The 288,358-nt window shown below is 35.4% G+C and overlaps 2 protein-coding genes across 2 annotated transcripts in view; both read left to right on the top strand.

Moving 5' to 3' along the window:
- Nucleotides 1-1,150, top strand: part of LOC149566135 (tetraspanin-9-like) — a 7,844-nt gene extending 6,694 nt beyond the window's left edge. The window contains exons 3-5 of the mRNA XM_089816433.1: nucleotides 14-369; nucleotides 517-848; nucleotides 1,069-1,150. Of these exons, the coding sequence (XP_089672559.1) occupies nucleotides 14-369; nucleotides 517-848; nucleotides 1,069-1,150 (770 nt within the window). The remainder of the gene's footprint in view (nucleotides 1-13; nucleotides 370-516; nucleotides 849-1,068) is intronic.
- A 120,286-nt stretch (nucleotides 1,151-121,436) lies between these two features.
- SETH5 (transducin family protein / WD-40 repeat family protein) lies at nucleotides 121,437-288,123 on the top strand. The gene is made up of 18 exons (XM_089819563.1): nucleotides 121,437-123,659; nucleotides 123,791-124,102; nucleotides 124,276-124,530; nucleotides 124,709-125,077; nucleotides 125,280-125,913; nucleotides 126,196-126,260; nucleotides 126,338-126,439; nucleotides 126,595-126,737; nucleotides 151,002-151,057; nucleotides 219,679-220,403; nucleotides 220,517-220,716; nucleotides 220,940-221,249; nucleotides 252,210-252,500; nucleotides 252,750-252,859; nucleotides 253,158-253,482; nucleotides 286,545-286,952; nucleotides 287,107-287,338; nucleotides 287,420-288,123. Exons 1-18 carry the CDS (start codon nucleotides 121,902-121,904, stop codon nucleotides 287,443-287,445), a joined length of 6,321 nt encoding a protein of 2,106 aa, XP_089675689.1. The 5' UTR covers nucleotides 121,437-121,901; the 3' UTR covers nucleotides 287,446-288,123.
- The last annotated feature ends 235 nt before the right edge of the window (nucleotides 288,124-288,358 follow it).

Below are 288,358 nucleotides of genomic sequence, written 5' to 3'. Positions count from 1 at the left end.
AGATCTTAAATAGCATTTACTATGATCATCCATGTCGTTGCCTTTGTGGGTGCCAGTTGCAGAGCCAAATGGCTGTTTCGGGTCTTCTCGGCCCTCGTGTTTATTCTCGTTGTGCTCGTGTTCAGCTTCACTGTGTTTGGCCTGGTCCTCAATTCTAAGGGCGATGCACATGTCATTTCAGGAAGAAGGTACGAAGAATACAGGCTCCAAGACTTCTCAAACTGGCTGCAAAATTGGGTGGAGAAGAGCAACCACTGGAACAGTATCAAGAGCTGCATTCAGGATTCCAATGTATGCAACGAACTTGGGGTTAATTCGGGTAACGTAGTTGATAAGGAGTTCTACAAAAAGAAATTATCCCCAATAGAGGTAATTCACTTGAACTTTCATGCCAAAAATCTCCTTTCTATCATAACTGTGGCGAATTTGATTTCAATCTTTCTGATTTTATGGATATTGGGGGTTCTGATATGATTTTCTGCTATTTTCATGTGAATTTTGAATCGATTTTTGCAGTCAGGCTGTTGCAAGCCTCCGACCTCGTGCAATTTTGGGTATGTCAACGCCACTAATTGGATTTCTACAGCAGGAAACTTTTCAGACATGGATTGTAACAGGTGGAATGGCGAGGAAGATCAACTGTGTTATGACTGTGATTCGTGCAAGGCAGGTGTGCTGGTGGGAATACAAGACGACTGGTATGGCATGGATTTTATCTTTATAATTATTATTGTGATGAATTGTGTTTTAGCGTATGTTATGTTTAGTGAGACGCATATGGATATGCATGCTTCAAGGAAAATATGTCCATATGAGTCAGATTGGGTTTCGGCCTCGCAGGGTAAATCGTATAGATAAATTTATCATTTTTTCTTATTGTACTTTCCTCTTCTTCTAGTGCTCCATCATGTTGTCAAGCAACTTTTATTGCAGCCCCCTTCCATCAATGGCTTCCGCAAATGACACTACTTCTGTTTCCCAACAGCTTGGATTAAAGCTATAAATGAAACTTAGAAATTAATTATACAATAACTGATATTATGTAATTTCATTTTTGTTATTCTGTAGAGATTTCAGTACGTATTACTCATTCTTTGATCAACAACATAAAATGCCTACAAACCGTGTAGTGGGGAACTTGACACGGTAAAGAACCGTGTAATAGGGATCTTTACACAGTAAAGAATGTTGCAACGTTTAACTTAAGCTAAGTTCCCACACCAATCTTAAATAAATTTATCAATCATTTTAGCCATTATTCATTATTTTTAGCTTTACAATTCTTTTCATTGTGTGTGGTAGGGTCTTTTTAATGATTGTTCAGTATATTTTCACTGTTGTTTAGCTTTAAAAAATTTTCCCATTTTGTAAGAGGCAATATCAAACAAAAGGATTTTAAATATAAAAAAATACTTTAAAATGTTTTTTTTTTCAAATGACAAAAAGTAAGATATGAAATTTATTATTTAAAATAAATCAATATTTAGTATGATTTTCAAAATAAATATAAAAAATATATTTATTTAATTTTAATAAAAATAAATAAATTATATTATGTATAGATTATTTTGTGGAAATTTTTTGAAATATTTTTAATATTAATTCATTAAAAATAATCTAATATTACCAAGCACATACAAACAATTGAAAAAGTTAAAACAATGCTAAACATAACTCAACATACACCTCCATTCTAAATCTTATAAATAGAATGAAATGATTGATAGGTAGGAGGCAACATCATAGTTAAATTCGAATAGCATTATCACAACATAATGAAATGATGATTATCCTTATTTTTAAAAAATTGTTTTAAAGTATTTCAACAATAAAATTTGAATTATTATTTTACTTATAAATTTTAAATCAATTTTATATCTAATATTAAGTTTCTAACAACTAATTATATTTTCAACTTTTATTTATAAACAAGTATTAATTGCATACCAAAGTGTCATTGCTATCACCCTAAAATCTATAGATTGAGGGTAATGACTTTCTATAAGATCACTTCCACCTGCTTCCTAATCAACTCTAGTATGCATTTAAGGTGGACATTAATTAAATTCTTAAAAAAACTATAAATTATATTACATTTATTAGTGGTCCACAACTCATAATGAAACTTATTGTTGTTGTTTTCATCAACAATTTTGATACCACACTGTATTTGGATTCTACTGTATGTATTTTTACATCAACACTTTACAACAAATATGTGACCCATCATCATATGTGATAAAATGTTTCTACTCATATGCCTTTGTATACGGGGCTTTACAAAGGAGGGACTCAAGCTTTGCCAGAGCTCTTATTTTCTTATATTATTATCTTGTTATCTTGATATTGAATTCTATAAATATTTATTAATTGTACTCTCTCTTTTTTTCATATTTAATACTTTTAATTTAACTATTTAGTTCATGTTGATATATTGATTGATCTTTAATCAATTACTCATTTCCTATTCATGTAGAATATGAGGAAATTTCAATGGCTTTATGAGATATTTTCTACAACAAGTCAAATTGTGACATTTCTTTGTGGATTTAGTTATGTAGTTTTTTTAGTCAAATTTGTTAGCTCATGGTTGAAGAGTAGTGGCCCAAATGAACTTATCTCTCTAGAAAGTTGTTTAAAAAGTATAGAAATGATTTTAATGAGAAAATGAGAATTTCTTAAAAGTAATCACTTAATGTCTGATTTTATATTGTGAGCATTTAAAAAGTAAAGTAATATTTTAATTATACTGTGTTTACATTTAGTAATTATCATATTTCATAAATTAAACTTTTTTTTGGTAATTTTAATAATACATTTTCTAGTTTCATAAACATTGATTATACTAAATTTAAGAACTAATTTTATGCATATTTAGTGACCCAAAAATTCTACCAATATGGATGATTAATGAGTTCTAGAAGCTTTCCTAAACAATATAAGAAGATGAACCCGCAACATTGGTTAGGTTTTATTTTGGTGTTATGTCAGTTCATCTTCCACCAGTCTAACTTTATTAGGTCATGCCTTGCTCATGGGCAAGATATTTATGCATCAATTCCATGCCATTTATCCTTTTAAATTTTCCAATCAACATTGAGTGTTTTTTCCAACTCTCCAAACTCTCTCTAGTATAAATATTTATTTAAATTAACCAAAATTATTTAAGTAGGAAATAATTTCCATAGAAAGTCAAACTGTGACATTGCTATCAGGATTTAACTATGTGATTTTGAGTCAAACTCATTGACCCATGTTTCATGAGTAGTGATTCAACATAAATCCACCTCTCATGAGAATAAATGGAACACTTAGTACTCATTGGATCTAGGTGATGCTCACAGGGGTGAATTACTAGGACTTCCCAGGAGGTCACCCATCCCAGTACTACTCCAGCTTGAGCACGCTTAACTACAAAGTTTCCTCCATGGTTAAACCCAAAGTTTACAACTCCATTTGCAAAACCTTCACCAAATAGCTTTCTAATGAATGGTTCATAAGACACAACACTTGGTGAAGGTTTTGTAAATGGGGTTGCAAGCCTTGGGTTTAACCATGGAGGAAACTTCGTAGTTAAGCTCGCTCAAGCTGGAGTAGTACTGGGATGGGTGACCTCCCAGGAAGTCTCGGTGCTTCACCCCTATGAGCATCACCTAGATCCAATGAGTGCTAAGTGCTTCATTTATTCTCATGAGAGATGGATTCATGTTGAATAACTACTCATGAAACATGGGTCAATGAGCTTGACTCAAAAACATAGTTGAATCCTAATAGCAATATCACAAAATTATTTATTTGTGTTATCATTGATTAAATGTGTAAGAGTAATGCTTTCTTAGATGAAATGGTGGCATGGTGTGCACATATCCCAAATCCTGGTAGGGTTGGAGCCTTGGTCATTACTTTTCTCTCACATATTTTTCTTAAATTAGTTGTAGTGGTGAACTGTTTATAACAACACAAAGAGAAAAAATAGAATAAAAACAAAGCAGCAAAACAAGATTGAATATATCAAAGATGCACACTTTATTAACAAAGCACTATAAATTTTTTTTCATACATTTACAACTTAGAGGAATTCTCTACTTATAGATATTATATAGATTTCCAGAGACTTCTTGAGAGGCTCGAGAAGGAAGCATTCTAGAGAGCTTTAATATATGTTTTTTAATTTGTATATTCTACAAAGAAGGAAGCTTCATGAGGAAATTGGAAAGTTTTGGAGCATATTGTTGATCTCCACGCCTTGTTGCCTATTAGTGTCTAACACTTAGTCATTTCCTAGGCAATATTGGTCAGTTATCATTGTGACTGAGCCATCCAAAGAAGGTTGAGCTACATGGACTTGTTTATATTTCACTACATGCAAAACAACACAAAGGTTGCTGAGCACCCCAATATAGACCAAGGTTTTAATATATGTCGAGTAACACATATAGAGTCTGAGCAATGTAAAGTTAACTTATGCTGAGAGAGTCAATATATGTTGAGTCTATAGAAGTCGAGAGACAACATGAATGTTAGTTATGACCGAGCGTCAAGACATTCAATTGCTAAGTAAAGGTCAATTTTGGCATATGTGTTTGTAATTGCACAAAAACTTATGTAAATCATTATGACCAATTTCTATGTGATATTTATGGATTGTAGAGAGAGCTAAGGAGAAAATTACGTCTTTTGTCAAAGTACATCAATCCCAAGAAAGGCAAGGTAACCAATCAACAAATCATAAGGACCAAACAACAAAAGAATGCATTCTAGATCATTGATCTTGATATAAAACCTTCCATGATTGTTTATTTAAGAAGGGATCAAACCCTAAATTATAGGGAGTGAGAAGGGATGTGAAGAAAGATTGTAATGCCTACCCCTAGTTGACTTTTCTGATTATATTGTCAGATTCTTCTAGGCCAATTTTCTAATTGTATTTTATGATTAGTGATACCTGGGTACCAGATTTGATTAAATGCATTTCATATTCAGTTGATTTATGTGAAGATTTATTTAGTTATTTTAGTTATTTCAATTATTTTAGGATTATTTTTATGATGATATATGCATGTTCATACATCGATTTCAGTTATTGCATGATGTTAGTTAGATTAATGATTAGTATGCAGTTTTACAGATACCTACCCCATACTTGCATGTGTATGGTGTACGTGTATATTTTACTTTATGACTGATGTTCCTTATATGGTTGAGGAAGGGAGTTGTAGTCACCTGCTACTCGGGATCTACACGATGTACCACTCCCCACCATTACCTATTTAGTTTAGAAAATATGTGTTTGTACATGCATGGACTTTATGCAGATTGCAAGTACCGGGTATCGACTTCTCTAAATTGCCAGGATGAGCATACCCTATTGTAGTATCTCAATGGTATAAGTGGGGAGATAACTCTTGAGTCCAAATCCTAACCTAAGCCAATTGTCCTAGAAAATATGATAAGTATTTGAGTTAGTTTCACCCGTCTGAATTTGTCAAGTGACATAATTTCATGACTTTGACCCTAGAGTTTGATTATTTTGTTTGTCCTCGGTAGAGCTACTGTATTTGGTTTTGTGAGTCTGTGATGATTTTCCATTTTAATTAAATCATATTAAAAGATAATTTAATGAAATTTTTATAAAGAAATTTGATATTTAATTATATTTAATTAATTGAGAAATTAATTAAATAAAAGAAAAAATTTAAAAGATTTTATTAAAGTTCTAATTTTGATGTATTTATATTTATTTAATTTAATAATAATTATTTAGGAATTTGTTTTTATTTAAAAAATAAACAAAAGAAAATTTAATTTAATTATGTTTTGGTGGGCGGGGGCCACCAACCCCCCACCCCCCTTCTCCTCCATTTTTTGTGATCAGCGGCGACATTTACTACTGGCCAGGCAGCAGTACTGCTACAACAACAATAGGTACTATTGATGTAGTAGTACCCTGTTGTGGCCGCAGTAGTATTCTGCTACAACAGTGCTGCCTTGATGGCCAACAAGCCTTAAAAGTTGAAATTTATTTATTTATTTATTTTCATATTTTTTAAAAGTTAATGTTATTAAATGTTAATTTAATAATAATTCTTAATATAGTTTTTTAAAATATATTTAAATATATTAAATTTTAAATAATTTGATAAAAAAAAAAATTAATATAGTTGTTGATTAATTTAATTAATGTAGTTTATTAATTAATAATAATATTGTTATTGTTATTATTAAAATTATTTTACTAATAGATTTATAATTATTTTATTAATAAGTCAAAATTAGCTATTTATTAACAGATGATTATAATCATTAATAATTTAATGGGAATATGTACTTAATATGTATTGTATATTTGCAACTTCAAAAGTCAATACACAACAAACTCTACTAAAACAACTTAAACTAACTATGTGTATTGAAATTTGTAATGTAAAGTGAAACATAAGAAAGAAACCAAGAATAATGTACAAGAAAAAATGATGATATGAATAATGGTTTTGTCAACCCAGAACAAGTTAATATTGTACTAGCTCAAAAAGAAAATAATTTGGTATAGGATTCATCACTAGAATATTGGCCCAACTCGCTAATGAACATTGCACAAGGAGCGATGAGCGAATCTTCTCTAGTCTTTGATAATCCAGTCAATGGAGAAGAGGACGGAGATGACGAATTTGCAACACTTTGGAATTTCAGTTTTATTGCATAGTTTTGATTAAGTAAAAGTAGGTTTTGAAAGGTCCTGAAACCTTGTACAACAAAACTAAAGATGTAACAATATAAAGCCCAAATACAACAGTGTGAAACACCAAACAAAAATAGGGAGCAACTGACTAACTCCCACCACACCAGACAACCACAACAAAGGAACTTAAGATTTAGGTTTAGATTTAGAACCTCTCTTGTGAGACCGCAAATTCATATCTAGGGGAGGGATGGGAAACCTAGATTTCTTTCCTTTTATCGTTATCCATCCATCCTCAACCTTAGCCACATCATTCTGCCAATCCCCAGAAGAAACGGAGGAAACCACATGGCAGACAGGAGAAGAAAAAACATCCAACAAAACACTCTCCCTAGGAGAGACCAAAATGGGCAGACCTAGATCCAAAACAGTTTAAGCATTGGGTCTAGAGATAATACCAGGTCCAGAAATAACAGCCAAAGGTTCAGCAATCAGGAAATCAGGCTCAACAGATTGCGAAGCAAGAGCCTCCTCCAAAAAAGGTTGAAACAAAGCATTAGGAGAACTGTCCCTTATACCATCAGAAGCAAGAGACCCTAAATCAGCTTGCTCTTGGTCAAATGAATATTTTGTAACCGTGTAATGCTTATCAAAGACACCCTCGCTCCTTTGTCAGAAGAACAACGAGCCGCCACATGGCCAGTCATGTGACATTTCCTACATCGAAAGGGAAGACCTTTATAATCCAGAGTTTGAGTCCAGGTTCCTTGCGGAGAATGCAAACAAATCTACTCAGGGAGACCCTTAGAGACATCCATCTCAACTAGGACGTGAGTAAACGTCGAATGAAGAACATCAGAAGTTGTCGTATCCACAATCTAAAAGCCCCCAAGAATTGCCCCAATAATCTCCAAAACTGAGTCCAACCAGAGATGCATGGGGAGATTCAAAAGCCTAGCTCAAATAGGGATCTTCGAGAAATATTCTGTAAGTGGATCAAAATCCTTATGCCAAGGTTTGGCCATCAGGGAGAAATGATCCTCCTAAGAGAAGTTGTAATCACACAAGATAATCCTCCTATCTTTAGCATTATCAAATTTGACAATAAAAAAACCTTTAGTCATAGGGAAAATCTAAATATTTGTAGATAAAAGGTGCCTCTAGTACCCGGCAATCCAATCATGAAGGGCGGGAAGAGAGGGCCAAAAACCTCTAAATCTGAAAATAGCAGCATGAGAGGAAAAATCCTCTACAGTTTTGAAGATCTCATCAACTATATCAGAATGTAACAAAACCTATAAGGGTTTGATCACCTTCATAGGAGTAACCTCCCGAAGCTTTGAGGAACCTACAAAGTGACCAACAAAAGGGGCACACCGATGAAGGTCTGCCTCAAAAGTAGCAATATCTACATAAGAGGTCAGACTAGAAAACCCCAGTCCCCTGTAGCCCTAGACACAATAGAAAACCCAACACCACTAGTCTTCATAATAGGAGAAGTTTCCAAAGACCTAGCAAAGCCCTCCGTAGTAGAACCCCCCACCGCATCCACCACAACCGGCGCAGCAACCACAGGAGAGAATCCATAGGCGAGAACAGGAACACAGGAAGGAACACGAGGCAGAACGCAAGTAGGACCACAAGCAGGAGAAGCACCAGACCCAGCAGAAGCACCCCCCACCACAATCGACGAAGCATCATCCCTGTTTGAAGAGACCCCAGTAGTAGTTGCAACCTGAACGAATGCAATTTGAATTCACCCTTGGGCAAGAGCGCAGGCAGGAGCGGGAGCCATCTTATTTTAATTTTTATTGTTAATTGTTATTGTATAGTTGCTTTCATCAAAAAAATTTATTTAGAAATAACTTAAATGACTTATTTATTTATTATAGTTTTTTTAATTGAAGAATTGTGGCTCAATTAGATTGAGTCCATGGTTTGTCATACAGTTCACCAAAATCAAAATTAATAAAACCATGATGTAAGAAATGTTATTCGATTACATTATATACTTCAGTTCTTGAATTGTAGACAAATAGTTCAAGTTCCTTTAAGTATTGAAATTGAGATCATGCCTTAATGGCTTTGGTAGAATAGATATCCTTCTCCTAAATTCTTTAAAAAGAAGTATTAGCATAAATTTATGATTTTCTAATTTAAAAAGTGTTAGCATAAATTCATGCTTCTCTCAATGTTGAATTTCCAACCAATGGTGTATCAACAAGAACTTGTGCTCCCGTGACCTGTCAATCCTTGAAACTTGACTTGAGGATATACATATTAAATTTTAAAACACTTCTTATTATGCATATAGATTATTTCTAAACTTTTGAATCAACCTGTTGTCAATTAGGATTTGCGCCTTTAGCGAGATCTGAAATCAAGCTATCCTGTGAAACAATGGAAACTCTCTCAGGTGGTGGGTTGTCCTAAAACAAGAGAAGAATCTCTGAAAGCTAGGCTGGTTCCTAAGTTGTGATCACCTAATCCTAAAATATACTCAAGATAAGGGTAAGAAATTAAAGAATGAATGATAAAAACCAATCTAAGTGAGGTGATACACCAATGGTTGTGAATGTAATTTTGATTACTTCAGCATAAACTATGAAAAGACAATTGATTCACAATATCAGACAATCACGTAATCACAAAAGTGTTTCTATGTAAAGATTGGTATTTCCTGCTTTGAAAGGGATACCTAAGTTTCACCAATTTTCTGCAAGAAAACAATAATCACAAACATAGACCTGCAATCACATGTATCACGATTCAAATCTGCGACTAGGAATGTAACTATAATGAAGGCGAACACAACATTAAAGTAAGGAATTCACAAAATTGCACAAGAATCTATGATAAGGAACCGTTGTATCTCTATAATCAATGCTAAAAAATCTCTGTCACAAGTGCCCTTACAATCAACTCAAAATCTGCTATGCACAAAAAATATGAATCTGAAAGAAGTTCCTCATCATGATGAGAAAGTACAATATATAGAAAAATAGCCCTAACTCGGATTCCAAAATCATGCCTAGGAAAAGTCACCAAAAAATGATGAAAACTATGATGGAGCCTCTGAAAACTGCACTCAACCACCTACCCAACTGATGGATAACTTAAAATTGCCTCTAACTCTCCAAAATCATGCACAAAAAGCTCAAACTCGGATACACTAAATAACCCTCAAAAATAGCATGTAAAACTGCTTTTAATTATGCAATGTATGCATAAAATAAGCCCTCAATCTGAACTATATGCATAACTGATCATTACTGCTCCATGGATTGCTAAATATATCATCAAATCACTCACCAATCTACATATGAAACTAGAACCGAACTTGGCCTCAAAAATATTCCTATATCCAAGCGTTAACTGAATGTCCCTCTGTTCCAAAAATAGCTTCCCCATTTTCTCTCCTTGCATTTATGCATTAAACATTTAAAATTCCCTTTAAATAATAAAATCTATGATTTTATAATTATAATCACTTGATTTATCATTTTTACAATCAAATCTTTTATTATATTAAAAAATAATATTAATGTGTTTGTCTTCTATTGATCAATTTTTATTTATAAACACATTAATATTATTATTATTTTTTAAACGAAATTAAGTCTTCTATTTTATTAATATTAATGTGTTTGTCTTTTGTTAATTTAAAACATATTAATAATAATAAAAATAGAAGAACTTAATAGTTTTTTAAAAAACTCTATTAGTTTTATATGTATAAAATTATAATTGATATAATTTATCAATTTCATACATATAAATCTAAAAAATGGAGTCTTATTAAAAAACGCATGCCTATTCTTCATGACATGGACCCGAAATTTTATAGAATATGGCAAAGGCACAATGTAAAGAATGTAAAAGGCAAAATGAGGGTAAATTATTTTGCTTTGTCTCATTTATTGATGTTCATGTATGGAGGAGGAAAGGGGTTTTAAAACCCTAGCCGCAATGGAGATTTGGACTTCATTTTAGCTCTTTGTTGGTGCGATTTTTTTTTAAGTTTCATGGCTGTAGATGCCATATTCTCCTCTCTTTGTTAGCAGTGGTTATTTTTATGGTGAGTTTACCATGCTAGCCGCGGATTTTATGGGCATTCTTTCCTTCATAAGTGAGCTTGTTGTCTATTGCATACTTTGTTGTGATGAATTTTGGACGATCTATAGCATCATATTGTGCTTTTACATATTTTGTTCAAACTTTGCAAAAAACAATTTTTAAAAAAATGTGGCACTGTTTGGTAAAAACATGCTTCTTTCACTGCATAGAAAATGACTTTATCTCTGCTGAAAGTATTGGGTTTACTGGTGAATACTTTTGTAACATTTTTAAAAAAATGTGGGCACTAATTTTGCATTAAACTTGTGCCTCCTTTTTTGCATAAACACATGAAGTTCAATGCTGAAATGTTCGGGTTTACTGTTGGATTTTATATTAACGTTTTTAAATAAAAATGTGGCTCCTCTTTTTGATAAAAACGTGCCTCTTTTCTGCAAATATTCCTTTGTCTCATTCAGTGAGAATGAAACATAAAAGTGCTCTATTTTTAGGTCATAAAGAATGGCTTTCTCTGCTGGTTAACATACGACACTGTTGTTTCATCTTTTGTTAGAATATCATAGCAGAAAAAACATGTTGTCTTCTCTGCAGAATGTGTTGAAATACTTGTTTGAAAAAAAACACATAAATGTTTGCAAATACACTTACGGTTTTCAGAATGAACCAATGTATTTCTTTCCCTTGTAATAATACATATATCATGACTCTCCTTGGCATCAAAATAAGGTTCAAACCCTTATCTGTTGATATCCACCATTCTAATAAAAAGAATATTCAGCATATACACTTCTAGTTTAGCAGCATTCTGTAGCTTTCATTGTATTCTGTAGTTTGAAATCATTGATATGTAATTTTGTTCCTTCTGTTCTGAGCATTTGATAATCATTGAAGTATTTATTTTCCTCAGCATATTGATCCATCACTTATGGGGTTCGAACAGGGGTTCGTGACTCCCATAGGTCATATGAAGCTCATAGTCTTTTAGCACTTTTCCTGCATAAGAAATAATAATTATGTTTCTTGTTTAATCTTCAACCTGCACATAAAGAAAACATTATTAGTAGAAAAATGATTATTATTCTCTTTCTTTTATTCAGAATGTGTATATGTATTCTTGTCATGCTTGGAGATAAGTGTTGATTTCATCATTGCTTCGTCTTTGTATGTTGATACACATTCCAACATGTAGCATTTGTTTCACTTTATCACCACGTATGTCTTGAAAGTTGCAATGGCTGATAAGGTTCCTGTTATGCTGCAACTAAAAATATTTTTCAATTACTATTGTTGCTAATAAACATTTCAGCGTACTGTTTCGTTCTTTCATAGATTAGATCATCATTTGATGAACATGAAGCACATAAATAAGATGAATATCATGAAATTTTTGCCTCTGTACTTTGCTCATAGAAGTTTGATTTTCCTGTAGTAGATTTCCTTTCTTTCCCTATTGATTTGGCACTGATAATTAATTCTAATTTACCTTGTGACTAATTGAACCTGTAATTTCTTGATATATGCTGAAATATACTTGCAGAAATACTTGAAATTCTTTTAACTTCATATCTGAAACCTTACATGTCCTTCATGATTCGACCGAAAGGTCCCATACCTGAAACTTATGTATGCCCCCTCAATAGTCTCCCCAATATCTTTTGTCTTTGCTCGAGAAAACTCAGCCAAAAGGCTTCATACATGTAATGTACGCATGATCCTTCCATAGCCTCAAGTCTTCATACCTATATCTGCACATGGAACAAACTCATTAGTAAAAACATGTTTTATCTCCTTCGAATTTTTTCCTTGCCTTCTTGCCTTTTAGCATAGTTATCTGGATAACCATTTTGTATAAACAGCAGAGTATAGATGATAGGAAAGTTTTCCATTGCTTAGTTCGTATGAACTGATCCATTTCTTTATTCATTTTTTGCAAGTTTTACTCACAGATGGAGATGCGGGATCAGCCCTCCAGTGTTCAACGCAACAACTTTCCATTCAGGCAATGGATGCCTTTCCTTTCTATCTCTTTTTTAGTACTTTTATGTTTGTACAATGTGTTTAATTCAGATATTTATGTTAGGAGCTGAGAGCACTAGTAATATCTGAATGCATTGTATTCAAGTATTGTGTAAACATGAACACTTTGTAAAATATTTTTGAATACTTGAATAAAAAGTATTATTTTTGGTACTTGTATCCTAAAAAATGATCAATTCTCTTCTTTATGATTCCTGTACTTTGCTTACTGCATTCTTTTCATACTGTACTGTATATTATCAGCAGCTAAACACACTTAGTCAGCAGATAGAACATATCTAGTTTAGCATAAAACATAACAATTTAAGAGGCATGTTAAATTGGTAACACAACCAAAACTCTAAAAATAAATGAATTATCTAATTGGTTTTAACCTTTGACTCATATCTCTATTAGGAAAACTTTACTTCTTAGATTCACTCCACAAATACAATAATGAGTTAATTTGGTTTGATTGTATACTCTTTGAGTACAATTGATGAGGGCAAGAGTGGTTAGGGAAAGAGTGGTTTGATTTATTCAGCTAGTCTACAATTGAACAGTTGGGAGCACTCATTCTTAGAATGAGTAAGAAAAATAATTAAAATACAAAAAGTTTAGGAAAGTGATTGTCTCCTAGACTATATTTAGTTTGGTGAGTATTCTTCTTTAAAAATAAAACAATCTACTAAAAAACATTTATAGCATGCCAATTATGTCATATAATGAAATTTTTAATAAAACAGATATCTTTTCAAAAGAGACTTAATTTAAATAATACCTATACACTTAATGTAAGATATCAACACATACATACGTAAAAAAATCCTCCACTCGCTATGCAAAGTTTGACATCAATACAAGCACTAAAAATAAAATAAAGTATCTAACTGATTTGCATTTTGTTCATGTAGCCTTGGTAGCTTCTAACCCACACTACTAGAGGAATGAATTTCAGTGGCTGATGTACTAAGAACACTTAGGTCAGTTTGACTCATTTGGTTGTTGGAATAGGAATAGAAATTTTGGAATACATTTTCTATTCTCCATTTGGTTTGTCAAATGGAATAGGGAATATGAATATATATTCCCATTTTACCTCTACCATGAGCTTATACCCATTCCAAACAAAATAATTGTCATTGGAATGACATTCTTATTCCCAATATTGCTCCATTCCTATACTTACAACCAAGGCACATTTTAAGAAGCTTTGTTTCTACATTCCAGCTCAACTTATGGAACCTAATACTAACCTAAATTGTAAAAGAAGAAAAATCTAAGAATTTGAAGTACTCTGGTGGCAGTTCTATTTTTTAAGTTTTAGTTAGTCCTGAGGGGACTCAACCTACCTCAATTATTATCCAAACTATCTAGAATATAATCTAAGTCTATTATACAACGCAGGATTCCATAATAAAATATGGAATTTGGGAAGACTAAATAAGAGGCAAAATGGAAGAATAGTTTTCATAAAATACAATGAAAAGAAGAGAAGATAATGTTTCATCTAGATTTTCTTCATATTCTGGTAGTTTATTTAGATAGCATTTACTCAAAAACTGATTGAACAGAAAAGGAAAAAAATTATAAAAACATATCAACCCTGAAATAACTATCCAGTCTAAAATATTGACAAAGAAAAAACAATCCATTAGTTTTCACTTCAATCAACCTGTTATCGCGTAGAATCAGGTTGAATTGACCAAGTTAAAAATGTGTCTGAAACAAAACAAAACAAAAAAAACTTATTTTATCAAATCCCTTAAACATCATTCCTCGAAGGACTATATGTGTTTAAACACAATCATTTTTTTCCAGTATACAAGTCTGATTCATTAGATATGGGTTGTTAGTGGTTTGTCAGTGATAAATATTTTATTTAATAAAAGCGGTAAGAATTATGTGCTTCAACTCATTTTATGATGATTTGTTTCAATGTGTATTCATACAAATTATGGACAATCAAAGTAGTTTGTTCTATATTACTTTTCTAGTTAGAACCATGAATTCCACTTAGCTGAATTAGTTTCTTTATCTCAATTTGGAGAAACGTCTGCAACAAAAAGAACAGTGAGAAACTTCAACATCAAAAAGAATAATTTTTCTTCCAATAAATGTGCACAACCATATTAAATAAGACCTGAGAATCTCATACCAAAGACACTAAACATATTTTCAAAAGCCATAGAAATCGAAGCAATCATATTTTACAATAGAAAAGATTTAAAAAATTATACTAAAGTCCTTAAGAAGACCTTTTTTGGAAAAATCTTATGTATAATGGAAAAAGTGGTCTTGATTATTTTCAAGACCTAAAGGAATCAACTAGAGCCATGGATACATCTAACTTCATTCAAAGGAGAAAAACTCATAGAATCATGAAGATATCAAAAATCTCCCAAGAATGTCTTTCACACCATCAGCGATGGGAAAATAAGGTGGCTCCCTATAGATTAAGGAAAAAAGAAAACCTTGCAACAATCTTAAATTTAATAAAAAAACAAAGAATAGAATTTTTGTCATTATATAACTATCCAAATGGTTTAGAGAGAAAATGAGTCACATATTATCAGAGAAATCTATAATAGTGTCTTAGCTTGCATGATTGGTTCTTAGAGGAATAAAAAATTCTTCTTCCTTCATCGAAAATGAAAAGAAAAATCCGCAACAAGAAAAATGGGAATTCAAACTTTTGAAAAACCGCAATAAGAAAAATGGAAATTCAAACTTTTGATATGCATCTATAGGAATCACCAATTCATCAAGTAAAAGTTACTTATATACAGTCTAACATGAATCGATTTTAATTTGGACGGTTGGAATGCCAAGAGACACTACGTATGTCACTTTAATAAATGATGTCTTTGTTTTTCTAATTTTCTTACCAGAAAAATACAGAGACTACAAGAGAAAAATGATACAACTAATCATAAAACAAATATTAAAATTTATAATTTCATTTTAACAGAAAGCATTCACAATGATCGTAGGAGAAAAATGATACAACTAATCATAAAACAAATATTAAAATTTATAATTTCATTTTAATAGAAAGCATTCACAATGATCATAGGATAAATGAAGTTGTTTGATGTTTTGACAATTTCTAAGAAATGAATTAATAGAGGAAAGTAACTTGAAAACTTTGGTCTCCTGCCATTAAGGTCACGACTAATAATTTATTCACATTAAATTATATTTAAGAAATAGGTTTTTGTCGAAGCTTTGTGTGGAAATATATTTTTCATACCTGTCAATCCTCTTCCTTCCTTTTCTATTAGTAAAAAGTATTTAAATTTAAATTTTTATAATAAAAAATTAGCAAAACAATTGATCTTCTTTTTTTTGTTAGATATTAATGAGAATTGATTCTAAATGAATTAATAGAGGAAAGTAACTTGAAAACTTTGGTCTCCTGCCATAAGGTCACGACTAATAATTTATTCACATTAAATTATATTTAAGAAATAGGTTTTTGTCAAAGCTTTGTGTGGAAATATATTTTTCATACCTGTCAATCCTCTTCCTTCCTTTTCTATTAGTAAAAAGTATTTAAATTTAAATTTTAAAAAAAAAAAAATTAGCAAAACAATTGATCTTCTTTTTTTTGTTAGATATTAATGAGAATTGATTCTAAAATAGTAAGCTAACTTATTTTGAATATTTATTTTATTTTATCTTATCCTTATCCATTTGATTGGAAATTACCAAGAATTGATTCTAAAATAGTAAGTTGCCTCATTTTTAATATTTTTTTCTTGTTTGTAATTTTTTTTTTTTCCTTTTCTATCTCGTTAAAAATTTGCAAAAATTGATTTGAAATATAAATTACTTTATTTATTTATTTTAAATTCTTTTTTTAATCATTCATATATAATTTTCAATTGTTACATATATAGACAAGAGCCTACAACACAATGGTAAATTGTGAGCACATTCTACACAAGCTTAATAAATAATAATAATTAATCACATCACATAATAATATTAATCCAAAAAAAAAAAAATTCAATTGTTACATATTATTTACTATCTTTTTCTCATGACAATCTAAAATAACAATAGATCATCCAATGAAAGCAAGAAAATAACTTCAAAGCCGAAGTTTTTAACCAAAAGATTACTCAAGGCAACTATAGCCATCTGGTACTCAAATAATGATGGATAACCATTAAAAATTCCTTCTACTATTTGGAAGATGCTGTCAACATGTGGTTTTCTTCCACTTAAATCTCAAAATCACGAGTCTTCATTACCATAGTGGTAGCATGCAAGCTTTAGTTTATTAGTCCCGCCTATATATAGGCGGAACTATTGTTTTCAGTTGAAATATTGTGCATTAGTTCATCTAGAAAATCGTGCAATATGAAATAATTTGTATGATTTCTAATGTTTAATGATGATTTTATTTTTCATTCAATTATTTGAAGACTATTACTATTTTCTGATTGGTTACTCATATTTTTGCTGGGGTTTTCTTTAATTTTCCCATTCAAAAATTGAGAATTTTTTGAATCGCATATTTCTTTGTCCGCTTGTCTCCCAAAATTCACCTGCGGGATGCTGGAAGCCCACCCGAGGAGAACGTCGGTGATCAAACACGCCAACGGTGACAGGGTGGTCGTTTCCCCGATGACAAAGCGGTGGAGAAATCATTCGAAATGGGGCTGGAGCCCCTCGCCGACAGCCAACAATGGCGGCAGCTAGTGCCACTAAACGTTGGTGTTGTTCACTTGTTCGAGCATTAAATGATCCTCCGAGACTTTGACTTCTACCAAGTGGATGTCTAAATCGGCCTTTCGAGCTTCCTCGACTTTTTTCCTCAATGAAGGGATGTGGTGAAAGGTGGTGACAAAGCTTATGGTTAGCCCCTTTGCTGCCAGGTTTTTGGCTAATTGCATGAATGGAATGAGGTGGTCGTGCCCCAACAAGGACAATAGCATTACATGGGGCTGGGACTTTATATTCTCTATTCTGTTGTCGTTTATTTCATCATGGGCTGTCGGCGCCATGATTATGGACACAACAAGAAACACTTTTGGATTAGTTCTATCAGACTAGAATGAATGATTCATCGTCTCATTTAGTAGAGATATGGGCAGAGATAAAGAAACATTGATGTTGCTATCTTCCACAACTCCATTCTCATCCACCCTTGTTTACCACCTTCCAAATTTCCTTAGGGTTTCTCTACTTCTATACTGTACCACTTTATTCTTCACCATTCAACAATTAGATTGATACCATGACTTCAATATAATTTAGGCAGAAAAAACAAAACTAGATACACAAGCTCGTTCATCGACAGTAACACCATCTCATTATTGCTGGCCAACACCATGGAATTGAGCCTGCTTTCGGCAATCCCAACATCCTCTGCTGTAAATTTTGCAAAGTGATGGAATCCCCTAAACTTTGCAACATACGAAATAGCATCTTTCAGCACTTCCACATTGCCCATGACATGATTCAATCTCAGCAGAACTACATCTCTAGAAAGCTTAACCTCTGATATGCAGGCTTTTCCCTAGCTCCTTTCGTCAATCAAAACCCTAGGCTCCAATACTCCAAAAACACCGCCATCGACACTTCTCTCGAAGGCTTGTGCAACATCTTCCATGAGAACTTCCACAACCCTAACGGCTAGGCTGTGCTTTTTGAAGAATCGTCAAGATTCTTCCGCATCGAAGGCCAAATGAGGTGGTTTCGAATTTGTTTGATCTATGTTTGAAGAGCAGGGCGCCATGAACATGAATTACAAATCATTGGACTTTATGGCGAAGCTGCTTATGGATTTTGTTAGAAACATCCACAACTTTCATGAATTTAACTCATGAATTTCTTTGTTTTTCTGAATGGAAAAAAAACAAATAACCGCTAGCAAAATAGCCACTGGCCAATTATAAAACAAGAATTATTGATTGAAAATTATTTTAAAAACAAGAACAACTCTACATTTTAAAAAGGAATCCACAAAATCTGCCAAAGAAAAGTGGAGGAGATCAATGTCACCGCAAAAAATAAATCTAATCATGAATACAATAATCTATCATATTTATATACATAAAAAATATTTAAATTTTTTTTTATGTTTTATATTTTTTTTATGCATTGATTATAAAATTAATGCACTCAACATAGTTAGATGCAAGATTTACTAAGCTATTATATGGCACTTGTTATAGATTTGTCAACATATTATTTTATTAGTTTAATTACCTAAATTTATTCTCTTTAGAAATGGTACATTTTAGTTTTTAAAATTCTTTTTTTTGAATTTTAAAGATTGCTTGATATTTCTTAGATTTATTATATTATAAATTTAAAGAAATCTAAAATCAAATCAAGTTATTTAAAATGTAATTCTATAATACATAATTAAACTTAACAAAAAATTATATATATTTTATTAAATTGGTCTTTTTTCTTTAAAAACATAATTTATCTTTGTTTAATTATAATCTTATATAAATTTACTCATTTATTATAAACCATATTCATCATCATATATTTATGTCATTTATTATAACTATTAATCTTACCATTACTATTTCACCTTAAAATCTTTGCACTATATCCTTTTGCATAAGGCAGGACTAAAGCTTTTAGAGCTCTTGTTTAAAAATCCATCCCCCATGTTAAAGCCCCTACTCTCCATGATCCTCTATTAAGTTTGCCGGTCGAAAATCTTTTAGATTTGCACAGCTCAGCATTTACAGAAATTTGGGTTGTGACGATTCCTCATCACGAGTAAATCTTGATGGATAGTGATTGCCATAAGTTTTTTCAATGGCCTCTCATGGGATTTATAGTATTTAATGTGATCATCTATCTGGTTGCCTTTGTGGGTGCTTGTTACAGAGCCAAATGGCTGGTCCGGGTCTCCTCGGCCCTCGTGTTATTATGTAGAGATTTCAGTCCATATTACTCATTCTTTGATCAACGACATAAAATGCCCACAAACCGTGTAGTGGGGAACTTGACACGATAAAGAAACATCACACACTAAGGGAAGAATTAAGCTTAGAAAAAAAAAGTCAACTTTGACTACTTAACACTTTTGGTCTAGGAATTAAGCTTAGTGTGTGATGTTTAAGCCATTCCGTAAAGAACCGTGTAATAGGGATCTTTACACAGTAAAGAATGTTCCAACGTTAAACTTTAGCTAAGTTCCCACACCAATCTTAAATAAATTTATCAATCATTTTAGCCATTATTCTTTATTTTTAGCTTTACAATTCTTCTCATTGTGTGTGGTAGGGTCTTTTTAATGATTGTTCAGTATATTTTCACTGTTTTTTGGCTTTAAAAAAAAATTTGATTTTGTAAGAGGTAATATCAAACAAAGGGATTTTAAATATAACAAAATACTTTAAACTATTTTTTTTCAAATGACAAAAAGTAAGATATGAAATTTATTATTTAAAATAAGTTGATATTTAGTATAATTTTCAAAATAAATATAAAAATTCATTTATTTAATTTTAATAAAAAATAAATAAATTATATTATGCATAGATTATTTGGGTGCATTTTTTTGAAATAAATTTAATATTAATTCATTAAAAAATAATCTAATATTACCAAGCACATAGAAACAATTGAAAAAGTTAAAACAATGCTAAACATAACTCAACATACACCCACATTCTCAATCTTATAAATAGAATGAAATGATTGATAGGTAGGAGGCAATATCATAGTTAAATTCTAATAGCATTATCACAACATAATGAAATGATGATTATCCTTATTTAAAAAATAATTATTTTAAAGTATTTCAACAATTAATTTTTAATTATTAGTTTTACTTAAATATTTTAAATCGATTTTATATCTAATATTAAGTTTATAACAACTAATTATATTTTCAACTTTTATATCTAAACAAGTATTAATTGCATACCAAAGTGTCATTACTAGTCACCCTAAAATCTATAGATTGAGGGTAATGACATTTTATAAGATCACTTCCACTTGCTTCCTAATCAACTCTAATATGCATTTAAGGTGGACATTATTTAAATTCTTAAAAAAATATAAATTATATTACATTTATTAGTGGTCAATTCATAATGAAACTTATTGTTGTTGTTTTCATCAACAATTTTGATACCACATTGTACTTGGATTCTAATGTGTGTATTTTTTACATCAATACTTTAAACAAATATGTGACCCATCATCATATGGGATACAATGTTTCTACTACTATGACTCTGTATACAGAGCTTTACGAAGGAGGGACTCAAGCTTTTCTAGAGCTCTTGTTTTCTTATCTTATTATCTTGTTATCTTGATATTGAATTCTATAAATATTTATTAATTGTATTTTGTTTTTTTTTCATATGTAATACTTTTTATTTAACTATTTAGTGGATGTTGATATATTGATTGATCTTTAATCAATTACTTATTTCCTTCATATATTATTTTGATAATATTTCATAAGTGATGAGAGTCATTGTTTCATGTATATTTCGTTATTATAGAGGATATTAGATGGGTGTAACTATGTAGCATCCATTTTATTTGGAGTAGTCTTTCCTATTCATGTAGTATATGAGGAAATTTCAATGGCTTTATGAGATATTTTCTCCAACAAGTCAAATTGTTATATTTCTTTGTGGATTAGTTATGTAGTTTTTTTAGTCAAATTTGTTGACTCGTGTTTGAAGAGTAGTGCCTCACATGAACTTATCTCTCTATAAAGTTGTTTAAAAAGTATAGAAACAATTTTAATGAGAAAATGAGAATTTCATAAAAATAATCATTTAATGACTAATTTTATAATGTGAGCATCAAAAAAGTAAAGTAATATCTTAACTATATTATGTTTACATTTAGTAATTATCATATTTAATAAATTAGACCATTTTTTAGTAATTTTAATAATACATTTTCTAATTTCATAAACATTGATTATACTAATTTTATGCATATTTACGAACCCAAAAATTCTACCAATATGGATGATTAATAGTTTCTGGTGAACTTTCCTCAACAATATAAGAAGATGAACTTGTAACAATGGTTAGGTTTTATTTTGGTGTAATGTCAATTCATTTTCCACCAGTCTAACTTTATTAGGTCATGCCCTGCTCATGGGCAAGATACTTATGCATCAATTCCATGCCATTTATCCTTTTAAATTTTCCAATCAACATTGAGTGCTTTTTCCAACTCTCCAAACTCTCTATAGTATATATTTATTTAAATCAACCAAAATTATTTATCTGTGTTATCATTGATTAAATGTGTAAGAGTAATGCTTCCTTGGATGAAATGAGGGCACGATGTGCACATATCCCAAATCCTGGTAGGGTTGGAGCCTTGGTCATTACTTTTCTCTCACAATTTTTTTTAAAATTAGTTGTAGTGGTGAACTATTTATAAAAACAACACAAAGAGAAAAAATAGAGTAAAAACAAAGCAATAAAACAAGATTGAATATATCTAAGATTCCCACTTTATTAACAAAGCACTATAATTATTTTTCATACATCTACAACTTAGAGGAATTCTCTACTTATAGATATTATATAGATTTCCAAAGACTTATTGAGAGGCTCGAGAAGGAAGCATTCTAGAGAGATTTATATTTTTTTAATTTGTATATTCTACAAAGAAGGAAGCTTCATGAGGAAATTGGAAACTTCTAGAGCATATTGTTGATCTCCATGCCTTGTTGCCTATTAGTGTCTAACACTTAGTCATTTCCAGGGCAGTATTGGCCTGTTATCACTGCAACTGATCCATCCAATTAAGGTCAAGCTACATGGACTTGTTTATATTTCATTACATGACGAACAAGTCAAAGGTTGTCAAGCACCCCAGTATAGACTAAAGTTTTAATGCATGTCAAATAACATAGATGGAGACTAAGCAATGTAAAGTTAACTTATGCTGAAAGAGTCAGTATATGTTGAGTCTATAGATGTCAAGAGACAACATAAATGTTAGTTATGACTGAGTGTCAAAACATTCAATTGCCAAGTAAACCAATTTGGCATATGTGTTTGTAATGGCACAAACACTTATTTAAATCATTATGGCCAGCTCTTATGCAATATATATGGATTGTAGAGAGAGCTAAGGAGAAAATTATGTGTTTTGTCAAAGGACATCAATCCCAAGAAAGGTAAAGTAAAAAATCAAAAAATCATAAGGACCAAACAACAAAAGAATGCATTCTAGATTGATCTAGAACCTTCCACTATTTATTTAAGAAGGGATAAAACCCTAAATTATAGGGAGTGATAAGGGATGTGAAGGAAGATCATGAATAAGAAAAAAGGCTGAGGAATAAAGCAAGAAAGATGAAATTTGATATAGTGATCAAATAGAGACACCTAGAAATGAAGGGCAAAATAGAGAAAATAAAATAAGGAGATCAAATTTAGACATTGAAGAGAGGAGATCAGTAATAAGATTCAATAGAGAAAAATTAAGGATCATGTACTAAAATATTTTTGTAGCAGGGTGAATCTCTTAACAAAGTGGTTTTAATAGACCTAATTAAATATCCTAACAAAGTGCTTACTTCATTGTAAGTTTAAATCCTTTAATCAAGGTAGACTTAACAGTCGTGTAATGTTTTTAATCTAGCAGAGCCATCACAGGGTAGTGTTGAGAGATTATTGAAAGCATGAATGCTAATAATATTCCTATGGGGGACTATTGAAGATATGTTACTATGATGATATGTTACATTGATGATTGAGTTTGTCATTGATATCAACATAGTAGTTTTCTATGGTATCTGACAGAAGAACAACGGAAAGATCAAGTTGGTATAGATGACTAGTTGAGTATTCTAACTATCTGAGATTATGGGAGATACTTTTGAGTATCCAGTATATGTAGTTAACGTTGGATGAAGAAATGATAAGTCTAGAAGAAGTTATGTAAGTTTTGATGATGTCTATTTTGAGATAGAATTTATAGAGGCATGTTCTGGTAAACTTGTTATATCTCTTAGAAAAATTGTTATTTTAAGAATTGAGGTTGAGGATGTGAAGAAGACATGTTGTTGGTGATGTGGCTAATTTTTCCCATCATAATATTGTGTGTACAAAAATTTATTCAAATTTCAAGGTGGAAGATTAATGTTATAGCTAAGTGTAATGTGTTCTTAACGTGGTCCTATAATGATTAATTGAGAAGGTTTAATAGACAACTCAGGGAATTTTATTATGGACTCAATATAAAGGAAAGACATTTCCTTTGTCATAATGTATGTTTTTTCTTGATGATAAGAAATAGTTAGAGCTGAATACGAAGTTGAGTAGAGTCGAGCGAAAGTGAAGGAAACTTTATTGCCGAGGTTTTGTTGAGTCATTTGAGGTTTGATATTTGGATCTGAGGTTTGTGACCTGGTCTACAAGGTCTGACAGTGATTGGTTCAGTTGACAGAATAAATAAAAGAAGAACATAATAGTAAATTGAATGTTTGAGTAGTGAGCTCTTCTTGTAGTTGAAATTGCAAGTTTGGGCAGTGGGCTCATCTTGCATACATTGTACTACAACTCCTAACAGGGATTTAAAGTCTCCTAGTTGGGACTTATATGTACTAAATGTTGTAATAGACTCCTAATAGGGTCCATCCTCTAACAAGGAATATTTATATTAGTACATCATCTTGTGGGAATCATTCTCACTGGGTTTTCCCTCTGAACAAGGGTTTCCCTAGTCAACAAATCTAGTATAATTATTTATGTGCATTTCTATATGGTTTTTGTTTACTTAGGTTGAATGGTTAAGTTTTTTTAATGAATATAAATGGTTTAATTGTTGGATAATTGATTCACCCTCCCCCCCCATCTCAGTTATCTTGGTGGACTATTGTTTCTAACAGGTAGATCATCATAAGTGATCAAATAGTAGCCATAATAGGAAATATGTTTTGTTACAGTAGTAAATATTTTTGGGTGTCATCCCCACCCCAATTTTACCTTCACCTTGGAGGGTTTTTAGGTTACCAAAATCTATGTTTTATGTGTTTTTGTGGATGACATGTGTAGTTAGATTCATTTTAGTTTTATAGTTCATGATTATATATGGTATATGATCTAAGATATGAGATGGATTAGGAGTGAATTAAGTTAATCTATTATTTTATTGAATAGCAAGAGTGTAAGGACTAACAACATAAATAACAGTTACATGCAAATATAACCAATATTAGAAAATTATAAATCACATAAAAGAGAACACAATACACAAGGATTTAATGTGGTTCACCCAATCCCTGGGCTATGTCCACCAACAACAAGTCCAACATTATTATTATCGAGTAATTACAATTTGTAATCCCTTAGAGTTCAATACTATCGCAAGAAGTTATAATCTCATCATGCATTATGAAATACATAACCCTAAGCCATTTTATACAAGCTTTTACTGCTTAAAAAATTAGGGATAGCATAAGTCATCCAATAGAAAAATAGCAATCAACACCTTTTAAAATATAAGGTCATTTTTGGCTTCAAGGGCGCTACCCCCAAAAGCCCCTGCGAGGGTGTTACCCCTTGACCCCATCTTGTATTGCGATAGGGAGTGCATCTGGGGTGCTACTCCAAACCCCCATAGAAGTAATGTAAGGAGAAACTATGCCAAATAACCTCTGAGTTTGATTAGGCTCCACATCACAACAATCCCCCACTTGGAGACTAATCAGACTCCACAATAATAAACTCCCACTTGGAGACTAATCATAGCATCACTAAACCTGTATCTCCCAGTAAAATATCAAACCACCTTGGACTCTATTGTTCTTTTATTTTGTTCAATTTAGAAGACCAAACAAAGTTGAAGAGCAGTTCAGGTTCTCCCTTGTTACTGCCTTGGTGAAAATATATGTTGGATTATCTTCTTGTGTCTTTGGACATGTCTCCTTAGTCAATTTCAAATGACCAAGTAAAGGTGTGTTGAAAACTTTAGCATTCTACATAGAGAAAGGCTACAACCCCTTCACAATATAATCAACCTGAGATAAAGTCAATTTTTAATTTTTCCTATCTTTGCAAATCTTCATACCAAGGATTTTTTTTTCTATGCCCAAATCCTTCATTGCAAATGAATGTGCTAACTATCATTTTGGCCCCTTAATATAATCCATGTTAGACTCAGCTACAAGCATATCACCAATATATAAGCATAAAATAATGTAGTTGCTATCATCTAACCTCTTAAAATAATCATATTTGTTAGAATGACACTAAATGTAACCATTCTCATGCATAAACCTATCAAATTTAAGATACCATTGTCGAGGTGCTTGCTTTAAGCCATATAAAATTTTCTTCAATCTGCACACTAAGTTCTCCTTACCTTTGACCTCAAATCCATGTGGATGCGCCATATATATCTCTTCATCCAAATCACTATGAAGAATTTTAACATCAAGCTACTCCAAATGCAAATCTTTAGTAGTCATAATTCTTAAAACAATATGAATAGAAGTCATTTTAACAACAAGAGAAAATATTTCATTAAATTCAATGTCCTTTTTCTATGCAAATCCTTTTACAACTAACATGGCTTTAAATATTTTCTTACTTCCATCCTCTTCTTTCAACCTATAAACTCATTTATTTTGTAAAGCCCTTTTACCTGTAGGAAACTTGCATAAGTCCCATGTTTAATTTCCAACAAGGAGTCCATTTCTTCTTTCACTGCAAACTTCCACTAAATCTTTGTATCCACTTGCATAGCTTCATCATAACATTCAATTTCACTCGCATCTATTAGTAAATTGGAGTAAAAAGAGGGAGAACATCTTTCTGGAAGTCTACATAGCCTTATTGATCATCTAAAAATCCCTAAGGTGTGTGGTATTTTTTATTGTGGTTGTTGTAGAGCATGAGGCCCGACTACTAGAAAATCATCTTTTGGAATATATCCAACACTATATAATCATTTTCTTTCTTCTCATGTTGTTGTAATAGATCTTTATACAACACTTTCTCATTAAATATGACATCCTTTCTTCTTACAATTTTATGATTTTCAAAATCCCAAATCTTGTAACCAAATTCATCAATGCCATATCCAACAAACATATATGTCTTTGACTTAACTTCCAGATTTGTTCTATTTTTATAATCAATATGTGCAAATGCTTCACAACCAATGGTTCTGATAAAACAATAACTCACCTTCTTATTAGTCCATGCTTCCTTTAGAATACCACACTCCCAAATATATAGTAGTATTCACAACCTCTACCCACATGTACAAGGGCAGCCTAGCATGCAACCTCATGCTCCTTGCACACTCTGTTATTGTCATCTTCATGCATTTAGTGACTCTATTTTCCTAAGGAGTGTTAGATTATGGTGGCTGATCAGGAAAGTACTGTACATACTTCATAATTTTGGGCTGTGGCGGACATTGTAGCTGACATATTATGGCCGACATTATTTTTTGTTATTGGTTATATTTGCATGTAGTTTTTATTTTTGTCCATGGTTTATCCTAACAAGTGGTATCAGAGCCTAGTTGTTTTTCAGTTATCCTCTACAGGAAAGTTTCACGGTTGAGTGGGAGTCTCACGGTAGAGTGAGAGCAATGGCAGATGAGGGTAAGCTGAGGGTTGATAGGTTTAATGGGAAGAACTTCCAGTTATGGAAGATGCAAATGGAAGACTATATGTATCAGAAGGATTTATGGAAGCTGTTGGAAGGCAAAGCAAAGAATCAGGGAACTATGTCAGAAGCTAAATGGGATCTTTTGGACAGAAAGGCACTTGGAAGCATTCAGTTATGCTTGGCACCATCAGTGGCATTTAATATTACAAAAGCAAAGATGACAGAAGAGTTGATGAAAACCCTAGCGACACTATATGAAAAGCCCTCCGCTTCAAACAAGGTATTTCTCATGAAGCATTTATTTAATATGAAAATGGCAGAAGGTGGATCTATTGCAGATCATTTAAATGAGTTTAATACAATTACTAGTCAGTTATCTTCTGTGGGTATCAATTTTGATGAAGAAATTAGGGCTCTCTTGATTTTGTGTTCTTTGCCTGAAAGTTGGAATGGCTTGGTAATGGCGATGAGTAATTCTGTTCCTAGATCTAGTACCCTAAAATATGATGATGTGATCGGTGTTGTTTTGAGTGAGGAAACTCGTAGGAAATCCTCAAGTGGATCTACATCAGGAAGTGCTTTGAATGCACAAAGCAGGGGCAAGACGACTAAGAGAGGAAGTAACTCTAGAAATCATGGGAAATCAAGAGGAAAGTCAAAGGGAAGAGGTCTCAATCGAGAGGACCAAATAATTGCTGGTACTGTGGGAAACCAGGGCACAAAAAGAAAGATTGTTGGAATCGTAAGAAAAATGAAGGAGATAAATCAGATGGAGACAAGGAGGCAAATGTGGTAAGTAACAAATCTGAAGAGGATGCTTTGCTTCTGTCTTTAGAAAGTGTTGATGAATCATGGGTTTTAGATTATGGTGCTTCATTTCATGCTACAGCTTATTTCATTGATTATGTCCAAGGGGATTTTGGGCTTGTTTATTCGGGGAATAATGAACCCTATCAAATTTTTGGAAAGGGAAAAATTAAGATTAAGTTGCAGAATGGGAATCATTGGCTACTACATGTGGTAAGACATGATCCAATGCTGAGTAGGAATTTAATTTCAGTAGGGCAACTCAGTGATGAGGGTTGTGTAGTTACTTTTAATGATAAAAATTGGAAGGTTTCAAAAGGTTCCCCTATAGTAGAAAAAGGTGTGAAAGTAGGCATCTTATATCTTTGTATAGGTCATATTGTTCCTTCTACTTTGATTGTTTTAGAGAAAAATGAATGTTCATGAACAATTGTTGCAATTGAGCAGGGAGAACAAATAGCTGCTATAGATTCTGATACAGCATTGTGGCACAATAGACTTGGGCACATGAGTGAGAAAGGTATGAAAGTAATTCATTCAAAGAAATTTTTATCAGGTCTGAAATGTGTTAATATGGATTTCTATGAAAGTTGTGTGTATGGAAAACAAAAGAGAGTGAGTTTTGTAAAGACTGGGAAGGAAAACAAAAAGGAGAAATTAGAGCTTGTGCATACAGATGTATGGGCACCAGCTCAGGTGTCTTCCCTTGGTGGCTCTCATTATTATGTTACATTTATTGATGATGCAACTAGAAAAGTATGGGTTTATTTTCTTAGACAGAAATCTGATGTATTTCAAACTTTTAAGAAATGGAAATGCTTGGTTGAAAATGAGACTGGTAAGAAATTAAAATGTCTCATCTCTGATAATGGTGGTGAGTATTGCAGTCATGAATTTGAAGATTATTGCTCCACTAATGGTATTCATAGACAGAAAATTGTTCCAAGGACTCCACAGGAAAATGGAGTGGCTAAACGCATGAACAGAACTATAATGGAGCGCGCAAGGAGCATGAGGTTGCATGTTGGGTTTCCCTTACGCATGTGGGTGGAGGTTGTCAATAATACAGTATATTTGATTAATAGAGGTCCCTCTACTCCTTTGGGTTGTGGTATTCCAAAGGAGGCATGGACTGGTAAGAAGGTGAGTTATTATTTTCTCAAAACCTTTGGTTGTGAAGCTTTTGCTCAGATAGACTTTGAAAATAGAACCAAGCTAGAAGCTAAATCAAAGAAATGTGTCTTTGTTGGATATGGAATTAATGAATTTGGTTATAGGCTTTGAGATTTTAAAAATTATAAAATTGTTAGAAGTCGGGATGTTATATTCAATGAGAAAGTGTTGTACAAAGATCTGTTGCAGCAACATGAGAAGAAAGAAGATGATTATATAGTGTTGGATGATACTCCAAAAGCTAATATTCCAGCCATTCCTCATGATGTGCAACAACCGCAACAACAAATACCACACACACCAGTGAATGTTAGACGGTCAACAAGGCAAATTAGACCTCCACAAAGATTTTCTCCCTCTTTGTATTCTATTTTACTTACTGATGCTGGTGAACCTGAAAGTTAGGATGAAGCTGTGCAGGTGGATACTAAGATTCAGTGGGAGTCTGTAATGAAAAATGAAATGGACTCTTTGCTGAAGAATAAGACATGGGATCTATGCAAGTTGCCTGCAGGTAAAAAGGCTTTATAGAATAAGTGGGTTTACAGGTTGAAAGAAGAGGAAGGAGGTAAGAAAAGATTTAAGGCCAGGTTAGTTGTAAAAGGATTTGCATAGAAAAAGGGAATTGATTTTGATGAGATATTTTCTCCTGTTGTTAAAATGACTTCTATCCGTACTATTTTAAGTCTTGTGGCTACTGAAGATTTGCATTTAGAGAAGTTGGATGTTAAAATAGCCTTTCTTCATGGTGATTTGGATGCAGAAATATATATGGCCCAGCCACAGGGTTTTGAGGTCAAAGGTGAGGAGAAATTAGTGTGCAAATTGAAGAAAAGTTTATATGGCTTGAAGCAAGCACCTCGGCAATGGTATCTAAAATTTGGCAATTTTATGCATGAGCATGGATATAATAGGTGTCATTCATATTACTGTGTTTATTTTAAGAGGTTGGATGATGATAGCTACATTATTTTATGTTTATATGTTGATGATATGCTTGTAGCTGGGTCTAACATGGATCATATTAAGGGGCTAAAATGCCAATTAGCACATGCATTTGCTATGAAGGATTTGGGGGCAGCAAAACAAATCCTTGGTATGAAGATTTGTAGAGATTGGAAGAAGAGAACATTGACACTATCTCAGGTTGACTATGTTGAGGTGGTGTTGCACCGTTTCTCTATGGAGAATGCTAAAGCTGTCAGCACACCTTTACCTGGTCATTTGAAGTTGACTAAGGAGATGTGTCCTAAGACACAAGAAGAGGAGAATAAGATGTCTAAGGTACCCTATGCTTCAGCTGTAGGAAGCTTAATGTATGTTATGATATGTACTAGGCCAAATATTGCACATGCAGTGGGAGTCGTTAGCAGGTATATGAGTCATCCAGGATTTGACCATTGGAATGTTTTCAAGTGGATTCTCAGATATTTGAGAGGAACATCCAATAAGTGTTTACACTTTGGGGGCTCTACTACTGATTTATAGGGCTATGTTGACTCAGATTTGGAAGGGGATATTGATACCAGGCAGAGTACTACAGGTTATGTCTTTATTGTTGGTGGGGCAGCCATGAGCTAGGTTTCTAGGTTACAAAAGATTAATGCTCTATCCACTATAGAGGCAGAGTATGTTGCTGCTACAGAGGCAGCCAAGGAGATAATATGGCTTCAGTTCTTCTTGGAAGAATTGGGACATCCTCAAAAGGATAATTATTTGTTCACAGATAGTCAGAGTGCCATTCATCTTGCAAAGAATTCAGCTCTGCATTCTAAGACCAAACACATACAGTTGCAGTATCATTTCATTCAGTTAGTTTTGGAGGATGGACAGTTAAAGCTAGAGAAGATCCATACAAATGGCAATCCAGCGGATATGTTGACAAAGGTTGTAACAAGGGAGAAGTTGAACTCCTCTTCGGCTTCGATTGGTCTTCTAGACTGAACATGAATAAAAGAATAGTAGAGTCTAGGGTGGTTTGATCCAGTGGGAGCCCCATGTGGTAGTGGTATTGCTACAGGATCAGTCTCCAAGTGGGAGATTGTTGTTTAGTGTGGAGTCTGATCAGTCCCCAAGTGGGAGATTGTTAGATTATGGTGATTGATTAGGAAAGTATTGTACATACTTCATAATTAGTAGGGTTTTGGGTCATGGCCGACGTTGTAGCCAAGATATTATGGCCAACATATGGCCGACATGTTGTAACCCTAAATGGATAAAATACTTGTATAAAAGGGTTTAGGGTTAGGTATTTTTCATTATGTTGTGATGCAAAATTGCTTCTTGTGGCGGTATTGAGCTATAAGGGATTACGGATTGTAATTAGGTTATAATCACTGGATTGTAATAATATTAGACTTGTTGTTTGGTGGACCTAGCCCAAGGATTGGGTGAACCACGTTAAATCTTGGTGCCTTGTGTTCATTTCTGTGTGATCTATTATTTTTTGTTATTGGTTATATTTGCATGTAGGTTTTATTTCTGTCCGTGGTTTATCCTAACAAGGAGTCTTTGGAACAATTTTGTATCTATGAATACCATTATAGGAACAATAATCTTCAAATTGTTCTCTACAATACTCACCACCATTATTAGATCTGAGACATTTTAGCTTTTTACCAACCTTATTCTCAACCAAGTATTTCCATTTCTTAAAATTTACAATTACATAAGGTTTATGTCAAAGAAAATAGACCCATACTTTTCTAGTATTCATTATCTACAATAAATGTGTGCTCCACCTACAATTAGTGACAATCATAAATGACAATTGAAGCTTTAAGTCATCAATTATATTATTGTTGATTAAAATCTATGGTGGAGAAATGGTGAAGGTTTTCTATTAAAATATGTGGATTAGGAAAATTTAATGAGGATTCTGAATGAAATGCATAGTGGCATTTGTTGTGGTCATTACATGGAAAACACTACAACTCACAAGGTAATCAAGGTTGGGTTTTTGTGCCCTACTTTGTTCAAAGATGCTCATGTGCTAGTTAAGAAATTTTATCCATGTCAAAGGTTCGTAGGTAGATTGAAATTTTTTGGAAACCTACCTTTAAAACCAATAGAAGTATGAGCACCATTCTAGTAGTGGAGTATTTATTTCATAGGTGATATTGCAAAGAAATTAAATGGTGGATATTCCTAGATTTTAGTAGCCATCAATTACTTCACAAAGTGGGTGAGAGCTATCCCAACTAGGAGGCCAACTAGAAAAGTAGTAAATGATTTCCTTCTAAATAAAATCTTTACTAGGTTTGAGTTCCCAAAGAGGATTGTCACATATAATGTCATTTGATGTCATGTGTTTTAGGTCTAATGAATATGTTTAATTCTATGATTAGTATGGAATAATCAGGTCCTCTTTTTTGTACCACCCTCAAGGGAATAGGAAAGAGAAATCCACTAATAAGAACATTTTAATGATCATAAAAAGGATTCTAGATGATAACAAGAAAACATGGGGTTTTAAGTTACCAATGGTAGTATGGGAAAATAGGGTGACAATTAAAAAATCCATTAGCTTTGCACCTTTTGATTTAGTATATGGAATTCATATAAGTTTGCCACAAAATAATTTGATTGGTATGTACAAGTTAATTTATAAATATGAAGATGACATTTGTGATGATATGCAAGATAGACTCAATGAAAACCTTGAGATGGATGAAAATAGAAGAGAAGCATCCACCAGGAATGCCAAGTTACAATTAAAAATGAAACATTTGTTTGACAAATGATCCACAAGCAAGAAAGTTGAAGTAGATGATTTAGTATTATTATGGAATGGAAGATAAGGGTAAACATGGAAAGTTTGATCCTATTTGGTTAGGACCCTATGTGATTCACAACAAATAGGGTGAAGATTCATATATCTTATCTAGAGCTCTCTAGTAATCTTCTTGAGATACCAATTCAAGAACATTTTCTAAAGAAATACTTCTATTAAGAAATATTTTGTCTTCCATGAACAAGATTTAGGATTGTACATTTTTTAATATTGTGTATAATTATTCTTCCCTTGCAAATAATCTTATCTTGTATTCTCCCTATTGTATACATTTACCTAGTGCTCTCTAAATGTTGTCATGTTTGTGGTTTCCTTCTCCCAGTAGTTTTGAATTCTTGCTTGGACATAAATCATCCCTAGATAGAGCCATTGTTGGCAATATTTTCTGAAGCTTCACAAAACCCTTATGATAGTTAGGGTTCTCTTTTTGTATTTATACATGAAAAAACCATTGAAGTGTGAAAACCCTAGAAAAGTGTGTGGCAGCCCTTAAAAGGTAATTTTTAACTTACTATTTAAGTAACTCAAGTAAGGTTATTCTCATCATGAATTTTTGCCCCTAATCCTAAGCATTATAATTTTAAGTTGTAACACTATGGAAATTTCTTTTATTTTATAAATGTCTTAAGGGTCATTCACCATGTAATTGGTCCCTCCTTGTCTCCTAACTATGTTTTCTTTCATTTTAATTCATTCACCCATGGTCCACACTTTAATTGATGTTCAGAAAACCTTGGTATATAAACTTTTAATCTTTGTGTCCTTGCAAACAAGGTGGGGTTATGATCCAATGGCTAGCATATCTCTACAAAATCTGACAATGCTCATAGAAAAATAATGAGGTGCAAGCACATGTTTGATGGTGGGATTAAAATTTTCAATATTATCACTTGCTAGTTGATAGATCAATAGCTCTCATTTATTCATGAGCTTCTCTCTCCTCCATGGCCAAAAAGTGAGATTGTGTCACACGGCAGGGACCTGAGCTTTGATGTGTGCAATGGGACTTGTCTAGTTAGAAGTTATTATTGATCTCATTGGTCCATGAAACTCTAGCTTGGATCAAATGTGGGGGGTCCAAAGTAAATTAATATGAGGGAAGCATTTTATTGTGCCACATAGATTTAGGAATGATCGAGTATGCTTTATAAAAGGACTCAGCTTTTGATCAAAGATTCTTTCTTATTCACATCCCTAATAGTGATCATGACAAAAAAGTGATATTATGTCATGTGTCTAAAGTTGGTTGATGAAGTGTTCAATGGGACCTAAGCAATCATTAGGAACTAGATGTATTACTGGGCTATGTGGATATTTTTAGTGGGCCCAAATCAAGTCATGGATGAAATGATCAAATGAAAGAAGATCAATGACTCTCACATCTCTGCAAGCTTCTCTCTCCTCCATGGAAAAAAAGTGAAATGCTTCCACATGTCCAGTAGGTGTTCGAAGAGGTCCTAGGCTACTTTTTTTTAAAAATTGTAAGAGGTTAAAATCAACATCTGGGACTTAATTGTGCGATGAAGGAAGATCCACTTTCAATGGATCACCTTAAGGGAAGATCGACAGTCTATGCATTCTTGCAAGCTCTAACATTTGTAAAGTAAAGAAGTGAGATGCAAAAACATGGATTTCTCTTTTTAAATACATGTAATTTGAAATGGAGAATACAAGGTATTATTATTAATTCCCATTTGTTAAGTGACGAGTCTCAGGTGTGATTAGGATGGTCAGCAAAGGTCAAATAAAAGTAATAATCTTCTGATGCAAAATACAAGAAGATCAACGATGGAAATTCAAATCATGTACTTTGACATAGGAAAAGTCCTTATACATGCAACTAAACTTATTTCAAACTTAAATAATTTTAATGTTTTTCTAAGGGAGTTAAAAGCCATCATTTCAATCTGAATTTGTCACCCTAGCGCATTCATAATCCAAAGTTGTGATCGCCTACAGCGAGAGATTTCACATCAAATTTCAAGGCAAATTTTTTTTAGTAAAAAGATAAAGAAATTAAGTAATAGAGTATCCCCTAAAAATTATATATTGGTATTTAGTGAAGAATTGAAGATCTACAAATTTATATGGTTTGATTATTGTTAAAGCCCTAGTATTGTTATCAAACCCTTATAAATCCATTCAACCCATTAGCTCAAACTATAAAAATGTCACCTAAGAAGTACTCTAGTAAATTCAACCATAAGGATAGGCACCTAAGGGATGACTATATCAACCAATTACCATTGTCCAAAGAGGGTAGTGAACTTGTAGAGGGATGGAAAACCCTAAATAATGAAGTTTTTCCTGGATTAAAAGACAAATTTGGAAATATTTGTGACACAAACATGCCAATTAAGGGTTTGGATGTTTTCAAAATATGGTATGGTCGATAAAATGCAAGAATCCATTTCTATAACGAATGAAAAAATGACGTAGGGAAACTAATAGTTCCTACTATCTTCTTAGATATTGATTTATTGTTAGAGCTTGTAGCAAAATATCATCTAATCATCCAAATAATTAGGGATATAGATAGAGAATTCCTATTACAAATCAATGTTCAATTTATTAGAAAGGCTTTTGACCTTCACCCTATCATAGATGTAATTAATGAGATAGATATTAAAATGTTCCAAGAGAATTTTGACTAAGCTAGGCCTAAAGTACAATAGAAATTGATAACTCCCTTTTTAAAGGAAGTGAGTAGAATCAAATTAACCCATGTAGCCATTTCATACACTATAAGTAATGTGGATCATTATGATGGCATTCTATTGAATACAATAATTGACTTATATCAAGTGTTATGATTGAAAAATAGGAGGAAATTCAACAAAGCCACCATATAGATGTGCTTAGGGGTTCAAAAGTATGGAGTTGCAGTGGTTTATGATTTTCTCCAGTATCTAGAGGTAAGGATCAATGAGGGGGTGGAAGCCTTACACAAGGGGGAATCAATAGATTTTGTATGGTATTCATTGTTCATCCACATGATCTTGTTCCATAATAAGGATTACTTTTCCCAACATGTGTATTGTGAGTTTGAGAGAGATGATGAGGCATTTCTAGTTTAGTTATGGTTATTTATCTTGTTAGTTGATAGGAATGAATCCAGTTTCAAAATGTTTGAAAATCAGTTTGCATTTTCTCTTAGGAGAAATTTTTTACCATTTGTTTGAGATTTTCCCCATTTATTACAGACATTTTTTAGACCAATTTATTGTGATGTAAAACCAAAGTTATGACATCAATGGGGAGATATCTACCTCTACCCTTATACAACTATTATTAGAGTTTATGGTTTTCGAGGGAGGCCATTTGTGCTACCATAATATGTTCCATTGAGGATCAGATTTCTTGAAGTAATTAGGAAAATTGGTATGTTGTAGGACACTGATTTCCCAATAAAGGAATGTAAGAAAACTTTCCTTCCAAATTTGACAATCTTTCACTATTTTAAAAAGATAAAAGGAGAGAAAGATAAATTGGTTTTTTTTCTTAGGCCTTATTCTTTGAGAATTAGTTCAAAGATATTGAATGATATAGAGGGATTTTATGAGTTTGACTTCCCCAAAGACATCATCAAAAATTATGATGATATAAAATCTCAAACAAATAAGAAGTGTTGGAATGCATATGAAGGATTCTGAGATGAAATACATGAAATGCATCCATGTTATGATCCATTTCCAAATGCCAAGACATGATCTTATAAGTTAAGGATTATTCTTGAAAATGTCTTAGATGTCGATGGTACTACGACTAAAAAACTTGGCAAAGCTAGAGTGCCAAAGGTCACTTCATTGAAGATGTTACATGATTGGAATTACTTTTGAAAGAATTAGATTTGGTTTCCTAGGAGGGAAGGAGAAAGAAGAGGAAAAGCCTCAAGATGAAACTCATGAAAGAATTAGATTTGGTTTCCTAGGAGGGAAGGAGAAAGAAGAGGAAAAGCCTCAAGATGAAACTCATTTAATAGTTTATTAGAAAAATAATTCAACCAAAGTTAGCCAAGCACCATTTGTTTACTAAGGGTAGGAAGTTGGAGACCCTATTAGGAAAACCCCTTTGCCACCATCTCCAAAGCCACCCACTCTACCATCATCATCAAGATGGCATCATGACCTTGTGCCTAAAGAGAAGGGAGAAACACAAAATGTAGAGCCCATCCCAAATGTAGTGTCTCTCCCATTTGATTTATGTAACCCATCTCGATGGATACTACCTTGATGATCTTTCCCTGTGAGTGATCATGATTGGGACTTGTAAGTGGTCTACACCCTTGGGTTGATTTGATTATATTGTTCCTTTAATTGGTTGTTTATACTTATACTTGATTAATGAGCTTATGGTTTAGGATTATCAATGAATATTGTTGGGTTTGTTATGAAGAGCTTATGTTATGAATATTTACATCATTCTTGCAATGAAATTTTTCTATGGTTCAAATGAATGATTTAAATAGATTATTTTAATGAAATTAAGTAAATGATTATTTATGTGAGTTTGTGTACTGTTTCTTCAGCTATATATTATTATTATGCCTCTACACTTGATCGAGTTGTTTATTGTGCAGGATTTATATCTTTGTTAGTGGCACATGGATTTAGTGATAAGACCTTTCATGTCGAGCCAATATCGTCCATGTATGGGCAGTGTATCATGTTTAATTAAATAATAAACCCTCTCATTAATTGGTAAATCTAGATTCAATATGCATTTTTTATTAGACCCGTGAGTGTGTATGTGCATTTAGGAATCTACAGTGGTCATGGAAGTTATTTGATTATTGTGATTTAATAGTTTAACGAGTATTTTAATTATTTGATATTTGATTTAATTTATTTTAATTTTTTAGCTAATTTGTTGTAGTTGAATTCCAAGCAATTGGAATTGTCTAATTTATTTGGGTTAAGGGCCAGTTGGTTTTTAAGTCATTTTAATAACCTAATTAATAAGTCACTTTGGAAAAAGTGCTTATATTGGCAAAAAGGAACTTTATTGTTCACTTTTCACTTTGTTATTTCATGCTTAGAGAGAAAATTGCCAAAACCCTCTTCATGGTATTTTCTTCTTTTTCTCTTTGGGTAAGATTGGCTGGGTTGTTTTTCACAAGTTGGTGTTGTTAGAGTTATAGCAGGGAGATCCTATAATGTCGAGTATTTCAATGCATTGGGTAGGTCTATTATTTTATGGTGTCACTTCTTGTTTTACCCCTTTTGGTTGCGAGGTAGGGCCTTCTCATTTTTATAGATTTTCTCTATTTTAGCTTATGTTTATTGTTGCTAAATGTTATGGAGTGGAGAACAAGCATTCCCCTCTATTTTTATGCAATTCCATCACTAGGTTGGACGAGTGTGAGTATTTTAGGTTCAACATGTGAATTTGGGGATTTTCCTGTTGTTATGCTATTGAATTTCTGTAAAATGTCTAGATCCATGATTTTATTTGAAAAGTGTGATGTTGTGTGTATTTATACCAATGGGTTTTAATTTCCTCTATTTTTGACAGTGTTGATTTTTGAGCAATTTTTGCATTGCCTTGTTTTGCATGCCACCCAATTCTCTTGGGTATTTCTTGGAATTTATCTTGTTCATGGATTTGGAATATTTATTAGGTTCCCATTCTAACTATAGTTTTCCTTTTCATCATTGGGATATGTGTAGAATCCATACTCCCAAATTTAGGTTGGTTGAGTGAATTCATTATGTTTGGGTGTGTTGTTTCCTCATTGGTATTCATGTCAACTCCATACTCACGGATATAGACCAATTGAGTGATATTGTTGTACTTGTATTATTTGTTGCATTTCTCATACCCAACCCTTGTATTGATATTATGTGATTACATTCATGAAGTTGGTTATTCCCATACATGAGCATATGTGTGTGCATATGGAGGGATCTTGTGAGACCCGAATGCCCACATATAGGTCAGTTGAAGGATTGTTCATTTGGAGGTTGGGTTGGAAACTTGCATTTCCTTTGGGTACTCATTGAGTGATGAGCATGGGTATGTAGGATAGGTGGTGGAGTAGCTTCTCTCATGTACCCTGATATTTATTCTGACAAGGTAGCGGGAAGAGGTTCTAACAAGTAATAACTAAATTAATTAATGGGTAATAAAACTTAATGATAAAATAAGAGATCACATGTATGGTTCATCCAAGGGTGTGTGCATGTATGATTCATTTGAGGGCATGGTGTGATGGTTTCCTAAGGGATTCATTCTGCACCATATTTAGCTTGGTCTTTCTAATGCTAGACAACTTACACTCCACTTGAGTCCCTATATAGTTATCCATAGTGGATCTGACCAATGACCTAATGTATTGCATTATCTTCATGAAATTATAGATGTTGGTAGCATATTCTTGATTTGTGTGTGTGTTAGCCATGGGTGGTTGTCTTATGTGATTTTAGTCGGCTCATTATCTCCATGAGTACAACAGGTGTGGACCTACGGGTACCACATGGTTGGGAGCCATGGGTACCATGTGTTTGGGAGCCATAGCTACCTATACCACTATTAGGGACTAGTATACATAGATTATCTACTTCTAGTTTGAGGCCGGTGTTGGATATTCACTTGGTTCTTTGGTGTATCTAGAGTATGTTCTCTTGTGATATATGCTTTACTTTGGATGCATTTGATATCATGTTTAGATAATGATTAGTATGCTACTAGATGCATTCCTTTATCATGATGATTGTAACTTATTGTTTATATGATGTTTAGCATGTTACTTGATGCATTACTTTATCATAATGTTGTATCAAATTTCTTAGTTGAGACTTCTTACCACTGCTTTAATTAGTGATGTTATTGGTAGATTAGCATGTTGGATGTACTTGTTCTTATGATGTTAATTGATGGTTATTGGTAAGAATGATCTTATGAGACAACTCCAACTATCTTGTTGGAAATTTGAGATTCATGCTTGGGTGTATGGTTAGGGCCCTTGAAGTCTCATGATGCCATTATGGTAGGGAGAAAACAAGCACTATTGATTTTATTTAGTTATATCGCATGTGTGTACTTTCCTTTTTACTACGATGTTGTTCATAATCATTTTGTAGATGGATGTATGTGATTGAAATGTGTATTTTAGATTCATTCAAGTTCTTAGATTTACTTTTATGCTCTCAAGTGATCACTCCTCGATTTACATATATCTGGTACTCCCCGATTTGGAGATTTCATGCTTAGTGTGTTTATCCTTACTTTGTGATCTTTCTATTAGAGTTTGTTGCCTCAAAGGATTCTTCTCTCGTGTGACTAAGAAAAGTCTTGCACAAGTATGTACTTTCTCATATGGTAGTATAAAGTCTTGCATGAATGTGTACTTACTCGTATGGAAAATTGATGTCTCACACAAGCCTAGTGTGGATTCTCACCTAGTTGATGGAGGATTCTCATGTAGTAGCCAATCCTATTTCACATGAACATTTTTGTTGTTTGCTTGCATGGTAAATAGTGAATGTTTTATGCACTTGGAAAAGATGAAATTTTTAGCTTTGATTACCCTTCTGGGTAGTACATCTTCCCATTTGAAAATAGATTAGCTAGGGTGTATAAAATATATCATTTAAGTATATACTTAATATAAATTTTAATATATGTGATGATTCATTTGAGATAGGTTCCAACCCTCCTAGAGTTAAGATAAAGATTTTATAATATTTGAAGGCTTGAAGATTCTAGACTTAGTCAAATTTCAAGGCTTTAGGATTTCGCTTAGTCAAATTTCAAGGATTTGGGATTTCAAACTTAGTCAAATTTTAGGATTCAACATTTTTCTTTTAGCACAGTGTCCAATAAATAAGTGGTTGTAACCTTGAGACCTTGTCTTATACATAAACATTTGAGGTTCTCTACTTATAATTTTTTATTATGTTATGGCTAGTTGGAAATGGATTTGTATGTTTAACCATGCTAGGAACTTTTACCTTGGGCTTAAAAAGAACATCTCTTTCAGGTATTCTCATGATTCATGTGATCTTTGATTTTGAGTTTTGTTTGGTGCTTGAGGATCTTTGGAAGTATTTGGAAGACTTTCTCTAGTGGAAGTGAACATGTGAGTTTAGCCATGTTCACTATTTTGTTATCTTGTTTAGATGTTTCATTCTTGTACTTAGTTACTGTAAACACTTAAAAATTTCCTAAATACTATATTAATTTATTTAATATTTCTCTTGATATTATAATTGATTAGTTATTAATTAATTATATTTGTCATGTTTCTCAACTTATTTAATTAAATAGGTTCACTTTCCTAAAGTATTTAAATTTAAATTAAATGCATCCCCTCTATTGTGTTAAATTTACTTAATGTGTAGTGCTCCATAGATCCCCTTCTAAATAAATTTTAATTTATTTAATTCCCTCCACTTTATTAAATTCTATAATCCTGTGATTAAGTTAAACCCTATTTAATTCAATCATAATCTTACCTAAAACCTAGTCTACCACCCATCACTCTCATCCTTCTAAGTCTACCCACTACTTAATCCCACTTAATTAATCCTAAACACCTTTATAAACACCTTTTACTCCCTAAGTGTTTGCTCACTCATGTGTGAGCAACTCAAGATCCAAGAAAGCCTCCCTTTTAATAATTTATTCAAAAGTATCTTACACTCTTACACACTTGTCCCCCTTTCCTTTCTCCAAGGTTGCTCACACATGTGTGAGCAAACCTTAAGCCATCTCTTTCACCAAAAGGGCTTATGTTGACCTTTGGATGGCTTGTCCCCTTAGCTCGTGTATTTCCCTTTTGGCACCTATGTGAATGTCACATAGATACTACCTCCCAAAGGCCTGTCTCAAACCTATAAATAGAGCCCTTGTCTCAAGCATTTTCAATCTCCCTCATTTACATTGTTATCATGCTGGTGTAATTCTAGAGCTCTTAGTAGTTTTCCAACTCTTTGGTAGTTGTTAGATTTCATTCTTACATTGATAACTTACTTTACTTCATTTTCATACTCAAATCTTTAGAATCCTTTGAGGTTGGCTTACTCATAACCATTTCTTGAAGGTATTCTACACTCATCTTAGTTTAGATTCATATTTCATACTACATTTTCATTTCAATCACTTTTGGATTCATCCTAGTTGTGTTTGGGGAGAGAAAGTCCACATCCCTCCAACTAGAGCACACCAACAAGGTTCATACGGGTGTCCTTGTTGAGTTTATCTAAGGTTGCATGGGGAGTCTTTTCTTTCAATTGTATTTAGTGTAGTAAAATCCAAGGATAGTTATTAGTTCTTTATTTGATTTAAATCTTGCTATATGCACATGCTACTAAAATATTATTGTTTACGTGTGCTCCCAACAAAGAAGGTTTTCACATATACAATTACTTTATGTTTTTGTTAAGTAACTTATCTTAAGAAAAAATTATTCACTGTATGTTTTATCCTTGTGTTCCAAGGATCTTCAAGTGGGTCATTACAGCATATGTGGAAAAATTAGGAGAAATAAATATCCTTGATGATGATGATGATGAAGGGGCTTACAGTTTTGTGCTAGAAATTTTATTGAATTAATGACTCCTCAAAATGCCTAAGGCACCCATCTCTAACATTACCATAGAAGAAATAAAAGGATTTTTTCCTAGAGATTTAAGGTAGAGGCTTGTAGGGAGTTTTTCGAAGATGAAAAGATTATCAAATCAGTTCCCTTAAAGAAACTATTGTGGCAATACTATAGGACTAAATGCTTATAGAAAGTAGATGAGAAGAAACCATAGAGATCTAGAGTTGATGCTAAGGAAATCATACAAGAAATTGAAAATCAAATAATGACTAAATGTGAGGATATTACTCCAAAGGAATGAAGGACATTTGTGAAAGACTAGTCTTATTACTCCCAAACCCCAACGTAGTAGATGTTGTATCATTTGACTCCATCATGCAAGAAATGAGGATGAAGTGACCTAGTATCAGTCAAACTGACATGCATGTTGGAGGGATGTATTATAGTGAATATTTGGATGTCCTAGCTACTTGGTCATTTTTTGCTTCTATCTCACTAGTATTAGAGGAATCATAGTATTACAAAGAGTCAAAGATTTCAAGCTCTCTAAATCAACTACAGATTTACAAGAGCATATTTCATATGTACGTAATATAGAAAAATCAAAGGGGAAGAAATATGAGAAATTATAAGAGATATATAATCATTTTTTTGTTGCTTATGTCAATCAGTCAAAAGAAATGTTAACTTGAAAACTCAGATAACTTTGTTAGAATAGAAGGTAGACCTATTGGAAGCAACTAAATCTCTTAGTACAGATAGGCCACCAAGTGTAGAAGAGGAAAGCTCTTCAAGATAATTGAGCATAGTAACATTTACCCCAGTAGGTGCAATAGTACCATGTTAACAAACTCCACCTAGAGAAGATAAAAGTGTTGATTCTTTGATCAAGGAGATGGTTGATTTGTAGTTGAAAATTGAGAAAGATAAGAACAATTTTGAGTATAATAAGGAGATTATTGTTCAAATTAGTTTAATCCATCTACATGAGAAGATTAATAGTATAATTTTTAGGATCCATCAAGTGTGTGAGTTGTTATATTTGGCTATCTATAAACTAGAAGATGACAGGACATTGGTTGAACCAACTTACCAGAACTGGGTTAACAAGATTAAGAAAATAAATAAAATTGAACTTGTAGGCACTCAAAATCGTCCGTAACACTATATTAATTAATTTTAATACTGCCCGTGAAATAAATAAAATTGAACTTGTAGACACTCAAAATCGTCCGTAACACTATATTAATTAATTTTAATTAATTATTAATTAATTAATTATATTGCTCACATTCTTCTACTTATTTAATTAAATTATTTTAATTAAATAAGTTCATTTTTCCAAGTATTTAAATTTAATTTGAATACTTTCATCCCTAATGTGTTAAATGTATTTAATACATGACCCTCCATAAATCCCCTTGTTAAATAAATCTTATTTATTTAATTCCTCCATCTCTATTAATTCCTCTAAACCTATAATTAAATTAAATCATATTTAATTTAATTTTAAACCTAGCCTACACCTATCACTCACATCCTTCTAAGCCTACCCACTATTTAATCCCACTTTATTATCCTAAATCCCTTTCTAAACACCTTTTTAGCTCCTAAGAGTTTGCTCACACATGTGTGAGAAGCTCTTGATCCAATAAACCTTCCACTTCATTTATGACTCTTATATCTCTTACACATTTGTCCCCAACTTCTTCCCCCAAGGTTGCTCACACATGTGTGAGCACACCTTGAGCCTCTCAATCATTAAAGACTCTTTTTTACTTTTGCATGGCTTGTCCTCTAGCCCATGTGTCTCTCTTGTAGCACCTATGTGGATGCCACATGGATGCCACCTCACCAAGCCCTCTCTTGAGCCTATAAATAGAGGCCTTGTCTCAAGCATTTTTTATCTCCCATTATTGCATTGTTATCATGCCATCTTGAATTTTGAATTTTTATGCTAGAGCTTTCATGGTAGTTTGAGTTCATAGAGATTTCTAGGTGCATACTAACTATTTGGTAATTGATTTAGCTTTCATTTTGCATTGTTAGTTTAGTTTATATGCATTCTCTCATCTCCATCACATTTGCTTCTTAGTTTAGTTTGCATAACTAGTTAGTTTCTTTCTTGCATTCCACATTTTCACCATTGAATACTTTCAAGTATGGCTTTCTCCATAGTCACTTCTTGAAGTATTCTCCATTTCATGTAGTTTAGGTTCATGTTTTATTTTCATTCACACTTGCACATCCACTCAAGAGATTTCATACATTATTGTGTTTGGGAGAGCACACCAAATATTCCCCCCATCCTAACACACCAACAAGGCCTCTCATGGGTGCCTTTGTTGAGTTGTAGAGGTGGCTTGAGGGCTTGATTGTGTTGGTTGCTTTGAGTTGCAAAACTCAAGCAAGCATTAATATAGCTTTCCTTTGCTTTGATAATTTCTTGTTATATGCATTTTGAACTAATGTTTGCTTGTTTATTCATGTTTCCAACAGATCATTTCTTCTAGCACACATTTTAGCACTCCCGGTGGGACCCACGTCCCTGATTTCATTTCAAAAATTTCAAACAAAACCTTGTTCAGTCGCAAAACAACACATTGTCATCTCCGTTGGCCGCAGTGTCATCTACGATTTCCATCTCCGCAGACCAGCATCTTCAATTTTTAGTGTCTCCATAGTAGTTCAAAACCATACTTATTTTTTTTGCTTAAACCATTATGTCGTCTCTGTTTCCATTGTGTCATCTCTATTTCCAATTTGTCATCTCTGTTATTTAATCTGTCGTCTTTGAGGTCTATTCCATCATCTACGTAGCTAGTTCTATCGTTGGGGAACAGTGTTCTATCATTTGCATTGTGGGCGGACTCGTTTTGTCATCTCCGTGTTCTAGTGTCTTTGCAGTTCAAATTGTCGTCTGCATCTGACAAAGTGTCTTCTGTTGTTCGCATTTTGGCATCTCTAAGTTTTCTCATCTGCGTGGATTAGCGTCTACGCCTATAATTTGGCGTCTGCATGTTTTGCAAAATAATGCAATTTTAAACAACAATTTTTGCTAACTGATTGACTTGCAAGTTTTTATTGGCGATTTTAATGTGGAGAATTAACCTTAAAAACCTAAAAGGCTAAAACCAATAGTGATTTTTATCACTAAACAAGATTTGTAGTAATTTTGATCACTTAAACCTTAAGAGCTAAAACCAATAGTGATTTTTATCACTAAAGGAGATTTGTGGTGATTTTTATCACTTAAACCTTAAGGGCAAATGAACTTGTATGGATTAAACACCTTTATTTGAGTGCATGAATGTGTAGAGTAGAAAATATTTGGACTTTGGTGTTTAAAATGGACATGAATGTTTAGGCTAGCAAACATTTAGACTTGGTGCATAAAATTGACATGAATGTTTAGGATAGAAACAACATTTGGTTTTGGTGCTTAAAAAGAATTCACACTATCTTGAATGCTTTAAAGGATAATGGACATGTATGCCTAGGCTAGACAACATTTAGAAATGGTGCATAAAATTGACATGTATGCCTAGGTTAGACCACATTTCGATTTGGTGTTTAAAATGAAGTCATACACTCTTGAATGCCCTAAGGTAAATTGACTTTATTTTTTGCATTTTTATTTTTGGCATTTTACTTTCATGCACTCGCTTTACTTTCTTGTTGACGAACTCGTGTTGTTATTTACATTGGCGTCATTTCAAGTTGGAAAGAAAATTGTATGGTTTAATCACATGTGTCTTCAACATAGATTAGAAAATCTAAAGCTTCATTGGGAAAGAACAAGTGTCTTTTAAACCCCAAGGCCACTTACGTATTCTCTCCCCTCACACCTTCGGGTGATCTTAGGTGCACAAGAAATAAGTGGTCTTGTTTTTTTTTTTTTTAGGAAGCCTACTTGGGGATTTCAACACCCCTTGGGACGACCTCAACTCTAGTATTCTGGCAGAGTATAAGAATCGGGAGGTGAATTGAAAGACATCTCTTTTGGAAGTGGAATATTGTCACTCTTGGCTAAGCCCCAAAGAACTTTATACCTTTGGGAAGTGAAGGAGGAGATTTGGGTTACCATCTCCCCCCGACTGTGTGGCATTATTTCCTTTCATCTACAGATTTGGGCCTCACGTACCTTGTGTATATCGAGGACACCCTTTAGATAAGCCTTTTTCGTCCTAGAGATAGCCTTATTAAGATTGTTGGCGTGTTTAGCGTGCTTGTTCAAACATTCAAAAACCAAATCCAAACATCAAACAAGTTTTAAAATGAGTGAAATTGTGAGGTAACCTTTCATTGAGTGAGATAGGTTAAGTGAGGTCTTCTTAACTCACGGTTACTTTTGGTAGTTTGCATTTTGAAATTGGTTGAGTCTAGTCACATCTTATTGCAAAGTTTTTGGGTACTTGAAATTTGGGTCTTGTTTATTCCTGCCATGACCAATAAAGTCAACCAAGTCAAACATAAGAAAATGAAGTTGTCTAAACCACCTATGTACATGGAAAGGAAGAACCTAGCACACAGTGACAAACAATTCTAATATGCAATCAAAGATATTCAAAAGGAAGAAGCTAGACAAGATTGTTATGATAGAATTGAATACAATGGAAAACTTTGAAACTGGTATGCTTTCCCAGGAGTAAACCCAAGGTTTTTATTTCTAGTGAACAAGGATTGAGTTAACTGCATTAGTGAAAAAAACACTTTCATATTTTCACATCTACCTCCATCTTTCCAAAATCCTAGTCTTCCATTTTCAAATTTTCTTCTAGAGAGCTTAAACCTTGAAAATATTTTTTGACATTGCAACATTAGACCTTTCATCCATAAGAAAACATTTATCCTAATCACACTTACTTATTTGTGGATCACAAGTCTATCTCCAAATAGTGAGTAAACAATTTGGTGTCCTATCTTACCTACAAGATCACTAGACTATCTTTGGTAAGAGAAAGATACTATTATCCTCTAATCAAACTTCATTTGCTAAACCAAGATCTTTTATAGTTGACCCTTTGATCACATAAGGTTGATAGCTCTCATCCTCATTTTCCTTTTCTTCCATAATCTTCCACCCATTAACTTGATCATTCTTGCATGGTACACACACGATCAGGAAGGTTCACATTTAATCCCATGTCACGTTTGTGAGAATCATTGAGGCAACCAGAGATGGAGAATCCTTTTCCTCCACTCACAACTTCATTAGGGAGCACAATTCCCTCTAGTTTGAACCTTGGTATACCTAACTCAACATCCACACGAGAACCAGAAGATCCCTTCCATAACACAACTTTGGGGGATAATGACGAAGAATTATACCAAGATGAAGATCCTATTGATCCTAAAAAATGTACGTAGTGATGTTAGGACATTCCTTGCGGATCCCTACAATGTGGAAATGATGGAAAAATCCATTAGGGCAAACAAAAATGAGATATTCCTAAATTTGGTTAAGGATGGTGTTAATGTTCCCCCGAGCTTTCACGAGAACACTTTGTTTAGACAAATTACAAAAGGAGGTGCTCCTATATTGCCCACTTCAAACATTGCTTTGACTTCTAGTAGAGGGAAAGAAACCATGGTAACAACTAGCGCTATGCCTACATCTAGAACTTTGACACAACCCACATTTCAATTGAGTGCAGAACATATTCAACAAATCATTAGTGCCATGCCCAATGTCACTACACATGCTAGTATTCCACAATCTAACTTAACAACCTCAACTATGGGATGCTTAGGCATTGGACAAGTGCCTACTCAACCAAAGGCAATTTCGACACAACCTATGCACTCCTCTTATTTACAAGTGCCAACCACTATGGTAAAGACATCCATGCCAATTCCCACAAGTGCATATCAATATATTGACCAAAGTGGATTACCTCCACCACCTCACACTACATTTGGGACTCCCTACAATTTAGGAGGTGGATTTATCAACCCCAACAATTACAAGTGAAACCCAATCAAGATTTGGCTCAACAACTCCAAGAATTACAAAGTTTGGTCCTTAACATGAACAACAAAGGGGTGAAGGATGTCTCTTTTGAGGAAATTTGTCCTTTTCCATTTGATAAATCCATCAATATGGTGTCATTTCCAACCGGTTTTGAAATTTCTAAATTTGACAAGTATACAAGAGAGACATGCCCCGTCACCCATCTCAAGGAGTTTTCTATTTTGTGCCAAGAAGTAGCCTACAGTGATGACTATCTTAAGAGGCTCTTTGCGCGAAGTCTTGGAGGCCCCGCACTTGAGTGGTTAATGAATTTACCTAAGGGCTCCTTTACTTCTTTCAATGATTTGACAAGCAAGTTTATAGCACAATACTCTTACAACATTGAACATCATACCTCATTGAGTGACTTGTGCAACACAAAACAACGAAATGGAGAAACTTTCGCCAACTTCCTACAACGGTGGAGACATCTTGCTAATCGTATGCCATATAAAATTGAAGATTACCACCTTGTGGATATATTTATCAAGAACTTGATACCTGAGATGTCTTTCCACATGAAAATGGCTAGCCCTGAAGACTTTTCCACTTTAGTCAAAAAGGGTAAGAATATTGAAAATGGACTTTTGGAGAAAGGTACCATTAAACATTATAGTTCATCATCCTCCAACAATGAGTCAAACAATAATAGCAAATCCAAATTCTGGTCCAAGAATAAGGGTGTTACACATGATGGTGTTACTGATGTCAAAAACCTTCAAGGAGGGAACAACAACAACTATCGTAATTGAAACAACAATAATTTGAATCATGACAATCAAGGCAATCAACAATCTCAAAATCAAACACAATTCTTTCCACGCAACAACAACTACAATCGTGACTATGATCGAAATAAGAAGTTCACTAACTTTGGTGAACCTTTAGAGACCATCTTTCAAAAATCAGTGGATCACAACCTGATGGTATTTCCTAACACACGTCCTTTTGATGAAAATCAACCAAAGTCAAAGTGGTATAGGGAAAATGAATATTGTAAATACCACCGTATCAAAGGACATGACACCAAACAATGTATCAAACTCAAAGTTTTCATCCAAAATCTTGTTGATGATGGGTAAATTGAAGTAGAAGGAGGTTCAACCTCTAAAAATGCTAAATTGAAGATATTCCAAAAACCATTTCCCGATCACAACAATGGTAACAACAATACTAAAAATGCAAATCAAGCTTCCACATCAAATGCATTTCCTTATGATTATTCTACTAACCACATATCAGGATTTGACTCCTTGTGTGGTAAGATAGAAACCAACGATATATGTGGATTTGACTCCTTGTGTGGTCACATTGAAGAGGTAGACACTCATGTGAATACCCTTGTCTTACAAGTAGCTGATTGTGATGCAACCACTCGACGGGGAAGACTCACTTTGCAAGCTGCCACTCCCAATAACACTAATCCATCAATGCCACATGCGCCTACTGCGCCATCCACCTCACAAAGGCCCACTTCTCACTACGATGTGTTGTCCCAACTAGGTAAGACTCCTGCACAAATATCCATTCTTGAGCTTCTTACCACATCACCCATCCATAAAGAGATCTTGGAGAAGGCTCTTTTAGAGTCTTGTGTCCTTGAAAACATTAATGCTTCCCAATTCACTACTATGATTGGAAATCTTGCTGCCCAACAACATCTTGTCTTCATAGATAAATATTTCCAAGGTTCTAATCCCCACCATAATTTGTCGCTCCACATTGAAGTCCTCATACAACGACATAAAATAAAAAGAGTCCTTATAGACAATGGATCCAGTTTGAACCTTTGTGCATTAAAAATGATTCGTTTCTTGGGACTTCCAGAAGACCTCCTAGATATCAATAAAAGGATCACAATAAAAGCATATGATGAGAGGGAAAGAGAATCAAAAGGAGTCATCATGTTACCTCTCAAGGTTGAACCAGCTATCATAAATACCAAATGTCATGTCCTAGATTTGGATTTTCCATATAACATCTTACTTGGTAGACCATGGATACATACACTCAAAGCGGTACCCTCCACATATCATCAATGCTTAAAATTTCCTCACCAAGGAAGAGAGGTCACAATCCCAAGGGACCCCACTCCTTTTGCATTTTGTAAAAGATTGGAGGGTGCACCAATAAATTTTTGTCCGATGGGTGAGTTTGCCAAAGTTATACCTAAGTCTCTCACCATAACAGAATCACCTTCCACAACAGTGTCAGAATTAGCTAATGATGATTCTAATTCCTGCAAAGGAAAAGAGAAGGTGGGGGATACTAAGGTCAATACTACAGGGAAGAAGGTTACTTTTATTGATTTAGGAATGGGAGAGTATAACTTTGAAAATGCCTTGTGTATTGGACAACTACTGCTCTCCCCTCGTTCCTTTGGAAAACCTTCACAATTGCCACCTCCTGCCAACAAAGAGACTGTGCATATTAACAAGACCACATTTGAGCATTGGGGTTCACTTAGTGATGAGCACATGGAAGATAATATTCTAGATTGGTTATATTATGATGGAAAAGATGAACCTATGGAGTTCCCCAAAGATAAGTATGTTAAGGCTCCTCCCATTATCAAAAACATGGGATATCATGGTACCGGCCTTGGAGCGAAAGAAGATGGAATCAGACAACCCTTAGAAGCTAATAGCTATCCTAAACAACATGGTTTGGGCTCCATTAAACCTAAGGTATCCTTTGTTGAAAACTATTGTACGGTTGAACTTGATTCTGAGACTGAAGAGGAGGAATTCTTCGAAGTGTCTTTCCAATACATTGAGGATGACCTACATAACTATGTCCATGCCATTACCATAGATGACCTTTCATCCATTGACCTACCTCTCACCAATCCCAACATGATAGACTAGGACCTTCAAGATACACCACCAGCTCTTGACATTTGTAAAACTGATGAAGCAGTGATGGCACTTTTTGGCCTTAAGAATCTTCGAGAACTCTTCTAGGGAACTTTTGGATGAAGAAAAATATAAAATAAAGGACGCATATTCTAGTGAAAACCTCTTAGAGGCACCAGAAGAGGGAGAGCTTGACTTGCCATTTAGATCCTTTCCACCATAAAAGTCACCTATTTTGAATGAGGACACAATTCCAGTCAATTTGGGAACAGAGGATAATCCACAAATTACCTACATTGTTGCTACCTTGAGTCTTGAGGAACAAAAAGCCATGATTAAATTCTTGAAAAAGGGAAAAATCAATTTTTCATGGACATACAAAGACATGCCTGGCTTAGACATGGATTTGGTTGTGCATCATTTGATAGTTGATCCCAAAATTAAACCAATGAAGCAAAAGTTGCACAAAATGCACCCTAAGGTAGCACTCCTAGTCAAAGCATAGTTGCAGAAAATGTTAGAGGCAAAGTTCATCCATCCTATTGACTATCTTGAGTGGGTATCCAATATTGTCCCTATAGGGAAAGCATCTAGGGGCATCCGTGTTTGTTTAGATTTTTGAGATTTAAATCTCACATGTCCTAAGGATGATTTTTCACTTCCTAACATAGACATCATAGTGGATTTGATTGCTAGACATGAGATGTTGTCTTTGATGGATGGATTTTCTAGTTATAACCAAATTAGAATTGCAGAAGAAGATCAACATAAGATGGCATTCACCACCCCATGGGGAACCTTTTTTTATCAAGTCATGCCTTTTGTCTTGAAAAATGGCAGCACCACTTATCAACACGCAATGACCACAATATTCCATGATCTTCTACATGTCATAAAGGAGGACTATGTTGATGATATCCTAGGAAAATCCAAGATAAGAGATTCCCACATTGATGTCCTCACCACTATTTTTGATATGTTGGAGAAATACAAAGTGTGCATTAATCCTAAGAAGTGTGTATTTGGGGTCAAATCAAGTAAATTGTTAGGCTACATTGTGTCAAGAAGAGGTATTGAGGTAGATCCAGCAAAAGTGAAGGCCATCATGGATATGCCTCCACCTACCACATTGAAACAACTCTACAATTTTCAAGGAAAGTTACAATCTATTAGGAGATTTGTGTCACAACTAGCAGATAAAGTCCATCCACTTCAGCATTTGCTTCGCAAGGGAAACAAGTTTCAATGGGATTGTCTATGCCAAAAAGCATTGAACAAATTAAGACATATTTGGCTAATCCTCCAGTTTTAGTACCCCCAATTGTAGGACGACCATTGATTCTATACATTTCAGCTACTTCAGTTGCCCTAGGAGCACTCTTGGCACAATTAGATAACAATGGGAATGAGCAAGCCATATATTACCTCAGTCGAACACTAGTTGGCTATGAGTTAAACTACACTGCTATTGAGAGAGCATGTTTGGCTGTAGTCTTTTGTACGCAAAAACTACGTCATTATATGCTTAATCATACTACATATCTCATTGCCAAGATAGATCCACTCAAGTATTTGTTATCAAAAGCCGCTCTCACTGGTCAAGTAGCAAAATGGGTCTTAATTTTAAGTGAATTTGACATTGTTTATAAGGATCGTAAGGCCTTTAAAGGACAAGTAATTGTAGATCAGCTTGTTGAAGCTCCTCTTCAAGGTGACCATCCCATTGTAGCCGATTTTCCAGATGACACAATTATGACCCTAGCCTCTACTACACCATGGAAATTATTTTTTGACGGCTCCTTTACACAAAAGGGATCGGGGGCAAGAATTTTGTTTGTGACACCACAAGGGGATCTCATTCCTAAGTCCTATAAAATCTCATTCCCTTGCACAAATAATATAGCTGAGTATGAAGGTTTAGTCACAGGACTACGTCAAGCTATTAGATGGAATATCAAAAACCTTCTTGTCTTTGGAGACTCACAATTGGTCATTAAACAAGTCACAGATGAATACCTCACCAAGGATGAAAAATTGTTGCCCTACCCTAGAATAATTGAGGACCTTAAGCAGCATTTTACAGAGATTATTTTTCAGCAAATTCCAAGGGCTAATAATAAAGTAGCAGATGCCATGGCTACTATTGCCTCTATGATTGCCATGCCAGAATATAGTCCTAAATGTGAGTTTCTCGTTGAGAATCTTTTTACTCCTACTTATGAGAAAACTGATTCAAAGTTGGTGTGTGAGATTGTTGGTCTTGAGTCTCCATGGTATGCCAACATATTTTCCTATTTACATCATAAAACCATTCCCATAGCCCTCACCCCAAATCAAAGCAAAACCTCTGTCTGCCGAACCACCTGATATACCATCCTAGGTGACACACTTTTCCGAAAACACTTTGATGGAACCCTCCTCTGATGTCTCAATTCAGATGAAGCCAAAATGACATTAGAAGAGGTTCACCAAGGGATTTGTGGTGCCTACTCTAGTGGCCTTACATTAGCAAAAAAGCTTCTTAGGACAGGTTACTATTGGCCCACTATGGAAGCATATGCATATAAGTTTGTGAAAAGATGTGTTCCATGTCAACAACCTGGTGATTTGATACACGCTCCCACCCAAGACCTTCATCCCACCATTACCCCATGGCCCTTTTCCCACTGGGGATTTGATCTTTTTGGTCAAGTATACCCAAATTCCTCAAATGGCCACAAGTACATTATCGCTACCACTGAGTACTTCACAAAGTGGGTTGAGGCTATCCCATTAACCTACAACACCAAAAAATAGATTTCCAAGTTCATCTTGAACTACATTATTTGTCATTTCGGTATACCTCAAGATATCATGATTGATAATGGAACCCCCTTCAAAAATCAAGAGGTTGCCACACTATGTAGGAAACTCAGAATCACCTAGCATTTCTCCACTAGATACTACCCCCAAGGCAATGGCCAAGCTAAAGCTACCAATAAAACCATTTTGAAAATCCTAAAGAAAATCATTGATGTAGCTGGATGTGATTGGCACATCCAAATTGCTCCCACCCTTTGGGCCTACCGTACCTCCATCTGCACCCCCATAGGAGCCACCCTATTTTCCCTTGTTTATGGTTTCAAAGCCATCTTGCCCATCAAAATTAAGCTCCCTTCCCTTAGAATCTCTCTCAAGAATTTGATATCTGAAGAAGAAAATATCGAGTTGCTCACTTGTAAGAGTTGGCACTCCTTGATGAGAGATGAATCAATGCCCTAAACCACCTCCACGTGTATCAAAATCACCTTCAGCTTCAGTATCACAAGAAAGTCAAGCCACGAGAGTTTGAAGTGGGTGACTTAGTTTTACAGCATAATATGAAAAACCTCCAAAACCGTGAAAAGAAAGGAAAATTTGAGGCAAATTGGTTAGATCCATTTATTATTACAGCCAAATATGGTTTTGGGGCATATCAGATTGCTACTCCAGAGGGAGATCCGCTCCCTGAGCCTGTAAATATCTAGCATCTCAAGCGATTCTATGCTTGAGCCTTTGTAGTTCCTATACAGTGTTTATAGTCTCACAAAAAAATCCAAAAAAACCAAAAAACCAAAAAATCCATAAAAATTCATAAAATGTTCTGAAAAAAGCCCTAAAAAAGCAAAAAAATATTCTTGAAAAAAGTATGGTTTTATCCATTGTCTATAAGGCCCATTTCACCTCACGTCATCCCATTTCCCTTGTGCAAAGTCTTATCTAGCCTTTTTTGTGTTTCATGCATCTAATAAAAAACCTATTGTCTGTGAGGCTTCACTTCACCTCCATTTTTTTGCAAGATATCTAGTCCGCGAGGCATTGTTTCCGTCGAGTGATTGTCAACCCCATTATGCTGAGCTTTTTCACAACAGTGACCACACTTCGACTTACACATAATCACCATTTGAGACTTAATGATTCAAGAGACTTGTTCGCTTCACAGGCCTTGCTAGAAACACATGATTTAGGATCATTGACATTTCGACTTGACACACTTTCATAGGATGAATCCTTCCTATAGACGACATTACGAAATTCACTTCTAGACCTGAGGTTCTTGGTTGGAACTATGGACTGAATGACTATTTGGTCATGAGGTCTCTTTTTTGGTTGATTTTATTTTGTGTGTTAGTGAAAGCCTTTTATGGTGCACCTCAATCTTCCATATTTTTGTTGTACTAGAATGGCTCTCATTGACTACACATGTTTTTTGTGGTATGATCTATTTTTGGAGGCTTTGTTCATATGTGTTAGTTTCAGGCTATGTTAATGCATTGCACAATAGGGGCAACGGGTTAGCACATGTCCCACCAAAGATCCCTAAAAAGACTTTGGTTGTGCCCAGACCTCTCTATTGCATATATGACATTTGATCCATCATAGCTATGTAACCTACACCTATTGTCCTAAAGTCTCTATAATTTTGTATGTCTAGTCCATGCAAACGAGTCATGTTATTTATGCTTCTATAGGATATAATGCATAAACTCATTTGCAAAATCAACTTAAGGTGTGCTCTTCATATGAACAAAAAAAAATCTCTTGATATCATATAGTTAGAATGCATGTAGTATAGGGTTTCATCCGAGTCGTGCTTGAGACAAGGTCCTATTTATTTCCCCCCTCCTATGCTATGCTGTTGGGTTTCTATGAGTGACAGTTATGATAGATATTCATTCATTAGTTCATTTCCATTAGGTTGCATTAACTTCCCATTTTTTGCATTCATTCATTTTCCATTGCATTAGTGTTCATTTGATTTATCTCATTTAGTGTTCATTAGGCATTTTTAGTCCATTACATTAGTTCATTAGTTGCATACATTCATTTTAGCTATAGGGGCATGTACATCATAATCACATCTCACATATATATAGTGCATCCATGAAAAAATGAAACAATGCATACATCTCATAATCACCCACTAACCTGCATCACACACATATTAGGCATCATTTACATATGCATATATCATAGAAAACATCACATAACATCACATCTTGCATCACAAATGTTAGTATCCACATCATAAATCCATACATTTGCATCACATACATCTATACACATAGAATCATCAACTCGTGTCATATGTATATCTCAAAAATAATGTTTGTACAGTCCATATACACATCACGTAGAATCATATAGTACAAATGCATCATCAAAAAATTGCTACATCTGCACATATTTGTCAAAACACTAATCACTATATGAAATCAAGTCATTGACTGTGAGGGCCTTGCCCCCCCCTATATCCCCCCCTCAAGGAGGTCTCTACTATCCTACGGACTGCTCTGATCTAGCTCTGCCACCTAAGATCCATGAGTTGGCTCCTCTCTCAAAATCTGGCTGTCGCCGCTCAGCAGGCACAGCCTCCCTATAAAGTGACCTATAATAGGCTACCTCTCGTATGGCCCATGTCTCTGCTCGGCTAGCTATGAGGGCCTCATGCATCACTAAGACAGCTACCCCAGGCTATACCATTTGTATGGCTATGTCCCTCTGCCTGTGGTATCCGTCCAGCTGTGCCTAATGGGTGGCTCACTCGGCCTGTAATCTGGCTACCTCTCCTCGGAGCCTCTCCAGCTCTGCCCGCTCCTCTGCCCCTGTGTGGGTGCCTATCCCTGCAAACTCCCCGCCGTCCACCCATGCCTGTAGGGTCGCTAAGGCCTCCTGTGCACTGTCTCCCCTAGCCCTTTGCACCTGCAACTCTACATGTATGGCCCCCATGGCCTGCTCTAAACTGTCTGCTCGTGCTTGCTGCTCCTGAGCTATCCCCTGTAGTCAGGCTACCTCTGTCTGCAAGATGTCCCTCTCGGTCCTAACCATGTCTGGGTCCTCTCCCTTTACCTATGTCTGTGATGGTGCCTACAGAGGTGGCTGCGGTGGTGCCTGGGGCTGTGCCTGTGTCTATACCTGGGATGCTATCTGTGGTGGCCTCTGTGCTAGTGTTGGCCCTAGCCCTCTCCTCGCTCAGACTCTGCACCCGTGCGGTCCCTCATGTGCCCCTTGTGTTGGTGGTGGTGGCATCATGGTTGCTTTCCCACTGTCCCCCACTCCATCCCCCTCCCCCTTGTGCATGCTCTCCCAGTGGAGGTGCCCCTGGTACTGTAAGCCTGACCTGTTGGTGGGTTTCCCACCATTGTGCGTATGCCAGTGTCATCCTTGTGTCTCCCCTGTCTTGACCATGCACCCATGGTACTGCTACCATCCCTGACCAGGAAGCTCAGGCCAATCGTAAGGTAGTCTGTGTCCCCACAGCCAACCATACTCTCACGATACTACAGGATATAAAAATTTGTCTGGAACTGCATCCTGTATCCTGCCAAACTATCGTCGCACTAAAGAGGGCATGTAACGCATGATCACATGCATGGATCGGCTAATGATCCAGTAGTCCATCTGTGTGTACGGGAGGTACATCTAATCCTCTATGTCATCCTCACCTCATGCTGCTAGTATCTGCCCCCACTGCTCTACCCTGTCATAGGGAGTCCACTCGAACATGATGATCTCATCAATACACTAACACCAAAACCCCACGGACTTTGTTGATGTATACTGGATGGGAGGCTGGTATCTACAGGTGAATGGCTCCCCAGGCTACCTTGTCTCCTAACGTGTAATAGGCTGTGTGATATCAATGTGCTCCCATGACCAGACCATCAGTAGTGTTAAAATTGGTCCTATGGTGTGCTAGGTCCGATATGCACACATGTGCAAATCGTGATATAGCTTGGCCAAGATACTTTGTCCCCAGCAGTAGACCGCTCCCTCCTCCTGTAGTAGGGTGCTCAGCACCTGTGCCCACCCGATCGGCCACCCATGTCCTACATGATCAGACAGCATCTACCATATCAGCAAGGCTAGGTATACTGCCAGCCCCGGTAGCCTCTGCTCTAGTGTGCCCATCCATGACAACCATGACCTCTTGACGAGTAGTCGTCGCTGCCTGCCAAAGCACTCCCTCAAGTATGGATTTGAATCCTCCAGCACATACTCTGGGTATGTATCTCTGATAGGTACTCGTAGAATCCACCACATATCCAGTAGTGTGACTGTAGTCTCCCCTGTTGGCAGGTGGAAGCTCCCTATAGGCGTGTGCCATCGCTCTATGAGAGCTGATAACTGTGTTGAATGTGCCCTCAGATCTAGCCACTCGTGAACGTGCTCTAGCCCCCATAGGACTCCCACCTTTTCTGGGGCAACCTATATTTTCTTTTCTTTGACATGATGCCGTTTTGACATCACATTAAAGAGGGGCAAAATGTAGACACTCAAAATCGTCCCTAACACTATATTAATTAATTTTAATATTGCCCGTGACATTGTAATTAATTATTAATTAATTAATTATATTGCTCACATTCTTCTACTTATTTAATTAAATAAGTTTATTTTTTCAAGTATTTAAATTTCATTTGAATACTTTCATCCCTAATGTGTTAAATTTATTTAATAAATGACCCTCCATAAATCCCCTTGTTAAATAAATCTTATTTATTTAATTCCTCCATCTCTACTAATTCCTCTAAACTTATAATTAAATTAAATCATATTTAATTTAATTTTAAACCTAGCCTACACCTATCACTCTCATCCTTCTAAGCCTACCCACTATTTAATCTCACTTTATTATCCTAAATTCCTTTCTAAACACCTTTTTAGCTCCTAAGAGTTTGCTCACACATGTGTGAGAAGCTCTTGATCCAATAAACCTTCCACTTCATTTATGACTCTTACATCTCTTACACATTTGTCCCCCACTTCTTCCCCCAAGGTTGCTCACACATGTGTGAGCACACCTTGAGCCTCTCAATCATTAAAGACTCTTTTTGAATTTTGCATGGCTTGTCCTCTAGCCCATGTGTCTCCCTTTGTAGCACCTATGTGGATGCCACATGGATGCCACCTCACCAAGCCCTCTCTTGAGCCTATAAATAGAGGCCTTGTCTCAAGCATTTTTCATCTCTCATTATTGCATTGTTATCATGTCATTTTAATTTTTGAGTTCTTATGCTAGATATTTCATGGTAGTTTGAGTTCATAGAGATTTTTAGGTGCATACTAACTATTTGGTAGTTGATTTAGCTTTCATTTTGCATTGTTAGTTTAGTTTATATGCATTCTCTCATCTCCATCACATTTGCTTCTTAGTTTAGTTTGCATAACTAGTTAGTTTCTTTCTTGCATTCCATATTTTCACCATTGAATACTTTCAAGTATGGCTTTCTCCATAGCCATTTCTTGAAGTATTCTCCATTTCATGTAGTTTAGGTTCATGTTTCATTTTCATTCACACTTGCACATCCACTCAAAAGATTCCATACATTATTGTGTTTGGGAGAGCACACCAAACATTCCCCCTATCCTAACACACCAACAAGGCCTCTCATGGGTACCTTTTTTGAGTTGTAGAGGTGGCTTGAGGGCTTGATTATTTTGGTTGCTTTGAGTTGCAAAACTCAAGCAAGCATTAGTATAGCTTTCCTTTGCTTTGATAATTTCTTGTTATATACATTTTGAACTAATGTTTGCTTGTTTATTCATGTTTCCAACAGGTCATTTCTTCTAGCACACAGAACTATGTTTTAAAGTGGACCCCAATTCTCCTTCCATTTCCATGCCTATAGTTAGAATTGTTAAATTATTGAATAATTTTTAAATTTTTCCTAGTGCCATTAAAAATAAAATGATATAAATGAAAGAAAAATTAGAAGGTTTTTGGGATATATTGGTGCTACCAGTTTTGAAAGAGGATAAAAGTGTGAAGGATTTTTCTTATTGGATAAATGAGGCTATAACCAAGGTAAATGAAATGGTAAAACCGTATCCCAAGACAAGACATGAATATGACACTTTTTCAAGGATGTATTTCAAAGTTAGTAAATTCCTAGGTATTTTATAGAAGATCTAAAAAAGAAGTCACACAAGCCTCAATAAAATATAATCCATATAGATTGGAGGAAGATCAAATCCTCTAGCATAAGTGGCCAATGGATGACGAATTGGAGGATTGGATAAGAAAGTACATTACTTCTAATAATTCCACCAATAAGGACCCACTAGAGAAGCAATGATATTAAAGGACATTCCTCCTTGATGGTGACAATGTTATAATGATTTAGAATAACTAGGGGTGAATTAGTAATCCTCGCATAGAGATGTACCAATTAAAATTTTAATCGCTTCCTATACTTCAGATATAATCATTAAGTAGCTTGGTCTTAATAATAAATAATCAACAGCATAAAACTTGCAGTCCAATGTCCTAATAGTACCAAACTTGCAGAATGTAAATCATTAATAGTAAAACATATCAAACAACATCCACACAAGTATGACACAGGGATTTAACATGGAAATCAATTTGGAAATTTGGGAAAAACCTCTTGTAACATGCTACCAATTTTTACTCTTTTGAAGTGAGCTTTGTGAGGAGCCAATCTTGTTTAAGGTTAAAAAACACATTGTTAAATGTGACCCTATTAAGGGATTTGATCACCTTGTTAGAAGTGACTTGGTTAGAGGACTTAAGAACATTCTATTAGAATGTCACCTTTATTAAAGGATTTACAAATGATTGTTAGGTCAACCTTGATTAAAGAATTTCAAACTGATACAATGGTTAAAAAGTAATAGTAGGTTGATCTGAATAAATACAACTCACTTTGCAAATACATATCATGATGCAGTTCATATGTTGATCCACTAACTAGCCTCCATTATCACCTTTGTCTTTGATCTTCTTGTAAATCCTTCAAGAGATCATACTTCACCTCTTCATGACTCTTCTTAGCCTCCTACCTAAGTTCTCCAATCAATAGCATCAACAAAACATCTACTAGACAATTTTTTTTAGGTCACCTTTATGCCTCCTTAATTAAGTATTTTTTAATCTTTTACTACTTAAAAATCATTGTAGATCATAGGGTTTCACTTAGCTTAAACACATATAATGAATCTGTCCATTATTTCATCTATCTTCTCCCCTTCTGGATGCTTCTCAAAACTTCTCTTTGATTACATGCATAGAAATTCTCAAACATGGTTTCCCTTGACTTAAATGTTCTAGATAATCTATCCTTATCTTTAATAGTCTTTCCATATTCCAAGAATTTAATTGTGTCAGCTAGAAATCAAGATTTTCTCACATACTATCAAAATGTTGTCACTTGACCAACACTATCTTCTAACACTTGGTCATCACAAGATTGCTCGGTTGATAATAACTATTGTTTTTGCCATATTTTTTGATACTTGGTCAACACTGATGCTCGGTTGACATTTCATTATGCTTCACTTATACTATCACTCGATAAAATCTTGTATTACTTAGCATATAATTCAAGTTCCTTAATCTTATGATTTTTTTTTCAATCAATCCTATACTTTTGGTCTTCTATAGATGTTCCTTCTAGGATTCAAAACAACTATCTTCTCTACTTAGGTTATGATTAAACAATCGCATTATCTTGTCAAGGCCTAATTGATCAAGCCCATTGTAGTTTCTTATAACTCAACCTTTTGTTTAGGTCCTTTTGATATCTTTTCTTCTCAAATCCTCTTCACCAATCATCTAGATATGTAACTCTACTTAGATAGCTTCTATCTCACTAATATGTTTTGACATTAATGACAACATAACAATTGTTCTAATTATAATTCCAACAATCTCCCTCTTTGGCATTGATGGCAACACTTCTAGTTACCATTCAATCCAAAATATCCAGTTGCTTCAAGAAGCTTCCTCTATGTTTAGTATCATATCTCCATTAATATCCTTAGCTTCATTTTGATTTACATCTTAGTGTCCAATAATTCTCCCTTTTAGTTTCATTATGATTCACACTCATTGCAAGCTTTGATATGCAGTACATAGAATCCCTCTATCATATTTGATCATGAAATCAATTGATTCCTTCTTTGATTGTTTGGAAACACCTCTCACTATATGGTAACTTGATTACCTCTCCCTCATTATGTCTTAGAATGGTAATTTACATTCTCTCCCTTACTTACATTCTATTCCTCTTTGACAACAATAACAAAGGCATTTCATCTTTCTCATGCATCTTCACCATGTAGATATCTTCTTGTTAGTAATTCTAAATTTGGTTCTCCATCTTTCATCTTTTCTTATGACCTCACTACTCTAGGCAACTCCTAAAGTATGACTTTCTACATCAACTTGTAAGATATTTTAATCAACACATTTGATGTAGAGCTCCATATTAGCTTAAGTAGTCTTATCTAGGGGAATCACCCCTAATTTACCTCATAGATACTCATGTGCATCCTTAGGTGAAGCCTTAGTGAAAATATCTATTATTTTCTCCTTAGTGTTCACATATTCCAATCTCACTTCTTTAACTTGAACTAGTTCCCTCAAGTAATGATACTTGATGGAAATATGCTTGGTCTTTGTGTGCATTATAGGGTTCTTTGATATATTTATAGCACTTGTGTTATCACAATAGATAACAACTAGATTAGTGATCTCTTCCTTCATTCATTTCAACAATTTATAGATCTCTTTTCTAGAAAGAAAGCTTCACCACTTTTACTTTTTATGTCATCAAAATGTCTCGCCCAATCAGCATCTGTATACACTTTTAGCTCAAACTTGTCATTCTTTTGTAATATAAACCATAGCCTTATGTTCCTTTTAGATATCTTAGTATTCTTTTTGCTACCATCATATGATTCTCCTTAGGACTTACAAAAAATTTGGAAACAATCCCAACTGCTAATGTAATATTTAATCTATTGTGAATAACATATTGTAGCTTCACAATCATTGATCTATACACTGTCTAGTTTACATTAGTAGAATCATCATTCTTAGAGAGCTTATGTCTAGTAGGGAGGTGTTAATCATGTTCTTATTCAAACTCTCAACACTAGGCTTCTTCCGAACCTATGAAACATATAACCATCAGTCCCTTAGGACTCTTCCAAGGCTAGAGACCAGGTGGTTGGCCTTTTCCTCATGCCACACTCATCTCTTCCAAATATCTCTACCCATGTCTTCACAACCCCAAACAACTATTTGTCACACCAGACAACACCTCCACTCCCTTACACCCTCTAAGATCTTTCACAAACTCCACACACCAAATTGTTTCCAAAGGCTTAACTCATTACCAATAAAGTGATTTCAAATAGTCGTAAGGTTCTATACACCTTAGTGGGATCCAAACACCAATCTTAGAAAACTGACCTAATGAGGGCTCTTCCTTGTAGCCTTATCTTGGGATTTAGGAAAGAAATCAAAATCTTTCAAACATCTAACAAAACTAGATGAAGATTCAAATACCCAATACTGAATTTGACTAAACTCTAATATCTTAGATTCCCAACTATTCATTAAGGCATACAACTCATAGGCCCTAATCTATGCTAATAGGCCTAAAGAAAAAACTCAACTATCAACTCTAAAAACCCTCAAAGAACTTGAAAAAACAACTTTTACTACACCATTACCTTATCACAAACTTTCAAACTACTAACTTTCGGGCTCCCAATCATTGAGGAGATAACCAAACCTTGAAATCCTTGCCACAATGAGGGTTTCACTATTGAATATGGAGACTGGCTTCCAAAATCCAGTAGCTTTCCTACTCCACTCTTCCAAGGGAATCTTCAACATCTCATTAATGCATACAAAATCTCAAAATCACATGCCAACCTTAACCAAGCCTTTGTCATGTTTTTCAAGAATTTTGATTCACTATATTTACTTGCAACAAGAGTTACTTGTTGATTCTTGGTCCATACTTTATGCAGAACAAGGTTATGATGTAGAATCATGAGAGTATAATCTCAAAAACACAAAACCTTTAACAATCTCCCCTATCTCCATGAAATGATAAAAAGCAATCACTGTGTCACCTTTCTCTAGAAATATGCAGGATTTATTGTCTAAACAGCAAATAGAGAATTCTTGGCAATAACACAATAATACTAGAAAAAAATATATATAAATGAAAATCATATACTTCATTACCATATATCTAGGAAGCTTGAGGATTGCCTCATCTAAGGAGTAAGGAAGAAATTGTTAAAACTACAGTCAAATATCAGTACACTAGCAGATTTCACAAAATAATTGATTTCTTATTTCAAAAACCATACACCATATCCTTCATTTCTCTTCTCCACATCTCATCTCTCTATCCCTTATATGTGAGATTAAATTTATTATGTAATGGAAGACCTTTCAACTCCCCAAAGAGCTCTTCCCAAATGGTTGACCTTCCATCTTCTAAAACTTGTCATGTTGCAAAATGTTGTTAGCAACATTCTTGACAACATAGCAAGTTTTACACTTTACACTTTTTCATTTTATGCTCTTACATGCTTTCTTACCTTAAATAAGTCCAAAATCTTATAATGACATTTTGATACTCCATCTATGGCCTTACATGGCATTTTCCACTTTTAGGGACTTTGACTTACTTTGACCCACATTGATTTAAAACATAACCTTGGTCAACATGACCATAATTGAACACCTAATTAAAAGAAATGAAATAAATATTACCCTAACCTATCATGACTTTAAAATATACTAACTATGACTCAAAATTTCAAGGGAATGGTCAAGGTGCTCCTGCACCATACTCCCCTTGTTGAAAAAACGCAACTCCCTTGAGTTTACTGTAAGGACTTTGGTTGATGTTGATGATGCCTCCTTGTTCAATTGCTTGCCACATTTTCCAACCATTTTCCTTTGTCTTATTCATTTTCACATTATTCTAAATGATTCTGATGTCTGCTATCTTTCTTGGAGGCCAAACTATGATCTTCAAATCTTCAACTCTATCTTGAACTATAGGAATGATCAGCATTGTTCCAATGTTTGGTGGCTCTTTCATCCAAGATACCTTGGCTCCACATGAACCAATTGTCTTCATCTTTACCCAAGTTTTTACTTGCCTTGGTGACATGAATACCCTACCTTGACTGCTCTAGACACCACTTGCCAAAAATGATGGCTTCATCCAATTTAACAACCTTACTGACTTCACAACTTCATTCTTCTGATTGCCTCCTATCTTACTCCAATATTGCTTGTCAATAACAAAAAAATATTTAGTCCCTTCAAGGGATATATCCCTATTCTATACATAAATTTAGGTCTTCTCTACCTCTTTCACTGATCCAATTTTCAACTAGCCTTTCTCTTTACTATTGTTATCAACATTTTCAATCATAGTGTTGACTATCTGCTCCATGTTTCTTTCATGTTGCAGGGAGTTTACTGCCACATCATGTTCCAACTCTCCTTGTATGTCTTCTTCACCATTGTTGCCCTCTATTTTGGACCTTTTTCCTCCCTTTAGCTCTGTCAATTGGTCTAACTCAGTGACCTTTCCTCTTCATCTGCCTGATCCTCTATCATAACAAGTTCATCAATATGTTTATCTTCTTTACTATCAATTTTTTTCTCATCTTCTTCCTCTTCCTACTGCCCTAGCAATATCCCTAGTCTCCTTCCTCTTTCTTCATTCTTTGCTAGTGCCTCCTTCAAATTTCTAATTTCCTCTAGCATTATGTTCTCCTCTTCTCTCTTCCTTCTCTTTTTCTTTTCGTCATCCTTTTGTCTTCTCAAGGTATCTCTATAACATACGCATGCCTTCCATATTTCTTTCTTTTATGGTGTCATCCTTGATGTCTTTCAAACACAAAATAATTACCACTTCAACTGCAAACTATCACAACTTCTTTATATTTTTTTAACCCCAACAAGAATTACCAACTATCTTTCTGAAACAAAACATTGCCCACAATAATCACAATGCTTCTACCAAACTTATGCAATCAATACAACTGTGCTATCCAACATGATGTAATCTTGCTCTGATACCACATATGATGCAAGTAGGGAGGCGTTAATCTTGTTCTTCTTACAAACTCTTACACTGGGATTCTTCCAAGACTATCAAACATATTTCCATCAATCCCTCAGGACTCTTCCAAGGCTAGAGACCAGGTGGTTGGCCTTTTCCTCATGCCACACTCACCTCTTCCAAGTATATCTACCTAAATGTTCACAAACACAACCAACTATCTCTCACACCACACAACACCTCCACTCCCTTACACCCTCTAGGATCTTTCAAAAACTCCACACACCCAATTTATTTCAAAGGCTTAACTCATTAAAAATAAAGTGACTTCAACCAATCACACAGTTCCATACACTTTAGTGGGCTCCAAATACCATTTCTAACAAACTGACCAAATGAAGGTTGTTCCTTGTAGCCTTATCTTGGGTTTTAAAGAAAGAAAACTAAATCTTCCCAAACACATTCCAAAACTAGAAAGAGATTCAAGTACCCAATACTGAACTCTATTAAATTCCAAAATCTTAGAGTTTCAACTGATCATTAGGGCATTCAACTTGCAGGCCCTAATCTAGGCTAATAGGCCTAAAACACACACTTGAGCTACAAAGTCACCAAAATCTCAAAGAACCCTAACAAATAAACTTGAATGTGCATTTACTTTACCAAGGGCTTTCCAACTTCCAACTTGTGGACTCCTAGTTGTTGGGGAGATAACAGATTCTTCAAACCCTAGCCTCAATGAGGGTTTCATGGCTATGTTGAGAAACTAACCTCAAACCTCCTTCATCTCAATTTCCAACACTTCAAATATATCCTCCAGCATTCCATGAATGAATATAAACCTTTCATCTCACATGCAAACTCCAAACAAACTTCTATGAAATTTCTTGGTTGTTGTTTTACTGTATTTTACATGCAACAATAGATACTTGTTGATTCTCGACCAACTCTATTATATAGAACGGGTTATGGTGTGAACCAAAAAAATGGAAATAAAAAATAAATAAAGGAAACCATTACATCTTCCCTAGCGTCACAAATGAAAACATGTAATCAATGTGACACTACAATCTGAATTGTACAACATTTACTATCAAAATAAAGAGTAATGAGATCTTGATAACAACTCAATGGTATTGGGCACATTAGCATTAGTTCTAGGATTCATTCCATCATATAGGAGACTTAAGAATCACTCCAACCATGAGATATAATAGAAGATATAAGGACTGCAATTAAATACCAATACATCGGCAAAATTTCACAAAATAACAGATTTATTATACAAGATCACACACCATGCTCTTCATCTTTCTTCACCACATCTCATGCTCTACTTTTCTATATAAGAATGCATCATTTATATAATAACATAATCTTTTACTTTCCCTAAGATCTCATCTTCCATCTTCCAAAACTTGTCATGTTGCAAAATGTCGTCAGCAACATTTTTTACAACATAACAACTTTTACACGTTTTCTTACATTTTTGCATTTTATGTTTTTACATGTTTTATTGGCACCTTAAATAGGTCCAAAAGATTATAATGACATTTTAACACTCCATCTATGGCCTTACATGGAATTTTCCAAATTTATGGACTTTGACTCACTTTGACTCACATTGATTTAAAACATAACCTTGGTCGATATGACCTTAATTGAACACCTAATTACAAAAATTGAAATAACTATTATCCTAACCTATCATGACTCAAAAATATACTAAGACTCAAAATTCCATGGGGATGGTCAAGGTGCTTCTGCGCCATAATTGGTCTTGAATCTTTCATTCCAAAACTTTTTAATGTCTCCTTGATATATTTATATTGATTAATGTAGATATCTTGCTTGATCTGATATATTTTTAAACCAACAAAGAAATTGATTTCCCTAGATATCAAAATTTCAAATTCCTTCTACATCTTATTTGTAAATGATATGCATAACGCATCTTGTCTTCCAAAGATGATATCATCCACAAATATTTTAGCTAATAGTATCCCTTTACCACCTTCAGTTTTTAAGTAGATATTACTATTGTCATTGGTTCTTAAAAAAAAAATCTTCACCAAATCATTGTTCAACCTTTCATACCATGCTCTAGAGGCTTGTTTTAGTCAATATAGTGCTTTGTGTAGTTTTCATACCATGTTCTTCTTGTTGGGGTCAAAAAAATCCTTCTAGATGTTCAATGTAAAAATCTTCTTCTAGTATTTCATTAAAAAAATATGATTTGACATCCATTTGGTATACCAATCTAGTTTTATTCCTCGTGACTTCTCATTTTTCATTAATCTTGTTCTTGAATATCCATTTAGTTCCAATAAAAATTATGTCCTTTGGCCTAGCTACTAGTGACCAAGTTTTGTTCTTCTTTATTTGTTCAATTTATTCATCATTGTTTGAATCTAGTCTTCATTATCAATAACATCCTTCAATGTTTTAGGCTCAAATTCATAAAGTAAACATGTGAAAATTCTTAGTCTTTTTCGTGTCATAACACTAGATTATTTATTTCCAATGATCTATTCATGTGCATGATGTCTTCTCACATATTTTTCTTACGTAGGATCATTTCTTCGCTCCTCTTCTATAGATTCATCTTGAAAGTTTATTTCAGGTTTATTTTTAATTTCTATTTCTTCCTCTCTCTTTTTTTGGCAATAACTTCTTGAAGCTTGGCATTCTCTTCTTGTGTCTCAACATCATCCTACTGACACTTGACACTTACAATTTGTTGCTCTGCAACCTGCTACCATAACTCAACATTCACAGTTTAATATTTCTCAATGGCTTTATTCTCTAGCTCAATTAATGTGTGGTGCACACCTTCATTGACATATGTGAATTTGTTTTAATCTTCAAGTTCCTTTTTGGATTCTACTTCATTCATTTCTATGTATTCATCAATTTTTACATTTTTACTTTTCACAACTTTGTTAGTATTTGAATTCAAACATGTATAGGATTTTTTTTTGGTGGAATATCTTAAGAATATGCCTTCATCACTTTTAGAATAAATTTTTCCATTCCTATTTTCCTTTAGTATATAATATTTTCTTCAAAAAAAATTAATATATTTTACATTAGGTGCACACTTGTACCATAGTTGAAAGAGTAACATTTTTACCTTTCTTGATTATTACTCAATTCAAAGTATAAATTGTTGTACTTATAGCCTCTCTACAATATTTATATGGTACATTCTTCTCCATCATCAATGTTCTAGCACAATCCATGCTTGATCTATTTCTTCTTTCATATATTCCATTTTGTGGAGGGGTTCAGGGAGTTAACATCTATCTCTTGATTCCTCATCATTACGGAATATGTTGATTTCATTAGAGATAAACTTACCTCCTCTGTCAAATCTCAAGAAATTTAGAATTTTACCTTTTTCTTTTTTCCACTCTTTCTAAATACCAATCAAACAATAGAAATGCAATCAAAATTTCTTTTAGAAACATCATAGTTATCATTTTAGAGTAGTAATTAACAAATAGAATGAGATATTTTTCACCACAATAGCTTTGCACTCCAATATGTCCACAAAGGTTAGTATGAACTAATTCCAAAATATCATTAGATGAGCAGGTCTTGCTCTTAAAATTAGACTTTGTCATTTTTCCCAATTGACATTGTTTACACATAGCATTATCAGATTTCTTTAAGTTTGGTAATCCTCTTACTCTTTTCATTTTGCTAATGCTCACCAAATTGTCAAAGTTCACATGACATATCCTCTTATGTCATAACCATATCATCAAACTATTAAAACAAACATGTCTTATTAGATAAATCCAGATAGAACAAGTTGCCTCTTATCTGATCTCCACTTCTAATTAGTTCACCAATAGCATCAAGTATCTTGGTCTTCTTGCGATAAAATTCAACGTTGTACCCTAATCTATTCAACTATGAAATACTCAACAAATTATAGTTAATTACTTAAACCTGATAAGAATTATCACACCTAAACTTGTCTATCAATTTTATTGATCCTTTACCTTTCATAAGATATGATGCATCATTACCGAACTTGACACAACTACCTTTATATTATTCCAAGGTTTAAAACTTACTTTATTCACTCGTCATGTGATGTGATCAAACACAATCAATTATCCATCTATCACCTTTATTCACTTATGAAAATACTGAAGTTCTTCATCAAAATCATCTTTCATAGAAGCATAGAAAACTTCTTCATCATTACTAGCTGGCTCATTGTTAGTTTCCTCTTCAACAATAAAACAAGATTTATTGTCTTTGTCTTTTTATTCCTTGTTTCTTCTGTTGTCTTTGTCATCTCTTTTGCCTTTATAATTTATTTCCTTTCTTTTATTTGTGTATTCTCTATCAGGATACCTTGCAATAATATGACCAACTCTATTACATGAAAAATATATTACAAGAAGTTTACCTCTAAATGTTTCTTTTCCTCTTAGAAATTTGTTAATGCTTCCATCAAGATCATCATCAAAGATATCATTGTCACAATTCGTATACTTTCCTTTTCCTTTCTTCTTAAGAACCAATTCGGATTTGAAAGTAGATGCAATAGTAGTATGAGTAAAATAATCAAAGTTTTGATTATTCAAAAGCAATAAGTCTTCCAACTAATCCTTCCAAAGTTAAGTTGTTACCATGAGTACATCTTAGTTCTTGTATTGTAGAGACCCTAATAGTATATATAAAAATTAGGGTTCTCGGTACCTTGCTAATCATAGTTTCATCATCAATATTTCCATTGGATCCTCCTATATCATGTACCACTTCTTTGACTCATCCACAATATTGAGCAATATTTTCACCTTCCATCATTCTCCACTCATTAAACTTGCCTCTCAAGCTTTCTAATTTTTCTCTTAAAACATTTTTGTCACCTCCATAGGTATTATGCAATGTATCCAACATTTTCTTGGTTGTAGTGCACTCTATTATGTCATCAAACTTAGTATAGCTTAGTGTTGATGCAATCTCCAACATAGCCTAATTGTGTTCTTGCTTCTCTTTCAATTGTTGAGTTGTCAGAGGTTTTGATATATCTACATATGCATTCTCTACATAGTGTATTGTTCCTACTACAATTCCTGCTAGGTGCAACTTCATCAAATTCTGCCATGCAGGGAAGTTCTCCTTATTAAGCCTTGACGCTTCTTTTTTGTACATCTTGATCTTTGGATTCAAGTACCTTTAAAATTTTATTTTCAAGAACCACTTCTCTTATACCGATTTGTTAGAATTATTTAGAATAAATAAGAGGGGGTGAATTAGTTGTCCTTGGGTCCAGATGTATTAATTAAACTTTTAATCACTTCAAATACTTTAGAGCTAAGTATTAAGTAGCTCAGTCTCTATAGAAAATAATTAGTGGCATAAAACTTATAGTCCACAGTCATAATAGTAATAAACTTGGATAGTGTAAATAATTAATATTAAAACATATCAAATATCATCCACACAAGTATGACACCAAGATTTAATGTGGAAATCCAATTTGTCAAAAAACACTAGTAACATGCAACTAATTTTCACTCTTTTGAAGTCAGCTTTGTGAGGATCCAACCTTGTTAAAGGTTATAAAACATACTTTTAAATATGATCTTGCTAAGGGATTTGATAACCTTGTTAGAAGTGGCCTGGTTAGAGGATTTTAGAATATTCCATTAGAATGTAACCTTGATTAAAGGATTTACAAATGATTGTTAGGCCAACCTTGATTAAAAGATTTCAAACTAATACAATAGTTAGAAAGTAACAGTAGGTTGATCTAAATAAATACAACTCACTTTGCAAATATTGATCATAATGTAGTTCATATGATGATCCACGGACTGACCTCCATTATCACCTTTGCCTTTGATATTCTTGACAATCCTTTGAGCGATCACACTTCACATCTTCATTACACTTCTCAGCCTCCTATTTAAGTTCACCAATCAATATCATCAATAAAACATCTATTGAACAAACTTTTTTAGGTCAAGCATGGAAAGTCTCAAACACATTTTCCCTTGAATTAAATGTTCTAGGTCATCCATCCTTATCTTCAACACACTTTTCATATTCCAAGAATTCAATTACGTTGGCTAGAAATCAATATTTCCTCACATACTATCAAAATTTTGTCACTCAACCAACACTCTCTTTTGACACTCGGTCATCACCAGATTGCTTAGTTGATACTAACTATTGTGTTTGGGATTTTTTTAATACTCAGTCAATATTGATGCTCGATTGACACTATATTGTACTTGGCTTATATAGTTACTTGGTCAACTCTAGCATTACTCAGCATATACTCCAAGTTCCTTAATCTTTTGTTCTTTTTCTCCATCAGGCCTATGGTCTTGGCTTTCTATAGATATTCCTTCTAGGCTTGAATACAACTTTCTTCTCCACTTAGGTTATGATTAAACAATCACATTATCTTGGTATGGTCTAGTTGATCAATTTCTCATTATAGTTTCCTATAACTCAACCTTTTGTCTAAGTCATTTTGTTATATCTTCTTCTCAGATCCTCTCCATCAACCATCTAGATATGGTACTCTATTGAAATAGAATCTATCTGATCAATAAGGTTTGACATCAATGAATTAGTTTGCAACAATTGAAGAAGGGTTCCAATTCTGAAGAAGGAATAACATATTTTATTTTCTTTGTCGATCTAGTCCTATGTATTACAACTTTATTTTTGCTCATGAATAGAATGGAATAGTGGTTGTTTTTAGTTCTTCGAAATGGATTTTCTTGATGCATGTAATACTCAAGTGTATTGTTTCAAAGAGATTAATACAAAAATATGTTATTGAAGGTTCTAGATCCGTATCTTGTCTCTTTTCATATGTTTCTCTTATTTGTTGAACTTCAACAACAAGTAGGTTGAATTCCAATTGTGATTCATACATAATTATATCTCTTACCATATTTTTCTATCAATCAAATGATTAAGTAAATGCTTAATGTGTTAAGGGACAACTGAAGGGTTTCATGGAGAGATTTTGATAAGTATGAGTTCTTGATCAAGTATTGGTGATTCACAAAGTGAAGGTACAGATGTGTTTTTCTTATGTCAGATTGTTGAGTAAGGGCCAAATGGATTAAACATTGATCATTAAGAGCATACATCCTAGCTTGCACATAATTTAGAATTTTATTCAAAAATATTTTTATTTTTGTGTTATGTGTAGATCTAAAATTAGTATTGGCCCATAATTGACTTAGAGATCATTTAGACATGAAGTAATAGATATCTTTCATTACTTTTGTTGTCTTTGTGTTAGAAGAATTGAAGGCTATTATATTCTTTAATGGTATTAATGTTTGAATTGTATTGTGAATGGAAGTGGTGATTAATTCCAAGGTATACATGCATGAATCTTGCAAAATTTAAAGGGAAGAAGGTCGAGTAGTGTTATCAATTGGTCCTATTGGTTTGAAGGGAAATACATGTCATGGTTTGTAGCTAACTCCTAAATATTTTCCACGTCCCAAGAGGTACTTGAAATCCTATCAAATCAGGAGCCAACATATTGGAACAAAGTTCCCACACATACCTTGTCGGATAATTAATTAAATTAAGCTACAATAATGGATAATTCAAAATTGTAAACTACTTTCTTAAGAATATTCCAAATAGCTACCCTAAGCATTAAAATCTAATCTATAATAGTTGCAAGAAAATAGATATTGAGCTATTCAAACTTGGAAATTGTGTGAGTAGTGTGGTTTTGCATATTATCTTATAATTTCTACTAAGACTTTTTTAATTTTCATGTTACACAAAATTTAGAGCTTGGATAGATTTTTTAATTTGATATCTTTATATTAATTTTATAGAAAAATATTATTTTACATTTTATTGCACATGATTTTTAACATTAATTTTTATGTGAATATTATAGTAGAATATCATCAAATTAGAAAAAATAAATCAATAAAGATATATGAGGCACTAGCTTCAATATTACATACTATTATCGTTAAGCACTATTCTTGTAACAAATATGATTGGATCTTTCTAACTTGACCTTATAACATTTTTATGTTGTTGTTGACATTCATTTAAGTAACAAAATAATAATGAAAAAGCTCTAGGGATAAAGAGTATCAATTGTTGTAGAATAAGATAATATATGTAGTATTTTATGAAGTAAAATTTAGCGAGTCTATGTTTGACAAAATGGAAAAATTATTTCAAATATTTTTTAATGTACTAAAATATATTTCAAAGTTGGAAATTTCTAACTCAAAAATTTGTGGCTCTAAATGTAACCTACTTTTAGATTACTAATTCTACCAATTACACTATCCATTCGCATAAAGCTCAAATCATGGGTAACAAATTATAGACCTCTTTGAAAGCCATCTTTACAATATGTAGTAATAACATATTACACAACCAATTCATGTATGTTAACCACTAAAATTAAAATTTTCCTACACTTCCTTTTATGTGCACTTAATCAAGGTATATGATCTCCAAATATTTTTAAAATATCAGGGGTCCACCACACATATTGAATATTTGAATTAAATTTTTAATACACAAAAGTTTTCCTCTTAAAGAATTTTAATGTATTCTACACAAATAATATTTTTCTTATAATTTGGTCAAATCTTATGATTTCCCAAAATTGAGTAGTCACGAGATATGTACTTTTCATTGTCCTCTTTGTGCAGTGACCTACAAACTCCAATTCATAGGACACATGTCCCCTTATATGAATCAAACATGAACTTTCAACTAAATAGGGCAAGACCCACTAATAAATAGGATAAAAACAGAGGAATTTCTTATTCAATTAGTAAGAAAATGTGATGAAATTATAAGAATAACTAGATTTAAATATGAATTTATCCCCATTATTAAAAAAATTGAGCTTGGTTAATGTAACTATTATGTTGTGACTTTGGGAATTCACAACCTATCATTCTAGCATGCAAGCAATTTTATGAATTATGGCACATCTTTATGCTACCTTCTTGGCTTTAACAAGATGCTAAGTATCATTCATTGTAATAATTCTATAAAAAATTTATTTTTCCACCTCTACAACAAGTTCAAACATTTGGGTAGGAACTTGGGTGCATTGCATCTCTTGTTTTAATTCTATTGCAAGCATATTTTACTAGTGGCAATAATTTTTACATGAACCTGTGTAGATTTCTATTTTTTTGTGTTCATATTTTTTTTCCAAAATTTATTTGGAAATTTCTTACATGATGTAAAATATTCTATTCTAGGAACATTGTCCCAATTTTTATCTTTATACAATTAGACTATACGAAAAATAACAAATACAACACTGTTGTAGGTTTTAAACCATCATATATGAGGAGTTCAGAAAAATGGTTCTTCAATTCTCAATTGGACTACTTTTTGAATGCACACTGATGAAGGGTATTCCCCTTATTACCACAACACAAAACAGAAACAAAGATATAACAACAATTTGAGAGAAAAAAATATGGGCTTCTTATTATCGCCGCAAATGTGGAATTATAGAATTACAATAGATGAAAACCCATGTGGGCACCTTCCTTACAATAGTCTTTAAGACAGAGCTGTGACTATCACCTATCTTAAGCAATCTATGGGCATTCCTTAAATAGTTATTTTTTCACCACTTGGGAAGTTTCTAAACATCAAACCATAGCTCTTTAGACTAGCCAACCCTAAAATTACATATATAGTCAGCTTAAAAAATTATGAAATTTTCAGTCAACCCAACTTTGGAAGACCATAAATTGTGAGTTGTTGATCCAATTAATTGTTATAACTGCATTCTAGAATCTTCATCTTTTGATCAATAAGGCTTGACTAGTACAAGTTATGGTTGGCCTCATTTTGGAGCCCATTTGGAGCCTCTAAGGCCTTGAAAATTGAGCCTAAAGTTTTTGTACCAAAATTGTACACCAAAATTTTCTAATAACTTCATGAATACTCATGATATAGCAATGACCCTCAACTAGTAGGCTAATATATCTAATATTAACATCCACCTTTCGAATGAGGACATTTGCAACTCTTATGAAAGACTTACTAAGTAGCAATCCTCCACAAACAATAACTCTGCACAAAGACAACCCTTATTCAAGAAATATAAAGGATATATTCTTGGGTGATGCAAGATTTCTCTTACACCCAGGATGCTCTTGTATCAAACACCTAGGGTAATTTGAGAAGTAATCTCATTATGTCTCAAGTGTTCAAATGAAAATAAATATATTCAACCTCCTCCCTTCCCATCCATGATGAATCTTCTATAGGCCTCCCTTTCCACTTGACTAGGTACTCTTCATAAGTTGTGTTCCTTATACTTTTTCCAACACGGCTATCTACTATCTCCTCAATCTCCTTTGTAGCTAAACTAGTTGTTGGAATACTCCATTGTGCTTCGTGACTCCATCTCCATCACCTCCTTTATGGCACTCTGTCAAATTTTAAATATTAAATATTGGTGAAATGTTCAATTTACCAAGAAACTCCACTTCGTAGGCATTTCGAGAATCATTCCTTTCCAATATGTCACATGATCTAAACTTCTTCATTTTCAGCTTATTCTATGTACCAGCTAGAAATATGTCTTTCCTCAAATGAACCATGCCTTCATCCCTAATATAAAATTCCTTATACCTCCTTTTTACATCTATATTAACCTTGTACTATATATTCATCCTTGTAATTTTCTTCCTCACCTCCTCATGGATTTTTTTATATTGTCAACAAAATCTTCTACTTTAACACTACTTATCTCTCCTCTATCCAAACTTCCTCAACTCAAAAGCATTTATGGGACTATTCCCATATACAATATAGAATGAGGATTTATTGGTACTCTTGTTGATAGAATTATTGTATGAAATGTTTTCCCCTACTAAAATAAAATCCCATCATTTTGTTTTGTCTCTAACTAAGCATCCTAGTAAATTTCCCAAACTCTTATTTGTTGCCTTTATTTTTCCATCAGTATTTGGATGATGTGATGAGCTAAACTTTAAATATATCTTTAGATTCTTCCAGAAGTATACCAAAAATACCCAGAAAAAATGTTATCTCAATAACAAAACCTATGCTCTTTGGAAGACCATGCATTCTCGCCACTTCGTTGAAAACCAACTTTGCCACATGAAAAACATCACTATTCTTCTTATAGGGAATGAAATGTGTTATCTTTGAAAACCTATCAACCACCATGAATATTGAATCATGTCGTCATAGAGTCCTTGGTAAACTAAGAACAAAATCCAAGCTAATATCTTCCCATGGCTTCTCTGGTATAGGTAATGGTTGATATAAACTCGTATTCTATTTCACTCCTTTTCCATAAACATACTCTACAACTCTGTATAAACTTCTTAACATCTTGCTACAACTATGGTCAATAATAATTCTTTACAATAAAATCAATGGTTTTATCTATATTAAAATGACCATCCAATCCTCCACTGTGCTTCTCCTTAATGAAATTCTCCCTCATAGAACTTCTTGGTATGCACAACTAACTTCCTTTGAACAACATACCATCTTGTCTTATGAAATACAATCACTTCGTCTTGTCAAGTGTAATGGGTTTTTTTACAAGCTTCCAAACTTCACCATAAATAGGATCCTCTAAATACAAATTTTTTAGTTCCTTGAAGCCATCCACCTCAATCTACATTTGTGATAGAAAACAAATTCTTCTACTAAGAGCATCTACAACTTTGTGAGACTTCCTGCTCATGTGCTTTAAAATATATATATAACTATGCAAAAACTCAACCCATTTCAAATGCCATTGGTTTAATTTTCCTTGAGTATTCAAATATTGCAAAACTTGATGATCAGTATACAAAATAAATTCCTTAGGAAGAAGGTATCATCTCCACTTCTTCAATACTTGAAGTATAGCATACAATTTTTGATCATAAACCGAATATTTTCTTTTGGCATCATTCAACTTCTTGCTGAAGTAAGAAACAACTCTACCTTCTTGGTTCAAAGAAGTTCCTATTGCAGTACCACAAGCATCATAGTATACTTGAAACACCTTATTAAAATATTGAAGTGCTAAAATAAACTTCTATATAAATTTTTGTTTAAATAGACTAAAACTCTTATCTACTCCTATGGTCCACTTAAATTATTTTGTATCCCCTCTCATTATTTCAATCAAGGGTCTACAAATGCTGCTAAAACTTCTAATAAACTTTTTGTAAAACTCTATCCAAACCATGAAAATACATTACCCCAATTTTAATCCTTTGAGTAGGTCATTCAAGGATGGACTACACTTTCTCAGGGTGCATTTTTTGACCTTGTAATGAAACTAAAAATCCTAGGTACACCAACTCCTTCACAAAACTACACTTCTTCAAATTTATTAGCAACTTTTATTCCCTCGAATTATCAAACACCTTATGAATGTGCATCAAGTTGTCCTCCAATTTATTACTATAAATTAAAATATCATCTAGGCAAACAATGACAAACTTACCCAGAAATGCCTTTAGTACCTCATTCATGAGTTGCATGAAAGTGATTGATGCATTGGTAGCCCAAAAGGCATGACTAACCAATCTTACAGTCCTTCTCTTATTTTGAAGGAAATAATCCACTCATATCCTTCTATAAAACAAATCTAATGGTACCCACACTTCAAATCTATCATTTTGAAATACATTGTTCTACTCAAATAGTCCATAATATCATCCATCCACGATAATGGAAATATGTACTTGATTGTGATCTTGCTGATAGTTTGAGAATAAATACACATCCTCCATTCTAAATTCAGCTTAGGTGCTAATATTTTTATTACAACACATGGACTCAAAATCTATCATATCAACCCCTTTTGCAACAACTCATGAACTTGTTTGTTCAACTCCTCACTTTCTGTTGGTGTCATTCTGTGAATTTCCTTATTTGGTAAACTCACTCCTAGAATCAGGTCCATATGATGACTTCTCTTCCTTACTAATAGTAATTTGTTTAGTACATTATCAAATACAATATGATCTGGAAACTCTTCTTATAATCCTACAACTTTTGTAGGTACCTCTTGTACTTATTCTTTACCATCTTTTAAAATAATATAAAAACACATTTTCTCACACCTTACACTCTCTAAGAACTTCTTTCCATCAAAAAAAAATACTCTAACAACAATACATACCTTTTAATTTGTATCCTTCAATGGCTTCAGCTTATGTTTTACTCCATCCTTTGTCAGGGTGTAGGTAGTTGTACATCCATCATGTATAACATTGTTGTCAAAGTGCCACAACCTACCCAACAACATATGAAATTTGTCCATAGGTATGATATCTTAAAGCACTTCATCCTGATAGCTTCCAATCTTGAACTTCACTAGGAACTTCTCATTGACCATGATCTTGTGGTCATCTTGTACCCAGACAATATGGTATGGACACAGGTGTTTTTGCCTCCTAAGCTTTAACTTCATAACCATATTTTCTGATACCTAATTTTTAGTACTTCCATCATCAATAATTACATCATAACTCTTATCTTCACATTTTCACCTTGTGTGAAATAATCTCCTCCTTTGATCAAGTTCATTCTCACCACTCAGCAGAACTCTTCTATTAACTAGGACATATCCTCTTTCAACATCTTCAGAATGATGATTTTGCATCTATATCAACATGTGAAACTCTAGCCTAACCTTTAGTTCTCCTATCTATCATTCCTTGGTACTAGGGATTTTGAAATGCCCTATTCCTTTCGTCTCCACTGTGAAAATAAGATTCACAAGAACCTCCTCTACTAGATCCTTTCCCTCTTCCTCTCTCTCTTTGATCTCTATTATTTGGATCATTGAAATGAATATTGAAATTATTTACTCTTAGGTTTTAACTACTACTGCTAGCCCCACCCTTCTTATGATCATCATTTTGGCCTCCATAAGACCATTCGCCACATCTTCTACCACCAACTTCTTGTTCATCTTTTCCTCAACTTGTAGGAAAATTTGGTATGGCTCTTCAATACTATTTATTTGGTCTAGACTTAATTCCTCTTGAATTATTTGTCTCAACCCATTATGATAATGGGAAAAATTATCCTTGTAAACTTCTGAAGGGCCAAGTTTAATGAGAGCTCGGTAGATCCCTTCAATATACATTGTTTTTGTATCATCTTAATGAGAACTTCTTGAACAAATCTTCCCACTTGTTTTTGTATCATCTTAATTAAAATGAACACACTTCATTTTGAGACCTTTTAGCCATCCTTAGTTCGGTCTAGGTTTCTTGTTATCCTCACCACTTCCATTTCATCATCCATCATCATCTCTTTCTTTCTTATATGGCCTTATGGTTATCATCTTGATACCCTTTTAACCATATCTCACATTATGTCCATTATCTTCCATTTTCATTTACACCACATTCTAGAGTTTTGTGTGTCCTTTATGACCTATCCACTAGAACTAGGTCAACCTAGGTTGACCTAGTCCTCAGTGATCATGGAGTTCAAGGCCCAAAAGTTCTTGACATTACCAATTATTTCATTTACTTCCCCAATCGGCCTAAGTTTTCTTACCACCCAAAAACTAGAATAAAAGGAGGTTTGGGGGCTTCATTTTCATCATCTCATTCTCAATTTATCTTCTCTTAAGTAAGGAAGCATTCAAGAAATTCTTCAAGCAAGCATCTTCAAGAATTCAAGTCCAAGCATATCCTTCTTGCATAAAGCTTCTTCCTTCAAGGTGGTAGTGGAGTTTGGCTCAAAGGAGAAGATTCATCATTCTTATTCATTAATTTTTTCCATTATTCATCCATGGAATGTCACATACATTTCCATGCATGAGGTTTCAGCTTCTTTTATTTCCTTATTCTTTATTTGGGTCAAGGTTATTACACTTGATCACATATCAAAGGGGATTGCATCTAAAAATGTATTTGTATATTTCACTTGATATTATTCAGATCTACTACATGCAAGCATTTCATTTACATTTACATTTCTCAATTAGAGTTAATTCCTTAACTTAGGGCTTGACCAAGACAAGCCCTCATAAAATCCCAACCCCAAAACCTTTATTTTTTGTGTTGATTTGCAAATTGGGAGCAAAAAGGATTACATATTTGGAACCTATAGTTTGCAAGCTTTATGGAGTCATTAGTTTTGGAGTCACGACCTATGTCAACCTAGTTGTAGGACATATTTCTAAGACAACCTAGTCCTTCATTGTTGGATTCTAGGGAGATTTTTGGGTTTTATTCTTTCATTGTTTTATTCGAAGACCCACAATCAGAAGTCTACAAAAGATTTGGATCCAAAATTTCTTGATATTAAATACATCTTCCTCTACACATTTCAAGGCGAGGCTTTCATATTTTGCTTCCTTTCATATATTTACCCTATATTTGTATCTTAATTGGGATAAATGTATTCATATAGCATCTATATTTGCATTTCCTAAATAATTTGTTCAATTTCGTATTTAGGTTATCTTATCAAAGGGTCTAAGAGCACATTTCCTTGTATTGTATTCTCCCTATAATTTTGATTTAGTATTAGAACCCTTCCTCTTTTAGGTCCTAGCTAATCTAATTTGGGCTAAAACTGGAATCCTATTTGGAAATTCCCCTCTTTCCCTTTCACATTTCAATTGAATGGCTCAGTGACACCATAAAGTGGAAGTCTACATCCTTATTAAAGTGCTTCCATTTTACCACTAAACATTTTGGTGAACTTGACTTCTTTCCCCCTTCTATTTTATTTTGGTGTTATATTCCTTAATATCTATCTTCTTTGGAGTTAGATCTCCATTATTTAAGGTGTTTACCTTCTTTTGGTGAACCAAACATCCTACCCACTTCTCTAGGAGTTGTATTTTTCTCTCTTGAGATCTCTCTTATTTTTCATTTGTCTCTCTTTCCATGATTTTTTTTTGTATATATATCTACTTTATATTCTATTGCATGCATAGGTGGTATTTAGGTCTAATTTTTCATTTTTTTTTGCATTTTATCTTTCTTTTTAAAACTATTTTCATGATATTAAAGACATTTCATTTTATGAATATGATGATACTCTGATATATTATTTTATTGAGGCTCATCTTCCAAATGATGATGTTGATCAACCTTTAGTGATTCATGATGTTCCTAGCCTTCATAATGCTGCTATTTAGGATGAACCCTTGGATAGGAATATTAACTACTCTCTTTCTCATGAAGATTCTCCTGTAATGTGTGTTTTACTCCCTCCTTGAATGATTCTCCTATTTAGAAGGAACCCTTAGATAAGGACATGGATTATTCCCTTCCTCATGAGACACATTTAAATGATCAATCTCTTTCAATGCATTCAATTGACATACCTTTTGTACATGAGGCCTTTTTGAGTTCTATTTATCCTCTACCTAAAAGTTCCTTAGAAATAGAAGACTACATGTTTGATCCTCCTTCTCATGATGTATCTTACTTAAAACTAAGTCTTTTTGAAAAACATGATTCTTATGACCTTATTTCCACCTATTCAAAGATAGATCCTAAGGATCCTACTCACATTGACTCTATCAGTAGTTTCTCAACTCTTAAAGATTTGGAAACTCTATATTTCACATCGACATTCTCCATCCATGACTTTGTGCATCCAATACCTTTATTTTATGAGTATATGGATATTGCATGCTTCTCTTTACATTTACATTTAATTAAACCTAAGAGATCTTCTTTATATATAATTCATCCATCTTCTTAATTTATTTCTTATAATATGTTTTGTATGACTTACAATATTAAATAATATCTTTTTTATGATTATTTTAGCTAACACATCCACATCCTTATTATGTTTCTCCTATCCATAAGATGTTGTTGGCATATCTTTTGGGGGCTCATTTATTGGAAATAACAATGGGAAAGTAAACTCTGAGAGGGGGAGTGAATCAATACTTCAAAACTTTAAGCATAAAACATTCACCACACATCCATCTCATAATTTAGCATGTAAACTAAAATAGCTAACTACACATTTGCATCCATAACATGAAACAAATAACACATGACACAATAAATTTGTTACGCAAAAACCCTCCAATGAGAAGGTAAAACTAGGGTGGGGATGACACCCGCAAATCTTCACTACTGCAGTTGTAAAGTATAGCCAATTGTGGTTACAATGAGTTTGACCATAAACTATGATCTACCTTGTGAGGGGTCTGCCTTGTTAAAGGCTTACAAAAACTGTTAGGTCTCACCCTATTAAAGGATTTCAACACGCTGCTAAAAGTGTACCTTGTTAGAAGACTTAAACTTACAATAAAGTAAGCACTTGGTTAAGAGATTTACACAAGTCTGTTAAGACTACTCTGATAGGAGATTTTTTCTACATCATCTATTAAAATAATTCAACACCATGATCCTTCAATTAGCACTCTGTTGCTAGATGTCAAATCTTATTTTTACTGATAAATCCTTAATCCTTCTGATCAAATATGTCTCTATCCTCTCTCTGCTTTCCTCTGTTCTCTCTAAATTATTTTGCAATTCAGAACATTATCATAACCTCCATAGCCACCATGAATGCTCTATGAACTTAGCATTCATCTCCTTTCACACTTACAAACTCTTTAGGGTTTGTCTTGTTAAATAAACATAGGTGGAATGGGTTAGGTAGAAATCAATTGTTGAGGTTGATCCATATTGTCACTTAATTCATTCCTTAATTTGATTGGTTGCATGTATTGCATAGAGATTTGTAATATACCTCCATAGTTATCTTCTAGAATTGTAAAAGAATCATTATGTCGTCCCAAAAATGGTTTACATAGAAGCTTATGCCATTACAAAAGACTATGTCCAAAATTGTTTACTCGACATCTAAAGGCTCTGATGCTCGACCATCACTACATTCTCAATGTTGTAACTCAGCTTCTGAGTGGCTTTGTATACATTGTTTACTCAGCTCCTGAATCACTTGGTATGTATAGACTACTTGTCTCATGAGTGACTCGACACATACTAGGTATATTGCTCAACATGTATTGTCTAGAAACTGATGCTTAACATGCTTTGATCACTCAACTCGCATCAATTTCTCAGCTTGATCTGATCACTCAACTTTCACTTTAATACTGATAGATAATGATTGAGTGCTTTATCACTACCTTGTCAAAACCAATTTGAGATTAACAATCTCCCCCTTTGACATGAGTGGAAAAAACATGTTTTCATGCATATACAATCCTTATTATGAGCATAACTCATAAATATGTATATATTGCTCGATTCTCATACAAAATTTCAAAATTTACAAAATTTGCAAAACTTATGATTGACTCTAATACCTTATTTCTCCATTACTCCCCCTAAGTAAATGTTTCCTTTATGTATCTAAATCTAATACTCTTGCTAAGTAGATTTGTTGTCCCCTATTTCTACATTATTACTCCCCCTTACTCAAAATTGTATTATTCTCATAACTCATTTCCCCCATTTTTTACACTTATTTCATGGGTGGTACACTAATAGTGTGGTTATCCAAAATTGATTTATGGATCTCCATGATAATTTTCAATGTTGCATCCTAATTGTTGCATGCTACCTCTAGATATTGATATTGAATATCTAGTTGGGCAACAAGATCAACTAAGCCATCATATGTTGAAAGTTGGTTATCTTTCTTCATCAATGTCTCAACATAGACTAGTTCCTTATGCAACACTTCCATGTGTGGGGTCAACATGGATTGGATACTTATTAAGGTAGCTTGAATGTTTGCATCCTATGCTTGTAGCTCCGCAAGCCTACCTTGTGTGGATAGTAGTCTTTGAAAATGAGCTTGGCTTTGACTAGGAGATAACTTAAGAGTAGTACTTGTAGTTTGTAAATCTCCTTGCAGTTAGTCAATAGACCTCTAAACTTCCTATGTGAAAAGATTCACATCACGTAGCTTGGTGTAGAGAGAGAAAATATTCTCTAACATCTTCTTCACACTCTCCATTTTGGTTGCTAAATAAACCTGTCTGAGTGCAATAGCACTAGATATCTTTTCAAGTACCTTTGTGTAAAATTTCCTTTCTAACCATTCTAAAAGTTTAACATTTGAGTCTAGGTCTTCATCCTTTATTTTATCAACAATAGTGACAAGTTTCTCAATTATGGGCTTGTCTTCATTCATCTCAGGGAGACTAAAAGCATCATAAAATATGTCTTTTATTTCATGCAAAAAATTATTTTTCTTATACTCTGTTCTCATCATTTCTTGCATCTTCTTTCTTTGTAGAGCTTCATGTAGAATGCTCATCTCTTCAATTATGATGGTTTCTAGATCAAACTTGGGCAACTTAATTACCTCATCTAAACTAACATCCCCAAAAGATGTATCATATGTGCTCTTGATATACTTTCACTTGGCATTAATATTTGCAAAGGTGTAACATGTGTGCTCAACCCTTGAAGAGCTTAACTAGTGGGTGGAGTAATAGAAGCTAGTAGGGTAACTAGATTCTATATGGAAATTTGTTCTTTTGCTGCAGTAGTCACCTTCAACTCTTCAATCTTATCATTTGTACTCTCTTGTTGTTGTGCTTCACCTAATGTTTGTAGAATAAGTACATGACTTGCTTCTTGACCTATGTGAAATTCAGTTCCATCTTTCTTCACAATTAATATAGTTGGCATACCTGAGCTATTTAGGCTAGGCAATGATGTATCTATTTGTTGTGCCTCAGCCTCTTTTATCAGAAATGCAACTATAGGCATTACAAATTTTGTCTCAATTGTAACAATTTTTTTTTCTAGGTTTGCACTATCATCTATTTGTAGATCCTATTTATCTTTCTCCTTTGCTTCTATGGATTGAGGGAGCACATTAGATGTGTCTTTTGGTTGCTCCCCTGCTGATGCCACTTCTACATTCTAGATCTCATCACCTCTCACCAATATGGGTTTTGAGCATAGTTGTATTGTTGTGGTAGAGTCCTTCAATATCTTTTTCAAATCTTCTTCACTCAAGGGATTAATTTTTTGAGTTGAATTATCAGGAACATCCTTTATTTGTACTAAGTCCTATTGACTCACTTGGTCTATATGTGGAGGATTGGCATTCGACACTTGTTCATCTTGAACATTTTACATCTCTTCATCAATAGTGGTCCCCTCTACTATTGTCTCCTCGGTGCCTTCCACATTACCATCCTTGACTAGAACCTTTTTTGCAGGATTTGTTGTCTCTTGTCCACCTTTCTCGGGATCTTGTATTCCTTTCTCATCTTTTTCTGTGATTTCTAGAGTGGATAACCCATATATTGATTTCCAAATTAATGTCCTTTTGTTAACTACATCTTCAATATTCTTCATCAAGATATGGAAAGCTCTATATTTGGGGGAAAATTTAGTCTTATGCTTTTCCATAGCTTTAGCAATCTTTCTTTTATCTAATTCTAGCATAACTTGGGCTAATGTCGATTCCCTAATTTGTCTTTCATTTTGCAAGCTATATTGCCATTTCTGCTCAACTCAGTCATATAAAGTCTTGGGCAATGAGTGGCAATTTCTAGAGGGGTTGATTTAAATGTAGTTATCGTCTCATATATGGATTCCTTGGCTTTATTTTGATCAAATTTCTCTAATTTATGAAATTCAATATGTGTGAAACTAGATAAATCTGCATTTGACTTTATATTATCACACAAAGTATCTAAGTCAGAGGAGGGATTGTGGTTTACCACTTTAAGTTGGCTCGGATCATCTAACTTGGTTTTCTCCTCATCTAAATCTGGTTGAGACACTAACTTCTTCTTCAGTCTTTTGTATGTCTTCTTAGTAGGCTTACTTGGCTCTGTTGTGTTAGGTGTCCTGTTGCCCTTAGGCTTCACAACTTCTTTTTCTTGTGTGGTGGTTGCCCTTGTGCAAGACCTAGTAGTAGGTAATGTTGGTTCCTATTGTGGTTGATTCACAAGCTTCTTTGTAGGTTTCTCCACTTTTGGCTCCTTTGTCTTTCTCTTCTTCTTAGCTAGTTGAGGTACTTCCTTAGCTTCTTCTCCCTTAACACCTACTGATTCTTCTCTTTGATCTTTTCCTAGGACTTGAGTTAATTTCAATGGGGCTTGGCCTTGTTCTTCCTCTTAATCTTCTTCTTGTTTTTCTTCTTCATCTCCTTCACCAAATCTTTCCTTCATCTTCTTCACCAATTTGTTCTTCTTCCTAAGACTAGTAGCTACCTTTATGTCTATTATGATCCTTGATTTGGCTTCCTCATAGTTACCAAATGAGGTGGTACTCTTGTCAATATATTCTTCTAATAAACTTGTAATAGTTGCAGAGGCCTCATCTACATTTATCTCATATGGCAAGGGCTTTAGCCATCTCACTCTTGGTATTGCTACTTACACACATGTGTGGTCTACATCCACTAGGAAACAAACATTATCATAATGTATTTCCACTAAGGACACATGGATTCTCAACCTTTATTTCATGGATTTCTTAAAATCCTCAAAGTAGCTAGTCATTACTGACTCAAAGTTATCTCCAAGCTGTTTTATGAATTCAAAAATCTGTTTTGCAATTGGCCTATTGGTCTTCCAAGCAACTGTGCCAAAGGTGGGGAAGGTGTTTTGCACATAAAAAGAGTATGCAAACAAGTAAAGAACCAAATTTGTATGATGCACTTTTTGCTTTCTAGATGGCCTCCAAGTAATCTGATAGTTGTTGAAGTTGCAACTCAGAAAAATCATATGAATGATCCCTCTTTACTATCTTTTAACCAAAATCAAAAACCATACATGATACATTGTTTAGTCAGCTAGAATAAAATAACTTGTGAGCAATCACTTTCACTACGAAGGCAATTAGGGGATCTAATATTGTGTCAATAGACATCCCTCTTTTGTTCCATACTGCACCTGTATTCTTTTCAATAGTTTCCTTCGCATCACTTCACATGCTGTTAGGTTGACCAAGGGTAGGGTACCTTGATACTCAGTTAATAATCCTCTTATTGAACTTAACTAGTCCACGTTCCAACCAAATATAGTTATCATGTATGCAACTCAGAAAAATTTGTATCTATTCGGTCTTAAACACTTGAGGAAAATCTAGGGTACGATTTAACCCTTTTTGTTCAATGATTTTATATTCTTCCCTCAAGAATCCATTATCACACAATTTTTTGTAGGCATCTCTTATCTCCATGTCACTTCTCCAATCTTTCCCATATGATAGCATCTAACATATTGTATCATCAATACTTTTGGTGGTATCATCGATAATGCACCATATAGGACTCCTTTATATTCTATCTTAGGAATAGCTCAAAAAGGGGGTTGTCTAACATCATTACTTATCAATTGAACATTGAAAACCTATTTCCCCTCTTTCCTAACATCATAGAATAAATAGACACCATTTTAAATATCTAGGATTTACCAAAAAAATAAACAACATAACTTGAATACAGTTAAATACCTTTCAAATCTAATCATTGATGACAAGTAGCACCTAAATCTAGTTCACAAACACTTGAATCTTCTTTCTCAATTCTCTTCCATGCTCTTTGTGCACTCTATAAACCTTGGTAAGTGAAAATGAGTCAAAAATTGACTAGATAACCCTTCACATTCAACATTAAATGCTCAATGCTTACATAGTTGTAAGCTTGGCTATCATAGGTCTTTCAACATGCTCGTTCAACATTGTGAGCTCGACACTTACTACAATGTCTCCACATCTCAACAATAACCACTATTCCTTTCCTTGCTCAACAACAATAGTAATGTCTTCCATGCTCAGCACCAACATAGAAAACAAAAAAATTATAGATTTCCTCTAGGTTCTAATCAATACATTACATCTTAATTTATGCATATATGATCTTTTCAGATCGTAGATTCTTAGAAATGATGCATAATATAACTTTTGAAATATCAGTCCCGTACATACCTGTTGATTGCATAGTTGGGGGTGATGTGATCACCTAATCCATTGGATGAAGTGACCTCATCTGAGCTTGATGTGTTGCACTCTTCCTTCTTCTTCCATGTCTTGTTCATTTGCACCTGTACCTTCTCTACATTGACATTTTCTTTGCCTTTACTATTTTCATTACTCATTACTGATGACCTAGTTGGACAATTTTTGTTGACATGACAAGTTTTGAGACAACTAATGCATGCAGTCTTACTCAACTATCTATTGTAGTTGCCTCTGAAATGTGTTCTAATACAATTCTCAAGAACATGTCCATATTCTTGACAATATTGACAATTGTACCTTGTGTTGTAATCCCAATCATAGGATTTTCCATTTTGTTGTGCCTTTGTCTACTTGTTTGGTGTCCACTTGGTCTTAGATCTGCATTCATATGCTTTGTGTCCATACTTCTGACAATTGTGGCAGTATCCTTCAAATATCTGAGTGCTCATGGTCTTGGGCCTGCATTCATCTACCTAATGTCCTTTCTTGTTGCACTTATCATAGTAACACTTGAATTTTTTCTTAGGGTTCCAATTTGCATGATGCTCCTGCAAACATTTTTTGTATGACCTAGCTTTCCACAATTATGACAAGTGGGTTTGAAGTTATTACCTTTTTTATTTCTTTACTCACCACTTTTAGATGATTCTCCTTCCTTGGTACTAGTGTATCCCAATCCAACAGTATCATTGTTAGATCTTGGAGATTTCATCAATTTCTCAAAGTATTTGATAGCTTCGCTAGGTTTGTTGAAACTCTCAGCATATTCTTTTTCTTCTCTTAGTTCATTCCTTAGTTGATCATTCTATAACTTCAAGGTTGTGATCTCAATGTCCTTTCCATTTAATTCATGGTTTGCAATCATCAATTGATTCATTGTATCTAGTTGCATGTTAGCAAGATTTTGCACATCTGATGTCTTCTCTTTCATTCTGTTAGTTAGTGTTCTTTTGTCATCTTCAATCATGACTTTGTCTTCCTTAGCTTTCTTTTTTGTTCGGTCACCTCACTTAGAAATACTGATTGAACTTCTTGTTCTATTTAAGATTTTTGACCTCTTCAGTTAGCTCATTGTTCTTTTCCATCAGATCTGCAACTGTTGCATTGAACTCACTTGAGTTTCCATTCTTAAATAACCTAGTAGTGTCTTCTTCTTGGTAATGAGTGTCATTTTACTGAATATTTAGTTCATTTCTTCTCTGTAATGAATGTTGTAGTTCATCTCTTGCTTGACTGAGTTGGTGTAGGGCAAGCTATACTTCAATCATCTAGTTCTCAATAGTTCTTCCCAACTTGTAGACTTCCATCTTCAAAATCTTTCCTCCAAAGCTATAAAATTTCCTTTCTACAAAACAAAGCTCTGATACCAATTGTTAGAAATAATAATAGGAAAGTAAACTCTGAGAGGGGGGTGGGGGTGAATTAGTACTTCAAAACTTTAACCATAAAACATTTACCACACATTCATCTCATAATTTAGCATGTAAACTAAAATAGCTAACTATACATTTGCATCCATAGCATAAAACAAATAACACATGACACAATAAATTTGTTACCTAGAAACCCTCCAATGAGAAGGTAAAACTGGGGTGGGGATGACACCCACAAATCTTCACTACTACAATTGTAAAGTGTAGCCAATTATGGTTACAATGAGTTTGACCATAAACTATGATCTACCCTATAAGGGGTCTGCCCTGTTAAAGGCTTACAAAGACTATTAGGTCTCACCCTGTTAAAGGATTTCAACATCTTGCTAAAAGTTTGTCTTGTTAGAGGACTTAAACTTACAATAAAGCAAGCACTTGGTTAAGAGATTTACACGAGTTTGTTAAGACTACTCTATTAGGAGATTTTCTCTACATCACCTGTTAAAATGATTTAGCACCATGATCCTTTGGTTAGCACTTTGTTGATAGATGTCAGATCTTCTCTTTACTGATAAATCCTTGATCCTTTTGATCAGATTTGTCTCCTTTGTCCTCTCTTTGCTATCCTCTATTCTCTCTAACTAATTTTGTAATTCAAAACATTATCATAACCTCCATAGCCACCATGAATGCTCTCTCTGAACTTAGCATTCATCCCCTTATGCACATAAAAACTCTATAAGGTTTGCCTTGTTAAATGAACATAGGTGGAATGGGTTAGGTATGAATCAACTGTTGAGGTTTATCCATATTGCCACTTAATTCATCCCTTAATTTGATTGGTTGCATGTACTGCATAGGGATTTGTAATATACCTCCATACTTATCCTCTAGAATCATAAAAGAATCATTATGTCAACCCAAAAATGATTTACATAGAAGCTTGTGCCATTACAAAAAACTATGTCCAAAATAGTTCACTCGGCATCTGAAGGCTCTGATTCTCGGCCATCACTACATTCTCAATCTTATAACTTGGCTTCTGAATGGCTCAACATACACTATTTACTCAGCTCTTGAATCACTCAGCATGTAAAGACTACTCATCTCATGAGTGACTTGGCACATACTAGGTATATTGTGTAGCATGTATTATCTGGTAACTAATGCTCAACATGCTTTAATCACTCAGCTCACACTAATTGCTTGGCTAGCTCTGATCACTCAGCTTGCACTATAATATTGATAGATAATGACTAAATATTTTGTCACTACCTTGTCAAAACCAATCTGAGATTAACATCATTGTCCTACTTTAGGAGTAACATACTAGTCATTTCCCTTACGTCCCCACTTGGGGGGAATGGTCTTATTTTCTCTTTCCATTTATATCAAAAGATACATTTTCTCCCTTTGTTGAAATCTTTTCCTTTTATATGGTGACATGTTTTCTTGTATTACTTGTAGACTAACATCCCAAGAGTCGTCTTATGTTTTCTTAAAATCACATGTCTAGTATAAATTGAAACCACTAATAGAGGTATAATGTGAATCTTCTTCTCTTATCTTTTCCAATATCCTTTATGAACCTGCATTTTCTTAAAATTTGATGTTTCCTCTTGAATGCATTTATTGTGGTTACTTGTAGAAAGTATCCGAAGTGAAATTTTATGCTTGTAAGTGCATCCTTATTATAAAGGAACTCTTATTTAGGGAATATATTAGATTTTTCTTTCTCTTTATTATCTCAAGTGGTTTTTATCCCTTTGTTTTTCATTTCATGATAACTAAGTGAGCATAATGTGGTATCCTTCATCCTTTCATCTTCATTTCTCCATAGATTGCATTATTTTATGGTACATTTTTATCTTTGGCTATGAAAAGCTTTCTTAAATGCAGGATTGTGTGTCTATTGCCTAGAAAATATCTTCTTATACCTTATATTCTATTTTTTCTTACTTAATAATCATTTATAGCTTACATCATATGTGATATCTATTTTTCTTCTTATGATTTTTTGGTTGTCCTATGATATTTCTTGTTCTATCTCGTTATGGTATGACATTATTCTATAATATTTCTTGTTGGATATTGGATGTTTCATGCATAACTATCAATTTTTGCCTACATATTTATATTTCATGAGATATTGTAGCATTATCATACCATAGGCCCTCTTTATTTTCTTACACTTGGGGGGCAATTTTTTTGTACATTATCTCTCTCTCTCTCTCTCTCTCTCTCTCTCTCTCTCTCTCTCTCTCTCTCTCTCTCTCTCTCTCTCTCTCTCTCTCTCTCTCAGGATCAATTTTCCTTAGTATAGTGGCATTTTTTTATTATGTGACATTATTTTCCTATAAGGAATTGTGTCTAGGTCATGACTTTCTCTTACACAAGAGGTACATGTCCTTGATCATCACCTCTTCTTTATTTTCAATATTATGTTCATTATAAGCATGTTCCCTTACTATTTGCTTTAAAGTTTGTCACCCTATTCCCAAGGATCCCTATTTTCACCTACATAGGGAACTAAATAGGTGCATCTTTGTTCCTCTTTGAAATTGTATCCTTTTTCACAAAACTCCTTTTGAAGGTAGATGTCTTGTACACAAGATCTCTTCCTTCTCATTTGCAACATATCATTTCATAATTTACCTATTTCATTAGCTTAGAAGAGTTTGTGATCTTTGCTAATTTTATGGTATACATTATTGATAAAGGGTATCTCCTTCTTGATATAAGTAGTTATCCTTGATTCTCTTCGTTATGATTTCTATGGTTACATAGTCATCCTAAGGAGGGGGACTTATATACATCCTCTATGTACATAGTTTCCATGAAGCACAAACAAAGATACTAAGTATAGACTAGATTGCTTTAGTCTTATGCACTTGGTATGATTTGTAGGCCACTCTAAAATCTATGCATTGTGGCTTCATGTCTATTTTTCACACACAAGAACATTTTCTAAATCCTCTATCGATATAAATGACACTTCTCCATCCTGAGGACATACATATTTTTTGTTTTTGTTTCCTCTAAATGGTGCAGGGGTATCTAGTCAAAGCCCTTGATCTGCCTCACAATAGGTGTATAATAATCATGCCAAAGACCATATTTAGGAATAGTGTATTCAATCTAAGGACTATTTTTCCTACTATAAGGTGCATTTAATTTTGTCAACCCAAGGATGTATACTTGAAATGGTCGGCACAGTATGTGCACTAGGTTTCTTAATGAGTCATTATTCTTATGCTACAAGAAAGTAAAATGCAAGGAAGAAACCTACACTAGTGATGTAGGAAACTAACACAATTAACTCTTTACTAATACAAATACTAAAAATTCAATGAAATGCTAACCTATATTCCAACGCAGTTCATCTAATATAACTGTTCTCACAGATGCCGCAGGAACATTCACAAAGTATGATGCTACATGAAGGAACTTATAACTTCTACCTGCAATACTAAAAATGCTTGAAAATAAATCTATACTACTCTAATCTAATCCACCTCCCAAGTGGGCCCCCTTGGTTGGCTTTTGCTAATCTACTAACATGGAATGTAAGCCAAGAACTATTTCATTATGCTTTAGAAATTCATTACATGGGAATAATACATAGAACTGTAAAAACAACTCATTGCAAGAGTTAACAGTTTGTTTTCATAAACTTTCTTCTTTTAACCCCTAACATAATTGGTCTAATCCCTATAAATAGAAGATTGACACTTATTCCAAAATAGAAAAGAAAACAAACTAGCTATAAATCTACAGGAGAAAAAGAAGGAAAGATAACACCTCAAGGTGGGAAGAAAATATAATGGCTCAAGGTGGGAATAATAAAGTCTAGAAAACCACTTTGACATAATAATAAATGCAAAGAATGTAGCAAGTCTTCATAGCTCCTCCATACTCACAGTCGTGTCCTTTGGTATCGTTATAACTTTTCCACGATGGCTAAACCTCATCGTCTTTCCCCTTGAATGCTATTGGTTGTCTTCAATGTTAATCTTTGAATTCTTCCAATCATCTTCAACTTCATTGCTAACAAGTTAGTTATAATACAGACATATTTGCAAATAAGCATTATCAAATTAAATTCAAATATGAGAACACACATTTTGATGGTTATATGAAATACTGCATTATATATATAATATTGGCAAAAGATGACATACTATCTACTCATAGGTTGATCATCAGTTTAGGTAAACATAAGTTCACAAATGTTTTGATGAAAATAAAATAAAGTGTTAAACAAAGTGTTTAAAACTATCATAAAATAGAGGCAATAATTAACCTCATCAGCCCTCATTTTGGTTTCTAGTTGGATTGGATATTTGGCATGTACTAACCCTAGCCAAGTTAGGGGTGTGAGTGAGTTTGGACCTTTTCAAGGTCATCTTTTTGGGTTCTAGTTGTTTATAGGTAGATGATCTTGGTGTGTTTATGAGTGTAACTTATTTTTGGGGTACATAGGTCTAGGACCTTGAAAGTATAATGTTGTAGTTTTAACCCATCTTATCCTCCATGATGTGTTTTCATCCTCTTGCATGGATTGGAGCTCCTAACATGTCCTTTGGGAGAGAGAAAGGAAGAAGATGTCCAAGGGATGTCAATTGTGCAATAATTATGTAAAAATTGTCAATAAGGAAAAAAATTGGCATAAATCATGCAAATTGATGTCTTAGGGGATGAATCGTGCCTAGACATCACTAATGGGTCAAGATAGATAGGTTTAGAAGTTCCTAAGTGGAGTACAACAAAGTTTCTCAAAGATGCAAAAAGTTGTCAAAGTTGTGCAACTTTTTGAAAAGTTGCTTAACAACTTTTTGGCAAAAGAAGTGGAAAAACACAAGAAAGAGGTTGATGGTTACTCCAACTACCTGTAAAATATTTGGGCACTTATAAAACCATGAAAAAAACACATCCCAAGGGTTGGGATCTGTAGTTAACAATTTTATACAATTGGATTCACGCTTTCCAATTTAGTTTTAAATAGTTTTAAGAGTTTTTGACTGCATCTATGAAATAATGGATTGAATCATTCAATATGGTGTGAGATCTTTGTTATTTGTTTTATTATTGTACTTTTTATTCAAGTTTCAATTTTTTAGATACTCATCTAAGTGGGTTTTGAAATTCATTTATAAACATCCTATATGTTGGTCTAGTTTTAATAGATTGTGCAAAAATGGGTCTCCCATGAGTTCCCACCATGGGTTATTCATGGTTTTAGGGTAAATGGGAGAGGAGATAGTGTACATAATGAACATAGTTTTTGAGGCCCTCGAAATTTGTCTAAGTTGTTCAATTTTGATGCCCTAGGTTAGGCAATCACAATTTTGATGCCCTAAGTTGGCTAAGTCTTTTATACTTGGTTAGGCAATCACAGTTTTGGAAGAGAGCATTTTGGGTTTGAATGTGTTGGATACTTTGAACCGAGTGTTCCACAATGGGGAGGGGTGAGTAGTTTCAACATATTCTAGAGGAAAAAGCTTCATAAAGATCATGCCCTAGTCAGACCTGTCATCCTTATTGTGAAACCCTTAAGTATAGGCATAAATGTTGTTTTTTTGGTATACGGACACCTTGGAGACCTAAGACCCACAAAATATTTGATAATTTCCAAAATTTTACTCTAATCTAAAGTTTTTTTTTCACCTTATTAAGATAAAATTAAGATTAAAGTCCAAAAAGTCAAGTTGGAGGGCTAATTCTAGTAGCCCTATTTTTTTGCAGTTTGGGGTAGGAGTAAGGAACTTAGTGGTAACTTGTAAAATTTATTTATATAAGTCTAAGAGAAGTCTTACATCACTTTTAAGATCCCCTCCCTCTATAAGTTGGAGAGAAATGGTCAGGAAAGTCAAAGGAAGAAGGTCAGCAAGTGAGCTAGAAGATGTATTTGGAGAAAGAAGGAACTAAAAGAAACAATGTAACTAGGTAGAGAGTAGTTAAAGGATAAGGTAGAGGTCATATATGTATTAGGTTATTAAAGGAACCCTAATATGCTAAGATAATGTTTGAACAAGTCCTTAAGAAGGTAAGGAATAAAAGAGAAAACTAGCCTAGCATTACATCACTAAATCCCTCTTAGGGTAGTGTACGCATATTTCTCACTCCATGGTGATACTAGGAAATTGATCCATGGGTGAATAAACATACACATACATGAATTCATAAGCAACCAACGGGTGCATGGGATTGACTTTTGGGCACACAAACCCACTAGACTATTTGATCCTAGTTTTTGTTTTTTAGGATTGACTACCAAGAACACCAACCTGTTAGACCATTCAATCCTTCCTTATATTTGAGAATAACTTAGGTATATAGAATTATATTTTGGACTTTGAATAGTCAATTAAATATCTTAGAGAGATTTACACATTCGTTTATATTTGGTGTAAGTTTAGTATGCTTATTCAGTAATATATTGATTTGAACAGTTTATGATTGATATTGACTATGGTAACATTGTGAGTTTATGACATTTATGTTTTGGAGATTTGGAGTTTGATGTCATTGTATACTCAAGATTTATTTCAAATTGGTCTCATGATGATATGGTTATCAACATTTGGTTTGGATATGTATGATGACTTGTTGGGTCTACAAGTTGTGCAATGTTATAAGTGTTCTATACTTACAAGTTGCAATTATGGCTTGGATGTGGGTTGTCTTTGCCCATTTATCTTTCATTATCAATGCATGTTAATATTGGTGGCTTGGATTTTGAATGTTTATTCCCTTAGTCATGTGATTCATTAATTTGTCTTCATGTAGAAGGGATGAGATGTTGTTACTAGGTACAGTCATGGTGGAGAATTGCAATTGACCATTTTATGCTGACAAGTTGGACGCTTCGAGAGTTAGATCCTAAGTTCATGGATGTGATCATTGTGTCATGGATTTTGGAATGACATGATTGGATTTATAAACAATTAATTTATATTTATTGGTTTGGATTCCTAATCTAGTTGTGGAAGTATGTCTTCTTGTTTGACAATCATGGTCAGCTGATTATCTTTTGAGGAGCTCATGATGTGCACTTTGAGTTCCTTGATAGTTTGATGCCTTGGTTGATTCTCATGTTAAAGAATATTTTTTTCATTATGATTTCATGGATATCTTATACACATGGTTAAATGGATCTTGTGACAAAAATGATGTTATAGTGTAAGATTGATTCCTGGTTGATATGTAAAATCATTATGAATCACTTACAATTTTTAGGTTCATCGAGAAATGGATTTAAAATGAATATTGATATTGACGTTGCTTGTAAACTAAGAAAATAATACTCATAAATTAAGAAAATAACTAAGTGGACAAAAACATGCATCAGAAAGAGCGAGAGGCAAAGGATTTGATTTCAAAGTTCACTAGACTCTGGCTACATCTCTAGATCTGCAAACACATAAGATTGATGCCATTATTATGGTGCAAAACTCTTACATCACCATGGCCTTCCTTGAAGTTACAATCTACTTCTTGCTTCCACATTGTGATGATAGGATCTTGCTAGCAACATGTTTGTGCCTAGCTCCTTCATCACATTTACAATGCTAATCCGCAAAACTCTCTCTCTCTCTCTCTCTCTCTCTCTCTCTCTCTCTCTCTCTCTCTCTCTCTCTCTCTCTCTCTCTCTCTCTCTCTCTCTCTCCAAACAAGAGTGTATGAACTCAATGGGCATTAAGCCTTTACAATAACAACATAAAGTCATGAAAATTTCCCTCAAGAAAACACTAATTTTCTATCTCATAATTGTAAACACCTAAATTTGATTACACTACTTTGGTAATCTAATTTAGCCATCTCTAAAGGCATCATTAATTAAATTCTTATTTAATTAATCCTTTGCCATCCCTAGTTGATTAATTTAATTAATCATCTATAGTCCTAATTGATAAATCAAATAATCTATTATTTATCAATTAAATCCTTTTCTCCTATCTAATTCCAAAAATCCCCATTTATTAAATAAATCTATTTGATAAATGAAATCCTCAAATTCAAAAACCCCTAACCTATCTCTAATCCTCCATTTAGCCTAATCCACCCCATCCACCCATACTAACCAAGCTTAGCCACTAACTCACCTACCCTCATTAATGCCATCCACTTGCACATCTCTAACATCCATAATCTAATCCTAAACCCAAGCCTAATCCACCCCCTAATGTTGTCACATTCCTTAAACAAGTTTAAGACTTTCCTAATCCAAACCAAAGTCTCCCCTCAAAAAACCCAACCAATAAGTCATGAGTGCTCTTACAAAACATAAAAGACTCTTACAAGCCCACTCATGACTCTTACACCCATCTTCCACACTCTTCCCTCTTCCACACTCATTCCTCTTACATCCCTCTTACATACTCAACCCCACTCATCATGCCTTTAACCAACCCTTTACCCTACCCTCTCACACTCATCCTCCTTGTGACAAGTGTCACCTTCCCATTGGTGCTAAACAAGCACAATCCATGTGCTCTCCTTTGAGTGCATCCTAGCCCTCCTTAAGCCTTCATCCATCCTTGCATCTAAGCCCTCCATCCCTCTACCCCTTAGCCTATAAATTGAATCCCATCCCAAGCCATTTCATCAACAATATTTGAGCTAAAGTTACCATGCTATTTTGAGAACCAAAGCCATCAATCTTACCCTTATAATGCCAAATTGAGAGCTCACAAAGCTACCAATTTTCCATTACCCATCTCCATTGAAGCAAGCTTTTGAGCATCTTGAGCATACATCCACAGCAAAAGGACACATCTACAGAATCAAGAAAGCATGGAGTGTTTTATCTTGTGAGGTTTGCACTTCTTGTTTGCTTTCTTTGTCTAAGCATATATGTGAATTTAGTTTTTGGTTTGTGAATGTTTACTTTATTTGTTAATGTTCTTTGCATACTAAATCTTGTTCTACAATAATATGAGAACACTTAATTTTTTAAAGAATTCTACTAAATTCTCCTCTCTGGAATTACACAAACTTCTCCAAGTTTCATTGTCTTGACAAAGCCTAATTGTTCTCCCAAGGAAAATACCTCTCCTTTTATACAATTAGGTTTACTTATTATGTTGATAACCATAATATTTACCAAAATCTCCCAAATCTCCTATTTAAACACTATCCTTAAAAAAAATAATGACCCTTATAATTTTGGGATTACAATATATTCTCAAAAAATATGTTAACCCACTCAAGTTAAATCTCATTCCAAATATTATAATTTAATTTGTTTTGGTTTGACTTAATTAAGATAAAATAATTATCCTCAAATTCCAATTGCTTGGGAGAAAAACATTTAGGTCCTCCTTTTAAGGATCCTCACTGACTTTTTTACTTTAAAAATGTAAATGCCAAAATCAATGCCAATAACCATGGGCATGGTAGTAGAGACTTGGTTTTGGCTCGGGCTCGGTTGAGAGTTCAAATTTTAATGCCTCTGTTTTTGTTTTGTTAAAATTGTTGGCTAAAGTCAAATAGGATATGGCGCACTTCAATGAGTGCTAAGTGTTCCATTTATTCTCATGAGAAATGGATTCGTGTTGAATCACTACTCATGAAACATGGGTTAATGAGTTTGAATCAGAATCACACAGTTAAATCCTGATAGCAATATCACAATTTGACTTGCTGTGGAAATTATCTCCTACTTATCAATTGATGAGCTTAAGGGGCTTTCTAATGAATGGTTCATAAGGCACAACACTTGGTGAAGGTTTTGCAAATGGGTTTGTAAGCTTTTGGTTTAACCATGGAGGAAACTCTATAGTTAAGCACGCTTAGGCTGGAGTAGTACTAGGATGGATGACCTCCTGGGAAGTCCCGGTGCTTCACCGCTGTGAGCATCACCTAGATCCAATGAGTGCTAAGTATTCCATTTATTCTCATGAGAGATCAATTCATATTGAATCACTACTCATGAAACATGGGTCAATGAGTTTAAATCAAAATCACACAATTAAATCCTAATAGCTATATCACAATCATTTAAATAGTCAACCTTTTTCCTAGGTAACTTTGATTGGCCATAACTCTTGCACATGAACTCAAATTTTTTCCGTTAAAAATGCATCAAAAAGATCTTGATGAGCTCTTAAATTTTACACCCATTCTAACAAATTTTGAGACAGTCAAACTTGCACCTTTTGGTCAACCTCTATTTTACTTGTTTGACAAAACCTTTAACTAGGTATATCTTGAGCAAATAGACTCCTTTTGACACGTTTCAAGTTGTTCAGGAACATTTCTACATGCTTTATGCATTGATGCTAATTTTGATAGATTTTGAGTGGGTTGGATTTTTTAGGTCTTCAATATCTACCTGCATTACTGGTTTAGTTTGTATCTTCTTGATTTGGAGATCTTGGTTTCATTTGATATTGATACTTTGCTTGTGTGTGTAGACCTAGAGGATCTTCATGTAGGAGATGGTTTTTATGATGCCATATATGACTTAGTGATTAGATATACAATGTCCTTACAAATCCTTGGCCAACATAGGTTAGTGACATGCTTGTTTTTGTGATCACTAGGGGTTAAGGTGCTAGTAGTTAGAAGATAGGTTGATGGGAGATGTTCAAATCCTCATACATTGACTAGCGAACACTCTAACACCAGGATTCTCAATGATTGGACAATGGTTCCCCAAGCCTAATTCCCAAGGTAGGGAGGGCCTTTCTCGATAGATATTGTATGGGGATACTTAAGGGTCCGTGTTTGGAAGGTTGAGCACAATGGAAATGCTTCTTTTATCCTCCAATAGCCAAGGCTTGTATAACTCAAGGTCAAAGTCTTTTGCAATCATTTATAAAATGGGTGCTTTATTTCATTTTAATATCTTACAATTTCTAGTTAACAATTTTAGTTAAGATGAAATGATTATTTCCCTATATATAGACTAGAACAGTTAGATTAGTTAAATTATTTACCTGTTATGTCAATAAAAGGAAAAATACATAAATGCATAAGTAGTTATAACTACATTTCCTATTACATTGAAAAGAATGTCATTTTGAGGTATATCTAGCTAATTATTCATTATGAATTTTATGCATGTTACATATGGTATCAGAGCGTTGGGTTCAACACTAAATCTAGGGCTCATCATTAATCCTAGCTAGAAAACTTTAAAATAGACATGTTATATGGAAACAAGATGTATATCTGGAATACCCCTCAAAAGAAACCTCACCACCTAGTATTCTTTTACCTAATTAAAAATGTGCCAAAGTATAACTACTCCCTTTTTTCTATACCAAAGGATGATGAGACATTATCACAAGCTCTAGTCTAGATTAGGAGAGAAAGAGTCAGATGGACTCCAGCCAAAAAAGTAATCTATAGAACCAAACTCATTAAGGTGTAAAATTCCAAGCAAACCAATCCACTCATAACTTATTGTAAACCTTGTAAAGGCAGGATATGCCCAAGAATGAAAACAAACAAAACGTCCAAGAATAGGGTATCAAAATTTTCTTGAAAAATAATCTATGTGATCTATTTTGATGTGTCCTCAGAAGATGAAAAATTTGTAAATAAGTTTTGGTTGCAATTGCAACAAGATAAATTTTCTACAATAAAATCATGACATTTTACCTTGTTTGAGAAAATAAATAAATTTTCTTTTCCTTCCTATGTAAACATGTGAAAACAAAAATCATGGAAAATAATGATAGTTACATAGAGATTGAGAGGTCCAGTGGGACCATTCCCCAGAACTTTGTACCACAGACTTATGTTCCCCAAAAATGTACTCCATCAAAACCCACAAACACGTTGGTCCAAGTTTTATGGGAATCTCAAACTAGGATGGAAAACATGGAGAATAGAATGAATGCCCAATAACTCAATTTTGGGAAAGGTCAAGAGGACACCCACTCCTCTCCTCCTCCCAAGAATGAGCAAGATGTATTTGCTCATAGTAAACATGAAAATAGAACCCCTAGATTTAAGTTGAAAAAATAGAGGAAGAAAGAGATAGGTAGTGATTTATCCATTGACATTAAAAAGATAAAACCTCCTAGATTTTTTGGATCTCAATCTAGTGAATCCGCAGAAGTGTAGTTAACTGAGATGGAGTAATACTTCAAGATCAGGAGTTTCTCTAAGACATCCAAAGCAATTCAGGGAATTCACCACCTTTTGGGGGAGGTAGCCACATAGTGGGAAACACCAAAATAGAATTGAACCTTAATACTATTGATGTCACCTGGGACAGGTTTGTCTCAGTTTTTTAGAATAGATGGCTAACCCAAACCTTCTACAACTAGAAGTTACTAGAATTATAGAATCTAAAGAAGGGAGATATGATAGTACACGGGTACTTGGAGAAGTTTACTCACCTCCTAAAATATGTACCCCATATCAGTAGGATAGGAGCATGAAGGTTAGGAAGTTTGTCATGAGGTTAAACAATAGAATTGGGGGAGCAACTAATGTCCTTGCCCCACAAACTATGGAGGAAACTCTTAAAAGGACCATGTATTAGGAGCACAAGATCAAAGGAGATGATTCCATCCATGACAACAAAAGAAAAGGAAATTCAAGTGCCAATAGTTTGGACTCTATGTCCCATAAAAAGTACTTCAAAAATTTTAAGCCCAACAAGCTTGAGTATAAAGGAAACAATAACAAAGAATTTAAGAGCAATTCCAACAGTGGTAGAGGTAATAAAGGATGTGAGAGGAAAGAACCACCTAAAGGATGTTTCACTTGTGGTGGAGACCATTACACCAACTAGCGTCCTAATAAGAACATCTCTAGCTGGTAACCACAACCTCCTTTACCTCCTCAACAAGTTGTCTTCCAACAAAAGATCCATGCGGTCCTAGATAACTAGTAGGCATAATAACAATTGGGCCCCATACAGATACTTGGTAAGATTTACAAAAACTTTATTTCTATTTTAATTAATATTGAAGGTATGAAATATTTCATCTCCCCAAGATTGTTAAGTAGGTTTCCCAAGAGAATAGGATTTACGACCCAACCTTGGACTATTGAATATATAAACCAATCAAAATACTAGGAAGATCAATGTTTGTTCGAATGAAAGGCATACTTTTTGAATTTCTCTACAGAGGTTAATTTTTATGTAACACCTCTAGGTTCCTACGATATTATCATGGGAATAAATTTGGCTCAATGAGCACAAAGAAAATGTAGATTGCCTTGAAAAAATAGTAGAATGTCTAGATGACCAAGGAAATATTGTAACCATTCAATGGATTATATACAAAGTAAAACCTCAATGAATATTATCTATGTAGCTTAAGAGATGCAAATGGAAGGGGTGTAAAATTTTCTGAGTAAAGATAGAAGACCCAAGAGAACCTCTAGAACCCACCTATCAAGATGACTATATCTATGAAGATGGGGAGATTAAGGAGAGAGTGAAGAAATATTTTGAAGAGAATTATCCTTAATGTAGATATTTTCAAGATGTATTTCCAGAGGAACTTCTTGGCCTACTCCCTTCTAGGGTATTTGATTTCACCATAGACCTGGTACTTGGAGAAAAACCCATATCAAGAGAACCATATCATATGACCACCACATAATTGATTGAGTTATGAGTTTAGTTACAAGAATCATTAGATAATAAACTTATCTGAGAAAACGTATCACCTTGGGGTGTCCAATACTATTTACCAAAATTAAGGATGGAACCATGAGATTGTGCATCAACTATAAAATGATTAACAATGTCACTATCAAGAACATATATTCGCTCCTTAGGATAGATGACTTATTTGATCAGATGAGAAGGGCAACAATATTTTCATTGAATTAAGATAAAATTATCATCAACTTCAAATTAAGGAAGAAGATATACATAAGACCACCTTAAAAACTCACAATTGGCACTATGATTTCATAGTTCTACCCTTCAAGTTAACTAATGCCCCTTTTGCTTTTATGAACTTCATGAATAGTATATTCCAAGGCTATTTAGACAAGTTTGTGTTAGTTTTTATCAATGATATCCTCATCTACTCCTAGAATGAGTAAGAGCAACATAAGCACCTTGAAGTGGTAATACAAAGACCATGCGAACACAAGTACAAAAAACTATCAAAGTGCTCCTTTTATCAGAAGGAAATCCAATATCTAGGATGCATCATATCATACAAGGAAATAGAAATGGATCCTACCAATATCAAGGCAATGAAATAATGGTTGGTGCCTAGGAATGTGTCAAAAGGTAGAAGCTTTGTGGGTTTGGCAGGTTTTTATAAGAAATTTGTAAAGGACTTCTCTAGGATAGCACATCCCATCACCGCCATACAAAGTTAGGGAAATAAATATACATGGCCTGAAAAGTTTTAACCAACCTTAAAATATTTTAAAAGATAAGTTGATCTCTACACCAATACTTAGTGTACCAGATCCTGAGGGTCATTTGTGGTTATAAAAAATGCATTAGGAGAAGGACTAGGGGTGTTCTCATGTAGAAGGACCAAGTTATCACTTATGAATCCAGGAAGATGAAAAAACATGAATTTTTTAATGAATGGCATGATTTGGAACTAGCAGCTATTGTCCATGATCTACAAATATGGAGATAATATCTAATCAAAAAACTGAGCTCAGGTTGGCTCATCATGGATTAAAATATCTATTCACCCAACCCAACCTAAATGCTTGTCAGAGAAGATGGGTAAAATTCTTATCGGATTATGATGTTGAGATTAGTTATATCAAGGGCAAGGAAAATAAATTCATTGATGCCTTGAGAAGGAGAAGACCATGGTGGTGCTAAATATGAGGCTTAGGGAGTAGGTGTTGCAGTGTTTTCTTAGAGATGACTTTAACAATGAGGTTTGTCAAGCACCGTTGGGGTTCCTCAAGATTCCTGCTATGAAGGATACCACTTGGAAGGAGATGGAATTTTGAGGTATAATAATAGGATGTATATACCTAAGGACCCATCGATCCAAAGGATGATTATGGGAGAAACACATTTTGCCCCTTATTTTGGACATCTAGGAGTAACCAAGTTGTTGGCTAATATAAAGCCATTATAATTTTGGAAAGGTATGAAGAAGGAAACAACAAAAATTGTAGTGGGATGCCTCAAATGCCAAGGGTTAAGGTAGAGCATTGATACCCGACAAGATTATTACAACTAAATGAAGTTTAGAAATGGAAATGTGGAAAATACTCGTGATGGATTTTATCCAAGGGCTATCCATGATACAAAACACATATAATACCATTATGGTAGTGGTGGACCGATTAACCAATGCAACATAATTCATCCCTGGAAATCTAATAGATATATGGTGCAGGAGCACCCTCAAATTCATTCATTGCAAGCACATCAGATGGATCAAAGATAAAGGGTTAGGGTAGTGGTTGGATCTTGAATCCAATGTTAGAAATAATGTCCTATTTGTAAGGCAACATGACATTAGGTGTGTTATAAATGTAGTTGTCTACCTTACCCATTTTTGGACAATTAGAATGAGGTAAAGTAGTCTAGGAGGATTTAATAAAGGTTAAAATATGGTTATAACCTTTCTAAGTCCCTAATTGGAGTCTAGGATTTAGTTTTAGAAAGATTGTTAACATTTGACAACTTTTTCAAAATGTTGTCAATATTTTCAATGTTGCATAATGCGACTTTTTGCAAAAAAATGCAAGATTTGAATCTCAACATTCACAACCATCTTTTTCAGTTGGAACTACTTAAGATTGGTATAAATAAGGTTGAGAAACCTTTCTCCAACAAAGGAGGAAAATCTAATGTATGCTTTTTTAATAAAATCAATAAAATCTTGTTGTTTTTCTATAAAAATTGTCTAAAATACCAGTTGTATAGAATTGCATAGATGCGTATGTTCCACTGAAGCATTGGAAAAGTTGGCATGGTGTATTATGAAGGTTTTCTAATTGGTTTGAAGTCCTAAGAGTGGATAGGACGAGATTTATCCATTTTTGTATTGTTGTTGGTCGCAGGAAGATCCTAACTAGGGTTTTGAGACAAAATCTCTCTTTCCCATAGATTCCACCATGGGAAAAATATGAGCCTTGGTGGGAAGAAAGGGGGTAGGTTGTAATTTAAGACTTTTGGGGTCTTAGATCAAGAGGTAAAGGATGTTGGGAGAAACCATTAAACCCTCTGGACAAGCATCTAAATGTGACTGTCCATAATTGGTTTTTTGAGACACAACTTGGCCCAGGGGTGGAGCAGAAGCCTAAATCCTTGGATTTAGATGTTTTATGATATTCCTAAAGTGTTCCTATTAGTTTGGTTGGAAGATGATTTGAAAATATGGTACTTGTTTTGAAAGAGTGACATAATAGCCCTATTAGGCCTAAGAGAGAATTGTAAACAACTAGAGTTAGGGGAATGGTCAGGAGTCCTAACTTGGAAGGGGTTGTTGATTAGTGGATTGAAGATTTTAGAGGTGGTCAAGACTTTCTATGGTGGAGTTCCAAGTAAGTTGCCTTCATAAATCCATGAATTCTCCTTACAGCCCTATTTAGAGGTTTGGGTGTCTACATTGAATTTCAAAAGCAATTCTTGTGGGGTTTGAGTTTCCAACACTTAGGGCCCATTTGGTTGCAGGAATTGGGTGGGAATAAAAAAAAAATCTAAATACTCACATTCGCCAATTTGACGTTTGTTTGCAAAATACAAATTTGGAATTAGAATTTGTCTATCCTAATAAGACCCCAAAATGAGCATAGCAGAATTCTTAAAAAATGGTGGAATAAGAATAGCTTATTCTTATTCTAGTTTTTAATAAACCCAATTTGATGGGTTGTCAGGTCTATGACTTTGTTGTTTGATTGTATTTTGCCTCTCAAATGCATTTTTGGTCTATTTTCTTAGTTCATCATAAGATATAAACTAGGTCAACATTATTTAATGTTTAATATGTGTTTTTTTTACATGACAAAAAATACTATTATCAGAAATGACATCTTTTCTAAATTTTCATAAAATTATCTTTACAAATAAATCTTTTGTTTAGTCTTATAATTAAAACTATGTTGAAAGATCATCTAAATATCATATTATTGATCTCAACTTAGTTGTATTTTTATTTTCTTAAATATATTTAAAAATAAAATGATTTTAGTTTTTTTCTTATACTCATTAAAATAATTTGACTTAATTTAGAATTAAATTTATAATATACAATATAATATGTTCTTTGAATTTTGATGAATTTCAAAGGTCGTGGTGTATATTTTACTTATAAAGTCAATTAAAAAAATAAAGTAAAGGCTAATTAAAATAATCTGGCTTTTAGAGGCAAGAGCCTACAACACAACGATAACTTGTGAGCCTCTCATGTGGGAGGTCTTGTGTCTAAATTCACTTAACACATAAAAATAATTAATTTAAATAAATAGCAAGAATTAATCTGGGCTTCAGCCGTTTACTGATCAAAAAATAAAAAATAATTTGGCTTTTAAAAAATTAATTTAAAAAGTCAGTTTTTATAAATAAAAAATAAAAATATTATTAAACTAGAAATAATAATTTAATTATTAAAAATTTAAAACAAAAATTATTCTAATTCCTATTTCAATTTTGCAACCAAACATAGAATATGCATCTTTTGACTCCTCTTCCAAGTCAACCAAATAGGTACGAATGATATTTTGGAACTTATTTTAAGAATGCATGAATACCAAAAGAGAGCTTATTCTAGCATAGATGAATGCCACATTCAGCAATTCTTGCAGCCAAACAGGCCCTTATGGTTTGAGTCTTAGTGTTGATAGAGACCATATTCAATCACTGAAACATTTGGGCTTAAGATTGTGTCTTGCCATGTTATAAAGGTGTTCTAGACTTTGGAGTAGATCTAGTCTAGATATTGTGGGTTTTGGGAACCATTGTCAGAGCCCTAGACAAGTTTGATATAGTTTGGGACATTGCACCAAGTGGTATTAGAGCACTAGTATATATTTGGACAAAGACAAAATTGCAATCATGTCAGATGGTGGAGAAGAAAATGATCTTTTAAATAGAATGACCAATGCTGAACTATTGAGGGTGGTGAAGGATGATGATGCAGAAAAGAAGTTAATGAAGAAAGAGATGGAAAAACTTAAAGAACAAGTTAGGAAAGGATACAGTGGTAGCTTTGAGATTGAGAAGGAGGGGAGTGATGAAGAAACCCCTTGGCAAGATGAAGAGGAAGAGATTCCTACAAAACAAAGGTTGTTCCTAAAGACTTTGAAATCCATGGAGAGAAGAACCATGGACACCAAACTTGATCTTCTTTTTTATAGTGGGAAGATGGATCCAAAGGAAGTAATGGATTGGATTGATGCACTCACTAGTTTCTTTGACTATGAAGAGATACCAGAGCATCAGAAAGTTAAGATAGCCAAATCCAAGTTGAAGGGGTTAGCCCTAACTTGGTAGAATTTCACTCAAGTAGAGAGGGTAAAGATGGAGAAAAATTAGATAAGTACATGGAAGAAGATGGTGACCTTGGTGAAGGAAGCATATGTACCTGAGGACTATGAAATTTTACCTTTATAAGAAGAGACAAAGTCTAAGACAAAAGGAGATGGATGTCTTAAGTTACATTGAAGAATTCCACAAACTTAGGTTTGGTGGAACCAGAGTAACTTAAACTTGCTAGATATATGCAAGGGTTGAGGATGAATATCCAAGATGAGTTAAGTCTATGTTCTCCTAGCATAGTTTAGAAATGCTTTCAATTGGCATTCAAAGTGGAGGAAAAGCTCAAGAGGAAGAAAGATCAAGGTGGAAAAGGAAGAGGCCAGAGAGACTTTGGCAATAGAGGAAGATGATCAAATGGTGGTAGACGACAAACTCCTAGAAACTTTGGAGAAACTAGTTAGGAGCACTCCTTTGGTGAGAGTAGTTCTAAGTGATCCCATGCAGGAAGAAGAGGAGATTCAAGGGAAAGATTTGGAGGGAGATCATTAGGACCTCCAAGGTGTTACAAATGTAACCAACTAGGGCACTTGGCATCTAAGTGTCCATAAAAGGCAAGCAATTAGACTAAGAGAAGGGCAAATATAGTCAGAGAAGAAGACAGTCAAGAGGAAGATACATAAGGGTCTTATGCAACACCTGAGAAGGGAAAATCCCTTATGACAAGGAGGACACTATTGAATGCTTCAAACATTCAAGAACCACATCAAAGAAATAATTTATTTAGAACCACCTACAAGTGTGGAGAGAAGGTCTGTAGAATGTTGATTGACAGTGGGTCTACAGACAACTTGGTGTCCAAAGAAGTAGTAAAGAAGCTTAAGTTGAGAAGGGTGCCACATCCAAAACCTTATAAGCTTTCATGGCTCACAAAGAAGAAGCAAATTTTCATAGAGGAGCAAGCTTGGGTGGAATTCCAACTTGGAAAGTACAAAAATATTATCGTCTATGACATTGTTCCAATGGATGCCTGCCAATTTGCTACTAGGGAGACCTTGGCAATATGATCTGGACGATCATCATGATGGAAGGTTGAACACATACACAATCAACTACAAAGGTGAAAAGGTAACTCTATTGCCCTTGCCAAATTCTACAGAAGAACAAAAAGATCCAAAACAATTATTTGTAGATGGAAAAGAGTTTTTAAAAACTTTGAAGGAGGAAAAGGCCACATGCTATGTCTTAGTAATTTTGCCTAAGGATGATAGACCTAAAAAGGTTGTGAAGGAAGTAAAACCTTTGAGACATGTAGGTCCAAAGGAAGTTGCAAACCTACTAAACTAGTATAAGGACACTGTCACCAAGAATTTCCAAATGAGTTGCCCCTAATCAGACATACAAGCCACAACATAGATTTGATCATAGGAGCAACCTTGCCCAATAAAGCAACATACAAATTAACCCTAGAGAAGAATAAGGAAATGGCAGATAGATACAACAACTCTTAGATAAGTGTTTGATAACAAAAAACCTTAGTCCTTGTGCAATACTTTCCCTTTAGCCCCTAAGAAGGAAGGCACATGGAGATTGTGCACTAATTTTAGAGCCATAAATATAATCACTATTAGGTATAGATTCCCTATGCCTAAAATAGAGGACCTATTGGATCAACTAGGAGGTGAAAGGTACTATTCTAAGATCAATTTGAAAAGTGGCTATCACCAAATAAGGATTAGGAATGGTGATGAGCAGAAAACTGCATTTAAAACCAATGAGGGCTTATATGAATGGAGAGTAATGCCATTTGGCCTATCAAATGCTCCAAGCACCTTCATGAGATTCATGAATGAAGTGCTCAAACTATTTCTTGGCAAATTTGTCATAGTGTGCCTTGATGATATCCCTATTTTCAGTAAGAGTAAGGAGGAGCATTTAGAAAATCTTAACCTAGTTTTGAAGAGGTTGCATGAAGAAAAACTTTTCATAAATTTGGATAAATGTGTGTTTATGCAGGGAGAACTTGTTTACTCGTGATTTGTGATCTTAGAAGGGAACATCAAAATGGACCCTAAGAAGGTAGAAGCCATCTTGAATTGGCCTTCTCCTAGGACCATAACTGAGGTCAGGAGTTTTCATGGACTTGCTTCTTTCTATAGAAGGTTCATTAGAAACTTCTATCAGTTGTGTGCTCCTATCCTTAAGATCATCAAGGGTGGACAAAAATGTAAGTTTGTGTGGAACAAGGATGCAAAAGAATCTTTCCAAATGCTAAAGAAAAGGGTAATGGAGAAACCTATCCCAATGCTCTCCGATTTTTAGAAGATATTTGCTATTGAATGTGATGCTTCAAACTTGGCTATAGGAGTTGTCTTGAGCCAGGAGGGAAGGCCAATAGCCTTTTTTACTGAGAAACTAAATGAAGCAAAGAGGAAGTATTCCTCTTATGACTTGGAACTATATGCCCTAGTATAGTCATTAAAGAAATGGAGGCACTACCTCCTTCCAAAGGAATTTGTGGTCTTCACAGACAATCAAGTGTTAAGTTTCTTAAATAGTCAAGAGAAACTAAGCCACAAACACATGAAATGGGTGGAATCAATAAAAGTCTACACCTTTTTAACAAAACACAAGAAGGGAGTTGCCAAAAAGGTGGCAAATGCACTAAGTAGGAGGAATCTAGTTGTGCAGGAAATTAAACTCAAAAGTGTCAGGATTAATTCATTAAAAGACATGTATAGGGATGATGGTGACTTCAAGGATATTTATAAAGTATGTTCTAACTTTTCTAAGTCTTATCACACTTAATATGCATATTACTTGATTTAAAATGGGCTACTATTCAAAGGACACCAACTATACATCCCACAATGTTCAATGAGGGAGAACATTAGTAGGGAGAAACATGCAGGCAACATGAGAGGTCATTTTGGCTTGGACAAGACCTCAGAACAGGTAAGAAAGTTCTATTATTGGCCAAAGCTTCAGACTGAAGTAAGGAGGATTGTAGAGACATGTACAATCTGTAAAATAGACAAGGGTACATCCACAAATGTAGAACTATATCAACCTTTACCTATTCCTACAAGGCCTTGGAAGAGTTGCAACATGGATTTTGTGATGGGATTTCCAATAACACGAAGGGGAAATGACAACATTTATGTTGTAGTGGATAGGTTTAGTAAAATGGTCCACTTCATCTCTTGTAAAAGTACTAATGATGCATCAATAATTACAAGTTTGTTCTTCAAAGAAATTGTTAGGATACATGGTTTGCCTTAGACCATACAGTCAGACAAAGATGTAAAGTTTATTGGTCACTTTTGAAGTATCCTGTGGAAAATAATGGGAACCAATCTAAGTTTTAGCTTTGCCTACCATCCACAAACAAATAGGTAGACAGAGGTGGTCAACAAATCTCTTGGGAATTTTTTTAGATGTTTAACAAAGTAGTATGGAGACAAGTAGGAATCAGTCCTACCTCAAGTAGAGTTTTCTTTCAATGACTCAGTCAACAAGAGTACAAGGAAGAGTCCCTTTCAGATCGTATATGGGAAAAATCCAAGAGGCATCTTAGAATTCAGAGAGTTACCATCAAACACTCTAATCAGTGCCCATGGAGAGGAGTTTGCAAAAATTATGAAGAAGGTTCATGGCTCAATAAGGTTAGCACTTGAGAAGAGTTTAGAGAAGTATAAACAAGAAAAACACAAACATAGAAGAGATGTCTAGTTGCAGGTTGGAGACTTGGTCTGGGCATATTTGAGGAAGGAGAGGTTGCCAAAGGGCAAGCATACTAAACTACTTATGAGGAAAGTAGGACCTTGTCAGATATTGAAGAAGCATGTAATAAATGTTGATGAGATAGAATTGCCCCCACACCTTGGTATCTCTCCCATATTTAACATTTGTGATCTAACCCCATACAAAGGTGATGCGAATGTAGGTTCAAAAGTACAGCTTGAAGAGCTTGAAGAAGATGTTGCAGGGATACCAACTCATGAACCAAGGAAGCTTGACAAGATCTTGGACACAAAGATCATCCAAAAAACTAGGAAGAATGTGTACAAGAAATATTTGGTTCAATGGTAGGGATGTCCTAAAGAAGAGTCTATATGGATGGATAAACAAGAAATCCAGAAGCATGGCTTAAATTTGGAAGACCTCATCTCAAGAGGACTTGAGATTAATTCACCCAGAAGTATGGTGGAGGAGCACCCTCAAATTAATTCATTGCAAGCACATCAGATGGATCAAAGACAAAGGGTTGGGGTAGTAGTTGGATCTTGAATCCAATATTAGAAATAATGTCCTATTTGTAAGGCAAGGTGACATTAGGTGTGTTATAAACCTAGTTGTCTACCTTAGCTATTTTTGGACAATTTCTAAGTTAGAATGAGGTAAAGTAGTCTAGGAGGATTTGATTAAGGTTAAATTATGGTTATAACCTTTCTAAGTTCCTAAGTGGAGTCTAGGGTTAAGTTTTAGAAAGATTGTTAACATCTGACAACTTTTTCAAAAAGTTGTCAATGTTGTTAATGTTGCATAATGCAACTTTTTGCAAAAAAATGCAAGATTTGAATGCCAACGTTCACAACCATCATTTTTGGTTGGAACTTATTGAGATTGGTATAAATAAGGTGGGGAAACCTTTCTCCAATATAGGAGGAAAATCTAATGTATGCTTTTTACTGAAATAAATAAAATATTGTTTTCCTATAAAAACTATCTGAAATACCAGTTGTATGGATGCATATGTTCCATTGAAGGATTGGAAAATTTGGCCTAGTGCCTTATGAAGTATTTCCAATTGGTTTGAAGTCCTATGAGTAGATAGGATGAGAGTTATCCATTTTTGCGTAGTTACTAGTCACAGGAAGGCTAACTAGGGTTTCGAGACAAAATCTCTCTTTCCTAGAGATTCCACCATGGGAAAAATTTGAGCCTTGGTGGAAAGAAAGGGGGTAGGATATAATTTAAGACTTTTGGGGTCTCAAATTAGGAGGCAGAGGATGTTGGGAGAAAACATTAAACCCTTTGGATAGGCATCTAAATGTGACTATCTAGAATTGGTTTTTGTGACACAACTTGGCCCAGGGGTGTAGTAGACGCCTAAACCCATGGGTTTAGATGTTTTGTGATATTCCCAAAGTTATCCAATCAGTTTGGTTGGAATATAATTTGAAATTCTAGTACTTGTTTTAAAAAAGTGACCTAATAACCCTATTAGGCCTAGGAGAGAATTGTAAACAACTGGAGTTAGGGAATTGGGCAGGAGTCCTAACTTGGAAGGGGTTGTTGATTAGTGGATTGAAGATTTTTGAGTTGCTCAAGAATTTATGTGGTGGAGTTCCAAGTAAGTTGCCTTCATAAATCCATGATTTCTCCTTGTAGCCCTATTTATAGGTTTGGGTGTCTAGATTGAATTTCAAGAGCAGTTCTTATGGGGTTTGAGTTTCTAACAATTAAGGTTTAAGTCTTAGTGTTGATAAAGACCATATTCCATCCCTAAAACATTTGACCTTAAGATTGTGTCTTGTCATGTTATAAAGGTGTTCTAGACTTTGAAGTAGATCTAGTCTAGATATTGTGGGTTTTGGGAACCATTGTCAGAGCCCTAAATTGTATTAGGGAAGTGGTTTGTGTACCTCTAAGTGAAAATTTTGATATAGTCTAGGACTCTGCACCAATGGAGCACCAGAAATAGATAACAAGCTTGTGAGGGAAATATTTTGACTTAATGGAGTTCTATAAGAGATCACATTTGATAGAGATGTGAGGATGAGATCTAGATTCTAGTGAAGATTATTTTTTGCTTTAGGTATAAAGATAAACATCAATTCAATATACCATCCGAGACAGATGGGTAGACAAAAAAGGTAAATCAAGTGTTAGAGAACCTTTTAAGAGTTTATTGCATGGACTGACAATATCAGTGGGTAATGCATCTTCCCTTGGTCAAAATTTCTTACACAAAATCATACCAGTTTGTTGTAAAGATGACACCATTTGAGGCCCTATATGGGCATATATGTAGAACCCCTATGAGTTGGAATAGAATTAAAGATTGGATCATTGTCGAGCCCGAAATGCTTCTAGAGATGGAAGAACATGTAGTTTTGATTTGTCAGAGGTTGAAGGAGGCAAATGAATCACATAAAATCTATGTAGATGTGAAAAGGATACCTAGAGAATTCTTAGTAGGAGAAAATGTCCTCTTGAAAGTCAAACTCTTAAAAAGTACTATCAAATTTGGTAGCAACACCAAATTAGCCCCAAGATATGTGAGACCCTTTCAAGTGTTGGAAGTCGTAAACCTTATGGCCTATAGAATTTCTCTACCTCCAACCCTTTCTAGAATGCATAATGTAGTTCACATTTCATATCTTAAGCAATATGTAGCTATAAATGAACATATTCATGACTGGAATATCTTATAGGTGCAAGAGTCATGGGTGGTGGAAATAGAGCCACTCAAAATACTCAAGGTGTGTAAGCTTCACTTGAAAAATTGAGACATTACCTAGTGCAAGGTCTAGTGTGACCAATACATGGAAGAAAATGCCACTTGGGAAGATTATGATGAAATCTTCTAGAAATTTCCACATTTATTTCCAAAAAAATGAATAATAAATAGGATTTGATACAATTATAATTATGATTAGGTAATTTTGTTTATTCTCTCTATGAAATTCACCAAGGATGATGAATCACAAGGGGGAGGGTATGTTACATCCCAATTTTTGCTTAATTTTTAAATTGCTCATATAGCCATTGTACTTTTCACGTGAAGTTAGTTGATAGTTAAAATTGGTAATGATCGTGTGAAATAGTAAGATGGTCAGACATTAGGATTTAATGTGAAGATGACATGTTAGTTATAAATTATGATGTTGTTATGTTGCTATTTTGAGACACTAGGAAGTTGGTTATTCTTTCACAAGAAGTGAAATGGTAGTTAGCTGTTATAATTATAATAAATAACTTGTTAATATGATTTTGAATATTTTGAAGAATGCAATATTATTGTGGAGAATTTTCTTTTTGCAGGAGCATGTCGAAGGGAGGAAGCATTGTTGAGAAAGGAGTTGGGTCAGGGACACCACTTCGTCTAGGAGTCAATAGATATGACACCTAACCACCAAGGCTAAGGGGTAAAAATTCTAGGCAAGCAAGAGTATGTTAAAGACTATCATGAGCCACCCAATTAATAATTGTGCACTAATAAGAAAACACTAAACATTTAATTAAATTGTAATACCTTTTGTTAAGTGATGATCTCAAAACTTTATGTGATGTTGCCATGCCTTAGTACATTAGTGTCATATCATTTACCTATACTTATGTTCACACACACACACACACACACACACACACACACACTCACACACATACACATACACACATATGTATGTATGTATATGTATGTATGTGTCAATGTTATATATGACATATATGTTAAATACATAGTTAAAATTTCATGTATACATATATATGTGTGTATATACGTATGCAAGTATAGATAGGTGGCATATGATACTAGTGTATGAAGTAATAATTCTTGGAAATAGTTTATTTTTCTCTTTGAGTGGCCACATTTCTATATTTCTCTCATTGGCCTTTTATTATTTATTTTGGACAACCATACTATCAATATTATTATTGTTGCCACAATGAGTTGATGGCCAGGGAATCTTGTAACTCATGCCACCTTTGTATCTTGCTCGTAACTAATCCAAGAAGGATAAGTTTCCCATGATGGCTCTTGATTGTATGTAAATTTTCTTCTTGGAAAAGTGAGACACAATTATTACCCCATTTTCGATCTCCATTCTACTCTCAATACTTTTTCTGTAATTGATTCACCACTTACGACATTGCATTCAGAGTTCTTACATCAGTGCATAATCAATCATTACAATTCAAATACTCTTGGAGAAGGTATTCTGTACATCAACCATAGCTACTCATTTTGTGCAAATTTGACTAATAACTAGGTCATATTGTTATTTCTGCGCATGTATCAATATATTTTGCAAATAGATCATAATGCATGTTTGAAGCATTAAAGATTTTTTGATGCTATTTTACCAATTTTAAATGAAATGATCATCTTTTTATAAATGACATGATTATGTCAAATTGTAATTTTTATTTTGTTGAAAGTACTACTAAAATATAAGCCAAAATAAGGGAAGACTTATACAAGAGCATTTTGCAATATGCTTCTTGTGATGAGAATTTTGTATCCTAGAGATTTAGATTTGTAAAGAGCATACTTCTACACTAATGTGTTTTAGAAAGCCACAATGGCTAATTATTGAATTGATTAAAGGAATTTTCACTTGTGTTACCAACACTGGAATGATAGATATACTAGTTATTAAATATACTTCAACATTTCCAAATCCTTTTTTTGCGCCAGTGCCAAAATGGCAGAAGAATTAGCCATAGATAATAAGACACGATTTCACATTTATCTTTAATAAACCAAGGTCAAATAAGCAGATTATTGGTTGTGATTATCATTACTCATACATCCACTTGATGAATCATCTAGGAAGACCAATATGATCGAGATGAATGGCGTGAACAAAGGATACTTATGCATGGTAAAAGAAGGAATCATCAATAACTCAAACAAAAAAGTAAAATTAATAAAAGAAACCCTATCATCTCATGATAGTCCTTAATGTAGTCTTTTTGTCAAGTCAAGCAGTGGGTGATCAGGTACATAATGCCCTAAAAAGTCCTTGGCCAAGGTAGGTTAGTGGCATGCTTGCTATTCTGACCACTAGAGGTCAAAGTGCTAGTAGTTAGAAGATAGGTTGATGGAAGATGTCAACAACCCTGCCAACACTTTAACACTAGGATGCTCAGTGGTTGGACAGTGATGCCCCAAGCCTTATTCCCAAGGTAGGGAAGGATTTTCTCAATAGAGATTGTGTGGGGATACTTAAGGGTCTATGGTTGGGAGATTGAGTCCAATGGAAATGCTTCTCCTCTCCTCCGATAGCCATGACTTGTACAACTCAAGGTCAAAGTCTTTTGCAATCATCTATAAATCATATACTTTATTTCATTTTAATATCGTGCAATTTATAATTAAGAATTATAGTTAGATGAAATGGTTATTTCCATGTATATAGACTAAATTAGTTACATTAATTAAATCATTTACTTGTTATTTCAATAAAAGGAAAATAGATAAATGCATAAGTAGTATAAATGTCTTTCATATTACATTGAAAATAATATTATTTTGAGATATTTGCAGTTAATTATTTATTATGAAAATTTAGCAAGTGTTACATTGTAGTTTTTTGGAAGCTTGCTAGTAAAAGAAAAAAACACAAGGGTAGTTGTTGGTGTAATTCAAAGCAAGAGACAAAATGAACAACATGTTAGCTAAGTGAGCATTTGTGGAGGTTGGAAGCATGACATGGGATGTGTGGATTCATGCTTGTTCACATGAATTGATTGGTTATGTCTATGGATCTAAAGGCTTCCATGGTTGTCTTGCAATGTTGTTTTGTTGAATAATAATGTATGGTGATGGATGCTTTTGGAGGCTGAGTTTTTCCCTCAATGAGGGTTTCCTAAGGTATATTTTGTGTCACATTTTTGTGAGTATGTTGTCTATTATCTTTCATGTGCATTTTAAGTGGTTAATTATTTTTGATCTATTATGTGTTATGTGGAAACTATGATAATTTTTTTATTGAAGTTTCTTAATAGTAGCTCCATGCATCGAACTATGTAGTGCAATTGTTGAGGACACGTCAAAGGACATTAATCTCATCTTAGATGATAGATTCCATACATATGTTATCCCACCTTCTTTGGAGTCTCATGTGTTCCCTGTGCATCATCTAGGACTTCCAATTTCACTTCATCTTCAAGGGTTTCTTCTTCTTTTATTATTACATTGGAGCCATATTGGTCTAATCATTGACACATGGGTTCTATCACTTTGAGGGGGCTCAATCTTCTCTTACGTCACAGTTTGTCTTACTTATGGTTTTGAGAGAGTCTCTTCAAACATTACATTTGTACCTTTTTTCATCTCCTTTTGTAGAGGAGTTTTTCCCACTTATTTTCTCCCTTTTTCCAATTTATAGAGATTTCTTGTACTCGAGTACCTTGTCAAGCCTAGTTATCAAGACCCATCTTTGCTTTTGAATGCGTTTAGTCATTAGATTTTTAGCTTCTCCCTAAGTTCATCTTAAGAGGGGTATTGGAGTAATAAGGTTATTTACTTAATCAATTAAAGCATTTTGATTTATTAATTAAGTGACGTTTTACTTAATCATAACTTAAGCTAAAATTAGGCATATTTTTTTATAGGTACTAAACATAGGCATATCAAATTAATAATCAATTTCTCTTTTTAGAGTTTTCCTTATTTAGGATTTGGATTTGGTCTTCTACTTTAGCATCATTGCTTTTTATAAAAGCAACGCAACTCTTTGTAATTTAACATCATTGCAATACATATTTTTTTGACTTAAGCACCTTTGTGTTTTCTAGCGCTTCTTCATGTGATAGGGTATTTGTATGCAAGTGATAATCGAGCTTCTGAGAATTCATCAATTTTGAATTCTAACAACAAATACAACCAAATAATAAAGTAAAACCATGTAAATATAATACCACTGACAACTTAATTAATATTGGCTACTAATATTTCACTTTATTAAATATATTACCCAAATATTAAATGACCATCTAAGTATGACAATCATAGTAAATATAATCCCCAATGTTACAATGCAACACATAAAGTAGTCTTAAGAATGTTAACTCATAGTGATGCATGTTTGTCTAGGTTCCCCCAGGTGCACCACACATAATAATCAACTAATACAATATAAGCATTATGTAAGTTGTACAACATGTTATCCCAAAAAAAGTTGAGTCCACAATCTTTTATTGTAAAATATGCTACATTCCTACTTGTATTAAAATCATCTACTTTCTCTTTCCTACCTTGTTGCACTTACAATAAAAACCTAGATTGGTGATAATACCTTTAATGTTAAATATGCTAGATTTGTACTTGTACTAAAATCATCTACTCTCTCTTTCCCACCTTGTTGCACTTACAATAAAACCAATAAAAACCTAGATTGGTGATAATACCTTTAATGTTAAATATGCTACATTTGTACTTGTACTAAAATCATCTACTCTCTCTTTCCCACTTTGTTGCCCTTACAATAAAATCCTAAATTGATTATAATACCTTTACCATTGCCTTTTTGCCATCATCACTTGCTCTCTCTCTCTCTCACACACACACACACACACACACGCACACACACACACACGCACACACGCACACTCGCACGCTCGCACGCACGCGCGCGCGCACACACACACACAAAAATCATTCAAAATGAAATGAGAACTTCAAGAAAAAACTTTTTTGCTTAAGAGTTGATGCTTTCCCTCCTTGTTTGAAATGACTACTTTAATCGGCTTACCAATTTCTTCAAAAGTTTTTCCAAAGGTGCTTGCTTGTCACATTTTCCCTTGTTATTGTAACCTATCTTTTACGAGTCATCTATAAGATTGTAAGTATATTTTTCATAGTCTCTTACTCCTTTCTTAAATGAATAATTCAAAAAATCTTAGCAATTTTCACATGACCAATAGCCTAAAGAACAAAAAATTATATTCTAAGCCATTTTCAAAATCTCCTCATTTAAACTCTTCAAATAAAAATCTTTATGAAAAGGCCAACATTTTCTAAAACCTTGCTTCTTTATGAAGTTAGTTCAAACAACCTCCTCTAAATTGTTCTCACTTGATAATAACATTTCAACTTTTCGTTATCCTCTATTTCCCATGTTCAAACAACTATACTTATTGATTGTCTAATGATTACCCCATGTCCCCATGCAACTTGCTTATGGACAATTTATGCTTAAATTTAAGTAGCCACTATGTTCCATGTAACTCTTAAATTAAAAAGAAAGGATAGTTTAAAACCTTTTCGTATCATGATGGAGCAACAACTACTAATAATTTCAAAAAGGAACTCTTTCCTTTTTCCTAACTTTTCTTTTTCAAATTTAATTCGGGACAAATAGTCATTTGAAAATTTAGAAATTTTGCTTCCATGAGCTTGAGAATTATTTGCTTAAAAAAATAAAATGGAGCAACTACTACTAAGCAAAATATAAAATGGAGCCGCATGGAGACTTTCCCTAGTGTCCATCGAAATTACTAAGCAAACACATTCTACGAATCGTGGACGTAGTTAAACATTTTTCATTTCAATTTGTTTCCATAGAATCGATGGTTTCTACTAGGTTCTACTCCGTCTTCTTACTTGCGATTGATTTGTTGCGTTGCCCTTAAAACATACGCCATATCCGCCGCGTTTGAAGAACTCGTTGCTCACAATGCCCGAAAAAGACGAGAGATGAAACAAAAATTGTACTAGCTGATGCTGAAAGAGGCGTTCATGCCATCCGGCTGGTAACCCCTCGAGCGCCATGGACGTAAACAGATCTGGAGGTGAACCAATTGCTCCTCTCTTTATGGAATAATCATTCTCTCTCAATAGTTCAGTTTCGCAACCAATCACTCTCTCTACAACAGCAACCAGGGAGCAGCCGAACAGTTTCCAACAGCCAGCACAATTTGTATTCCATTGATCGGTGGGTGCATTAGTATGTGGATGTGATTTCTGGCATTGAATGGAGACTCTGCAGACAGACAGGAAAACAGAAAAAGAAGAAATCATTCAGTAATCTTGGATGGCTTCACCGTCGAACGAATTCGACCTGGATTCCTTTCTGGAATTGCAAAGCAGTGACGATGATGACAATGACCTTCCTGAACTCGATCGCAGCCTGGAAGATATCTTGAAGGACTCTGATGACGAGTCTTCTTCAGATGCCTCTGACAACGCTTTGGGCCCTAGCTCATTTTTATTTATAAACCCTAATTTTACGCAGAAAATTGATGAAAATAACACAGGACGCGCAGGTAAAGACCCAGGGAAAACAGAGTGCACCGAAGATTGTTCTTCCGCAGGCAGAGATAAAATTGGACGTGAAACAGGTACTTCTTATGGCTTTAACATAAATTCTGAAAATGAGTTTGGCAAGCTCCTAGAGAACAAAGACCAGCAAACAAAATTTTCTGATCAAGGCCAACGTCCTTCTGGGAAACTGACGGAGTTGAAACTGAACACGACCACGAAGAAGTCTATGTTTTCGGATTTTTCTGGCAAGCCTTTCCCATTTGCTGCCTCCATGTCATCTTCTTTACTTTTATCTCGATCCCCTGTACTAACTCCCATGCTTGGTAATGTAAGGCCTAGCCCTAGGCCAGGAGAGGCACTTGCTGCAGCTGCTGCAGCATCTCGAGCTGTTCCCAGTCCGCACGCTGCCGTGTTAAAGAATAAGATGGCCAGTTCTATCTCTTTAAGGAGCCTTGATACTTATGCATTATCTAATGCCAGCCAAAAAACGGAAGAGGCGGAAGACGAATTAGAAAAAGAGTATACGACGGGTTCTGAAGGGGAGATTTCGGAAAGAGTGTTTCAATCAGATGAGAATTCAAGTATTAATGAATTGCAGCTTGTTAAATCCGACGAAGAAATGGATAAAGTGATTGATGTCCTTGATCAAAAAGAGGAAAAGCAGGAGCGAAGGTCAGAGGACCAGGAATTTTTGGTTCAAAAGCAACGCCATATAGTACAAAATCAGGGAGGAGACGTTATAATTGCGAATGTTGAAGATACAGGTGTTGAAAAATGCGAAATCGGCACCGGAGATGGAGGAGGAGGAGAAGGAGAAGGAGAAGGTGAAGGAGGAGGGGTGTATGACAATAAACTAGATGTTCTGTGTAATGATAAAGGTGGCATTACGTCACATGAAAATGGAAAGAGTTCACTGTTGGTGGACTCTGTTGTTGATACTTCTACAGAAACTGAAAGCACCACACCCAGCACGGTTGCTGTGGACGATGATTATAGTGTGGTGAATGCCGATCGTCAAGAAAGAAGAAGCGCTGTTAAGTTTTTTCCAGATTCAACAGAGACAATTATTGATGAAAAACATACACTGGTGGCTGGGAAATATACAGAAAATAAAAAAGTGAAGGTTGCTGATGACATTGTCGAGGAGAAGGCACCTAAGGCAGAGTCTAACCGTTCTGCGAGAAAGGTAGGAAAAAAGGGCAGCGCTTCTCTTAAGCCATTGGATTTGGCAGAAGAACTCGAGAAAAGAGACGCATCTTCTGGATTGCATTGGCAAGAAGGAGCAGCAGCTCAACCTATGAGGCTTGAGGGCATTCGAAGGGGACCTCCAGCAATAGGTCATCTACAGATTGACTCAACAAACTCTCTTTCACAGGTTCTTGCCTCGCAAATGTTCAAGCGCGACCATGGTTCTCCACAGGCTGTAGCTGTTCATATGAATTATATTGCTTTGGGTATGTCCAAGGGTTCTGTTTTTGTAAATCCTAGCAAGTATTCCGCCCAAAGTCCTGATGTCATTGATACCAAGGTCTGTAGCAATTAATTCTAACTGCTGTTTTGCATACAATCTGCTTTTATTTCATCAAGCAATATCCCTTCTGACTTTTTCTCGTGACACTGTATTTTGTAAGACTCTGATGCAATCTTCTACCTTTTCAGGCATTTAGTTTAAGTTATCCAATTGAAAAATCTCAGGCAGCTGTCACCTCAATGTGTTTTAATCAGCAAGGAGACCTTCTCCTGGTAGGCTATGGCAATGGTTGTCTCACTCTTTGGGATTTACAGAGGCAGACAACAGCCAAAGTTATTTCAGGGGAGCACTCGTCTCCAATTGTACACACATTATCCCTAGGGCAAGATCCACAAAATGCACGACAATATAAAGCGATCAGCGGTGATTCTAGAGGAGTTGTTCTTCTGCATACTTTTGGTGTTATTCCTTTATTGCGACGGTTTTCTGTTGCAACACAGGTAGGACTAATCCTTTCTAAAAATGATTTGAGAACATTCAGATCTAGATGAATCAATCTAAAATGAGCTTTAAATCTCTTGTTTGGGTTTTTCTCACATTCGTAGAAAGCGTTTGTAATTTTTCAAATCTTTAGGTGATCTAATCAGTATCTCAGAAGTTGATTTGGTTGTAGTGTCTTTTTGATGGTCAACGCACTGGAACTGTCTTGTCCATGTCTGCACTTCTGGTTGATGAATCTCAAAATGCTACTTCAAACGCTGGTCAAGCTGGCCCTTCACTGTCTTCTAATAGTCTAGGTAGCATGATGGGAGGTGTTGTTGGGGGAGTTGTAGGTGGAGAGACAGGAAAGAAACTTTTCAGTGATGGTATTTCATCCGAAGAAACTGGAGGTGTAGTTATATTTGTCACACAGCAGACGGCTTTGGTGGTATGAATTTGGTGGAACACCTCAATTGTATTTTTCCATGAAGTGATTTCAGTAGTCATTTTAAGTTTACGAGTTGCTCTTGGTTTGGTGTAATACTTCATTGCAAATGCAGCTGTTTACTGTACATGATTTATCCTTGCATATTATTTTTCTTTAAAGTGAAATTTATTCTTTGCAGGTACGGTTGACTCCATCTTTGGAGGTCTATGCAAAGCTCCCAAAACCTGATGGCATCCGTGAGGGTGCCATGCCTTATACAGCATGGAGGCGTATTCCCAGTTATGGATCCCCAAGCCATAAAAGCAATAGTAACAGCCCGAACAATGGAAATACAGGTTCAGAGAATTCTGGGTTGACTTCATTACAAGAAGGTGCCTTAATGAAGGGTTCCCATGACACTGAAGACTTGAATAATAAGGCATCATTGCTTGCGATCGCATGGGATAGAAAGGTCCAAGTGGCTCAGTTAGTGAAGTCAGAGTTACAGGTGCGGAGAGAGTGGAATCTTGATAGTGCAGCATTAGGAGTATCATGGTTGGATGAGCAGGTAAGCTGTAAGATTTCGTATGTCTCCCAGAACATGAATAATCTTACAGAGGAAGGAAGTTCCAAACAACTACTAAGTTCTACAATGAATTATTTTGCGTACGGTTACTTTATACAGTCTGCTTCTGTATTACTTGCATCTTGCAAAATTTATTGATTTTGCATCTTGATAGTTGTTTACATATTCTTGAAATGTTGTCCAGATATTAGTTATTCTCACTTCAAAAGGCCAGTTGTCCTTGTTTACAAAAGAAGGAATGGAGCTGGACAGATCTAGGTTACCCATTGAAGATGGTGGCCTAGAATCTGCTGTTATATATCACACATACTTTGTTAATTCATTTGGAAATCCTGAGAAGTCTTATCACAACTCTATGGCTGTCAGAGGAGCAGCCATATATTTATTAGGGCCATCACAACTTTTCCGGTCTCGTTTGTTACCTTGGAAGGAGCGAATTCAGGCTCTCCAAGATGCGGGTGATTGGATGGGTGCCCTCCACTTGGCAATGGAGCTTTACGATGGCAATGCACAAGGTGTTATTGGACTTCCAAGGACACTGGAAGCTATGCAGGAGGCCATAATGCCTTTTCTATTGCAGTTGCTCTCTGCTTATGTAGATGAAGCTTTTTCTTATATTTCATTGGCCTTTAGCAACCAACATGGGAAAACAGAATCAGATACCCAAGGGAAAAGCCAAAAGGATACCGTGCATGTACAAATCAAAGAACAGTTTGCACGTGTTGGAGGTGTGGCTATAGAGTTTTGTGTACACATAAAGAAGACTGATGTGCTGTTTGACAGTGTTTTCTCCAAATTTGTAGGAGTTCAACACGGAGGTAAGATTTTTATCATCAGTTCAAAGATACTTTGCTGGAGTCAGCTCTGTTGGTTATGTTCTGGGAGTTTGTAACTTATTCAAAGCTGTGAGATTCATCTCGTGGTTCACAAAATCTGAGTATAATAGCTATTATGCATTGTTAATTTAATTAGTATGTATTTTAGTCTCTGTCCTATTGTTGCATTTGAAGACTATATTACTAAATAGGTGTACGATTTTTGTGAGAAATCTGCATCGCTTTCTATCGTCATTCTCACTTTACCATGCTATGATATCTCAGGAACATTTTTAGAACTGCTGGAGCCATATATATTAAAGGATATGCTTGGTGGTCTACCTCCTGAGGTATTCAAAAGGCATATATGTTAACAGTTAACTTATACTTTTATCCACAATTTAAGCATTATTCTCTGTTTGAATAGGTAATGCAAGCACTAGTGGAACACTATAGCAGAAAAGGATGGCTGCAGCGAATTGAACAATGTGTTTTACACATGGACATTGCTTCATTGGATTTCAATCAGGTCTGAATTTGTGAAGTGCCTACTATCAATTACATTAGAAGTTAATGTTTATATGCTTTTGTTTCAATCAAGTCATAGGCACTTAAATTAGTTCAAATTTTAGGTGGATTGATGTATGCAGTGACAAAAATCATTGTTGCACTCAATTCTTGCAGGTGGTACGACTATGTAGAGAGCATGGACTTTATAGTGCATTGATATACCTATTCAACAGGGGTTTGGATGATTTCAAGGCGCCTTTGGAGGAGTTGTTGGCAGTTGCTCAGGACCAGAAAAGACCTCATGCACAAGCTTTTGGGTGTGTTTCCAGCTGCTCACGAAATTGCGGCCAACTAATTGTTAGTAACTTGTTAGAAATCTGCCTTTGTGTTTTGTTAGGCATATGCAGGTGATCTATCTCATAATTGCTATTGTGGTAGACATGAATGCAATTCCTTCCATTGTCTTCTAGTATACATTAAAATCTGAATTTATCAGATCTATAAGATCTGAAATTCAAGACAGAAAAATAAAACCATAGGAACTTGTAGAGAACATTGTAAAATATACCCTATATTACTATGAGGAATGGTGACAAGACTCGGACTCAAACAGATTTATCTCTGACTTGGACTTAAGCACATACACTCCGCAAATTGAAAAACCATGAATTATAAAGACTTGATTTTAAGCTTTTTCTATTCACCTTTTAATAGATCAACTCTGAAGACATTCTAAGTTTACCATTAGAAGCTACTTTGATCACATACACAATAAATATATGGCACAAATATCCCTTGCATGCCTCTACCAAAATAGGTTAGGAATAAGAAAGAAGAAAACGTATGGCATATAAAGGAGGCAGTTTTTTAATACTCCTTATATGCCATGCATTTGAGTTGGCTGGATAGCCTCAGGTCTTAGCCGTCGCTGCATCTTTCTGCTTCTGAGGTAAAAGCAGCTATCGTCACTGTCTGTTCTGTGGCAAGGAAATTCGTGAATGTAAGATTTGGTTAATACCACTTGTCAAATTTCCTTTAAAAAGCGAAGTCTAGTAATGTCTGTGACATGGTACGTTGTGTAAGAAAATTGTAAGATTTGATATATTAAAAAGATTACTCTTAAAATAGATAAATTATTGCCACAAATAGGTGTTTGGTGTTCTTTTTTCGTGAATCTACCACATACTAACTAGTGTTTTTCAAGCAACTTAACTACTTCATAATATAGATATCATTAGTCATTGCACAAACAACGGGCCTCATTCTTTGACAACTGTGATAGTTTTTGAGACCTCATATTTTGTACCCAATTGAAGTGTGATACCATAAATACCATCAGCTCCCTAGATCATAATCACTAAAGAGGGAAATTGATGTTGTTGTACTTGGTCTATGCTCTTTGTTATGGTAAATTGATGTTGTTGTAGTTGTATTAAACAAAGGAGATGAAAGCTCCTTATATAGATTTACAAAGACAATATTTCTAAAAGAAGCAATTTGTGAACAAAAGATGGAAATAGAAACTACGTAATAATTGAAAGACTAACTAAGATGACTATTAAACAAACATTATATATTCTAATATCCTTGCGTAATGGTCATCATCTTATTGCTGTATTTTGGTTACAAATTGTGCAAGACATTCTGCTGCTGCTGAGACCCTCCATGGATCTGCAAAATGTAAATTACCAAGAAGATAAAATCAGTCCAGAAAACAAAAGAGAAGGGTGCCCCCTTCTTTAGAAAGCTTTGCAAAAAGAGACAAAAGCTTTTCATTGATTCTACCACTGAGATGAGTCTACCACTAACCCTCCCAGAATAAGCAAAACATTTGACTAGAATTCATTATAAAATGTCCAATGTTGGATGTCAAAGCTGCTCTTCTCTGGAGACAAAGAAAAAATTGAGAACAACTAGCACGATTTTGAGGAAAAATGTGCAAACCATCCAAACGTTGCATGATGCCCCAAAACAGACTGCAAAACGCCACAATTTTTAAGGAGAAAAACTGGAAGTACTAGGTGCGATTTTTTAGGTGAATATAGATCAAAATCAGAAAACAACATTTGAGGTACAGATCAAAGAATACAAAGCTTCGTTTTTGAGGAAAAATGGTAAAACCTAGCAGATAATTTTTGAGGAAAAATTTATAGACTAACCTGATAAATTTTGAGGATAGAATTATAAACTGACAAAGGAATCCACACAACTTTGCAGATTACAGAATCAAAAATATTTTGAAGGAAAAATTATGAAAACCCAACAGATAATTTTCGAGGAATTATAAACCCAACAAATAAATTTTTAGGAAAAATTTATAAACCCACCAGATAATTTTTTAAAATTATAAACCCACCAAATAATTTTTGATTTTTGATTATAAAAACTCAGCCATACTTTTTTAAAGGAAAAAATTATGAAAGCCTATCAGCAATTTTTAAGGGAAAACTTATTAGAGAAACCTTCATGCAGCAAAACATGAGACTTCACATGGTAAAATAGTACATGCAAGAATAAGCAAATAACAAAATGTAAATGCAAGCAACATGTAACTCCCACGCAAATACATGCAAACTTGGAAAATCAGAGCCTTTTGCTAAAACTAGGAAATCACACAATCAAAACCCTCAACTAGGCTTGCAATTTTCAGCAAATTTTTTTGAAGGCAAACCACAAATTTCATTAAATACCTCTAGTGATTTTTATTTTAAAATTTTATAAAATTCCATTGACCCACTTTGATACCATGTTATGGTAAATCAATGATGTTGTGGTTGTATAAACCAAAGGAAATGAAAGCTCCTAATATGGATTTATAATGTCAACATTTCTAAAAGAAACTAAGTTGCCGATTTGGGTTCAGGGTTCGGGCATTTTTTTTTTCCCATTTGGGTTCGTGAGAATATATATTAAAAAGAATATATATATGCATTATATATACAAAAAAAAAGAGAAACTTGTGGGTCCTCTTGGGTTAATCGTGGGTCGTCTTGGGTTCGCTGTGGGCTGTCTTGGATTTGCCACGGGTCTGTTTGGATTCGCCTTGGCTCGCTATGGGTTCGTGCAGGGTCCTTAATTTGGACTGTAGGTCTGCCCCAGTGCAAACCTGGGCGGACCCACAGTCCAAATTAAGGAACCTGCTTGGACCCACAGCGAATCCGGGTGCGAACCCAAACTCGGACATGGGCAGCAGGGTCCAAACCCCATAACTAAGAAAAGAAACAATCGTGAACTAAAGACAAAAATAGAAACTACCTAATAAACTAAAGACTAACTAAGATGACCATTAAAGAAACATCATAATATTCTAATACTCTTGACATTGATAACACTTAGTTTTAATAAACATATGCTTTCAGCTAAAAACTAAGTTCTGCCAAATCCTTGAGTGATGTCTTACATCGTTAGATAAGATAGAGGCTTTATTGCTCTTGACTCTTGAGTTCACCCTTCTGGTTGGTGGCTCTGTGTTCTAGAGAGTGTTTTCAATGAGTTACCACCTCAACATGTAGTGTATTGACAAGTGTAACATTAATAAACTTTTTATTATTTGCAAAAATATGAATGATATATAGATTGAATAGTTTGCACAAGTCATTGACATGTGAGGGGTCTGGTAATTAATGATGTTAATAGTAATTTTGGTATGTACGTTATAGTTGGGCCTCCCAACCGACGCAAGAGGGTAACTTTTACAAGGTGAACATAATAAATCAGGAATCTGTCACTAGCCAGCATAAATACATCATCTAGATAAGTACAAAATGAGATTTTGGTTGAAGGAAACATTTTTATATTTAAATTTTTTATCTTGCGTTTAAGGTGCATAAAATTTTTGGGTTCTGATATCCACAACAGTAAATTTTTTTTTCACAACATGGAGTCATGAACTATGGTAAAGAGGAGTCTATATCACCTGGCCAAGCATCACTTCCCCTATGTGGAGTCCTGAATTTGTATCTTAGACAAGTTTGCAATGCTGCTACAGTCAGAGTAGCATTATTTCGGATTAGGGTTTGACTTGGCAAACTGAAAATATAAATTCAATACAACTACTTGGGATTAACTTAGAAAATCTTGAGAAAATAAAAAAAATGCTTTTCAATCTGGCATGGCCCAAAATTATTGTACATTTTACCTTTTAAAACTGAAGGTAGGATGCAGGCAGCAGCCTCTAGCAAGGTCTGAGGGTAATGCGCTTTTTGACTCCTTATCACAATATAGGGTGGGCTTAAAGCGCTGGAGCTCCAGGACTAACCCCAAATCAAGGCATTTGAGGCTGCAGAGGCCTTCACATTGGTCACTTTTATAATTCTATTGCTTTTAACCAAACCTTCAAGAGTTCAAACTACAAACCCTTCCAAAAACGTGAATTTGGAGCCAGCGCAATAATTAGGCCTAACCATGTTTGCTGGTCTTTACATCAATATATTGCATTTAAGCTTCAAATGCTCTTGTTTTGTGTTTAGTCCTTTCAAATGAAATGAATAGTATTTAGAAGTTATGTAGGTCCTTTTTAAGGTTTTAGTTTTAACACTTCTGTTTTTGCCAACTTGTCTGCTTTTTTTCAGACTGCCATGTCTGACCAGAATTTCCTGGACCTAAGTCTGAGTCCCTGGAACTCATTTAACGCTTCTTATTTGGGGGTTTTGAAAGATCCCCAATACTGGAGGTCTTGGAAATAGCTGTTTCTCTGGAAAACTTTACTTAATTCTGATTTTTTTTGTTTTCTTGCTGGTTTTTCAATTGTTTTTATATTTTTGAAGATATATGCAAAAATGGAAGATAACTAACAAACAAATCTGAACTACATATAATAAATAACATTCATTATTGAAAATACTTGACAATCTGGAAATTCCTCAAACTGTACCAGGCATAATATTCAGATTTCTGCATTCAAATAGAAAGATTGCCAATGTTGATTGCTGCTGTCCACAAATGGAGTTGACGCCAATTGAGAAAGGACTTTACAATTGCAAATTATGGTACTTTGCAGTTCTCAAACCCTTGTATGGACTTTCCAATCAATAACATGGCCTGATAATGTAGAATGATGCCCAAACACAAACCGATCTGCCTCAAATACAAATGCCTCAGCTTCAAATAATGGCCGCTCGGTTGAAAATGGGTTCCCTCAAATGCAAATCTCTCTAGGAAGAAATTGATTGCTCCCCTGATCTCACTATTCCCGATATCTTAGAATTCAATCACCGAAGGGCTTGTTGAGGTTTGCGTTCCAACAATCCTGACTTGAGGGTTTCGTCCCAAGCCACAAAAATGCTCTCCTAGAGCAATTCCAAATGTTATAAGCTTCAAAATGTCAAAATACTATGAACAATTAGGTCTTCATCTCCTTATAACTCCTCCAAAGTGCAAATCGAACCCTAAATGAGAATTACACTTTGCACTTTATAATAAAATAACATTTTCCCAAATAAAGGGGTCTAGGCTATAGGGAAAACATTATTTTATCAAAATGTAATAGCTCAAAGTGCCAAAAAGTCTCCGGATAGTGAAAATAGTTTATAATAATTCAGGACCTTTCCAACGAGCTATAATACAAAGGCACATCTGACCAAACGAAGCCATATTCCTCGTATTACTCCGAAATGGCTATATAAATAGCCTTATTATGAATTATTTGAATGCTAACTTAGGAAATATTTAAATATATTAAAATATTCCCCATTTTGTCTCTGATAGCCCAAATTTACCAAATAAACGTGAAACTGACCATGTCTCCTGTCTATGACTGATATTTGACAAGATGGGTCAATTGGTAGTCCCTTCCCTATAATTTAAGGATGCTCCTAGAAACTAGGGAACACACCTTGTCATCCTGAAACTGAAACCATGGAATGGTCCTGTGGAACCTCACATCTAGAAACTGCCACATCCTCCTCAAATGTAGCAATACCTCCTAAAATCAAGGAACTGCACCCAACTGGCTCCCAACTTCTTGTTAAGTCAAGCCCGATCTCTGAATATGCTGTATGAGTCTCTATCCACAACTGATAGCCTATGAGACCCCTATGATAGGTTAACTCACAATTTTCTGCTAGTCAGACTAAAGAGGGGACATGACAGTTTTCCCTTCCCGGAGATGCTTGCCCACAAGCAACTGCAATGCTGGGTGCTGCAAAATGGATTCACCCTCCCAGGTGGTATCCTCTATGGGTAGACCTCTTTAGTGCACCAAATACTCCCAAATCATCTAGCTTCTTAGCCGTTGTTCCCTTACCTCAAGAATCTCCCCAGGAACCAAAGTCAACTTACCTTTCTCATCCAAGGGAGGTAAATCGGGTGATGCTATAATATGCTGCCCCAATGCCTTCTTTAGGCATGATACATGAAACACATTATGAATCCTACTCTTAGGTGGTAACTCAGCCTCATAGGCAACCTATCCATCTCACTTGAGAACTTTGTAAGGTCCCTAAAAATGAGGTTTGAGTTTCTCAGCTCCCCCCCTTCAAGGGTGCTTTGTCGATAGGGCTGTAAGTTAAGGAAAACCATGTCATCCCCCTCAAATACTCTCTCGGTCCTATGCTGAAAAGCGTACATCGTCTTGTGATTCTGTGCATGCTGTAAGTTCTCCCTGAGAGAACTCATGATATGCTAGTTCTTCTGTAATTAATCTTGTGCCAAAGGAACTCTGCTATTACTCAAAGCTAGATCACCAAAAGATAATGCATCGTAGCCATAAAGAGCTCCGAAAGGAGACATATCAATGGACATGTGGTGCATAGTATTATAACAATACTCGCCCAAACACAACCAACACACCCATGCCTTCTGTTGCCCCGACACATTGTTACGCAGATACCCCTCAATCCACTTTTTAACTATCTCCGTTTGCCCATCCGTCTGAGGGTGGTAGCTAGTACTAGGTGCAACTCTGTGCCCGCGAGCCTGAAAGGTTCCTGCCAAAAGGAAGTCAAGAATCTGCTGTCCTTGTCACTCACTACGGTCTTAGGGAGACCATGGAGTCTAAACACCTCCCTAAAGAATAACTCAGCTACTTGGGATGCTGTGAAATCAACTGCAATTGGAAAGAAGTGGGCATATTTAGTCAACCTGTCCACCACAATGTAAATACAATCCTTGCCCTGCACTTGAGGAAGACCTGTAATGAAGTCAATGGAGAGTCCCATCCATTTTTGTTCCAGTATAGGCGAGGGTTGCAACAAACCAGCTGAGAAAGTATGCTCTGTCTTGTTCTGCTGGCAAGTCATGCATTCACGAACATGGCATAAGACATTTGCTGTCGGTAAATTCTATGTTGTAGCCGACGGGTAGAATTGTATCCGAAAGGGTGTGTGACAATTGAGTCACCCCTTCGGGAAAGTATATGTACACCGTCTAGAAGGGACTTTTGGGAGATCATAATCATTATTGTAAGCATTGTACTTGGAGTGCATATTGCGTATATGAATAAAGTATTTGTTATGTGTTATGTCTTATTGTACTACATGCGATAAGTATCTGTTTACCCTGTACCGTAAACGTTTGGTGCCGTACAGGTAATGCAAATGGAAGTTCCTATGAAACTGAATGACCTTACAATGTTTCAGTTGCGAACGAGGATACTGAACATGGCACCACTCTCGAAAGCAACGGAAGAGACAGGACAGGATGACATCAGAGCGACTGTAGCAGACCCAATGCTATTGGCACTCACTACAGGAAGACATCTTGCAGTAGTAGAGATGGGTATCTTGGGAACCGTACTCAGAGACAATCGTCGATAGAGTGTTAGGAGTAAACGTACTACCAGAGAATATATGGAAAAAGTTGGGACAACCTACGTTGTGGCCACCTACATTTCAATTACTCACTGCCGTTCAACACGGGATTAAGCCCTTAGGGACCCTAATGGCACAGTGTGTAACTATCGGCACACAACCATTCCTGTTGGATTTTGTGGTCATATCGGTAAAAAGAAAAGGGTACGATGCCATCCAGTTTCATAGGAACTTCCATTTGCATTACTTGAAATAGTTGCTATATGATCATACGGTGGACTCTCTCTGTCTCTATGTTTGTGTGAAGGCCGTACAGTTTCAGTTAATAGTTGCTGTACCACCATTAAGAGAAAATTGCAACTAACCTAATTGTTTTTTTTCTCTTCTTCAAGCAAAATGACAATGGAAGTGACAGATATGCAATCAGCTGGGAAGAGGGCTTGGAAAAAGAAATTGGAAGAAGATACAACAACAATTGCAACCATGAACAGGAATGTAAAGACTTTGCCATCCGGAGCATGTGTTATAGGAGGCACAAGTACAGGACCAAGCAAATAGAAAGGGAAGCAAACAGCACAGCCGGTTGCAACGGATAATCCTACAGCACAAAATGTTTCATTTGAAGGGTTGAATGGAGTAGAATGCAGGAAGTGGTGGTAGGAGACACCTGATAACCATCCAATGAAGGCCAACATTCGAAAGACACAGGTTGAATGGGTAATACAAATGCCTATATTATGTATTCAAAATTATGAAGGGTTTTTGCATAAAATGATAGAAACGTACGATAGGTTCTCTTAAACCAGTACATTTGCCTATCTTGGATGCACTTGGTAATATCATTCAGACCGATAGACTTCACACGGGTCTTTGGAACACCTGGGCATGCACAAGGGGGAAAGAAGATTGATGACAAATTGAAAAAGTTAAGAGGTGAAGGAAAAACTGAAACAGTTGGTATGTGGGGATTTGACACCAATGGAGCAAGAAGCTCTTAAGGACACGTTGAAGGGTAGAGGATTGAAGAAGTCCAACGTACAGGAAGGGCATTAGTGTTGTCTTATGGATGTAGTGAAAAGTTGCCTCATAGGATCCAATCGCGTTTCAAACATTTTATTCCCACAGGTGGCGATGATGAACAAGATCTTACATGGAAGAGTACGATTGGGCCACACTTTTGGCAGAAAGGATGTACGAATTTATGACATTGCAGCACAAGACGTTCTAAATGCCACATTATGCCATTGGGCTATTCTTGGAGGCAACGATGCGGATGATCCCCAACAACGCATTGGAGGTCAAACCGGGATCACTTGCGCTAGGCGAACCCTCGATCATGCAGTGGAGGCATCTCGATACACTTGGCAGCAAGACCATGGTTGGACAAAACGACCGAGACTAGATGGAGGAAATATTGATAGTGGTTGCGAGGAGACTTCTTCTGAGGAGAGTGAGATCAACGAGGAGGATGAGGAGGTAGAAGTAATTATAGCTACAACATTGAGATTTCCACAACCTCCACTCTCAGCGATGACACACTTGGTTCCAATAGTACACACGACATTTTGGGGTTTGGCCAATTCAGACAGCTAGTGGTGATGACTTCGCCTACAATTGCAATTTAGCTTGTTGTAGAGACACTATCCATTCCAGAGGCATTAGCAGAGGCATATCCTCACCGATGGAGATAGCCGTTTTGGAGGTAACGATGTAGCCTGCTCGAGAGGTTTTGCCAGCTATACTAGAGGCTGGGGCTGAGGTACTTGTACTTGATGAGGAGATGGACACTTAGGAAGGAGTGATGGAGATACTGACAGGTGAGGGTTTGAGGACGCCAGGTGTTCATTTGGACATAGTGGGTTCAAATGCAGTGGTTATGGTGGTACAACATTGTTAGCATTGTCTGAGGAGCTAGATAGAGAGAGCAGAACTCAAAGGTTAAGCACGTACTTGAGTATGAGGTTTCATTGTACACCAGCACATCGAGCGACATACCTTCACACACCTATGCGAGAAGTGGCTCTCGAGGAAGATCCTTTACAGACACAGGTGGAGGAGTCTCACCTGACACGGATTGATGGATTGCAACATAGCGTTGTTGAGTGGATGACATAAGTAGTAGAGAGAGTTATGCATGCTTAGCAACAACCTCTAGTAGTGCCGAGAACAGTAACAAGAGAGGCATTCTTCGCTGATATAGCAACTCTAACGACTTGGGCTTGCCAAGTAGTGGCCTCAGCAGAGACACAAGCCTTGGACTCAGTAGTAAAGGAGCTGGAGAGTGAGATCCTTCATGAGATTAGGATGTTTGACGACTTTTACAGTTTGTTTTGAGGAGCAAGGATGGCCTAGTGTGGAGATTGCAAAGATGCGCCAAGATTGGGCCACTACGAGAGATCTAGGTATGGAGAGCCGAGTAGAGGCTTTGACTCAGGTGATAGTGGAGATACATAGGGATGTGTATTACACCCTTCAGAGGAGCCAGGCAGACCAGGTAGCAGCAGAGAGGGCTCGAGAGGAGTCGCTACCAAGCTAGTCGCGGAGAGGGCAGTCCGGGAATTCGAGAGGGCAACATTGTTAGCCTGACAGAGTCAGCTACATAAGGTGGCAGCGAAGAAGGAACAATTAGCAGCAGAGGAGTGGGTGGTAGAGGAGAAAGAGAGAGAGAGCTTGGAGAGATTGCTGAAATTATGCAATCAACTTTGGAGCTTCAGATGGTGGCTAAAGTAGAATTGAAAGTATGGAAGGAGCAAGTGTATAAGCTATGAGCAGAGCTGAATGAGCTTAGAGCACGGACGACTACTACACTAGGGACACATCCCTCTTCTTAGTGTCTAAATATTGATGTAAGGGTTGTCTGTAATTGTTGTCTAGACGACTTTATTTTTTGGGGGTGATGATGTTGTCGGTCAATTCTATATTGTAGCTGACAGGTAGAATTGTATTCGAAAGGGCGCATGACGGTTGAGTCACCCCTTTGGGAAAGTATATGTACACCGTCTAGAAGGGACTTTTGGGAGATCATCATAATCATTATTGTAAAAATTGTATTTGGAGTGCATATTGCGTGTATAAATCAAGTATCTGTTCTATGTTATATCTTACTGGTACTACATGCGACAAGTATCCGTTTACCCTATATAGTAAACAACATCATCCTTGAGACCCTTTCGAGAGAATCTCTCCCATACCACTCCATATGTCTTACCATAATCGGGGTGCCCTGTTGTAATAGTATCATGGACGGCATGCAAAATCTGTCCCTTATAACTGTGATTCAAGAACAAGGTAGATTGTCTTTGTAGTAGACAACATCATCAATTACCTTGTATTTATTATCCAGTACCAATCCATCCATGATCTCACAAGCATGCTGATTTTGGAATACTCAACCAAAAGTTGAGCCTTCCAATATGCTGAAATCTCACTCAATGAACATAGGGCAGCAAGTGAAGGTTTTCTAGAAAGTGCATCAACAACAATATTCTTCTTCCCCTTAATAAATTCTATGTCAAAATCATAAGCCTAAATTTTGCTTACCCATTTTTGTTGACATTCATTGAGCTCTTTTTGATCAAGGAAATATTTTAGACTAGTTCTTACCACTAACTTGTTGCCAAGAAGATACTGTCTGATTTTGACTAATACATGCGTAATAACCAACATTCCCTTATCAGAAGTAGAATACAACCTCTCATTATCATGCAGCTTCCTACTCTTGTAGGCGATGGGATGTATGTTCTGCATCAAAACAACCCCTATACCCTTACATGAAGCATCACACTCGAGTACAAAAGGCTGCGAGAAATCAAGGAGTGCTAAAACCAGACATGTGCTCATAACTTCCTTGAGTTTATTAAAGACTCTCTGTGCTTGCTCTGTTGATTTGAAGGCTCCGTTCTTCGTGAGATCTGTCAAGAGTGTTGCTAATTGAGAGAATCTTCTCACGAACCTTTGATAATATGCACATAAACTAAGGAATCCATGTAACTCAGTAATGTTCCTGGGATAGGGCCAATACTGAATTGCCTGGAATTTCTCCTCATGCACCTTCATTCCATTAGTACTGATCACATGGCCCAAATATAAAATCTCACCAAGTCCAGACTCACATTTGGATAGCTTAGCAAATAGAGACCGACTCTCCATGATGCTAAGTACCTCCTCTAGGTGTCTGAGATGATCCTCCCAAGTACAACTATAAATCAAGATATCATCGAAAAACACTAGAACCGATTTCCTCAACTGCTTGTTGAAGATATGGTTCATACAAGATTGGAAAGTGGCTGGTGCATTTGTGAGACCAAAAGGCATCACCAAGAACTCATAATGCCCATAGTGATTGCGAAATGCAGTCTTATGCACGTCCTCATTCCGTACACATATTTGATGATAGCTTGAATGAAGATCAATCTTAGAGAAGTAGATAGCTCCATGAAGCTTATCCAACAACTCATCAATGTATGAAATGAGATATCTATTATTGATCATCTTCTTGTTCAAGGCCCTATAATCTATACATCTGCAGAGTCCTATCCTTCTTCTTAACCAGTACCACAGAAGAAGCAAAATGACTAGAGCTAGGAAGAATGAACCCCATGTCTAACAACTCATGAATGGTCTTCTCAATCTCATCCTTGTATGCTCTAGGATGACGATATGGAGTGGTGATTACTGGCTTTGCTCCATCCTCCATCTCTATTCCATGCTCAAATCCTCTATCAGGAGGTACACCCGAGGGTATAATATCAAACACCCGACCATGCCGATCCATCACTGACTGTATATCAGCATGAAATGCCTTGCCATCCTAAGGTGTAGGTCTCTTGGACTTCACATAATAATGTGTAGCCCAAATCACGTCATCATGTCTAATGATAGTTTCCATCTTGTGAGAAGACACCTCCCTAGGTCCACCATCTGATGTTGCCCTCAAGATAGTCTTCTTCTCTCCAGAATTGAACTCTACTGCATATGGTGGTGGTCAATAATGTACCGTCCTAACCCTGTAACCACTGAATGCCCAAAACCACATCATAATCCTCTAGTGGGAGTACATAGAAATCATTTGTCAAGGTATAATCCCTCATCTGAATGCTAAGCTGAGGAATTCTCCTAATACAGCCCAATATTGCGCCATCTGCAACCTTCACCCCAAAACCAACAAACACCTCATATTGCAAGCCACACCTATCCATTAATTTCTGATCAATAAAATTGTGCGTGGCGCCTGTGTCTACCAAGCTCATAACTCGCTGGCCTCGTAAGTGTTCCTTTCAAATGAAAGTGGTGAAATCTAGGATAATTGGATAGAGTAGCCATAGTCACTTTAACTGACACCAAGGGCTCAGAAGTGTCTAACTCCAACTGCAAATGCTGCTGCTCAATCTCCTTCGGACTATCCTCAGTATTAGTGTCAGGAAACTCCTCATCTCCCATCTGGGATGTCACCTCAATCAAATGAACTTTTCCTTTACCGAGGCAACGGTGTTCAGGCTCCCATGGCTCCTTACAGGAGAAGCATAGCTTCAATTCATTCCTCGTCTCTTGGTTCATCTTGGGAGGTCTAGCGGATGGTCCACCTCTATTTTGTGAGATATTAGCCTTCTCTGTACGCATAAGTCCCTGAATGGCTTCTTATCTGTCTGATAAGAAGTAGGGGTGGTGTCTAGTCTCAATGTCACATCAATGATATCCTTGAGAGTGGCCGGCTTGAAAGCACATACCAATCCCTTAAGCCTATCTTGCAGTCCCTTAATAAACCACATCATGCTCCGCCTCTGAGGCATATCAGGTATGATAATTGCAATACGTTGGAACTCATTAACATACGCCTTTGCATGTCCAGTTTGTCTAAGATGCACCAACTCCCTATAGTAGAGTTTTGTGTCCTTATGGTCAAACCAGGTAATGAGACGCTCAGTGAGCTCTGCATAGGAGTGAACCATGGTGTGATCCTAGGTGACCAATCCATGGTGCCACCAGGCATAGGCAACCCTATCTAAATGCAAGACCGCAAACAGAATAGCATCATGCTCAGGCATGGGCCTCAAAGATAGATATATATATCCAGCTTGTGCACCCAAGCTTGTGCACTCGTACCACTAGTACCATCATATGTAACCAATGTGATCTTCTTAGTAGCTCTATTGAGGTCATTGTTTTGTTGTGGCCTATGGCCTTTGTCTCCTTTGAACTTGGTAGCATCTCTCCGTTGTGCACAATATTGGGGAAGAGGAAAAGCGTCCCTAACCTCTGAAGGTAGGGAGGTAGGGCTTTTCACTCATTTGTGGCGACCATAATTGAACTCTAGAATCCCACCTTGGGTGGCTCAATCGGTGCCAACTGCTCACCCGGTACAAACTACGGAAGTAGGGGTCTAAGCCTAACTGGAGTACAAGGGCATGCCTGTCTGTTGGAATGAAGGGAGCTCCCAATTGATGTGTGGGATCTATGACTATGTTGACTTCCTGCGACTAAAATTGATCTACTCCGCCCCTGTCTCTCATGCTTGCCTCTCTGTCTATCCAACTCCATCCGTTCCAAGGTACCCTATAACCTTTCCAAGGTCTGAACTATTCTGGGCTATGTAGTGATGAGAGTCCGCATCATCTCCCTCTCTTCCTTCTGTGTTTGGTTCTGTTAGGCACCTCTCTATTCCTCTGCCATAATAGTTTTTGGTTCAATTCCAAACCCTTCCTCGAGTTGAGCTCTCCTGTGTGTCTAAAATTTGTTTATCTCAGCTCTACTTGGATGCATAGAAGTGTCAATAAAATTCACAGGTTGGCAAGATCAAGGCTTTGATACCATTGAAAGATTGCCAATACCAGAGGTCTTGGAAATTGCTGTTTCTCTGGGAGACTTTACTCAATTCTGATTTTTTTTGTTTTCTTGCTGGTTTTTCAATTGTTTTTGGATTTTTGAAGATATATGCAAAAATAAAATATAACTAACAAACAACTCTGAACTACATACAATAAACAACATTCATTATTGAAAATACTTGACAATTTGGAAATTCCTCAAACCGTTCTAGGCATAATATTCAGATTTCTGCATTCAAATAGAAAGATTGCCAATGTTGATTGCTGCTGTCCAAATGGAGTTGATGCCAATTGAGAAATGACTTTACAATTGCAAATGATTAAACTTAACAATTTTCAAATCCTTGTATGCACTTTCCAATCAATGATGTGGCCTGATAATGTAGAATGATGCCCAAACACAAACCGATCTGCCTCAAATACAGACGCCTCAGCTTCAAATAATGGCTGCCCGGCTGAAAATGGATTTCCCTCAAATGCAAAGCTGTCTAGGAAGAAATGGATTGCTCCCTTGATCTCACTATTCCCGATATCTTAGAATTCAATCACCCAAGGACTTGTTGAGGTTTGCGCCCCAACAATCCAGACTTGAGGGTTTAGTCCCAAGCCTCAAAATCACTCTCCTAGATCAATTCCAAATATCAGAAGCTTCAAAATGTCAAAAGATCATGAACAATTAGGTCTTCATCTCCTCATAACTCCTCCCAAGTGCAAATCGAACCCTAAATGAGAATTGCACTTTGCACTTTATCATAAAATAACATTTTCCCAAATAAAGGCATCCAAGCTATAGGAAAAACATTACATTATTAAAATGTCATAACTCAAAGCACCAAATAATCTCTGGATAGTGAAAATAGTTTATAATAATTCAAGACCTTTCCAACGAGCTATAACACAAGGGGCTATATTTCCCGTATTACTTTGAAATGGCTATATAAATAGCCTTATTATAAATTATTTAAATGCTAACTTAGGAAATATTTAGATATATTAAAATATTCCCCATTTTGCCTCTGAAACAAACCAACCAAATAAATGTGAAACTGACCATGTCACCTGTTTGTGATTGATACTGAATGAGATGGGTCAACTGTTAGTCCCTTCCCTATAATTTAAGGATGCTTCTAGAAACTAGGGAACACACCTTGTCATCCTGAAACTTAAACCATGGAATGGTCTTGTGGAACCCCACATCTGGAAACTGCCACATCCTCCTTAAATGTACGGATACCCCCTAAAATCAAGGAACTGCACCTAACTGGCTCCCACTTGTCTGTAAAGTCAAGCCCGGTTACTAAATATCCTGTACGAGTCTCTATCCACAACTGCTAGCCTACGGGACCCCCATGATAGGCTAACTCACATAATTCTGCTAGTCAAACTAAAGAGGGGACATGACAGGCTTTCTGTGTTTGGTGGGTTTTCAGTGAGTCTTGTAACTATGCTATGAGGATTCTGTAATGTCCCCTTTTTGGGACATTAGGAATTCCGAAGTTAAACTCATAAAATATCAAATTTGATTAATGAGAGTTTAAAGCAAATTCATAAATGGGTCAATTTGATATTATAAAGGGAGTAAGAATTTGACAAAGATGGAAAAATGCAAAAGATCGGGAGAAGGAAACTGAAGAGTCATTGTTTTGAGCATAAAAAAAGGATTAGAAGTTCATTTTCAGCATGCTTGATTTCAGACTTAGTTTCTGGTTTTTCTTTGGAGAACTTTGGGAAGCTGCTAGCTTTCTTTGGTTGAGGATCTTGAGGACGAAAACCTTCAAGCTATTCTTGGGCGGATTGGACGTAGCCCTGATACATCTTGTGGTGGATTGATATTAGGCTTCACACTTGGGATTAAACATGCATTTTATTTTAATTTCAATCTGACTGTATTTTCTGTTTTAAGATTGGACCTTATATCTGGTTGTTATATTGCTGATGTATAATGCAATAACATAATTTGAGGCATTTTACTGAGAATATACTGGTTATATTGCTCGTTTGCATTGCATCATTTATCTGTTTATGTTCTGAAAATAATTGTGGAAAAATTGGGGAGAATATCCAGGTAGGATATTACAGATTCTAACGTTAATTGAAGGTCTATCATGTTAACTATATGTCTGTTCATATTAGACTTCTTAGAAGAAGATCCAAATGTTAAAAGGCTTAAGATATGGTTCTCTCTAGTCTGCTGCAAATGAAATATTTCTTCAGTTATCATTCTAATGGAATTCATGTGTTTCAACCATATGCACATCTGTGAACTTGCATTGTTCATAATCTTTATCTCCCCACGTAGTCCATGAAATGCTTGGGTGTGGCATTGCCCACTTTTTTCTCTCATCCATTTAATCTTTAAGTTGAACACATGAAATACAATCATGATTTAACTGGAACATTGTCAATTAAAGTTTCTTTACTTTACAATGGTCTTGCAAGGATCAAAACAATTCTCTTATTGCCTATTCATAAAACTCTAGCAATCAAAACTGAGGGCTCTGATATTATAAAGATCGACACTTTTGCAATCAATGTTGATACTTTCTGTTGTACCGGGATCAAAAACCATGCTTTTTAATTGCCCTTTACTGACATTCTTGCTATTGGCATTCTTTGTTCTGTGTATTGATGTAAATCTGGTCCTACAGACTGGAAACTATTGTCCTTTGAGAGCTAGTTTCATGACATACATTCAGATATCTCCAACTAACTAGAGTAATGAGTATATCTGATTATAGATAAAGAAGATGAACATTTTGATTACAGAAATGGAAAGTGCAGACGACAAGAGTCTTCGGTCCAAATCTGAGCCTCTTGACAAAGGTTACCAGTGTATAGCATGTGGATGTTTGCATAACATGCTGCAGTCATGTATGGACTGTAAGAAACAGTGCTCAGATTCTAGCAAAAACCCAATTCTGTTTGCTGACTAATCTGCAAAACCCAGAAGTTAGAAACAAGATAGCAAATGAGATATCAGATATAAATAAAAATGAAGTAAATTGGCACATGCGAACCTCCGTGCGTTTGAATACCTCCAAATACTTGCACAGACACATAAGAGGGAGATTGTTTGGGGCTATTTGGAGATTTGCCTCAGTCAAGTTATTGATATATCTATTTGAGATTTTTGTAGCAAGCAATAGAGAGTTGTGCAAGCTAGACAAAGAGAGAGAAAGAGAGAGCTTTAAAGGCCAAGAGAATGCCAAAGATTTTGTCTGAGGATCCAAGACAGATTGTGGAGATTTTCCTAGATAGCTTGAACGGAGTGGAAGATAGATTTAGAAGAGAGGAGGAAAAAGAGACTGACAAGTTTTTTTGGAAGATTACAAGCCATATGCTATGGGCAAGTGACAAGTGTTGAGATGCCCAGGGCTGACATTTGAATGTTAAGATGTCATTGGATGCATGTGCAACGCGCAGACATTCAAGCCATGTGCTAATGTCTAGATAAATCGCATTAAAAATATTTAGAAACAGGAGAGACACAGTTAATGTGAAAGCGACGCTGAAAGGTAATGACTGAAAAGGACCCTGAGCATTCTGAGAGGGAAAAGGTTGATGAAAGTGCTGAAATCCTACTAAGATGCTAGGGGAATGGACAGTAAAGTGGCTACAAAAGTGTAGGTAAACTTGCAAAGGGGGTATTTCATTTTTGAACAGGTCCAATCAATAGATTTTTCAAATAGTTTGAGCTTCATATTCAAATAATTTTTATTTGTGGTTTAGATTTTATGCATATTTGGATTAGGCTATTTCTGTTCGTCAGAAATCCTAAGAAAACTTTTTGTTCTTATACAGATACAAGGCTTATCAATGATTATGCTGGAGGTGCCTTGGACTATTGTATTTCCTTATTATTAATTTTGCTTATCTGATATTGGAACATGGAAGATAAGAAAGCTTTTCAGACCTTATATAAATATAAGCTTATCAATGATTAAGCTTGACTATTATAAATATAAGCTTTTCAGACCTTAGACTATTATTAGTAGTATATTTCCCTATTCATAATTCTGTTTATCTGATATTGGAATATTGAGGATTTAATGAGAAGTTGTAGCAGTATAGAAAAGTTTTATTGCAGCATGGGTAAGGGAAATACTCTTGTTTTCTATTTCAATTGCAATATATCTGTGACCCATTTTGAAAATGCTGGTGTAGTCATAGGTCGAACAAACCAAAGTAACGAGACTCGGACTTGGCTCGGACTCGGCAAGGGTGACTCGACCTGTGACCCGACTCAGACTCTCTAGTGACTTGGCAATGACTCGGCAAAGTGAAAGAACCCTTGAAAATTTGAGATTCTTTAGGATTTAAAGAACATTCCATGCACCCATTATTGAATAAAGGTTAAAGACACAATAACATCATGAAATAGAAGGTAATTTGATCACATACTTAAACATACATCGATTACAATTCACATAAGTACAAAGGTAAATTGCTAAATACTAAAAGTAGATAGTAGTTGAAGGAAATAGAAAACATAGATATATAAAATCCATGAAACCCATCAAAATGTATATCAAATCTATGAAATCCATCACTTCAATAGTCATCATCAAATGTTCCAATCATATGTTAAGTTAAACAAAAAGTAAGTCATCCTCATCCTCAGCCCCAACCTCAGTATAATCTATAATATGCCTCTTAGTAAGGCGTCTAAGGTAGGTCTTGGATGACTGATTAGCCATAGCGTCAACTTGTGAGGTGCCTCTAGGAACAACTGTAGTCTCTGCTAGTGCCTGTGAGGTGTCACTAGAAACAATTGTAGCTATTTGCTCCTCTACTGCCATGGCCACGGCCTCAGCCTCTTTCTTTGCCTCGTCAACCCACTCTATGTCTTGATCATCAAAGACATGATCAATAGCCTCAATGATCCACTTAGACTCTAGATCAACCTCCTCTAGAGTAATCAGAGAGGTGTCACTATCCAAAATCTCCTTGGTCCTAATTCGTAGGTTGTAATGCACAAAGTCTAGTTCATTCATTTTCTCCACAGACAACTTGTTACGCCTTTTCGAGTGGATGTGCTCGAACATGCTCCAATTGTGCTCACCTCCAAAAGCACTACTTGTCTAGCTCAATATGCGGATGGCGATTTGTTGAAGGTTTTTGGTTGAAGGCTCAAACATTTGCTACCATCTATCTGAATTTTGAAAAAAGGAAAAGGAAAAAATATTAGTCTTATTTCAAACTTTAAAGCTAGAAAGTTAGAAACTAGAAGTATATTTATAATTTGACATTTGTGCATCACTGCATATTATATAAGGCTTAAACTGCAATTTTTACCTGGCTGCAATTTTGTACAACGTTCTTTGCAAATTTGACTTGAAAAAATGGGCACTGTTGCATTATTATAGGCATTCATCTCAAGCAATATATCTATGGCATTAGTGGCCATCTTCGATATCATAGTGTATAGGCCACTAAGAGCCTCCTCATTTGCCTTGAAATCATCATGGAAATGGTATGCCGGATTGAGGTAATAGGCTGCTGCATGGATGGGTTTATGAAGCTGATTTTGCCATCTCCTATCAATTATGTCCCAAAATAGGGCCATAATTGTCCTCAACTCCTACATATTTGGCTCTAATAGCCTCCTTGGCCCTATCCATGTCCTCGAATACGTAGCCCATAGCGGGCTTCTCCCCATCAACAACTCGTAGGGGGGCTACAAGGGGCTTAGTGATCTACAAAACAATTAAACAAAAAAACAATTTAGTGAATGATGATATGATATTTCAATCTATTTATCCCCCCACTGTTAATGACCTTACAGAATAGGCATTTTGTTTGAGTTCTACTTCTACCTGGAAAGTCTATGGTGTAGTTCCAGCACTTATCTTTTTTATTGCCTTTAGAGAGCTTGGGTTTTTTAGCTGGAGGAGCCATTATGAGTAAGGGAAAATGTCAAGGTTGCTGCAATAAGACATTTTAGACCAAAAATTACCATTTAAGCATTGTATTTTGTGAAGATCTAAAGTAAAACAAAACCCTAAACATACAAAAAAAATTTATCCAAAAAACCCATAAGCATAAAGGAAAAAAATCGTCTAAATCCAAAAAATAACTCTTACCTCTATGAAATGAGTTGAGAAGTGTTGAGAAGAGCTCATATAAACTTCTTGATGATCTAAATGCAAGCATATAGTTGCTCTAATGTCACAAATGCAAGCTTTTCTACTCTTCCTTTTGCTGGTTGCAAATCGATGGCACTCTATTCCCCTTTCTTCCTCTCTCTTTCTTTTTTTTTTTCTCACAATAGAGTGTTATACAAGGCCTTATAGGGTTATAAGGGTGAGAAAGACAAATTAAAAAAAAAAAAGAACTCATTTTAAAAATATTTTTTGTTGACCTGAACTAGCCTGCTGTGGCTGATCATGGGAGTCGTGATCCGCAAGTCACATACTTGACTTGCGAGTCAGGCGAGTCACTTGCCCTAACCCACTGAGCTCGAGCAACGGGTCATTTTGACCGGGTGAGCCTTGCTCGACTCGTTGACTCGAGAGACTCGCCCGACTTGTGGTGAGTCTTGTTACTCTGAAACAAACAACTATTAACCACACAACTAATACTAGTATATGCACATTGAATGTAAGTCATAATAAAGCACACAAACATGCTTCAACTTGTTTGTCTTAAAAAAAAATTGAAGAGGTAAAATAAAACTAAGTCACATGATTCGTCGAATTTCATCAATGAGATTCAGATTTTAATGAATTTTTACTCTTTCCGAACTTCATCCGAATTTTATGATATTTAATATAATACTATTGTTTAATATAACAGTATTTTATTTTAAACTGATATTGAGTTATTTAGTTAAATTATTTAGCAATGTTTTACTATTTTGACAATTTTGTGGATATATTACTAATATTTAAAATTACATAAATATATATAACTAAATTTTAATGTTGATTTTTTTTGCCAAAATTTTTACCCTTGTCGAATTTTATGTTTGACAAACTCAAATTCGAATTCAAACCTTGTGACTTAGCAATAAAATATACAAAAAACCTTCAATTTGTTTTCTCATAGAGAAATTACAAGACAATTTATTAACAAAATATGCTCCATATTTCTATTCAGGCTCAATTAAATTATGTTAAAATTAGTCAGCATAGGCCATGTTTGAATGCATTCACAATCTAATTTTATCCCTGAACTTTCTATGCTAGCCTGGGTTCTTCTTCTTTCCAGGTCAATCTCTCTAACTAGCTATCCTTTTTGTATTAAACCACCCCTTGTTGTCCATGTTCTTTTATTTGCACGTATCGAATCCATGCATGAATGGAGTTCAGATCGCTGAGTCCAAGGGGCAGAACAAATTGATGCCTTTCCTTACTTTTGTAAGCTTCATCAACTTGTGGTCAACCGTAGTAAAACTAAGACCATAGTTTACAACTTCTCCAAATGTCTTCATTCTTCTTTTATAAGGGGGCCCCTGCAGATTGAATCTACTTATACAAACTTGGGTTCCAATTCTTCAATCCTTCTTTAGCATGAAGTCTGCTTCACATCCATGTCTTTGTATCTTGGAACATCAGTTTAAATCTCATTGTTTGGGACTCTATTTAGAGCGTCTAGACTCTCATACTACAATGCATTATTAGATGCAAGCAACCTGCTTCCCATGGCATTGTCCAAGAAACCTGTTCCTCAGCTGAGTTTGCTACCAAATCACTATTATTGGAGACTATCATTTGGGTTACTTTCTACATGCGTAGACACAGACACAGGAGATTTTACTTATGATTGTGACAGATATTTGTACTTTGCTCTACATTCTTTTGAGAGAATTGCTCTTTTGAGCTCGGTTTCGTGCCATCATTGGTGTCACTTTGAAAGTAGCTCATTTGTTCTATTGGCATCTTTGTCGATAGGCTTCTTTGCCCTTGGTTGCTTGTGCGTCTAGTATTGACTCTTTCATTCTCCCCGATGTCAACTTTGAGGCAAACATTTTCTATCTCTTTTTTCCAAATTTGTCTGTCTTTTTTCACAGGACACAAGAATTAATAAAGCGATCATACTCTGGAATTGTCAAATCTTTGTTTTGTTCAATAGCAATGGTGTCATGGTTCTATCGTGGTGTTCAGAGGCATTAACACCTTTTTCACAATTTTATTAATGGTTTCTCCTACAGTAGCCATCTTGTTGGCCACATTCTACTTACATGATAATCTCTAATGTTTTTGGCTTCTTGCATCCTCAGTTTCTCAATTTGTCATTTCAAAGTCTGCAACTTGATCCCTTTGATTTGTTGACTACCTTGGTAAGCATTTTGTAGAGTCAGACATCATTTGTTGTCTTTGTACCTGTAATTCTTGAAAACAGGCTCTCATCTAGAGCTGTTTGAATATGAAACAAAGCTTGTCAGTTTTTTTCCTTAGCTTGTCTGTCATTGGTTGGAATAATGGTCTGATCAGCTGGCTCTTCATACCCAGTTTTTACAATCTCTGTTAAGTCTTTCACTAACAAAAGAGTCATTGTTTTGGTGCCCTAATAATCGTAATCATTTCTGCTAAATTCTGGAAGGGGAAGAGAGTTATAGTTTACCACAGCCAATTTTTGAAGAGTTATGAAACCAAAATGTACAACTCAAAGGACCTAGACAACCAAAAGTTCAGATTTCGAACAGAGATATTGATTCTACGGCTACCTCACTGGTTCAGCCAACTGAAAATAATTTAAATAAAAGGTAGCAGCCTAAAAATACTACTTACAGCAGTTATTATTCAGCAAAATAGATTACTTATAAGAGACTCAAAATAGAACTGAAAATACAAAACAACAGATTTGCAGTTGAGAGGTTTGCAGAAAATAGAATCAAAATGAAATAAATTTGTATTGACTTGTTCCAAAACTATAATGAGGCAAGTGTTTATAGAGTCTTATAACTTCAAAATAACAGATAAACAAAACCTATAACTGTAACACTTATCATGCATTTGGTATGCACCACTTACCAACTGGGTTGTGTACTAATGTAGCAGATCACACCCTTTAAAATAGCTGTTAAATTTTTGAAAAATGAGTTAAAATTAGCAAGGAGTCAATGAGAAACAAGAGAAACTATATATATACCCCAAACCAGGGACTCATTTATAACTTATAAAGCCTTAATTAGTCTCTAAACAAAACATATAACTCTGAATACTTATCAGCGCATTTGGTATGCAACACTTACAAACTGGATTGTGTACTAAACTAGCAGATCCCACCTTTTGAAATAGCTGTTTAATTTCTGAAAAAAGGAGTTAAAACCAGTAATAATTTATTAGAAATAAGAAGAACTATATTTACACAAAAACAGAGACACATTTATAAGTATAAAGCCTTACAATAGTCTCTACAAATAGTGATCGATACTGAATAAAATATTCTAAATATAGCTGAAAAATGACGCACTGAATATGGGCACAAACTTTTCTAAATTTAGCTGTCCAAAAATAGTTCTTAGACTGCTTGAATGGGTTGACGAGGACTAGATTAGAATCTAAGCTATCAGGTTTCCACAAGCCATCTGAATATGCGACGTTATTTCTGGAATCGATTGTGTAATATTATTTCCACAAATAATCTTGCATAGATTAGAATCTACTATCTTTAGCTGCACCCAAAGCTGACTGTGAATTGAACAGTGGATATCATTTATGCAACAGTAACAAAAGCAGCTTTTATGAAAAGGATTTTGATGCATTTGAATAAATAATACTTGAAAGATGTACATAAAGAGTCTATTAATTCTTGAATGTCAGGCTACTTTTATGTACTTGCATTAACAATTTAGTGTCATGTTGGTTGGACAGTTTTTGTGGTGATTTCACAAATACTTTAATTACTGTAGAATATATTTTTTCTTGAGGAATGGCTTGTGCATCATCTTTCCAAGTCCTGTTTGATTGCTGCAGTTCAGACCATCTTAATGGTTTCCTACCTTGTAGCTTTTGAAAATGGACTGTATTAATTTTTCTTTTTCTTTTTATTTTTATTTGCACAGGTACAAAATGCTTGTTTATCTGAAGTATTGCTTTTTAGGCTTGGCGTTTCCTCCCGGTATGTTAAGTATTTGATGATATATATTTCAGCCCCAGTTGTAACTCGTTTATAGGTTATTTGATGGTGCATTTCTTATCTTGAGTGAAAATTTTAATTAGAATTATCTGCCTGTTTAGCTGTTTATAGAAATTCTAAGCTCTTTATGTATGCCAGACAGTATTTCTGTAATTGGAAATAATTATAATGTGTTCATTGTATCAGATAAACATAGCTTGTGTATCTTGGCTGTAGAAATAAGTGCTATTATCATTTTTGCAAATTTTACAACCTACATCAAACATAGATACTGATTAATGCAGCTCATTAAGAATTTTCTAGATTTGTATATTGTTAAAATAGACATTCAGTCTTATGATTGAGGCATAGGGCCATTTTGCAGTTGTATGAATCCAATTTAATTTGAATCAAAAAATATTATTGGAGATAAAACCTTTGTATAATGGTTGTAACAGGCTTGTGGCTTGTTGTGAATCTGTTCTGGTATCTTTTCGAGCTGAAATCCTTTATCATGATACAAATTAGTTTCTGACGGTATCTGCTAAATAGTCAATCTAAGGAATATGGTTGCTTCATATATGGGAATTGGATTTTTCAAAACACATCTATGAGCTTATTTGTATTTAGAAGATTAGAGTTACACATAGACATGTTCCCCACTTTCCCCTTTTCCTTGTTCCCATCAATGCTTTTGGTCCATGGAGATGGTATGTAATGCCCCGAGCTTTCACCTAACACATTAGCAGCTAAAGGAACGAATGAACAATAATTCTCTAATACAACTGTAAAACAAATGCGGAGGGATGGCTTGTGAAGTAGAGGATGATTTCCTCCCTTATGCCTGCCTCGCCAAGTATGAACTGCCCCTCTCTCTGTTCAATAATGCCGATAGGGGATGGAAATAGGTAGAAAAGAAGGGCTACGTTGCAATGCACACTTCTGCTTTCAAGATATTGTATTGCAATATAGTAACATTCATGGAATGCAATGTCAATACATAATGTATCATTGACATTCATAAAACATGTTGTCAATACAAAATGTATCACTGACACTTAAGAATGCCATGTCAATATATAATGTATCATTGTGCAAAAGGAAGTCTTGTCATTGTCCTGTGACAACCTTAGTGCAACAACCATATGAGAGGATGAAGTTAACTCTAAAAGAGGTGGTCAGGTACTAGACCATGATCCCATCTTGTGCAAATACAAGTTACTAAATGAGAAAGGTACTTCGTGTTCTTTGTAATTTATTTGTTTAGGCTCAATGTATTATATAATCCCTGCATGTAATTTTATTGGTCGTTATTTGTCTCCTCTTCCAATGTGATCTAATTCCATGCCCCTCGTGCCAAGTCTGCGATAGTTATTAAGTACTTGTATTGACCCCACCAAACGGTGTGACCCCCATGACACATCTCTTGGTGGCGTTAATGGTTGTCTAATAAAACCACATCTGAGATCGAGTTCTTAGTCGGTGTTCCTTTGGTTACAAATACTATTATTTTTTACTAAGTATGGATAATGTTTAATAATGCTGTTAATATTGAATATTGCTTGTTCGTCATTAATAGTATTCAAGTCATAACTTAAGATTGAAAATATTGAATAACATTAATATTGAAAATATATTGTTCTTATTAATATTATTCAAGTCATAATAATGTACATTTCATTGGTGAATTCACAACTTAATCAAGGTTAGTAATTCCAATCTAGAGATGTCCTTAATGTTGGGGTTAGAAGTGAGGTAGCTTTGCACTTAGAATATTATAATTAAGCTTATTATGTTTGGTTCTAATATTCCTTTGGCAGGAATTTGCTGTCCCGAGAAAAAGCTAGTAGTGGGGACATTATATTGATATTAGAGCATTATCCTTCCATCTTATGAGTTCTTGTGCCTCACACAAACCTACCAACACATTAGAGAACTATGGCAAAACAACTAGCCAAGAGTTGAAAAGCTTCATGGAACAAACCAACAAAAGGTTTGAACAAAGCAACGAAATGTTTAAGAACTCCAACAAAATATTACGCAAATCCATACAATAATTAAGCAACAACAATCATAATAAAGGGCCAATTCCAAATTTAGGGAGGAACGCTCACTCTAATCATGTGGAAAATGAACATCACAAGATTCATTTCCCCAAGATACATTCTCTTCATTCATTCCAAGTGAGGAACTTGTAATAGAAGCAGAGGAACCCATCAGCAAATAGTGTGGAAGAAATTGCACAAATGCACTCAAGGTTGGATCCCAATTTTCGATAGCTTATTTCCTTTAAAGAATATTATGAAACCAAACCATGACAAATAAGAATAAAAAAAAAAAAATCATGTTGACAAGGACCTTAACAAGAAAGTAAGTAAAGTGTCACTACATCGCTTTCACGAGTCAGGAGAGGAAATCGTTCAATCATGGGTCCAAAAGATACATGTCTATCCCTCAACCCTATGACCAAGGAAGGTGCCATTAAGTTTTCCCTACTCCAGCCCACAAGTTGTGGAAGCATGGTCTTACTTGTTTAGGTAAGAAAAAATTACGACCTATAGACGTATAGCAAATTTACTAAGACTAATGAGTAGGTTTGACCAAAAAGATCCCAAACGGTACTTCCAAGAGCTAACCTACCTCAAACAATAAGGAACAATAGAGGTGGCAAAATAACTAGCCAAAGAGTTGAGAAGCTTCATGGAACAAACCAATGAAAGGTTTGAAAGAAGCAACAAAAAATTCGAGAACTCCAACAAAATATCACTTGAAACCATTCAAAAATTCAGCAACAACAATCATAATAAAAGGCCCAATCCAAATTGAGGGAGGGATACTCACTCTAATCATGCGGAAAATGAACCCTCATCACAAGATTCATTTCCTAGAGATACTTTTCTTTCATTCCAAGCAAGGCATTTGTAATAGGAGCAGAGGAACCAATCACAAATAGTGTGGAAGGAATTGCACAAATGTATGCAAGGATGGATCACAATATTTGATAGCTTATTTCCTTTAAAGAATATTATGAAACCAAAATCATGGAAAACAAGAGTAAGAAGAAAAATCATGTTGACAAGGACCTTAATAACAAAGTAAGTAAAGTGTCACTACCTTGCTTGGATGGGTCAAGAGAGGAAATTGCTTAATCACAGGTCCAAAATTTAGATACATATGTATCCCTCAACCCTATGACCTTGGAAGGTGCCATTAAGTTTGCCCTACTCCACTTAAGATGGTCAGCCCACAAGTTATGGTATCATGGTCTCACTTCTCTAGGCCACATAAAAATTACCACCTATAGCGAATTTATTCAAAGACTAATTAGTAGATTCAGCCAAAAAGATCTTGAATGGTACTTCCAAGAGCTAACCCATCTCAAACAAATAGGAGTAGTAGAGGAATTTGCCAACCAATCTCAAGACCTATCTATAATGTTTATAAATCTATCCCAAGGGCAACTCACTTATATGTTTGTAGAGGGACTTAAAGAATCCGATAAAGCCCTTGTAAAATCCCTTGAACCCTAGAACTTGGAGGAAGCTATTAGGTAGGGCAAAAAGGTTGAGTCTAATATGCCCAAGCACAGATCCAAAAATTCTTCATCTAAGATATCCTATTGAAAGAACAAATCTAGGAGAGATCACACTAGAAAACCCTGTTTTGCATGCAAACAACTGTGGAGCTAAGAACATCGATGCCAAAAGAGAGGAGTTATACCAGAAGAACCTATGCTATAAATGTATGGAACGTCGGAGGTGGGGCCATCAATGTAAGAGAGGGCAAATGAACAATATGGAAGAAACTTGCGAAAAAGATACCTCAAGAAAAAAAAAAGTAAGGACTAGGAAACAAGAATATGAATTATTAGTTGTCATTACCCAGGAGAATGAAACTAAAACCTTTTGCTTTAAGGGAGCACTTAAGAGGGTAGAAAATAATTGCCTTGGTGGGTACAATAGCTACAAACAACTTCATTGGAAACACATGGTAGCAGAAATAAAACTAAAAACTCAATAATTTAAGGTTCGAAGGTAGCCTTTGGAAATGGGTCCATAGATCACTGTACAAAAATAATACCCCTATTAAAGGTCAACTTAGGGGATCACACAATAAAGAGAAATTTAATGTGGTGGATATTGAAAATGATTTTATCCTAGTAATGCCATAGATAAATTCCTTAGGGCGATTCACAATGGGTAGCTCTAGTTTAGAAATATGTTTTAGACATGAAGGACAAGAATTTACACTTAAAGGATTGCCCAACAGTTCCCCGAAGGTGGTCTCTCGTAAAAAAATAGCAAAAATACTCAGTCATGACCAAGGAGAATAGATTGCATAGTGTACGATACTGGAAAAATCAAATACATGAGGACATACTATCCATGTAGATATCTAACCTATATTGAAATGATACAAAAGAGTTTTTGAGGAGATTCCCTGAGGACTTGCCCCCCAACAGAGGATTCAAACATTCTCTAGAGTTAGAAGAAGGGGCAAAACTAGTGATAATCACTCTATATTGATACCCCCCAAAATTGAAGAAGAGAGAGAATAAACAATCAAAGAGTAATTAGAAATGATGCATTTCTAACCCAATAGTAGTCCATTTTTATCTTCAATAGTATGGGTCAAAGTGAAAGATGGCATGATGAGAATGTGTAATGACTACAAAGCCTTGAATAAGAAGACTATAAAATATAGGTATCCTATTTCGAGGATTGATGAACTAATGGATGAATTACGTAGAGTATGCTACTTTTCAAAAATTATCTATGATCTCAATACCATCAAATAAGAATGAGGGAAGAAGATATACCCAAAATTGCCTTTAGTTGCCACTACAAACATTTTGAGTTCTCGATCCTCCCATTTGGTCCCACCAATGCATCGACAACTTTCCAATCTCTTATGGACCACATTTTTTGGCATTAGTTGAGGAAATTTATACTCATATTCTTTGATGATATACTCATCTACAATAAAACATGGGAAGAACATCTTTGACATATTGAAGAACTTTTGAAAATTTTGGAAATGGAATCACTATATGCCAAAATATTGAAATATGAATTTGGGCTAGAGGAGATTATATACCTAGGACACAAAATGAGTGCTAAGGGCTCGTTTGGTTGCAAGAATTGCCGAATGCGGCATTCATCTATGCTGGAATAAGCTCTCTTCTGGTATTCACGCATTCTTAAAATAAGTTTTGGAATATCATTTGGACCTATTTGGTTGACCTAGAATAACATTTTCAAAAAATTTAAATGTTGAATATAAGTATAAATTTGAGGATAAGATCAAAACTAAAATCATTTTATTTTTAAATATATTAAAGAAAAAAATACAAATAAGTCGATGTCATTAATATGATATTTAAATGATCTTTCAACATAGTTTTAATTATAAGACTAAATAGAAGATTTATTTGTAAAGATAATTTTATGAAAGTTTATAAACGATATCAAGTTTGATATTAGTCTTTTTTTGTGATTTTAAAATAAATAACATATTAAACTTTAAATAATGTTGACCTAGTTTATATCTTATGCTGAACGGAGGAAATAGTCCAAAAATGCATTCGAGCGGCAAAATGCAATTGAGTGACAAAGTCACAAACTCGACAACGCATCAAATTGGGTTTATTAAAAAATGGAATAAGAATAAGCTATTCTTATTCCACATTTTTTAAGGAATATCACTATGCTCATTTCAAGGTCAAATTAGGGTAGATGAATTCTAAATCAAATTTTGTATTTTGCAAACAAACGTCAAATTGGTGAATGTAGGTATTTAGATTTTCCTATTCCTGCCCATTTCTTGCAACCAAACGGGGCCTAATAAAGGTGTAAGTGTGGATGAAGAAAAACTTAAAGCCATCAAAGAGTTGCCAAGACCTAAAACTCTAACCCAAGTCAGGGGGTTTGTTGGCTTATGTAGCTACTGTCAACGTTTTGTAAAGGCTTTTTAAAAATTGCAGCCCCTCTCACAAATCTGACAAAGAAGCGAGCTTTTACATGGAATGATGTAACTCTTAGTTATCGATTCATGAAACGAGTCCGATTTAGGCACGTGAATCGGATCTGTGGATTCATGATTTTTTTTTTCCCCAATAGTTCTAAAACTAAATCATTTCAAAGTATGAATCAATGATTCTAAATCATTCTATAGTATGAATCTATGAATCAAATCCATAATGATTATAAGAAAATAATCAAAAATTAAAAAATAAAATTTCAAAAAAATAAAAAATCTAGATGAATCTAGCCACGGATCGGGATCCAGATTGAATCCAGAGCTAGCCTCTAGGGCACGAATCTGGTAACTAAGGTAACTATATAGACTTTTGAGAAATTCAAAGAAACCATGTACTCTTGCCCAATTCGAGCTATTCCAGATTTCACTGAGCTATTTGAATTGTAATGTGATGCATCTGGAGAAGTAATTTGCCCAAGCACTTACACCCAAGCACTTGAAACACATAAAAAATAAATCAATGTTACTACAAGTTGCAGCAGTCACCAACTTATACAATTGCACCTCTGATCAAAGCAAGCATATATATACCTACAGTTTGACAGCCCTGATCTCTTGTATAAATCTGCAAGGAGAATTCACATCAGTAAGAAGATTCAAAAAGAGATTCCAGTCATCATATCAAAGTAAATAAAAAATAAAATTCTATCAATGATCAGATCCTTATTCCTTAACATGGTATCTGAGTCTCGTTGAAGAAAAAAAATCAAGATCAGATAAATTAAACAAGAAATCTAATCACCATCAAAAGAAATTCAAATAAGCAAAAATGGTGAGCGAAATTTGATTCAAAGATGGACTTGAAGGAGCCACAAATATTGTCTCTTGGAAACTCAGAGTAGTGATTGGAAAGAGAACAAGAATTAGGCTCATTTGCGGAAAAAGGCTGTACCTATACCAACTGATGGTAATGAGATACTTCAATGCACAAAGAACAACAACAAAACCGTGAAAATTCTAGTAGATGTAGTAAAGGATCATATATTTCCAGTTATATTGAAGTTAGATACTGCATATAACATGTTTACCTTCTTAGAAAACACGTATGAGATAAATTATACAATTAGAGCTCTCACCTTGAAACAACTGCATCTTGTCAAAATGAACAAGGGTGAATCTATTACATCATATTTCATAATAATAACTGAGTTGAGGGACCAACTATCCACCATTGACCATATAATTGACAACAAGGAATTAACAATGCTGGCTCTCAACGAACTGCCCACATCCTAGGAATCATTCATACAAGGATTAAGTGCATGATCCAAAATCCCAAAATTCTACTGATTAAAGACTGACTGTATTCAAGAGGAATCAAGACTAATCACCAGAGGGATTGGAATAATTAATTCTAGTGGAGAGATCCAAGTGTTGAATAGAAATTCTCACAAGAAAGGGAAGAAAGAAAACTTTAAATGGAAGCAGGGAAAGGACACCAACAAAAATCACCCATTCAAAAGAAGAAAAGAAATGTCTAAGATACAGTGCTATAGATGTGCAAGTATGGACACCTTGCTGTAAAGTGCCCAAAAAGACTCAAGAATCAAGCCTCACTGGCAGAATTCAAGGATACAGAGAGAATGATATTCTTTTCAGCCATATCAAGTGAATTAATGATTAGAAACAATACTTGGGTCATTGACATTGGAGCATCTTGTCATATAATAGGATTCAAAGAACAACTAGATAGTTTTGAAAGAAATTCAAATGAAGAAGTTACCATTGGAGATAACTTAACCTATCCTATGGAAGGAATTAGGACTTGTACAATTCAACTAAAATCTGGGGTTTCTCTTCAATTAATAGGAGTGTTGTTCGACCAGGTATCAAAAGAAATCTAGTTTCTATCTCAGCCCTTGAAGACAAAGGGCATCAAATCACCTTCTTGGATGGAAAAGTTCTAACCTAGCCCAAGAACTCAAACACAAAGAACGCGTATACAATAGGGGTTCGTGATGAATGTTTATACAAAGTTTGCAATATTCAAAACCAACCTTAGCTTATGATGTTTCCACTACAAATGAAATATGGCATAGAAGGTTATGGCATCTACACTTCCGTGCCCTACCTTCTATTGAGAAACTTGTTACAATACTACCTAAATTAAACCCAAAACATAATCAGATATGTCAGGGTTGTGCCTTAGTTAAAAACTCCAAGGGGATACTTCATGTAGTGATCACAAATCCAAAATGTACTTGAACTTATTCGCATTAATTTATGTGGGCCAATGACAATACCCTCCTTTGGGGGATTTTTCTACTACATTATTTTTGTTGATGACTACTCTAGGAAAACATTGAGTTATTTCCTAAAACTTATAGAATCTAATGAAGTACTATCAAAATTTAACGCCTCGGTAAAAAACATGACTAGGAAAAGAATTAAAACTCCAAGGGCCCATTCGACTGGTGGAATTAGAAAATGCAACATTTGTCTAATATTGGAATTTGTTAGATGCTGGTTTTGTTAATCTGGAATTTGGTTTTTGGATTGGACCCGTTTGGTTCACTTGGAATTTGATGGGGAAGATGTTTTTTTCCTATGTTTGGTTATACAAAATTGGAACTGGAATAAGATTAACTTTATAATTTTATAATTTGTTTTGAAGTATTTATTTGTTTATTAATTTTTTTCATGTTTACATTTTATTGAGCGAGGTTAATTCCTCAAGGATTTAAATTTTTTAAACTTTTAAATTTATTATAGACAAAATCATAAACAAGTTATACACAACAAAATATTCATGACATTACTAGAATTTCTCCATCATTTCTAAACAAAATCATAAAAAATTCAGTTCCTATGATCATAAACAAGTTATAAACACAAAATAGTCATGTCATCACAAGAATTTGTTCACCATTTCTATACAAAATCATAAAAAATTTACAATGTCAAAGAGTTTTTCCGTCTTTTAACTACATTTACTCATATGGTCCCAACAAATTGATGCAATTATAACAATTACAACACAAAGAACACATCATAGCAATCTTGGCGGTAGTAACAACCTCTTGAGCCTTGCACAACTTGCACTTGTTTCTTTCATTTGCTATAGATGTAGATGCGGTAGATTTAGGTGGGTCATCATCGACACACCGAAAGAATCCACATCCATTGTCACCCTAAAATACCAAATCTACATTAGTGTTTGCTAGGATAATTAGTTCTTACGTTAAATGTAAACATAAAAAATATTTCCATTAACAACCTTTCTTTTATTTGAGAATCACAAAAATTTATGCCCAGTATTATTTGCTGTGTGAGGTCTTTAGTAATAAAAGGCGAACACCACACTCACACATTGGCAAACTATCCAAAGCTATCGGCCCTATATAAATAATGAACAAATTTAACCTGATCAAATTTAAAAGCACAAATAAATAGTTTATATCAGTAGCTTGATATAACTATCTGGTAGAGGTTTATATATAAGGATGAAGCCATCTCAGGTAACTATAATGTTTTGTTGATTGAAGGCTTGTTGCTTACAAACTAGGTAACTTAGAATGACTTTAATCTATAGTACAAGAAGAGAAGACAAATAACAATATGTTTAACAATACATAATGTCAATAAAATTGACTTAAAGCTTTCAAACTCTTATTAACAAGTAATCTAAATAAAAACTAATTTTAAAAAACATTCTTCTATAACTAATTATATAATACTCAAATATATTTAAGCTTCATCTTTAATTTGACATGCCCCTTAAACTTCTTATAAGTACAAATACTATTGTGGGTATATAGAGTTGCAATCATGTCGTGAGGCAGTCTTCCTGATAAAGGAATTGAAGATTGATTACTAATCTTTATACCATTTAAAGAAGCTATAAATGTCATGTATGTGATAGTTTTTCTCGTTATCTACTATTGCAGAGTATATAGGTATGGAAGAAGAACATCATGGATTCCCACAATCTTATTTGCATGAGGCAAAGGCTTAAAAAAAAGCCTTAGACAACCTGCTTGTGTTTGTGTATAAAGAACAAAAATTCGAGGATGATAAAGGAAAAATGGTGCTATGAATTTGAGCAAAACGGGGAAGGAAGATGTTACATCCCAAAATTTTGCCTAATTTAAAATAATCTCACAGCCGTTGAGAATTCTTGTGAAGTCAGCTGACCAGTAAAGTTGTCAAAATACTTCATCATGTGAAATGGAATTATGGTTGTTTGTTATTTTTTCATGAGACATATTAGCTAATCGTTATGCTTGAAATTGAAAGTGATTATTTGATATTTTGAAAAATTATGGAAATTGAAAATGATTGTGATATTTTGAAATTTATTTGATATTTCAAAAATTATGGAAATATGTTATTACTCTGGGATCTTTCCTTTTGTAGGAGTGCGACAAAGGGGGTAAGTATCGCTAAAATGAGAGTTAGGAATGTGGTACCAAATCCATAGACAAATTATCGGGTATGAAATTTAACTACCTTGACTAGGGATGAAAATGGCTAGACAAGTAAGAATGTACAAAGGACGACCATAAGCTAACCAATTGAAATTATATCATTAAACTATATAAAGTAAAAATTACCTTCACAATGTGGTTGATCTCAGAATATCTTGCAATTTCTATCATGTCTTAATATAATAATACTCTAGCTGTACTCATACTTGTGTGGGTATAAAATATGTATGTATATACACACACACACACAGAGACATGTATGTGTAATCTCTAACAAAACGTATACATATATACATACATATACATACATACACACATACACACACATGTATATGTATGTGTGTATATATATAGATAGTATGTGTAGCCTTATATATATATATATAGAGGCGGTATTGTTATATTCATGTATGAGTATGAAACATTATTATTGCTATCCTTGTTATTTTGGACCTTGGCAGTAGCTTTATTATTTTGCCTTAAGCGGATACCTTTCATACTTCTTCCTTTTTCCATTGGGCCTTATAATTGTGGAATGATTCTTTTTAATTATTTTGAATCTATGGCCTTGCTAAACTCCTTGCCACCTCAGACTTCTTGCGTAACTGAGCATGCATTCATTGCCCTCATGATGGGAATTCATTCTTATTTACCTCACATTTCGAATCTGTAGTTCCATCGTTTTTGCACTCTTACCATGAATCCTCTATTCTTCCATAGATACTGTTTTTAATCCAAAGCTAGTGTTATTCATTTCCATCTACTGCACTAAGTGAGCCCGATTTATTGGCTAGACTACCAGTGTCCATCTACAGCATGAAGCCATTGCTATTATTCTTGTACGGGAGTGCCAACCATTTTCAGCCTTGACTGATTTCAGACAGTGCTAGAGTGGAGCTTTATGATTTTCAGGTCACGATTTATACTTTGTTTATCTTTGTGCTCATTCAAACTTCTAACAATAGATTTATTTGAATGGTCTATATAAAGAAGGCATCAATATCTTTATTTATCCAGAATTTGGAATGATTCACAACTTGTGTATATCTTCTTTTACTTGTCCTCTGTGTTGATATAAGAAAGTGCCATCATGTTGATGCAAAGGATATTTTCATAAACACATTTTCGAGTATGATTGTGCATTTTTAATTAATCTCTGCCAAAGAGTGCCAACCCATACAGGGGTATTGTCAATATGCCTCTTAGATGAGTGCAATACCTGTATGATATTGGAAACAATTTGGGAAGAATTATATTTCTCATCTGTAATGCTATAGGCCAGATTTGGGCATAAGGAGATGTTGGTATTTATATTCATCCACGAGGACCAACATGGTCGAGATGAAGGGTGAGAATGGAAATATCCCTGCATGAAAAAGTAAACATAAATCGGTAACAATAATCATATCTAAATAATTAAGTATGGTAATGGTAGTCCATTGTATAATTCTTGTTGACAAGTCAAGCAATGGGTGATTGGGCTTATATATTGCCCACTTAAATCCTTGGCCTTATATTTCTCATCTATAATGTCATAGGCTAGATTTGGGCATAATGAGATGGCGGTATTTATATTCATCTAGGAGGACCAACATGGTCGAGATGAAGGGTGAGAATGGAAATACCTCTGCGTGTAAAAGTAAACATATATCAGTGACAATAATCATATCTAAATAACTAAGTCGAGCAATGGGTGATTAGGCTTATATATTGTCCATTTAAATCCTTGGCCAAGGTAGGTTAGTGCCATGATTGCTGCTGTGATCACTAGAGGTCAGAGTGCTAGTAGTTAGAAGATAGGCTGTTGGAAGGTGTTCACAACCTTGTTAGTTGACTAGCGGATACTAACACTAAGATGCTTAGTGGTAGGACAATGGTGTCCCAAGTCTAATCCCAAGGTAGGGAAGGCCTTTCTCGTTAGAGGTTGTGTGGGGATACTTAAGGGTCTGTGGTTGGGAGGTTAAGCCCATGGCAATTCTTCTCCTCTCTTCTAGATGCCACGGCTTGCACAACACAGGGACATTATCTGCATTTTCTTGGGTACCTATTTCATGTTTCTGCATTTTATTTGATATATTTAATCATGTATTTATATTCAATTATTTCTATATATTAGATATCAGGATTCAATTACATTGATTAACCATGAGATGGAAATGCAATAGATGTGGTAGTTTTAACTGTATTTCATGTGAACCTAGATTAGGAATGTTAGTTTATTTTTTTCAGTTAAATGAATTGTAAGTTATAGTTAAGTTTGTAAATCCCCTTCTAGTGAATGTGTAGAGTGCCTAATATAACTGTAACTTCCTTCTTTCAGTTATGATTATAATGGCTTTACATTTAATTAATGGTCTAATTGGCTGCTGGAATATAGCATGTTACATAGGAAGATTGCCAAAATGCAATCACAAGGTTCATGTAAATTGCATTGACATGTGGTTTTATTTGCAATTCAATTCTATCATAAAATGCAGCTCTATATTCCCTTCTTTTATGTTTAAATGATGTCACCCATCTTCACTGTATTCATAAAATAATTTAGTGCACATACAATAGGTATATGCTAAAATGAATGGAGTAGAACTCATGAACATTCAAAGTCATTTGGGTGTTTTTTAACATATATATAACTATATACACAACTAGACACAAAAAGAAGATAAGATAAGATAAGATAAGATAATGATATTAATGTCCAACAAAAGACTAACAAAAGGTCTATGGGACTGCAGGATTACAACAATGAGACTGTCAACAGCAGGAGCAAACAAAGGTGTTCAAAAAATAAATACAAACAATAACAAGAGAAAGCAAATAGAGAACTAGAGAGAAGGCGAAGAGAGAGACTAGGAGTCCATTCTAGGCTAAAAGAAATCAGTAACTGAATGATAAGCATGCCAAAGAGTAAAGGCCCTGCTCTGTCCGTGACCACTTGTAGATGAGTTTTGCTGGTGCAAATATCCGGTCCGGGATTTGACACATCTGAAAAGCTTGGTAGATCTAGTGGAGCTAGAAGGCCTTTTCACACCATGCAAAGGGGATAATGGTGTGAAAAAAGCAGTAATGAGCTGAGTAGACGAGTGCCGATGCGGAAGTAGTGAGTGGATCGTGCCATCACGGAGCATAGTGGCCTCTCGAAGATAAAGAGCTCTATTTATAGATGTTGAAAAATTCAATTGTTGATTGGTTAAACCAACACAAAAAGTGGAGTGCATTCCAAGAAAGAGTCATGCTACAAAGGATGAAGCAACACCACAACTAAAAATTTAAGCAACTACACTCCAAACTTCAATCTAATATAACCTACCCTCTCCTTTGGACTCATTCTCAAGAACTGTAGGGCTTTTGTAGGTTCAAGCATAAATGTGTCATATCTTTCAAGCATAGTATCCTGACTAAGTCCGAGGATGGCTTTGAGGGCATCATACACACTTCACAATCTTTTACTAAATCCACTTTACCCCTTTTGATAATTTATTAATTTGAGGCTTAGTGATGCCCTCGTGTGTATCATTTGGACACTTTCACATATCACATATAAAAAACCTGCCATGCTTGTGTTCGTTCTTTTTCGCCTCCTTGTTGATGGTGTAGAAGGATTCTATCTAGTGGATGCACTAAAATTATTTGATTGAAGGAAGTCTTCATCAAAATCAGTGGTAGCGTTCATAGGCGTACTAATATCCTCATCATCATTGAGACCAACGACCTAATCCACTAGGTGACCTTTGGTCTCTTGAGCCGTTGTAGTTGTGGTTCCTTCAGCCATGTTGTTCCCCACAATGAATGCTGGGTAATTGAAATAGTGGAACGACTGCCTTTTGTACACTTTGGCATTTCTGAATTCTTATTTCTATATGTTGGCATAATTAATGAATTAGATATTTCTCATTCATTACAATTGATTAAGAGATATTTTACTTAAATCAAAACATTTCCAGAGTACATTACCTTCAAAAGTTCTTTCCACACCCTTTCATCAACATTCATGCATTGAGTAGTCTCATTCCATGCAAAACCCTTCATATTTCTCAACTCTTTCATAACTCTATAGCCCTGGTTCCACATTTTCAGCTTGTTCTTGAAGTTTTCCTTTTCAAGATTCAACTTCATCTCTTCATTGGACCTCTCGATGGCAGTCCATGCTTCTTTTCTAAAACCCCCTTCACCTTTTCTTCCTAGCTGAACTTGCTCGTGGAGCAAGTCTAGAAGCTTGCACTCCATTTCTCTAGTACATATAACTTTCTTTGCAGAAGAGGAAGCAACATGGCTCACACAAGTCTCATCATTCATGCTTGTCAATAGATCTGTGAATGACATTTTCAGCTCCAAGATAAACGGCTGTTATAACCATTCAATTGGCAATGTTAGCAAGTGAATGAAATTATGAAATGCTGTAAAGATTATCAATTGTAAAGTAGCCATGGATCATCTGCACTTTCACTGCATTAATCAATAATATGCCAGGGAAGGTAATTGTGAAAAGGCAGAGGAAATATTGCAATTATTACAGTCTTAGAAATCATAAAAACCTGTCAAAAGTGAGAAATGCCAATCATTTCTCATTTACTTTTGCTGACATGTTCAAAAAGCTTAACCTGTATTTGAGCATTTGAATAAGTTAGTTGAGCTCATAAATTTAAAGAAAAAAAAAATAGCAGAAGGTTTCTCAAATGTGCAGATGTGTTGCAGCAGTTACTATAGAATACAAAGATGCAAAATGTGGAAACTGTTGGTCACAACAACTGCTACTTAAATGATGCAACGATTGGAAGGATTGCATTAAATAGATTTGTTTTAAAGCTTACAATTCCAAAGAAGAATGTAGTAGTTCTGTGTATATGCTCTCTTGCAATACTTATTGAGTAAATGATGGTATGAGATTGAGAATATCAAATCTCATTCTCAACGCTGTCAAATTCAATTACAAATTAATTAATATGCATAATGCTTGCAGTCCATGCTTTATATTTATATATCCATTTTAATCACAAAAAATGACAAGAAAATAAAGAAAATTACACACACACACACACACACACAATGAGTTGGGGGGAGTAGAACTCCTAACTACTTACTTCCCACTACTCTTCCTCTATCGTCACATTACAAAAGGTTAAATGCTCTTGTAGGAAGTTAAAATGTTCGCTTGAATATCTCCTGCCACTTGGTTGATGCTAAAGGTTGACATGAGGAGGAGTGTGAAGGAAAAATCTTGAATCCTAATAGCTTGAAGGATTTCAAATTGGGGAAAAAAAGGGTTCTTCCTGGTTACCAAAGAAAACACAAGCTTAATCTTTGCTACCATGTTTGCACCCAGGCTTGATGGATCTGAGTCAGGTTTGAACTTGGTTTTAATCTTGGTCTGCTTCACCTGTAGGTGCAACCATGGTTCTTGAAGCCACAAGCTGGTTAGGCCAGGGTGAATCATTCAAGGCAAACCTAGGGCAATCCTAGATGCCCAGCCAGTGAAAATTCATAAAATTTTGGAATTTCTTTTAACTTTTTTCAGTACTCAGGTTTACTTTAGCAGAATGGAATCCATTAAAGTGACCATTAAAACACTTAAATATCTAAAGACTTGCTTTTGACCATTTCTTTTGTAAATACGTTTCTTTTGTACAAGTTGAGAATATCTTTTCTTGTAGCATCAGCATATGGAGTTGAAGATTGATTATTGAAACTTCATCAAGCATTATGCCCTCATTCCTACACATTTGCAACCTTCCATTGGCTGTAAGAGTTAAGATTTTTTCATATCCATTTTTGTTTAACCAACATGAAAGAAATTATTTGTTTAGTTTATCTATTATTTTCCCATTCTTTTGTTTTTGTTTTGAATTTGTCAACACAATTTCCTGCCGTAAGAATTAGAATGACAACATGTTCTACATCCACAAGTCAATAACCAAAATTCAAAACAGATCTAAATTCTCCTTTTTGGAATATGTTGATATTATATGACAGAGCCTATTAGGTGTGGGGATATGTTTGGAAATGCAGGGGATGTGATGTACAACATACTGGTTCATATTTTTGGGTGAAAGCCCATTTGTGTGGAACATCCAAAAGAGGCATCAAAAGTTGCATTGGAGGATATGGTGTACTTATACCACAAGAGGCACTGTTCAAATATATTTGAAAGCAAGATGAAGCAGATAAATGAGAAGCATGTTTATTAAATCAGCCAATTCCAAAATATTCAAAGGGAATGCAGCCTCCAACTAATCTTGCTACTGTGGTAGAAAACCACCCATTTTTATGACAGGTGACGTTGAAACTGAAAGCGAACAACTCGCTGTACACAAAAAAAAATGGACCTTTGGAAATTGCATGTCAAAATGAGAGTTGAGAGATTGTCGACCAACATGTAGAAAAATATATTTCTACAAATGAGTTGTCTTCCAATGTTGATTGCTCCCCATATTGCAATGAGATGTTGAAAAAAGTGTTGATGTTTGGTAACTTTAGTAGGATAAACCTATCAGATCAATTAATATATATATATATATATATATATATATATATATATAATTGTGTGCCTATATATATATATATATTACAGACACACAATTATAATTAAGATTATCATTATATTAATTATATTAATGAATGGACATGGGATGGGGACATGTCTCCTCTTGGTTTATTCCTCATGCAAATACAAAGAGATCACTGCTATTTGAAAAACTCGTACCTTACAGGCAGTACCGATACATTTGCAGCGATCCATGAAAACCAACATGGTAGAGCCTAGTTCCTTCTATAAAGCTTAAACAACTTGAAGGTAGATCCTAGATAAAGATCACAGAGGAGTTATTGAGACAATCCCAAAGAAACTTAGGCCATATTATATTGTTGGAATTCCTTATATAAAAAGACTCTCTCTGTCCTGACTGTAGAATATGCGCCACAATATGAACAATGAGGAACATGAAGTTGCCTACAATGAATATCCATGGGCTGCTGATGTTTATTACGTAGTCACAAGGTCTATGTTGGTCTTTGTGCAACTTTGCGTTGGTTATTCATCAAATGTCGTGTTTTTTTGTTCTTTTCGAATTGGTTGTTTGGCGAGCCCATAGTGTTGGATGAGGGTGAACTGCATTTATAGTGTATGTGAGAGTCACCAATCACAACAAAAGCTAATTTACAACTAGGCTTGCCAAAATTTGGGATTGTCAAAATTTAATTGCTGGTGCCAAGTGGAAAACAATTGCACCAACTTTTGACAGCGAGTTTGATGTTGTAGATGTGAGGTATCTATCTGCTATAGTTGGTGCTCGAGTAAATTACAACACATTAATGTCAGGTCCACGTGAGTAGAGGGGGGTGACTCAAATTTGATGCATAATAGTTGATACATGAAAGTTCAAGTCTGATTGGGGACCACGTTTTGAAACAAAGAGGATGTCATTCAAATGTAAATGCATAGGTATAGCTAGGGTTACAGAGATATGCAACACGCGGGGATTCACTCTTGATTTTTTCAGCGGCACGAAGGTTGGACACGATCTTGGATAGAGGAGGCAGAACCAATGCCCACCGGATTTCCTTCCGCTTCTAATTGTTTGGGCTCTATCTGGTTGCTACTACTATTGGCCATTATGATCTTCTCTAAACTACAACTATGATAAGAGAGTATATTTCACTCGGCGGTAACTCTAACATCCGACCTAGCGGAGATCTTTAGCCCGAATTTCAATCAAGAATGTTGAGATGAGATCATTCGATGAACATAGATAAGATTAATAATACGTTTATATATTCAACATATAATATTCGGAGCCCTATATCCACGGGGTACACTTTCACCAAGTGGAAAGGCCTTGAATTGATGCCACCCCTATAAGAGGTCGAAATGAATAATAGTGATAACCACTTTAGTGGGCAAGACAAAATATAGGGAGTTTATAGAGGTATCGAGTATTCAACAAGTAATAAGGTATGCTTTATAGGTAATTTTCATTTTATATTCATGTTTAGTAAATAATCTATGAGATATTCTAATTGAGAATAAATGTGGCATTTGAATTAAATACATCCTTTCAAAATGATTACTAATGATTTGATATGATGTTCGTTAAATATAAAGAGATTCCTTATGTGAGTATGAAAGGTAAAGTTTGAATATTATGTTATCTTACTTCAATTATTGAAAATATAAAATAAAGAGTTATGCTACAATTATTTATGTTATTGTTAGTAATAAGTATGAGTTAAATTACTAACATCTTAATTAATGTTAATATTCTTATTTAGATTTTCAATATGCACTGTAAGAGCTATTTGCCTCGATCTTTTCCTTCAAGAATTTGTAGTAAAAAAGGAGATTGCTATCAGACTCGGAGGGAGTTTGACACTTCATCAGAGACAACATTGGATGAGTATCTTAGAAGATAGATGTTCAGAGGGAGTCTAACGCATTTGTCTAAAGGAGCAGATAGAGGACATGTTTCAATTGATTCTTAAAGATCTTGATCATATCAAAATTAGAGGGAGATTTTGACTTAATGTAAACCTTTAGTATCATGCATTTGATTGCTTGATTTAATGTGCCTACCCCCTATGTACATGATAAGGAAGTGACGACTTCCAAATGATTATCACCTGTATTTGCAAAAGCTATTGAAAGGTGATGATCTTACAACTTAATTTTCTATTATGATGGATATCTTACGATGTCTATGCAGATTGTGATAGATGATACTTTGCATGGTGGATGTTTATATAGTACACATTATGAGAATGTACATGTCTTATAAACATTTTTTGAGTACTTAGTGAATATCATGTGTCGATATTTTGGAAGACTAATACTCATGATATCAGATGTAATATCAAACATTTTTTTTTGAGTAATTGGTGAATATCGTGCGTCAATATTTTGGGAGACCAATACTCATGATATCAAATATTTGAGTAATTGGTGAATATCACGTGTCGATATTTTGGAAGAGCAAAACTCATGATGTCAAATGTGATATCAAAATGGTGAATACCATATGTTGATATTTTGTATACCATTATCTTATTTGAGTACATGGTGAATATCATATGTTGATGTTTTGTAGGCCTTTACTCAGTATTTGGTGAATATCATGTGTTGATATTTTGGAAGACCAATACTCATGATATCAAAATGATGGATATCTTTTGATCAAAGATACCCTTAATCTTGCTAACTTGATATTACTTTGAGGTAATGCATGTGTTTATCCTCCCTAGCTAAGAGGGAGTGTTGATGTTTGGTAGCTTTAGTAGGATAAACTTGTGAGATTAATTAATGTAATAATAACAATTCATATATATATGTATACACAATTTTAGTTAAGATTATTATTATATTAATGAATAGACATTTCCCTTGAAGGGACATGTTTCCTCCTAGTTTATTCCTCATACAAATACAAAGAGGTCATTGCCATTTGAAAAACACTTACCTTACAGAAAGTTCCAATACATTTGCAACGATCCATGAAAACCAACAAAAAGTTAACGAAGCTCCAAAATGGTACAAGGGCCCAGGTTATGAGAAGGTGCATGGCACTTTGTTAGAAAGATAGGTTAAGGGCGTTGAACATGCATTGAAGCCGATAAGGGATACATGGGTTGAGAAAATTGTGTCCATTGTTTTAGATGGATAGAAAGATTCAAGACATCTTTGCTTGATCAATGTCATAGTGGTGCCCCTTAAAGGGACAATGTTATTGAGAGCCCTAGAATATGAGGGGCAGGTAATAGATGGACAAGTTTTTGCTCATATTCTTATCTTTACCATTGCGATAGTTGGACTCGTAATGTTGTTCTAGTTATAATGAATTGTAAAGCTGCTGGTTTGTTGGTTGAGGAATGATGTCAACATATATTTTGGGCACTTTGTGCTATACACTCACTAAATCCTATGCTACAAAGTTTTTGGAATAAACTTGATTTGATCAAAGAGGTATATGCAAAGGTTGAGGACTTTCAAATGTTTAATTTCAAAATTTGAGCTATTAGAGATAATTGAAGTAATATAAATTTTATCTTTTTTGATTATCATAATTTGATTGTGTATTCTAATTCTTCTTAAAGTCAGTTTTAAATTTTAGTCATTTTGGCTTTAATCTCTATTATAGGCAGCAGTAACCTGTTTTGCCAATAACACAATCATCTTGAGATGACTTGTGAAAGTTGCTAATATGATGATCAGCCCAAATTAGTGTACATGGAAGCCAAGCGGCAATTGCGTGGAGTATCTCCTTTGTTTCATCGAGCCCATTATGAGAATGATTTGCTATACTGACATGGACAGACCGTGCATTGGAGAGGTATATGATGGCATCAATTCAATATTTGAGAAGATGAAGTTCATCATATTTGCAAAAGAGCAAGACCCTAAAAAGACTTTCTTTCCAATAAGTGTACGCGATTGTTGAAAAAAGATGAAACAAGATGACCACTCCATTTCATCTCATTGGTATGCAAAACACTACAACAATCAATTTGTTAATATGCTAGGATGACTTACCACATATAGAGCTTTCAAAGTGTTTGAAGGGTACAAGGCAACATCATGTAAATTCTTCCTTGAAGATGAATTGTAAGATGCACTTATGAGTTCATAGATTTTATGCACTCAAGTGGCCAAATTATTGGAGTTCTTCATCATGGGTTTAAGATTTATGCTCACAATTGGTGGAACTTCCATGGCCAATTCTTCCAATAGCGGCTGCTCCTTGCAATCAATATGTTATCACAAGTAAGTTTAATTATCGATGAATATTTATTTTTTAGCATTGAAAGTTGTATATATAGTGTTTTATTTTTTTAAAATTGAAAATTCTATTATAAAATTGTAAATGTTTAACTTTAATTTTAACTCTGTCTTCATGGGTTGCTAGTTCATCTGCATCAAAAAGAAATTGAAGCACATATTCTTTCATCCACTTAGTAAAACACAATAGATTGCACTCAAAAAGAATGGAGAAATTAGTATGTGCGCTTTCCAACTTGTGTCTCCTTTCACACAAACAACATGACTACAAACGACGGGAGAGAAAGATGTGGGATTTAGACCGTAGCATACTAACTATGAAGCTTCCACTTCTCAGCATGTTGCATTTGAGGACTCAAGAAAGCAATGACAGTATAAGTGCAAGTGCAATTGCAAGTGGCAATGATATTGCTTGTGATTCATCTATTGTTCCTACATCATCTAATGTCCATGATGATGATGATTTAGATAATTCATTTGACGATTAAAAGTTCGAAGTTCAAATTGTTGAAACTTGATATTATTATTTTTATATCAAAGTACATGTTGATGATTTAGAAAATTCATTTGATGAGAAAAAATTTATAACTTAAAAGGTAGAGGTTGTTGCCCAAATTTGAAACTAGTCAATTTTAAACCTTTGAAGCTACCTCATTAATAATCACTCCAGTGAAACTCATCAATCTCTGCTATCTACCTTGATCCTACCATCGAGATGTTTAAAACTGGAGCTTCATATGTAGAGCCGAATAAATTGACTGTTTTCAAGTGATCAAGTGAAGCTGCAATTTAAATGTCAACCAAACTAGATGCCAAGTCATTTATAAAGTTGAAAAATAATTGAAGGAAACTCTTCAGATCTGATTGGCAGCATGAATAAGTATCAAAGAAACTTAAGGCCCACCCCATGGTTTTGATATTAGACATTCTTTGAATTCCGGAACTACAAAAATTCCCGATTGAGCTCCAAAGTTCCAACTTTATGTGATCCTCTGACTCAACAACAAAAATGTCATCAGACACTTTTGCTATTTTGGAACCGGTTCATGAGTTCCCAATTCCACCGAATTTTCAACAGTGCATTATTGGGCAATGTTTTGGTTTCTAAACATTGGTGGAGATCCGGCATGGTTACAAACTTCCCCAAAGCCCCTAATAAATTGCAAGGCTCACCTTTCCATGCAAAATCTTCTCGAATCTAGCAAAGAACAACTTTGTAAATGTGCAAGTATAACAGAGGGAATTTACTGAGGTGGCAACGCAATTTTCTAAAAAGGAATTATTATCGCTCTCCTCTGAAATTAAATGAGCTTAGAAGCTTGCTTATAAAGAAAAGTGGTGGTTATTTTAAGTTCATTTTTCTCCACAGTAACAATCAAAGAGTTCTTCTCAGGATGGTGTAAATTTAATTGATCGTTATTGGTGGAGACTAACTAAATTGTATTTTCAATTTGATGTAAGGATCTTGAGCAATCTCCAACGCTGATTCTGATTCTAATATGAATTTACTTACTTCTTTTATATATATATATATATCATTGTACTGATAATAATAATTCTTGTTGATGTGTTGAGACCTTCCTTCTACAGTACTGATGCAGATTTAATTTGATTCAAACATATATATATATGCTGTTCTGAATTTACAGACTGAGATTATATTGCCATATTGATTGATATATCTGTGCTGTTGTAAATGCATATTATATATGCATTGAGACATGATCACGTAGGGGCATGACCCTACGTGATCATGCCTCAATACATATACAATATGCCTGATGATAACACCGATTCACGTATTATCTGTGATAACCATAGTATTGGTGTAATTAGTATTAATATACAATGCTCGATTCACTGATTCACATAAACATATTATCGGTTGTAAAGTTTCTGCAAATTCTGTACTAAAATTCAGACTTATAATATCCTTTATATTGTTGAAGATAATCTTCTTAAGATTCTGAAAGTAGGAGGAGTTATCACCTTTAACTCTGATCTGAACTTGATTATATCTATAATGTATTCATATAGGTGTTATTGCTTGAGAGAGCAGACTTCTTATTATTGTGTGCCCTCAAACTACAATAATGCCTACCATATATATCAAGACCAAAGGGCGTGTCCCTTAAAGGAACATGACCTTCTCTAGGTCGGCCCAAACACCACTTGGGATAATCGGCACCTCAAGAAATAATTAATTGCTTAACTAACATAACAAATTTGTTATGGTTAATACAAAATGCAGTTTCTTCCAAGGATTGCCGCCTATATTAATGTCAAGTCTAGTGCATATAAAGGCTAACATATGATACTGTGGAAGAAGACTGAGTTGCGATCTGTACTTCTTAGACCAATGGGAGTATCATGTTAATATTTAACACTCCCTCTTAACTTGATAATCATACTGAGAGATAACATATCTAACATCATCAATTATGATGAAGAAGGATAGATTGATACTCTATATCTATATGAATCTTCTAAGAAAAAGTGGTATCATGTAACATATGATACTATGTCATATAACATTATGACTTATCACTTTAGTATTGCATGTAATCCAATACACAGGATAAAATCAGAAGAACAATTAAGTTCATCATTTCTCCAGGTTGTGATTCATAGGAACTGACAATCCTATGTCACAACTTGATCTTGAGTTAAGATCTACTAGAACACAGGCTAAAAGTCTAAAGAATAAATTCTTCCTTTATCCAAGTTGTGATTCATAGACATAGAAATGTTTATGTCACAAATGATTTTGAATTCACCTAGATCTAACAATAGTTCTCTACTGTTCAATACATTATTTGAGGGATCGTCATCTCTCATAATGTCTTTAATACAAGTATTCATTACCTCAGAGATCATCACCTCTTAAATAATGAATACAGATGGTGGAGCCCATAGCAGTCAATAGCCTGACAAATATTTTATTGATAATTTAAAGAATACAAATGAATTACAACTCAACCATACCAAGTCTTTTCCTGAAGTGATCTATCTTCACTCTAGAGAGAGGTTTGGTGAAAATGTCTGTTGTTTGATCTGTAGTGCAAATGTATTCTAATTTTACAGTGTTCTTGTCTACCATATCTCTTATATAATGGTAAGGAATTTCAATATGCTTGGACCTGTCATGGAAAATTGGATTCACCGAAGGCTTGATGTAACTTTGATTATCACAATGAATAATCGTAGGATTCATGGCTTGATCAAATAATCCCATAAGAAACTTCCTCAGCCAAACTGCTTCTCGAGAGGCCATCGTTGTTGCAATGTATTCGGCTTCTCTGGAGCTTTGTGCTACTGAAAGATGTTTTCTGCATATCTAAGATATCATTGCTGATCCTAAATTGAAACAACTCCTTGAAGTACTTTTTCTGTCTTTAACACTTCCACCCCAATTTGAGTTAGTGAATCCATGTAAATCTAAGTCAACTTTCTCATATTTGAGCCCAAGATTAAGAGTGCCTTGTAAGTATCTCATGATGTGTTTTACTGCAACTAGGTGAATCTCCTTTAGCTCACACATAAACTGACTTAAGGCATTAACAGCATAGCAAATATTAGGTCTTGTATTTACCAAGTACATAAGGGATCCAATTATTTGTCTGTAGAGAGTAGAATCTATGGAAGGTGATTCTGCTGCTGCTTCTTTAAGTTTATGTAGATTAGTTTCCATAGGAGAAGACATAGACTTGCAATTTCACAGTCCAAATCTCTTCAAAATATTTGTTGTATACTTTCCTTGATTAAGTATAATGCTGTCAGAATTCTGCCATACTTCTAGTCTTAGGAAATAATGGAGTCCCAAGTCTTTCATCTCAAATTCTCTAATTAGATCTTTCTTGCATTGATTCTTGAGATGATCATCACCTGTTATTAGTAAATCATCAATATACAGTATTAGAATTACCATATCATCTTTATCCATTTTATAATATAAATTTGGATCAGCTTTATTTTTGGAGAATCCTAAGTCGGTGAGATACTTATCAATTCTTTCATACCAAGCCCTTGGAGCCTGCTTAAGCCCATAGAGAGGTTTTTTGAGCCTACAAACAAAAATGTTAGGATCATGAGTTTCAAATCCTTCAGGTTGCTCCAAATATTCTTCTTTTGTAATCTTTCCATTTAGGAATGCTGTTTTTACATCCATCTTGTTAAGAATCTAACCTAGATAACCTACAGGTCTGATGGTATAGACCGTACCTCCTCTTCTAACATATATTCCTTATGAATGGCTTAGGGATAAACAAATTTGTTAGTTAGACGCCAAGGGTTATGTCCCTTGAGGGACTTACCCTCTAGAAGGATATATATGCGGGTTGAGAATGTAGTTTGGATGACACACATACACACAGTAGTCTGATCTTCCAAGCATTCTACTTCCTTCATAGCAGAGATAATCTCATTCATTCAAGATCGAGTATAGAGGACTGGACCTGCTGTAAACATTTGCAGAAGATCCATGTAGTTAACATGGTATCAGAGCACCGGGCTGCAAATTTGCTCCCAATAAATATTGAATTCTTAAAAGCTAAGTTAGGAAAATGCTTGAAGTGTTGGCCATTGGCATCCTCTGCCGCTTCTTTCAACCTACGTGCCCCGAGATATAATAATTGAGGGAGTCAAGTATAATTCGGTTGGTGACGTAGATCGGGGATGCAAGATTTGGCCAGTCGTTGTCTACTGGGTCATTATTATGTGAGAGAGGATAATGCATCACCTCTTAATTGTATAAATTGTTGCACATGTGGGCGAAGAATTTCTCTGTCGTGTTGTTGCTGCGAGATTAGGCAAAGAGGAATAATGTGTAAGATAGTGAACATAATATTCAATGTGTATATGTATGTTGTTCTTGTAATAGTCTTGGCTGCTGCGTCAAAATCATCCAGAGACTGCGGCTTTGAAACCCTAGATCAGATCGGAATCCTGCGCTGAAGTATTGAACTCTGATTCAATGTGAGTATTGATGGCCCCGAAGAAGGCTGATTTATCTTATATGTGTTTTATTCTGGGAAACTTGGATGGTTTCCATGGGAGATGGAGGAGTTTCTTGCGTGGTGGCATCACAAAATTTTATGGAGCATTTTAACTCCTCTGAGCTCTTTCGTGGGAACCACAGATTTTATTTTATTTTTAAAGTCAGAATTCTAGGCAGCTCCCCAGTGATGATCAACAGGTTGCGGATAATTCGCAGTGGAACAAGATAAATAAAGACACCTCGGAAGGGACCCACCTATTAGGCTAAAGTATTTAAGTGGTATGCATCAGGTTACAAATCATGTTTGTAATTAAAAGGTATGATTGCCCGTATTACCTCTTATAAAATGTTGAGGTAATTTATTTTCTTTATATTATTATTGTTATATCTCCATTATCATGTATCATTATTGATAATTATTTCGTAGTTATATTATATGAGATAGTATAACTGAAATAATATATGGTGATTATATATGTATATAAAGTAATAACATGTGAAAACATAGATTAAAGATATATACTTAGATCACAGACTCTCATTGAGACCTGGAAGTAGATCGCAGGCCTGCAACCTAGGTTTGGTGTGCAACTTCAAACACCTATTTGGGTCGCGCATGGTTTGGAGATGACTAGACAACTAGGCAGCTATATTTGAGAAATCATTAGTTAAGCCAAATATTGCTTGTGGTTGATGAGGAACAATTTCTGGTTTCCCTATCCTGATCCAATCTGGATTCAAATTAACCTCAAAGTTGAATTCATTTGGATGGGAGGATTCCTTTGGCTTATGAAATATTAGAGACTCTTGAAGCAGCTAACGTGAAACCCTTTGACCCATATGTTTTGATTGTTACATTTTTAAATTCACAAACAATCTCAAAATAGCAGCAGTTTGCAATTTTTGAGTGTCAACAGGCAGCAGGGGTCACAAATGAGGAGTACTTTTGATATTCTTGGAAGTCTCAGTACTCTAACTAGCAACACTTTACATTTTAATGGAAACATAATGAACTGAGATGGGTTTGCATTTGAAATTACTTCAAGATCAATACGAGTAAAGGATTTCAGAATATACTATGGACTGGAGCTTGTGATCTAGTTTGACTTCTATGTTGCTGAATGCTTATATCTGTTGACTGCGGACGGACCAAGAAGTACAAAGAGTCTCTGTGAAAAGCTGTCAGGATGGCACCAAGGTTAGAGTACCAGATGTATATAAGTATTCTTCTATCAAGGAGCAATAACTTTTCATAAGAGGAATGCAATAGGAAGATGAGAGATATGTAGATTGCTTCATTGATACATTTAGTTGCATCTCCCACCCTCTGTGGGCAATGCTAGGTTGTGATCTCTAGATGGGAAATACATTTTGTAAGGCTTTGTCAGGTCAGGAATATTAAAAGAGGATACATCAGGCTGTTGGAGACTAGAGTCAAGCACAAAATTCATTGTAATATTTGGTGACTATCTACCATTCTGGAAGGCCATTACTCAAAGAGTATTTGGTGAATATCGTTGATATTCTAGGAGGCCAATACTCATGATATCATATGTGATATCAAAACATTTTACTCAAGGCATTTTTGATGTTTAAGTCCAAGAGGGAGTGTTAATGATTGTGGACTTAGAAAAAAGATGCATTCTATATAACCTTATGACTATTCAGATTATTAGTATTGGTTCTCTTAGAAAGAAGAGAATAAAGTGACATCATGCTATGACACTAAGATCATTAGCATGGTATGCCTTCTTGACAGAAGGAGAAGCTAAATGATCTACAAAGGTGAATCTTGACTTAGAGGTAGTAGACCATGCTTTATTGATTCCCGAGTAATAAAGAATTTGTAGCAGAGAATCATATGTATCATATTATAAGAAGGTTATACGTCAAAGAGAATACCTAGAAGATCGAGTTGACTCCCTAGGATCTAGGTTATACTAACTCAGACTGAGTGTACCATGTCAAGATGGTGTATACTCATAAAGTACAAAAGCTTTCATCAAGGTCATCATGGAAAGATAAGTATTTATTGTACTTGAGCTCTTCTTTTACCTTATGTCTATAATATCTTTCATTTGTATTTTTATATATAAGAAGAGTATATGCCTTGATTTTCTTCTTTTCTGAAAGAATGTTCTTGTAGGAAAGAATTTTGGATTCAGAGGGAATCTGACATCTCATCAAGGCAACCTTGAATAAGGAGCTCGAAAGATTTGATATCCAATGGGAGTATTGAAAATCTAAAGTGAGCAACCATCTGATGGACATACCTTTATAAACATCATGGTGTGGAAGCATTTCTCAGCATCAGTTTGTAGTAACAGAAAAGAATCTTCCAACACAAATTTGCCATGATAGCAAATGATCTTATGATGTTTTAAATCAGTAGAAGACCACTGGAAAATCTTGAATATACATAGATTCAAGATTGTTGTGAAAGAGACATTTCGATGAATCACAACTTGGATAAAGAGAGAATTTAATTATTCTCTAGACTTCATCCTTAAGTATTGGAAATTAGAAAGCAAATATTCTTATTAAACCTCTCTGAGAGTGATCATCTCAGGAAAGATCCAGGTATGATTGAATTGTTTTTTATTCTTATGATAATTTATATTATTGTTAGGATATTGACTATTATGGGGCTTCACCATTTGTGTTTGTTATTTAAGAGGTGACGATCTCTGAAATAATGAACACTTGCATAAAGACATTATAAGAGGTGACGATCTCTAAGATAATGTTTTGGCCAGTAGAGAACTACTAGCAGATTTGGATGAATTTAAGATCATGTTGTGATAGAGGCATTTCTATGTCTATGAATTGCAACTTGGATAAAGGAAGAATTTAATTATTCTCCAGATTTTATCCAGTGTACAGGCAGATCTTAATTCAAAATCATGTTGTGATGGAGGCATTTCTATGTCTATCACAACTTGGGTAAAGGGAGAATTTAATTATTCTCTAGTCTTTATCCTAAGTATTGCATTCTATGCAATACTGTTATCACAAGTTCAAGTAATACTTCATATCACAAGCCTTGTCAAACACCTTGTGTTACAAGCCTAGGTGATTTGATAGTCTGTATTACGAATGATGCTTAGTGATTTGATCACAAGCTCCAGTGATATCTTATATTACAAGATTTGTAATATGATGTGTTTTCAGGTATCATTTGTATAATGATACATCATGCTTGAAATTCAGAAAGGTATAGAGTGTATATCTATGCTTAGTCATCTCTATTGATGTCGCTAGATATGTCTCTATCACGTATCTTATCAAGTTAAGAAGAAGTGTTAATTCCTTGCAACTTTGACAAGACAAGTGTTCTGAGTTTTAGATCTGTCTGATTTGGATGCATGAGTTCCCTTAAGTATTGGTCACTAGAACATATTGTCTCCTCTAGATAGATCGACATTTTCCTTGTGGCTTTTACAAGACTTCTTATTTACTAATGTGCTTAGTTAGTTACTAATCATTAGTAACACTTGGAATGGGCACCAATCTTGAGGAAACAATTATCTAGTTAAATAGCCCAACCTAGAGAGGGACATGTCCATTCAGTAGATTTTACTGTAAGATCCAAATGAGTTTTAGATCATATTGTGATTTTGACATTGCTATGTTCATGGGTCACAAATTGGATAAAGGAAGAATCTTAGTGTTCTCCGGGTTTATCCTGTATTCTAGTAGATCTTAAACTTAGGATCTCGTTGTGATAAAGAAATACTAGTTTCTATGAGTCACAACATGTGTCTTATCACTAGTAGCAATGATTTGTCATATCACAGGTTTAGTAATATGACTTTGTATCATGTGTTCTATGATACCACGTACTAAGAAGAGACAGACAGATATAGAGTATTAATTCTTGCTTAAACATCTGTATTGGTGTTGCTAGATTTGATATCTCTCTGTAGGATTATTAGGTTAAGAGGGAGTGTTAAGAATCTAACCTAGATAACCTACAGGTCTGATGGTATAGACCGTACCTCCTTCTCTAACATATATTCCTTATGAATGGCTTAGGGATAAACAAATTTGTTAGTTAGACGCCAAGGGTTATGTCCCTTGAGGGACTTACCCTCTAGAAGGATATATATGCGGGTTGAGAATGTAGTTTGGATGACACACATACACACAACAGTCTGATCTTCCAAGCATTCTACTTTCTTCATAGCAGAGATAATCTCATTCATTCAAGATCGAGTATAGAGGACTGGACCTACTGTAAACATTTGCAGAAGATCCATGTAGTTAACACATCTAATGTACTTTCCATCCCTTTGATGCAACAATGGCTAGGATTGCTCTTACAGAGGTGTATCTGGCAACAGGAGCAAAAGTTTCTTCATATTCAATCCCTTCTTTCTAAGAGAATCCTCTGGCTACAAATTTGGCTTTATATTTTTCCATACTACCGTCAACAACATGCTTTATTTTATATATCCACTTGGAAGAAACAATAGATTTTCTTTTAGGTCTAGGAACAATTTCCCAAACATCATTCTTCATAATAGATTGGTATTCTTTTGGCATAGCTTTTTTCCAAGCTGTATGTTTAATAACATCTGAAGCATTAGTTGCTTTTGATGTAGACAAGTCATTTGTGTTTGCTATATAACTAGAAAATCTTTTGGGTCTTATACTTTTTCTGATTGTTCTAGAAGGTGCAACAATGTCTTGTGCTTCCTCGACTGTTTTGATGGCCCAAAGTGGTCTTTTCTTTGAATTTTGAGTTTCTCCAAGATTTAGATTTTGAATTTTATCTTTAATTTCTTCCATGTTCTCCCTTTGAGATTCAAACTCAGTATTTCTTTCAGAACTAGGTAAAAGAGAGGGTTCTTCAAAACTTAGGGCTCTTTTGAATGCTAGATCTTCTTTAAAAATTACAGCCCTACTAAATTCAATATTTTCCTGTCTAGGTATGAAAATCCTATATGCTTTAGATGTTTCACTATACCTTACAAAAATACCTTTCTTCTTGGAGGGTTCTAACTTAGTTCTCTTTTCTTTAGGAACATGGATATATACAGGGCACCCAAAAATCCTAAGATGACATATATTGAGTTTAACCTTAGTAAAGACTTCGTCAAGAGTTTTATCTCTAAGGTAGGAGTGAGGGCTTCTGTTTTGAATATAGACAGCTGTACACGAAGCTTCTACCCAAAGAAAATATTCTAGATTCTGATCAAATAACATAGCTTTAGCAACTTCTATAATTGTCCTATTCTTTCTTTCTGCTACCCCGTTTTGTTCTGGATTATAAGGAACAATATACTCCTTGTTAATTCTTGTTTCTATACAAAATCTTTTAAACAAATGTGAGATATGTTCCCCTTCATTATCAGTTTTAAGAGTTTTAATTTTATGTCCCGATAAGTTTTCAATTAATGTTTTGAATTTTTTAAATCTCTTTAGGATTTCTTCTGATTCTTTGCACTTTAAGAAGTAAATCCATGTTTTCCTAGAGAAGTCGTCTATGAACAAAATATAGTACTAGAGTCCTCCAAGAGAAGGAACAGACATAGGTCCAAATAAATGTAAATGAATTAATTCCAAAACATTGTTGGTTTTTCTAGTGCTATCATGAAATGGACTTTTGGTGTTCTTATCTAGAGCGCACCCTTTGCATATGCTCGAGTGGTCTTTATTTAGTTTAGGTAAACCAGTAACCATCTTTTCCATAGTGGATAAGGTTTTGAAATTTAAATGTCCTAACCTTCTGTGCCATATCTCATTTACGTCTGCAGCTTCATGAATTAAAGCTTGAATAGGTCTACTAGGTTTTGAATATAATTCATACAAATACCCTTTCTCTGACCAATCAACTTTGCTTTCTTAATTGAGGAGTTCTTTGCCCAGGCTATTACTTTACCATCCATGAATGCAACATTATGCCCATCATCTTCAAGTGCTGTAATTGAGATTAGATTTCTTTTTATTCCTGGTACAAAGAGTACTCCTTTGAGAAGAAGAGAATTTCTTGATTTTAGTTTCAAGGTGTGATTTCCAATTCCTTTAACTAAATGTGTTGAATTATCACCAATGGTGACTTTGCCATTAACTTTTTCTGATATAGAGTCTAGTGTTTCTTTGTATCCTGTAATATGTCTAGATGATCCACTATCAATCACCTATGCTTTATTTGAGACTTCATTTGATATTGACGAATACAATACATGATTTTCGGGATCATAGTTATCTTCTTCTCTAGTGACATTTGTACAATTCACTTGTTTAAAATTCTCAAGACAATTAGACCTGTAGTGTCCAAACTTTTCACATCTGAAGCACTTTATTTTGGATAGATCTTTCTTAGATTTGTCATTCTTTTGATTTCCCCTTTTCTTCTTGAAATGAGTCTTCTTGCCCTTATAGGGGTTTGTATTAAGAACATGAAGTTCTTCATCTTCTGTTTTCAATTCCCTCCTTTCTTTAGTTTTTTGGATTCTTCTTGAAGACAATCTCCCTTAAGTCTGTTGACGTCAGGAAGTTCATCTCTGCACTTATTCCTTGTGCGAAAGTTTCTCATGAATCTGGTAATCCATCTATAGCCATCAGTGTTAATTCCGTGTCACTAATGATGGTTCCTATACTTGAAAGTTCATCTCTTAGGTTGGCAACCCTTAGGAAGTATGAATTCATCGATTATCCCTTCTTTATTTGAATGTGATTTAGTTGCGTATTTAGTGCGAGAACTCGAGTTGCATTGTTAACCTCATATGCATTTAGTAGTGCATTCATCATAGCAAATGTTGTTTGATGTTTTGTAAGAATGGGTATGATATCATTTTTCACTCCATCTAATATGTTTTGAATGACTTTCCTATTTCTTTTAATCCAAAAGGATTTATGAGGTTCAACTGTAGGTTGTTTGGATGCTGATTCAACAAATTGTTTTACATCATTTTCTTCAAGAATCATCATGATTCTAAATTTCCAGGCATCAAAAGTGTTCTTTCCCATCAAACTTGTCCTCAAGTCTCATTGTGTATGCCATTGAAGATAGGAGAATGATGCTAGATATATATAAGGTCTGATTACTTGATTTGCAGAGCCTAGGTTTGACCACCAGAGCTCTGATACCATGTAAAGTTTCTGCAAATTCTGTACTAAAATTTAGACTTCTATAATATCCTTTATATTGCTGAAGATAATCTTCTTAATATTCTGAAGGTAGGAGGAGTTATCACCTTTAACTCTAATCTGAACTTGATTTATATCTGCAATGTATTCGTATAGGTATTATTGCTTGAGAGAGCAGACTTCTTATTATTGTGTGTCCTCAAACTACAATAATGCCTACCATATATATCAAGACCAAAGGGCATGTCCCGTAAAGGAACATGACCTACCCTTGGTAGGCCCAAACACCACTTGAGATAATCGGCGCCTCAATAAATAATTAATTGTTTAACTAACATAACAAATTTGTTATGGTTAATACAAAATGCAATTTCTTCCAAAGATCACCACCTATCTTAATGTCAAGTCTAGTGCATATAAAGGCTAACATATGATACTATGGAAGAAGACTAAGGTGCGGTCTGCACTTCTCAGACCAGAAGGATTATCATGCTAATATTTAACATCGGTAATATACAATGCTCGATAAATTGTAATCGGTATTAATACAATGCTTGATACAAATGTAATCAACATTAATATAATGCTGTTAGATGGTAATTAGATTATAATTGATAGATATGATCGGCAATTTGGCATTTTAATAGTATAAGATTATGATAATATATATATTACAATCAGATCTTCATTATTAGATTTATCATTAATCACATATTACATTTACTCATAGAGTTTGCTTTAATTTACTATGAAGCTAACATTCTCAACACTCCTTTAGCAAGAAGGTAAGTGAAGCCGATACAATACAAGAGCAAACACTATCTCAAGTGTGGTCTAAGATAGATTGATGTTATGCTGTCTGGCAAGATCCCGCTCGAAGAACCATAACAATTTACTTTTACAGTGTCCGGAAAAATCCGGCCTCAAGAACCATGATAACACTTGCTCCAACACATTTTGGTGTTCGGAGATAGATCAACTATTGATAAGGTTGTCACCCTACAATAGTGATCTCACACAAGAAAGATCGTCACCTTTCATAACACAAGTTTGCAAACAATCTAATTTTCAATTATTCATGAATATACTAAATTACAAATGTATTTAAAAATTTGTCATACCAAGTTTACCTCTGAAGTACTCTATTTAAACCTTGCAAGAGGCTTGGTGAAAATGTCAATATTTTGCTCATTAGTGTTGATATAAATCAGGTTGATAACATTTCTGTTAACCATGTGGCTTACGTAATGGTATGGAGTCTCGATTTGCTTTGATCGATTGTGGAAAACAGGATTAGCAGAAAGTTTGATGCAGCTCTGGTTATCACAATGAATCACTAAAGGGCTTAGTTGCTTTCCAAAAAGACCAAATAATAGTTTTCTTAACCATGCTGCTTCTTGAACTCCCATGGAGGCTGTCATATATTTAGCTTCGGTGGAACTCAAAGCAACTGTTGGTTGTTTTCTACTGAACCAACATATCATTGTTGATCCAAGACTGAAGCAACATCCTGTAGTACTCTTGCGGTTTATGGAACAACCAGCTCAATCAGAATCAATATATCTTTCAAGTTTAATCTCTACATTTTTGTACTTCAAACCAAGACCAATAGTGCCACGTAGATATCTCAAGATATGTTTAACAGCTATCAAATTAATCTTCTTTGGTTCACACATGAAATGACTTAAAATATTGGTGGCATAGCAGATAATAGGCTGATCCAGTGATCTATTTGTATGGAGTAGGGTCAATAGACTCTGAATTCAGAGCTTCTTCTTTTAGCTTGGGTAGATTTGTTTCTATTGGAGTTAATAGAGGTTTCCTGTCAATCATTCCAAATCTAGTGAAGATGTCAAGAGTGTACTTCCCTTGATTAAAAAAATAAATGATATTTCCTTTGACATACTTCTAAACCAAAAAAATACTGTGGTAGGCCTAGATCCTTCATTTCAAATTCAGCGATAAGATCTTGTTTGCATCTTTCAATTAAGTGATCTTCACCTGGTATCAATAGACTCTGAATTCACAGCTTCTTCTTTTAGCTTGGGTAGATTTGTTTCTATTGGAGTTGCTAGAGGTTTCCTGTCCATCATTCCAAATCTAGTGAAGATGTCAAGAGTGTACTTCCCTTGATTAAAAAAATAAATGATATTTCCTTTGACATACTTCTAAACCAAAAAAATACTGTGGTAGGCCTAGATCCTTCATTTCAAATTAAGCGATAAGATCTTGTTTGCATCTTTCAATTAAGTGATCTTCACCTGGTATCAATAGGCTCTGAATTCACAGCTTCTTCTTTTAGCTTGGGTAGATTTGTTTCTATTGGAGTTGCTAGAGGTTTCCTATCCATCATTCCAAATCTAGTGAAGATGTCAAGAGTGTACTTCCCTTGATTAAAAAAAAAATGATATTTCCTTTGACATACTTCTAAACCAAAAAAATACTGTGGTAGGCCTAGATCCTTCATTTCAAATTCAGCGATAAGATCTTGTTTGCATCTTTCAATTAAGTGATCTTCACTTGGTATCAATAAATCATCAACATATAAAACAAGCATTAGCATGTCACCATTAGATATTTTGAAATATATATTAGGATCAGCTTCATTTTTGGAGTATCTTAGTTTGGAGAGGTAGCTATCTATCCTTTCATACTAAGCACGTGGTGCTTGTTTGAGGCAATAAAGAGCTTTCTTTAGTTTACATACATATAGATTCTTATTGTAGTCGGAATAAAGTAACTATTATGTTTAGTACTTGTTTAAGCTAGTCGGGCTAGGTAGTTAGGAGGTGAGAGGATGCATTGGTTGGTTTCCAACCAACCGACCCTTTTATAAGTACTTGGATGATTGTCATTGTACTCATGTCATTGTACATTCTATGTTTTACTTTATATGTATCTCAATTGTGTTATTTTGTATGATTAGCATATCTTTGTATCTGTGAACTTGAGTGATATTTCCACTCTACATTTTTGGTGCCATTGCTTAAGTCCGAACTTGGAGGTCGGTAGGATGGAGTAATAGGAAGGGCCTTTGTACCACTCATCCAAGTAATAAATAGTGACGAGAAGAGGAGGAAATAACCAGGGAAGATCAGTTGACATGTGATCTGGTGACGACGTGGGAAGTTGCAGTCGATTAGTACGTACGAAGGGAAGCAGAATGGCCCCTGAAGATACGGTACCTGATGAAATTCTAGTGCCACCAGAGGTGTATGATCTCCTAGGAGAGATTCCTTGCCTGTTAGCAAGCAATTTGTTACGAGTAAAAGAGAAGGACAATAAAATTGATTCATGCCCCTAATTCCAAACATATATCCCAGGCAGGTACGAGGAGAAGAAACTAAGGGAGAAGTCGCATTGAGGACACTGTAGCAGTAGCAAGAGAGACATCGTAACTTGAGTGGAGGACAAGGGGATTCTACGAGAATCCAAGAAGGGTTTGATTGAGCGTACAATTGAATGTATAGGAAATTTGGTCAGCTCAGAGACAAAAGCAAGGAAGTTGGGATACAAAAATCCAAAAACACCTAGAGGGAGAGATCTCCGATAGGAGCAAAGTCAAGAAAAAGAGGATACTTTCAGTAGTTCCTCCTTGACAGCGAACTTCCAAATTGGAGGAGGTGTTCCATCGAGAGGAAGAGTTCTGTCGGGAGGAAGTGTTCCATTGGAAGGAAGAGTTTCGTCGAGAGGAAGTGTTCCATCGGGAGGAAATGTTCCATCAGGAGGCAGAGTTCCATCGGGAGGAAGAGTTTCATCGGGAGGAAGTGTTCCATCGTGAGGAAGAGTGCCATCGGGAAGAAGTGTTCCACTAGGAGGAAAAAAGACCCAGATAATGGCACTAAACAAACAAAAATTGCCAAGGTTCACAGGGGATGGCTTGGAGTACCCCGCTTGCCACTGTAAAAAATGCATAACAATATGGCAAGCCACACTAAGGGGTATAGCCATTGACTGTTATATCGATCTGGAGACAGGAAAAAAAAACACATGGAGTAATATCCGCACAACCTTTGAGGAACAATTCAAACTCCTGAGGGACGATGATGAAATATTAACGAAGATTTATAATACAAGACAAGTGAAGAGTGAATCCGTTAAAACCTATAGTAGAAGGCTAAAAGTGCTAATAGGGAAACTTGACAACAAGTCGACAGATGGACTAAAGAAACTATGGTTAATCGAAGGATTAACACCATCCCTCAGGAAAAAGATGAAGATAGTCCCATTGTCGACCTTTGGGGATGTATGTACCTGTGCCATGGACATAGAAAGCAAGAGTAAAACTTCCAAGGCAAGAAGGCATGGAAGCTTAAGTGAAAGTGAAGAAGAATCCAAAACCATTCAAGCCCTGAGAAAAGACTGGAGGCGTTTGATGAAAGAAGTGGCAGGGAATAAGGAAGAAAAGAAAGAAGGGAGAGAACTTTGGTGTACTGAGAGTGAAAAAGAAGGCAATACTAAAGGAGCATGCCTGAAGAAAGTATTTTTTGAGATTTGTTAGGTACTGGGGTATGCAATTAAAGATTGCCCCTATAATTTGAAAACAAGGAGCGCTCAAGTCTTCCGGACCCAAGGGGGGCAATCCACACCTCCCTCCACTCCGCCGAAGAACACAAATATAGAAGCCTCACCAAGAGGATACAAAAATAACAGGAGAGGAAGTAACAATAATAGCAACAACAATAGCAATAACAACACACCGCAATGGCCACTCCAATATGATTCCAAGGGGAGGCCGATGATTCAATGTAGGAGATGTAATGAATGGGAAGATTTTGCACGAGATTGTCAAAATGAAGGAGGACAAAATAGAGAGATGCTCTGCAAATGGTGTGAGCTAGGCAACCATCAGGATGCAAATTGCCTGAGACAAAAGAGGGTAAATATGCTAGACATTGATGATCTAGAAGGCAAGATTCTTATAGTCCTAGGATGCAAGCCAGAAAATTAACCTATTCAGGTGCTATGATAGAGACTGAAAGATTTCAGGAAACAAAGAAACATATTCAAGATAGCATGAGAGAGGAAGGAAAGACAAAGCCAAAGATAAGATAATGATATTAATGTCCAACAAGACCAATAAAAAGGTCTATGGGACTGCAGGATTACAACAATGAGATTGTCAACAGCGGGAGCAAACAAAGGTGTCTGAAAAATAAATACAAACAACAACAACAGAAAGAAAACAAAGAATTAGAGAGAAGGCCAAGAGAGAAACTAGGAGTCCTTTCTAGGCGAAAAGAAATTAGTAACTGAATGATAAGCATGCCGAAGAGTAAAGTCCCTACTTTGTCTGTGACCACTCGTAGAGAAGTGTTGCTGCTGCAAATATCCGGTCTGGAATCTGACACATCTGGAATGCCTAGAAGATCTAGTGGAGCTAGAAGGCCTTTTCACACCATGCAAAGGGGATAATGGCATGAAAAAGGCAGTAATGAGCTGAGTAGACGAGTGCTGATGTGGAAGTAGTGACTAGATCGTGCTGTTACAGAGTATAGTGGCCTCCCGAAGATAAAGTGCGAGACAACACTGATCATAATAGCTAAAGAAATCATAAAGCGAGAAGTATTCCCGGAATAGACAGAAAAATCTCCCTCTGATCTCATAATAAATGGGGCAATGGAAAATGAAATGTCTCAGTCTCCACCTCACCCAAAGTACAAAGCCTACAGATCCGCTCCCAATTGTTGATATGATGGTCAGTTTGAACTTGAAGATGGTGAGAACCAACTTTGAAAGACTCTAAAGAGATACGCAAAGCATGAGACCACCTCTGGGAACGATAGTTAGGATGAACAATAATACCATCAGATACCTCCAAAAAGTGCTTTGTGTAAAAGGCCATCCGTGGGCGTAGTCCACCAAGAAGGTTAACCCAAGTACCGACAATTTACTGTCTAGAGATGTCAAGTTTGACATGCTCATTCAACTCCTTCCTAGAAGGGAGAAGATGAATCAGGGCATCTAGCGAGAACTAAAAAGGGGGGAGGCTGTCAGTATTAATCCCAAGTGAACCAAGTAGAGAAGAGGCCTGTGCATACCAACAACGTGCATGAGAACTAGACTCAGCACTCGCAGTAGACACAGATGAATAGTAAGCTAAATAGGAGTACCAATCACAATCACCAGCATGATCTGCAAAACCACGAAGGCAGTGTAGGAACCGAACCAAATAAAAAATGGCCGCAAGACTGAAAGGATGAGCGTCGAACTCCACAAGAATAACATTATGAAGAGTGAAACTGTGACATCTAATAATACGCCTCAACAACAAAGTTTTAACCTGCTCGATCAAGGCCCAATCAAAACCAAGAAGAGATGGGCCCTAAACCACAACCATACAGAACAGTAGGCCTCAAAAGGGAGTCCAAGAGAGAGAACTTATATGACGTATCCCGAAAGTGATGCCTGAAACATTGTTTTTCAAGCAATGCAAGAGAACCCATGCCCTTATTAACTCTGGGCTGAATAGTTGGCCTCATATTGAATCGTGGTCCGGAGAACTTAACCCCCAGATAAGTATAGGATGTAGTGATCTCAATCTCCTGGCCTTGAAAAACGAAATGGAGATGGGAAGTATTTAAACAATTAAAGATGATGCTCCGAGTCTTACTTAGGTTAACCACAAGCTATTGCAGATCACAGAAGAAAGCCAAGCCATCAAGGAACCTCTATAAACTGTCTATAGAGGAAGCAAGGAGAAACATATCATCAGCAAAAGAAGAATGGAGATCAGAACTTGGTGAAGATAGCAGCCATCACCAAGGAGCGAGGTTCTCTATAGGAAATCCTCGAGCTCATCAATATATAACCCGAACAACGTAAGAGAGAGAGGACAACCTTGCTTAACCCCAATGGTGCTATGGATTGGATCCGAGAAACCCTCAGGGGTCTTGAATCTGCCAATCATAGTCTTGTATAGTCTCATGATAGCGGTATGTAACATCTCAGATTTGCCAATCTCCCTAAGCCTCTCAAACAAAGACACCTTGGGAACAGAACCAATCGCTTCGTGAAAATCAACAAAGCAACAATAAATCTTCTTCGATCTGTGTCTAGCCTCCTCAATAATAGCTCGTAGAGTAAAGATGTGATCCTTGGTCTGATAGTCTGCTCTGAAACCAACTTGTCCTCTAGCCCTGGAACCAATCCTGTCAAGCTCACTAGATAACATAGTATTAAGGGTTGTCGCATATAGTTTGGCAAATGTGTGCCCGATCATGATCGTTCTGTAGTTTCTTGAATCAGAGATCGAGCTAGTGTTGTGAATAGGATAAATCAAATGTCTAGATCAGGAAGTTGGAAAACCAATGTGGATCACTCTATTAAAGAGAATAGAGAGATAGGGTCCCAAAACTAAAGCACCAAACTTAAAAAATTCAGCCTGAAAACCTTCCTCATCAGCAGCTCTACTACACTTTATGGATTTGATGGCCTCAAAAATGTGGGAAGGGGTGAATAGGCAGATGAAAGGAGGCAAATTGGGATGGACAGAAGGTTGCCCTGGAATGTCATAAAGAGCCATGGTGTGTAAGGTAAGGGAGCGAAAGTTGAGGGCGGAGGGAGGAGGAGAACTGTGGGGGAAAAGAGTGCTCCAGAAGAGCTGGGGATTGTGGATCAGCGTGGAGCAAAAGGATTTGCACTTGGAAGCGACAAAAGAACGTTTCTTACCGTAAAGAAAGCAAAGATAAGAAGAGCGAATTTGGACAAAGTCAGTGGAGCGAGGCTCAAAATTAGAATGCATAAAACGATGGAAGGATTTGTAGTCTGTATCAAACCATTGGTTCATAGGGTAAGTATTACGGCGTTTGCTGTGAAGGAGCAAAGGAGGGCGATGAGGAATGGAAAGAATGGCAGATTTCTGAATAGCAGACACAAGTAGGTCAAACATGGAAGCGGCCTCACATGAGTCAGAAAAGCACGAAGGGTTGAGGAGCTTCGAAACATGAGTGGAAAAAGCTCATAGCCACCATCGATAAAATGAAAATGAATGGGTGAGCAAGTAGTGACAGAAGAGAGATGAGGGGCCTAAATAGTGGGCAGAAAACGAGGGGAGAGGCGAAGGTGAATATTGAGGAGAGCATGATACGTAAGAGGAAGGCATATAATGGTGACATTGCGAATGTAAGAAATGAAAGAGGGACAAGGAAGGACATAATCGACGACACTAGCACCACCACCATGAGGCCAACAAGTAAAGAGCTCAGAGCTAGGAAAGCAGGAAAGACCGTTCAAGATCATTAGACTCGAAGACTCACAAAGCTACAACAGATGTCTCCATATATAGATAACAGTCCAAGGGCATCTTGAGAATGTCGCTGAAGCCCCAAGGAAGTCAGATCCATTTCAGTGGAGCAAATGGGATCCAAGCTATGATCAAAAAGTGGACTTTGGAGTTCCTTGGTTCTCGCATTCAAATCCTCGAGAATAATAATATCACCAAGAGCTGCAAACTGAGAAATAGTCTTGTGAAGATCAACAAATGAGTCTCCGTCCTCAGTACCATGAATAGCATGGTGGGAGGAAGCTGACGGGAAATAGCAAGTGGCCAAATAAAGATCCCTCTGACGGTGACAATTACGGTCAATACGGACCCACACAAATCTGGCGAACATATTTGAGTGAACAATAGAAGTGCCATTGAAAATATCCTCCTTAATCAAACAAGCCATGCCCCCCGAGCTACGAACCCCCCCAGAAGCACAAACCTCCTCTCTACATATAGATAACCACTGATAGCCAGAAACACTTGGAAGAGGAGGAATAAGACTCTCATGTGTCTCAGTAATGATAAGAATATGTGTGGATCCCACAACATCACATAAAGACTAGGCATTGACGAAAAAGACCCATTGCCATTCCAACAGTTAACAAGAACGGAGCAAGTGGGTGTCTCCCTCTTGTCCAACTACTGGTGGGACCGTCATTTGGTTTTAGGGGGTTGTCTTTTTTCCCAACCACTGGGAGGAGAATCTCTAATAATTGCTTTCAGATTCCTGATAATTGCGCATTTAACAACTTTTCTAGCCTCTGCAACTATCCCATGAGCATGTTTCAGCGCCACTACTTGAGCTTTCGTGAGATCTTCATCTAAGAAAATCTTGGAAGAGAGATAATAAAGTTTCCTCTCTGCTTGGAGAGCTCGAAGCCTATCAACAAGTGAGAAAAATTTGATAAATAGGATGTCCCCATGTCCAATCCAACACTTGTCCAACGTGATATCAGTAAGGCCAAGATGATCGCAGAGGAAAGAGCGTCCAACTGCGAGAGGATCAAGAGTAGGAGGTAGCCCACAGACTCAAAGGTTGAGCTTGCGAACCCGTCTCACCCTCTCATCTTCAATCTTACCTTGTACCATTTTGCGAAAACTAGCAAGAAAATAGGGGCGTAATGAATATTGTGTGGCAAGCACTGGAAACTGATATCCCAGTGAAAATAGATGATTTATTAGAAACACTACCCCAATTGTAGATATCACTAACGCAGGGGGCAAATCCGAAAGGGATAACCTCAAAGAAAGAGGAGGGAGAAGTATGCACAAAAGGCAATACATTGTTCACCATAGGGATGGGAAGAACACCAGTGATAGTAGAGATGGAGATACTAGGGTGCAAATTCTCAAATACTATTGTGGATGGAGGTTCCAGTGTAAATGTCTTATCAGAAGAAACATGGAAGGAAATAGGGAAATCTACACTATGGCCCTCAAAATTTTGACTTGTGGGAGCGGACCAACATGAAATCAAGAGTACAGGAACACTAATGGGACAAAAAGTCATAGTTGGTACGCAACAATTTTTTCTGGATTTTGTGGTTATGACTTTAGAGAGGAAAGGGTACGATGCTTTATTAGGCAAGTGATGGTTGGTCGCAACAAAAGCTATGCATAATTGGAATTGGAACACACTATCTATTGAGACTGAAGGAATGTAATGTCCCTTTTTTGGGGACATTAGAAATATTAAGGGGGTCATCACTATAATATTAAATTGACTATGAGAGCTGAAACTTAATTAATTAAAAGTCAAATTGATATTCCAAGTGGGTAAAAGAGGACGTGGAAAGATAAGACGAAACCCATAAAAGAAGTCGAAGGGTCTTCGTTGCAAGAATAGAATGAGAAGAGGCTCTATCCTTTGTCAGGCTTGATTTACTATTCAAATTTTTCAGTTCTATCTTGTGAGAGCCATTTAGGAAGCTTCAGCTTTCAGCCTGTGTGAGGACGTAGCCCCTCATGCAGGCAAGTAGTGGACGCAAACCCATTGCCAATGGAGATATCAATTCAGGTGTCTCGGTCGTGCTTACAAGTTCTTCTCTTAAGTTTCCAATCTGATTGTAGAACTGTGTTTAATATTGGATTTATAGTTTGCTGGTTATTGTATTGCTGTTGTATAATACAATAACGTTTAGGAATTATCTATAAGTTGCTGGATTATTGTATTACTGATGTATGATACAATATCGTTTTTAGTTGCTGGTTATAAGACAATAACGTGGTTTAAAGAATTATAAGAGTCTGCTGATTTCATCTCTTTAGTTTGTAATTCATGGTTTTATGTTTGACCTCTTGGGTGTTATGGTGAAATAACAGGTTATATTTATCTGAAGAATCTTCTGGTCTTATTAGCACTGTGTCTCATTTTTGTGTACATCGAGTCTGAATGTTGTAAGTGAGAAAAGTGATTTAATGGGAGATTCTACTGGTTTCTTGAATGTGCTGTAAATTATCTGCAAGGTTTTATTTTTAAGTGTATTGTTAAGGGAAAACCAACAAATATCCTATTCAGGATATTACAGTGGTATCGGAGCCAAAGCATCTTGCCAGCCTGTGAGGTCAAGAAATTGAATTTTTTGTTTGGTAAGGTATTCATTGCAAAAGTTTGGTTTGATAAAAGACTGGATATAAAAGACAAAATTCTCTTAATACTATAGTTACAGAGCACATATATTCTTGTCTTGAGGTACCAGAGAATTGGCAAAGGCAAGAGTAAGGAATAAATCGGGCAAGTAATAGTAGAAGTGCAAGAGAAATCAAGTTGTTGGGGTAAGGGTTATTTGATTAGTTTTAGTCTATGGTGCTTTGTTGGAAAATTTGAAATTCCTATTACAGTCTATTGGAAAACTATACTGGGTGAAATAATAAGAAGGAATCCGAAAGAGTTGCTGGTATTTTGCATTTTTGCTTGGACGTCTTGAAGCATTTCCTCTACCCAGATGGATATACCTGGTTGAGGACGTTGGATATTATTGGTGGGTAAAAATATCAGTTGTTTTTAGTGTGAATATTGTGGGCTTTGAAAACATCAACCTTATATTGCTTCCGGGTGTTCACATGCTGATCATTTTATGTGCGGGTTGATTATTCCCACCATTCTGCATTGACAAGGACTACGCCATAGTCGAGAGCTAGTTGTAAGTCACGACTTTGACTGGGAAGCCACAGTTGTAACAAGAATCGTGTGAGCAGCATTTACATTGCAACCCGTCGCAAGTAACAGGCATTTCACATTTCATGGGCATCTAGAAAACGTGGTCGGGTTACAGGGTTGAGAGATGGTAACTGTCCATTGCAGAGTTTAGTTGCCTAACGTGAGCTACAGTTATCCTTGCATACATTAACAGGCGTCGGGCTCACCTTGCGACCAATGTGTTTCACTCATGACGTCGGGTTTTCTAGGTATTTCGTGACGCGGGAAGAGAAAGGGAAGTCCGCAGCAGAAGCTTAACCATTCACGTTGAGTGTTGAGGTCACATGTTGTAGTCGGGAGCTTGGGAAAGACACAGTACCTGCGGAAAGTAAATTCACGAGCTGTTTACGGGTTGTGGAAACAGTTTAACGTTTAACACCTGCCAAAGTTTCCAACGTGGGGTGGTTATTACATGTTCCTTTGTCTGAAGGGGGACTCAAGCAAGGTCATTGGGCACATCTTGTTTGAGCATGGTAACAACTGAACTTGGCAGATATAGAGATGCAAATTAACCATTCTGGAGTAGGATATCACCATATAATTAAGATCGCAGGATAGCGAGTTGCAGGGAGAGTTAGGGCCTTTCCAAGGCACCAATATCAATCAAGCCCATTAGCCTGGAGGAAACAGACCATACATATGATTTTATTACAGACTTCTAAGCATAGTGCATAACAAACTTGGGCAAGGTATTACATGGGTTATAGTTCCTCGTTTAATGTGCAAAGAGACATATATTAATAGCCGTAGGGGGTCTTAAGGAATTTGGGCATTGTTAATCATCAGTCACGGTAGTTGGCTATATTTTGTAGACGGGGATTCTTGTCTTGCGTGTTTCGTTTTGGGCGTCGGTTTGACATCTGTTATGGACACCGTTTCTAAACGGTTGGAACAAACCATTGCATGTAAATGAAAGGCTCGATGTGTCGTGAGGAAAGATTGTAACGCAGGAAATACGCGGCAGTAAAGGTTACAAAAATTATTAGAGATGTGTTAAAATAACGCATGCTATCCTGGTAGAGCCGTTACGCCACCTGTTGATTCTGACTAGAGCATCGAAGAATCCTGTCTATACGCATAGCAGATGGGTGAGAGTTGGAAATCTACAAGCGTTACTGAAGATGTGGTTTCCACTCGAGAATCCTAGAAGCTGAAATCGAGTCAGTTACATCAAGGAAAGCTTCACATGAACATTGCTAGTAATAGAGCATTGCGGGATTCTGACCGACCTTGACTAGTGTCCCAGAAAGCAGAGACGGAAACGATTGACTGGAGTCGGGATCACATTGAAGTCGAAATTTAAAAAAAAAAAGTCTCTACTGTTGGACGTATCGGAACCTGTCGTTTGCTCTGTTGCATAGCTTATTTTTGTGTTGAAATTCAAATTTATCTTGCCATTCTAGAGGGGCCAGTGCGTTCTATTTCATTAGAGCTTGAGATACTTGCATGACATCAACATGCAAATTTGACAGTTCCTATACTAAAGGCTTTGGGTGAAACTGTTAAAGCTTTAAGGTGAAAAAACTTCGAGAACAGGTTGAGGTTAAGAAGCTCAATTATTCCTTTGTTCAATTGTAAACGTAGTTTCTAGATCTAAACACAGTTCCACACTCACTGAAAGTCTCATTCATCGCTCAAATTCCAATTTGATCAAAGAAAGGAGAAGTTACCGGTGATATTACGTACTTTTCTTCTCTTGGGGAATTTTCAGCTTAGGTTTTGATATGCATGGAACATTGAAATTTTTTGATTTCCTAGTTTTCCAATGTGCTGACAAAGTGACATTTTAAAACAATTGAAAAATTACTATTTTGTGAATTCTTTTTAATTAAATAATCCGGAAGGGGAATAATGTATTTCATGGCGGTTTATGTTAATGAGATCTGAAGGCTTGAGGTATTTTTCGTTAAGAAATTCAACCATCTTGTACATGTTTGTTCATCAAGGATTTGGACGATATTATCAGCATTTGATCGACAGGAATTTCTAGGCATTTTTACAAGGTGGTTGGGAGTCTAGAAAGAAGGAAAAATATTTCAGATTTTACTGTCCTCATCGCCTAGATTCTTCTGTGAGTAAAATGGTGGTTGGTGCTCTTCAAGCACAAGGTTCTCTGTTTTGATTTGGGGGAGCATAGGATATGATTTATAAGCATTGTTCTTTGGCAAACAGCTCATAAACTAGATGAGCCTGCTATAGTAATTCAGCATGTGGTTTTGTTGAGAAACATGCTGTTTAGTTGAACTTGGTTTGTCAAAAGAATAGCTTAAGGAAGAACATAGTGTCAAGTTTTTACATAGTGTTCAAGACATTGCATTGGCAACAACAGTTGCACCTCTGTGCAGTTAGCTTCTTGCCGCATGTGTTTCCAGGACTGTATTTGAAGTTTTATCAGTGAACCCATGTTAAATTGTAATCTTAGAATTTTGAATATCATACCTGATCAGTGCATGGTAGTCATATCATTTGATAGCCTTTAAATTGCAAATATATTTGAGTATCTTGTAACGACTACCCTCAGCGAGGCAACTAGACATCTCCAAGCAGCTTGGGCAATGACTGCAATTAAATTCATCAGAGGCAATTTGTAACATTTGTCCACTCAATAACTGAACTTGTTAGCAAAATTGCGAGTCAAATATTTCAAGCCTCTTTGGTGACGAAGTTTCAATTAGATTGACTAGTGCTAGGGCTGCAATTTGCCGCACATCCCAATGACTTCATTAAGGACCAGTATAAAGGGCAAGTATCTAGCTATGAGAGGAAAACAGGGTTTGGATCATATCAAGAAAGCTCCTATGAAGCCACAAGAACAGTTAGTCAGGAATTCAAATTCCGTTATGAAGACTAAAATACTCAAAATGTACAAGGATTATCAAAGTCTACCTACCCAAATTCAAAATGATCTATCATTCAATGATTATATGGATTTTTATCTTGAGCAACTGAATAAGACTGATATGGCAAAACGAAAGTACCTAGAGTTGGCCCAAGATCTTTTTGCAAGGGAACAACACAGGAGTGTACGAAGAAATTTTGATAGATCAAAATTATCCTGAAATAGAAAAGCAAACACCCACCACAGATGTGCAGCCTTCTCAAGATCACATAGTAGATGTTACACAAGGCGCAATTTTCCTTGTTGGTGACTTGGAGGTGAGTCTTGTCAAGCAAAATAATGAAGCAAATTGCACTCAAAATAATAGCAGTTTGGGAACTTGGCATCAGGAACCCTATATTCATGATACTCAGAACGTGAATTATGAGGAACAAGCAGGGATGACACTGCAAGACAATGAACAGTTTCAGCAAGGAGATAACGTAATGCATACCTTAAGGAATCAATTGAGGGTTAGTGAAGATATGGTTGTGGCATCTTTAGTACATTATGACAGGACCCATAAGTTGGTTGAGGAGCTCTACAGGAGGATTCCAAGAGAAGCAGGAAGAGAATGGAATGTTGATGACTTGTAGGAGGTCAAGAAAGCCCTCGAAACTATGAAATCAGATTACTAGTATTTGCTGACTGACAGAGATTATATCCTTAAGATTGCTGAGTTATATGCTAAACAATCAAATAGAGGGAAGGATGAGATTGACGAACTTTATAGAGAGCTGAAGCATGTTCGTGAGGCATTGGATGAGGCTCGATTCTCTCTTCAAGGAGTAGAAAATCAGATCAAGGTCATGAACCAATCTCGGGAACATGAGGATAGAATGAGACAGAAATTTCTCCTAGAAGTCATCGATGAACTTGAGAGCATCCAGCAAACTTATGACTTGGATAGCTGCCCCAAACGATTAAGTAGCAAAACTTCAGATCACTTTCAGTTGATAGATAACCCCTTGTTTGAGGTGGCTGCTGATTGGACGCCCGATAACCCATTTTTTAGGATAGATGAGGGAGTTTCTCTTGTTTGCCTTGAGGAGGAAGAAATTGATTTCAGACCCTGGAATGCTGATACAGATCCTAACAGTGATTCAGGGACTCAGCATGTGAATGGCGAATCAACTTTTGTTGTTTATCAATTGATCAACCCCAACATATATTCCGATTTTAACCCTCTCGAGAGTTGGGTGATTTTCTTTCATTAGCTGCTAAGTAATTCTTGGTGGAGTAGCTATGTGAGGAATGTGTTTATGTTTCCAGCATCTTTCAATTTCATAGCACCTATGTTCTTGGGAGTTCTCCAGGTCGATGACGATGGTATTGGTTTTGATGTCCTTGAGATAGTGGTTTTAGCTTATGAGCAACTCATTTCCTACATCACCCATTTTGGGCAGGTTTTCACACTCTACTGGGTTACACATTGACCTTTGATATGCTTCTACCTCATCATAGAAGCGGAACGGCATAACAGAGTCTGGGATCCAGGTGTTGGCAGATTGTATCTATGGTTGGACGAGGATTTTATTGTGGTCATGGTGCTGATCCATGCAGATCAGTTTACAGATACAGGTGTCGAGTACTACCAGAGAGTAATATGGGATCCAGGAACCCGGTTGATAGGTGGTTTACAGCATGACACCTTGCTTCACAGTTTGGCCGGATTTGTTTTCAGTTCAGGTTATAGGGTCAACTGCAGAATCATATGGGATCCTGGTATCAATTGCTTGAGGGCAAGCAATCTCAAGGAGGGGAGACTTGTAATGTCCCTTTTCTGGGGACATTAGAAATATTAAGGGGGTCATCACTATAATATTAAATTGACTATGAGAGCTGAAACTTCATTAACTAAAAGTCAAATTGATATTCCAAGTGGGTAAAAGAGGACATGGAAAGATAAGACAAAACCCAGAAAAGAAGTCGAAGGGTCTTCGTTGCGAGAATAAAAGGAGAAGAGGTTCTATCCTTTGTCAGGCTTGATTTACTATTCAGATTTTTTAGTTCTCTCTTGTGAGAGCCATTCAGGAAGCTTTAGCTTTCAGCGTGTGTGAGGACGTAGCCCCTCGTGCAGGCAAGCAGTGGACGCAAACTCATTGCCAGTGGAGATATCAATTTAGGTGTCTCGGTTGTGCTTACAGGTTCTTCTCTTAAGTTTCCAATCTGACTGTAGAACTGTGTTTAAGATTGGATTTATAGTTTGTTGGTTATTATATTGCTGTTATATAATACAATAACGTTTAGGAATTATCTATAAGTTGTTGGATTATTGTATTACTGATGTATAATACAATATCGTTTTTAGTTGCTGGTTATAAGACAATAACGTGGTTTAAGGAATTATAAGAGTCTGCTGATTTCATCTCTTTAGTTTGTAATTCATGGTTTTACGTTGGACCTCTTGGGTGTTATGGTGAAATACCGGGTTATATTTATTTGAAGAATCCTCTGGTCTTATTAGCACCGTGTCTCATTTTTGTGTACACTGAGTTTGAGTGTTGTAACTGAGAAAAGTGATTTAATTGGAGATTCTACTGGTTTCTCGAATGTGCTGTAAATTATCTGCAAGGTTTTATTTTTAAGTGTATTGTTAAGGGAAAACCAACAAATATCCTATTCGGGATATTACAAGGAAGAAAGTACAACATAGATATCAGGAACCAGTCAGTAAGTCAGGACTTGGCATCATACTCCGAAGGAGAAAACTATGAAGGGATGGAACCAGATGAGGAAGGGGTGCTTAGACTAGTGGAATGCTCAGACGATGATACAAGTTCCCTTAATGGATTATTCCATTGGCAAATGGGATACTAGAAGTTTTCCATGGAGAATGTTATATGTTGCAAATACAAGAATCTTAGTCGGAAGGAAGGTACCCGGAGGAGTACACAGAGTATAAAAAGAATGGGGCAATAACATTATCTACTCTAGATAATAAATCGGTAAAAGGCCTCGTCAGTGGATCTAAATTAAAAACATACGAAGAAAGGAAAGAACGGATCCCTAGTTATTTCATAAGTACAAAAGGAGAAAGTAATGGAGAGGAATAAATCTCCACCCAAGTCTTATAAAGCTATATCAACACATACTGGAATCACAACCGTACTGAGAGAGACCAACAACCATACGAGGGGAATGAGTACAAACAGAGCTAGCAGGAGGAGGATACTAAAGGCCATATGAGGAGTCGTACAAGACAAGGAAGTAGAGGTTGTACAGAAGGAGACAACTGTACGAGTGGTCATACCAGAGGAAGCACCAACCATACATCTTGAAGAAGAGGGAACAGTTGTATGAACATCTGTATAGTAGGAGGAAAGCATGGGAACTTTTCAGAAGGGCACCGTATGGAGGAAGAAGACAGTACAGACAAAGGTATGGAAGACACCCATACAACAGGCATCTATACGACCGACATTAGTACGTCAAGCATCTGCACGACAGAGGCTAGTACATGGGATTTCCATACAAGCAGTAGAGGAAGTACGCCAGGCATTCGTACCAAAGGCAGAAGGAGAAGTACGTAGGACATTTTCAAATCGGCATTATCAGTACATGAGGTGTTTGTATAGCAGGTGATAGATGGAGTACAGGAGGCATCCGTACCAGAGGCAAGGGAAGAAATGCCTAAGCCATCATCCATACGAAAGGAAGAAGCATCTGTACTGGAGGAGGAAACGACATCCGTATAGGAGGTAGAAATGACATTCGTATGGAAGGAGGTGGCAAAAAGGACATTTGTACAGGGAACGTCATATGTATGTGAGGTAAGGCAGAAAGTGTTCGTATGACAGACAACAGGACGATAGGCAACAATACGGCAAGCAACAGTACATGAAGCACCCGTACGAGTGGCACATGAAGCATTTGTACGAGTGGCACAACAGGGAGTAAGTACGGTGGTCGTACGAGAGGTAGCGAACGAAGGACGTACGACATCCGTACAAAGGACACAAAAGGACGTATATACAGCTTCATACGAGAGGCAAAGGAGGACAGGTCAATGCAAGAAGGAGAAGCGTCCACACGCATACTACAACAAAAACCATCCCTACGTGAGGCATTGAAAAGAAGAACAAGCGTACTTATTATTTCCAAGATAGGAGGAAGCTCAAGGATGTATGCTGGCTTTCTAGATATATGCTTGGTACGTACCACATTACCACACGTGAAAGTTTGTTACAAGCAGTCACGTCACATGAACTGTTGGTATAGGTGGCATATACAAACAGTTACAGAAATTTTGGAATCAACTTACCAACACACAATGGTGAAATTAAGCATAGGAAACCCGAGTAGAGGAAACATTATTGATTCCAAAAAAAAGAAATTTGGGGTACTGTAAGAAAAGAAGGAGATAAGGAAGCTGACAAAAAGCAAAGGGAAAATGGCACAGAAAAAAAAGAACCCTGGCTAGAGCATGGGGGGTGGAAAGGTAGAATCTTCAATATCAATGGGAAGCCGAGAAAGTTGCAATGCAGGAAGCCTAGAAAACAAAGAAAGCTGAATTGGAAAGCAAGATCGTCAAATCAGAAGCCAAGAAGATGGATGCTTTCAAGCTACTGTAGGGTGTTCTGGCAAAATAAAGGACAACTAAAAGGTCTCTACAACAGCTATGGGGAGCTTTGAGCACAGGGATGTCCTCCCATCCTTCTTCTTCTTGAAATCAAAATTCTTTTTGTTGTTTTCTTGTTTAGCAGAGGAAGATTACTTCTTTTTTGGAGGAGGGATAGATGTAGTCGGAATAAAGTAACTATTATGTTTAGTACTTGTTTAAGCTAGTCGGGCTGGGTGGTTAGGAGGTGAGGGAATGTGTCGGTTGGTTTCCAACCAACCAGCTCTTCTATAAGTACTTGGATGATTGTCATTATACTCATGTTGATTTTGGTATTAATAAAAGAAACCATTTCCTTGCCTACTTGTATTGTGGTGTTAATGGTACGTTCTCTGTTTTACTTTATATGTATCTCAATTGTGTTATTCTATATGATTAACATATCTCTGTATTTGTGAACTTGATTGATATTTCCACTCTACACTTATCTTTTATAACAAAACCTTCAGGTTGTTCGATATATACTTCTTCATTAATGACACCATTTAGAAATGCGGTCTTGACATTCATTTGGCGTATCTTCCATTGTCCTTACTGATGTGTATCGAGCAACCGGAGCAAATGTTTCCTCATAATCAATACTTGCCTTTTGAGAGGAACCTCAAGCAACAAATCTTGCTTTATGTTTTTCAATACTACCTTTTGAAGCATACTTGATTTTGTATAACCACTTTAATGAAAGAACTGATTTGTCTTTTGGCCCAGGTACAATATCCCAAACATCGTTTTGTAACATGGATTGATATTCTTATCCAAGCATCTTTCCATGCTTGACAAGATAAGGCTTCTTCAACAATTGATGGTTCAAATTTTGTAAGCTCAATTACTAGTGCAGTGTAACAAGATTTATTTATGGTTTTCTTGCTCTCTTTGGTGATTTCATCTAGTTTAACATTATTTTTGTTGAAATATTCTAACTCTTGTAATGCAGCAAATATGGCTAAGGGAATTTTAGATAATGTGAAAACTTTCACGGAAGCAGTACTTAAAATCAACTACATCAGACCTAGTTCCGCTATCGGTTTGCTAACGAATATGTAAGAATAATAACTGAACATGATCACATATTCTTATACACGGTTCGAAACATTAAAGCATTGACTTACAATCACAAAACTAAAATAAAAGTAATGGAACTTGGAATAACTACAGGTGTTCAATAGTCTGGACTGATTACATTTGCGACTCTTCAAGGGCATACATGCTGATACTATTGGAGTTTATCGTGCCTGGGCCGGTGGCCTTTTGCCTTCACGTTCCTCTGTGGTGATCTTGACTTTTTGGCATCCTTAACTCGGTCGTGTCTCCTCATTGTTATTGGCCCTTGTGTACTAAATGCATTGATGGGTTAGATTGGTGCCGTAGATGTTATACACGTCTGTAGTTATTACTACTGCTAACGTTACCTAGTGTGGCCAACAGTGGTGACTACTCCACCCTTGATTTTCGCTGGAGTCCTCTTGTTTGCACTTTTGCCTATTGTTGCTGGAGTCCCCACGTTTGCACTTCTTCTCACTCCTCATGGGTTTCGGTTGTAGTGCACTCTCAATCGGCTATCACAGTGACCCGACCTCCTTCTTGCTAGTGGTGCCAATGCCGTTAATCCTTACTTCAAACACCTGATACCACACACCTCCCTCGTATTCTAACAAATGCGTAGGATATTGATACTATGTATTCCTAGTCAATATAAGGAGATCTCAAAAATTACTTCTACTATAACACTTACTTCTCGCCAGTCAGTTCGATTTGAAGCAAGAGCTTTATTTCGCCACTTTATGTCTGAACCTGATTGAACACTTCTGAGAGCTATTGGGGCTACGTCCAGTCTCCCAACATCTTAAGGGGTTTTGTCCTTAAGATAGCCAGTCACACTCAAGCAATCGATTTTTATAACAATATGCTGATATATTTCATGTTATGAATCCCCATGTAGTTCCTTTCCTTTCTAACCTCGATGTGAGGGGAAATACAACTACATGTGGGATAAAAAACCAATTTCGTCTTTTAGTCAAGTTACTATTGTCATAAAGTGACTTTTAAATCATAAAGTGACTTTATAATCAACTTTATAAAATAAAGTAACTTAACTATAGGAAGACCCACAATTATTGCCCCAACAACGAAATAGAATCCTGTGACTGGCTGGCATCCTCAAAATAAATGTCGTTTGCTCATCCAGATGGAAAGATAGAAAAACAAAGCGCCATAAGGCCTAGCGCAGAGAAGGGGACATTACATTCTTCAATCATTTTCCTTGCCCATAATGGCCTTTTCTTGATATTAGAGATGCCTCTTTTCAGTGTCTGGTAATAGTTCATTCTTTTATGATATGTTCTCCCTCTGATTTTTTAGTTTGCAGAGTTTTATCTAATTCTGTGATTGCTTGCCCTCAAGAAGGGGACATTGCAGTCCTCCCTTCCTGTGATCGCTTGCCCTCAAGCAATTTGAGTGTCGGATGCTGCAAGATTGATTCACCCTCACAAGTGACATATCTTCATATGGTAAATCCTTCCAATGAATTAGATACTCCCTGATGGACCTGTTACGCAACTTCCTTTCTCGGATCTCAATCACCTTTGTTGGAACCAAAACTAGTTTCCCTTCCACATCAAGTGGGGGCAATCCAATGGAGGGCACTACATGCTGACCGATTGCCTTTGTGAGGCAAGAAATGTGGAAAATATTATGAATTTTGCTGCAATCTGGCAAGTCCAACTCATAAGCAACCTCTCCAACCCTTCGAGTAATTTGATAGGGACCATAAAATCTAGGTTGGAGCTTTTCGGACCCACTCTTCTTCAAGGAGCTCTGCTTGTAAGGTTGGAGACGAAGGTAAACCATATCACCTAACTTAAAACTCAGCTTTGTCCTACGGCGATCAACATACATCTTCTGTTGGTTTTGAGCCTGTAGAATGTTCTCCCGAAGAGATCTGAGAATATCTTGTTGATCTTGTATCCAATCTTCAGCTAGCGGTGCTCTGCTGTCCTATAAAGCCAGATCTATGAATGACAAAGGTTCGCTGCCATAGAGAGCTCGAAACGGTGTCATCCAGATGGACATGTGGTATATAAATATTTAACCCAAGCTCTTTGTTGCCTTGCTACATGGTTTCAGAGATAATCCAACACCTATTTGTTTATTATCTCAGTTTGCTTGTTCGTCTGCAGGTGGTAACTCATGCTGGGTGTCAATTTCGTACCTGCCAATTTGAATAGTTCCTGCTAAAAAGTGTTGAGAAACTTGCTATCTTTGTCGCTCACAATGGTTTGAGGGAGCCCATATAGATGAAAAACCTCTAGGAAAAATAGCTCAACTACCTTAGAGGCCGGCCAATCTACCGTTATAGCAATAAAGTGAGCGAACTTAGTCAATCTATCGACAACCACGAAAATGGAATTTTTGCCCTGTACTCTGGGTAATCCTGTAATGAAGTCCATAGAGATGCTCTCCCATTTCTGTTCTAGAATAGGAAGAGGCTGTAATAATTCGGTTGGAAACTCGTGCTCTGACTTGTTCTGCTAACAAGTCCATCATTTTCTGACATGTTGAAAGACATCATCCTTGAGGTCCTTCCATGAAAACCTTTCCCTGACCTGCCTATAGGTTTTGAAGAAACTTGCGTGTCTAGTTGATGGTGTATCATGAAGTCTCCCTAATTTTTCCCTTGAGTTTAGACTCTAGTACGAGATAGATCTTATCCTTATAAAAAATCACATCATCAATTACCTCGTACATGTTGTCCTGGAGCTGCCCATCCATGATCTAACAAGCTTGAGTAGTAACTGGGACTTCCAATCTGCTGATATCTTGGAAATGACACAACACTCTACTATTGAAGGTCTCTTGGAAAGCACATCATAAACTATATTGTTCTTACCCTTGACATACTCGATGTCAAAATCATAGGCCTGAATCTTGCTGACCCACTTTTGCTGTCTTTTATTAAGATCCTATTGTTCTAATAAGTATCACAAATTGTTGTGGTTTGTCTTAACTGTGAATTTGCCACCCAAGTATTGTGTAAACTTGGCTAAAGCGTGCATAATGGTTAACATCTCCTTGTCATAGGCGGAGTACAATCTCTCATTGTCCCTGAGCTTCCAGCTCTCATAAGCTATTGGGTGCCTATCTTGCATTAGAACCACACCAGTTCCGCTCCTTGAAGCGTCACACTCTAGGACAAAAGGGCAGAAGAAATTGGAAAGTGCCAAAACTGGACATGTGCTCATCACCTTCTTGAGCTTATCAAAGGTCACCTCTACATCATCTGTTTACTTGAATGCCCCTTTTTGTGTGAGATCAGTGAAGGGGGTTGCTGTCTGAGAGAAGCCTTTAGCGAATCTCTTGTAATAAGAGCAAAGATTGAGGAAGCCCCTTAAATCTGATATGTCCCTTGGAGGTGGCTAATCTAGGATCGCATGTATCTTTTCCTAGTGTACCTTAACCCCATCTGCACCAATCACGTGTCCAAGGTAAAGAATCTCAATCAATCCAAACTCACACATTGATTCTTTTGCAAACAATGAGTGCCCCTCCATAATGCTAAGCACCTCATCTAGGTGCTACAAATGCTCCTCCCAAGTTCTACTGAAAACCAAGATATCATCAAAAAATACCAACACAGTCTTGTGCAACTGTTTTCTAAAAATATGGTCATACATGATTGACATGTGGTCGGCACATTGGTGAGTTCGAATGGCATAACCAAGAACTCATAGTGTCCATAGTGACATCGGGAAGCTGTCCTATGCATATCCTCCTCATGAACTCGTATCTAATGCTATCCAGATCTAAGATCTATCTTTGAGAAATAAACTGCCCCATGTAGTTCATTTAGTAACTCATCAATGCGGGGAATAGGGTATCTATTTTTAATGGTCCTCATGTTGAGAGCACGGTAATCAATACACATGCGAAGAATGACATCCTTCTTCACCAAAATGACTGAAGAAGCAAAGGGATTGGAGTTGGGTTTGATGTGTCCCATGTCCAAGAGTTCCTTAATCGTCTTTTCTATTTCCTCTTTATAGTGCGTGGGATGATGATGAGGTGTGATGATGACGGGTTTGGCACCCTCCTCTAACTCAATGATATGCTCAAACCCTCTATTTGAGGGAATGTCAATGGGTATGTCCTCAAAAACCCTCTTGTGCTTATCAAGCACCACTGAATGTCAACATGAATCTGCTGTCCTGAATCTAAAGTAGCCTTAGAGGAAATGAAACAGTGTGCTGCCCACTCCATGTCATCATGCCTCATAATAACCTCCATCCTATGAGCTGAAATCAACTTGAGTTCACTCTCCGGCATGGCCTTGAGAATCACTTGTTGGCCATCCTGTAAGAATTCTAGCTGCATCTTAACATGATCAATTGTGTACCTGCCGATAGTCTACAACCACCTTCTTCCCAACATGGTGTCTAATCCATCCGAATCAACAACATAAAAATCTACGTCCAAAAGAAAGTTGTCGAAGTGAATTGAAAGCCCTGGTACTTTCCTTGTGCACCTCAATCTCTTGCCTCTTGCCACTCTAACTTCGAACTCTAGTATGTCATCAATTTGTAACTTCCTTTTTGAAACACAACGCGTGCTTATGAAGCTATCTAATGCACCTGTATCTAAAAGACACACAATACACTTCCCTCTAACTACACCCTTCAAGCGAAAGGGGTGACCTGTGGTATCGCTAGAAAAGGGAAGCTATGATAGGAAATTGTTCCAAAGTGAGTTTATTCTTCCTCTCTTTAGAAGGCTGCTCCTCGTTTTCTTCCTCATCACTGCCCCCCTACTGCTTAACCTCCTTTTCTGAAAGATCCTCAACATAATATATTTTACCTGTGCCAAGGAATATGTGATCCGGTGTCCATGGATCCCCACAAGTGAAACTTACCTTCTTCATCCTGAGTTCATTTTGTGTCTCAAAGTCCAATCTGGGAGGGGTAGCCTTATACTAATTCTTGTTCTTCTGGAACGAGGTAGACCCTTATAAGGTTTCTTAGGAGGTTGTAGTATTGAAGAAGGTGAGTCTAGATCATGTTCGATCTTAATAGCATCATCCAAAGTGTTTGGTTTAACGACTTGGCCAAACCTCTAATTTGTCTTTAAGCCATTAGTGAACAACATTACATTACGCTATTTTGTCATATCCAAAATCATCACCGAGATTCGCTGAAATTCATCAATGAAGTCATCTAGAGATCCACCCTATTGCAACTGTGCCAAATCCCTATAGTAGACCTCAATGCCCTTCTAGTCAAAACGGGTGATCAGCTTAGAGATAAAAGTATCGTAGGATGTAATGAGACCATGATCCTGGATGACCAACCCATGATGCCACCAATCATATGCTGCTCCCTCTAAATGCATTGTGGTGAATCTAATGGCTTTTGTCTCCAACATGGGCTTAAGTGTCAGGTAGGTGTCTAGCTTGTGAATCCAAGCTCTAGCGGATGTCTTACTGTTGCCTATTGCAACTGTGCCAAATCCCTATAGTAGACCTCAATGCCCTTCTAGTCAAAACGGGTGATCAGCTTAGAGATAAAAGTATCGTAGGATGTAATGAGACCATGATCCTGGATGACCAACCCATGATGCCACCAATCATATGCTGCTCCCTCTAAATGCATTGTGGTGAATCTAATGGCTTTTGTCTCCAACATGGGCTTAAGTGTCAGGTAGGTGTCTAGCTTGTGAATCCAAGCTCTAGCGGATGTCTTACTGTTGCCATCAAAAGTGGGAAGAGATAACTTGTTCATGGCATGCTTCAAGTCCCTATTCTGGGCCCTAGGTCTCTTGTCCTGCTGTGGTCTCTCTGTCTCCCTTTTCTAATTCATGTATTGGACAAATGTTAGATTCTGTTTGATTTGATCAAGGAAAAAATCCCATTCATCGTACATAGCCATAACATTATTTGGAAGTAAACCAGGGGCTGTGGGTTGTGCTACTTCCTCCTTGACATTATTCTCAACAAAAAGGGGCATTAGTGGCCTGTCAGTGTTCCGTGTGGGGGCCTTAGTAGCTTGGGGTGATCCTGTCACACTACCACCTCCACTGTGATGACTTGATGTTCTCCTGTGAGTCGGAGCTAGCTGCTGCATACCACCTGTAAGCTGCTGAAGTGCAGTAGCAATGTTATTGTGGCCATCCCTAATAGCCCACAAGGTTTTTCTCACTTCCTGTTCCTGTTCATTCCCCTTGTGTGCCATCTGAAAGACTTGTACCTATTGAACTTGTTCACCCTATTCAACCTGTAAGTTTGTCCCAAAGGTTAGCTCCTCATCAATTGTATAATTGCCCTCAATGTCAATCTAATTTGAAGATAATTCCTGTTGAGGTTGGATGTGGCTAAATTTATAAGGTTTCCTATTCATGCCTATCTGACATTTTTCTTGTTCAAACCAGCCTGCAACCTAATAGCCTACCCACAAGTTGGTAGGTGTTGTGGCTGTAATACCACTGAAATATTCTGACTCTAGTCGTGTAGCAAATATGGCTAAGGGAATTTTATATAATGGGAAAACTTGCAAGGAAGCAGTACTTAAAATCAATTACATCAGACCTAGTTTCACTATTGGTCTGCTAATGAATATGTAAGAATAATAATTGAACGTGATCACATATTCTTATACATGGTTAGAAACATTAAAACATTGACTTACAATCACCAAACAGAAAAACAAGCAATGGAACCTGGAATAACCATTGGTGTCTTGTAGTTTAGACTGATCACATTTGCGACTCTTCAAGAGCATACGTTTTGAAAGTACCGGTTCTGATACTATTGGAGTTTATCGTTTCTGGGCCTGTGGACTTAACATTCCTCTGTGGTGATCTCGACTTTGTGGTGTTCTTAAGTTGGTTGTGTCTCCTCATTGTTAACGACCTTTGTGTGCTGAATGCATTGATGGGTTAGACTGGTACCGTAGATGTTATACATGTCTGCAGTATTAATGCTGCTAACATTACTTGGTGTGGCCGATAGTGGTGACTACTCCACCCCCGATTGTTGCTGGAGTCCTCTTGTCTACACTTCTACCCACTGCTGTTGGAGTCCCCACAATTGCACTTTTGCTCACTCCTCACAGGTTTCGGTTGTAGTGCACTCTCAATCTGCTGTCACAGTGACATGACCTCTGTCTTGCTACTGGTGCCAATGCTGATAATCCTTACTTCCCACACTTGATACCACAGAACTCCCTCGTATTCTAAGAACTCAAAAATTACTTCTACTGTAACACTTACTTTTGGCCAGTTAGTTCGATTTGAAGCAAGAGCTTTATTTTGCTACTTTATGTCTGAACTTGTTTGAACACTTCTGAGAGCTATTGGGGTTACATCCAATCTCTCAATGTCTTAAAGGGGTTTCCTCCTTAAGATAGCTAGTCACATTCAGGCAACTGATTTTCATAATGATATGTTGATATATTTCATGGTGTGAATCCCCATGTAGCTCCTTGCCTTTATAACCTCGATGTGAGGGGAAATACAACAACTAGGTAATGTGGGATAAAAACCCAATTTCGTCTTTTAGTCACTTAAGTTACTTTTGTCATAAAGTGACTTTTAGATCATAAAGTAACTTTATAAATCAACTTTATAAAATAAAGTGACTTAACTATAGGAAGTTCACACTTAATTATCTCCCCAATGACGAAATAGAATCCTGTGACTAGCTAGCATCCTGAAAATAAATGCCGTGAGCTTATCTAGATGGAAAGATAGATCAACAAGGCGCCATAAGGCCTAGCGCAGAGAAGGGGACATTACATTCTTCAATCATTTTCCTTGCCCATATTTGCCTTTTCTTGATTTTAGAGATGTCTCTATTTTTAGTGTCCGGTAATAGTTCATTCTTTTATGATATGTTCTCCCTCTGATTTTTAGTTTGCAGAGTTTCATCTAATTCTGTGATGGGCTCATCTTTTGTACTAGTGGATAGTTTCAAGGCAATGTTTTCTTAAAATTTGACATCTTTGCTAATTTCAATTGATCTCTACCCAGGTATATAGACTCTATATCCTTTGGTGTTTTCACTGTACCCAACAAATATTCCTTTCTTCCCGGATGGTTCTAACTTGGTTCGTTTTTCTTTAGGTATGTGAATGTAAATGGGGCAACCAAATAATCTAAGATGACTTAGGTCAGGTTTAATTCCTGTAAAGGCTTCTTTAGGAGTTATGTTTTCTAGGATTGAGTGTGGGCATCTGTTTTAAATATATAATACTAGTGGCCTCTGCTTAGAATGAGAAATGCAAATTTTGATCATGGAGTATGTCTTTTACTGCTTCAACAATGGTTCTGTTTTTTCTTTTTGGCACCCCATTCTGTTGAGGATTATAAGGTGCAATATACTCCCTCTTAATCCCAATAGAGGTGCAAAAGTCTTTGAAATTTTCAGAGGTATATTCACCCCCATTGCCTGATCTTAGCATTTTTATTCTTTTGGATGTTTGATTTTCCACTTTTGCTTTGAACTCTTTAAACTTTAAAAGAACCTCATTTGATTTTTTGAGTTTCAGAAAATAGATCCAGGTTTTCTTAGAAAAATCATCAATAAAGATTATGTAGTATGAGAATTCTCCTAGAGAAAGTGTTGGCATAGTTCCACATAAATCAATGTGGACTAGTTCCATAACTGATTTAGACTTGTGTTCGCTAGGAGGAAAAGGTCTTTTTACATTCTTTCTTAGAGCACATCCTTTACAAATGCTTATATGGTTTGAATTTAAGTTAGGTGTTCCAGAGGTGATTTTTTCTATATTTGGTACTGTATTGAATCCAATATGTCTGAGCCTTTTGTGCCATATTTCATTCGGATTTATTACTTCATGACTTAGGGCTTGCTTTTGAATGTTACAAAGTTTATATAAGGTTCGATCTCTAGACCCTATGGTGATAGCATTCTTGAGGTTAGTATGTTTAGGCCAATACAAAACTGTCTTCATTAAAGGTGACTTGATACCATTCATCAGCAAGTTCAGAGATGGATACTAGATTCCTTTTTATGTCAGGTTCGAAAAGAACATCTTTCAAGTTTAGAGTAACCCTAGTTTTTAGTTGTAAAGGTCTTGATTCCTTTTATTGGATTGGTGGAGTTATGTCCAATGGCGACTCCTTTAGTGGTATAAGAGTAATCCCAGTTTTTAGTTGTATAGTAAAGGTCCTGATTCCTTTTATTGAATAGGTGGAGTTATCTCCAATGGCGACCCCTTTAGTGGTATAACTTCCAAAATTTTCAAACTTGTTTCTGAATCCTGTTGTATGACAAGATGCACCATTGTCTATTATCAACACATTTTTGTTTGATTTCATCTCACTTGATAGAGCTGAATAGAATAATAGATTTTCATTCTTTTTTTGTTTCGGCTCAGGAGGCTAGAAATTTTCCCCTTTTTGGACAAAGTCTGAAGATATGTCCAAATTTTTCACGCTTGTAACATTGAACTTTGGAGAAGTCATTTCTTTTGTAATTATTGTTTTCTTTTCGTTTATCAGTTTTCTTTCCTTTGGATTTTCTCTTCCCTCTGTTATTAGAGACTAAGAAAAGAGTTCAATTCTCTCCCTCTTGATTTGAAATGATCCCTATAGAAATTAGTCTTGATTCTTAAGAGGTGCAATCATTTTTAAGTTGATCAAATGCTGGTATTGACGGTCTGCTAACGACTTGGATGAATGCTTCCCAAGATATAGGTAATCCTTTAAGTGCTATTATGGATATTTCTTGATCTTCTACTTTGTTCCCAATAGAAGATAGTTGATTTTTTATTTCGGAAATTATTCCAAAGTAGGATGAAATTGACTCTCCTTTATTCATTTTTTATATTCATAAGTTGATTTTTTAATGTAAGCAATCCACTTGAGTTGTTGATCTCAAATGTATACTTAACTGTTTTAAATACTTCAAATGCTTTCTTGAGGTTTGATATGGAAGGGAGAATATGATCTTTCATTGAATAACCAATGATCTTCCTAGCTTTTTTATTTCGCCTTTTCCAAGTGGCCTTTTCTGCCTCGTCTTTAGGTATTGAAATTTTAGTTTCAATGAATGATTCCAATTCCAATTCTTCGATGATTGTTATAATTTGAATTTTCCATGAGAAGAAGTTTGCTGCTCCTTCAAGTCTATCCTTGACTACATTGTTTGTCATGATGTGTTTTTTTTTTTTTTAAGAATTTAATTTAGGAATCTCTCTACCAATTTGGCTTTGATACCATGTAAATTTAATTGATCATTATTGGTGGAGACTAACTAAATTGTATTTTCAATTTGATGTAAGGATCTTGAGCAATCTCAAACTCTGATTCTGATTCTAATATGAATTTACTTATGTCTTTTATATATATATTGATAGAAATATTGTCATTGATGTCAAAGATTCGACAAAGGAGTCACAATTGACTTCAAAGGTAGAAGTTGTTACTGATGCCAAAGGCAATGTGAACTCAATGCTTTATAATGGTCCTTTAATGTGTAAACAAATATTGAGAACTTTGTGATCATCAAATCTAAAGTTGTGGTTTATGATGAAATCAAATAAAAGACTTACTATGCAGAAATGATACTATGAAGACCATCTGCAGAGATTATTGAAGAGACGCCGTTAAGGTGATTCGATTGTACAAAGAATGAAATAGCCAATTGATGAAATGCTACAGTATTTAAACAAAAGAGAAGAAACCTACAGTGGAATGGGAAGTTACAGAAAGAGTCCATTTCATATACAATCAATACAAGAATGTTAATGACTAATAAATTAATACCATACGGAGCATAGACATTGATTGACTAATAAAAGAAGACCATAGACGTTTGATCAGAATGAAGTATATAAACACATTGAAATGATAAAAGTATGAAGCCGGTAATCCTTGATGAAATGAAATAACAGTACAGTTGGCAACAACTTCAGCGATAACATTGGAAGGGCAACGTCCATCAGCAAAACAGTGGTCTGTGAACAGATAAGAAGCAATATATGTAAGGAAAATCTACTATCCATGTATGTGCTGCAGCGAATCAATACAAAAACAAATATATTTTTTTTGTCTGACTAAATGATACATAAGCAGCGAGTATAAAAAAATACGAATGGCATCAAACTCATCATTGTGAAATGGAGAATATAAAGTTGGTTTCAGAAGAAATATTTATGCAGCAGCTCTAAAAGCCACGCAAGTTTATGATAGAGAACACAGTGGATAAAAGACAACTGTAGTTTGTCTTATTAAAATTCAGAGGCAAAATTAAGGTGCGATTAAAAGACAAAACAGATAAGACAATAACAGAAAATGCCAAAAGAAGTTAGCATACAATAATAGCTAAAGCCAATTTCCTTATTTTCACAAAGATCACCATTTATAATAAGACAAACTAAAATAAGGCAGCGATGGGTTTTGTAGGTGGTCAAAGTCAGTTTCATGTGAGGACAAAAACAGACAATCTGGGACAATCCACAGTGGCGAGAGATTGGTCAAATAATATACGACAACTATGAATATTATTATCTAGAAGATAAGTATTAATAAGGAGACAGAAGTATAGAAGACAAGTTAGATACCATGTAAGCAAAAATCAATATATTATGGCACATACAACGATTGGAGTTTGAGTTCAAACCAAGCAAATATTAATTCACTGGTCAAAAGCCATGCAGTAATAAAAATAAATAAATATATAGTGCTCAGCATAGTTTGAAGGCAGTAATAAAATTATATAATGAACATTTGAGAGATGATAGATTCGAGCGATATTATTTTGAATAGTCGTGAGTTGAAGAGATTAAATTAAAGTGAATAAATATTAGAGAATCAATTCATGTTAAAAGGAATTAAAGTAAGTATGTGGTGCCACTAAACAAAGAGGTGTGAATACAATTTTAAAATGTAATTTTGAAGAGGCGCGACTCTTAAGCTTGAAAAGTCATATCTTATAACGGACAATATATAAATAAGACTTGTTTACATTTTTTTAAGTAGGGTTGAGTGAGCAGATTGAATAAATAAGGGAAGGAAGAATGCTAGAAAAACAATATATATATATATATATATATATAATCAAATTTTCAATCTGATATATATTTATCAGAATATCAAGGGTAGTGCTGTGAAGAAAGCATATCAAACATATCAGATAAGAGTATGGAAGAAAGAGTGTGAATGGAATATGAAAATGACTATTTGAATCAAGAGGAAAAGTTGCGGTTTTATTGAAATATAAAGAAGGATTTGTGCAGAGATAAATGAGAGGTTATCCAAATATAAATATCAGATCAAAGAAGATGAATTAATTGTCCATCATTAGTTGAGTTACCAACATCATCAAGGTGGAAGAGAAGCTTGTGTGCAGTGGGTTGGTACTCACGAAGACAAGAAGTAGGAGTAGGAGCTTCCAGTGGGTCGGAGCCTATGAAGTGTGGGATTAGGAGCTTCCAGTGGGTCGGAGCCTGCGAAGTGTGGGAGTTGGAGCTTCCAGTGAGCCGGTGCTCATAAACATAGAGGTTGTAGCCTACAAACCAATTTGTAAAAGAACCATTTATATAAGAAAACATTTAGTTGCTGCCGTTTTCTCTTACATTGGTTTTCCACGTAAATCTTGTGTTATTTTGTTCAATTCAGCATTTGAAGTTTATTGTTTGGATAAAAGTTTAAATTGGCAAATTTGTTATTATAATGATTCACCTCCCCTCCCCCCCCCCCCCTCAGTATAATTGTGTGCTCTTCATATATATCTTTGTACTGATAATAATAATTCTTGTTGATGTGTGCAGACCTTCCTTTTACAGTACTGATGCAGATTTAATTTGATTCAAATATATATATGCTGTTCTGAATTTACAGACTGAGATTATATTGCCATATTGATTGATACATCTCTGCAGTTGTAAATGCGTATTATATATGCATTGAGACATGATCACGTAGGGGCATGACCGGGCATGACCCTACGTGGTCATGCCTCAATGCATATACAATATGCCTGATGATAACACTGATTCACATATTATCGGTGATAACCATGATATCAGTGTAATTAGTATTAATATACAATGCTCGATTCACCGATTCACATAAACATATTATCGGTAATATACAATGCCCGATACAACTGTAATTGGTATTAATACAATGCTCGATATAAATGTAATCAGCATTAATAGAATGCCGTTAGATGGTGATCAGATTATAACCGATATATATGACCGGCAGTTTGGCATTTTAATAGTATAAGATTATGATTATATATATATATTATAATCAGATCTTCGTAATTAGATTTATCATTAATCACATATTAAATTTACTCATAGAGTTTGCTTCAATTTACTATGAGGCTAACATTCTCAACAGATGGGACTTTCCACAGCTAACAAAAATGAAATTAGGAACCCATGCCCATGGTGCAACTAGATTTAAATTGGCCCGAGTCAGACCAACTTGATATTGCTTTTGAATTACGAGCTGTGGCATGGAAAAGAGATGATCAGTTGTGCTGCTGTGCAGAATACTGTAGAATGGTCTTCATTTTGGAGGAGAAGGAAGAGCACGCTGAGCTTCATCAGTTTTTTATGGGAATATGGTTGGAAGCTGAATGGGGTCTCGCCCTTTAGGGTTGTTTACTTTTCTTGTTGTAGTACACATGGAAATTTACTAATCTGTAAATTTTGAGTTGATGAAACTATTTCCATTTTAAAAATTCTTTCTTGATACTGGTCAGTTACAAGACCATTACTTTCACAATGTAGATGGTTTTTGTTCTATATTTATATATAGGCCTCAAAACTATCAAGATAGGGGGATTTTTTGGAAGAAGGAAAAATGGGTGGTAAGAGAAGTGTTTTTTGAGATGTAGCCATTTTTGGATAGTGAAAACTTTGTGCCATGCATTTGTCTTTGAGTATCATTGAGTGGAAATATACGTGTTTATAACTTTATGTCTGTGTATTTACCATATTTATCCTTATTGTGAATGGTAAGAGAGACATTTTCTTTTGAAATGTAACTCATTTTGGGATCGTGAACGAATCAAACTTTGTGCCATGCATTTGTCTTTGAGTATCATTGAGTGGAAATGTACGTGTTTATGTCTGTGTATTTACCATATTTATCCTTATTGTGAATGGTAAGAGAGATGTTTTCTCCTAAATGTAACCCATTTTTGGATTGTGAATGAATCAAACTTTGTGTCATGCATTTCTCTTTGAGTATCATTGAGTGGAAATTTATGTGTTTAAGGTTGTGTATTTACCATATCAATCCTTATTGTCAGTTAGGCTTTTTGTTATGCCAATACTTTAGACGTTTGTTAATTGAAAATGGTTACCAATACTTTCAAATCAAAAACTTTGCATTTTATGTTGAAATGAAATCTTCCCCTGTTCTTTCTTAACATATCATGTAATGAAATGAACTTTTGTGTCAATGGTTTTTCTTGAAGTGTTACCCGAATCTTTCATCACATTTGCAGTATGGCTATGCTCAGATGTTAGTTTTGTCTTTCATGCTTTCTGGTCAAAAGCACACCAAAAAATCAAATTCATTTCATGATAGGGAGCTGTAGTTCCAAGATTCAGAGGAAGATCATCTATTTAATAAAGATCTCTCCAACTGGTAGTTCTTTTTTGTTTTCCATTCTGGTCACTGTGTGTAAATTCTGAAGTCATTTTTGAAAGACAAAATCTGTAACCAACAGAAGTTTCAATTGTTCAAACTTGAACTTGATATTAGTGTTTTAATATTGAAGTATTTGATGGTATAATTGCAAGTTTATGGTGGTTTTGTTGTTTATTTGATGCTATGTGATATTTTTGTTACATTGATTTTGTACTTTTTGACAAACTGGCAAATTGGATTCATGAACCTAAACCTGAACCGGAAACTTATGTATTTATTATATAAAAGAGGGCAAATATTTTTCAAATTATGTTTTTTTTTTCAATAAAAAAAATTGATTAAAAAAATATAGTTAGAAAGAGAAATAAAAAAATATAGTTAGAAAGAGAAATAGAAGTAAAATTGCATAACTATTATAGTTTAAAGAAGCCAAAACTACTTCAATTCCATCAATTGCACATAGGAAAATCCCAGTTTGAGGACGTCTTTGGATAGAGGAGATGAAGCTTCTTAAAGTAGTCAATCTTCTGAGTGGGTGTCATACTTCTACGTCATTATTCTGATGAATTTGCTTCAAATCCCTAATCTTATTTTTCAGCTTATTTAATGTCTTTACTAACTGCTAGTTCATTTAGCTACTTATGAGAATATTTAGTTTTCAAAATTCTGAATGATCACTGATGAACTCCTGTTAATTTGAGATGATACTTTTTTATGCAGGGCATGGTAACCTTCCTCCTGATCGTTTACCATCATTGAGAACTGACTTAATGCAGTTTCTTTTGGAAAGAACAAGCACCGGGCAATCACAATTTAAAATAAATTCCGAGTTTTCAAGTCAATCATATCCAAACCTTTGTTATCTCTTGTGGTTGGATACTGAAGCTACACTTGAAGTTTTGAATTGTGCCTTTCTGGAAGATGAACAGTTGAAAATGAGAGAGACTGATCTTTCGTCATTGAATTTGTATGGAGTTAAGCCTGATAATCAGAAATCAAAGCCTGCATTGCATGAGATTCCATCAAATGAAATGAAAGCTTCGGATAATGAATTTTCTCTGGTTCAAACGTTGATTAATGCATTAACAGAGATCCTTGAAATTAACTTTTCTGGATCTTTGAAGCTTCTTAGCGAAGAAAGATTCAGCAGAAAAGTACATGAAAAGGTCTGGCCCTCGAGAAAAGACATTGGCAGTATACTGGAGTTCATTGCATGCTATGTTGCATGCAGACACGCCACTGTGTCAAGGGTTATGCTGACTCGCATCATTGAATACTTGGCTTCTGTTAGTGAGTTTTCCGTGGGAGATACTTTAGATGATTCCAATCAAGATACCTCAAGGCGGAGAGAAAAACTAATGTTTGCACTTTTAAAAGGAGTCCCAGAGTCAGAGTGGGACTCTGGATATGCTTTGGAACTTGCTCAGAATGCTCGGTTCTATCAGGTACACTTTTTAGGTGCTAGTTTGTGCATTTTATTTTTAAAACACTCATTCTTGTTTTCTTAATTTTTCAGGTGATGTTTACAATATTATTTTGAATAAAAATATTGTTACAGGTATCAAGCCTTATATACATGCTCAAGGGCCAGTACATTCCAGCATTAGATAGCTATATAAAAGATGTTGGTGAACCAATATATGCATTTGCTTTTATCAGCAATATGTTGAGACAGTTGGCAGATGTTGATAGCTTGAGTTTTACAGATTTTCGATCTGCAGTGCAAAAGCGTATCCCAAAACTTATTCAGCTAAGCAGGTATTATATAATATAAACAAATTAAACAATTCTCCCTGCTGCCCATAAAGTGTTGTATCATTCTAAAGGCTGCCATCAAATGTATATGACTGCTGTAGAATATTGAATTCTGGCATTATCTTTGTAAATTGTAATCAGTTTGAAAGACAAATTAGTTGCATGCCAGAAGTTCTCTTCCTAAAATGAATTGGAGAATGACCTATTGACATGGTGGTTATTGCAGAGAAGCAACCTTTCTCTTGGTATTGGAACATTATGACAAGGACAATCAAGAGATAATATCTGAACTCAGTTCCCATCCAGATTTACTTTTTTTATATTTAAAGACCATGATTGATTGTCATTCACATGGTGTACCGAAATACCCTTCAGCACCACTAGAGAACAATTTGAATATCTCTCTATTTGGGATAAAAGGGTTGGATCAGTCCAAGGAACTTAAAGATTATTTGGACAGAATTTCCAAGTTACCAGAATATGTCCAGCGTCATGGCATTGAAGTAACTGATGAGATGGCGGAGCTTTATCTTGAGGTGCGTACAATTATATGTTTCTTGATAGCGTGTTCAAAATCATTTCTTTCAGTTTTTTGAGTCACTACTAGTTGTTTCTACCTGTTATTAATTATCCAAGTGTTATGCATCATCTGATAGAAAGTTCCAATCTTGTACCACTTCTTCCTTTCATATTTGTGCTATGTTCTAAAGGACTCTGAAAGTACATAGCCCGCAGATCTAGCCATTGTTATTTTGTGCCATATTTCTCGTTCCTTTGCTTTTTAAATTAGTCTATGGCAATCTTTATGCAAGACATGGTTGTTAGTGTGTTGACGTATGGACTTGGGCCTTATCATATTCTCATCCGATCTTGTATTGCTTTGGCTAGCCTATTCTTGGTAAGTATTAGGAAAATAGTATGATTTGCAAGTTTCATTTCACTAGAATTCCTTATGTACTATGGAGCATAATACATGAGGGTGGCCATTGGCCATGGATTTATTTGTAACAAATTGTTAATAGTATGCAGTCGCAGATGTAAGTCCTTGGATGCTATTATGAAATATACTTTGAATGCACCATTGTCTTGTACAAGACTCATGGAGCTTCATATATATATTTTGTTATGTTTCATGTACCACATTATACACACTTGTGTCATTTATCTTTGTGTTTATCTAGTTACAGAACAGTCAGAATTTGACTTTTACCATTGTGCAATTGCTGATCTAAATCCAGTAATAATATTGCTTGATTACTTCAATTTTCTTATTGAAAAGAAGCTGGTAAAAAAATTCCTCTCATTGAAGGTGAAAGAAACTGGATTTCGTTGCCCTCAATAGGAAGCTTTGTTTACTTGATAATGAGCTTCCGTCAGTCAAATTTGGTCACAATTTTCCAAGGCAAATTCTTATTAACTGGAAATCCTTTGTGGCCCCATGCACGAAATTAATAAAGGTTCTTTATTCTCATGTCTAGGTTGAATGAGGATAACATAAGAAGAATACATTCACATATATAGTCTATTTATCACACCACTCACACACCATACTGTACTTCTTCATTTAAAGTTTAAACCATAGTAATAAGAATCGCGGCGATTCATGCGATTCGGTGATTCAATTCAAGCCAAACAATATTTTGTGAATCAGTGAATCAAATCAGCGATGAAGGTTTTATGAAATAAGTTACTAAATTTCAAGGGTTTTTAAAATTTTCCGATTTGTGGCTGATTCAATTCCGATTCATGGCTGATTTGCGATTTGATTCGGCCTTGCCAATTCCGATTCCGATTCTCGTTACTTTGGTTTAAACAAATGGAATAACTTTTGTTTTGTGCTTTCATCTGTACATCTACATTTTTTTTCTCCATTGGATATCATAAGCTTCCTTGGATATGCAAGTAAGGATCTTTTGGGGGACAACCAACCACAAAATTGGTGGGGGAAGAGAGGTGATGATCAGAACCAACCTGTAATGTCCCTAAATCAGAGGCAAAGTGATTTACTTAATTTAATTAATTAAGTTGTCCAAATTAATGAATAAATATTTAATTAATTTAATAAAGTGACTATATAAAAGAACATATTGTAGTCACTTAATTGAATTAAATATTATTATGCTGGGAAGGGCAAACTTGTAGAAAGCACAATTAAATTATATATTATTTCTTCTAGAAGGGGTGGAAGAAAAGAATAAATAGAAGTGAGAGCCTCATGGTTGGGCATCCAGTCTTGCAAATTGCTTGCTATGTTCTTTGGTGGAGCCGAGGGTGTCTTCAGTTTTTATTGAGCCTTTGGGAACATAAATTCTCATAGTAAAGCAATTTCGAGGCTGTGAAACTTCAGCTGAGATTATTGCAGCTTTTGGAGGAGATAGTTCTCTTCATTCTGCCAATTTGGTGGTCAAAAGCCAGATTTGCTGAAGCTTTGAAGGTCATCTATATTTAGATTTTTGCTTATGTGACTTCATTTTGATGTTATTTCTTTATGGGTGTTGGAGCATTAGTCCTGAAAGGACGTGGCAGTCATTTTGTAGTATCTTGGAGGAATTATCAGGTTGCTGATAATTGTTTTATGAGGTCTGCTATATTGTTGCTAGGATATCATTGATATCATATTTTTGCTTATATCTTCACTTTGAAGCATCAATTCATTCTGAGGATTTGTGCAAACAACTTCTATCAACGAATCAATCATGTCAAGGGTGGTTTGGAGGAGTTTAGTGGCTGCATTTATTTTATTTTACATCTACAACTCAAGGGCAAGGAAGCAGACAAATACTAGGGTCGTTTTTGCACATGGAGGGCCCAAAAAAGTCGGGAAAAATTCATGCGAGTTCATGATTACATCTGCAACATCTGCAATTCATTCCAGTTTCTTAAACCAGGTTTTGAGCATTAATTGTCATTGAAGTAATTATTTTCTGAGGGACTTTTGCTCAAAAATTAGGTGCAGCCATTAGAGTACTTTCATATGTCACTTTATTGAATAAGTAAATCTTGTTTTGCACCTTACAAAGTCTGAAATTGTAATCAGAACTTTATGACAACAATATTGAATTTTTAGACTTTTTCTGAAGTATGTATGGCAAGTGTTTAATGAAACGCCTACTTCAGAATAAGAGTGTATTTTGGGTGAATTGTTCCATGTTTAGTTGTCATATGTTTGCCTAGATCAATTGCAATCAGATTGTAATAGAAACCAGCTTGCAAACAAAGTGTTTGACAATAGTCCTTGAGTGCAAATTCTTCATTTCCTACCATATATGAGCAAGGGATATTACAGATCCATATGCAAGGGACTAGATAATTTGGAAACAAGAGTAAAATTATGTTAGTTTGATCTATCTTGTTAGAAATCATCATAGTTATGGCCGAAGTCAGGAAGTTCACCAAATTTATTCATAAAATTTTGAGATTTTGTGATTTTTGTTTGGTAGAGTAATTTTAGGGATTTGAATTTCACTTCAGAATATGATTGATTCATGTCCTTAGGTTTATGGTATGGTGTATTATTTAAAACATGAAAACAGACACTAGTGACACAAGATTATGCTACTCTTATTATGTCATGCAAGAGATTCAAGATGAAGATTGCGTGGCTGTTTGTTGCTACAGTTTGATCTAAGAGTTTGGACACCCTCTGTTTGAGGGTAATTGTGGACAGGGGTTTCATCTAAGTGAAGCTCCCTTTGCTGCCCTTTTGTACCTTGCATCATCAATGCTTCTGACATTCTCTTTCCTGCACTGATTAAATATGAGCTTTTAAAAGATATTGTCTAGTTAGATTTAATAATAGACTTTTTTCCGTGGGTATAAGGGAAGGAGTTTGAATATTTATATTAATATATAAAATATTTACATACTACAGTGTTTTCATATATGATTTGTGATTTTTTTTCCCGATTATGATTCGTAGGTGTGTTTATATATATATGCATTATATATACAAAAAAGGGAAATATACACAATTCTAAAACTAGACCAATTGATAGTATGAATCTATGAATCTAGTATACTTGATCATTGATCTATTTTTACAATTATAAAGAAAATCAACACATTCACATTGAATTGTTGAATTACAAAAATGAAATTATGAAAATTTAAAATATAGATCATTAGACTTTAAAGTTTGTAACACGATTCACTCAAAAAAAAGTCAAGGGTCAAGACTAAAGTTTTCAATTTCAATCATCAAATGGATTTTCAAGAATCCATATCAAAGGGGTATTGATGAGCTGTGAGTGCCATATCAACATCATCGGAGGAACCCAAACCAGTTCCACTAGTAGCAGAGGGGATTGTGAAATCATAATCATCCACATCAGCCAAAGTGGCTCTAGCAAGATTTTAGATGGTCATATCCAAATCATCAGTCTCGGGTTGTATATCACAAAGCTTCTCTACCCCCTTCTTGTACTTGGGATTCTTTTGTGACAAGAGGTGCAAGTTGTTGTGAATGAACACAAGGTCTTTTTTTTTTTGCAGCCAATTGGTTACATTTGACTGAGTGGATAAATGAGTAAGCACTCCAATTCTACTCAGCTGCAGAAGAGCTCGCAACCTAGAGAGAAATTAAAAGAATACAAGAATCAAAATAAAATTTAAAATATAGAGTCAAGAGTGTTAACTTTAAGAAATTTAGTGTTAAATTTTACAAACTTCCTAGGGATAGGTCTGTATAGCAAGAGGTTGGAGGCACATATAGTCTTGCCCATGAAGGTACCACCACCTAATAACATCGATCCTGCTTTGGTTCGCTATAGCAGTAGGGAGGTGAGGTGATCATTATCTGAGATGAAGGTAGTAAATTTAGTCCTCACATTCATGTCTATTTCTGGATCTGGGAAGATTTTAGCTAGTGCCTTCTTATACCCATTTGCAATCACGCATCTCTAAATGGTGCCTTTAAGCCCTTGTGTAGGAAGTCTTCCAAATGCCCCATTGGGGGCTAATGACCGTCTGTGCCAATGTATCCTTTTACCCTCACAATTCCTCTCAAGACGATTGTGCGAGAGGCAAAAAGGGTTTCAGCTACCTCAGAACATGTTAAGTAAGACATTTTAAATATATTAATGTAAACAACACAAAAAATAATATTATGTAATCCAAATAATGTATCAATTAAATTTTAAGTTTACAAATTTTACAAATTTACCTTCAATAATTTGAAGTCCAAGAAAATTCTGAAAATTGCTCGTGACATGTGGTGATTTGTCACCGACATTTGAATCTCTTTAGCCTCCTCATATATTTGTTTCACCCAGTCTATTTGGGTGCCAATTGCTTTCATTACTAAATTGAGAGAGTGGATGGTGCACGTCGTCCAAAAGATATGATCATAGCTAGACTCTATCAATAACCCTGGAGCCCTGCATACTTTTGCATTGTCTGTGACCACTTAAACAACATTGTCAACACCCATTGACTCTATGGCATCAATGAGAATGCGGGAAATAAATTCTGCATCTTTGACTTGCCCTTCACAATCAACCTCCTTTGAGAACATTGCCCCCTTGGGGCATACAACAATAATATTGATCAATGGACGGTTTTTAGAATCTTTCCATCCATTCGAAATATTAGAAACGCCCATTTGAGCCCAAGAATATCTTATTGGTTTAAGTTGGGCCGCTAAATTTTCTCTCTAATCATGTAATATGGTGGTGCAACTTTTCATAACAAGTGCAATGGTAAACAGAAGGTGTTGCATTTATTGCTTCACCATCTCCCTCCAATAAGGTGATCTAACTAAATTCAATGGAATACCATTTTCAAATAGACAATATCCAATTTAATGATCAGAAATATTTCAAAATTCATTTTAAAATGCACTATCTGATGCGCCTCTCTTGCGGGTGGGTGTACTTCGTTCAATAACTTTATCATCCGAAGATGGTATATACAAGAAATGATGTGCTCTATTGCTTGGTTGATTTGGTGGTGGTGTTGGTATACTTTTTTGTTTGCCATAAGAAGTTTGTTTTGTTTTTGCAAGTGCCCTATCCGCATCTTCTTGCTTTTTTGCTAAAGTTGTTATTTGTGTAGATGAGAATCTCTTCTTATTTGGTCCACTACTCTTACACTTGTTAAATCCTTGACCCCCAAGGCTTAAAAAATGTACTTCCACTCAGGTAATAGGAGCTTCTATATTGTACATGACAATAAGTACACTTCCATATGTATGACCCACCCCTAGGACATTGTGTAATTCTTGTTGTGTCTCCATAAAGGAGACCCCTTACTAATTTTGAATTTTTGTGATGTCTCGCAACCCACTGAGTCTTGATTACTCATTGTATGCTTGTTGCAATCTAGAAAAATAAATAAAAGAAAACCATGCTTCATCTCTTATACAAAAACTCTTGAATTTTTTTTTTTTTGTAAAAATTGAAATGAATTAATAATCTATGAAAGAACTAAAAATATGGTTGAAATGTATACCTTAATCAGTTTTATCAAGGTATTTGCATCTTCACAATCGATCTCCTTTGAATCCAAACACTTCAGTTCAAACTTGCAACAATGAGAGAGCAAAATAGAGAGCGAATGTGAGGTGAAATATATTTGGAGGTTGAATAAAAGGGTTGCTTTAGGGTTTAGCATGAAAAATTGTTTAAAAAATCATTTAAAATGCTTGTGGGACCATTTTCAACATGTTTTGTCTGTGGGTCCATGTGGATCTGCTCTAGATCCTCAAGGATTCATGTGGATCCATGCTGATTCTCACGGAATCCAAGGGGATCCGGACAGGGTCTGTGATTTTACTTTTCAGATCCGTAAGGACAGGGTCCATGATTTTATTTTGTTGATCCGTCCAGATCCGCAGGATAGGGTCCATTATTTTACCTCGTGGATCCGTCCAGATTTGCAGGTTGTGGATCTAGATGGATCCATAGAGTAAAATCATGGACCTTGTCCAGATCCCCATGGATCCAAGCGTAAATCTAGATCTAGTTCAACCTTTTTTGAACGAATCTGACAACTATGTGAAAAACAAAAAGCCCTACTTCTTGATGTAACATTTTGGAGTATGATCAAGGGCATGGAGAGATGTAAATATATTGCAGCCAAAATGTGTCTAAATAGAAGTAATTTTACTAGACATGGGGATCATTCTCCCCGATTTCTTCAATTTCCATTTTTACATTTTCCTCATTGACTTCTCCTTATGCCCTCTCTGCAATGTTTCCAAGAGCCCTTGTTGGTATTGCAGAGCTAGCTGGTTAATTATTAGTTAAAAGGGTTAAATTTTTTTAGAAAAAATAAAAGTAAACATTTATTTATTTTTATTATATTGTGCTTTTATTTTATTTGTGAGTTAAAGTTTTGTTTCATTTTGTTTCGCTTAAATAATCTTATACATGCAAGTTCAATTTGTAATACAATTTTTAATCTAAATTCAATGTTTAAATATAATTATCTTAAATTTTAGGACCAATTTTAATAAACTTTTCAATTTATATTATTCTTATTATGTTTTATATTTTTTTAATAGGTTTATTAAGATCTCGATTGGTGCCCTCCTAAGATAATAAAAACATTATGAAAAGATATGCTAAGGTTATAATGATGTAGAGAATCTAAAATAGGAATTAACAAGCTAAGGAGTGAACATAGTGGTTGATACCTATGTCATAGGGTTCGTTGAATTTTGGCCATGAAGTTCAAAATTCAGCAAACTTAAAAACATCATAAAAAAATCATTTAAATCCTCCCAAAATTCGTTTGCATATATAGCATCATCTTTAAAATATATGTTTTAAGGGTTTTCCGTGTTCTCTTTTTCTTTCTGGCACCAAGAGGTATTATCGACATTATTATTGGTTGTTATTTGTGTTTTATCCTCTCAAACAGGGGGGAGAAACCAGTCATAGATGTGTAAGTGACAAATTTGTTTGCAACTTTGCCCAAAAATGGATTTGTAGAATATCATGGCTAGGATTTGTAGAATATTGTGGTTGCTGGAGAAAATGAAGGAATGCAAAGTTTCATGTTTCTAACTAAGCTTTTTTGGCTTGATGAAAGTATTGGTAGCGTTTGTTAGAAATAGAGGTTTGGTTGGCACTTGAATGTATTGTTTGTGTTGTATTCATGACAAGTGTTGTCATTGATGACAACATATGTTTATGTGATCATGACAGATAGTGATTTATTATATCACAAGATGATTGTTAACACAACAAAGTTGGCACATGAAAGATTAAGCTATGCAAGCTTAGACATGAAGAATGAGTGTAGACATCATGTCTATGTTCACTAGATCTTATGTTGAGTTCTAGATAAGTTGCAGTATGTTTTGTTTTAGACTGGTAGTAGACCAACGTGCAGGAATTAATGTTAGAAATAGGTGATCGTATATTTGCTATATCTTATTGGTGAGGTGGAAATAATGTTGGTGAACTTGGATTGTGGTAGAAGACTTGTTCATGTAGCTTTTTTTGTGGTAACAAGGCTTTGGGATTATTTTAGAAAGGTTGTTGTGTAACGTGTAATATATTTTACTGGTAGCCAACATTATTGAGGAAGAGTTTTATGTTATCATTTTAAAATGTAAAATTTCTATTGTAATTCAAGGGAACTACTTTATAATTTTTGTAATGATGCTTTTGAAGGTGTGTATGCCTTAGCATGGACTTATGTAATTAATTGTACATTGGGGAACCTTTAACAAATAGGCCTAATTAATTATTTGTAAGGGTATAAAGGAAAGTTGTTCTACTTGGTTGGGAATTATCATGTATGTAATGTATGTAGTTAATGGATGCAAGCTTTCATGCTAGATGCTCAGAGAAAAGAATAGATTGAGTTGGTTGATTGTGGTGAGTTTTAAAGGAATTGTTTTGGTAAGTAAGTTGCAGATCAGTCAATTCATTGATTTGGATATGTTTTCCCGAAGATCTGTTCATTGTTGCTGAAGCATTTAGGCAGTGGGTCTATTTGTTTCTTATCAACCTTTAACAAGGTTAGAACCTTCTAACAAGGATTCAAGGTCTCTTAATACAGATCTGTCCTCTAATAGGGATTATTATTCTAAATGCATTGTAATTGTCTCCTAACATGGTCACATACTTTCACAAGGAACTTATATATTAGTAAACTATCTTGTGGGTACCATTCCCATCTGGGTTTTCCCTTTGATCAAGGGTTTCCAGAGTCAACAAATCATTGTGTTATGATGCATGATTTTCCATTGTTGTGCATCATTGTTTTAATTGTTGAAGTTTAGATTTATAAGTTTGGATTTAAGTTTAATTGGTCACAATTGATTCACCCCCCTGTGTGCGGACTTTATTTCTTAACAATTGGTATCAAGGCATCGGGTCTTCTTTGAGAAGAAACCTTAGCAATTTATGAAGATCCATGACTTACATGAAGGAATGTCCTAAGTTCAATGGTGACAACTATGATAGTTGGAAGGATGAGATGCGAGCACACTTGAGCTGCATGGTAATTGACATTTGATTGATTACAAATAAAAAGTACCTGTTAAGATAGAGAGTGAGCTATTTTCGAACAAAGATGATGAAAGTACGATTTCCAGTGTAATATGACTACAAGGGAGGCACTGATCAACACACTGTTTGAGTCAGATGCATTGAGTTAAAAGGTATTGATCTTGCTTATGATATTTGGATTAAATTAGAAATATTATATGAAGGTGATGAACATACAAAGAAAGCGAAGTTGTAGAATTGGAAGACTAAATTAGAGAATGATAGAATGCAAGAAGATGAAATTGTTAAAACATATGTGGAGAGAATTACCGAGATTACTACAGGTACAAAGAGCTATAGAGGAACTATAACAAAAAATGTATAGAGGAAATATAACAAAAAATGAAGTTCGTTTGAAGATTTTGAGATCTTTGACTCCTGCTTATGATGACAAAATAAATGCTATTGAAGAAGTTATTTCTCTTATTCTAGATTTCAATATAGAAAAATTTAATTGGGAATTTGAAACTAGTAGATTGAATAATGCACTGCCTAGAGTTGATACTGCTTTTAAAGCTAGTGCAGATAAAGATAAGAGAGTACTAACAAAGAGTGTAAGCATGAAGATTATGCAAGTGATTGGGCAGGTATTCAAGAAGAATAGAAGAAAATTGATGAATTTGTGATCGAAAAAAGAGAACCTAAAAAGGTAAGGGTATTTTCAAGAACATAGCTCCTTTTATGTGTTGGTATTGTAAGAAGATTGGTCATTTTGCTTTTAAATGTCCTCCAAGAGAACCTTAGGTGAAACCTAGACTTTACAAATCAAATATTCCTAAGGAATGTCTATATGTTAGTGATGATGAGATTGAAGTTACGAAGATTAATTTTCTAGATAGCAATGATGAAGATTAAATTGGATTTGTTGCTATTAAGGAAGAGAGTCTTGTTAAAGAAGAAAAATCACTTATTTCACATGTTGAGAAAAAGAAATCAAACTAGATTATAGATAGTGAATGTTCACATCACATGACATGTGATAGAGATAAGTTTGTTGAATTTAAGAGCTATGATGGAGGCATAGTTAGAGTTGGTAAAAATGCACCTTGTCTTATTAAGTGAAAAGGATCTATTACTCTAGATGATAAAACTAATACTAGAAATGTATATTTTGTTGATGGTATAAAACATAACTTGTGAAGTGTTGGACAGCTTGTTTTGATTAAGTAAAAACAGGTTTTAAAGGACCTGAAACCTTTTACATAATAACGAGAGTCATGAAAGAAAAGCCTAAAGCTAGCAACAGAGTTTAAAGCAAAGATCAACATAAAATAGACCTCCTAACAAAGCAAAGAGACATAGAAAGAGGAGGCCAACCAGAAACAAAGCTGAAAAGAACAACAAAAAGACATCAAAAGACCAGCACCCAAACAACTATATAGTCTTTATCAGGTCAGCAACCTGGTCTGCCAGAATGTGCATATTCTCCGCAGTGGCCTTCACCTCTTCCATCTTGTTCATCCTCATTCATTCTTCTTAGAATGAGCCTGAGTTTGTTTGCTAGGACCCTGGTTGTCAACTGTAGTGCCTGCCCCTAGTTCGCATTTTTGCTATCATTGTTGAACTCTTTTAGAGCTAGTTTTATGTTGATGGTTAGCAGTATTCTTTTGAAATTATCAGATATTGTGCTATGGATTCAGTTTATTATGTGATGAGATTACTTAGACTCTACATTTCATGTATGTAAGATGATTATTTTTAGTATTCACAATTATTGATGATGATTATTCAAGTGATTTCAGTTATTGATAATGATTAGATTAGATGGTTTATTATCATATGGATACTTACCTCATACTCGCATGTGTATGGTGTGCGTGTTTGTTTTGCGTGTTTGCTTTTGTATGGCGTGTCTGATGTGGTTAAGGAAGGGAGTCATAGTCACCTGCTAGTCGGGATCTACACGATGCACCACTTCCTGCCATTGCCTGTTTAGTTTAGTATATATTGTGCTTGTACATGCATGGTTTTTATGCAGGTTGCAGGTACCGGGTATCGACTTCCCTGAATTGCCAGGATGAGCGTACCCTATCACATTATCACAATGATAAGAGGGGAGATAAATTCTCAAGTCCAAATCCCAACCCTTTAAGCCATTTGTTCTGATTGGAAAATTAGGACAAGTATCCGAGTTGAGTACCCTCCGAATATGTCGGATGACATAATTCATGATATAAACCCTTGGTTTGATTTTGTATGTATTTTGGCTATGATGGATTTTCGTATTTTTACCTTGTGAGTCCTTGATGTATTTTCTATTAATTAAGCCTAATTAAAAGATTTAATTAATGGTTTAATTTAATGAAAAATTAATATGATATTTTATTTAATTAATTGGGAAATTAATTAAATAAAATAATTAAATTTGAAGATAAAAGTTAAAAGTTTAAATTTGGAATGAGACTATTTATATTAATAATAATATATTTGGAGTTCATTTTTAAATAAATGACTAAATAATATTATTATTAAAGCTAATAAATATTTTAGCAATTAAGTTTTGGAAATGAAATTTAAAAGTGGAAAATATATTTTAGATTATTAAAAGATTCTAAATCTCATGTGATTAAAATATAAATATATTAAGATTGCAAAGTGGAATTATTAAAGTTAGTGCATGAGATTTAATAAATAAATAAATTAAATTGGAAAGAGTAAATAAAGAGTAAATTAAATATTATATTAATTAATGTGTATTATTTTAAATATTTGCTCACATAGGAGTTGGCAAATTCTCGAGAGTTGTCATGTAGACAACACTGGAGTTTGCACTCTAAGAATGCATAAGTTGTCTACACTTAGGAGTTAGCATTTTTATTTGAGCACATGGTGTCTACAACCTTAAGACTTATCTAGAAGGTTGGAGAAGGCTCATGCTTGGTTGTTATGCTTATCTTCTAGTTGTTTCTAGACACACTCTAGATGCATCTTAGAGGCCTTTAAATTGAGGCTCTCCTAGTGTGTTTGGACAAGCAAGCAAAAATGAAAGCCTTATGAAAGCTTAATGGAAGCTACAAGCTACAAGCTAAAATGGAAGCTTCAAGCTTCAAGCTTAAATGGGTTCAAGAAGCTCTACATTCGGATATGCCTCTACAAGCACTCCTACTTACTGTGAGGTGGAAGTGCTCAAGGAATGACAAAGGCTGAAGAAGGAGAGAGATGAGTAGCGAGGTATAGAGGTGGAGCAGCAGCTATGGAGGTGACCTCACCACAACCCAATGTTAAGCTAATCAATTGTTGGACTTTCGAAGATGTGGAGGTACGGTCTCAAATGCCTCTAAACACTAATATTCCTAAAATTTGCACAATGACTATCTGCTTACATGATACTCTTGAATTTTCCCTTTGGTGTAAGAATTTGTATGCGGTTGATAAATGATGCCTTCGATATATATGTTGTCCCTTACAATCCATGGTGGGATGTAGACTCTCTTTTGAGGGATCAGAGTATATGTTTGCTATATGTTCTTACAGCTTGTGATGAACCCTTAACATTGTTCAAACCATACTAGCCACATCGTTACCTTCGAATGCACGGGTCATTAGATATGTGAATCTATTTCCCTTCCTAGTATTCTTTGCTGTGTTCTTTTGGTTATTCGATAATGGATCTATTCTCCTTATATATCGGTCGATGACCCTAAAGCCTGGCCACGGGGATCTTGTGAAGAATCTGTATAAAACTGTAGCCAGTTTAGTAGATTTTATCAATAAGTGTTTATTTTGTAGGTTGTGTGCAGAACATATGTTAACAGTAGCAACAAGAGTGTAGATTACTTGGTGCGGTTTGTACAAAATAATGGAATAGCCACATATCGAGTTTTGCAGAAATGGGTGGTCTTCACCCATGTTGTTTGTTTATTATTATCACATTAAAATTTCACGCGCACTTCAAGTCAAGTCAACGCTCAGGGCGTGTTCTGTTGCAAAACCTTATTCTTTTCAGTGTTAGGGTCTTTCTTTAAGTATTTGTAAACCATTATCAGGGTTGCCTGATATTCAAAACATGATGAGTATGATTTGATAAGGAATTTTCCGTAGCGAAGTATTTGAACTTTGCTGACATAATAAGCTTGCGTTAGTTTTAACCTAACCATCAGACCATTCATGGTATGTAAGTTCAATTCTTGGATTCGTAATATAATGCTCTACCCGCAAAATTTTTTTCCCACGGCAAACACAATTAGTCATGTCTTCGACACCCCATCAGAATCTTGATTGTCGCTGCCAATCCAAATCAGAGAGCTACTCCAAGTGATTTTCATCGCATCGGTGCAGCCACCTCTCCAATCTCCCCCTTGATAGGGTTGCCATAGCAGATATTATACATATCTTGTCCACAGGAATACTTTTTAAGATAAATCAGTACAGACACACCCTAGTAGCAGTAGATGGATCCTCCTGAAAAAACAAATCATCTCGAAGATCTGTAGCTAGATGAAACACAATTCTTATTTCCATTATGTACTTCTAGGATTGTTATTTTGCGCAGTGAATCATTAATAAACGACATCACATTCACACAGACAAAATATGATGCAAATGCGTTCAGTCCTCTTATAAAGGGCAGTGATCATTGATCACCTAGCTTACATAATTAGGTTTGGAATACTATTCGTGGTAACTTTATTCCCAATAGCAAATTTGATCATCCATTACCGTAGATTACATGTTAGTTGTGGCATGAGAGGGAGCTTCGAATTATCGCTGCTTCCTTATATTATCTCAATCATGGATTCCGTAGTGTTTGCTAGTAAACTTCAACTTTTCTATGGGTCACACATTCTATTTGACACCTATGCATATCAATTTGTATGAGATCACCAACACCAATAATGGAGTACATTGACTTCTTCTACAGTCATCGGTTAACACCAACAAGAATATCCAATTTTCGGATCAAAATGACAATTGTATTATTATTGACATTAATAATATCCAGTCAATCCAAACAAAGTCATATATTTGTTGGGATGAAACTCATTAGAGATCCCTCAACCTAAAATGGTTAGAAAAATGGATTACCAATAATAATTTTATAATTATTATGTAGTACGTAAACAATAAGTTCTATAATATTCCTTCGAAAGAGGTTTAATTGAAGATACTAATATGTATATTAAGAAATTGTTAATTGTTGTTGGAACATTAATTAATAATTATGAAATAATTATTAATTAATAAGATTGGTAACATTGAACAAAGTTAATCAAAATTATTACTTAGAAAAGTTGATTGGTGAGCCATCCTTTTTTAATTGCTACTCTAAAGTCATCTAGAAAATAAGAAAGAGTTAAATTTCATCGGATAAAAATTGTGTTGCCACCTAGGAAAATGGGACCCTATGGTTAAGCATTAGTTTTACCAACTAATCTAATAAAATTAAATTTAGTTTAAAATTAGTCAATAATAGAAGAAGCATAATTAGTCATTGGACAATTTAAGTAAATGAAATGTAAACGAGGGTTAAAGAAGATATTTTGACAAATTAAATTGTTTACCTATTATGGTAAATGAACTTAATATTGAATCCATAATTTTCCTTGATAAGACCTCTATGATTCTTTATTATTATTTCAATAATAATTGATAATGAAGTTTCGTTATTATAGGTTTTAATTAATAAAATTAAAAGGTAATTTTACTAATTACTCGCGACTAATAATTGTTGAGGTAGTAAGATAAGTATTTGGACTTTGATGAACTACAGTTAATTAAAGTTAGTTTAATTAAATTGATGATGTATATAGTTACATGAGAATTGTGGAAATGTTATGATATTGTCTAGGATTGATATTATCTAATCATTTGAATGAGACGAATAGATAATACTTGCCTAATGATTATTTTGAGGATTGAGTTAATAAAGATAGGTACATGGTTTTCTGATGATTAAAGAAGTTGAATTTTAATTTATGAAGTTATTGTTAATTATTGAGTGACTGATATTCATTCAATCAATAATATAGTGATATAATTATTGATTGATTTTATTGTAGAATTAATTAAATTTAATTGATTATAAAATACTATAATGGAGTTTAAATTGATACGATTGTTTCTGATTCAGTTCGTTACATAATGGGATCATTTGGCACTCTATATTTCATGTAGGCATATTGATGATTATTCAGTATTTTTAGATGTTGATGATTAACTTTATACACTTGGAAGTATACTTGAAACGAAAACCGAAACTTCTACACATGAAAATGGAAAATGAAACTCCACACATTATTCAACTATGAGATAATAGCAAAACCAAAACATGTGTCTGCATCGTGTATTCCATATGCTTCTTGTTTTGGGTTTTTGGGTTGGCTAGTGTTGACCAGTCCTAGGTTGTTACCAAAGGCTCGGGGGTTATGAGATGTGTTGGCATGTTGATCTTATTTGGTCTCGATCTTTATAAGCCCAACCATGGTTATGTGATCGTATGCTCTATGAAATGTTTGTATTTGTTCATCAGTCTTCATGTGTGAAGCTGAGATGTATATGTATCTGAGACACTTGAGCTAATCATTTTTGAGTCATCGATCAGTTATCCTTGGATTATTTTCTAGTTGCCATGATGGGACTATGATGTGGATTTATTCTTGATGATGTCATGTTGTGACATGTTTTGACTCAACCATTTTGGAGTCTTCGATCGGTATAATTTTGAGATATTCTTGGTTGCTTGTTGAGAACCAATGGATGTGATGATATATTTTGGTTATTGAGAACCAATGGATACTTATGATTATCAGTGATGCCTTCAGTTGCCAATAGAGAACTGTTGTGGTCATGATTTTCTATGGATGATTTTCGGATGCTCATGGAGATTTTGATGATTCTTATCTTGAAGATTTGATGATTCTTATTATGGATATTTGATGCTTATATTGTGGATATTTGATGATTCTTTTTATGAATTATCTTTTGGATTTTCTTTACAGTCGCTTGTACAGGACTGTGGTGATTTATGATTCCATGAACATTAGGGTAGGTAATCTACTTGTAGTGTTGGGAAGTGGCTTGCAATGGGGGCCGGGGCCCTAAGTGGCTGCCAGGGTAACTCATTGTAAGTTTGGTTAATAAGTGATAACATTTACACACTAAATGGGGATTAAATGAACCTAAAAAGATAATTGTTTTGATGTTCTCGCCCATGCCTTGAGCGCTTGTACAGGCTAGGATGGGAGTAGTGAGACGCATGGTTGCGACCTTGCATTCCATAGTATGCCTCGTCAGTATGAAAGGATACTAGTGGCCACATGAGATCTGTATGGACCCGTGGAGTTTAGCTAACTGCCAGGGTAACTTGTACGAGATAAATGCGATGACACTTTCCCGCTTGCAGAGTAGGTTTCCTACATGTTATTGTGTGCCTCTGGGAATTAGATGTCGATTTTGTGTGTGTTGGAACCTTTGAGTTAGTATACTTTTAGGATTCCTGGACTCATAGAGATTTATGCTTTGTGGTTTTGATAGCCTCTTTGGGACTTGAGACTATCTCCTTAGCACGGTGGGAGTGGACCATTTAGGTTCCACGCGGTCGGGTGGTAGTGTTTTATCACTCTTATCATTTGAGATCTATTGAGACACCGTGGCTGGAGTATTCTTGGTTGGTATTTATCTTCATTTTGTTCTTGGATCATTATGATTGATGATATACCTTATGATGGATGAATTTATTGGTATGTTTCTTATATTGATGGTTTGTGTATGTTAGATGATGGTATCCTATGCTTTACTTTGCATGTTAGTAGGATGTTTTTAGGAGTGACATTCCTACTATGTTATAGCCGATGATCTCTTCGGTGCTTTGGAATGTTACGTACGGAGGGATGGCTAGGATCCACGATGGTTTAATGATGCTATTAACGGTTGGGAGGAACCGTGCACTTAGTTATTTATGTTTGTGATGTATGGTTATCTTTTATGATGGATGTTTATATCTTTTGTGATGATGTACCCTGTATGGAATATGGTTTCATTATGTAGCATCATGGATTAATATTGGATGGTGATGTACTTTATTTACATGGATGTTTATTCTTTTAAGCTTTTCATACCTTGTAACATGTATAGTGGATGTTTGAGCAATCTAAAATGTACACTTGTATATTGTTTAAGAACATTGGATGCATCATTGTTATTTCATTGTTAAGAATGTGATGTTAGATGGATAGTTAAGATTAGAAGTAATTCAACGTTAAGGGGTCTTTAAAGAATGTAATCTGTTATGTTATGTTATTTTCAGTTGGATGTTACTATTGCTTCCGCAAGTGTTGTGTATGGTTTTACTTTCATGTTTAAAAAAAAAAAATTGTTTGGCAAACTTAGTGAAATTCTTTGGATCCCTTGGCGGGGCATTACATCAACCACTGAAGGGGAATACTGTCCTTTTTCTTGCTCAAGCTTTTTCAGGAGACTGCTCACATTATTTGCCATGGTCATTAAGGAATTATTATTATTATCTGCCATTTGCCTGATCATCTTTTCAATATTGTTCAGCTTGGTCTCCAGTCTAGTCAGCTTCTGATTATCAGTATTAGCCTTCTCCAACACCCTGTTATTAGCTTCAATCTGTGGAATCTTGCTCATAAGGTTTTTAACCTCTTCAACATTTCTAATTACCTCAAAAAGCCGGTCAATATGTTGACTCAAAGTGCGCTCCCCTCTGGCCAGTTTGCTAACCTGCTCAACTTCCTTTCCAATTAACTGCATTTGTTGTTTCAGAATGCCAATCTCCTTTAGAATGGTCCCAGGATTTCCTAACAGACCTTTGGTAGAGCCAATCTCTCCCTCGACCCTGTCAAAATCTGGACTTTGCTCCTGATCCCCATAATCATCTCTTTCTAGCGCTGCATTCTTCATAGTATTCTGAGTCTTCTCCTCTTGTAATCTCATAGATTTTCGCTTCCTCTCCATTCCGTGGGCAAGAGGTTCATCATCTGATGGGGACAAAGCCCTATCATCAATATTGCCCTTAATGCCATTACCTTTGCTCCTCTTCTTCTGATAATCTCTCACCATTTCCTCAACAAAATTACTTTCACGATTAGAGTCACTCCCTTCAACAATCTTCTTCTTCTTTTGAGAGCTACTCCCAATACCCCCTTTCGAGTTCTTAGTACCCCCCTCTGCAACATCTTCAGTGTCTAAATCATAACCTTTCTCCAGGAGACTGCCCTCCATATCATACTCCACCGCCTTCAAACTGCCCCTAGGTTTATCAACCTTTTTGTATTTCAAAACATTCATTATGAGAACCATCAGACCCTCATGACACACATGTTCCCCATTAGGATCATTTTGAATAGCCTGGATAGAGAAACTCAGAGACTGGCTCAAGTAAAAGGGGAAATTGATCCTTACATCATGTGTAAATTGATTAGCTAACATAAAATGATAACCATAGAGCTTTGTAAATCAGCCATTTCGAGTAAGGTATTCCATTGTAACAAACAAAACAAATCTCCAAGGTTGAGAGACAGAGGCAGGGTTGAAATATAAATTACCAATTTTCACCAGTCAACTTCGCTCTTTTGTTGAGTCCATGAATTCGTCAATAACCTTGTCTGACAACTTCTTGTCCCAATAGAAGTTGATGCCATCCATATCCAACCCCATGGCTTCTGCAATTACCTCTTTAGTCACCTCCATTGTTTGGTTTCCAACCGAAATAGAGCCGTCCCGCCATGTTTTGATGAATTGCTTTGTTATGATAGGATTGTTTCCTTTGAGCCTTTCCATAAATCCAATAAAATTTCCACGCCTTAAAATGTCTTAGACCTCCTTTTTCTTCATCCATTCCTTGCAGCTTGCAGGTTCCACTCTCTTACTTTTACCTCCCATGTTCTTCCCTACAATGTCGTTGGAGAGCTCTCTATAAAACCCTATACACATTATCACCAAAATGAAATCCGCATTCGAAGCAAATTTTGGAAATGACAACCCATAATCCGTGTGTAATAAAGCTCGGCATTCGAAAAATCATCACCCATCATAACCTGAATGTGATAAGGGCTATCACTTACAATATTTTGATATGTTCAATCAAGGATAAGCGTGGAAAAGACTTTGCCACAGGGACAAGAACATGAGGTTATGTATTTCAGTTGAATCCTACTGAGATCAATTGTCTTGTTGCAAAAGCTGATGATAATTGGCTGTGGCATAAAAGATTTTGTCACATAAATTTTGATAATATAGTGAACGTGAGTAATCTTAATGCTGTGAGAGATCTACCTAAGATTGTATACCTGCTAATATGTTGTGTAAGTAATGTGTGATGGCTAAACATGAAAGAAATACATGTTGAAACGAAACATTACTACTTCAGAAAAGTTGGAAATGGTTCATATAAATCAATGTGGTCCTACAAAGATGAGAACTTTCTATGGTGAGAGGTATTTCATTCTTTTAATTGATAATTTCACTAGAATGATGTGGGTTGTTTTCTTGAGAGAAAAATCTGAAGCTTTTGATGAGTTCAATATTTTTTAGGTAAAAGTTGATAATGAATCCAGAGTTAGAATAATATGTCCTATGTTTGAAAGAGGTGGAGAGTTTAGTTCTAATCAGTTCAATGCCATTTTTTGAGGATAATGGTATTTGCAGGCAAGTTTCAGCAACTCAGGCACTACAACAGAATGGTATAGCAAAGAGAAGAAACAAAACAGTAAGTCAAGCAGGTAGAGCGATGTTACTCGAGGGTAAGGTATGACATGTACATTGGAGAGTTGTTAATACTGCACTATGCACTATGAACAGGGTTCAAATCAGGCTAGAAATAGGTAAAATTCCTTTTGAACTATGGTTTGGTTATACACCAAGTCTCAAATATTTGAAGAATTTTGGAAGCAAATGTTATAAGAGAAGACGAGATAGGGAAATTTGATCCTAGAAGTGATGAACGCATATTCCTTCGTTATTTAACTAAGAGTAAGGCATATATATGTTATAATCTGAGATTAAATATGATTGTTGAGAGTGCAAATTTTAGGATTGATGAGATATTTCAGGTATAGGAAAGAACATTTAAATATGATTTTGATGATGATTCAAATCAGACTAGTACAAGTTAGAGACTAGTACAAAATGAGAATACAGAGCAAGCGTTATTCTTTGAAATGGATGATGGACTATAGGTACAAATTGAAGAACCTAGAGAAGAGTAGAGAACACCTAGGTATGTTGCAAAAAACCATCCTAATAGTTAGATCACCGGTGATGCAAGCAAAGTAATAACAAGAGAAAATGTAAGAGATGAAATTTGTTTGAATTCACAGATTAAACCTAAGACTATTGATCAAGCATGTACAAATGAATTTAGGGTAAATGCTATGAAAGAAGAGCTTGAGCAAATTGAGAAGAACAATACATGGCAATTGGTCCCTAGACCTAAAGATAAGAATGTTATAGGTACAAAATGGGTTTTTAATAACAAAATGAATGAGCAAGGTGAAGTTGTAAGAAATGAAGCAAGATTTGTATGTAAATGCTATTCACAACAAGAGGGTATAGACTTTGAAGAGACCTTTTCTCCTGTAGCAAGATTAGAGGCTGTAAGAATGTTTTTGACTGATGCATCTAGCACAAATTTCAAAGTGTATCAGATAGATGTTGAGTCAACTTTTTTGAATGGCGAATTTGTGGAATAAGTCTACATTGAACAACCTGATGGATTTCCATTAACTGAAGAGAAAATCATGGCATGGATGCTAAAGAAGGCACTATATGGATTAAAACAAGCACCTAGAAACTAGTATGCAAGATTGGATAACATTTGTTGAGTGTGGGATTTAAGAAAAGGTAATGCAAACAATAAAATGCATTTCAGAACAAATTCTGATGGTTTATTGATCATGGAAGTATTTGTCGATGATATCAATTTTTTGTGGTAGTGATGAGACAAGTAAAAAGATTTCAAATGAGATGAAAGATAAATTTGAAATGTCTATGATTGGTGAGATGAAATAATTTTTCGAATTGCAAATAACACAGGCTAAAGATGGCATTTTCATATCTCAGACTAGGTATCTTAAAGAGTTGGTAAGATTTGGGATGGAAAATTGCAAACCTGTTGGAACACCTATGGTTATAAGATGCAAATTGTCTAACAGAGATGATTCACCTAATGCTATTTGACTTATACAAGACCATTTATTGCTAATGCAATTGGAATTGTAGAAACATATCAAACATATCTTAAAGAGACACACTTTGTACAAGTAAAAAAGAATTTCTTAGATATTTGAAAGGAACATTGGAGTTTGGCTTATGGTATGATAGATCTAATGATTTCACATTGTATGCATATACTGATGCTAATTGGGTAGGAAATGTAGATGATAGGAAAAGCACAACCGGTGGAGTATTTTTCCTTGGAGGAAGGTTAGTATCTTGGTTAAGTAAGAAACAAGATTGTATTTCTTAGTCTAAAACAAAAGCAAAATATGTTGTAGCATCAAACAATTGTCTCAGATAATGTGGATGAAACAAATGTAGAAGGATATTGGTATTACATTTTCTAAACCTACTATTATGCATTGTGATAATACAAGTACAATTAGTATGGCTAAGAATCCTAGTTTACATTCTAAGACTAAACACATTGCAATTAAGTATCATTTTTTGATAGAGGTCACTAAGAAGGAAATAAGATTGGATTATGTGAGTATAAAAGAACAAATAGCAAATATATTCACTAAACCATTGTCTATAGACACCTTTGAGTATCTCAGAGGTATGCTTGGGGTAATGGCCCCACCTAGGGCAAAGTCATTGATGTAGCTTTGCATTAGTCCATTATATTTAGAGCATTATTCATTCATCTGGATGTGATGCTTGGTATTGCTCCTTAGGGGGAGTGGTTTGCAGTGAGCATAGCTATTTCTAAGAGCTCTTTTGCAATGTTTTTCTAAGAGTAGCTCTTAACAGGGTTGGAACCTTCTAACAAGGGTTCAAGGTCTCCTAATAGGGATTTGTCCTTCACCGGAGACTAATGTAGTGAATGCATTGTAATTGGCTCCTATAGGGTCACATCTTTTCACAAGGAACTTATGTATTAGTACACTATCTTGTGGGTACCATCCCCATCAGGGTTTCCCCTTTGATCAATGGTTTCCCTTGGTCAACAAATCATTGTATTATGGTGTATGATTATCTGTTGTTGTGCATCACTGTTTTAATTGTTAGAGTTTGGATTTAAGTTTAATTGCTCACAGCTGATTCACCCCCCCACCCCCCACCCCAATTATGTGTGGACATTACTTCTTAACGATGTCGTGTATATTTATTTTTAAATTTCTAATGATATTAATAGGTATCAGACAAATACTGCAACACATCAAGAACATGGTGTTGACCATATACAAGGTCTCTCAGTTTCTTCTTGACCTCTTTGTCAATATTTGAACTAGTTCCAACATCTCTAAAACCTATACCACATGAACCTTCTGAACCACCAGCACGCTTATCACCTATGCCGCCAAACTATAGCTCAAGTTCTCCATGATCAGTTGGAGAATTACAACCTTTGCAGTGTAGTGCATGCCAAGTATGAATCCTTGTGCCATGCTGAAACCCAATTCCCTGCAGGCTGTAGGAAACCTCTCTCATACCACTGTAAGAGCCCTGTTGGCTAACAGTCAACAGTGCTCAAGAATGTGTTTCTTTTGTTTTTGGTTTTTGCATATGTTTTTTAGGAATATATGATTTTTTGGGTACCCCATGAATGCACACTGCCATTATGCCTACCAATCAATTTTATGGGCTATGGGGAAAGGGTGAGATATCACTCGCTCACCCTTAGTTTCGGTCTCTCTTTCTATGGGGCATGTTATGTCTAGAATCACCTGCATACCCCCTACCCCTACAATAATCTATTTGAGGGGCCTTGCCCAGTAATCTGCCCCCCCATTGGTATGGGTATATGACCCCACATTATATAGGGAATCCCTTAGCCCTTAGCCCTTAAAAAATATAGGGTAGGATAGGATAGGCCGGCCCCGTCCCACCCATCTCCATCTATAGAGCTCCGCTACCGGATCCAAGGACCTGAAAATAGTGGGCGTTTAACGAAGGAAATTGGGGGTGCCCTTTTTTCTATAATTGGTGGGTGGCTGTGAGACAACGTTGATAGGTAGGCGGGTGTTCATGAGGATAGGAGATCCCAATTCCCGCTTGACAACCGGTCCAATTCCCGCTTCTTGGGTTTCTTCAAATTCCCTACTATTCTATGGGCACCCCCCTACCTACTATTTTATGGCCCATGTTACGTCTAAATGGTAAGGAACCACTATCTATGGACAGAGGCACCTTCATAACTCTTCGGCAAATGCAAAGATGAAGGGGCAAGTGATTGCCCATTGTTCTTGATATAGGTAGAATTGGTGAAATGCAAATGTAGATCATCTAATGCCACTAGACCCGATTCGATTCCACTGGTGCGGAGTGAACTGGGATTGGATCTAGATCGACGAGCTAGACAGATTACTGGTGTATTTAAAGGTTTATACTCCATCGCATACTCTTCTGTGTCAAATTGATATATTCCCATCCTTCGAAACTTTTTGTATAGTAATTTTGCATCGGGGTTGCCTGCTTCTCTTGCCGTTTCTTTCCGTGCTCAGAGTCAAACCAATGGCCTATATTGAGTGGGGCCCTATCTCTATCCTATATCTTCCTCCATATGAGCCGATAATGGAACTGCCCTGCTCTTATATTATTGTAGAGGAGGTTTTATTGCTCTTTTTGTGGCCCTGCTCAGATTTTCAAATACATAAGAAATGTTGAAATAAACAATCAGAAACAAGTACTAGTAATGGCAGTAGCAAACCAGGAAATCGCAATCATATTACTTGCAATGTTATTACAAATAATCCTCTAATAATTTATAATTAAAATAGAACCTGTATATGATTGGCGTCCAAATTAGCTGCCACAGACTCAAGCAATTGCAATGCTAAACTTGGTGTTGAATGATTAAGAAAGTGGCGTTGTCTTTGTGGGAGTATTCAGTTATCCATCGAGTCAATAAATGCCAAGATTTTTATAACTTAGCCTTATTGCATCCAAATGCTGCTATATATCAGATAGCTGCAACCTTCACAAACACCTCCTAGTGGTGTCCGAACAGTAGTAAGCTGCAAATGCCTATTTGCAGCAACAAACCAATACCTTCAAGTGACAGTAGCCACAGAATTAAAGGCAAAAACACAGCCGTCTAACTTCAGATCGATTTCCAAGAAAACTCTTAATAATTTTGGTATACAACAACACCAAAATTACCATCAAAATAATCAGAATTAATTCCCAGATATTCAGAGCACAATTCACCACAATCTTTCAATGATTCAAAGTACAAATAGAGAGGAATCAGTCCTCACAAAGCCCTTGTTGAAACCCTTAAGCAAATGCACGAAGTAATAAAATCAATAGGCAAGAGAATGGGTCGATTTTCTCCACAAAGTCTCCTTTATAACACAAAATGAAGTGTGGCTTCTTCAATACACTTTTCACTCAAGATGCTTCCTGCACACACTTTCAAATTATAACACAAATGATAAAGTCATTTGTTAAGATAGTCTTAATAAACAACTTATAATATGAAGCTCAATTAATTGACCTAGTCGTATATTTATGATGCCCAACATCATGTGCCTCCATTGCATTGCTAAAAATAGTAATCGTCCATAATTGACTTCCTATAAATAGCAAGTCTATCAATAGAGAACCTCAAATCAAGCTGTCAGCTCACAAGGGTTGCAATGATGAACTAACCATGCCTTGCTACAGGAACTTGCCATAATGGGGGGCATTACATTGATGTTGCTTAGTCTCTTCATTCATTTGGGCAAGGGCTGATATGAGCTGAAAAGTGAGATTGATTTGCCCCTCCATCTTAAGGGAATTTGTAGGTTTCCTGTTTAATTGAAATGTATGTTGTAATTGAATTGCTCCAAAATTGATTCTCCCTCTCAAAGTCAACACATGCAAGTCAGCAAATTATTTGACTTTAATCTGATTTAGGGTATTCCTCTGTCATAAATCAACTCGAATATGACAAATAATTCAAATAGGAAATATGCAAGACTGGATTCTCATCTTCTATTGATTACACTGAAAAGAATTACGATGTTGTTCTCAATATACATAAGATTTAGCCTTACGGGCTTCATTCAAAAATCAGCAATACTTGCAAGAGAGAACTATCAAAAAGCAGTGTTCCACAGTGATGTGTCCCGTGTTTTTTGGGTCGTACCTGTCCCGGAGACAAAATGGGGACGCGGGGACAGATTTTGCCGTCCCCAGAGCTGTCCCTTTTTGCCAAATTCGAAAAACGTCTCCTAAATGACCAATTTTTTTTTGCAGGAAACTTGGGATGGTCAGCAGTACGAGGGACTGCTTTGACGTCCCTAGTCCGTCCACAAAACTGCTGGTCGTCCCCTTTTTTCCAGCCAGTTGGATAAAGGCAAAACACCCCCAATTTTTTTATTTTATTTTAATTTTTTTGCTGTCCACGCGAGCCTCTAGTTGTCTGAAAGACATAACAAAAATACGCAAACCATATTTGGTCCATTAAAAATTTTAAACACTTAAACACTAAATCTTATACTAGTTTTTTAAAATTTGACGTACTTGCTAAGATGAAGAGAAAAAACATAGAGCAACAATAGCAGTGAGGAAAGATTGCATTTAATATTTACTACTTACTATTTTAGTTGGACTTCTCTTTATTTCATTCTAATTTCATGCATGATACTTGGAACCTTTAGGCATTTTGATTTTTTCTATATATGTATGTGATATTGTTATAATGGAAGTACTTAGTTTTTGTCATTTGATAATTTTTCATGCATTCATCTTCTAAAATGTCTATGGTGAATGGTTTATCAATGTTATGATATGCATATTTGAATTCTGTCTCTATATATAAAAAAAACTCTGTTTTTAATTGTTGTGATTGTCCCCTAAATTTTGGCCTTGATTGGTACCCGTACTGGAAACATGTCCCTGTCCCCTAAAATGTCTGTGTCCTAGAAACTCCGTGGAGCATAGCAAAGAAGTCGTTAAACTTCAAATCTATTTTTTCTCTTCAATTTAGCTTCTCGAACATAAAAATCTTGCTCCCAATTTATAGAGAAGTAATTTAGGGAAAACAACTATAATTTCCAAAACCATAAGTTGGAAACCACTTTTGAAATCCCATGCCAAGATGAGCAGGCTGCCCATAAATGCATATTTTTTCATTAATTGCTACATTCGAACTGCACATGGTCATCTCAACCTCTACCAGTCAATTTAGAAACTTCCGAACTTTCTTGGGAGTTGAAATAGGCATGCTTCGTCAAATATACTGGGGTACCCAAGTTTGAAATGCATGAAATGAAAAGCTTCAACATGAAAGATCACGGAAGGAAAATTTCTTTCAACTCCCAAGTTGGACACCAAAATTGAAGATTCTTAGGATATTCCCAGCAGATGCCACTGACATGTGTCCATCTCCTTTGAAAGCTGATACATTAGGACTTGGCCAAGATGGAGGCCTTATTACATAGTTTATTCACCTAAAACATTATCACCTATAACTTAAAATAAAAGTTAATTTTTTTTTTGTTTGATGCATGATTGCTCTTATAGTGATCAATGCTTCTGCATCACTTTTGCTAGAATATTGCTAATTTCCCAAACAAACATAAGTAGTAACTTCTTCAGAATCGTTTCCAACCCCAAGTTTTTAACAATTAAAATATGGTGCTCATTTAAGCCTCTCAATGAAAGTAAAAGCTTCAAGTTCATTACTCATGTTTGCGACAAGAAAAAAAGAATCTGCTATAAGGAAGTGTTTAAGGAAGAACTAACAAAAGCTCCCTCTTTAGTCAACCTTGGGTTGGCATGAGCTATGCCATCAAAATCGAGTTAACATAGCCTTGGAAGGTAGGGAGCAAGAGACGTACCTTATTTTATAGTTGTTTATGATAATCCCATTAATGGAAGATGTAGAAGAGATCAACTAGCATTTTAATATTTTACGTTTGAAGGAAGAATTATTCCATTTGTTGGCATGTTTATTATAGGAGACAATGATCACCTTTTTTTGGTCTTATCATTTCTCACAAGGGAGCATGGAATCATTGGATTTCTTACTTCTGGTACATTTATGATCCAAATTAGATGCCCCAGTGAGAGCAACAAAAACTATTGTTACAAGGGATTGAAGACTAGGTGCATGTGCCTTGATTGAAAAGATATTTTCTAATAGAGCCCACAAAGGCCCAAATAGCTTCGTATACATTTAGAAGGCTTCTCCAAATGTTTTGGAAGTAAGCGCAATGGAGTAAAAGGCCATCTGCAGTTTCCTCTTCAAAGATTGTAATTACCACCCTCCATGTTTTTTGAAAGTATTTTAGCTTCAATTGTAAATGAAAAGCATAACAATTTCATTACTACTTTTTGGTCACCCAGATCTTCAAACGGACAAGCTGAGAGCATATTGTGTCAAGGCTACAAGTAAACTTAGTTATATCTATTATTGTGAAGAAAGTATTTTGTAGCAAGCTGACCAAACAACTTATTCAATGGGATGCATTGCAATCTGAAAGAAAGTAAACTTCTGCTTATTTTATTGGGAATCACAAAAGTACATTCACTTCTGTAGGCAGAATAGCTCAAACAACTGAAAATAAGAAAACAACCTCCTTCCGCTTGTCGAGTGGTGGGCAATTAAAAAAACAACTTTTTCAGTGGAATAAGTATCGAAAAAACTTATTCCATTCGGAAAGGCCACATCCGACTTGCTGCACAAGATCTGCAATTTTTACTTCATTGGAGGCATCAATTGATTTTTAAAAATGCCAATTGACCCTCTGAAGCAACTGGAAAGTTGATGAGTGTCCTAATCCTGCTATCCATTCACCCATAAATAAAAAATGGTGCAGCCATCCTTTTTCCAAGTCATTTGTTCTTCCAGTAGTTGGAATGTCTTTTGGACCTCATCTTGCAATAATGTCCCACTCAACTCATGACGACCTAGAGCCTTGAATCCCTTACCTGTTACGGTCAATGCAGTGACCAGTTGCTTTAAATATGGACTGTAAACAATATTAAACAGAATACCATTGCAGTACCAAAATCGAGCACATGCCAACTTTGCTTCCTATTGCACTTCTCTATGCCATGAAGTATATTGTAATGCATGTTTGCTCACCAAGAGTGTTGCTGGGAGCACAAAATTTAGACATATGGCTGTTTGCCTCACATTTTCCAATCTTGTCGTATTGAAATCTGTCATTGGGACTGCCATTGCCTTTACTGTCATCTTTTTATCTGCCTGCCCAATGTTGAACAGGCCTTGCCTTGCTCTTACTTATTGCAAAGTTGGGGTCCAGAAGGGGCAAACATGGTGGAAATAATCCCCTGCAATGACAATTTATTTTTGCTATATTGGTCAAGAAGAATTTGTCCAAGAGAGATATATCTAAAGGTTTTCTGAAGTGATTAGTGAGATATTTTAACTTTTCACGTCTACTGATTCTTGGCATTAGGAATTGGACTAGAAGGTCATTCCAACATTGATATGCTTTACAGTTGACTTATACCACCAAATGCTGCAGAGAAAACATAAAGCATATGACGAGATGGAATCCAGTTGTGCACTTGAATGTTGTGGAAAGTTACATAGGAAAGTTGAATTGTGAAGCTTGAGGTTTGTATCTGCCTGAAAGCTTGAAAAAAGACTAGTTGCTTGAAAGAAACATAGGATCTGAATGAGAAATAGAGGTTTCTATTTCTACGTGTTGAGCCTTTCTTTTCTTACCATCACTGTGTTTTTTGACTCCTGCTGTCATGCACTCCTGTGATAAAATTAACAGTCTACATCCCCTTGTGGCTACCTGAAAAAATATAACGCTAAAAACTGTTTAGGTATTTGCTATATAATGACCCATATGTCATTACTGGTGATTTATTTGAGTCTCTCTCACGATTTTTTGTGCTATTTTAGATAAAAATTTCCCTGATTATTTTTAGAAAACTTACCTACGAGGTTTTGGGTGATGAAATCGCGGCCATGTCTATATGGCTCATCAAGAGTCAAACGATCAGAGTTTCTTAATTGGGAACTTGATGCAGTACAATTCTTTTGTAGGAGGATTATAACATTGGTAGCATGTTTTAGGACAATTCTCAAATGCATTAGTGAAAGCAACCGTTTTAGTGTTTGCAGCTCGCAGAGTAAGAGAAACTTTTTTGAAAAATAATTGTTTAGTTGTCTCTAAAAAATCTCCAAGAGGGTTTATGATAAATTTTATTTATATTAAGTTCTATGATTAATTTAAAATTAGTAAATAAGAGTTATTATTAAATTTTAGGCTTTTAATATACTTCTTTGCTAGAACTTATTTTAATGTGTTTAAGCTTAATTTCCATTTGTAAGATGTTATGTTCAAATTTAATTTTGGAATAATATTATAATACAAAATGCAGATTTAAATAGTTCTAAATAATCATAAATATTTACTGAATTTTTATCAGTTGATAAATTTATTGCATAGTTTCTCTTCTCCAAAATTGAACATGAAAATGAACCTTTAACTTGTATTATAGCATTCGTATGAGTATCTAATAGAATGTCAAATTAATCTCAATATAATTACTGGCATCTATCCTTTCATTTTAAGCTTTGAAAGGCTGCTGTACTCACATTAAGGAATTAATGGGCAATCCAGGTAACAGTGCATTTTATGTTTCCACTCTGGAAGTTTGAACTATCTGAAGTTGAAATACAACTGTTCAGATGAAGCTATCAAAACCTTACCTATAAACAACTTGGCAAGAGAATCAAGAAACTGATAATGAATATGGAATCTGCTCACACCAATTACTTTTTGTTCACTTTACTGAACCATGGGAATAATATCCAAGGTACAGTAATTTAAACTCTTTTTGTGCAGAATGTTGTTGTCTTGATGTTCACTGAGTCGATACCCATTTGCATTGTCATCAAATGGTGGAGAAGTCAGGTCATCTGTGGGGTCCACATCAATTTGTTTTTTTGAAATTCAGTACAAAATAATTATTCTTTTATGGCACCATCTTTCTTAGTTAGGCAGCAGTATGTAAATGACTTAACCAACTGTAGAAATAATGATCTCTTTACATGTGCTGACATCCTCATTGCATGTAGAAAACAGTTCCTTGGGCATGTAATTGAATGGGTTTACTTGAGATATGAACAGTCTATAGGCTTAGTAGATTATAAAATTGTAAGTAGATGCTGCTTCTAGAGCAGTGTTTGGGCAATGTGTGCTCACCATTACTTTGAGACTGACTCTATACTAGTTTCATACATGACAAGGTTAGATTTTCAGACTCACTTGAACATGGGAAAACTCACTTAGTATCTACTCAGCATAGTTATTGGTTACAGAAGACATTCATTTTAAGCTTTTGCTAATTGGTGTATTTAATCAGGAATTCAGTTCTCTTCTACATTTTTGGCCTCTTACTATGTCCTATTCATGCATTCCTCATCTGTGTCAAAGGATGATAAGACCCAGCCTTGGTCCATGTTGACTGAATTGCATTACTTGGGACTTCGAATGCAAATTCAACAGCCACAGACAACTTACTGCACACTTTTGGTAGCAAACTGTAGGTTCTTTTGATTCTTGCACCTCCTAATGATAAAAATATAAAGCTACACACTTCACCAATATCAATTAAAATTAAACATCAACATCTAATGCACTGATAGGCATCTAGACCATCCTCATTGAAGTGTGTGTTAATGATTTGTGTTGATGAGAACTATGCAGCTATGGTTATCTATCTTAAGCAGGAATTGTTTCCTACTCTTTCAATTTACTGACTTTCAGTAGTGTCAAGGAAATGAAGTTTCATATATTGTCTTCTTTTTAAAATCATTTTTGCCAATTTTTCTTATTAATAATAATAAATATTATAACAAGAGAAACTAAAGTCCACTCTTCCTCTTTCCTGCAGTTGCTTTGCCAGTTTGAGCCAAAGTCAGTTCTGAAGTTCCTTGAGACTTTTGAAAATTACAGGCTGGAGCAATGCTTGAGATTGTGCCAAGACTACGGAGTTACAGATGCAGCAGCATTCTTACTGGAACGTGTGGGAGATGTTGCTAGTGCGTTAACGCTCATAATCTCTGATGTAACTCAGAGAATACAGGAAATGGATAGTGCAGTGGCAAGCATATATGAAAAGTCTAAGACTGGTATAACTCTCGAGGATAAGCAGCTTTTTTCTCTCCTGGTGACGATGCCAGAGGTTTGGAACAAACATGATTTGATTTGATGATTCAGACAAGTGTCAGTTAGCTGAGACTACAAAATTAATTTTCTTACCATACACAAAAGACAAAATAAATTATGCATATTGTTTGATCTGCAAAGGTAGAAATTAGGATAATTAAACTATCAGTACAAAATGTAATAATGCCTAGCATCCTCAACCTATGTATAAATAGATATAATTATTTATATACGATAACAACTTCTGGCATTTTTATTAATGCAGGTTGATGCAGTCCACACAATTCTGGTTTCTGCAGTTGGTCTTTGTCAACGCAACACTTTGAGGCTAGATCCCCAAGAATCAGAGTCTCTCTGGTTTCGTCTTCTTGACATGTAAGCTGCTTTACTGTAAAGTCATTGGCTTGTGATTGATTTCAAAATTAACATTTCGAAACATATTTGTGCCTTAAATTTTTACAGCACAGATCTATAATTTGTATGTCTTGAATGATTCCCCATTTAATCAACTTCTTGTCAATTTTTTAATGCTACATATTAATCTTGAAATTTATTGTGCTGATTGATAAGAGGCTATAAATATAGCTCTGGTCAGCAACATCTCGTCTACAGGGAAATATGCTGCTCTGATTTTAACTCAATTTTGCTGTTTGGATTTGTAACTTATATGCAGATTTAGTGAACCTTCTCGTGATCTATACTACCATGAAAAGTATTTTAAAGATGGAAAAGATTTTTTTCGAAAATCTCATAAAGAGGAGCTTAATTTAAAAGTCTCACTAAGATGGAAGGTCATAAATGTGGGCGATTCTGCATACCACTTGCGAAGGGTATTTGCACATTTCATAGGAGAAATTATTGAAGGTATGATGGGTTATGTGCCCTTGCCAGTTATAACTAGCAAGCTTCTATCAGATAACGGAAGCCAAGAATTTGGGGACTTCAAGGCAACCATTCTGGGTCTGTTAGGAACATATGGATATGAGCGGACAATTCTGGTATTGAACTGAAATCTTTTCCTCAAAAATTTCTTTATATCATTGTTGCACTATATTGGAATTGTCTAACCAGTAGGCAGCATTAGAGAATGATAATTTGGCTTGTACTGATTAATAATGTTAGTGGTAGAAGAAAAGACATGTTGGTTGCAAGTTATAAGACTTTTTATGAGTCGCATATGATGGATGGTTGGTCAAAATACACACAGTTCTCTTCTTTAAATAGTTAGAATGGGGTTAAAGAAGAATAAATTTAAGAAAGAATTTGTTAACTACAAACTGATGCATGCATCAAAGTGACAAACTTTCTGATGATTAAATCTGAATTTACAGCTTTGACATGTGAGCTGAGATGTGGATTAAGCACGTTAATGTATGGTTAATTTAAAATTGACTAAACTTGGAAAATCTTAAATATCGACTCTCAGGTTCAATAAAGTTGCAAAGCATGGTTCAAATATGCATAATCATGTTTTACCTGCAGACAGTCCTTATTTGAAGGGTCTTTTGTACACATTCCTCATAAATGGTGATGAATTCTTGGTGTTACAATGCATGTGATGTCCCCATCCCTTTTCATGCCATCTCTATTTTGTGAAGTCTCTGGAGGAGACAAATTTGAAAAGGTGCATCAAAACGATCATACAGAAGAAATCATCAATCACCCAAACTTGAAATTGCTTGTGGAAAGCAACTTTGGGAGGGGAGGACTGTCATGCCCTTGTCATGACCTGTGATGTCTTCATCCTTAAACAAGTAAACTTTAACCACTGTACATAGCAGGTGAATATTGTAGTAGATAATTTGAGTATCAGTTATTACAGTGATGGCTGCACATGCCTAAGAGAGAGGAGCACAAACAAACACCATATGTTCTCTTCCAATAATCTCAGATATTCAGAACAATGAACACCAAAGGGAATTCATATTGAAGAGGAATGACATATTGAGCATTCCATTGACTGTATGTTGTGTTTTCCTTATGCATGGGCAGTGTGACTATTTTAGTTTTTGGGCTCTCTAAGGAAACTCATGGGAGACAGGAATGACAGCCCAAATAAGGCTTTACATGATCTGTGGAATCTCTCTTGCTATGTAGAGGATATAATATTTTTTGACATAAGTATGACAGGAGGTTATGTGTCTTAAACTCCGAGCAATATGAAAGAAGAATCTCAAAGACCAAAATCTATATAAACTTGCGAATTCCCAGAATCGCCACTCCGAGCAATATGAAAGAAGAATCTCAAAGACCAAAATCTATATAAACTTGCGAATTCCCAGAATCACCACCTTGGATTAAAACAGCAATTAATAGTTGTAAAGGAAGGATGTGATTAACTGAGTTATTGACATCCGCTATAACATCTATTCACTGCCTAAGGATACAACTAACGAATTGATTAGTAAGAAGTGTAAAGTATGATAAATAAAAGTCAACCACTCTTCAACCAAAAAGGTACAAACTATTAAGGTAGAGACACAACTCTCAATGGAAGGACCAGAATTATCATTTATAATTGGTATCCAGTAAAAGGGAAGAGACCAGAAAGGAACTTTTAACATCTGTATTCATCATAGGAAACAAATCATATTATATAGCAGGCAAGCATCATGCAACATCAAATTATGCTGCAACCTATGTATGAATAAAATGCTGATTGGCATAATGTCATGCCTGAATTCTATTAGGAATAAGGGGTCAATATATGGTCTAGTTTATATGCTGCAATACCCTGCCCGGGAATCCTTGGATAGAACATGCACTGAATAATTTTCTTTTGTTAAATTAAATTGCAATAGCATAATAGAACCCAATCGCAACAAGCATAAACATAATATAAGGAACAAGGTGTACAATCACGTGAACATAACACAAGCAGAAGACTTCAACTTTGAAAGATCCCTGATGGATCTCTGCCGCTAATCTGCTGTAGCTTTATTATATATATTTTTTTAAATTTTCTTTTTTCTTGTTTATTAAAGTTTTCTTGCAGAACTAGACAGAAATGCAGAAGAGTTTGTTTGTTTTTGCATTTTTGATGATTATTCAACATAGAAATGCGAAGGAGCAAATGATATGAAAAGAGTCTGAAAATAAATAACAATATGCAGCAAAATCAGAATTGATACAAATCGTACCAGGCAGATCTCTAAATTATAGAGCCAAATAAAGGATCCAGTACATTTTCCCTAACAATGACGCCAAACTGGCTGATGGAAAAGGACTATGAAAATGCAAACGTCTGCTGCTGATTATCTGACTCTCTATATTTCAAAGTGCTGCAAATGGCAGCTACTGCTGCAAGGCTCACTTTCCCATGTACCAATAATCGTGCCCAACTAAACAATACTGCAGACCCAAGCTGAAATGGCATCCTCCTTCTCTGATAACAGTTGATACCATTGAAAATTCCAAGATCAAATATTGCTGAGGATTACATCCCAGCCAGTAAATACCCTGGGGTTTGCGACCCAGAATAAAATCGCCCAAGCAGAGCAAATTTGTAAACAAGTTTAAAATGCATAATATGAATGAGGAATGACACCTTCATCTCCTTATAACCCCTTCCAAAGAAAATCTAACCCTAAAGTGACTCCAAAAGGCGTTGGGTTACAAAAGTGATTTAAGTCTTATTTAAAGTGGCAATGTTACTAAAGATGACCCTTTTTCTCTATAGACATAAATCCGTTCACTGAATCACCTTGAGACCAAAGAGAAAGATTTAGAAAAGTTCAAGACCTTTCCAACGAGCTATCACACCAAGGGGTACGCATCCAAATGAGGTCAAAATTCCCCTTATTACTCCAAAATGGCTATTAACTTAGCTTTATTTAATTATTAAACACTAACTTAGGAAATATTAAAAATATAACCCAAATAGCTACAAAATGCCCAACTGACATCACAAACCATAAAATCATCTTGCCACCTGTCTGTGACTGAAGCCGGAAATCAAGGATCCACTGACAGTCTCATCCCTAAAATCTAGGGATGCTCCTAAATTTTAGGAAACAAGCTCTATCCCTCTGAAACTGAACCCAAAGAGCAAACTCATGGAAACCCAACCCTGTGCATGATCATACCTCCTCAAAAGTAGGAATGAACCCCATAAATATAGGAACTGTCACCTAAAAACAAGGAACATCTCCCAACTGATCAATAACCGCCAGAACACCAAGTCCCCAACACTGAATAACCATACTGGGTCTCTATCCAACCTTGTCAGCCTACAAGACCCCATAATAAGCTGACTCACATGTCTTTGCTAGACTGAGCTAGAGTGGGGACATGACAAACTTTTTTAAAGGTCCCCAAGCCACTAACCCACTCGATCAGTCCCACAGATGTTTGTTTTAAACCCAAATGACAAATTCTTACAATGATTAAGCATTCAAGTTAATTTACTTTTTCAAATCACATCCCATTCCAATCAACTAATTAAACAATCATAACAAGGGATGAGAAGGATCCTACAACACTAAGGGACCCTCAGGAATCCAACCTGGAAGCTCACTAATCAAGCCCGCAGCTCAAAACTGGAAGCAACTCAACACCTAGTGGAGACACTGATTAGTCAAGGATAGATGACGATTAGTTAGCGCAGGTGCTGGGTTGTAAACTGGTGAAGTTTGAAAAAGACCTTGTCTAGTGAGGTCGGAGACAACGAATCTTAGATGCTGATGTCGATCTGCATGGACAATGATTCACCAATAAAGGTTTACTAGTGAAGTCTAAGACCAGAAATTTTCAGATCTGAGAGTCATAGATGACTCTGGTTAAGCATAGATGACTCTATTTTATGTGTGAATAAACTTATTATAATTGTTTTCTATTTATCTTACTAACATAATCAAATCAAGAATGAGTTAGGAAATTCATGCTATACTGATTATAACTCTAGCTTAGAAAGGATGCTGAGACACAAGAAGTCGCTTTGACATCAAACTCAACTGTCTCCCTCAGGTTTTGTGGATCCATGTTGTATCCCTACTCCTTTCTTTTGGCTTAGATTTATAATGGGTCCAAGCATGGATATTATTTGAATGAATTGATTAACATACTTACCTCAGAGATGCGTAAGTCCTCACAGAATGTCTGTGTTCAGCCCGTAGGTGTCTCAGAAGATCCTAGAGCATTTGATTGTAGGCTCAAACTGTTTCCTTTCTTCCTTGTTTATAGTTATAGATCTCGGCGACGACCTCATTGTTGTCCCGTAGTAGTCGAAATTCTGCTTGGAATTCTTCCTTTAGATCATCCCATGTGGCGATCTTTGCCTTATCCATGTTCGAGAACCAATCCATATCCACTCCCCATAGGTTGACAAGGAACTAGTGCAACCACTCGTCCACATCGGTGACCAAGTTGGTGGTCCATATAGTTTCGCACGGATGGCAATGCTACATGGGATCTTCATTCCCATTGCTTGTGAACTTCGGGAGTTTTTGCTTTTGAGACATTGTGCTTCTTGTCCTTTGATTACCACTAAATCGTGTCGCTGAACTATTAGAAGTTGGTCTCGGTGGGTTACTCTAACCACTGTGCAATGTCGCTCCGACACTTCCTTGTGCCAAGGTGTCTTTTGTTGGCCTCACCTCTTTTCCTACTTCTTCACAGGTTCCCTCTTGTAGTGGTGTGTAGGATGAATGTAAAAATTGCTCCTTTGTCTCCTCGAGCATTGCTACTCTACATCGTGTTTCCTCAAGAAACTCCTCGTTGCTTCGTCCCCCCCGTTTTGGAACTGTGGCACCCTTCGTTGGTTCCTGTGATCCCCGTTACAACCACCCCACTAGGTGATTCCTTCGGCTGCCCCTCAGTCCGTTCCTCGGTAAGTTGTCTTATTCTTCACCGTCATTCAACTTCTCCATGCATAGATTGTAATTCATCGATTTCTTCCCTCAAATTCCTATTCTTATTCAAAAGATTGGGCATTTGACATATACCATTATTTTTAAAAACAAATAAGATAGAACACTCCTTTATTTATTTACTCTGTATACATCATGTGTCAACTTATGTGACAATTACAAACTTCTGAGTGCCCTTAACACCATGGTGCAAAAGCTCATGGTTTAGTTTTCTGACACCGTGCGTCTCTCTCCTCATAGAAATTCCTGAGGGTGTTTTGTCGACGGTCCTCTTGTTCCACTTCTTCCCTACTTCTTTTCTGTGACAGGTATGCTTGCGCAATTAGGCAGGGAAGTTGTTCTAAGAATCAGTTTGTTGTCGAACTCGCATGCATGGCATTCCACATTGTATTCTGTGAAATGTCATTTTCCATGGCTTCTCTCTGTATGAATGTTTCTAGGTTTACACGGTAGAGAATGTGGAAGTTTTGGGTTGCCTCATGTTCACCTTCGAGGAGTTCTGTCTCATCGTTCTCGTTCATTTTCCGATTGTCTTCTACGGGTATTCCCATGTATCCTTGACCTTCCATTCGCTACTTCCGGATTAGAACTAGCAACAACGCCAAATGTTCAGCCCATAGGTGAACAGGAAAGAAACATATAATCAATGCAAAATACTATTCTTTTATCAAATGCTGTCCATACAAAACAATAATGTTTCATACAGTCATAATGATGCCCAAATACATAAGTGTTCACGACATTTATAATGTCCAATACAGTGCCAATGAAATGACACAACTGTGTCCGCACCGGTAACTGCCTAACTACCCATTTTGCTGGACAACAGTCTGCTGGTTATATGTGCCATTTAGGATGAATGTATATATGTTGTTTTTGGCTAAGTGTATTCAAATTCTTTTGTGTCTTATATTCCTATCTGTTGTTTATGGAGATGATATTATAAGTCTTTTTGTTGTGTAGGGATTGTCTTCTATTTATCGACCGTATATGCCGCTTCTGCATACAGTATTATGAATACCTTTTCTTTGACTGTTTCTTATCTGTGCAGTGCTTCGTCTTTTGATGTTGATTCTTGATATATCCTGCGATAAAAGGGTGTGACTATTGCTACTGTCGTCGCCTTCCAAAATGATCTTGCAATATTAGTTTACTTTGTTACTAATGGTTATGCGACGATGGTGAAATCAATATGCTGAGCTGGCTTACTTGCCATATCACCAATCAAGTTTAATTGCATATGACTTTGCAGCCTTATTTATCCTTGCTATTCCTATTATCATGGCCCAATTAGCATGTTAAATACAATGTTCGTACTTTAGAATATTTTGTTATCGGTTTCATTACTTTACTCTGGAGTAATTATTTATTTAGTCCATCATATAATTTAGGGATACTTAATAATGAATATTGTTAATTGTACTTAATATATTATTATTTATTAGTGAATTTTAATTTATTTATTTGCTTATCAATAATTTTGATGAACACTATATTAATTTATTTGTCAAATAATAATAATAAAAATCTTGTTATAGGTAGGGGGATACTACAAATACACCCTCCCAAAATTGCTTGTCCTCGAGCAATTATAATTTTCACTAGATTTGTTAGATCTCAGTGAATCCTTAGTTCTTATTACATCGCTTTGTTCAACTCCAAGTTTGAACAATAATTTAAGATAAATTGATTGTGTGCATTGAATGCTACAAGTGATCCAAACTAATGCGATTAAATGCAATTAGGACTGATTCCCATTTAATTATTGATGACTGATTGATATATAATGAGAAATTGTAAGTTGATGGATAGATTTCATAATGTTTAGGTTGGAGCAATTTGTGATTTTTTACGAGTCATCGAAATGGTAATTGAAAGATAAATGTATGATTGATCCTAATGGGATGACTTCTTTGAATGTATTATTGTCATATTTGATGATCAATTCAATGCTCTATTTTGATGAATGACTTGAATAAATTAATGATGATCATTTCGAATTTAAATGCTCTTCCCAATGTTTAAATATTATCAAACTCATTTATATATTTCTTTCCTTTGAATAGACATATTGACGAGTCCACCTTTTCCCTATAGGATGGCAAGATCATAGCTCTAATATCATCTGTAATGTTCCTGTGTAAGTTGTCTACTTTATCTGTGAATAAACTTATTATAATTGTATTCTATTTAACTCAATATCATTATTAAATCAATTATCAGTTAGGAATTATAACTCTAGCTTACAAAGGACGTTGAGACAGAATAGGTTGCTTGGATACCAAACTCAATGGTCTCCCTCAAGGTTTTGTGGATCCAAGCCCTTAACCTTTCTTGGACATGTCCTCGAGGCACTCAGGGACACTGACTCTCCCCTATCTTGAGACAACCTGTGGCTGGGTTTATACAGGTCTTTACCATGTTGTATCCCTACTCCTTTCTTCTAGCTTAGATTTATAATGGGTCTGAGTGTGGATATTATTTGATTGAATTGATTAATAGATAACATAATTACCTCAGAGATGCATAAGTCTTAACAGTATATCCTTCCTTCTGTGTTGGTGATGTATTTTATGTTTGACTATATCAGATGTAGATTGCAGAGTAATCCTTATTTGTTTATACCCTTCCCGGGTACTCTTTTTAAGAAGATGTCTGCTGATTATATGTGTCGTTTAGGCTGAATGTATATGTGTTGTTTTTGGCTAACTGTATTCAGATTCTTTTCTGTCTTATATCCCTATCTGTAGTTTATGCAAATTATATAATGTCTTTTTGTTGTGTAGAGATTATCTGCTATTTATCAGTTGTATATGCTGTTTCTGCAGACAGTATTATGAATTCCTTTTTTTAATTGTTTCTTATCTGTATGGTACTTTGTCTTTTGATGTTTACTCTTGATATATATCCTGGCAATAAAAGGGTGCGAGTATTGTTACTGTATTGTCCTTCCAAAATGATCTTGTGATACTAGTTTACCCTGTTACGAATGGTTATGCAACAATGGTGAAATCAATATGCTGAGCTAGGCTTACTTGCCACGTCACCAATCGAGTTTGTTTGCATGGCTTGGCAGCCACGTTTATCCTTGGTATTCCTAATATCGTGGCCCAATTAGCATGTTAAATACAATGATCATTCTTCATATAATTTGGTTATCAGTTTCATTACTTTACTCGAGTAATTATTTATTTAGTCCATCATATAATTTAGTGCAATTTAATAATGACTATTATTTATTGTATTTAATATATTATTATTTATCAGTGAATTTTAAATCACTTATTTGCTTATCAATAATATTGATGAACACTATATTAATTTATTTGCTGAATAATACAAATCTTGTTACAAGTAGGGGGATGGAATGCATGAAGATTAATGCTAAATCAAATGTCAAATACATGAACCATCAAATATCTATTTATTACGAGAGTGAGCATACAAGCTTCAAATCCTATACATGAAGAGACTATCCTTGTACTTAGATCCCTAGCAATGGTGTAGTTAGCAACGCCTCCCTACCATGTGCAATCGACAAGCCCATCCCGTAATGCTGGTGAAGATAGCAACCTAACCACACCCATAATGAACAAGAAAATATAAGAGGCTACACATACACACCAATCAATGTGTGACTCAAGAGCGGCGCAACAACCCAAGTGGATCTCGGTGCAAGTCTTAGGTTACTACTCAAAGCTTTTTAGGCTACTTTGCAGGGACTCTAGTAGTGTTGATAGTGGCTCACTATAGCCCAAATAGCATCAAGTCTTTGATCAATCCCAATCGAGAGGCCACAATTTGAATACTTCTTTGATCAACTCCCTCGAAATGCCAGATTTTGTGTCCTTAATCCACTCCCTCAGAAGGCTAGTCATTAACTTACCTTTAATCAACTCTCTCAGGAGATCAGATAGTCAAATTACTCTTGTTAATAAGTTTGATCACCCCATGTCTTTATTAAATTATCATTTATTTACAACTTTTCCATGTTATTGGATCAGCCACTTTCAGGTCAAGGTGCCCATGAGAAGTCACTCCATACTCTAGCCAAAGAGAACCCCTCTCATTGTATGGGGATCCACAATGCGATACAAAATGCCAATATCCACAATTGCCAAAATACCCAAAGGGACTCGAATGGCCTCAAGTCAAGAGCGTCTTGCAAGATCCCCTCAAGGCACACTTAATGTGCTTGTTGGTGGTCTCAGACACGATCACCACACATCTCAATGCAACCAAAACAAGCAAAGAGGTGAAATCTAAAGAACACAAATACCTCATGAAAATGCACATACTCAATTGGGCACTTTATCGGTAGTATGGATTCTTCCACGAATCCGAAAACCATGGGTGATTGGAAACATGGAGGGCAATCTGATCAAATACATTAAAATTGTCGACAAGATCCCGACATGAATTTGGGTGACATGCAAAACTATGTAAACACCAAAATGCCCAAAATTCAAACTTCTCGGAAATCAAAATGCAAAAAATGCAATTTTTGGGCACATGCAAAATCTAACAGCATAACATTGCCAAAACTTCAAATCCCACACACACAAAGCATGAAAGTTTGTTACCGACCAACTGGGCAATGAAATTAAACAATCTTGTGGGGGAACACTAGTTCTCACTCCACGAAGCTGAAGTGATTAAAAGCAATTGAAATAAAGAACCCTATGTCAAGCCTAAAGAGCAAAAATGGGAAAAAGAAGCATGGAATGAAAACAGTGTCCAACAAGACAAAAAATTTGGGAAAGAAGGAGAATCACACCTCGAATCCAACAAGCTACTCATGAAGATCCAATGCTCGAATCACCCACAATGAACAAATCAAGGTTTTCTCCAAGAGGCTTTTGGAGCAAAAATCTAAAAAACCCACATCATAGATGATAGAGTGAGATTAAAAGCTCACTTTTGCCAATATAAACACTTTTTCAAAAGTGATTTATAAATTAGATTATTTAAATACTTAAATAATGAATTGTTGCCTTAACCCTAAATTGATTTGAGGCATATGAAATCTAATTATGACAAATTAGTCGGTAAATTAAAATTAGATAATTAGAATCTCCCCAAATGCAATAAAATTAGCATTTGAAATAAACACCTTTTGCGACAGCTGTGGAACTCTAAATGGACATGCATGCTCACGAGTCAAATCATGTAATACATTATGAAGTCTAGATTTACCACAAGTACTAGAGGGATAATAATATGAATGACATTGATACGTCGTCCATACAAGGGTGCGACATTTTCTCAGTATGCCAGGCCAAGTCACTACCACCTGGTGACATTGTCGAGGATATAGGTATACATTGAATTCCTGCAACTTAGGATGAATGTACCTAGTACGTATTCACATTGATACACAAACATCAAATGTAAATGCTCAATGCACAAATAGTCAAAGCAAAGTACCTATAACGTAGATATTCACAGTGAAGGGGAATAGGACATTGTGTAGATCTTGCAAGCAAATGACTATGTCTTTGTCTCACTCCGTAACAACACCAACACGCTAAATGTATAGTAGTGGTGCAGTACACCAATACACAACATATAATCATATAACAATGCATTAAACGGAAGGCATTTAAATAATTATTACAAAGCTATTCTGAGCATATAACAATTGAAAGTAAAGGACTGATATCCACAACATATAAGAACCCATAAACTTGAGCCCTATAAACATCATCCAAATGCATAATCAATAATTTATTGTCTGAATGCAAGAGAACCTAGATATCATGATAAAGCATCATTTTGCATCACTAGCATCATCATGCGGATATGATCAAATTGAAATAGTAACATAGTCCAACATCTAACATCTATGATACTGCCAATCAAAAAAATGAATGGTCATTGAGGCATCTCATCATGCAGATAATCAAATAATAACAACTAGAGTAACTCTTAAAGCAAAATAACCATGACATGGGAGGCACTACATATGCAGCAGCATTTATCTGTTAATAATACTAAAATCAAAATTATATCAGTTATACACACAGCCACACATGATTTATTAGTATACTCATTGCCCGATCCTTAATCACTCGCTATTGTCTAGTAAGAGTATAGGTTGGTTTAGTTAGGAGAGGCAGAGTTATTTCTCACAAGGTAGGTGGATCCCAAGATGGGATATGGAAGGGTTTTGAACCCTTGTGGAAGCCTACTTTATAGATTCATTTCCAATGCCCTTATGACAAGTAATTGTCCTCCTTAGATTGATGATTATCAGAGTAATGAAGTGGGGCTTAAGTATGTTAACTGTCAAATGCATTGTGAGTTATTAGTTGTTTCTTAATTTGATCTGATTTATATCAATAGTGATGTATGTTTAATCACTGGGAATTGACAGCCTTTTAGTAGGGAACATTATAGAGACTGAGTAAGTTGCCAATTTCAATTGCAGTACAAACCCTAGTTGGGATTTTAAGGGCAAACAAGTAAAGTCCCAATAGGGGACATTACAATGCAGCAAATATATGCAAGCAGAAACATGTGGAAGTCAAATTGATGCTTAAAATGAATTATTTCCGCATTATGTTGTCAAATATAATCCTTTGCATTTCTTGTTATGATTGTTTTGTCTCCAAATGACATCTTTAATTTGCAGACTAGATAGTGTACACATCATTGAAACCTGATAAGATGAAATCTGCTAGAATGTGGATATCAATGATCACAGATGCATTATTATTCATGAAATAATATGTAATTTTTTGTTAATGAAATTTTTGATAAAACTGCCCTACTTTATTAGTTCTGTTGACCCATGGAGTCTTCATTTACCTTGGACATAAGATTCATGCAGCAAGTCATGTAAGTACCAAGTACCTTACCTCCAGAAGTAAAATTGTCATTCTAAAAATCTGATTGGTTTTTGTGATCATTTGCATTTACTATGAAGCTCCTTATCTTATGACTATTCGATGAAAATAGTGACAACAAACTTGAAAGTATGAACTTGTTTTAAACTAACAACTGCAAGAAATTATCTAGTTATCCAAGAAATCTCGTCAGAGATCTCATGTTATTATCTAAGGCCTATTTTCTATAAAGCAATTTGCATTGAATCTTTTTGAAATTGAGGCTTTTGTTTTTGGCTGCTCCTTTAGAGCTGAACCCACTGATAAGGAAGCTACCCCACAATCAAGCATATTGGCAGTGTATTGAATATAGTGAAACCTGAGTTACCTGGCTATGGGTATGACTCTATGTGATCCACTGATATTTTTGGGAGCCCGAGCACAGGTTGTACTGAATACATGCACAGAAAATAACGAGTGCTCTCAAAATTGACCTCAATTTTAGTCTGAAAGATAAAATAAAGGAAAAATAGTGAAACTGCACTGAGAATCTTTTTGGCTTCTTTTTTTTTTCCAAAGATGAAGAGGATTTTGTTGTATATTTCCTGGAAACATTCCAAGATCATTGTGTTTTCAGATAGGACCTAGAAAATGCAATATTCGTGGGAAATACTAGGAAGGTTTCAGTACCAGTATTAGTACCAGAACTATGTTAGTTTAGCATTAGGGAAGTGCAGAGGGAGAATTTATCAATGCTTGGTCACTTGGGGGAAGGTGGTTAGCAACATTAAACAATGTGTGGGAGCCACTCTCTTGGTTACAATTCAATCCGTGTGTCTAATGCTCACAACCAAATTTCATCTCTATGGAGATCATGTAGTGGAAAGTGAATTTTTGAAAGGGTGAAATTAATATTAATTATTATATTAGGTAGAACCAAATAATATGATCAATCCATACATCCTCTATGCGATGAACATGGGAGAATGCTCTTTTGGTCATTGAGTGCATTCCTCGATAATCAAAATCATACCTAGCCTTGAACTTCTTCAATGTGATAAGCTGAAGTTTTGCCTCCATATTTTCTGCCGTGTAGATTGAATTGATCATATACTGACCAGTTACCAAGGGCTTGGCTGTAGTGATACCAAATCTTAGCCTATGTTGAGTATTTCGATACTACTGCACTTCCATGAGATGCCTAACTAATTCCATTAGTAGCATATCTCGGTAGAGCTCCATTAAACAACCAACTCTCAAAGAAGTGAAAGTTGGAAATTGCAAAAAGATAGCACCAAATTTTTTACCCTATTCCAAGCTTCATTTGACACTCTCATGATTACCAGTTGTATTAAACCGACACTTGAAATGTCCAAAAAATGCATCTTGGACTCTGCTATAGTGGTATTTTCTATGCGATAAGGTGATTTGATCATAATATTCCCAAATAGGAACTTGAAGCTGATCTCCTTTGGTTGAAAGCCCTGAGAAAGATCCCATGGATGCAACAATGTAGACCAAGTAGGAATTCATGTAAAATGGTGTTGAGGTTCCCATATTGAGCAGTTTTTCACAAATTGTGGTACTAATAAGCTCTCCCTAGAAGGTAGGTTCTCCATTATCAAAGATCTAGGAAATGAATTTGTGCATCCATGGCTCAAAGTCACTAGAATCTTTGAGACTGCATACCCTGCTAGGGAGGGTAATCAAGTCCTTACATTCTGGATCGAAGTTAGATCTGTGAATGTTTTTGGGCCATCCTGAAAACTTGTTTCTTTTGACCTTCAGCCAATATGGATTTTTATACTTCATAAATCTGCCTTCTTCTCATTCCATAACTCCAAAGACGTCTTCTTTGAAAATCCAGATGCTCTGCATTTTGAGAAACTTTAAAGATTTGTTTAATAACCTCTACGTCAAGGCTAATGAAGACTTTTCCATCGGCATCTTTGCTTGTCTTGGCCTTTGGACTGAAATGTCGTGCACATCCTAAGATGAATTCTAGTTTTAAGGCAGCCATAGGGAAAGTAGGCACCAAATGAATATTACTCTTCTTGATGCATCTCATTTCATCAGTTGAAGGAGCTTCAACCCTTTATATGAAATCAACCATGTCAACATGCCTGATCTCTGTGTCAGAAACATTATATAGAGGTGATGAAACTTGAGATGTAGTCACATGAGCTAACTCTTTGTTGTATTGGTATTTTATCTTTCCTTTGGATTTTGTGGATGAGGGCATATCTTGTGCTGCAACATAAAAATTCCAAAACGTGAACACATCATCAGAGGAAATTTCCATAAAGACATTGATTCTTGACTAACAATAATGGATCTATGAGGGATGATATGTTCAGAGTATGGATTCAAAAGGTTTTATGTAATGGCTTTGAATGGAAATGGTAAGCACATGCAAAGGTCTAAAATGAGATTAAGAGAGATGGAATAGATGTGGGTGAAGGATGAGTCCTTATGTAAATGCTTTGAGGAATGAAGGCTAGACACATGGGAATGCACGCGAATGAGAACTTTGGCTTTTGAAGAGTGACCTTTAGCCAAAATTGGGTTTTCAAGATGTCATTACATGTAAAGTGATTTACATGTAATAATTATTTTTATGCAAACATGCAATTAGGTTCGAAGGATGGAAATGCATGTAAATGAGAATGAAGAATGAGATTGCATATAAGTGCGGATGAAGGATGAGATTACAAGCAAATGCATATGGAGAATGAGATGAAATGTGCTGTGACATGTAATGATGGATATGGAATGAAATGATGCACTTGCATGAAAAGGTGAAAAGTGGAATTGAGTGAAATGACTTTGCGTTCTTGGGAAAGAACTTGCAACTTCTTCGAAAGAAGAAAAACAAAATAGCGCAAGCAAACACAACCCATGAACTGAACACAAAACGAAAACATATCTTTGGTCTTTGACTCAAACATGACAAGAACAAAATTGCTTTCTTATGCAAATTCAAATTTAGAACATGTGGAAATTCTAAACACTAAAAATTGGAAGTTCTTCTATTTAAAGAAAAAATGCACTTTTCGTGGCACATCTTGAGACAAATGTACGAGGATGAACGAAAAGATGCAATGAAATAACAAGATAAGTATGAATTGACAAGTAAAGTTGAAAATGTCTACTTTGAGATTAAAGAGCCAAATGTGGAAGATTAATAGGTTTAAAGAATGAGTCTCCTCTAAATTTGAATCTTCAACCAACTATTTTGACCTCCTCAACACTTGCAAATAATAGATATTAATGAGCAATCAATGAGGCATTTTTATATGGATATGCCAAAAATGTGGCATTCAACCTCCAATACCTGTTGGTTAACAGTTTGTCTTCCTTGGATCTTGATTTATACCTTGACTCTTAATGTGCCCAATATGGTGAAAGACAAAGTTGTTAGCAACAAAATGGGTCAATGTAGGTGTTCTATTAAGGACCCTTGAATTGAAAGGTATAGCTCCCTTGTGCGAAAAGATTTGCATTGAATATTGTTTTAGGTGGATCAACAAGTTTTAGGGGTATGCTCTTGACCAGAGAGCAGAAGAGGTATAACCAGGTTGCCCAACACTTCAAGCAATCCGGGCAGATTTCAGAAGATGACTCACAACTTCCACAACTATGAATGCATATGAGTCACTTTTAATCTTTTGTAACATCTACAATGCAGTCTACTCTATATACTGAATGCAAGATGTAAAAATGCAAGACTACCTACTAATGCATAGTGCATAGGAAGAGAAAGTGTGATTAACTAAACAATACTCAAATTGCCCAAGTTACTGAGGTTCCACAACAACCGTTTGCTTCCCACTTAGCACCTTATATTAATAATATTCCAAACTTCTCATACAACTACAAAAATGCACATGAAACTAGCTTGCATACAACAAAGGAAGTGAGGAAACACTATGAATGATGGTAATATGTCATATAATCACTAAAGGAAAGCAACAAAGCCTTGTTTATTTTCAATCCCACAGCTTTCACTAAACACACATTTCATTCCAACAACCATGCAAGAGTTAAAACTAAACTAACATGAATGACATAATCAATATGTAGACGCTGAGTCTCACACAGTAGTCCCAGCTACAAGGGTTTGCCCACATAGAAAATTTGCCGATCTTATTTACCTCTCAAAAAGTTGCATTTATAGGCCCATTAGAACTGGCAAGTTACATTTCATGATTACCACACAAAGCATCTTTGAACAAATGTAGTCTAAAAATAGGATTGACTAATCAGTCATTCGTTACAAAGCCTTAGCCAATGAGGAGAATGAAAAATATGGCTACAATATCAAAAAGTGAGAGAGAGAGGGGGGGGGGGGTGACACTTATCACATCTTGCAGGGAGAATGTAACACTTTTGACAGAGCATCAACTTTTCTTTGGAGTTACGGATTTAGCTCTGTATGCCTTCATTGCATCAGTTACATTCTTCAGCTCCAGGACACTTGGAATGAGTATATTGTCAGCTCTAATCATCCAATAGTCATGCATTTTTGTCAGTTCTTCAACTCTGGAGATTCTTGATTGGAGCTTCTCCACTACATGCTTCATAACACAATCCATTGTTGTGAGTTCCAGAATATTTGCCACTTGGAAGATTGTCGAGTCAGTAGCTTCTTCAATGAATGCCAGAAACTTAGTCTTCCTTCATTCAATATCTACTAGCGGGCCATTGTTGGTGACATATGATTCAGTATGCAAAACCTTATTCAAATATCTTATCCATTACTTTCTTCACTAAATCATAGACACACTTTAGTTCATGCTCAGACTTCTTTGAGCTCTCAAATTTGAATTCCAACGATTGCTTCCAATGAAGCAATGGTTCTTGGCCTGACTTAAGCATTCCATGGATCACAACAACATTTGTCTTCATGTCAGTTGCCTCTTGTAACAGGGCCAATTGCTCTATTAGGCTTTCTGATACTTTTGTCATTGAGGTCAGGTGACTTGACACTACTTCCTGCAATCTATCTATGTCTAGCAACAAATTTCCAATGTCCTCAATGAGAGGGGGACCTTGGACCTTCAATTCATCTATCCAAGCACAACCAACTTGACCAAATTGCCTCTCTTGCTGTAGCTTGAGCAATAAATTCTTGTTCTCCTCTGCACTTGGGTCGAATGTACTTATAGATGTGTTTCCAAGTGTAGCTCTAATGTAATCCATTAATCCTCTATTTGAGGCTTTTAGTAACTCCTTCTTTGACCTTAACTCCTCCAATTTGTCTTCAATCTTTACATTTGTTAATTTCCAGATGTTGACCATAGAGTCATGCACTGGATGCCCATGTCATCCGTTCTGATCTGAAAACCATTAGGAGTTAATTCATGAAATTTTCCCTCTCGAGTTTCTATAGTCTTTACTAGCATGTGACCAGTAGAAGAATTTGTCGCCAATGTTGTTAGAATCTTTTGCTTCTTCACCTTCTTTGACACTGGCTAAGATTGAGTTGCCTCTACAATGAGGTCTTTAGATGGAGCACATTCCTCACATTTCCTCTTCTTTCTATCAATAGTCTCTTCCAACCAAGACTAAGTTGAAAGGACATTAAGTCTTGATTGCAGGGCTTTTGGACAAAGAGCTTTCTTGCAACTAGGGTGTCACCTTTCTCTGGCTAGCAAATGGAAAAGCAGTTGCTTTAGTAACTGAGAGGGCTAGAATATCACCTTGCTGAGATGCTTCCTGCTCTTGACCATCTAGAGGGTTATTGTCAACATCAAGGTTGATGATTGGCACAAGGGAAGAGTCCTTGACTACTAATTTCTCCTTCTCCTTTTCTTTATCTTTCTCTGCCTCTTTTTATCCAACTTTTTCGGTATCTGGCAGGTAGTTTCCTCCACAGGTTGGAGGGACTTGTATATTCTTCTCAAGAGGTTGGTCTCCCCCTCCACCAACAGATTGTGTTGGTCCAATTGATGTGGAAGTAGCAATTGATGCTTGAGCTATTTCGGATGCTACTCCAATAGCAGAACTTGCGGCTCCAGTTCTCTTTCTTCTCGCTCTGGTCCATTCTACCCATTTGTCTGTCCTTTTGATGATACCACTCATGAGGACCTCCATTGTATCAATAAGAGGACCATCAGGCAGAATTGACACTATAGGAGTGTCCTTGATTTGCTCATAAGTTGAGGGCCTTATATAAGAGCCATCCTCTGCAAGTTCACTAACATCAACAGTGTCATTATACAACTTTATCTCATCAAGTGTCAACCTAGACTAGTACCTCTCTCTAGTTTGGTACTCATTATGACATTCGGCCCAATTATCTTCAATATCCAGAACATGTCTATAAGCATAGCCAAGCTTCAGATGATCTTTGACAAAGCTAATAGGATCATATGGGGGTCTTAAAATTTCATAATCAATCAACTTAATTTTGTTTTCAAATGCTTTCACCAAACTCCGGGAATCAGATCTTGAGGCACAAGAATAAGGTCCTAACACAATTGGAAATGGAATCTCAGCTATCTTCTTCACATTAGAACATAAGGTGTTCACTTCCAATAATTGTCTACACAACTCAACAAGAACTACCTTATCTTTGGGATATCTCGGGAGTCTCTTCGGGAAGCCACCGAATGCACCAATCCTCAGGTAGGAGAAAGATGGAAACTGGATGAAACAACATTTGAACTAGCTGACTACTATATGACTTCTAATGAAAACCTCTGCTTAGGGCACCCTTGCAATTCCCAACATAGCCTCATTGTAAAGGCATCGTTGACCCTTATGTAATCTTTAAAGCGTTGCAATTGTAGGTGAGGATAGAATCCATATACCTTGGTGTTCTCATCAAAGTCTTCAATATTGGGTAGGCCAGGCCATAGATGATGTGTGGCTAAGGCGTATATCAAATATGATGACATAAAGAACCAATTTAGCCAAGAGGCAAGCTCTTCAAATATAATTTGAGCCCAATCAATTTGTAGTCCTTTGCCTGGACCAAGTAGAAGTGATGCTCAATGATATCCAGGATCTCTTCCTTACCCTTTAGTTTCAGCAACAAAGCCAAGATATCCAGAATTTCCTTCTTCAGATTGGTTCTGAAGAGTCCTCGACATTTTGCTCTTTTTCTGTCGAGGAGTCTGAAACCATGTTTTCTGCATATCTTCTCTTCTCAGAGTCTTTTTCTCATTAAACATTGATGCGGATGATGAAAAATCAATATCACAATCCTCTTCCTTTACTAGAATCCCGAAGGTAGACTGCATCAACTCCTTATTTACAGAAAGCAGATTAGATTGGTCAAGTAACAAAATTTGCTTCGTCTCCGGATTATATCTATCGATGCGTTCCTTCACCAATTTTGGTGCTTATACAGCCATGAGGAAATTTGTAGCCTCAATCAATCCGCTCTCCTTCAATTTCCATGTGATTGGATGGATGGACTGGGTGTTCAGTCTTTTGTGCAAATCACGTAGGTTAAAAAACTTGAAAGAAGTATCAGAAAAATTCTTTATCTCACTCTCTAATCCAACCAAACGATTGTACCCAACAACTCTAATTGCCATTCACTTAAAATTTCACACAAAGAAGGCAATTACTTTAACAAAATAGTTGTTACGAAGTGAGGAACTCCGTTTGGCAGAAATTCAATTATATAGATTCGGAATTTCGAACGTCGGTGCCACATGAATGAAATAACTCACAACTAATGATCGGATTTGCAATAAATTGGGCAGATTAACGACTCTTTAAAACATTTTAATTCTACCCATATGATAGCCCATAAATCCTACAACATAGAACTTACTTTAATCTCCTATAGTAGCGGATCATTTCCTTTTTGAATCGCTTTAGCTTAAGCTTCCTGGAAGCTACCCTTTTAACTTCGGAATCTGGCACAAGGGCTTGCACTATAATTCTTTAAGTGTGGGGAAGGAGGCATTTACTTGTTTCTTCGTAAGCTTGCCTTTACCTATTCTATCCTTTGATTCGGGAGCGCATCGTGAGGACTACTCCAGAAATATCTTGTGGCATCTCCAAAGAATGTCTTCGCATCTGGCTTCAACATTTCTTTATCTTTTATATCTTCTGTGGGATAGAAGCTTCATGTTTTCCTTTTAAACGGAAAAGCACCATTGAGACATAGGTTTTCTAGAGAAATAACAACTAGAAATATCTTTGATTGATTTGGTCGATTTTCTTCGCCACTTCCTAGCTTTGGTTCGGAAATGAACTAGAAGACATTCACTTCCAAAGGGGAAGCATCTAGATAGATGGAAGTTCATTTCTCTACACAAAATTGGATTTTGACTTCAGATTTTTACTCTAAGAGTTCCATAGCTTTAGATATTTGTTCTTCTGATCTTCTCATTGTGAATCAATTTCAAACACACATGCAGATGTCAGAGTTTCTTTGTTCCTCGGGATCTTACCTGATGAAGCACGCCAGTGACAGAAGTCCAACAACAAGGATCAGAATCAGGAAGAAACACCATGCTAGATATAGGAGCACATTGCAGAACCAAAATAGACTTTCTTCTCATTGGGAAGACAATTAGATAGAAACCCACCCAAACCTCAGACCAGCTAAGACCTTGATGCAAAGAAAAAGTGGGAATCCCACATGGAGGTGTAGGAGAAGTGGAGCAAGATAAACTTGGAAAGAACACATAAGGCAAGCCTTAAGGATGCTTAATGAGAAGAGAGTCACCGAGGGGCTATCTAGAGAAGGACATGAAAATAATTGCATTGAAAACACACCAAGCTAGAAGCATAAGAAGGATGGACTGAAAATTTGGCAACAAATACACAAAGCGTTTTAAAAAACACCAAACTATTAGATGTTTCTTGCAAAAAACGTGGTCTCAACATGCCATTACATGAGTCAGTTTTGGCATTAAAAGGCAAAAACTTGTTAACCAACAACAATGGCATGGATTGAAATGCCAAGACAATTCCTCGAGCAAAAACGTAACCGAAAATGCCCAAATCTGGGCATTTCTCACCAAAACATGGCTTCAAAATGCCATGAAATGATGCATTTTTTGCAAAGATTTCAATGCTAAATGCATGGGAATGCATTAAGAGGTAATGTTCAAAGAAAGGTAAGATTTTATCGTTACTTATTAAGTTTTTTCTGTAAGTTATAAAATAAGCGAAAATAGCAAGCCAAGATTACTAGATTCTCTCCTTTCTTCTATTTGTTTATTTGTTTTGAATATGATAAATGAAGGTGAGAAAAGATAACATGCATATGAATATTGATTAATATTGAATATCCCACATAACTAGGGAATTAACTCCAAAACTCCAAGTTTGTTCCGGAATCACTCATTATTAAAATAGGAAAATATTTATTTAATATCTCCTCATCCTTCACAATATATTCGAACAGAGGGAAGGGGAAAACAAAGGATTCTAGAGAAGATTTACTTTATTGTTGCCATTTTGTATATATTATACATTAATTGCATTAATCTAATCACGACCCTAGTTGAAGATATTGCATGCCATGGAAAGGGCAAATCTGAAGATTATTAGCAAAGATGTGTTCGTGGAGAGCAAGAACAAGAACAATTTTGCCCTCTTTGCAAATTCATGGTCTTAGGATGCCATAACATGTGTTTCAAAGGCAATTCACACTCTATAATGGAGTTTGCATGTTTAAAATGACATGAAACTTAGTCTCTTATGCAAATCGCACTCTTGGAGTGCATTTGAATGTTTTAATTAACATGTATTTTGAGTCTAGATGCAAACCACATACTAGGAAGGGCATTAGATGTTTTAAAACTGGTCAAAAACAAGCATGTAGTGCAAAATTGCACTCTTGGAGGGTCACTGCCTATTTTAAAAAGGCCTTTAGATGCAAGTTGCATTATAGGAGACTCATTGCATGTTTTAAAATACATGCATTTACATGTTTAAAAATGCCTTTCTAATGCAAAATCGTGGTTTCTAGAGGCATTTGCATGTAAACATGGAAATAGATTGAAAAACATGTATTTGCACAACTCAAATGATCAATTAAGCACATCTAATTGATTTTTGAGGAAATATCACATAACTAGGACAAAAATAACATTTACGCTATATAGTTTAATTACTATGTGCAAATATCATTTCAAAAATTAATATTTAACTTAGATGTTCTAAATAAAACATAAAGTAACTCAAAAATAAATCAAACTATATAGTTAATAAAGTCACTTAGGTGAAAAATTTAAAATCAACTCAACATGAAAATATAACATAAAGTGCACTAGAGTTACTGAAGTGATAAATTAAAGTGAACTTAAAAACATAACATAAAGTGAATTTATGTTATATTTTTCAAAATGTGAATGTCAACTTGTGATATTGCTATCAAGATTTAATTGTGTGATTTTTGAGTCAAACTCATTGACCCATGTTTCATGAGTAGTGATTCAACATGGATCCATCTCTCATGAGAATAAATGAGAGATGGGTGACCTCCTAGGAAGTCCTGGTGCTTCACCCTTGTGAGCATCACTTAGATCTAGTGAGTGCTAAGTGTTCCATTTATTCTAATGAGAGATGGATTCATGTTGAATCACTACTCATGAAACATAGGTCAATGAGTTTGACTCAAAAATCACACAGTCAAATCCTGATAGCAATATTACAATTTGACATGTTGTGGAAATTATATCCTACTTATCAATTGATGAGCTTAAGGGGCTTTTTAATGAATGGTTCATAAGGCACAACTCTTGGTGAAGGTTTTGCAAATGGGGTTGCAAGCTTTGGGTTTAACCATGGAGGAAACTCTATAGTTAAGCGCGCTCAAGCTAGAGTAGTACTGGGATGAGTGACTTCCCGAGAAGTCCTGGTGCTTCACTCCTGTGAGCATCACCTAGATCCAATGAGTGCTAAGTGTTCCATTTATTCTCATGAGAGATGGATTCATTTTGAATCACTACTCATGAAAAATGGATCAATGAGTTTGACTCAAAAGTCACACAATTATATCCTGATAGCAATATCACAATTTGACTTGCTGTGGAAATTATCTCCTACTTACAATTGATGAACTTAAGGGGCTTTCTAATGAATGTTTCATAAGGCACAACACTTGGTGAAGGTTTTGCAAGCTTTGGGTTTAACCATGGAGGAAACTCCGTAGTTAAGTGCGCTCAGGCTGGAGTTGTACTGGGATGGGTGACCTCCTAGGAAGTCCCGGTGCTTCACCTCAATGAGCATCACCTAGATCCAATTAGTGCTATGTGTTCCATTTATTCTCATGAGAGATGGATTCATGTTGAAATCACTACTCATGAAACATGGGTCAATGAGTTTGACTCAAAAATCACACAGTTAAATCCTCTTAGCAATATCACAATTCGACTTGCTGTGGAAATCATCTCCTACTTATCAAGTGAATGTCAACATTAAAATATAACATGATTTTTTAAATCATGCAATTGCATCTAGAGAGTCCACTTTTTGGGCAGTTATTTGGTCATATCTTTTGAGTGCACTATAGTCACTTAAGTGATAAATTAAAGTGAACTTAAAAACATAACATAAAGTGAATTTATGTTATATTTTTCAAAACGTGAATGTCAACATTAAAATGTGATTTTTAAATCACGCAATTGCATCTAGAGATTCCACTTTTTCGGTGGTTATTTGGTCGTATCTTTTGATTGTCAAGTCCGATTAAGTAGACTGAATTGAAGAGAAAACCAAAAGACCAAAAGCAAAAACAACTACACTCAAAAAAGAGAAAAATGATGCTTGAAGGCTTCAAAAATCAAGCATAGGCTCAACAAACTGAAAATCTAAAATGACTTCATCAAAGTCTTCAGTAAAAAGAATCATTGTATCAATTGGGGCCAATTGGTTGATCAATGTTGACCAATTAAATAATGAAATAACTTAGAGAAAAATGAAACTAAGTTGAAAAAGTTTTGTACTGTCACCTACATTTTGTAGTGACAAAATGTAGGACAACATGTTGAATTCTTTCTTGGACACTGAGCCCAATCATTTTCTCCTTTGATATCAATGGCAATAATATTTGTTATCTATCAAAAAAACAAAACAATATTTCTAACAATCTCCCCTTCTGTCATTCATGGCAACCATCTATAAATACTAAATACTAAATATAACAAGAATATAATATTCCCTGTTTCTATGACCCTCCCCCTTTGACATCAATGGCAAAGGGATGTTCAGTATAACTCTATTGACAAATAGACATGAGAAACATCTGTGTTGTCACTTGTACATTGCATTTGATTCTAATGCCTCTACCTATTCAGTTATCCAAGCAGGAACCCTATCTATCATTTCACCAGATTTTGCTCTTTAAATCTTGAAATGAAACTGTAAGTGCTTATTCATTCCCTTCAACCAAGAAACCATGAATCGATCTTTCAAGTTTCTGGGAGATCTCTATATCATGAAAAAGGTCCTAATATTGTGCTTTGAAATGGATTGTCATCATTTTCTTTTTGAGACCGCTGACTATCTGCTTCCAAGCCAGGTCTTGTTCTTTACTGGAGCAAGGTCTGAAAATTCTGATTAAAAATGGACTGATCGAACTTGGTGACCACATTTTGTGTCATTGAAGGTGTCATTTTCACATCACATTCTTCCATGCCATCTAGCACCTTCTGGAAAGAGATCTCTGAATTAGCAGTGTTTGAAGGTACAATCTTGGAGTCACTCTGTCACCTGCGGTCTTGAGGAACTGTTTCTTCAAAAACCAGACCCAAATGATTGAGAATTTGATGGTGTAGCATGTCGGCGAGTCTTATCATGTAAATAACTAACATAGATGAAAGTTGAAGATATGCCAGCAGCTCAAAGTTGAGGCAATCCTTCCTTCATTTTGGAATAAGATGTGTATGAAAGTAAAATCTACTTTATTCTTACAATGACATTTTTCCTCTGCTAAATCTGTCAAATATGATAGTTTTGGATATATTGTCTTCACAGATAATTCCTCTCTCTTAAATTGCTCTTTCAATAGAAGCTTTTCCATTTGTTGACAGTCAATACATTGGGGGATAGCATTCTATCCTTTCTCATTTCAGATTTGAAAAAAAGCTTTTATTTTCTTGATCTAAAACAAAGCATGCAAGCTTCCTGGTTTTTGACAAGAGAAATCTTTTGGTCTGAAGATTGGCATTTCAATGTGTATATGCTCCTTTTTTTAAGCCAAATCTTTCTGAGGCATTAGACCAATGCCATCAAGGATAGCACCTTGAATGGATGTGTTACACTCAAAATCCTTTGAACATGACTTTGTTCATATTATAAATAATTGTCTTCATATTCTTTTCTGTTAGCTCCCTGCAATCTCTTTCCAGCTCATTGATCTCTTCAAAGTTTTGTTTAAGTCCTCTTTTGATTCATCTCTACGTTATATCTGACAATGAATAATGAATCTCAGAGCTATATATTTGAGCCTCTACTTTCTTGATTTCTTCTTCCTTTGATGAGAGTGTTTGCATCCATTCTGTCTTCAATATATTGCAATTTAACTTTAGCAATAGAAGCTTCATACCTTCTATTAACACTGGGTAGAAGTCCAATGCCTTTATTCTGTTTTTTAAGTCTTCCTCACTGAGCTAAAAGATGATGCAATAATTAGCTCCCCTTGAATTCATTCTTGCCCTTTTGAACTCGGTGATACCTCTTGGCATGAAATGGAGCTTGCACAACCATAGATTTCTTCTTTTGTTTTTCTCTCTTACATCCTTATCCAAATGTTTGTAGGTTCATTTTGCTTTGCCAAGGGTATTCACCACCTTGTTTTGTCTAGGCAGCTCTACAAAACCACTTCAACAGTGTGCTGTATGCCCATAATTGTTGCACTATAGCATACAACATTATAATTCACGAAAGGTACAAATGATTTATAGTTCCTATATGAAAACACATCAGAACTTCTTTTCTAGGTCCAACTGAAGTTTTTTGTACGTGTTCTATTATCTATTACCAAATTGATGACACAAAAAGCAATAACAAAGGAAAGAACTCTGTAATTGTCCTTGTTACCTTTTTAAAGGAGAGCCTAAGGTTTGTAGGACATGATTCTCCTTCCTACTTTAATTTTTGATGGGACATTTAAGAGCATTTGCATGTCTCTTTGGTTTTTCGTCATTTGCCTTAAGTGGTGGCTTGTTGGAAACTTGATCTTTCTCTTTATAACCTAGTCCTGTCTTTATGAATGGTGATATTTGTCCATTTATGATATCGTTTAAGATCTCAATACTCTTGTCAAATTTGAGGCCTTTTCAACTTAGTGGTTGTCTTGTCTAGTTCCTTTCACAAGGAAACAATATCGGATGCTAACTTTTCACTTGCTAGATGTGAGGACCATTGTCTAGGTAGTGTTAGATTTTATCATGAATCGCCCCTTCTTGAAGCAAATTCACCAACTTTTTAAAAGATTGCTGTTTGCTATCTGCATTGAGACATGTGACTAATCAAAAGGTAGGAAGCAATGCTTTTAAGACAATGGCTACAAGGCAGTCATTTAATATAGTTTAATCTAACACAGCTAGTGATGTCCTGATTTCTACAACTCTTCTAAAAAAGCTCCCTGAATCTTCACCACTTTGCATTTGCAAATAAGGAGTTTGATCCTGATATTTAACTCATATAATATCTCATGGCAATTCCAAATTTCTTTGGCAATTGTGGCCATTTGGATGTGTGGCTAAACCTCATTGAAAACATCAAACAAAATTATTAGTTTGGCTTTATCGTACTGATTTTTCTCAAACTCCAACTTGTGCAAATCTTCTAATTTTGCAGAAACTATATTACATAATACTCATGTTGAGTTTTTATCTTGGTTGTAATGCCCCACCTGGAGATCCTTGGAAACAAGGATAAACAAAAGCTAATATAATTTTTTTTAAAGGATTAAGATGCAATGATAAAGCATCACACAAAGATCACAATGGAAGTCTAAAGTACCAATAAGCAAAGATCCCCAAGCACCACTACTTACCAACATGTTCAATACCAACTATGTTAATTAAACCTACATTGTTCATATCAAGTAACAATCTAACATTCATGATGATGTTTAGTTTAAGCCCAAAGTACAAGTTCCTAGGTGATTAAATATACAAGTTAATTCTGATTACCACAATGACATCCCCAAGTGCAAATCCCCAAAATACATGCCCAAACCAATCTGCTATGATCTAGGAAGGTGTGGGACCCAAAAGGGTATCCAAAATTGCAATTCGAATTGCCAAGAAGAGTCCATTGTTTGTCATACGACAAAACAGCTTGGAGACTTGTACGAGCTAGGATTGGCTCTTGTACGAGCAATCCCCACGAACAGGATGATACACTATTAGGCTTGTACGAGACTTGTGCATCATCGTATGAGTCATTGTTATGCCATACAATGAAATGCATGTCTTGTACGAAAAAATGCTTCGTCGTATGAGGGGATGCATCCCCATACAACATCATTCAATTGCATAAAAGAGCATAAAACAAAGTAAAACCTCCACACAGGGGAGTACCAGATCCACATAGATTGAGGTGTGAATACTCTAGAGCATAGAAATGAATCCAAAGGCCCTAACATACTAATTTACAGATCACGTCTAGGATCTATGCAACAAAGTACATCATTAAGATCAAGAAAGTACATAAACAACGAGAGCATATTTACTCGTCTAATATAGATTGCTTGGCATTGAGAAGCCCAAGCTATATGTGGTGTGAAATTGAACTTCCTCAGGAGGCCATCACACCGTGCCCTCATACCAGCCTTTGCAAAAGACTAGTTGTCATTCAGATACACCACCCTCGTACGGGCTCCCCCGAGATGCTCATCTATTGTTCGGATGGGTAGGTCTCATATATTATATTACATTTTATTTTCAGCATTAGTTAATTTAGTTTTCACTTTTTAAAACCTCTTCACATTAGTTTTCACGAGTCGGGGCACACAAGAAAAGCCACTCCACATGTCTACCCTACATACCCATGCATCACATGATGAGTGCTTGTAGGCAATGCAAATTCCCAACCCAACCCCAAATGAACAATACCTCAACCGGTCTAAATCTTGGAGTTCGGATCTTGAAAGATCTTGTCATATGCACACGCACATGCTCGAGTGTGGACACAACCAACTTTATGAAAATCAAAGAACCAAAACAATGGTTGGATGAGAATGACAATAAAACACCAAATGTTAAATACACTCAATCGAGCATATTGTCGGGAGTACGGATTCAACATGAATCCCAATGCACACAAAGTAAAACCATGGTTGGATTGGAAACCTAGCAAACATTTTAAACCCACAACCAAGACATGTGCCATGAAACACCCATCAAATTTGGCTCGCGTGCAGAATGAGACGACATAGAAATTGCTTAAATTTCAAAGTTGTTGGAAACCGATGAAATCGAAAACCCATTTCTCAAATCAGATCAAACACCCAAATCTCAAATGAAATTCGAGCTACAAGCTCACACAAATTTTAGTAGCACAACTTCACTAAAACTTACAAATTAAATCTCAAATCACACACATGTTTGTACTTGTCCAACCGTGTCAAATTGAAGCATGGAAATGGAGGCAAACACTAGCTCTATCTATCAAGTTTTCTTACCAGATTTCAAATTCGTGGCAAACTGAAGCACAATTTTACTGCAGGTATGATCATTGTTGACAAAGGATAGATTCACTCCAGAATTTGTAGAAGTTAGTACAAAGATAATATAATATTCTTGAGCTTAGAATGTCCTTCGATCCTTTGATATGCTTGCATTAATTGATTTTGATGCCTTGTTTACTCGGGCATATCAAGTATACGTATCATGCAAAAGGTTGTGATGGTGAATGGTCACATGGACATTCACAATCACACCAGTTTGGTGTAACTAATCTTGCCCGATTAGTTTACAGACTTAACACAAGTAGGACAATGTATTACTAATCATAATGAATGCAGCCCAATATAAAATATAGATCGATGGTGATCTTAATCAAAGGAATTAGAAATAAGTTTCGATCATGCCTTGAATGATCTCAAAAAATATATATATGATCGTCGGTTCCAACTGTGTATTGATTCATACAGCAAGGATACGTATGCATATATATACAACAGTATGTGCAACATACTGTTGTACATATATACATATGTATTCTGGTCACAGTTTTGTCAGAGTGAAGCTATATGTTTTAACACTAGCCTCCAAACATTTAGCAACAAGAAACAAAAGCTAAAACGAAGTAAAACAATAAAAATAAGAGAGCCCTACCTCAGTCAAAAGGGCAAAATAGGAAATGCAACCAAAAAATAAAGAGACCGTGGAATTCAATGAAATGCTTGTCAAAGGTAGACTTCCTTGCTACGAATCCAACAAAACCAATGTTGTGACAATTTGTCAAGCCAATCTCCGGCAACGAGCAAAAAGAGATTTTTCCACAAGAGAGTTTTAGCAATTTCCTCCCCAAAATATAAAATGGCAAGTGAATGATGAACTTTTAAGTTCTAATTTGCCAATATAAGCACTTTTCCAAAGTGGCTTAATAATTAGGTTATTAAAATAACTTAATAACCAATCAGCCTCTTTTCCCAATTAAATCAGGCAATTCCAATTGCTTGCAATTCAACTATGGCGAATGCCGGTAAATAAAATAATTTAAATCAATATAAAATTTCCCTTTAAACAATTAAATTGCATCAAATTAATGTTTTCCGCAACAACTATGGAGTCTTAAATGCATAGACACACTCACAAGTCTAGACAAATGCATAATGATTTCAGATTTTACCAATTAACTGGAGGGATTATTAATTTATTCAAAACATTTGTAACCCATACAAGGACGATATTGGCTTAGTATGAATAGCGAAATCACTAATTCCATGTGTCGTTATCGGGGATATAAATCTTGTATAGTAAGCAAACGACATTAAGTGTAGATGCACAATATATATAGCCGAAGCAGTAAGTGCACGAAATTGCATGATAAAGCATTTAATTAAATTCATTTAAATAACCCATTAAAATCATTGCAGAATTTCATTGTGAGGAAAAGATAAATATCAGTAGCACATTCACGTCAACGATGAATCGAACAATATCCGTTATATACTCATAAACAAAATCCACGCTTGAACACAAAAAACTAGATATCATCATAAAGCATCATGTCACATCACTAGCATCATCATGCAGATATGATCAATACTGAGCATCTAACATCTATTAGCTATGATACTGGCTATCAAAATAATGTAAAGTCATTGAAGTATCTCAATGTAAACGTATAGGAATACATCAAAGTATTTCTCGAATCAAAATAAGCCAAGGTACAAAATGCAAACACGGGAGGCACTGCATTGGTTTTCTAGGCAAAGTTATTATCGCATCTTAATAGATAAGAGTCAAGAAGCATTGGAGACCATTTCATTTGATTCTAAGGGTCCTCATCTCTCGAAAAACAATATTTCACCCATATACATCCTTGACAAATTACAATATTGATGTCATTGACATCACTAGCATAGCTATTTTAACCATTAAATATAGTGATCAGCAAGATGACATTGCTTGTAAATGCAAATCGAAGGCACCATTCATATTGAACATGGCAATTCTTGATAGCATGTAATGCAAAATAACTATTTTTTAATCTCGTCTCTCTCAATTTTGCGTGACTGTTAAGCTTTGTTGATTAGGTAACCAACTCACTACATTCTTTTGTAAAATAGATTTAATATTCTAAATTCTTTGGCAAATAATGTTTCCCCCTGTTTTACTCATTCAAAAAGGAAAAGAGGACACTTGGTCCTGAATTTCTCAATAAGATACTATTTGTATTACAGGACCTCCCAACAGTCCTTTTAAAATTTCTCTTAGAATCTCTACTAATTTATATTGAGAAGTTATAGAGGTACTTCTAGGGATATCAATCGCAATACTCTTAAGAAGTGAGCCCATCTGCTCCATCATTCTTTGCTATACATCAATGTCTACCAATTGTTCCAATAAGTTTCCTTTTCATCTCATTAGTTCTTCCCTAGAATCACCTCTCTATTGATAAGTCTTTCCTACTAAATTCTTTATGTTTCTCATTTGTTCTTTAGACAAGGGCAATGTCTTTAAGCTCTGGAGTCACATTCCAGGTGTCATTTGAAACTTCATATTATTAATGTAATTGGCTGTAAAGAAGCATCATTCCCAACCCCATTAAGCATGTCTTAAGATTTGAAAGAAATTTTAACAATTTCTCTGAATCTGGCTTTTGTGATCATTATTAGAATATTATAATGTTTCTTGAATGGTCATCTTAGTCTTTAGATTGTTAGGTAGTTTCTATTTTTGTCTTTACTTCACAATTGTTTCTTTTACAAACATCGTCTTTCTAATCTATATAAGGAGATTTCATCTTCTTTGTTTGATACAACTACAACAACATTGATTTACCATAACATGGTATTAGAGCAGGTCGATGAATTTCATAAAATTTGGGGAATGTTTTAAGAAAAATTCAAGCTTCTTTTGATTTGGAAATTTTTCCAGAAATTTGTTTTTCTATTTTTCAAATAAGAATTGTTAGAGGTATTTTTTATGAAAAATGTGGTTCGCCTTTGAAGATTTTTGTTGCAAATCGCAAGTCTAGTTAAGGATTTTGATCGCACAATTTCTTGGTATAGGCAAAAGTCTCTGATTTTTTAAGGTTGCATATGAGTTGCATGTTCTTGCATGTGCATTTTGTTACTTGCATGTATTGTTTTACCATTCAAAGCCTCATATTTTTTCGTCTGAAGGTTTCTTTGATGGATTTTCATAATTTTTTCCCTTGAAAATATTCTGATGAGTTTTCTTTATTTTTTCCCTTGAAAATATTTTGATGGGTTTTCATAATATTTTTCCTTAAAAATTATTTGATGGGTTTTCATAAATTTTTGTCTCAAAAAGTTTCTGATTCTGTAATTCGCAAAGTTGTGCATGATTCCTTTGTGGGTTTATAATGTTTTTCCTCAAAAATTGTTTGTTAGGTTTTATTGTTTTGCATGTTCTTGCATGTGCATTTTCTTACTTGCATGTATTGTTTTACCATGCAAAGCCTCATATTTTGTTGCGTAAAGGTTTCTTTGATGGGTTTTCATAAATTTTTCCCTTGAAAATATTCTGATGGGTTTTTCATAAATTTTCCCTTGAAAATATTTTGATGGGTTTTCATAATAGTATTTCTTAAAAATTATTTGATGGGTTTTCATAAATTTTTGCCTCAAAAGATTTCTGATTCTATAGTTCGCAAAGTTGTGTGGGATTCCTTTAGGGATTTATAATGTTTTTCCTCAAAAATTATTTGTTGGGTTTTATTGTTTTACCTAAAAAAAGGAAGCTTTGTATTCTCTAATCAATGTCTTGGATTCTGTTTGGTTTTGATTGATCTTTTGCTTATAAAATCATGTTGAGTTTTGATCAATTTTTTACCTCAAAATTTGTGCTGGGTTTTGTTAAATTTTCTCCTAAAAAATCAGGACTTTTTGCAATTTGTTTTGGAACATTATGCTCAACTGCAAAGTTTAGAGGGTTTGACGATTTTTCCTCAAAATTCTGCTAGTTGTTCTCAGTGTTTGTCTCCTTCTCCAGAGAAGAGTAGCTTTATTATCCAACATCAAGTTGGATATTTTGTGATGATTTGTGGTTAGATGTTTTGTTGATTCTGAGAGAGTTATGGGCGGGCTCATCTCAAGGGCAGCATGAGTGACAGGGTCGTCTCTTTTTGCAGAGCATTCTGAAGAAGAGGGCACCTTTCTCTATTATTTTATGGATAGATTTTAGCTTCTTGGTCATTAACATTTTGCAAATCCAAGAAGGGTCTTAGCAGCAGCAGAATGTTTTGTAGAATTTATGACTTTAAGACAGCAGTTACAAGTTGACCATTAAGGGAGGGTATTAGAATATTATAATTTATAATGTTTCTTCAATGGTTATCTTAGTTAGTCTTTAGTTTATTAGGTAGTGTCTATTTCCGTCTTTAGTTCACAATTGTTTCTTTTGGAAACATCGTCTTTATAAATCTATATAAGAAGCTTTCATCTTCTATGTTTAATACAACTACAGCTATATCGATTTACCATAACAATCATTTTGATAAGTTTCTGTTGAGGTATGCCATATTACATCCCCATTGACAGCTCAAACCATCCTTTTTTGGCTATCACTGTTCTCAGTACTGTAATGCTAGTAGATTATCAAGGCCTTCTCTACTTATTGTCTCTAACTGTAATAAACCAGTTCTTAAACCTTTTAGGCATGGTTCTGATTAAATATCATATGATTGTTGTGCTGATGGAATCAGAAGCTTTTACTTGGGCATAATTTTTTTCCTCATCAACAGGATACTGCAAAAAATTTACTAGAGGATGATGCATACTATAATATACATATGCTCAGGAAGGGTGCATCACATGCATATGCGCCAGCAAGCTCATATTGCTGTATATGTGGTCGGGCATTGGATAGAGAGTCTTTTGGCTCAAGCATTTATATTTTTCATTGTGGTCATCTAGCCCATTTGCAGTGTGAAACTCAGGATTCAGTAGCAATTACAAAGGATTCTATGGGAGGATGTCCTATTTGTTTGCCAAAGAAAAGATCATCTTCAGTTAGAAAGAAGATGATTGAAGCACAGAAAGAAATTTTTGAAGAAGCTAGTAATGCTGAACAAGGCCAAACTTCTAGTTCCAAATCTTTATATGAAAATGCACTAACAGAAAGGCCCTATGGACTTCATCCTCAATCACGGGTATGTCTTTCTGCTTCCCTTGGCTATATCTTTTACTTTATACTCTGGGATGTACTAGTAATATAAATTTTTATTTGGATGAGTTCTTTGATTATCATCTGAGGGAGATCCTAACTTTTGTTTTCTTTAATATATTTTTTCCTTTTTTTGGCAGTTTGAGATGTTGAACAATTTACAAAAGGGGCAAAATTCACTTGATTTAGGTCTGCTACCCAATTTGAGGCTAGCGCCACCTTCAGTGTATCATGATCGTAAGGTGCACAGCACCAGCCCAGCTAGGAAAGAGGAGACCAGCAATGAAAAACCGAAAAATGCACAACTAATAAGGGCACAAAGAACAAAAGGCTCTTCACCATTCCAATTTCCTTTAAAATCAAGCATCTTTGGTAAGTATGGAAAACATCAAACATTATGACATTCTTTTGCATATCATGATAAGATTTTGCTAAATTGTTTTTCTTTTGCAGGCAATGATAAAAACAGGAAACATTAACACACATACATTAATGTTAATAGCTAACAAATGTAGTTGGAGCAAAGTTGCAGAGAACTGTACATGGACATACCCATTTTGCACAAAACTAGAACATCTCTTATTCTTTCTATCGACAGATTCTCAAGGAAATCTAGTTTTTCAGGCATCAGCAGGTGTGGGTAGACCGTTTAGCAAAAATTCCTTGTGAACCATTTTCCATTGAGACATGTCAAGAGGCAATGTGTATTTGTATGAGTAGATATCATGTACATTTCTACCTTCGATATTTTTGTAATCTAGTTTCAATGAAGTCAAAGTGAGGACCGAGTTAGCCACATGTAGTATTAAGTTTCATTGGTCTATGAGAGGTGTTCTTGGAAAAGGCACCAGATCTCAAGTTTCCTTTTTCTTCGCTAAACAGGCTTCTTGCTTTTTGAGGTAAAAAAATGAGTTTGTTGGGAATAAGCATGACAAACATGAGTTAAATAGAGACTGTAGATATCTGAAGTGAATATGAAGATGCTATCCTTCACATTGTTTACAAACTTGTCCACTATTGATTTTGATGCCTTCAACAAGTGTGACGAATAGCTGTATCTAAAAAGTGAATTGACACAGATATCAATGTATAGTCATTTTTTAAATGCAATTAATAATCCAATGTGCATCTGTCTTATCAGTTGGATTTATTTATAAGAGTGCTTCACGAAAACAATAGGGCCCCACAAGGGTGCAATGTAATTTAAGTGCTTCACAATTGATGTGTTTGCCCACTAATTTTTATTTTATATTTGTAGTGTTGCAAAGGTGTTTTCTTTAGTTATGAATGGCTCTTTCTAAAATGTGAATTGATAAAGATATGAATGTATGATGTGTTTGTCCACTGGTTTTTATTTTGTAGTGTTGCAAAGGTGTTTGCTTTAGTTATGAA

This window comes from Cupressus sempervirens, chromosome 3 (genome assembly GCF_028749045.1).
Source record: "Cupressus sempervirens isolate cs-2001-9-10 chromosome 3, ASM2874904v1, whole genome shotgun sequence".
Lineage (NCBI taxonomy): Eukaryota > Viridiplantae > Streptophyta > Pinopsida > Cupressales > Cupressaceae > Cupressus > Cupressus sempervirens.
The sequence above is the reverse complement of the archived record's forward strand: the minus strand, read 5'-3'. Positions and strand labels throughout refer to the sequence as shown.

What these genes read in the sequence shown, in the direction of transcription:
- SETH5 (XM_089819563.1), top strand. Translation starts at nt 121,902, where the DNA reads ATGGCTTCACCGTCGAACGAATTCGACCTGGATTCCTTTCTGGAATTG. An exon ending in TTGGTGGTCTACCTCCTGAG is followed by an intron (nt 126,261 to 126,337) that starts GTATTCAAAAGG and finishes CTGTTTGAATAG; the next exon opens with GTAATGCAAGCACTAGTGGA. An exon ending in TCCTGGTGACGATGCCAGAG is followed by an intron (nt 252,501 to 252,749) that starts GTTTGGAACAAA and finishes TTATTAATGCAG; the next exon opens with GTTGATGCAGTCCACACAAT.